The sequence below is a fragment of the Scyliorhinus canicula genome, chromosome 2 (assembly GCF_902713615.1).
Source record: "Scyliorhinus canicula chromosome 2, sScyCan1.1, whole genome shotgun sequence".
In the NCBI taxonomy this organism is placed as follows: Eukaryota; Metazoa; Chordata; class Chondrichthyes; order Carcharhiniformes; family Scyliorhinidae; genus Scyliorhinus; species Scyliorhinus canicula.
Window position 1 is genome coordinate 129,033,915 of NC_052147.1, and position 245,584 is coordinate 129,279,498.

The 245,584-nt window shown below is 45.6% G+C and overlaps 3 protein-coding genes across 4 annotated transcripts in view; 1 reads left to right on the forward strand and 2 right to left on the reverse strand.

The window, feature by feature from the left end:
* Window positions 1-19,140: 19,140 nt before the first annotated feature.
* On the forward strand, window positions 19,141-135,163 carry LOC119958159 (KAT8 regulatory NSL complex subunit 1-like protein). Its single transcript, XM_038786492.1, has 16 exons — window positions 19,141-19,296; window positions 23,852-25,073; window positions 38,855-38,996; window positions 41,309-41,506; window positions 41,758-41,870; window positions 50,929-51,112; window positions 72,185-72,347; window positions 76,166-76,318; window positions 83,265-83,417; window positions 88,726-88,898; window positions 95,893-96,017; window positions 111,065-111,116; window positions 115,126-115,241; window positions 126,954-127,122; window positions 131,863-132,188; window positions 134,729-135,163. Exons 1-15 carry the CDS (start codon window positions 19,284-19,286, stop codon window positions 132,130-132,132), a joined length of 3,246 nt encoding a protein of 1,081 aa, XP_038642420.1. The 5' UTR covers window positions 19,141-19,283; the 3' UTR covers window positions 132,133-132,188; window positions 134,729-135,163.
* A 2,092-nt stretch (window positions 135,164-137,255) lies between these two features.
* On the reverse strand, window positions 137,256-187,572 carry rpe (ribulose-5-phosphate-3-epimerase). 2 transcript variants are annotated; one of them, XM_038786504.1, is made up of 6 exons: window positions 187,330-187,529; window positions 162,458-162,537; window positions 154,769-154,908; window positions 138,763-138,897; window positions 138,412-138,498; window positions 137,256-137,594 (listed from the first exon to the last, which is right to left on the reverse strand). In XM_038786504.1, exons 1-6 carry the CDS (start codon window positions 187,449-187,451, stop codon window positions 137,472-137,474), a joined length of 687 nt encoding a protein of 228 aa, XP_038642432.1. In that variant the 5' UTR covers window positions 187,452-187,529; the 3' UTR covers window positions 137,256-137,471. The 2 variants fall into 2 exon arrangements, with proteins under 2 accessions (XP_038642432.1, XP_038642440.1); XM_038786512.1 differs by lacking the exons at window positions 154,769-154,908; window positions 162,458-162,537 and having other exon boundaries at window positions 187,330-187,572.
* Window positions 187,573-200,083: 12,511 nt separating this feature from the next.
* Window positions 200,084-245,584, reverse strand: part of ftcd (formimidoyltransferase cyclodeaminase) — a 91,957-nt gene continuing 46,456 nt past the window's right edge. The window contains exons 8-15 of the mRNA XM_038786525.1: window positions 244,847-244,978; window positions 228,533-228,594; window positions 217,825-217,954; window positions 217,187-217,348; window positions 213,443-213,486; window positions 203,196-203,334; window positions 202,640-202,735; window positions 200,084-200,315 (exon numbers count right to left, since the gene is read on the reverse strand). Coding sequence (XP_038642453.1) covers window positions 200,217-200,315; window positions 202,640-202,735; window positions 203,196-203,334; window positions 213,443-213,486; window positions 217,187-217,348; window positions 217,825-217,954; window positions 228,533-228,594; window positions 244,847-244,978 — 864 coding nt within the window. The 3' untranslated portion in view covers window positions 200,084-200,216. The remainder of the gene's footprint in view (window positions 200,316-202,639; window positions 202,736-203,195; window positions 203,335-213,442; window positions 213,487-217,186; window positions 217,349-217,824; window positions 217,955-228,532; window positions 228,595-244,846; window positions 244,979-245,584) is intronic.

Sequence of the window (245,584 nt, forward strand, 5' to 3'; positions counted from 1 at the left end):
GCTATGCAGTGACTCTCTGCCAGAAAATTATAGGTGTTAGACAAGGACAAGCCCTGTATAGTCAGAGAGCCTAGCTCATACATTTGAGTGCTCACTTGGGTGAGACACTGGAAGACATCCAGTACCCCTGCACCATCAAGAAAATTGATGAAGCAAAATAAGTAGTTAGCCTATTTTTGGTGATGTAAATTTGTGTGTAAAAGGTTGATTTAAGGTAATTATTCCTGGTCAGATGAAAGCAGACTTGAGGATTAAAATTGTGGTATGAACTACAAACGTCTGGATTCTTTAGAGCTCTGCTGTCATAGAATAACAAACTTCAAAACAAACATATGTAACTGGCTGTTCCAGTACTGAGGAATCAAACCCAGAAAAAACTTATTTTATTTAATCTCAGCCTCACTTAGCATGAATGTCCAATGAATTTCATGAAACAAAATTCATTCCGCCAATTTAATATAACTGTTACATCTCAAGCATGAAAGCACAGAGTAAAGTTACAATGGTTATTTATTATATTACTTTCTTGAACAGATTAGATCAGTTGCAGTGTTCCTGTGTTTATGGTCTAAAACTGACTGAAGAATTAATGCCTATGTTGCATGGGTCACCAAATGACTAACTTGAGTCTTTGTCTTGTTGGACTGAGCAAAAGCAATTTCACAAAGGAGCTCTTAAATTCCAGTATCGTTTTTGGCACTTGACCAATATCAGGAGCAAACCACATGGGAAATTGAGAGTGCAGTCTGCATCTTCCTCAATGTCCTTGTACAACAATATCCCAATGCTACTGGGGTACTTCAGTTTCATTGTTTAATTTATAGCTAATACACTGTTCCGCAGCAGAGACCACTGTCATATAGAAGGATGGTCATTGTCTTGTAACTTTTTTTCTTAATACGGGATGTTTAATGCCTCTTTCCTTCCCCTCCCTCTCTCTCTCTCTCTCTCTCTCTCTCTCTCTCTCTCTCTCTCTCTCTCTCTCTCTCCCCCCACCCCCACACACACACACATTTTTCTGGGCTCAACACATTTGTTCGTTCCCGCTTTACTAAATTACATGGCAGTTATACCCAGCATTTCTTTCTTCTCTCAAGCCCCTCTGATATTTCCATTCCTAACCCATTATGCCTTCTGATTTAAAGACCCATTGATATTTCAATTTCCTTGGTTTGCTGTGAAGGGAAAAGTTTATTGTGTGGTTTGATCCCATAATAATAATAATCACTTATTGTCACAAGTAGGCTTCAATTAAGTTACTGTGAAAAGCCCCTAGTCGCCACATTCCGGCGCCTGCTCGGGGAGGCCAGTACGGAAATTGAATCTGTGCTGCTGCCTTGTTCTGTATTACAGGCCAGCTGTTTAGCCCACTGTGCTAAACCAACCAGCCCATATTGACCAATCATTGGAGTTGCAATGTATTTGTTTTTAATCACTGAAGGAATAACATTTCATCTTTTAAGACTTTCACTGTAACACCAGAAATAAGCACCACGGCTAAACATTATTTTTGTAGGCAATTTATACTTTAAATCACAGAACAGAACTTTTTAACTTCCAGCACAACTGAAAAAGCACATGTCACATGTATGCTTTACACTGCCCTTTAAATACATATGGATGTACAAATGAGGAGCAGGAGTAGGCCCTTCAGCCCCTCAATCTGATTGTGGCCTTAATTCCACATTCCGTCTAATCCCAATATTTTTTGACTCCCATGTTAGTCAAGAATTTATCTACATCTTCCTTGAAAATATTCATCGACCCTGCCTCCATGCTCTCTGTGACAGAGTGTTCCAAAGACTCAGGACACCCTAAGAAAAAAAAAACTTCTCATCTGTCTTAAATGGGAGACCCTTCGATAAAATCACCTCATAATCTTCTGAATTCCAATGGATACAGGCCCAACCTTTCCTTGGAAGATAATGCCCCCACCTCCTTTCTCAAGTATCAGTAAAGTGAAGCAACTGTTAAATTTTCCCAGAATTAATCAAAATTACTTCTTAGCTACTGAGGATTCAATTCTGATCATTTCCCAACTTGGAAACATTTAACTCCAGAAAAGTGTTTCATGTTCTGAGTTTTCCTGCCGACTTTTTCTCTAGCTAGAGCTAGGCAAATCTTCCAGCCTCATTTTAACTCTCCTCGAATTTGGTCTTTCCAATCTCAGTGTGAGCTTCCAACCACATTGCTGTGCAGTAACTACAGTATCTTGCTAACTATAGCTTCTCGCCCTTTCCCAGATCCAGGCAGGCTAATCAGTCTGTGCTATTCAGTGATGTTATAAGAAAGTCCTGTAACCCGATGTCACAATGGCTTCCTCTGTACTCTTCCCTTCTCAAAGCCCATTACAATGGCAACATGAATCACATGGGCCTTGTATACAGGTAGAAATGCTAAGACCTTGAGATCTCAACCATCTTTTACCTTGGAAGTAAATGGATAGTTTAAAACATAACTGTTTACAACTCGACATCCTCAACAATTTCCTGAGATTTTGGACTCTTATCTTCTCAGGAACACAAATCTGCCCTTGAATAGAATAGAACAGTGCAGCACAGAACAGGCCCTTCGGCCCTCGATGTTGTGCCGAGCAATGATCACCCTACTTAAACCCACGTAACCCGTATACCCGTAACCCAACAATCCCCCCATTAACCTTACACTACGGGCAATTTAGCATGGCCAATCCACCTAACCCGCACATCTTTGGACTGTGGGAGGAAACCGGAGCACCCGGAGGAAACCCACGCACACACGGGGAGGACGTGCAGACTCCACACAGACAGTGACCCAGCCGGGAATCGAACCTGGGACCCTGGAGCTGTGAAGCATTGATGCTAACCACCATGCTACCGTGAGGCCCCTATTGGAGTCACATTTTCCCTTTTTCACCTTCAAAGACATTCAAACCCCTCGTATTCCAATCAACCTTTCTACCAGATTTTTTCAAAGGAAAGATCAATGAGAACCACATGGTATAGTTATTCCTATTGTGAAGTAAAACAATCTGTTCTAGCAATCAAACCATCCAGTCTTGCTGTCAGGCAGACATCAGAACAGGTCACATGACTTCATTTTACTCTAAATTAAATACAGACGCAAGACAGAACAATCTTAACCTCATAATTATAACATGTAATCTTCTGGAGGAATGCATACTTGGAATGTGATTTGAGATAACACACATTAATTCAGTCTTTGCTGCACATTTGGAACACTACCCATCAACAACAATGTTATTAAATTTTGAATGTTAGGAATGGAAGTAAAAATTGTTCAATTTGATAAATCTAAACCTAGTTATCACAACTTAAATGCATGTTGAATCTATAATTTTGCACCACAGATCAATTTCCATAATGAAAAGACCATTTATAATTACGTCTCTAAAATTGTGAAATGAACTGAACTGTAAAAGTTTACAATAAAGCAAAACTTTGAAGTTTTAAAATCAGAGCATCTTTATTGTTGACTGATCATTTGATAATGTAACTGTTATTAAATTTCATTCATGAGGTTTAGGTACTTTTTTTCTCAATTATATTGCTTCAAATACATGATTTTAAAAATCCGCAGAACTGTTAAATGAGTCCATGAAGTCACTCTGAAATGGGAGTTTACTATTTTAAAAGGTTAGTCATTTGTTAATACTTGACAGTTATGCATCAATATTTAGTTTGTATAAAAGTTCAAAACTTTTAGTTTGAGATTATTGTATATCAGTTAAGAATTACATTTTTAAAGCACCATATCATGCGTCTCAAATGTTGAAGCGCTTCACATTTGGAGTGTAGACTGTTGTTGTGCAGGCAAATTTCCGCACACAGCAACTGAGCAAATGTTTTCAGGAAGGCACCAATGCTCCTTAGGCAGCACCTTCCAAACCCATGACTGCTACCATTCAAAAGGACAAGTTCAGCAGATACATGGGAACCCCACCACCTCGAAGTTCTGCTACAAGTCACTCACCATCCTGACTTGGAAATATATCGCTGTTCCTTCACTGTCACAGAGTCAAAATCCTGGAATTCCCTCCCTAACAGTACTGTGCGTACACCTATGCCTCAGGGACTGCAGCAGCTCAAGAAGGCAGCTCACCACCACCTTCACAACGGCACCTACCGATGGGCAATAAATGCTGGCCTTGCCTGCGATGCCCACATCCTGTAAATGAACAAAAAAACAGATCATGCTGGAAATACTCAGAAGACCTGTCACAATCTGTGGAGAAGGAAACAATTAGCATTTCAGAATAATGACCTATATCACCTGAACTTGTATGTATTTACTATGGAACTATGTATTTACATTGTGTATTTATGTACACCCTATGTTTTTTTCATTTATGGAATGATCTGTCTGAACTGTATGCAGAACAATACTTTTCACTATACCTCTGTACACTTGACAATTAACAAATCCAATCCATTGACCACTAAATCTACTTTTTCATGGAATGTGTCAGGAATACTCCCTGCTTTTCTTAACCATCCCATTTAACCTGCACCTAAACCTGGATGGGGTAGATAAGGACATAATTTTAGCATACTATTCAAAGGATTGCACCATTAACATTCCAGTGCTATGATTAATCTAGATTTTGTGCTTGAGTCCTGGGTTTGAAGTAAGATTTTTCAAGTGTAATGGTGTGTGAATTCTTCAAACTTTGGTCCAAACTCTGAAAACGGCCAGTGGTACATGTTGCTTTCTTGCGATCTTGAATCATGTTTGGAAAGAACATTTTGTGCCTTAAAACAGTTGTGCTGTTTTCTATCCTTTGAAAACCTTTTGCCACCCTTTATGATCAAATTAAAATATTCCCACTCTCTTTTAAAGTCAAGGTCAAGGTATCTTTCAGCCCTTACATTAATGATTGTATAACAGTAGAAAGTACTGACATTACAGTAAAATAAAAATACTTCATGGAAAACTGTAGAACAGTCAGTGCCTGTAGCCACAATCCAGGCATAAATTCTACAGTACTTCAACTAAATCAAAGTTGAGCTTTTATTAGCAGATTGGGAAAGGAAGAAGAATATCAGTAACTAATTATTGTGGATGGAGCAGAGAAACAACCTCATTTTAACAACTACTAACATTCACATCATATAACCATGCTGTGGTCCAGGGGCAAGATGGTGCAGGGAAGGGGGATGTTGAATGGCAGGATCACAGAAGTTTAGATAAGGCATTTGCAGGTTAGAAGAGAGCTAGAGCAAAAGGTGGTGTAGAGAATTACGCGGTGCATGGATAAAAGTTATCTGCTTGAACAGAGCGAATGGGAATGTTTAATTTGGACCAAATAAAATGGCACTGGGTAATCCAATAACCTCAATCCGAGGAAGGCACCACTAATAAAACACACTTATAAATTCTCAAAATAATTGAAAAGGCACAAAACAAAACTACATCGCAATCTAATTTCCAAGTGTGCAGTTAACACCTCAAGTGCCTGCTGAATGCAGAAGGCCTCCAGATTCTTCGCGCGATCCCTCTCCAGGGCCACCTACATCGTTGATACAGGAGAGGTCAACTGAGATTTCTAGATTATGCATTGATTATCCTGGTTTGCAGCCACCGATGGACGATTAGCATTTCCATTTTGTGTTTTTTCCTGATTTTCATTCCTGGCACTTATAGAGTTCATCTATATGCAGGATCTATTCTTCTTGTTGGGCAAGGTGGCATTCTGTGTGTTCCAGAAGGGCACCGTCGGAATACATTTACTGGCCGGAAAAAAAAACATTACTACTGTATTGATTTGGGACCCGCGTATTTTCCGGTTCACGAAAGTTTGGCTCTGGTGCTGAGACCTGATCAGAACCAGGCGGTGGAACGAATAATTTGAACGGATTTTAAAGAACGATTGGGTTTTATGTCCTGTTCTTTAACGGAATCCACAGAAATTCGTTAATTATCAATTGAGCCACATTACATTGTCCAAGGACGGCTCAGGACAACCAAGACAAGAAATCGTATGCGTTAAACAACCTTGCTCTGACCATTCCCAGTACTCATCAGTAATTTGCCCCTAATATTTATTTTAAACGTAATTTGTCGTAAGGAGACATAAACTTCGATAATTATGTATGTAGCACGTTTTAAAGGGTTTTGAGTTTCTTTTGAAATTCATATCTCTTTCCGGTAGAAAAGTAATTTAAATCGGGGTTATTTTTAAGAGAATCTTTGGTCCATTTATTAGTTAGTTTTAAATAATGGAGCCAATGCTCCATGCTTTATATTGTACCCTTTTATACCCGAATCTGAACCAATGTGCGTGGTGATTGTAAATGTGGCTGGATATAGTGTTCATTGCAACAATTCTTAAAATTTGATTGCTCATACCAAGGTCAAGTCCTGGTAAGTATACCTTAAGCATTGATGTTTTGTTGTATCACGCGCTGAATATGTAGCTAAGTTTTAATTTATATGTAGGGACTCTAATTAAGGAGCTGCTGCTGCCCAATGTATAATATCTCAAACCATTTGTATGGTTTACCGGATGTAAAATTACACACTTGGCAAATAATTGGAGGTTGAATTTGCGGTTGAGTTTTGTATCCAAAATTTAAAGGCTATAATTGTCTATGCGGTCATCTTTTGGTGCAGCACTTTTTAAATGTGTGTGTATATTTATTTCCAATGATTAACGTTTCGTTCTATTTGTTTAAAAGTTTGTACTTGGTGCCTGTCATTCCCAGCGCAGTTGCCAGGTTTAACTGAATAGGTGCTGGAGGAACTTAACTTTTAAAATAAGTAAATCCACAGTATGAGTATTTGAAATAAAAACAGAAAATGTCTGAAATATTCATTACTCCGGCAGCATCTGTGGAGAGAAGAAACTGAATTAATGTTTCCGATCCCATGACCTTTCATGTTCGATAAGTGGGACTTATTCAATAGACGCGCTTGCAAAGGTAGGGGATGTTATTGTTAAGAAGGTGACCGAGAGAACTGGCCGCCACTGTGAGGGGTGGGGAGGAGAGAAGTGGCCGCCGGGGGGGGGGAGAGAACTGGACGTCGGAGGGGGGAGTTAATGGCCGCTTTGACCTCCCGCCGCCCCTTCCCAGCCGCGATTGGTCACATGGGAAGCACGGAATCTTGCGAGTGGCTGTGGTGGAGCATCAATCAACCATACGTCACTGCTTTCCCCGCCCCCAGGGCTGGAAGTGACTGTGACGGAACGGTTGGGGAACAACAACAACAACAGCTGTGGGCAGCGAGTGAGCAGTCAGCCAGAGAGCCGGGTTGATGAAGGCTCTCCGATCAAGACACGCCATTTGTGCGGAAACGTCGTAGTGCGTTCTTTTAACATAAAGTGTGGGAGAAGTGGCGGGTGTGTTTCGTCGTCAACCGATTTTTAATTTTTAAAAAAGTTGGGAAATGTTTTTGCCGACGGAAGGGACCGAACTGTTCACGTGCTGAGAGGAGCCGTCGGCGAGTGCGGTAAACAGGCGGGGTCTAGCGCGGCAGGGTCACGTGGTAAGGTTTATTAACGCTCCCGCTCTCCGCCAGCCTCAATCAGCGATGGGATTAGACAGGGGAGGGACGGACACCAGGGAGACCAGTCCCAACCACAGATTGGGCACACACACACACGGCAGTCAGACCCTCTCCCCGCCTTAACTAATTGTGGGCACTGGATCCTGATCACTCCATAAGGTCATTCCCATTCTCAGTACTGCGTTAAAGCGAGACCCCAGCCGGGGCAGAGAGGAGAATGTTGGTGAAGATGGTAGAAGCAGATTTAATAATTTTCAAAATGGAGCTGGATAAATACTTGAAAGGGATTTGGGATTAACCTGGAGGAAGGGCAGGTTCTTTCAAAGGTGAAGATCTTTAAAATAATAGCCGAGTGACTCCTTTATGGTAATTTTCTGGGAAATATAAGAGATAGAAATACACAGGTAAACTATTGATGTCGCCAAATGCGCCCAGTTTTTGACTTTTAGCATTTGTGGTATCGAATTTACTCACTAACCAGTATAGAAATCTCAGGAAGCATAACTTGTTTATCGACTGTTCCAGTCAACAGTACATCTTTTTGTGAAAATGTATTTAACGGACTAAATTGTATATTTTGAAATAGTTCCTGTCTCTAACTTTCTAAGAAATTTGATTAGCGAATTTATATTTGGTACACTAATGTGGGGGGGGGGGGGGGACAGATTAAAATATTTTGGCTGCCTTTTGATTACAGTAACATGGTGATTCAAAAGATATTGCACGATTGTTTTAATATTTGGTATAATTTATGTGATGTGTGCAGATTGGAAGCAAATGTAGTAATGAAAATGTGACATCCCACCGAAAGAGTTGGCATTTCTGGTTATGTATCCTAAGCCAAAACACTGATGATTGAAACTTGACACTGATACTTATGTTTATTCTAAATGCAGTTTAGTAATGTAACTGCACTTTTTTATTAGTTCACGGGCATTTTTATTGCCCATCCCTAATTGCCCTTGAAAAGGTGGTGCTGCAGTCTATGTGTAGGTGAAAAGTGCAATGATGAAGGGAGTATCAGGATTTTGACCTAGTGACTGAGATATTGTTCCATGTCAGGATGGTGTGTTGTTTGGAGAGGGGGTGGTGATGTTCTCGTGCATCCTGTTACCTGTGTCCTCCTTAGAGTTTGTGGGTTTGGAAAATGTTATTGAAGGAGCCTTAGTGAGTTGCTGCAGTGCATCCTGTAGATGTTACACACTGCTGCCACTGTGTGTTGGTGGTGGAGTGCAAATCAAATGGGCTGCTTTGTCTGGAGGATTGCACCTCATCTTCCAATTAGACATTTAACAGCTTTCTGGGCTTTCCAGTAGCACCTCTGGCCGGCCAGGAAGATGTGTATATTTGGAATCGTATAACTCTCCTGATGTGCTTCAGTCAGAGAATTGTTCTGTTCACTTTCATGACCTAGCCAGGTCACATTATAATATCCTGAACTGTAATTTCAGTGATTAATCAGCTAGTGTTTCAAGGTGTTGTCAGAATGAATGGGAATGCTGAAGGCATGTGGGGAGAACGGAAATATTTATTTGTACATGTTCAGAGACACAGGCTAATGGTCTGGTGACATGGATTCAAATCCCACCACAGCAGCTGGTGGAATTTAAATTCAACTAATAAATATTGAATAAATAAATACATTTTTTATTGTTTGTCATAAAGACCCATCTGGTTCACTAATGTCCTTTTAGGGAATCAAATCTGCCATCCTTGCCTGCTCTTCCTTGCATGTGACTTGGGGGAGGCAGTGGCGTAGTGGTATTGTCGCCGAACTAGTAATTCAGAGTCATGCTCTGGGACCCGTATTTGAATCCCTCCATGGCAGATGGTGAAATTTGAATTCAATAAAAAAATGATGACCATAAATTGATTGTCGTAAAAAAACATCTGGTTCACTAATGTCCTTTAGGGAAGGAAATCCACTGTCCTTGCCTGGTCTGACCTACTTGTGACTCCAGATCTACAGCAATGTGGTTGACTCTTAAATGCCCTCGGGGATGGGCAATAAATGCTGGCCCAGCCAGCGATACCCACATCCCATCTGAAATGGTTTAGCAAATTTCAGTTGTACATAACTGCTACAAATTCTAAAAGGAACAAAAAAAGACAGACAGCCCAGCATCAACCTATGCACTAGAAATTATGACAACACATTCATCTCTGTCGATCTTGTGGGCAGCGCGGTGGTGCAGTGCTTAATGCTGCTGCATCACAGCGCCGAGGACTCGGGTTAGTTTGTACATTCTCCCCGTGTCTGCTTGTGTCTCACCCCCACACCAAAACGATGTGTAGAGTAGGTGGATTGGCCATGCTAAATGGCTCCTTAATTGGAAAAAAGAATTTGGCACACTAAATTTACTTTCAAAAAAACTGTCAAACTTGCAAATCCCTCCTTATGAACATCTGGGACCTTGTGCAAAAATTGGGAGGACTGTCTGACAGACTATTCAATCAATAGCCTGACATTGCCATGCTCATGGAATCATACCTCACAGAATGTTGCAGGCACCACCTTCATCATCCCACTGACAGGACAGATCCACCAGAGGTGGTGGCACAATGGTTACTGTCAGGACGGAGTTGCCTGGGGATCTCAACATTGACACTGGCCCCATGAAGTCGCATGACAACAGATCAGACATGGGTAAGGAACTTTCTGCTGATCACTGACCTGCCTACTCCCCCAACCAGAACTCCATGCTGAATACCACTAAGGAAATACCAAGGGTAGCAAGGACATAAAGCAGTCTAGGTAGAGGACTTCAATGTCCACCACCAGGAGTGGCTTGACATCACCACTGCTGGCTGAGTCCTGAGAACATAAGTTCTAGACTAGGGTACGATGTAAGCGTGGTAGCAAACGGAACTGCCATTAGCTTCCAAGTGCTCGGCTGGAAGTGCAATACAATGATAATTGGTCCACCTAATGAGGCCCAACGCCGCAAATGAAGGCTGGCCAGCAGATTTGCCGGGACCACGCTCTCCAGACACCCACTAAATAGATTGCGCAGCAGTTAAACTGCTTCTGCACAGCAATCCGCACGCAGCTTGCTGCCATGGCGCTGAGATGTCCAACCCCAAGATTTGGAGAAGCGGACCTGAGGAGGCTCCTAGATTCTGTCGAGGCCACGAAGGATGTTCTGTTTTCTCCCAAGGATGAGTCACGGGATAGCCAGTGCCGCCTGGGATGAAGTGGCACAGGCTGTCAGCTCAGGAAGTGTGACCAGGAGGACTGGCCTCCAGTGCTTACACCCCCCCCCCCCCCCCCCCCCCCCCAATCACCACAGTGAACCACACGTGCAGCTAAAAATGCCCTCTGTCACCGCAGGAGAAGCTGTCTCAACCGTCGAGAGGAAGGGCCCAGACTGCGGCAGGGTGCTGGACAGAAGAATCCTCACCACCTTTGAGGAACGGGCCCTGCAGGTGACGAGGACAGAGCAGTCACCAACGCGGAGGTCGGCGCACGCCGCGGGGCTGAGGATACACCGGGAGGACCTGTCGCACTTGAATTGTTAATGTCATTCAGACTGAACCATTCCTTCCACTGAGCATGTTCATTCTCCCGCAGGACCTCCAGCTGATGGCGCTGCCCATCCGGGATTGTCCCCCACCCTGCCTCCCATGAGATCACCTAGGAGGAGAACTGTGAGGATGCACCCATCAATGTGTCATATCTATCATCCCCACCTTCCACCAGCGCAGAGACAGGCACCTTGGGCAGCATTAGTGGTTTGGCTTCAGGGACACATTCTGGTGAGCACCTCACAGTTGCTGATGCACATCAGGCAAGTCAGCAGAAAGAGGTCTGCTGTATCCCGGGACCCGCTGGGTCCCAGTCAGATGCTGAGCCTCTGGAACAGGTTTGCCCGGAGCTGATGCAAACTTTAGGGTGCTGCCGGGGCATTAAGATGGAGATATCAGTGACACTCCAGCACAATGTCAGCAGCATTAGTGGAGGTGTCCAAGTCATGGTTAAGTCGGTGACCGCCATGGCTGAGGGCCTCAGTAGACTGTCTGACTTGCTGGGGGACCTGAACCAGCACCAGTCGTTGAGGCACTTCAGGACATATCCCAATCGCAGGTGGACATTGCCAAGGCGCTGCAGAGCGTGTCCCAGTTGCCGAGGAGCATTGTCAAGGGCATCGACATGATAGTGCAGACATTGGGTAGCTGCCAGGGCTGGCATAGCCAGTTGACGCAGAGGCAGCTGGGGCTCAATCGAGCTACCCTCCATCCTGAGATGATCCCCAGTGCCCCTATGGACACCGACTGGGAAGAGGGGGTGCCAAGTGGCAACCCGGACCCATCCGATGAACTGGCGACGGTAGCCAGCAGTTTCCCCTGTGTTCCACCCCTCTAAGATGCCGTGTCTTGGGGTCAACACCCAGAACAGGGTGGCATGGCTGTGCATGTGCCACTGTCAAGTGCACTGGGGTCCCCCAGAGCCCCCAGGGGACACTGGCCAGGGGCATCGAAGGCCATAGGACGTGGTAAGCAGCTGGCTGCCTCCATCGCTGATGTGCATCCTGGGTTACACCTAGATGCAGCGTTAGAACAAGGATGGGCAAGCACATCGAGGGTCACAGAGGGCATATGGGGCGGGGGTCAGAAGTAGAGTGTGCGTTCAGGGCGGTGGGCACAGTTGTACGAGACAAATTTTTAAAAACCCCTCGCACAACCAGTATGGCGTATCTGGCTCTTTGTCCCTCGATGCAGGCTGAGCACCAATCCCATGCCCCAACCCCCCCAGACGTGGGCCTTTCCTGCACGCACCCATTCATGGCGGGACTTCCCACCGGACCGCAGACCTGGACCCCCAGACGCCCAAACAGAAGGTCACCGCACACCAGCTGCGGACATGTGCCTGGAGCTGAGGCCCATCCCCTGGGTGTTCGGAAGTTGGCTGCTGCATCAGTGGTTCAAGCACTATGTCCATGCATCAATGTGTAATTAGGATGCTAGGCAATGAGCCCCACATGCTATGTAGCCCACCCACGGGGATCCACTTGGGATGTGTTAAGTGCTCACTTAACCACGATTGCCAATTCCCCATTTGCAATAACCTCCAGCCGCACGGCCAGAGGCGTCCGTGGTCATTATGGGTGGTTGGGCAGGCAGGCAGGGACTAGAACATCGAACATACAGTGCAGAAGGAAGCCATTCGGCCCATAGAGTCTGCACAGGCCCACTTAAGCCCTCACTTCCATCCTATCCCCATAACCCAATAAACCCTCCTGACCTTTTTTTGGTCACTAAGGGCAATTTATCATGGCCAATCCACCTAACCTGCATGTCTTTGGACTGTGGGAGGAAACTGGAGCACCCGGAGGAAACCCACATAGACACTGGGTGAACGTGCAGACTCAACACAGACAGTCACCCAGCAGAGAATCGAACCTGGGACCCTGGCGCTGTGAAGCCACAGTGCTAATCTAGGTCCCCCGGAACGGGTATAACAATCCAGGCATTGGCAAACACAACTGCACTTCCCCCATTCTCATACCCCGCAATGCCCTCCAAGCACAGGGGCAGCAAACCCAGTGCCCCTGGGCTCATTACCCATGAGTGAAGATGGCTATTCACCAGCTAGGATCCCCGCAGCAGCCCTTCCGCCAGGTTCGTGGTTTTCAAAAGGAGTACTAATCGGCGCCTTGCTGAGGAAGGGGCTGGATCACGAGAGGCCATTGGATATGGAGTGGCTCCTGTTAATTGTATGGAAAAAGTGCTTAAGTGATAATTATTGATTTTTCACGACACTACGGTGGGATCCAAATTTCGTCTACGGAAGTGGGCCAATTGCATTGTAAACGCTTTGGCACCCGGTAAGGTTCTCGTTTTCGGCCCCTCTAGTTATTCACCGGTCTCTTCGCGCTCTCGCTTGAGCGAACCGAGGCCACCAAATCATTTGTCTTCAGGAGGTAAGGGACCTAATGAAGGTAAAAGCTATTCGCCCTCACCTCCTCACCAATCTACCTGTTGCAGATGCAGCTGTCCATGACAGTATTGGTAGAAGTGGCCACCACACATTCCTTGTGGGGATGAAGCCTTTTTTAGCATTAAGGATATGCGCCATCATATGTTGCACGGCCACCATGTTAAATGGGATGATTTCAAACAGATCTTGCAGCTTAAAACAGTGCTTCCATGAGGTGCTGTGCGCCATCAGCAGCAGAATTGTACACAACCACAGTATGTAATCACATGGCCTGACATATCCCTCCCTCTATAATAATCATCAAGCCAGGGGATCAACCCTGGTTCAATGAACGAAAGAGAAAATGCTGGAAAATCTCAGCAGGTCTGGTAGCATCTGTAGGGAGAGGAAAGAGCTAACATTTCGAGTCCAGATGATTCTTTGTCAAAGCTAACAGACAGAGAAATTGGGAAATCTTTAAACCGTGGAGTGAGAATGAAAGATGAGTCATAGCCACAGAAACCCAGGGAAACCAGGTGCTAATGGCCACAGAAACCAAGGGAAAAGAGTGCTAATGACGGTCCCCAGAGAGAACAAAAGATGTGAAAGGTCAAACAGCAGAGAAACTAACATCAGAGGATGAAGTGTAGATATGGGGGAGGGGAAGGGGGAAGCAAAGAGGAGAAAGGTGAAGGAAAAGTGGATAAGATTGGGGGGGGGGGGAAATTAAATATATATTAAGAATGAAAGAAATGGTAAAAGACAGTTAAAATGAAATGGGATGGAAACAAATGGTTGGAGGTGGAGTAGAGATGATCATTTAAGTTGTTGAATTCGATGTTCACGCCGGAAGGCTGTAGCATGCCTAACCGGAAGATGAGATGTTGTTCCTCCAGTTTGCGTTAAGCTTCACTGGAACATTTGCAGCAGGCCAAGAACAGACATGTGGGCATGGGAGCAGGGTCTTTTGTTAAAATGGCAAGCAACAGGAAGGTCAAGGTCCTGAATGCACACAGCCCAAGGATGCTCAGCAAAGCGATCACCCAGTCTGCGTTTGGTCTCTCCGATATAGAGGAGACCATGTTGAGAGCAGCAAATGCAGTAGACCAAATTGGAAGAGATGCAAGTGAAACACTGCTTAACCCTGGAATGAGTGTTTTGGGCCTGGGATGTTAACCATGGAAGAGGTAAAGGGGCAGGTGTTACACCCTCTGCGATTTCATGGGAAGGTGCCATGGGTAGTGGGAGAGGTACTGGGTATGGTGGAGGTGTGGACTAGATTGTCTCGGAGGGAACGGTCTCTGCGGAATGCTGACAGAAGGAGTGAAGGGAAGATGTGTTTGGTGGTGGCATCACGCTGGAGTTGGCGAAAATGGCGGAGGATTATGCTTTGCATACGGAGCTACTGGGATGAAATAGAACATAGAACAGCACAGAACAGGCCCTTCGGCCCTCGATGTTGCGCTGAACATTGTCCGAAACCAAGATCAAGCTATCCAACTCCCTGTCATTCTGGTGTGCTCCATGTGCCTATCCAATAACCGCTTGAAAGTTCCTAAAGTGTCCGACTCCACTATTACAGCAGGCAGTCCATTCCACACCCTAACCACTCTGAGTAAAGAACCTACCTCGGACATCCCTCCTATATCTCCCACCCTGAACCTTATAGTTATGCCCCCTTGTAGCAGCTACATCCACCCAAGGAAATAGTCTCTGAACGTCCTCTCTATCTATCCCCCTCATCATTTTAGAAACCTCTATTAAGTCGCCTCTCATCCACCTCCGCTCCAAAGAGAAAAGCCCTAGCTCCCTCAAACTTTCCTCATAAGACCTATCCTGCAAACCAGGCAGCATCCTGGTAAATCTCCTTTGCACCCTTTCCAATGCTTCCACATCCTTCCTATAATGAGGTGACCAGAACTGCACACAATGCTCCAAATGTGGTCTCACTAGGGTCATGTATAGTTGCAGCATAACCCCGCGGCTCTTAAACTCAAGCCCCCTATTAATAAACACATGATAAGCCTCCTTCACGGCTCTATCCACTTGAGTGGCAACCTTCAGAGATCTGTGGACATGAACCCCAAGATCTCTCTGTTCCTCCACATTCCTCAAAACCCTGCCGTTGACCCTGTAATCCGCATTCAAATTTTTCCTACCAGAATGAATCACCTCACACTTATCAGGGTTAAACTCCATCTGCCATTTTTCGGCCCAGCTCTGCATCCTATCAATGTCTCTTTGCAGCCTACAACAGCCCTCCACCTCATCCACTACTCCACCAATCTTGGTGTCATCAGCAAATTTACTGACCCACCCTTCAGCCCCCTCCTCCAAGTCATTGATAAAAATCACAAATAGCAGAGGACCCAGCACTGATCCCTGTGGTACACTGCTGGTAATTGGTCTCCAGTCTGAGAATTTTCCATCCACCACCACCCTCTGTCTTCTATGTGATAGCTAGTTACTTATCCAATTGGCCAAATTTCCCTCTATCCCACACCTCCAAACTTTCTTCATGAGCCGGCCATGGGGAACCTTATCAAACGCCTTACTAAAATCCATGTATATGACATCAACAACTGCCCTACCTTCATCTCCACACTTAGTTACCTCCTCAAAGAATTCAATCAAATTTGTGAGGCAAGACTTACCCTTCACAAATCCATGTTGACTATCCCGGATTAAGCGGCATCTTTCCAAATGGTCATAAATCCTATCCTTCAGGACCTTTTCCATTAACTTACCGACCACCGAAGTAAGACTAATTGGCCTATAATTACCAGGGCCATTCCTATTCCCTTTCTTGAACAGAGGAACAACATTCGCCACTCTCCAGTCCTCTGGCACTATCCCCATGGACAGTGAGGACCCAAAGATCAAAGCCAGAGGCTCTGCAATTTCTCCCTTGCCTCCCAAAGAATCCTTGGATATATCCCATCTGGCCCAGGGGACTGTCGACCCTCCGGTTTTTCAAAATTGCTAATACATCCTTCCTCAGAACATTTACCTCCTCCAGCCTACCCACCTGTGTCACACACTCCTCCTCAGAAACATGGCCCCTCTCCTTGGTGAACACTGAAGAAAAGTATTCATTCAACGCCTCCTATTTCTTCTGACTCCATGCACAAGTTCCCACTACTGTCCTTGACCGGCCTTAACCTCACCCTGGTCATTCTTTTATTTCTCACATAAGAGTAAAAAGCCTTGGGGTTTTCCTTGATCCGACCCGCCAAGGACTTCTCATGCCCCCTCCTAGCTCTCCTAAGCCCTTTTTTAAAATCTCATTCCTTGCTACCTTGTAACCCTCAAGCGACCCATCTGAACCTTGTTTTCTCATCCTTACATACTCTTCCTTTTTCCTCTTGACAAGACATTCAACCTCTTTTGTGCACCATGGTTCCCTCACATGGCCATTTCCTCCCTGCCTGACAGGGACAGGGACCTATCAAGGACACACAGTATTTGTTCCTTGAACAAGCTCCACTTTTCATTTGTGCCTTTCCCTGACAGTTTCTGTTCCCATCTTATGCTCCCTAATTCTTTCCTAATTGCATCATAATTACCCCTCCCTCAATTATAAACCTTGCCCTGCTGTATGGCTCTGTCCCTCTCCATTGCAATAGTGAAAGACACAGAATTGTGGTCACTATCTCCAAAGTGCTCTCCCACAAACAAATCTAACACTTGGCCCGGTTCATTACCCAGTACCAAATCCAATGTGGCCCCTCCTCTTGTCGGCCTATCCACATATTGTGTCAGGAAACCCTCCTGCACACACTGTACAAAAACTGCCCCATCCGAACTGTACGACCTATGGAGGTTCCAATCAATATTTGGAAAGTTAAAGTCACCCATGACAACTACCTTGAGACCTCCACACCTATCCATAATCTGTTTGCAATTTCTTCCTCCACACCTCTATTACTATTTGGGGGGCTTATGAAAACTCCTAACAATGTGACTCTTTCTTTCCTATTTCTAACTTCGGCCCATATTACCTCAGTAGGCAGATCCCTTTCGAACTGCCTTTCTGCAGTCGTTAAACTACCCTTGATTAGCAACGCTACTCGTCCACCTCTTTTACCACCTTCCACAATAAGCGATTTTCATTTCATTTTTTCTCACTAGCACGTGACACCGGCAACAAACCAGAGATGACAACATAGTTTGTCCTGGCTCTCAGTTTTTACCCTAGCTCCCTAAATTCCTGTTTTAAATCCCTGTCCCTTCTCTTACCTATGTCGTTGGTACCGATGTGTACCGCGACTTGTGACTGTTCCCCCTCCTCCTTAAGGATTCTGAAAACATGGTCCGAGACGTCACGGACCCTGGCACTCGGGAGGCAACATACCATCCGTGAGTCTCTTTCGCTGCCACAGAACTGTCTATCTGTCCCTCTAACTATCGAGTCCCCAATAACTATTGCTCTCCTGCTCTCCCTCCTTCCCTTTTGAGCCACAGGGACGAACTCAGTGCTGGAAATCCGTTCACCGTGGCTTACCCCTGGAAGGTCGTCCCCCTCAACAGTATCCAAAACGGCATACTTCTTACTGAGGGGAACGACCATAGAGGATCCCTGCACTGACTGCTTCCTCCCAGCCCCTCTCACCGTCACCCATCTATCTTGATTCTTCGGAGTAACTACATCCCTGAAGCTACTATCTATGACCACCTCTGCCTCCCGAATGATCCAAAGTTCATCCAGCTCCAGTTCCCTAATGTGGTTTCTGAGGAGCTGGAGATGGGTGCACTTCCCACAGGTGAAATCAGCAGGGACACTGATGGCGTCCCTCACCTCAAACATTCTGCAGGAGGAACACTGCACTGCCTTCCTGCCATCCCCTCTCGATTTAAAAAAGAAAGAAAGAAAGAGCTTACTTGTTATTCACTCTACCCCTTAGGTTAAAGAAGGTGGAAGGGTGGGGGACACTACAAGTGTAGTGTCTAGGGTTTAGGAACTGCCCAACTTAAATACAGGTAAAAATAAAACACAGCCAGCAACCACTGCGCCCCACACAAGAACAACAATCAGCTGTTATGGGCCTGCGCAAACAATTTAAATCTTTACTATTTACCCAGCAGTCACTCTGTCCTCACTCCGACCGGATTCCGTTGGAAACTCACAACACTAAGTTTTAAAAAAATTTACTCCCCTTCTCAGCAAGCACTCACTCAGCAACCACTGCGCCCCGCACGATAACACCTCATGGAAAAGAAAAACTACTTGCCAATCACTTACCTGCAGGCTGTGACGTCACGGTTCAACTTCTTTCTGCTTCTACCTGCCCTCGAGTCTCCCTCTTCATCTTTACTCGGCTGGGATCCTTACAGTGATTGTTTTTTTTTGGTTAGAGGAGCAGGTAGGGAGGGAAACACTGAAGAAGTGTTTGGGGTTTAACTGTCACTTGACAGCAGGTCCTCCACAAACCACCTTCAAGGTACGGTGACCGCAATGCACTGATGCAAATTTTCCCTGCAACAGCCAATCAACAGCTACGTTCTACTGCCCTCTGCTGGATGCTTGCCTTCACTTGAACACGGAAGGTGTCTTGCTCAGGTTCACGTTCTGGATGCAGTGACCGCAATGCACTGATGAAAATTTTGCCCGCAACAGCCAATCAACAGCTCTGCTCTACTGCCCTCTGCTGGATCTGTACTGCCCTCTGCTGGATGTGAGAACGAGGGGGACTCTATCCTTGTTCTGGGCGGGAGTGGAAGGGGCGATGGTAGCGGTGCGGGAGATGGACAGCACACTGTTGAGGGCCCTGTCCACAACTGTAGCTGGGAAATCACGGTTGAGGAAGAAGGAACACATTTTCGAAGCACCATTTTGGAAAGTGGCTCTTATCCTGATTCAATGAAGTTTGCAGGTGGGTACACCAGGAGCAGCATTTGGCATACTAAAAAATGAGGTGTCAACCAAGTGAAACTTTGACACTTTGCATGCCAAACAGTTGAAACAGCAAACGATAGATGTTCCTGAGCTTAAAATCTCAAGCTATATTTTTAAACAAATATACAGATATTTTGGCTAATATTTTTTTCAAACTGGGCAACAGGCGTCAAACTGTCTGCCTTTGACTCTGGCCTTTAGAATAGCAGCAACCCCGTTATCTCTAAAGGTGTTAATGTTCCTGTGACTACAGACATCAAATCCCAAGGAGATGTGCAAAGATCATTTATATTTCTAAGGTCAAGCCCAAGCCAACAAAGATGGTCAGTCTGCAAGGACAAAAGGAAACCTTCTTTGAAATTATTAATGGTTGAAATATTAACCATATCAAGAACGGAAGAGAAAATGCTGCAAAATCTCAGCAGGTCTGGCAGCATCTGTAGGGAGAGAAAATAGCTAACGTTTCGAGTCCGATGGCTCTTTGTCAAAGCATTTTCTCTTTCATTTCAGATTCCAGCATCCGCAGTAATTTGGTCTTTTACCATATCAAGAATCCAGACCAGGAATGTACATCCTTTGTCCAAAGCAAGGTGGAGAAGTGGAAGTGATGTGTGTGTGTGTCCCCCCCCCCCCCCCCCCCCCCCCCCCCAAGTTGTTAGAAAGTGTAATAATGCCTTCTGGAACTGAAAAAAAACACTGCCATTTATGCATCTGGCAGGCAGCAGCAGCAAAAGGGCTCTGTTCAGGTGAATGGCTGCTTATCCCCACCTACACTGTAATCGATTATAACACCTCTACCAGCCCCTGGCACCACATGTTTGTGTGTGTAAAAATACACTAACCCATTTAGTTCACCCTATCTCAAGTTTACTGTGAAGTTATTAATAGACAATTGGATCAAACCAAAATGGAGGGATTGAGAAAATTTGCCACCACAGAGGTATATCACAAAAACCTTCTCTGTTTACAGATGGGTGATGAGAGAATAGGGGCTGTTGAAATTAAACCCTACCCTCTCCAGTCTGTAACACAGAACTAAGCAATCCCACAATCAACGGATCAGATCTAAGTTGTGCTATATTGTGAATGGTGAGGGACAATTGACAGCAAACTGGAGGAGGAGGCTCCGCAAATACCCCCAACCTGAATGATGAGGGAGCCAAGATGAGGCTGAACCATTTGCAGCCGAGTAGATCTCTGCCTCCTGAGGTCCCCAGCATCACAAATGCCAGTCTTCAGCCAGTTTCATTCACTCCACTTGATATCAAGAAGGCACTGGATACTGCAAAGGCTATTGGCTCTGATGATATTTCAGCAGTTGTACTGAAGACTTGTGTCCAGAACTAGCTGTGCCCCTAGCCAAGCTGTTCCACTACAGCTGCAACACTGGCATCTAAACAGCAATGTGAGAAATTGCCCAGGTACGTCCTGTACACAAAAAGCAGGACAAATCCAACCTGACAAATTATCGTCCCACCAGTCTACTCTTGATCAAGTGTAATTGACAGTGCTATCAAGCAAAACTACTCAGTAATAATCTGCTCACTGACACTCCATTTAGGTTGTGCCAGGGCCGTTCGGCTCCTGGCTTTGTTACAGCCTTAGTCCAAACATGGGCAAAGTAGCTGAAAGGTGAGAGTAACTGCCTTTGATATCAAGGCAGTGTTTGACCGATTTATGGCATCAAGGAGCCCTAGAATGGAAAAAGGCAAGGAAATGGCCTGCCAAGTCATGATGCTCGTTTGGAGAGTCTGTGCAGACATGATGGGCCGAGTTGCCCCTCCTGCGCTATCACGATGCTGTGATAGAAAAACTGGGCCCGATAGGAATCTGGGAAACCTCGCATTATCGAGCACAAAGGAATGTGGTTGATGGCCGTCATCTCAGTCCTGAGACGTCGCTGCTGGAGTTCCTCTGGGTGGAGTCCGAGACTCATCCATAGCCGCTGCATCATCAATGGTCTTCCCTCCATTATAAGGTTAAATGGGGATGATTGCACACTGTTCACAATTTGCGACTCATGCGGAAGCAGTCCTTCCCCATATGCAGCATGACCGTGACAATATTCATGCTTGAGCTGATAAGTGGCAAGTAACATTCCTGCCACACAAGTATCAGGCAATGACCATCTCCAACAGCAAAGAATCTAATCTTCTCCCTTTGACATTCAGTGGCATCACTGTCACTGAATTTGTCATTGTCCACATTCTGGGGTTTACCATTGATCAGAAACTGAACTGGATTCAGTTCATTTATATACTATGGTTACAAGAGCACGTCAGAAGCTGGGAATTCTATGGGACGTTACTCCCGAAAGCCTGTGCACAAGTCAGGAGTGCGATGGAATACTTTCAACTTGCCTGGAAGAGTGCAACTCCCAACAGCACTCCCAAGAACCTCAAATCTATCTAGGACAAAGCAGCCCATTTGATTGGCACCCTATCCACCACCTTCAACATTTGCTTCCTCCACCGTTGACACACAATGGCAAGATGCACTGCAGCAACTCAGCAAGTCTCTTTCGACAGCACCCTCCAAACACGCATCTGTCACCTAAAAGGGCACAGGTAATAGATACATAAGAGCACAATATCTCCAAGCCATACACCATCCTGACTTGAAACCACATTGCCATTCCTTCACCGTTCCTGGATCATAATCCTGGAACTCCCTTCTTCACAGCACTGTGGGTGTTCCTAAAAACACCTAGCCTGCAGGGGTTCAAGAAGGTTGCACCCCACCACCTACGGATGTCTAATAAATGCTGGCCTAGCCAGCGATGCCCACACCCCATGAATGAGTAAACAAAGATGCTCCAAGTAGCGGCAGCTCTATAATTATATTACATAACTACATAGAAGATAGGAGGAGGCTTTTGAGCCTGCTCCGCCATTCATCACAATCATGGCTGATCATCCAACTCAATAGCGTAATCCTTCTTTCTCCCCTTAGCCTTTGATCCCATTCTCCCAGAGTGCTATATCTAGCCGCCTCTTGAATATATTTAAAGTTTTAGCATCAACTACTTCCTGTGGTAATGAATTCCACAGGTCGCCACTCTTTGTGTGAAGAAATGTCTCCTTATATCTGCCCAAAATGGTTTACCCTGAGTCCTCAGACTATGACCCCTGGTTCTGGACACATCCATCATTGGTAACATCTACACTGTCTAGTCCCGTTAAAATTTTATAAGTCTCTGAGATTTCACCCCTCATTCTTCTGAACTCCAGCAAGAACAATCACAATCTCGTCGATTTCTCCTCATATGACGGTCCCCGCTGTTAGAATAGTTTGAATTTGCAAACTGGTAAGAGTCCCGTTATTCTGTATTACATCCTTCCCAGGTCATTGGGATAGCTGCTTGCTTCCCAAAAAAGTTCCACGGCTATTAGACTGATTTATCCTGCAATCCAGTGTTGCCTTTTCCCCAGATACCTCCTTCCATTTTGAGCACAATGCAATGTTAAGCTAGTAATGATTTTCCTTCCCTGTTGTCAGATGAGTGGTTACTTTTTGGCTCACAGATGAATTCCATTGAAATAAATGATTTGAAATTGATGGCAGATCAGCATTGTTTGGATTTGTAAAGTGTCAAGTAGAATTCTGCTTCTGCAGAAGATACTTGTCCTTGGGCTGACTTTGATCCTGGAATCTTGTAGCACAAAAGGCAGCCAATGGACTCACAGTGCCACTTCTTTGAAGGAGCTGTCTAATTATACTCTTATCTACTGTTTTCTCCTTTTTGAGCATCGATCCAATTTCTTTTTGAAAGTTACCATTAAATCTGGCTCTATTACCCTTTCAAACAATGCACTTAGGATCATTTTTGCTCAGGTCACCTTGCTCATTTGGCAATTTCCAATTATCTTTTTCCATTGGAAACTGTTTTTTCCTATTTACTCTTTTATATAAAAAAAATCTTCCTGATTTTTAAACACCTGTATTAAAATGTCCCTCTCTTAACTTTGTCTAAGAAGAAAAATACCAGCTGTCACTCCACATAACTGAAATATCTCATCCTCAATAAATTTGTTTAAAAACATAAAAGCATGATAATGAGGTTTTTTTTTGATCCTTGATGCACTGAAACTTGCCTCATTGCGTTTGAAGTTGATTAGCACTTTCATGGGCAAGATAACCATCCTTGCACGCAGTTATCTTCATCAACACAAATTTGATCATTTTATTCATGTGCGTTTGACTTTTCTTTCACTCATACGTCTTTGTGCCAGATGAAAACACTTACAAAATATGTTTTCAAAGTTTAAATAATAAACAAATACAAGATCTAGCCAGACACCTTTAAACTGGTTCAACACAGTGCTATCTTGAAATAAATTTTGTATACCTGAGATATTTTTGTTGACTGGTTCGAAGTTTATAGGGAACTATTCTGGAAGCATGTTAGTATATAGGGAACTGTTCTGGAAGCATGTTAGTAAAGTCTAAATGTACCATTTGGCTTAAGTTAGCTGAGGGTTTCAAATATTTTGCTGTGCCATTGAGTTTTTTTTATTCATTCTCTTCTGTAGGGGCAGCGTTCTTTTTAGCAGTGGAGCTTTTGAGGCAACACTGTATGGCTACAATGGCTCCTGCTCTTACTGAAACTGCCACAGAGGGACATGGATTCCAGCTGTCTTCGTCTTCCTTGCCTTCCAGTTCCATTGAACCTGACACATTTATGAACGAGGAAAACACAGCTACAGAACAGAAGCTAAATGGGGAATGTGACACACAATCTGCTTGGTCTCAACTTGTGTATCCATTTGCAGCACATGGGCTTGGCAGTGATGCAACTGATCTGAAACATGTACCTTATGGATCTGCAATTGTGCATTCCTCAATCCCAAACAATACAGCTTTGCTAACCAGTGCTAATTCTCTACTAGACCTACTATCTTTAAAATGTCATTTCAATAGTAGGAAGAAATTGTTCTGCAAAAACACAGTTAATCTTGCCCAAAAAAAAATACCGTGTGATAGAACTAAGCAAACATCTGCTTCTAATGCTAGCAAAATGTATGTTGTACCTGAAGCAGAGCTTAGTAGTAATAAAAATGGTATGAAAGATTTAAGCTCCCAGAAAAACAGTCCTTTGAAGTGTCAGGGTGTATTAACCGCTGCTAGTGAGATTAAATTGGCCTGTAATTCAGTTTTGGTGAATCTCAACACTCGCAGGGACATAACTTCACATCAAAAAATAGAGTTGAAACCAACCAGAGCAGACAAATCTTGCGATACTGTACCAGCAGAAGATGCCATTCAGATTGGAAATTTATTGAATGGTGCCAGGCAATCGGCCCAGCAGAGAAAACAAGAAGAACAACTCAGTAATTTCACAAGTACAAGGGAAACGGAAACAAATACTCTGCTGTATGAGTGTCTTGGCAGACAACAAGAGCTAGCTAAAAAGGCCAACCAACTGAGAAAGCGCTTACAGCTAATACAGGCTAAGCATGTTGAGTGCCGTGTTCAGTGCAAAATTCAAGAGTTGATGGAATCCCAAAGGCAGACCGAAATTAACAAAATTGCCAGTTCAAGAACAGAGTCTGCCTATTTTGCTGGAATAAAACACAGTGACAGTGTGCAAGCTGGATTCATTCCAAATCCCATCAACTCTGAACTCTCTGAATATACGTCTTTTTCAAAAGCACTGTTTTCACACATTGAAAAAAATGTGGATTCCGATGCAACTATCAGCACAGATGAGGATTCTGATAGCGAAGACATTTCATTGAAGAGGAATATGCCATTGTAAGTAGAATTCTTGCGTCATCTTTTTAGTCCTCATTTCTAGTTGGGTGGATTAGGTGCAACTCACAAAAGAAGTGTTTGCATTGTTGAGCCTTTTCCCATTTTTCATCCATTAAATTTCCCAGTGACAGTCCCTGTAAATCAGGTCAATGTACACTTTTATGTGAAGAATATGATGGACTACAGATTGTTGAATTGTTGTATTAGTGGTTCTACTAAGTATTGTGATTAGCTTTTATTATCATTTGCCTAATTAGGATATTTTGGGATGAGCTATATTTCTAATTGTTCCCTGGTGGTTTTGAGGAGCTGAACAAAGGTTAGTGCAACTCCCAGTGGATCAGAAAAATGGTTGGCTAAAATTATTTTTAAGTTATAAGGAATTGAAGGCTTTTTTAAAGCTGATCTGGGGACTGGTATTTAAACAAGTAACATGTCATCAAAGATGTAGTTGCCAGTACTTGTGTTATTGAAGTATATCAACTTGAGTTTGACAACTTAATTCCAGCAAACTACAGTGAGACCCTTTTCAGGAAAGCTGTTTCACATTTTTGATCTTTACATCATGTGACTGTAACTCCAGTGTGGCTTCAAGTAAAGTTTTAAAAATGCTCAGGTTGTTGTAAAATATGCTACATTAATTGTACACGGACTCTTCGCTGCAAAGACCTTTTTGACCGTTGTGAAGCAGTAAATGTGAAGCAGAAACTTGGAAACAGATGAACATTTAAGAGGGAAGGGGAAGGAAAAGTCATTCTTGTGTGTATTTCTTCCCGTATTTTGAAATGCTGTCTTGACTGTAATGTCTTCCAGACCTGACAGTGATTCTTACCTCAAATATTAGCTTGTCTATTCTCTCTGCATGATCTGTTTTTATTTGATTCCAACATCTACAATCTTTTTGCTGTTGAAGTAATAAATATCTGACTTGGCACCGAATGGGAGTGCGCAATCTTGAAGTTAATTTGGGTGGCAAGTACAGAAGATGGCACTTTTGTTGCATCACTTAGATTTCTGACCTTGTATCTGCAAGTGAAATCCAGTTGATCATTTTCTGGGCACCAAAATTGTCTTAAACTGTTCTGCAACACATTACAGTATGCAATTCTCAGTGCATAGATGCCATTGACAATTCCTGAACATGTCTTTATTCATGTGCCATGATGGTGAACATAAGCATAGGCACTTTGAAGGCTGCAGGAGTATAGAACATGAGCTAATCTATTTTAATCAGCTTGCCTCTCGTACCTATGTACAGTGGTTAGCATTGCTGCCTCAGAGCTCCAGGGTCCCAGGTTCGATTCCGGCTTGGGTCACTGTCTGTGCGGAGTCTGCACTTTCTCCCCTGTGTCTGCGTGGGATTCCTCCCGGTGCTCCAGTTTCCTCCCACAGTCCAAAGATATGCAGGTGAGGTGGATTGACCATGTTAAATCGCCCTTAGTGTCGAAAATTACCCTTAGTGTTGTGTGGGGTTACTGGGTTATGGGGATAGGGTGGAGGTGTTGACCTTGGGTAGGGTGCTCTTTCCAAGAGCCGGTGCAGACTCGATGGGCTGAATGGCCTCCTTCTGCACTGTAAATTCTATGCTCACTGTACCCTTGAGACCCATACCTTACTATAAGGATATTTATTCACCCTTTTTCATTACACAATATTAGATCCAAAATAGCTTATTCCCTAGTTGGTTTCTCAACATCTTTTCACCATGCTACTATTGAACCCAGTTAATGTGTAGAGTGGATCTTCCTGTATGATGGCTGTTCACTTGAATAGGATAGCAATATCCGGTATATGGTGAAAGTTGCCATCCATGCAACTTGATATTTCACTTTGGGTTGGAAGTTGGGTTTTACTTTTTTTTTGTCCAAAATCTGTTGCTTCTCAAGTTTGATCTATTCTTGAAACTAAAAGCTTTCTGTCAAACTGAGTATAGGGGACTTGATTTGTCTGGTGTTGCCTTCATTCTTCTGGATGATTTCTGTAGTGCCACATTCTCCAATGTTGCATTTGTCTGTTTTCTAAAAGCGTACAGTTTTATGTGGCGAGCTCATTGCAAAAGGTGTAACAGGCGTATAATGGAATTGATAGAGCAGGACAAATTTGAATACCTATTTCAAAATATATGTGGCATCCACGATAGTTTAATCAGAGATAAGTCTTGCTTGACTAATCTTGATTTTTCTGAGGAAGTGAAAACCCAATATTACAACTCCATTTAATTTCCATGAAAGAGTGCTGCACAAACTGAAGCCATTTGCATATCCTGGGTAAAGGAGTGCATAGGGATATTGATGTTGGGCTGGAGAAATGTATTGAATTCAGAATCTAAGGTTTCTCAGAATATAATGTAATCTCGTGAATTTAGAACATAGAACATTACAGCGCAGTACAGGCCCTTCGGCCCTCGATGTTGCCCCTCTAAAAGTCCCTCTACACTATTCCCTTATCGTCCATATGCCTATCCAATGACCATTTGAATGCGTTTAGTGTTGGCGAGTCCACTACTATTGCAGTCCGGGAATACCACGCCCTTACTACTCTCTGAGTAAAGAATCTACCTCTGACATCTGTCCTATATCTATCTCCCCTCAATTTAAAGCTATGTCCCCTCGTACTGGACATCACCATCCGAGGAAAAAGGCTCTCAATGTCCACTCTATCTAATCCTCTGATCATCTTGCATGCCTCAATTAAGTCACCTCTTAACCTTCTTCTCTCTAACGAAAACAGCCTCAAGTCCTTCAGCCTTTCCTCATAAGATCTACCCTCCATACCAGACAACATCCTTGTAAATCTCCTCTGTACCCTTTCCAATGCTTCTACATCCTTCCTATAATGTGGCGACCAGGACTGCACGCAATACTCCAAATGCGGCCGCACCAGAGTTTTGTACAACTGCAACATGACCTCATGGCTCCGAAACTCAATTCCTCTACCAATAAAAGCTAACACACCGTACGCCTTCTTAACAACCCTCTCAACCTGGGTGGCAACTTTCAAGGATCTATGGATATGGACACTGAGATCTCTCTGCTCGTCCACACTACCAAGAATCTTACCATTAGCCCAGTACTCTGTCTTCCTGTTATTCCTTCCAAAATGAATCACCTCACACTTTTCTGCATTAAACTCCATTTTCCACCTGTCAGCCCAGCTCTGCAGCTTATCTATGTCCCTCTAACTTGTAACATCCTTCTGCACTGTCCACAACTCCACCGACTTTAGTGTCATCTGCAAATTTACTCACCCATCCTTCTACGCCCTCCTCCAGGTCATTTATAAAAATGGCAAACAGCAGCGGCCCCAAAACAGATCCTTGTGGTACACCACTAGTAACTGGACACCAGTCAGAACATTTCCCATCAACCACCATCCTTTGTCTTCTATCAGCTAGCCAATTTCTGATCCAAACAACTGATCCAAACTTGACCTCTACACTCTTCGATCTACATAAATGACCTGAGTTTAGACAAACCTAAATTTGTCAGATTTGAGGCTTTTGCCATCCTGCAGGGTAAAGAGAGGAGACAGATACTGATGCAGCAAAATAGTTGCAGAAGGACTTGGTTCTGCTCACTTGCAGATATTAATTATAACAACAGAAATATGTCTTGTGCAATGAAAGAAACAATGGGGACATTCAAAATTAAATAAAATAAACCAGCTGCAGGAGAGGCTGAAGGAATTATGTACTTTGTCCATGCCTGGTGATGGAAGAGCAAAATAAATTGTTCCAAGTGAAATTATTGGTCTATAACTGTCAATATTGGTCTATAACTAGAACTTTGGTCAGGCAGCTGTTTGGACACTGCATTTAAATCTCAGCAGAATTAAAGAAAGTATCTTGGGCCTTGGAAGTTGTGTATAGAGGCTGATTATAATTCTGAAGAGGATTGAATTATGAGGAAAGTTTAAAAAAATTATGAATTGTTCTACCTTGAATGAAGCCCTTTTAACTATTTCATTCCACTGAAGTAAGTGTTTACTACTGTAATGTGTAGATGATCTTGAGTTGAATAGAAATGGTTGAAACCTTGGACAGTTATTAAACCAGGATAACAAAACATGGGTACAGACGGGTAAAATTAAATTTGGATTTGATGTCGGGAAGAAATACTTCATAGAGTGATCAATGTCTGGGATGGTACTGGAGTAATCAATATCTGGGATGGTACGGGCAGTAGAGGCAAACTGCAAACATTGTTCAAGAGGCAATTAGATGCCATGTTGGTGGGAATTGTAGATTTGTAAAGAACAGCAACTAATGGACAAGATACCACCTCTTGCTCTGCTCTGACTGGAAAACACATCTAACTGATTCATACATCTGAATTGCATTCACACTCTGTTTCACTGGTGCAGCTTTTTAAAAAAAGATTTATCACACTGACCTTTCAGTGCCACTACAGTTAAATTCTGTCTGAGAGTAACTTGATGTCTTCCAGATGGTTACAACAGGCACCATTTGGAAAACATAAATTGATTGGATTTGCTGTTTGTTTAATAGTTCAGTGAACTTAATCCGCTATTATAAAATATATACTGTTGTGTTAAACCTCTGTCATAAAATAAACCAGCACTGCCTAAATATTGTTGTTTACAGAGAACAACCGTTGAGTAGGTTGGATGAGAAATTTACCAGATTAAAAGCTATCCCATGTGATCTGTTCAAAGCAGCCATGAACCTGACTGACTAAAAGATGGAGTATTAATATCTGTCCTTCAGATGCTGAAAGATGCATGATATGTATTATATATTGAAGTGCTTGCTATGCTTTTGGTGCAGGCAACATTGCTTTGGAGGTTTTACTGTAAGAAGTTGGTATAAAAGTCTACACTGATTATTTGAGTGAATTTTTTATATACACACTATACACAAGTTAGGCAAAGCATCTCTTGGAGAAGTTCTACATAACAAGGGTTAGGGTATTGCAGTGTACTTCTTAGTTGTTTCTGCAACAACAAAAAATTTCCCTACCTATATCACCTTCAGTCAGCCAGGCCACTTAGGAACATTAATATTCAATATTAGAGGCAGTTTGTGGTTCGCATGTTGACTTCTTGTAAGCTTGAACCCTGCACTCAATAACAATTTAAATTGGGTTGGCAGTCTAGAGACTTTGCAATGCTTTTGGTATTTGGCAGTGATACAGGTTTAAAAATATAACTTTGTGTGTAATTTTTATTGATTACTGAGACAGGCTAACACCTTCATTGTCCTTGTCCTGAAATGTTTAATTCTGTTTATCCCTCCACAGTTGCTGACAGACCTCCACAGCATCATAGAGGTCTACAGCACATAAAAGGCCCTTTGGCCCATCATGTCTGCGCTGGTCAAAAACTGGCCCATCATGTCTGCGGCAGCCAAAAACAACCTAACTATTCTAATCCTATTTTCCAGCACTTGGCCCACAGCTTTGTATGCCTTGGAATCGCAATTGCACATCTAAATACTTCTTAAATTAGGTCCTCTGCCTCCACCTCCCTTTTAGGCATTGAGTTCCAGACTCCCACCACCCTCTGGGTGAAAAAACGTTTCCCCTCATCCCCTCAACTTCCTGCCGCTTATGCCCCTGGGTCATTGATCCCTCCATCAAGGGGAAAAAATTCTTCCTGTCCACTGTCTTTCATAATTTTATACATCACAATAATGTCTCCACTGCTCCAAGGAAAACAGCCCCAGTCGATCCAGTCTCTCTTCATAACTAAAGCTCTCCAGCTTGGGCAACATCCTGGTAAATCTCCTCTGCACCCTTTCCAGTGCCATCACATCCCTCCTATAATGTGGATTCCAGAACTGCACACAATACTCTACTCTAGTTGTGGCCTAACCAACGGTTTATACAGTTCCTGCATAACCTCCCTGCTCTTAAAACTCTATGCCTCGGCTAATAAAAGCAAGTATACCATATCCTTTCTGAACCAATTTATCCACCTGCCCTGCTAACGTAAGGGACCGATGTACATACATACCAAGGTCGGTCCCTCTGATCCTTAGTGTTTCCCAGGGTCTTGCCATTCATCATGTATTACCTTGTCTCATTTGTCCTGCCCAAGTGCATCACCTCACACTTAATCCTGATTAAATTCCATTTGCCACTGACTAGTCCGTCTATGTCATTCTAAGGCTATCCTCACTATTCACCACCCCACCAATTTTGTATCATCCTTGAACTTACTAATCAACCCTCCTATATTCATGTCTAAATCATTTATAAAAACCACAAACAGCAAAGGTCCTAACTGATTCCTGTGGGACCTTGTTGAATATTTCCAACTATTTTCTGTGTTTATTCCAGATTTGTGTGTTGTTTTAATAGGCTCTGGTCAGACTCCATTTAGAATATTGTGATCAGTTTTGGGCCCTGTATCTAAGGAGGGATGTGCTGGCCTTGGAGAGGGTCCAAAGGAGGTTCACAAGAATGATCCCTTGAATGAAGGACTTGTCATATGAGGAACGGCTGAGGACTCGGGGTCTTTACTCGGTGGGGTTTAGAAGGACATGGGGGGATCTCATTGAAACTTACAGAATACTGTGAGGCCTGGATAGAGTGAACGTGGAGAGGATGTTTCCACCAGGAAGAGAAACTAGAACCCAAGGGCACAGCCTTAGACTGAAGGGACAATCCTTTAAAACAGAGATGAGGAGGAATTTCTTCAGCCAAAGGGTTGTGAATCAGTGGAACTCATTGCCGCAGAAGGCTGTGGAGGCCAAGTCACTGAGTGTCTTTAAGACTGAGATAGATAGGTTCTTGATAAATAGGAAATCGGGGATTATGGGGAGAAAGCAGGAGAATGGGGATGAGAAACATATCAGCCATGATCGAATGGCAGAGCAGACTCGATGGGCTGATTGGCCTAATTCTGCTCTTATGTCTTATGGTTTTCTGCCTTTAGAGGAATAGAATTCTTGTTTCATCTTGACACTTGTGCAAGCACTGCTTTGAAAGCACAATTTTAAAATATTATGCTCCTCATGCTAGTGTGCAGAAATTGTCAAATTCCTGTACCAGTTGTTTTATAGTTCACACCTCCTGTGCCAAGTTCCAGGTGAAACCAAGGTTCTTGGACTTTTATTTTCCCCCTTCCTTTTAGATTTCCCACTCACTGGAGCAGTTTCAGCTGTGTGGCATGTAGAAGAAACATGCAGCATAGTTTTATCAGCATTGTCTTTAGTTACATAGTGCAAGCTCAGGAATGCATATAGGTAGTTGGATAAACCTGTCATCTTATAAGAAATAGAATTGCACGGCCCCTCAATCCTGCTCTACCATTCCATAAGATCATGGTTGATCTCTTTGTGGCCTTAACTCTACTTTCCTTCCTGCTCCCTGTAATCCTTGACTTCTTTTTCAATCAAAGATCTGTCTTGCTTAGCTTTGAATATGTTCAATAACCAGCCTCCCCTTCTCTGCAGAAGAGAATTCCAGGTGACCCTTTGAGAGAGGAAATTCCTCCTCCTCTGTCCTAAATGGGAGACACTTTATTTTTAAACTGTGCCATCTAGTTGTAGATTCCTCCACAATGGAAAGCATCCTCCAGCATGTACTCTGTCAAGTCCCCTCAGAATCTAGTATTTCAATTGATGGACATCAATTCAGTCGAAACGCTGAGTAGTAGTGAACCGATGCTTTAATAGACTAAAAGTGTGCCAACCTGTAGCTCCTCCCGCACTGCAAGACTGCCCCAGATTGGACTTTATACCTCCTCAGAGGGATGGAGCCACAGGCGGAGCCAACAGCAGCACCAATAACAACATTCCAACAGTACAACAGCAACAACCAATAACAGAACAGCAATAACAGTAAGTATATACAACAGTGGAGATAATGATAGTAATAGAACAGTCGAACAATAGTGAACATATATACAACAGCCTTAAGTAGCCATATGTGGCTCACCACATCAATGAGATCATCTCTCAATTCTTCTAAACTCCAGCGAGTTTTCACCCCAGGAATTAACCTAGTGAACCTTCAGTGAACAGCTTCTAATGCAATTAAGACCCTCATTTAAGGCGACCAGACCGTTCACATTACTTCAAATACAGGCTCTATATAGCTGTTGCAACTCTTCCCTGCTTTCATACTTCAACCTCCTTGCAATAAAGGTAAACACTGTTTCTTACTGTTGTTTTCCTCCATACCCATTGTGTTATGAAACTAACTGGGTGAACATTTTTAAGTGCCTTGTGCTAACCGGGACAGTTTCCATATATTCAGTGGCTGATGTGACATTTTATGTAGCTACTCATTACAAAATATAGTCTTCAGTTAAATATTCTGAGATGTTATCATTTGTACAGAAATAAACAAAAATGCACTGGAGATGAGATTTTCAGACGCGCTTGGTTTTTCTCACATCATCTTGATAAACTCATAACTTTACATTTGTCAAATGCTGGCTTTTTACACCAGCTTTGTACCTTCTGGGTACTGATCAAACAACTGCCACAAAGATGTATCAAAGTAACTACCAATGACTGTTCCAGTAACCAGATGTAGAGGAAAACAGTAAACATGTGAAAAGCCTGCATTTGGTGTTGATGTTTTTGTGTGCATCACAGAACTTTATTTGAATACACACCTTTCATGAATTGGTTTTAATTTAAAAATGAATACCATATAAATGGGTAATCAGGAAGTAGCCCGATAATTTGTCTCCCGTTTTCCTCTATTACTGTGGTAAATCAGTTAAGGTGAGAAACTGGAATGTGGTGACTGATTCTTCCCCTATAAGCTAGTGGTGCCAAACACTTGTTCTCCTTGTTGAAATGAGCGTATCCTTGAGCTACTTTCTCGTCTCAAGATCTGTGACTGGTTTTGCTCTACTATGTCAGATGTCTCCTCTGGCAAGGGTAATTCAAAAGTAGTCCTCTGCTTCCTTTTCATCAATATCAAAGCTGTTGTACAGTCGCATGTGTTGTATTCCGGTAAGTTGCTAAAAACCTGTTCACATAGTGATGAAGTGAACCTTGGAAGTTTTTAATACATGCTTCAAGGACTGGGCAAACCTTTTGGCTCAACCATTTGTTGATGGATAGTAAGGTGCTGACTTTAGATGTTGAACTCCACACATCTTTAAGTCGTCTTCAAACATTTGGGCTATAAACAATTGTCGATCACGATCTGCTCTGGTTTTCCAAATCTCGTAATGATTTTATTGACTTTCTCAATGGTTTGTTCTGCAATGGTTGACTTCATTAAGATTACCTCAGGCCATTATAGTGTGTGTCTACCACGACCATGAACATGTGCTCCTCGAATGGACCAGCAAAGCCAGCATGCAGACATGACCACGGCATTTTAGGCCACTCCCATGGGTGCAGTGGAGACAATGTCAGTATGTCCCTTACCTGCGCAGATGACTGGCAAAGTCCTGCTTTTTCTTCTATCGGCTGGCAGCCAAAATCAGCTTTGTGCTAGTTCCTTCATTCAAATTATAGCTGGATTTCCTAGATGTAACTGTTCCAATACTCTTTTTGTCACAAGTTTGGAGAAATAACAATTCTCATCCCCCACAACAGACATCCACCCTATGCTGTTAATTCGAGTCTCCTGGATATGTGTGGGGCTGGATTCTCCGATTCTGGGGCTATGTCCCCACGCCGGTGTGGGAACAGTGGCGTTTTACGCCAGACAAACAGGCTACTGATTTCCCCGTTTTGCTGGGGGCTGGCAGGATGGCAGCGTAGAGCACCCAGCTCTACCTGCCGATACTGCCCAGAGAATTGCCAGGTCCGTGGCCGCGCATGCACATGGCAGTGGCCTGCAGAGGCCATGTCGTGCAACATGGCGGCGGCCACTCGCGGACCTGGCCCGCGAATTAGTGCCCCCCCTTCGGCCGGCTCACCCACCCCCCCCAACAAAGCCCCCAGCCCCAAATAATGTCCACTCCTGCCTGCGGATCGGCCCTCCCCCGACTGTCGCGGCGCTGGACTGAACCCGCATCCACCACGCCTAGTTCCCGACAGTTGAGACCCACGCCGTCGGGAAGTCGGCCGGTCGGGGGCGGAGCATCGACGGGCGGCCGTATTAAAGAAACATAGATAACCCGCATAGATAACATTGCTCCCCTTTTACTTCTGAGGTCCAACACAATTAATAAATAATATTTTAATGTAGTTATTTACATATGTACACATGCAGGCATCAAATTATTGCATTGCAATAATGCAGTCAATAAGATGGTGTCCTTGCAGCCAACGAAGGGATACCTTTGTGTGGCCCAAAGATAGCTGTTGAGGGCCTGTGGTCCGTCAGAAATGTGAAGTGATGGCCATACAGGTATTGGTAAAATTTCATACACCAAATATAATAGTCCGTGCCTCCTCCTCCAACTGAGAATAGTTAGATTCTGCACTTGTTAACGTACAAGATGTGCAAGGCCTTCGCCTGAAGGTGGCATATGTGATACCACTGCTCCAAAGTCATACAGTGAAGCATCAGAGGCAAGTTGTAATGGTAATTTCGGATTGAAATGTAGCAATACTTCTGACTTCTACTTCTTCTGCTGATTGATATGATTTTTTGCGTTCTGGTATCCATTGCCATGCCTGCTTTGTGCACAGCAAGGTATGTAATTGTTTCAATTGGGTTGTCAGATTCTGATGTATTTTCCATCATAGTTGATTATCCTAGGAATGTCCCAAGTTGAGTGACATTCATTGGTCATGGAATCTCCATAATAGCTTCCAACGTTTTGGATGCTTTGAGTAGACCCTTACTATTAATTACATATCCTAGCTATTGTATGGCTGTCTGAAATAAATGTTCTTTCCTGACATGAAGCCCATGCATCTGAAGACATTTCAGTGTGGCTTGTAAGTGTAGTAAGTGTTCTTGTTGTGGTTATCAATATATCATCTAGGTAACACTGTATTCCTGTAAACCACTGAGGATCTGGCCCATTGACCGGTGAAATAAAGCTGGTGCTGACGTTATTCCAAAAGGTAATCTCTTGTAGCAGAATAGAATGATATCCCTATCGTGCAGGGGTTCGGCCCATCGAGACTGCACCGACTCTTTTGAATGAGCTACCCATTTACACTCCCCCCATCCTATTCCCATAGCCTAATCTGCACATCAAGGGACAATTTAGCATGGCCAATCCTCCTAACCTGCACATTTTTGGATGTCATGGGCCGAATGACCACATATTGTGATTGTGTTATTTTCATAGTCTTTATTAGGATAATCCATTTATTTGGTAGAGTTTGTTAAATGTTGTGTTCATTCCTACAATAAGATGAGGAGAGTTGGAGTTGAAAATGTTTCCCACTCGAATACTTGGTCAGGTGAAGAGGAAGCCTTGCCCTGCTCTACCCTACAATTCTTTTTTAAAATAAATTTAGAGTACCCAATTATTTTTTTTCCAATTAAGGGGCAATTTAGCGTGGCCAATCCACCTAACCAGCACATCTTTTGGGTTGTGAGGGTGAAACCTCTGCAGACATGGAGAATGTGCAAACTCCACATGGACAGTGACTCAGGGCCGGGATTCGGATCTGGGTCCTCAGAAGCATAGTCGCACTGATAACCACTGCGCCGTGTGCTGCCCCTGCCCTACAATTCTAACTTCAATCCGAAGAACCGCCTTTACTCACTGGTGTGGCAGTTTTTCTTTTGCCTCATTGACCTCCTTGTAGCCTTTTGTCAGATTGCCATTTAACTGCTAAATTCGGGCAGATTTGTGATTTGGATATTTGCCCAACAGGAACTGGGATGAGAATGGCCAAGCCCAAATCGCATGAACAGCTTGCAACCAGCAGACCAGAAATTTTTCAGGCATCAGCTTGTCTTGAACAAAAGTCAGAATGCTTACCAGCCAGTCTCTTCATTTTGCATTATATTATAAAGATATGATTCTGCATTTGAGCTGCTAACAGGATTTTTAAAACATTTATGTTAATGACCTAGTTAACATGTAAATTAGTAAAACTGATGCTTTCCAGCTTTACTATATGAACGATCTGAAGCCAGTCAATTTTTTATAGTTCTGTTTGAGGTTTTGAGAGCTCTATGATCATACTACACTTTCAGAAGTGAGTTGTTTCAGAGGTCTGGCACTGCGTGAATGAGAAATGAATTATAAATGAATGTAGTAATTCAACCCCTGTGCTCCCACTTTCTTTAACTACCCCCAGCTAAATTTTAAAAGGACTGCAAACAGAAAGCATTCCAGAGCTGTTGGCAAAATGGTGCAACTGATAAATGACCTATTTGGGAACGTTACTGGAAAATTTGAAATATCAAAATGTGGAAACCAAGTTCATAAGTTCACTAACTCAAGGAAATTAGGACCGTTTGTATCACCATTTGAAGCTAGAAAAACAATTGGTTTGAAACTAACTTTTTGTTTTTTTCTTTGTAGATTTAAAGAAAATAAATAGAGGGGGACACTATCCTTATCTCCTCTTTGGTCCCCCCCATCTTTTGCTGACATCGATTCCATTGACTCGAATCATTAAATAGTATAGCATAGAGGGGAGCTATTTGGCCCTTTTGAGTCTGTGCTGGCTCTTTCGAAGAGCAGTTCACTTAGTCTCGATCCTTTCCCCATATCCCTACATTTTTCTGTATCAAGTTTTTATCCGATTCCCTGTGGAAGGCTACTGTTGAATTTGTATCCAGAACCCTATTAGATAATGATTTCTGAATACTAATAGTAATATAGGCTAAATGGCCTACTCCTGTTTCTATGAAACTATTTAATCATTTGGTAAAATCATGGTAAATCTGTATCCTACCCTCATTTACCCACCCTTGCCCCATACCTTTCAATGCGTTGGCTTAACCTAAATCTATCAACCTCTGTTTTAAAATCCCTTCTATACTCTGTGTATGGCTTTGTTAAATTTACTTGAGCAAAGGGCCCTAAACTGGGCATGATATGCTAACTGATCCACCCAATTATTTTTGGTGGGGCAGCTTAGAACCTACAGTGCAGAAGGAGGCCATTCAGCCCATCACGTCTGCACTGACCCACTTAAGCCTTCACTTCCACCCTAACCCAGTAACCCCTCCTATCCTTTTTGGTCACAAAGGGCAATTTATCTTGGCCAATCCACCTAACCTGCACATCTTTGGACTGTGGGAGGAAACCATAGCACCCAGATGAAACCCAAGTGAACATGGGGTGAGTGTGCAGACTCCGCACAGACAGTGACCCAGCGGGGAATCGAACCTGGGACCCTGACGCTGTGAAGCCACAGTGCTATCCAGTTGTGCTGCCCAAAAAAAGTTATAGAAATGTTATTTACTCCAACTAACTTGAGTTGTATCTTTAAAATGGTACTGGAACTATTAGCTGGTGCTTATAAGACCACCTTATTGCCTCGGGGTCGCTGCTGAATCAGTCAGGTGCATGCATTTGAAAGCTTGTGACAAAAGTTTTCAAATAAACCCAATATATAAAAGCAGTTTCTATACTTTGAAATAAGAGGCCATATCATTAAAAGTTCTCACTTTGGAGAAATGATAACAGCAAGAGCAAGTTGGAGAGAAACTCAAAAGTAATACCTCTGGACTCCCACCAAGACCAGCCTTAAATAAAATTAGTGCAGAGGCAACCACAGAGAAATTGATGTTCCTGTTCCAGTATCTAAACTGCTAGTGTATTTTGATGCATAGTGATGCATCTTTATGACCTTACAGGACAACAATCCAAATGTTTTACACTTTGAAAAATACTATTTATGGAGCAATGAAATATTGACTTAGAGTAGAGGCTGTTATATTGTTAAATCTGTAATAAAGAATTTTAAAACTTTTTTTTTACAGTGAGTACAGATCAGAATGGAGGTGGACCATTGATCGAGCTGAAATTGCAAGTCGGTGGACGTGGCTTCAAGCCCAGATATCAGAGCTAGAGTATAGGATACGACAAATAAATGAAATCTACAGGCACATGTGTGCTGCAAAGGTAAAATAAAGACAATCAGAAATTGTGATTTTATTTAAATTTAAAGGAAATATTTAACATGACCATTCATATGAACAATAATAGCTGAATGCTTCTTGTGTCCTTATGCCAGTCCGTCGAAGAACAGGAACACATCCTGTATGAGTCATTTCTACAAATTTGCACTCTGATCTCTAAAGCTTTGAACCAACAGCTTTTTTTTCATAGAATTTACAGTGCAGAAGGAGGCCATTGGGCCCATCGAGTCTGCACCGGCTCTTGGAAAGAGAACCCTACCCGAGGTCAACACCTCCACCCTATCCCCATAGCCCAGTAACCCCACCCAACACTAAGAGCAATTTTGGACACTAAGGGCAATTTATCATGGCCAATCCACCTAACCTGCACATCTTTGGACTGTGGGAGGAAACCGGAGCACCCGGAGGAAACCCACGCACACATGGGGAGGATGTGCAGACTCCGCATAAACAGTGACCCAAGCCGGAATCGAACCTGGGACCCTGGAGCTGTGAAGCAATTGTGCTATCCACAATGCTACCGTGCTGCATTAAAATAAAATGCAGCATCCCCGGCATTAGCATCGAAACAGTCTTGGGTATGTTGCTACTGGACAAATCCGATCCTAGCGTGAAGCCTGCCTTGATAAACTTTTATTTTCTTTAGAAACTGTGGAGGTAAGTTACTGAATAAATTCACACGAGTCTGCAGATGGACTTTTGACTAAAATAATAAATTTATTAAACAAGAAAAATAAACAATCCGTCAGATCAAAAAGGTTGGAAAGATCTCCATATGAACACAAGAATATGATTTAAATATTCTTTGTTCCTTCACCCCAGCCATGTCTTTACAGATGCATGCAAATTCAGAAACAAAAAAGCAATTTATCATATCTATCTTATACCATCAATATTAGAGTAAGTGTGCGGTACATGTGAACCAGCAGAAAACTGTGGTCAGGCGCACCACACTCCAAATACATGACAGATGTGACCAAAGCAGCTTCTGCTGATTTCTAAACAATCCACCTAGATACCTTGTGCTGCCCTATTATGTATTTTCTTGAATTTTGTTTAATTCCCTTTTCTTCCCATGTACTGAATGATCTGTTTAGCTGCTTGCAGAAAAATACTTTTCACTGTACCTCGGTACACGTGACAATAAACAAATCCAATCCAATCCAGATGCTTGTCACACTGTGAGCCAACTGATCTCGTAGAAACTCTTTCTCACGAGGGTTTCCAATATTCACATTTGAAGAACTTTCCTTGGAATTGTCTTCAAACATCGCTCCTACTTAGATGGCTTCAACCAGGATCTACTTCCAATGTTTCAATTTCCACTTCTAAGATTATTTTCCCCTAAATCTCTGCGTGCACTTAAACTTCACCTTCCAGGAACACTTTCTGGCCTATAGCTGTGCCAAGCAGGGCACCACTGCTCCAAAAGGGTACCTTTGCCCTTATGGCCTGCAGCACGGACTCACCAACCTTTGGCTGCCCTCCCAAAGGCTTTGTCAAGCCCACTTTGATCGGGTCTGTTCCTCTGAACCCATGGCTTTGCTACTTTGTCACAACTTAACAGGATCAGCTTCTGATCTCTGTCCTTGACCCGTACTCTTCTGAGACCTCTTTCTGTCCCACTCCCCATTTTGGGTCCTTCCTGGTTTGGGACCTCAAACTGTTTCCCTTCCCGTGTCCTGCGCCCTGGGCACAACTTCAATGGTGGTGCTTTTCAGGTCACCTGATCTGCAGTTTCACACTGTTTCTCTTTTTATTCTGAACATGTGCGCAAGCCAGTTCCCGGATGAAAAATGTCAAATTGACCAAACTATGCATGTGCAGCCATCTCCCCGGCGCATGTACACAAGTCCTGAGGCTCGCTAAACTAAGGTGAAATTTTCCTTTCACCACAGGTATCAGGTTTTGCTTCACCTACAAACTATAGCAGAGGACGTTATTCGGTCAGTACTGCAGTTGTGATATTTCACTTATCCTCATTACCCCTGAACTAGGTTAAAGAAACCCACCAGGGCTCTTACTACTGATCATTACTTAGCGACTATGAGAACCGGACTAGACCCGAAGGGTAAATGGCCTTTAATTAATCATTATATAGGATCATGTTAAACAAGTTACTTGGTTGATGTGAGCTAAATTTAATGTTTGAATTCTTATGTAATCTTCCATTTGCATGCAAGGTATTTCATCTTTCAGAACAATTTTTTAAACACTACTTTGTTAATTCACGAGAAAGGAAACTCGCTTGAAGCTATTGCTAAACTCCAGTCATTTTGTGTAATTGTTGTCTAGGAAATGGTGATTCTGGATGATTCTCAGCCTTCCAAAGCCATTCTCAAAAAGCAGACACATTTGACAGATGCAGCAACTTTATTAGCTGCAACTAAGGATGATAAAACTTCTGCAGAGATAAAGGATCCAAGCTTGGAATGCAATTTGGAAATGTCACCAAGCAGCCCTTCGCTTCTTCTAAGGAATATAGACAAACAGGTAAAAAGAAAATGTAGGAAAAAAAAGTTAAAGCTCGAACCAGTTGATTAGTATTACAGTCACAATATATTATACAAAAACCTGTTTAAATAGTTGAGATGAAGAAACTGAGTTCTGTAAGATTGTCTTTGGCTTAAACCACATGTTAAAGATAGTTCAAGGTGGAAAATGATGGTTTAGTATTTACTTCATACACAGAATCATGCTCTTTAAGACAGAGGTTGAAAGGAATGTTTATTAATTGTCTACAGAGTGCACAGCTAACAGAATCAGTCAACAGTTTGATTCCTCCACTCAATTTATCACCTGCTTCTTCTCCTGTCTCCTGTAAGGCATGCAAACGTTGCGATGGCATCACCTGCAGGTAAGAATATTTGTCAGTTTGACTCTTTATCAGTCTTGTTTTGCATTTCCTACAAAAGAATATGATTCACAACAGTTAACAGTTACTTTCTGCTGTAATACTGAATGTCATATTGTTGCCAAAGTAATATAAATCAAATTTAGCTCTTGGTTACTGACCCATGCAAGCCAGTTTAAAACCTCTTTATGGCATTAGATTAATTCCAAGTAGGGGGTCAAAAATGAATGTTCTTTAGCTGAAAGGACGAGGAGTTTAACTGAATTTATTATTTCCAGGTTTTGTGGTTGATCTGAGAAAGCCCGAGCTCATCTGTACCGACCCCCAAATTTCAATTGAGACAATATTGTTTCAGTGCACTGATTGGAAGAGTGTGATTGGAAGTTTTGTTGTTAAGACTGATACTGAAAGACTATCCTGAAGACTTGAGGATTTTAGTTATATAACGATAAACTTGGAACATAGAATGTATTTGTACAGCACCTTTTAAATCAATCTGTTATTAAGCACATGGGAACAGGACATTTGGAAAATCACTACGGTTAGGTGGAGTCAATACAGTTATACGAACAAGAACTTTGGTTTGACAAATCTATTAAAATATATAATTATCTAGGTGGGAAATCCCTTCATTGGCAATGGGTCAAAGTCCAGAAATGGCAATATATTGCCAAGTCAAGTAGGTGTGTGATTTAGTGTGAAACCTGTAGGTAGTTGTGTTCCCATGCACCTACCAGGTGGTAAAGCTTGGAGATTTGGGAGGTACTATTGAAGAAGTCTTGGCAAGTGGCCACAATGGGTTGTAGGTAATACAGACTGCAGCCCCAGTACACTGGTGGAATGAATGAATGTTTTTGTGGCGGATGGGACACCAATCAAGCAGGCTGCTTTGTGCTGGATAGTATCAAACTATTTCAGTGTTGTTGGAATAGCACTCATCCAGGCAAGAGAAGATTATTCAGCCACACTCGTGCATGTGCACACTGACTTAACTTCATGATATTGCCATACACTTGATTTTGGCCAAAAGGCCGAGAAGCACTGCCATACACTTTAGATAGATCAGGCTGCACTTAGTGCACCATTATTCGAAGGACCAGAAAGGCCAGTAAACGTTTTTAAGGTGATTCCCACAAAAGACTCTTGAAAAAGTATGTATTTATATAGAGCTAGAATTTTGTTGAAGTGACTTGTGTTGTGCCTGTCTAAACCACAGTGTGTCTTAACCCGTATATGGTGGACAAATGACTATGAGGCTCTGTTTATAAAACAGAACAATATTTATTCACGCACACAATGGTTATGGTTATTCAATCACACACTCTCAATCATAGGTTACACCAATAGTTCCAAGATCTTAACTTAACTTGGCAGTGACCAGTGCTAGACAGATACAGGCCTGTTATCTGTAGTCACGGTTTTGTAGTCTCTGTCAGTTGGTTATCAATCTGGTTCTCTTCTGGCTCTGATCTTCCTTCTGTTGGTAGCTTGGATAGTCTCCTTCGTCAGCTGGTGGAAGTCACCGTTGGTTACTGTTGCAGAGAGATTCTAAGGTGGTGCAGCACCTTTTAACTTGGATTTTGTCCCCTTTGATGGGCAGTCTCTGGGTCATTTGTCAATCAATTGATCAGGGTTCGATCAGCCTGATCAAGTCCAATCAGTGGCTGCCCCATCAATTTTGGGGTGTGCACTGAGTGGCCATGCTTGCAAGTATTGGGGGCAAGTAGGCCTTTCCAAATAAGGAGCTTAGGTGCCACTGTGCCTGGTAAACAAGTGTGATTAACAGGACAGTTCTATTGTTCCTGGGATGGCCTGGAGATAGTCTTTTGCCTATGTTATTTGCATCAACCTGCAAAATCCTTTGAAGTTTGTAAAGCCTTTTGTTGCAACTTTGTTTGATCTGTTCTGCAGCCTGCTTGTCCATAAAACCTGACCACTTTTCCCAGCATCCCTTGCTGGACACCATTTTAGTTGGCCACACTTGTATCAACTGTTACGATCCCCATGGAGACTGATAACTTCTGAACAAACAAACTAAAATCAGCATAGATCAAATATTAATTACCAGACAATTAATAGGCCGAACTAACAAAAAGATAGTTTTGCATTAACTGACTAACGCAATCAAGATATGTCTTGCAGCTTCTTTCGCTCATGCTTCTGGCAGATACGTAGCATTACAAGAAGAGTTCCAAAGTAATTCCCAGCTCTCCAGCAGGCTCACTTCTCCCTGTTGCACCAGATTGAAACTTCAAAAATTGTTCCACTCCGCCTGAGCTTTCTGGATCCAACAGCAAGGCAACTCCCTGGTCCTTAAGTGTCCAACAGCCCGGTTTGTTCTTTCTATTTTGTACAGAAAATGAACTTTCGACAACATTCTGCTTGGTTTTTAACACAAGGCGGTCTACCTGCTTCCCCACAGCACCGGTTTCGTTGTTTCTCTGCACCTCAAAAGCTCCTTTTCCTCTGATAGGCTGTGTAAAAGTGTTAAGTCTGTCACATTTCAATAGGTTTCTGTTTGAGTTTCTCCTCTGCTCCACATGGCAACCTGATCATGAGCATCTTTCCAAAAAGATGTTCAACTGACTACACGGCCCTTCTTTTCAGGACATTCTATTTCGCCTTCAGTTAAAGGAGATGTATTAAAACATTTTGTAAAGGTCAGCTTCTTAACATTAATACCAACTCGTCCACTGCCAATTTCAATTTACTTTGGAGTTTCCTGAAATTTTGATTAATTTATTGTATTTTTCTGCGGCAAGGAAGCATACACAGACAAAAAAAGTAGATAGTTACAGTGAATGCGAAAAGGTACACAGTACATCGACAAATAAATAATTAGTTATAGTTTGGAACAAGGGCAAAATAACAAAGCAAATGCAACATAAGCAAGAGCAGCATAGAGCATTGTGAATAGTGTCTTATAGGGAACAGATCAGTTCAAGAGAGAGTCGTGAGTCTGGTAACTGAGGAAAAAGCTGTTCCTAAGTCTGGATGTACGGGTCTTCAGATTTCTGTATATGCTTGGTGGAAGAGGGCAAAGCAACGGGCTCTGACAAAGTTGTCTGCCTTCCTGAGGCAGCAGGAGGTGTAGACAGAATCAATTGGAGGGTTACAAGCTTGTGTAATGCAGAGTGAGTTCACCACACTATGTAGTATCTTGCGATCATACGCCAAGCAGTTGCCATACCAAGCTATGATGCAGCCGGATAAGATGCTCTCTATGACATATCTGTAGACGTTTGTGAGAGTCGATGCAAACAAGCCGAATTTCTTTAGCTTCCGTAGGAAGTATAGATGTTGTTGGACTTTCTTAACAGTTGCATCAACCAACCCCTCTCTCCTCTCTCTCTCCTCTCTTCTCTCTCTCCCCCTCTCTTCTCTCTCTCCCCCTCTCTTCTCTCTCTCCCCTCTCTTCTGTCTGTCAGTTATCCTTAATCGATATTGACTTCCTTCCTTTCTTTCCTTCCAGAAATATTGGCCAGACCTGCTGTTTTCTAAAAATCAGGTCTTTATTGTTGCCACAACATAATACATCCATGTGGTTATCTGCGCTTATTTACCATGGCTCGTGTGTTTAAGTATGTGCCCACTAAAACTAATTTAGACCTGATTGCATTCTCTCTCTCTCTCTTGCTCTATCTGACTCTTCCAATCCTTTGTGCACCTTATTTCTTCTGTTACATCCTGGCTTCTGTCCCTTTTACCAAGTTGGGTTAAACCCTCCTCAACAACACTGGCAAAGTGTCCCCCATTACAGCACTGGCCCAAGCTCTGTTGAGGTAAAACCCACCTGGCCTAAGTTCCACCTCCCCAGAAGCAGTTCTAATGTACATAGGATCTTCCTCAAGCACTATTTGTCCACCTTCTGCATGCATCTATCCTCTCGTCCTATTTCCATATTCACTAGCGTGTGACACCAGGATAGATCTCAAAATTACTACCTTTCGAGGTTCTACTGACTAGTTAATTTAATTTTTTTAAATATTCATTGTCACAAGTAGGCTTACATTAACACTACAATGAAGTTACTGTGAAAAACCCCTAGTCGCCACATTCCAGTGCCTGCCGCCCATAAGTCTACTCCCTAGCTTCCTAAAATCTGGATGCAGGCATTCATTCCTTTTTCTATCTATGTATTTAGTAGTGGTATGAAGCATATCCTCGAGCCAGCCAGCACCCCCCACAGCCCAGCAGCCACTCGGTCAAGTCCTTGACCTTGACACCAGGGAGGCAACAAATTATTCTGACTTCAAGCTGCAGAAATGCTTGGTTGCTCGGCTAACTATAGAACCCCCCCCCCCCCCCCCCCCCCCCCCATATTATTTATTCCCTGCCACTATTTATTTCCTAATCTTCCTTCTGCTTCCCTATATTTCTGGGCCACCCATGATGCTACATAATTGGCTCTGACTGCACTCCCCAGATGAACTGTCATTCTGTTTTCAGGATTGAATATCAGTTGGAGAATGAATACAGTTGGGGACTCCTGCACTACCTGCCATGTTCTTCTCTGGGCCGAACAGTCATCCATTTCCTCTCTGCCTGCACACCCTTAAGCTGTGGGGGTCCAACTTCTAGAAATCTACTATGCATGTAGCTAGCAGCCCTGCTCAAACTCTAAAACCTGGAGCTTGAGCTCCTCCTGATACATCACGCACATGTTTGTCAAGAATTAGAGTTCTCACATGTAATAGGATGTGCACCCCATTCTTTGCAGCCCAGCTATTTATTAGGTTGCCTGCTACGTCTCTAACAGAAATAAACTAAAGACATACTAAAGAATCATTAAAACTTGCAATCTATTCACCAATCAGCACCTTTTGCTTGTGTTGACTACATGTTTAGTTCCTTTTTCACCTCCCTCACTGCTCACACTCCCTCTATCCCACCCTGAACTTCAAATATGCGTTCCTTCTCGTCTGTGCTTTCAAATCAATTACTTACACACTCTCCTATGACGTCCCACCTTGATTTTTTTCATTCATTTGTTCTTGGGAGTGTGTCCTCTGTCTCGAGCTCCATTTCTATCCACTGTGATCTCTGGCCTCCTGCTATTCTCTTAGCATGCAGGAAATTTGTTCCTTTGGCTTTTCATGGCATGTGAAACTATGTTCACGAACCAAGTGTAGTTGTACAGAAGTAACTGGTATGAATCATAGAATCCCTACAGTTCAGAAGGAAGCCATTCAACCCATTAAGTCTGCACTGTCCCTCTGAAGGAGCACCCTACCTAGGCCATTCCCCCACCTAATCTTTTAGACAAAGGGGCAATGTGGCATGACCAATCCACCTAACTTGCATATCTTTGAACCTACTTTGGTATGATGAAAATAATTGATCAAATTCGTGTACAGGTTCTCCGTATAAAACAATGTATGTCCAAATTTCCCCCCATTCATTCCTGACATGGTATATATCCTAACCTGTTGTCAAACCAGAAATTCTGTCCTACTTGCTTCAAAGCCAATGAATCACTTAAATAAAACTTGTAGGGCAGGATTCTCCATGGGGCTATGTCCCCACGCTGGTGTGAAAACCGGAGCCAATCACTCCGGCGTCAACAGCCCCCGAAACTGAGGAATTCTCCCCTTTCGAGTGGGCTAGGTTGGCGCCGGAATGGTTCCCGCAGCTCCAGCCTGCGGCAAACGGACTTTGCGCATGCGTGGAACTGCCGGTGTATTTCCGCGCATGCGTGGGAGTTCCCTTCTCCACACCGGGCAATATGGCGGAACCCTACAGGGGCCCGGCTCGGAGTAAAGTAGGCACCCACGGAACCAACCTACCCGCCGATTGATAGGCCCCGATTGTGGGCCAGGCCACCGTGGACGCCCCTCTGCCCTCCTCCCAGGATGGCCTCCGCGCACTTACCTTCCAGGTCCCGCCATGTGTGAGACGAGTAATCCACGCCGGCGGGATTGGGTCAAACACATTGGCGACTTGGCCCATCGGGGCCCGGAGAATGGCTGGGGGGGCCGCTGCTAACTGCCCCTGACCGGCGGGAATCCCGCCAGCGCCCGAAAAACAGTGCCGGAGAATAGGGAAGCCGGCATTGGGGCGGCGGGCCTTGATTTGCGCCTCCCCCTGGGTATTTCGGAGAATCCCGGCCATAGAGTTCTATGAGAGATGTCATCTTCTGAGAAGGTAATATAAAAACTACACCTGATGTTGAAAAACTTCCAATTCAGAGTAAACAGGTCGTCCGAGACATTGTTTTTGCAAAATATGATGAATTAAGATTGTTTCCAATGGCTATATGAAATTCTCATGTCAAGAACTGATGGTATACATGGAACATAGAGCATACAGTGCAGAAGGAGGCCATTCGGCCCATCGAGTCTGCACCGACCCATTTAAGCCCTCACTTCCACCTTATCCCCGTAACCCAAGGTCAATTTATCATGGCCAATTCACCTAACCTGCACGTCTTTGGACTGTGGGAGGACACCGGAGCACCCGGAGGAAACCCACGCAGACACTGGGAGAACGTGCAGACTCCGCACAGACAGTGACCCAACGAGGAATCGAACCTGGGACCCTGGCGCTGTGAAGCCACAGTGACTTGTGCTACCGTGCTGCCCCAGAAATAGTTGTGCGCTGATAGTGAGGAAAAAAGTTGTAGACTGTTCAAGGAGCTATCAATGGACAGATTGGTGGACAGAAAAGTGGCAAATGCAATTCAATCCAGAAAAATACGTGGTAGAGCGTTTTGAAGAGGGCAACCAAATACCTAATAAATGGTAACATACTGAAGTGACTGATCTTTTGGGCTCCACGGCAGTGAGTGGCTACAAATTGCCAGCGGTGGGAAGGTGTTTGGTGTCATGCTTGCTGAGGGGAAAAATAAGATGCTTAAGTGGCCACTTAAGGGCGTTTCCTGCCACTGCTGGAATTTTGTGCATTGCAAGCTAAAAATCTATTTTTCACCTATGGCTGCCCAAGTACTTTTTAAAATAGAGCAGCAAGCCATCTTCAATTTCCCTCTAATCCTTCTGCGAATTATTTGAAGCCTTTCCTATCTCGCCCCCCTCATATTTTTATGCACCTCAATTAAATCGCTAGTTAGTCTGTTTCAAAGGAAAAAATAACTCATCCTAACCAAGATTCCTTGAAGCTAAAATTCTCCATCTTGGCAACATCCTCATAAATTTCCCCTGTTCCCTCTCTGGTGCGATTTACATTCTCCATATAATGTAACAACTAGAACTGCATGCAATTATCCAGCTGTGACCTAACCAGGCTTTTATATATTTCTAGCATTAACTGTCCTACTCTTGTATCCTGTGTCTTGGCTACTAAAGGGAAATATCCCAGGTACCTCTTGAGCCATCTTATCTAGCTGCCTAGGATCTGTGGCGGCCATGCCAGTGACAAGCCCAACAGGTGTAAATCGATGGACTGGAAGCTCTATGGGGCCCTATGTGCCAATCGGAGGCCTCTTTTCCAAATAATTCCCAGGGCCTGCCACCCTAGCCAAGGTGACATCCCGGAATTACCTTCAAATATACTCCATCAACGTCTCTTTGGGACTGCGTGCCTGTTGCCAGTAAATTGCTACAGGGTCAGCCAGCAAGCAGGAGAGGGCTTGAAGAGGGGGAGGGGTTTTGTTTTGACATTCTGGGTGATCAATCCCACCCCCACAGACCCTGAAGTCCAAATATAAGTGAATTAGCCAGTAATTTGTGTATTTTCTGGAGATCTTTAACCCTTGACTGCTCCCATGAGTTATAGGCACAATATTTATAAGTAAAACATAAAAAAATGTTTATTTACAACAAGAGTAAAAGATGAACATATAATGGAACAACGGTCTACTAGTCTAACTAGTCTTAATTATTCCCAACACCCTCCACACTGAAGGCAGACACACAGTAGAGTGGGTAGGAAGGGTTAAAAATAACAGGGATTAAGAATCTACTGAACTGAAGTTCAGTCAATAGAAATGTGAACCTTCAAGCTAATTAAACCTGAGTTTCTATTACTGCCAAGCCCACATGAATAACAAAAGAAGGTGCATTTTCCCCTCTCCCCAATGTAAGAACTTGGTTAATATGGTGCCTTTCAAGTTTGCAGAATATCCCAAAGCATTTCACAGATAATGAATTACATGAACAGGTATAAATACATGTATTATGTCTGTAATTGAACAAGAATTTGGGGTTCCTTTCCACCACATCCAAGGACTTTCAACTTTCTCCTCAACCAAATGACATAATACTGAGATAAGACGTGGCCTGATTTGCGGTAAATCCACACCCTCTAATGCCCAATAATTGTAGGATACATTCCTAAATCGTGGGCCTGGTTGTTTGCTGTATAAGTGGTATATCAAATGTATACAATACTGTATACACAGATATATTAACACCTGTACTTAATACACCACTGTACTTAATACACCACTGTCTGCCCTGCAAACCATTATATAGCATCAGTACACTATGAACTGGATATTTACAAAATTAAATGATTAAGAATACTTCCTCGTTGCTATCATTGCAATGAACAGAATGTTCTTTGAGTTCCAAGTAAAAGGAAATAATTAACAAAAAAGACACTCGTGTTTTCTACCCCAAAATAAATGAAAAGTAATATTTTATAATCCTATTGTAGAGATTAGCTGAACAAAAATGAGACTTTCTAAAAACAAGATTTTTTTATAAGTGTGCTACTAAAGATTTGACTGTTTACTAGGAGGTGTGGAGGAATTTTTTCTGTAAAGGTCAATTAATACAAATCTTATAATTCTACTTCCCTCATTTCTGTCATGTATATGCTATCGATTGATTATTCATATTTTCTTGAATACGGAATAAAAACTTTTTTGTTGTGTTGGACACTTAATCTGAATTACAATGGGGCTCCAGCATAGATGTGGGTAATGTTTTGAGGATGGCATTGACCACTTCTATAACTGTTGTAAGTATCTCTCTCACTGCTACAATTGACCTTTTTGGTGGGAAAACCTTTATTTCAAGCAGTTCCCTTTGTCGTGAAACACAATGGTTTTCTACTGTTATATTTACTAGTCACAATATTCAAAATTAACTTTGGCTGTTAGTGTTTTAGGTGGTGACAAGTCAGGCTCTTCAAACAGTTCTGGTTGTGAGGAGTCTAAGAAAAAGCACCTTGACAGGATTACACAGCGAGTTCTGTCTATGGATGACACGTCAGCCAGAACGAGGCCTCTCCGGATGGAACATAAGCACAGACTTTTCAGTTGTATTTATGATGGAAGTAGAGAGGTGAGTTGAACTGCTTAAAATAAGTGCAGAAAGATTTTTGTTTCGTGATCAAAGTTTCAAGCTTTGTAAGTCTGATTTTGTGTTCATTAAAGCAGTGTGCTGTTAGGAATTGGAAAAATTACCATGTGGATATCTAGTGTCAAATGAATGCCACACAACTATGAGCCCACATTCATTAGGTGCTAGATTGAAACTTTCAAAACTTATTTCGAATAGGACAAGAAACAGGTCAGCAAGAGGAGTCTTCCATCTCGTCAATTTGAGCTGATATGAACCAGGCCCTAGAGGTAAACAGCAGAATCTGACCCCCTATATCAGTATTTTAGAGAAATAACCACATTTAATTCCCTTTTTTAAACTGTGGGTAGAAACCAAAGTATTCTACTTGCATAATATTGGTTGTCATACATTATTGATATATTGGACCGAAACCTCTGAGCTCCCCAGCATCAGATTGGGGGATGTGGGTACTGCAAAAATGCTCTGGGGAACCCCTCTTCGAACTTCACAGGTAAGGTCTGCGCACTAATTGCCCAGAAATATATCCCCTGGGCAATTTCCTGCCCTGGGTACCATCTGAAAATGCAATTTAAATCCGAATCTGTGGATGGTTCAACTGTTATCCAGAAAATGTTAGAAGAATGTAAACCTCTTTTAACTTTTAACTTCCGAGGAATTATTCCTAGATTTCACAGTGCAGAAGGAGGCCACTCAGCCCGTCGAGTCTGCACTGGCTCTTGCAAAGAGCACCCTACCCAAGCCCACACCTCCACCCTATCCCCAAAACCCAATAATTCCACCCAACACTCAGGGCAATTTTGGACACCAAGGACAATTTAGCATGGCCAATCCACCTAACCTGCACATCTTTGGACTGTGGGAAGAAACCGGAGGAAACCCACGCACACGTGGGGAGAATGTGCAGACTCCGCACAGACAGTGACCCAAGCCGGGAATCGTACCTGGGACCCTGGAGCTGTGAAGCAATTGTGCTAACCACTATGCTACCGTGCTGCCAAATGTTGTACAGACCCAATCTCCATGGGATTCCCCAGCCCTTCTGACTCACCCCCACCTGCATGGGACGACGTCTCCTTCTTCGCCACCTCTTCAGGAGGTCTGCAACCCCCCGCCCCACAAACCTCTGATCCATGGCCTGATCCTCCTGACATCTGACCCGATCAACCCTCACTCCTCCCCAAATCATATCCATTTACTCATTGGCCCTTGAAACTTACCTGATTTACAGCAGCTAGTGCTGCTTTTTAAAAAAAAGGGCTTATCTTCTTCACTTATTTTCCTGCACTTCGATGCTCGGCCTCAAGTGTGCAATGCACTGCCAGGATCTCACCCAGCCTGAGTAGAAAGGTGAAGCGCAACAGACTGGAAAACAAAATTGCATAAATAATTGTGCATGGGAGTGTCCATCCAGCACTGATTGCCACTCGAGGACGTTTAAGCCCCATGCATGACTGTGTTTGTGATTCGGAAACCATGAGTGAAGGGCGTTGCTTGACATTGCAAGTGCACTGGTACCATGATAGTTGAAGTTGCAGTGGAGTAACTTTAAGACGAATAGGATGCAAAGCAACATTTTGATTTTTTTTTAAGCTATTACCTGTATGTAGGTCACGCCAATTTACACATTGTAACTTAGTGCAGATATAACTTGTTCTTCAAACTTTGATGTACATGAGGAAAATAAATAATCGGGCAGTGCAACTTTAAAATAGGCAAAGCTTTCCTGATGGCTTAGTGGCTAAATGCAATGCTCCGTGGAGCAGTGAGATGTACTATTTTAACTAACTTCTCCCAACTGAAGAGGAAGATGAATTTGGCAGTGTTTCCCTGAACACTACAGTAGTATCACTGGAAGGTTAATGTATGTAGATGAACAGGGCAAGACGCAACTGTGATGCACTGTACAGTTGAATACCTTTCTGCCTGTGAAGGCAAATTATGTTTTGTTGGAGAACCCCAGCAAGAGTTAGTAGAGGTAGAGGGAACACATCGGCATTTGTTCTCCATAGATGTGAGCAGATACTGATAGAATACACTGGCATAACTGAGTTATAGCCTATACGAAACTATCGAGCTATTTCACCAGTGTTGCAACTTGTCCTTGACACTCCATGTTGTCAATATATCGCATTTCTGTTTTGAACCCAATCCTGGCCATCAGTGCACCTGACAAAGTAAAGTGTGTTGAAACTGTCTCTTTGGTTCTTCACACCTAACAGAACAATATTGACTCCAGTTCTTGTAATTTCACTTTGGTGGTGAAATTGAATTTGTGAAATAATTGCCCCCGTAACTTCCTGGTTCCCCAGCCCAGATTTGCGGGGTACCTCAGGTAATGTTAAAGAAGAGCTAAATTTCTCTGCACAATTACACTGTGCTGGGAACCATCTGACAAAATGGTTTAAATCGCTAACTTTGGATGGTTCTGCCAGTTTTGTACTCTTAGTTATCCCTGAAAGAGTTCAAAGGAAATAAAGCCCTTTTAACTTCAGTTTAGACCCAGAGCGAGCTTCACACAGGACCCCTTCTCGGGTAGGATTTAGCATGCGCAGGCACACACATCACATATAAAGTGAATCAGTGCAAAAATTATTTGCGATTGTCCAATAAGCTCATAGATCTGTCATATGGAGTTTTGTTTTGCACAATGATACAGGATATAGCTTGCTCTACCAGACCATATTGCATGCTCCTCACTGCTACATCCGCTGAACCAAAAACCTTAACATAAAGCATGAAGGTTTTTCATAAGGTGGGAGAGAAGGGAAAATAAATAATTATTATGGGAAAGTTAGGAGGGATGACAAAGTTTGGTGGAAAAGATGCTTTTTGAATGGGTTAAGCGAAGGGATTCCAGAGAGGAGGGTTCAGGTGGCTTCAGAGTCTTGGAAGAGAAAGAGTTGAGGACCAAAGGTTGTAGTAGGTAAACTTTTGAGGAGGTTTCAGAGATAGATATAATGAGGTCTTTGAGCGTTATAAACAAAGCAACAAGAAAATTACATTCGGTTCTTTGGAGGGTGTCAGGGAATTGGAGGAAATATTTGTTTCCCTGCTCATTCTATTAAAATGCTTTGGAATTTTACATACCTCAAATAAATACATTGTCTTCTCTGTATCAGTTGAAATTGGCCCAGTATCTCAACTATCTTGTCTCATCATTTCTCAGTCCTGATATAATCTGTTATTAGGAATAGCTTGAGGCAGCACACTGGTTAGCACTGCTGCCTCACGGCGCCGAGGTCCAAGGTTCGACATTGGCTTTGGGCCACTGTCCGTGTGGAGTTTGCACATTCTCCCCGTGTTTACATGGGTTTCGTCCCACAATTCAAAAGATGTGCAGGGTAGGTAGATTGGCCACGCTAAATTGCCCCATAATTGGGGGGGAAAAGGAATTGGGTACTCTAAATTTATTTTAAAAATAAGGAATAGCTTGGAGTTGTTAATTTTCCTGGTGAAAGTTGTACGTTTAAAAGGGGTGTTTGATAAAATCAGACTTGATGTAATATTTCAGTGCCTAATTACTGGGAATCTCAAATCAACCCCTTGAAATGTTTTCTCGACAGAGACATAACCATCAGGCAGATTCCGATACTGAGTTAGCGAATAACGCACACTTTATTGAACATAAGCAAAATAAAACAACAATGCACTCATCAATTAACTAAAAACTTCTCTATCAACCTACTCAATGAACTAAAGACAACAAACTAATAAAATAAAAATACAAGTATACTTCACAACCAAACACTACAGACTTCACGCCTTCAAATGTGGATGGCCCATCCGGAAGAAGCACAAAAACACCCTGAACCCTTTACGTCTCCGTGGAGGCTGCTCTATCTGGGGTCCACGCCGCAAAAGCTCTGTGCATGACCCTAGGCCTAGTGCTTCACTATTGATAATCTTGCTCTTATCAACAGCATACTCAACAATAATCTGCTAAACAATGTTATAGTTTGGATTCTGTCAAGTTTGCGTGGTTTCAGACCTCATAGAAGCCTTTATTTAAACCTGGACAAAAGAGCTGAATTCCAGAGGTAGCCATAGGCATAAGAATAAGATATTGTGTATAGAGAGACCTCTGATACGATAATCTATATTATTGGAGGATACGCAAACCCTTCTCACTCGAATCAATTCTGATGTACGAGGTCTGGACTCATTCCATAATGCTGCTCTGCACCAAAACCTTGACATATCCATTGCTTCTTTAAAAATGTCCAGTTCCTGAATCCTCCCAGTTTTGTTCAGTTTAAATCTCTGTTTATTGACCAGGCTGTCTGATTTGCTAAGAGACTTCTCTGCCCAGTTAAATGCAACTCTCAAAGGAACAACACTCTTTCCTTCATACTAATGTCAGCGGCTCATGAAGCAAAATTTCTTCACACCCCAACCCCCGTACACACACGCGCACCCACTTGCGTCTTTTGATGTCTTGTTGAGCTTAATCAGTATATAGCTCTTTGATCTGCATGCCTAATCCATAGTCTCTGATAAACTACTTTCATTATAATTTCAGCTATACTGAATAGCTCCTTTAAAATAATAAAACATCCTCAAATGCTACAAACTCAATTTGACACCTAGCCACATAAGGAGATATTCGGGATGGTGGACAATAGCTTGTTCAAAGAACATAAGAACTAGGAGCAGGAGTAGGCCATCAGGGCCCTTCGAGCCTGTTCCGCCATTCAATGAGATCATGGCTGATCTTTTGTGGACCCAGCTCCACTTTCCTGCCCGACCACCCATAATTTTTATTCTTCAAAAAAACTATCTTTATCTCCAGCGCCAGTACGTCCTTTCTCAGGTAAGGAGACCAAAACTGAACACACTACTCCAGGTGTGGCCTCACTAATACCTTATACAGTTGCAGCATAACCTCCTTAGTCTGAAACTCCATCCCTCTAGCAATGAAGGACAAAACTCCATTTGCCTTCTTAATCACCTGTTGCACCTGTAAACCAACTTTTTGTGATTCATGCTCTAGGACACCCAGGTTCCTCTGCACAGCAGCATGTTTTAATATTTTATCATTTAAATAATAATCCCTTTTGCTGTTATTCCTCCCAAAATGGGTAACCTCACATTTGTCAACATTGTATTCTGTATTCCATCTGCCAGACCCTAGCCCATTCACTTAAACTATCCAAATCCCTCTGCAGACTTCCTCTGCAATTTTTGCTTTATTACTCATCTTCGTGTTGTCTGGAAACTTGGACACATTGCACTCCAAATCATCTATGTAAATTGTGAACAATTGTGGGCTCAACGCTGATCCCTGAGTGACACCACTAGCTACTGATTGCCAACCAGAAAAACACCCATTAATCCCCATTAATGCTTTCTATTAATTAACCAATCCTCTATCCATGCTACTACTTTACCCTTAACGCCATGCATCGTTATCTTATGTAGCAATCTTTTGTGTGGCACCCTGCCAAAAGCTTTCTTGAAATCCAGATATATCACATCCATTGGCTCCCCGTTGTCTACCGCAGTGGTAATGTCCTCAAAAAATTCAACTAAATTAGTTAGGCACGACCTGCTCTTTATGAACCCATGCTGTGACTTGTCTACCTTTAACCCCATTAGCTTGCTCATCACTATCTCCTTAGTGATAACAATCATCTCAAGGTCCTCACCTGTCACTGGCATGTTATTTGTGACTTCCACTGTGAAGACCGACCCAAAAAAACCTGTTCAGTTCCTCAGCCATTTCCTCATCTCCCATTATTAAATCTCCCCTCTCATCCTCTAAAGCACCAATATTTATCTTGGTCACTCTATTTTTGTTTTATATATTTGTAGAAACTTTTACTATCTGTTTTTATATTCTGAGCAAGTTTACTCTTATAACCTATCTTACTCTTCTTTATAGCTTTTTTAGTAGCTTTCTGTTGCCTGCTAAAGATTTCCCAATCCTCTAGTCTCCCACTAATCTTTGCCACTTTGTATGCTTTCTCTTTCAATTTGATACTCTCCCTTATTTCCTTAGATATCCACAGTTGATTTTCCCTCTTTCTACCGTCCTTCCTTTTTGTTAGTAAACCTTTGCTGAGCACTGTGAAAAATCGTTTGGAAGGTTCTCCAGTGTTCCTCAACTGTTTCACCATAAAGCCTTTGCTCCAAGACTGCCTTAGCTAGTTCTTCTCTCATCCCATTGTAGTCTCCTTTGTTTAAGCACAAAACACTAGTTTTAATTTTACCTTCTCACCCTCCATCTGTATTTTAAATTCCACCATGCTGTGATTGCTCCTTCTGAGAGGATCCCTAACTATGAGATCATTAATCGATCCTGTCTCATTACACAGGACCAGATCTAGGATCGTTTGTTCCCTCGTAGGTTCCATTACATACTGTTCTCGGATACTATTGTGGATACGTTCTATAAACTCCTCCTCTGACCTGGTTAAACCAATCGACATGTAGATTAAAATCCCCATGATAACTGCTGTACCAGCTCCCTGAATTCAGCTTGTAGGACCTCATCCCGTTTCTTTCCTATTTCATTTGTTTATTACCCGCCCCACTATAATGCTACTATTTGGTGGCCTAGAGACTACTCCTATCAGTGACTTTTTTTGCCTTGCTATTCCTGATTTCCACCCAGTGGATTCAACCTTATCCTCCATAGCACCAATGTCATCCCTCACTAATGCCCAGATGTCATTCTTAAATAACAGAGCTCCACCACCTCACTCACCATCCACTCTGTCCTTCTGAATAGTTCCAGTCCTGCCCAGGTGCAGACCGTCCAGTTTGTACTGGTCCCACCACCCCCAGAACTGGTTCCAATGCCCCAGGAATTTGAATCCCTTCCTCTTGCACCATCTCTCAGGCCACGCATTTGTCCTATCTATCCTGACATTCCTACTCTGACTAACTTGTGGCACTGGTAGCAATCCTGAGATTTAATACCTTGGAGGTCCTATTTTTTAGTTTAACTCCTAACTCCCTGAATTCAGCTTGTGGGGCCTCATCCTGTTTTTTTCCTATATCATTAGTGCCTATATGCACCGTGGCAGCTGGCTGTTCACAACCCCCGCCCCTCCGCGGAGCATAGTTCGGGTTTGAGTTCCCCTGACATGATTGAACCCTTAAATTAACTTTTTATATTTTTGTTTATTATTTTTTTAAACTTGTTTTTATACCTCCTTATTATATCGATTTGGTTTTTAAACTTTAATTTCTAAACTTTAAATTCTTACCTTCACGTACCACTTACCTTCACTTTCACCACAGATGCCAAGGTAGTTTTTATATCACCTACCTACCCAGGATGCTCCCTGGTTTTCTCCCTGCTTCCCGGGATGCACTCTGGATCTCTCCCTGCAGATTAACAGTTACCAAGCCAGAAGAAGGAAACAAAACACAAACACACTCCTCCCCCTAGCTCACTCGGCTAAATCGCTGGCTTTTAAAGCAGGCCAGCAGCACGGTTCTATTCCCGTACCAGCCTCCCCAGACAGGCGCCAGAATGTGGCGACTAGGAGCTTTTCACAGTAACTTCTTTGAAGCCTATTCGTGACAATAAGTGATTTTCATTTCATTTTTTCACTCTGCACTGAATTACCACACTGTCCCAAATTACCAAGTTCCAAATCCCACCCTGGCTGTCTCACTCACTCAGGATGTCTCGACTTCACGGTGCGCAAAGCTTACTGAGTGTGCGCTTGTTTGCCTCTTATGTAGAACTCAGCTAGACGAAGATGACTCGCACTACTTAAGCTTCAAACAGAAGAAGAATGCAATTCACACCTTTTACCACTAATCAGGCTTCAGGTGACTGACAGATGAAAAATAAGTGGGTTTTGTGGAGCATCTTAAAGGAGAAAGAGGAAGGCCTTGACAGCTGCCAACATAGCCACAATGGCAAAGTGGTTTAAAATTGTGGATGCCTGAGAGACCAAAATTGGAAGAGTGGGCTGGAGGAGATTAGAGATGGGAAGTGTGAGGTCCTGGAGAAATTTGAAGACGAGGATGAACATTTTAAAATCCAGGAATTGCTTGCTTTCTGAAGTTGTCAATTATACCTGGGCACTACGTTTGGACTCAGCATCCCATTAGATGAGGATAAAATGGACTTTGGCCATCCTCACGCATGCAGTTGAAGAAGGCTTCCTGGGTGAAATACTGGGGGGGGGAAACCCTGGAGATTGCGAGAGCCTTATGCCAGCAAGAGTGATTGCAATTAGCAGAGGAGGAAAGGTGATTAAATTGCTCACAGAGTACCATCAAAACCATGATCAACTGGAGGAAAGCACGTTACATTTGAGGGAAGTCAACTTTATTGAACACGGTGACCTTCTTCAGATCTTTCTTATTAGATAAAAGCATTTACCACCGAGTCTTTCAGCGTATCCATTGCTTTTCCCATACTTTAATTTGTTCTGTTATGGTTAACGTTAGTGGGTTAAAATATTAAGGTGCTTTTCAGTAGTTTTTATCAGGGTTGTATTCTGAAATATCAGTGTTTTGGAGCAATATAACAAATGTGTGCGCACTGGTGTAGTGTTGCCTATTTGCAGTAGAGACCATAGATAAGCAGACTAACTCCTATATAACTGATCAGAGTTTCTCATTGATATCATGAGAAAACTAGCTGGAAGTAGGTTGTTTCTTAAATCATGATTACTGTTTACTTCAATTATGTTTGCAATATAATCCAAATTACATATGGAATCTTTGCCTGATTGTAATATTGTAACTTAATTTACAATTGTAACTTAATTTAATGGAAAGAGCTATTTAGTTGACTGCTAGAACCACCCAAATATAGTTGTTTTTTTTGTTTCTGTGACCAACACCACTTTTGTGAAAAATACTGTTGGAAGATGTGGAAATTAATTTAACTGCAATGTGTACCTTTTTAAAAATGTGTTGCCTGGGCATATTCCTGTTCATGATGGGCAATCCTGTAAGAAAGAAAGCACTTCATCGTCAATGGATGTTTTTGAAATTGCTTTTTAGGTAACAGAATCATACACAATGAAGTCTCACATATTCTGTTTTGTTAATATTGGCTGAGGGATGAATGCTGTCTGAGGCACCATAAGAACACATCCTCTTCAATTAAAAAATGTTTAAGTAGGCAGCTGAAATGAAATGAAATGAAAATCGCTTATTGTCACAAGTAGGCTTCAAATGAAGTTACTGTGAAAAGCCCCTAGTCGCCACATTCCGGCGCCTGTTCAGGGAGGCTGATACGGGAATCGAACCGTGCTGCTGGCCTGCCTTGGTCTGCTTCAAAGCCAGCGATTTAGCCCTGTGCTAAACAGCCCCAGGAGCCTTGATTAAGCATCTTATTTGAAGGATGTTAATCAGCAGTCTCTCTGATTGTACTGACATTTTAGCCTCGGTTATTGTTCACCAGTCCTGACGTGGAACGTAAAACATATAGTTTTTACGTTTACTAGGTAAACGTTTTGGAGATGAAAGTACTAAACCCATTTGTTTGTAGTAACTGCAAATTTTACCTGGAAGGAAGCAAAAGAGCAGTGACACATTCAGCCATAGTTTAGCTGGTAACATGCTTACTGTTTTAAGTCACAAGGCTCTGAGTTCCACTTTTTCCCTCCTCTGATTTCTACTGAGTAACCATTAAACTGGTACTGTCATTTGTCTGATACTTTGGTACATAGGCTAGTGCCTGTTTTTGACTGAGCTCGAGTGGTAGCAGGCTAATTGTTTGTGGGAATGATCACAGTACAGCCTAAATCTATTTTACTGTTGATAGCCACATGCCTATTTCCAAACAGGGATTAAAGAATTTTATCCCAGGTCATTGAGGCTAATGGTAGCACAACTGCTTCTGAGCTGCAATCGCTTAATTCAGCATAGACAAGGGTTCTGGCCTTCTGCCTTGTATAGCTTTACATCTCAACCCAATTTTATCTCTTGCAGTTCCTTCTATTACTAGAGGTGTTTGCGTTGAGATGTGCAGTCCCAATTGTTTAGTACAGTAGAACAATACAAATCATTGAGTCCCTGCTCTTGATTGTTGGCGCTCAGCCCTGTTGGATGTTGTAGTATAAGGGTCTGGTACAGAAGAAGTTAAAGTGGTACTGAGTACCGTACCTCACACAGAGTGATGTAAGAAAGCACATGATCCTGACCTAGGGTCTGTTTTGTGTAATGATCGAGATAGGCTCCTTGCCTGTACCTTTTACTGTATATATCTATTTAGTTACAAGTGGTTAATATAAACTTGCTGTTAACCTACTGGAGACTATGAAGACTTATTTAAGAGACACTGTTCTGTAACCCACACACTCCCAACAGGATTTTGCACAGGTGGACATTGAATTTGGATGGGATTTGCAATGATGCTGCATGATTTAACAGCCTTGCCTATTAGTTAATTGGAAACAAAAGGTTGAGCTGTAACTCGACACGAGTCAAGAAATTTGGCAAAAGAGAAAAATTATACAGTTATTGTACTAATAGTCAATTTACATATTTTGTGGACAAGTTGCTGCCAAGTGAAACCTAATGGGGAGAAAGCAAAAAAGGACAAAATGGTGAAGGGAATCTGAAAGCAAATCTACCTGAAGTTTCCAAACATCAGTTATTCATTTTGTCTTTCTGTATGTTCAGATAATTCTACATGTTGTGGGACTTAGCTTCCACAACACATTTCCAACTACCTTGTCCATAACCAACTCCTGCTTAGGAAAGTGACAAACTCTAAACTGCTGATTGTGACTTCTTACTACTATTCATTATTTCAATCTCTGATGCAAGTCAAACCCATTGTCTCTTGTCACATGAACATCCACTTTCACTTCTGTTGTACATGTCTTTCCTATTAAATTGCCTTGCATATTATTAAATGTAGCCTAAATCCACATAGGGATTTAATTTTCCTGGTAGAGTACTGCTGATTGTGTTCACTGAACATTCCTTTGATGCTGTTTTAATATAAACCTGAGGATATCTTACCGTGAACATGCAGGGGGAATTAGATCCTACCACTAAACTCCAAAACGTTTAAAAGTAATCTGTCTATTGCTTTACTTACCAAATGTCAAATCCACATTTCTTAATGGGAAGGACATAGACACATTTGTTTCCCAGGAGCCCATCCAAATTATGAATGGGCTTCTTACTATTAACAACATCATTGGAAATTGTTCCTATAGGAAACACACCAAGCAGTTCATTAAATAAGTACATGAATGGCAAAGCATTAGCCAAGGGAGTTTAAATCCAATTCTCTTTTGTCTATGTCAATCTCTCCTGGAATCAACTGCTTTTAAAAGACCAGTGGTAATTAAATTATTTCATCACATTTAGTACAGATACCAAGGCATGGAGAGTATTTAAGTGCAACCAAGTTAAACTTCAAATTATGTGAAATAAAATCTAAACTTAGCTACAAGTTCTTTTGGTACTGATTCTGAACTCTTTAGTACTGCTGGCTCTTCAAGAACAGGTTTTACAGCAGGTAGCAACACAAACTGCAAATGCTATAAATAAATAGTAGGGTAATCGACACCTGAAAAGGGAAAAGACAGATGATGACAGAATGAATCAAGAAAACACCTAAAACAGCTTGTTGCAAATGTTGACTGATCTATATTTCTAGAATTTGGTAAGCTTACTTTCAGAGATAAAAATCTATTCACCGTGGCTAGCTGCTGGGAAGATCCCTTTTCTAAAAAAAACTGGAACCACTACATGAAACCATAAGATCTCAATTAGGGTGAAGTGTGCAGTATGGGTCTCTGCTATAGGAAGGACATTGGGACTTCAGAAAGGATGTAACCCATTAGGATGCTGCCTGATTCATGGTTGAGGCAGCATCCTAATGTCAACATTGTTGTCCAGATTAGGTTGACAATTGGATGAAGGAAAAGGGGTTGAATAGATCATTGAAACCAGGTGGTTAAATGTGATTAGAATGACAAACTGGCTCAGCAAATAGACTGTTTCCCTGTTGTAACTTCTATGCATCTTTGTCAATAAGTGTTTATGGATAGAACTGAGAAGATAACATTTCAGACATTGGATTCCTGCCGAGGCCCACAACTGAATTGTCATATTTTTGTTCTCCAAACAACAACAGCAACCCAATTTATATGGCAATTTAAGATAGTAAAATATCGTGAGCTGATTCACAGGAGCTTTATAAAACAACATTTCACACCGAAACACACTGATATTGGGGAAGATGGCCAAAAGCTTTTTGGAGTGATAGGTTTTGAGAAGCATCTGAAAGGAGGGTAGAGAAGTACATGGATTTGGGGCAGGATTTCTAAGGCTATCGAGTCTTGTGCATCTGAAGGCACAGCCGTCACTGGTGGTCACAGGTGCTGCCTGACCTGTTGAATGCTCTTCAGCATTTTCAGATTTCCAGCATAAGTGGGTTTTTAAAAATAATAAACACGCCTTCTTAATCATTGTGAACCCAGTAAATGTACCTTTGATTGTCACAGGCTTCATGATCAGCTAATCCACTGTAAAAACAGTTTAAAATCTTTTTGGATCAAATATTTTTCTCCCTCAATATCTTCGGTATTTTGCTTTTGTTTCTGTTTATTTTGTTTCATTGCATTCTTAATGTATTTTGAAATGATTTGATATTTTGACATTTTTTAAAAAGTATTTGTATTCAGCAACAATTTTACAATACAAAAAAACAACCCCCCCGCCCATAACAATCGACGGTAACCAACTCCTGAAAATGCATGATGAATAAACCCTAACAATTGTACCCATACTTCCCCCACTCCCCCCCCCCCCCCCCCCCCCCCCCCCCCCCATTTCCAGTGCAAACTTCACCTTCCCCAGGGTTAGAAACTCCAGCAGGTATCCCCCCCCCCCTCTCTATGCCGAAGCAAAGGGTGGAGAAGCTGACCTCCACCCCAACAAGAGTTACAGGGAGGTAGCCACACCTAAGGTACTGGGCAAGAGTAGCTGGGTTACAGTCAAGGGAAAGAAAACTAACAGGCAGACAGTGCAGGGACCCCTCGCGGCCGTTCCCCTTCAAAACAAGTATACCGTTTTGGATGCTGTTGTGGGAGATGACCTACCGGGGGAAGGCCCTAGCGGCCAGGTCTCTGGCACTGAGTCTGACTCTGGGGCTCAGAAGGGAAGGGGGGAGAATAGAAAAGCAATAGTAATAGGAGATTCAATGGTTAGGGGAATAGATAGGAGATTCTGTGGTCGCGAGCGAGACTCCCGGAAGGTATGTTGCCTCCAGGGTGCCAGGGCCAGGGATGTCTCGGATCGTGTCTTCAGGATCCTAAAGGGGGAGGGTGAGTAGCCAGAAGTCGTGGTGCACATTGGTACCAATGACGTAGGTAGGAAAAGGGGCGTGGAGGTAATAAACAAGTTTAGGGAGTTAGGCTGGAAGTTAAAAGCCAGGACAGACAGACAGTTGTCATCTCTGCTTTGTTGCCGGTGCCACGTGATAGCGAGGCTGGGAAAAGGGAGAGAGTGCAGTTGAACACGTGGCTGCAGGAATGGTGTAGGAGGGAGGGCTTCAGGTATTTGGATAATTGGAGCGCATTCTGGGGAAGGTGGGACCTGTACAAGCAGGACGGGTTTCATCTGAACCAGAGGGGCACCAATATCCTGGGAGGGAGGTTTTCTAGTACTCTTCGGGAGGGTTTAAACTAATTTGGCAGGGGAATGGGAACCGGATTTGTAGTCCAGCAACTAAGGAAGCCGATATTCAGGACGCCGAAGCGTGTAGTGACGCAGTGGGGAAGGTAGCACTGACAAAGGAGAGTACTTTCAGGCAAGGAGATGGGTTGAAGTGTGTATACTTCAACGCAAGAAGCATCAGGAATAAGGTGGGTGAACTTAAGGCATGGATCGGTACTTGGGACTACAATGTGGTGGCCATCACGGAAACTTGGATAGAAGAGGGGCAGAAATGGTTGTTGGAGGTCCCTGGTTTATAGATGTTTCAACAAGATTAGGGAGGATGGTAAAAGAAGTGGGGGGTGGCATTATTAATTAGAGATAGTATAACAGCTGCAGAAAGGCAGTTCGAGGAGGATCTGCCTACTGAGGTAGTATGGGTTGAAGTCAGAAATCGGAAAGGAGCAGTCACCTTGTTGGGAGTTTTCTATAGGCCCCCTATTAGCAGCAGAAATGTGGAGGAACAGATTTTGGAACGGTGCAGAAGTCACAGGGTAGTAGTCATGGGTGATTCAACTTCCCAAACATTGAGTGGAAACTCTTTCGATCAAATAGTTTGGATGGGGTGATTTTTGTGCAGTGTCCGGGAAGCTTTTCTAACACAGTATGTAGATTGTCCGACCAGAGGGGAGGCCATATTGGATTTGGTACTTGGTAATGAACCAGGGCAGGTGATAGATTTGTTAGTGGCGGAACATTTTGGATGTAGTGACCACAATTCTGTGACTTTCACTTTAGTAATGGAGAGGGATAGGTGCGTGCAACAGGGCAAGGTTTACAATTGGGGAAGGGTAAATACAATGCTGTCAGACAAGAATTGAAGAGCATAAATTGGGAACATAGGCTGTCAGGGAAGGACACAAGTGAAATGTGGAACTTGTTCAAGGAACAGGTTCTGTGTGTCTTTCATGCATATGTCCCCGTCAGGCAGGGAAGAGATGGTCGAGTGAGGGAACCATGGTTGACAAGAGAGGTTGAATGTCTTGTTAAGAGGAAGAAGGAGACTTATGTAAGGCTGAGGAAACGAGGTTCAGACAGGGCGCTGGAGGGATACAAGCTAGCCAGGAGGGAACTGAAGAAAGGGATTAGGAGAGCTAAGAGAGGGCATGAAAAATCTTTGGCAGGTAGGATAAAGGCCGTTTACACATATGTGAGAAATATGAGAATGACTAGAGCGAGGGTAGGTCCGATCAAGGACAGTAGCGGGAGATTGTGTATTGAGTCTGAAGAGATAGGAGAGGTCTTGAACAAGTACTTTTCTTCAGTATTTAAAAACGAGAGGGGCCATATTGTTGGAGAGGACAGCGTGAAGCAGACTGATAACCTTTAGGAGATACTTGTTAGGAAGGAAGTTGTGTTGGGCGTTTTGAAAAACTTGAGGAAAGGCAAGTCCCCCGGGCCTGACGGGATATATCCAAGGATTCTATGGGAAGCAAGAAATGAAATTGTAGAGCCGTTGGCAATAATCTTTTCGTCCTCGCTGTCAACAGGGGTGGTACCAGGGGATTGGAGAGTGGCGAATGTCGTGCCCCTGTTCAAAAAAGGGAATAGGGATGACCCTGGGAATTACAGGCCAGTTAGTCTTACTTCGGTGGTAGGCAAAGTAATGGAAAGGATACTGAGGGATAGGATTTCTGAGCATTTGGAAAGACATTGCTTGATTAGGGATACTCAGCACGGATTTGTGAGGGGTTGGTCTTGCCTTACAAGTCTTATTGGCTTCTTTGAGGAGGTGACCAAGCATGTGGATGAAGGTAAAGCAGTGAATGTAGTGTACATGGATTTTAGTAAGGCATTTGATAAGGTTCCCCATGGTAGGCTTATGCAGAAAGTAAGGAGGCATGGGATAGTGGGAAATTTGGCCAGTTGGATAATGAACTGGCTAACCGATAGAAGTCAGAGAGTGGTGGTAGATGGAAAATATTCAGCCTGGAGCCCAGTTACCAGTGGCGTATCTCAGGGATCAGTTCTGGGTTCTCTGCTGTTTGTGATTTTCATTAACGACTTGGATGAGGGAGTTGAAGGGTGGGTCAGTAAATTTGCAGATGATACGAATATTGGTGGAGTTATGGAAAGTGAGGAAGGCTGTTGTCGGCTGCAAAGAGACATAGATAGGATGCAGAGCTGGACTGAGAAGTGGCAGATGGAGTTTAACCCTGACAAGTGTGAGGTTGTCCATTTTGGAAGGACAAGTATGAATGCGGAATACAGGGTTAACGGTAGGGTTCTTGGCAATGTAGAGGAGCAGAGAGATCTTGGGGTCTATGTTCATAGATGTTTGAAAGTTGCCACTCGAGTGGATAGAGCTGTGAAGAAGGCCTATGGTGTGCTAGCGTTCATTAGCAGAGGGATTGAATTTAAGAGCTGTGAGGTGATGATGCAGCTGTACAAAACCTTGGTCAGGCCACATTTGGAGTACTGTGTGCAGTTCTGGTCACCTCATTTTAGGAAGGATGTGGAAGCTTTGGAAAAGGTGCAAAGGAGATTTACCAGGATGTTGCCTGGAATGGAGAGTAGGTCTTACGAGGAAAGGTTGAGGGTGCTCAGCCTTTTCTCATTAGAACGGAGAAGAATGAGGGGCGACTTGATAAAGGTTTATAAGATGATATGGGGAATAGATAGAGTAGACAATCAGAGACTTTTTCCCCGGGTGGAACAAACCATTACAAGGGGACATAAATGTAAGGTAAATTGTGGAAGATATAGGGGGGATGTCAGAGGTAGGTTCCTTACCCAGAGAATAGTGGGGGCATGGAATGCACTGCCCGTGGAAGTAGTTGAGTCGGAAACATTAGGGACGTTCGAGCGGCTATTGGATAGGTACATGGATTAGGGTAGAATAATGGAGTGTAGATTAATTTGTTCTTAAGGGCAGCACGGTAGCATTGTGGATCCTCCCTCCTGTAAATTGCTGAGACGACTCCCCCTCTCCAACCCCCCATTGACAGCACCGCCTCCAACAATGAGGAGGTATGTGCTCTCAGGAAGGTCGGAAAGACCTTCCTCGCAAAGTCCTGCACCTGCATATACGTGAAACTTTCACCCCGCGCTAGCCCAAACGTCTTGCCCAACTCCCCCCAAAACTTGTAAATTGCCCTCCCAGGAACAGATCCTTCATTTCCTTAATTACCCCTCTTCCCATCATCGCATCCATCCTCCCTGGCTCAAACCCATGATTTCCCCCTAATCGGCAACCCCCCGACCCAGCCCTCACCCGAGGTGCTGTCTAAACTGCCTCCAAATCTTCAATGTGGCCACCTCCGCTGGAGTCGCCAAATAATAATAGGCCTAATCCCCGCCTGACGTCCCCTCTGTAGTATCACCCTTCTAATCTGGGCCACTTTCCCACCCAAACAAACAAGGAGATCAACCTGTCCGCCCACCTGAAAAATGCCTTGGTAAAAAGACCGGCAGACATTGAAACAAAAACAGGAATTGTGGCAAAACATTCATCTTAACTGCCTGCACCCAACCCGCCTATGACGAATAGTGATCGTCCCATCTCAGCAATCAGCCTTTACCCTCCCCACCAAACTAGTGAAGTTAAACTTTCGAAGCCCTTCCCAATCCTGGGTCACCTACACCACCAAATACCTAAAATGGGATGCCGCCTGGCAGCCCCCTACCCCCGCTCCCACTCCCGGAGGGGAGACCACAAAATACTCACTTTTCCCTAAATTCAGTTATACCTTGAAAAGGTCCCAAATCTCTGGAGCAACCCCATTATACTCCCTACCAAAGTGCTTGGCTCAAAAATGTACAGCAACAAATCATCTACATATAAGGACACCCTATGTTCCTCCTCTTCCACAACCCTAAACTCCTTAGCGCAATGGCAAAGGGGTCTAGCCAATGCAAACCTGCCTTATTACCCCGGTGTAATGCAAAATATCCTGAGTTCGTACTATTTGTGCGCACACTCGCCAGAAGCTCCTTTGTATAGCAGCTGCACCCACCTCATAAACTTCGGCCCAATCCTAAATTTCTCCAGTACCACCATCAGATAACTTCAATCCACCCGATCAAATGCCTTCGCATCTAACGCTACCACCACTTCCGTCTCCCTCCCCCCGCCAGAGAAAGCAACATGTTCAGCAACCTCTTCCCATTCGAGGACAATTGTCTTCCCTTCACAAACCCCATCTGGCCCTCCCCAATCACCTTTCGGAGATACCCTTTCAACCTTAACGCCAACACCTTTGCCAATATCTTGGCATCTACATCCAGCAGAGATGTGGGCCTTTACAACCCACACTCCACCGGATCCTTGTCCTTCTTTAACAACAACCCGATGGGAGCCTACCACATTGTTCGTGGCAGGACACCCTTACCCATTGAGTTCTCAAACATTCTCACCAATGGTGCCAGCTTGTCCTTAAATCTTTTATAAAATTCAACTGGAAATCCATCGGGCCCCGCCACTTTCCCTGCCTTCATTCTCCCAATCGCTGCATCATCTCCTGCTCCCCCGGCTCCTCCAACCCTGCCCTCTCTGCCTCTCCCAACCTCGGACACTCCAGCACACCCAAACCTCCCTCCTCTCCCACTCCTCCTCTGATGGCTACAACCTATCCAGGTCCCTACATAACGTCTCAAACAATTTATTAACCTGTTCCGGAGCCACCTGCAACTCCCCTGCCTTATCCTGCACCCAAGCTATCTCCCTCATGGCCCACCTCGGCACCGACCTAGCAACATATACCCTGCCTTCTCCCCATACTCAAGACAGCTCCCCTCACCCTCCTCGGCTAACGCACCGCTTTCCCCGTGAACAATAGGTCAGACTTCACCTGCAACTCTACCTCTTTGCCAGGAGGCCCCCATCCAGGTCCCCCGTGTACCTCCCGTCCACCTCCAGAATCTCTTCTATCAGTTGTTGGCGATCCTCCCCATCCACCTTGGCATTAAACACGATCACCTTCCCCTTCAGAGCCACCCAGGCCACCGACCGCGAGACCTCCCCCATGCAATTAAACCACACAGACTCCTCAATCACCTTCCCTATCTTGTCATAGAAGCTCCGATCCACCAATAACCCCACATCCAAACTCCACCCCAGCCTCTGGGCTGCCCCCTTCTCTAAAACCACATCCATCCAATGCGGAGCGTGATCCGAGATCACAATTGCCGAGTACTCCGACCTTTTAACCCCAGCCAACAGCACCTTTCCCACCACGAAAAAGACAATACTCAAATTCACTTTGTGCACCCGGGATAAAAATGGATACTCTCGCTCCGTTGGGTGTGAAAGTCTCCTCAGGTCCGCTCCTCCCATCTCCCCCCATGAGCCCAGCTAATGCCTTCACACCTTACCCCCCCCCCCCCCCCCCCCCCCCCCCCCCCTCCACTGGGTCAGCGAAGGCGGCTGGGTCCACCTTTGGTTCCAACACTAAGTTACAGTTTCTGCCTACTATCAGCTCATGGGTATTCAAACTCGAGGTGGCACCCAGCGCCCTCTTCACAAACCCCATCGTCCCAATTGGTGCCATATACACTTGCCAGTGCCACTAGCCTCTCCTGTAACCCACCTGTCACTACCATGTACGTGCCCCCCCTGATCAGCCACCACCATCTCCATCTGGAGCCTCACCATCTTGCCCACCAATATTTTTGAAGAGATGACAAAGAAAATTAAGGAGGCATGGGCTGTGGAGGCAATTTATATGGACTTTAGTAATGCGTTTGACAAGGTCCCACATGCCAACTGGTACAAAAACTAAAATCACATGGGATTCTGGGTGGGCTGGCTAGATGGATACAGAACAGGCTTTGTTATAGAAGACAGAGTAGCGGTGAAAGGGTGTTTTTCAGAAGGAAATCTATAGCGAGTGGTGTTTTGCAGGGATCTGTGCTGGGACCTTTGTTTATAATCAATGATCTGGAGGTAAATGTGGAGGTCTGATTAGTAAGTTTGCAGATGACACGAAGATTGGTGAGTTGCTGATTGTGCCAAGAATTGTCAGAGGATACAAAAGGGTATAGCTAGATTGGAGACTTGGGCACAGAAATGGCAGATGGAATTTAATCAGGACAAATGCGAGGTGATGCATTTTGGAGGATCAAATCTAGATATGAATTATACTGTAAATGGCAGAACCCTTGGTGGCATTAACAGAGGGATCTGGGTGTGCAGGACCACAGTTTCCCAGAAGTGGCAACACAGGTGGCCAAGTTGATTAAGAAGGCATATGGCATGCTTGCCTTCATCAGCCGGGACATTGAGTACAGGAGTGGGGAAATCATGTTGCAGCTATATAAAACCTTGGTTAGGCCGCATTTGGAGTAGTGCAGTTCTGGTCACCATATTTCAGAAGGACGTGGAAGCTTTGGAGAGAGTGCAAAGAAGGTTCACCACGATGTTACCTGGTCTTGAGGGTGTTGGCTATGAGGAGAGGTTGAATAAACTAGGATTGTTTTCACTGGAAAGACGGCTGAGGGGAGACCTGATGGAGTTCTACAAAATTCTGAGAGGCATAGGCAGTCGGGGGCTTTTTCCAAGGGTGGAAGTGTCAATTACAAGGGGGCACAGGTTCAAGATGAGGGGGGGGGAAATTTAAGGGAGGTGTGCGGGTATGTTTTTCACACAGAGTAGTGGGTGGCTGGAACGTACTGCCAGAGGATGTGGTGGAAGCAGACACATTAGCAACATTTAAGAGGCATCTGGATGGGAACATGAATAGGGAGGAAATAGAGGGATATGGACCAAGTAAGAGCAGAAGTTTTTTTATTAGTTAGGGCGTCATGATCGGCACAGGCTTGGAGGGCCAAAGGGTCTGTTTTTGTGCTGTGCTTTTCTTTGTTCTAATATCGCAGCCCCCCACGAGCCCTACTATCGAACTCCGAATTAAACACTTGACTCACCCAACCCTTCCTAAGCCTCAACCTGATCCTCACCCTCAAATGGGTCTCCTGCAGCATCACCACATCAGCGTATAACTCTTCAAGTGCGCAAAAACATTCAATCTCTTCACCAGCCTCCCTAACCCCTTCATGTTCCACATCACTATGATGACTGGGAGTCTCTCTCCTCTCCCTCCTATCCACCATCATCGGGCCCTGCCCCCTCTAGCCAAGTCCGTCCCAACCTTTTGTTACCGTCTGTTTTTCTAACTTGGTGGATAAATTTAAGGTTAAATATTGTTATGCAGCATCATTCATTTCTGTTGTAAATATTGGGAATGGTTAGACTCAGTGGGAATATTGGCTATTTTTTGAATCAGTGACATATCGGTAATGCACAAAATTTATATTTTATTCCAGCTAAGCTGCTGTAAGTTCTTGGTGATGGCTTGCTTCAAATTGCCGTCTGCTATGAATTGGATTGTCAATGGTGTACCTATATATATGAAATTGCTGTTTACCAAAAAGTTTGTTTTAATATAGTTATTATATTTGCAGGTTCACCAGGCTACAGCTGCACATTGTAAATGTTGTTGGCCAGTATCCTGTGAAATGTGTGGTCCAGACAACATGACTGACGTGATGGATTCAAAGACAACTCTGGAAGAACACGTAGCTATGTTAGACCCTTGCTTCCACCCAGTATTGTCACTCCATTGTGGTACGGCTGATTATATTGCCATATTTTTCTATTAGAAACGTTTCTTATAATATTACTACATTTTAAAACTTTTATTTTCTTGTAGTTAACTGGAATGTTTTTGTTATATTTATTTGTATGTTATATTTAATTCCCCATTCTCTGCTAAAACTATTTAATATGGCTTGGATATGGTACTACAAAGGCTGTGTTAGAACTCCGGTGTGTCGTCCGTAAAAACCTAAATGGTGTGCGAAGGTCGTCACGTCCGAAACTTGTCTGTCTATGTACTTTCCAGCAGCAGTCATTTTCTAGGAATCAGGAGCCAAAGCCCTGTCTGTCTCCCTCAACCACCTGATGTCATTCTGTAATCCAGAAAATTCCAAAGTTCAGAAAAGACTTGGTCCCAAGCATTCCAGTCTAGAGAGGTTATAATATTAGATCAACAACCATCCCATCAATATTAAATAGACAGCCAATCTTTGAGAATGGCCAGGATATTTGAGATTGCGTGTGATGGCTCTGATCAATTAAACAATTAACATTTTAAATCTTTTTTTTTAAATTTAGAGTACCCAATTCGTTGTTTTTTCCAATTAAGGGGCAATTTAGCGTGGCCAATCCACTTAACCTCCACATCTTTGGGTTGTGGGGGTGAAACCCATGCAGACACAGGGAGAATGTAAACACAGTGACCCAGGGCCAAGATTCGAACCCGGGCCCTCAGCGCTGCAGCCCCAGTGCTAACCACTGCACCACATGCCACCCTAACAATTAACATTTTAGACAATCCCTTGTGCTTGTCTTAGAAACATGATGAAGCAATCCATCCAACCTGTCTGGATACAGCTCATTGTTTTTCTGATGAGAAGTATTGTGTGCAAGAGCCTAATTATTATCAAAAACTGAATCCAGCTGTTCAACAAACTGGATATTGACTTATTATCAACATTTAACAATAGATTTAAAATTTGTCTGTTGTGAAATGTGACGAGAACTTGTATTCTGAGATTCAGTGAAGGGTCAACCATTAGTTTGGGATCTTCAAATGGTTTAAATGCAGCTCATCTCTTTGGTGCTTCTGGTGAGACAGATTTAATGCCAAAAGTAATTGGCAATGATTCGGCTTTCTCATGATAAATTGGCCCTGCAACCTACTTGCAGAACATCCAGTATAAATGGCATGCCAGCATCAGACAGTGCAATCACTTCATGGTCCTGTTTCAGAGCACAGATCATGCCAGCCTTATTTGCTGGATCAAGTATAGCTATAGAAATTGCATTGAGATGCTGGTACTTGATGCAAACTCTACAATTTCAACTACAGCGGAATTTTTGTCCTGCCTTACAGTGCCAATGTAAAAGTGATGCAATCACATCCAGAAAGCAACAATCAGCCACACCTTTTTGTTTTGATAGTTAACAGGCAGAATAATACTGCCATCAGAACATTGGAAATTTTTGGAATACAAAACAGCAGGAAGTTTTTTCTTGTATATTTCAGCTCTCATCCCAGGTCATGTTAGGAATTTATAGTGTGTTTTTTCTCACCTGATGAAAGGCAATATTCTATTTGGCTGTAGTATATGTATATCATTAAACCAAGACCACATCTGCCCTCACCGGTGGACATAAAACATGACTACTTCAACTAAAGCAGGGGAGTTATTCCTAGTCCAATATTAATCCCTCTATCAATCTCTCAGTTTATCTAGTCATAATCACATTGCTGTTTGTGGGAGCTTGATGTACACAAATTGGCTACCGTGTTTCCAAAATTACATTTGACAAACTTCAGAAGTGCTTCATTGTCTCTAAAGCATGTTGGGAAGTCATGAAATGTACAATATAAATTCAAATATTTCTCATGAGATGCAATTTCACACACTTCTCAGGCTATAAAGGGAATGTCACTTGCCTAGCCATGTGTGAACCTGGATTTAATTATATTGGGCCTAGGTAGGGTGGTCTTTTGAAGGGTTGGTGCAGACTCGATGGGCCGAATAGCCTCCTGCACTGTAGGGATTCTATGATATCATAGTGTTTGAAGTAGCAGAACCACTCAAAAACAGGGTTCGTTCCAAATGTTTTTTCATTTGTCTTTTCCAGCAAGTTAGTTGCTCTAACCTGTTTAATACAGCTCAGCAAGATAGAAACGGTCCAAGGTAAACTCTTCCTCTGTGAAAACTCTGCTGGTTCTCTGTATTTCAGTTAGGATGAAAGTGTGATGGGAATGATAATTGTTTGTGCCACAGCTTTCTTTCATTTCTCCAGGATTCTGCTCTGCTATTTTCCTCCTTGGGAAAGGTTTTTTAACATCTCACAAATTATTTTCTCTGCACTCTGATATGGAAACAGTGCCATTCTTAAACAACTAATGTTGAGGGTAGAACAGTGGCATAGTGATTAGTACTGCTGCCTCACAGCACCAGGGATCTGGGTTTGATTCTGACCTCGGGTGACTGTCACGTTCTCCTCGTGTCTGCTTGGGTTTTCTCTGGGTGTTCCAGTTTCCTCCCACAAGTCCAAAGATGTGCAGGTTAGATGGATTGGCCATGCTAAATTGCCGCTTAGCGTGGGGCTACAGGAATAGGACGGGGGATTGTGCCTCGATAGGGTGATCTTTCAAAAGGTCGGTGTAGACTCGATGGGCCGAATGGCCTCCTCCTGCATTGTAGGGATTCTGTGATCGTGGGACTAATTTAGTTGTGTCTTGGTAGAACCCATTTCTTGTAGGAGTTTAACTTGATATTTTAATTTGTGCTGGAATTAGTAATGGAATTAGTGAATTAATTAATTGATTTTTCATGATTTCCAACATGATAAAAATATAATTGAATCTTATCAAACAAGCTAAAATGGTAGACATTAATTAAGGTTATTAGCCATTTTCCATTATTAAGCATTGATTCCTTTATGTCTCCATAGTAGCCTGTATGTTTTCTTTTAAAAGCAGGTTGTTTTCTGGCTGCAGTTATTTGTGCTTTAAGTGTTCTGGGGCTCACTTGAAGCATCCACACTGACTCAGCCAATGTGTTAAAAATAGTGCAACGGCAAGCATGTTAACTGATGCCATAAAAATAGGATAGAGGAAAATTAACTCCAAGGCACAGAGATGGCTCAAGGTTTTTTTTGTGTGTGAGCTGCCTAGGTGTATACTATGAAGCATTTATCGTATGCCCTATTTTTGTTCATGCATGGAATGATCTGCCTGGGCTGTACACGTGACAAATCTGAATCTAAGCTTCACAGGTAACCTGTGAATCTGTGTTCCCATTCATTTCAGTTTTTGGTCTTCTGATTCTGGTTTATCCACCAATAAGTTAACAAATAGAGTTACATTGCCTTTTGTTTAGCAGTATTTCTTTAAAATTCGTTCATGGAATGTGGATGTCGCAGGCTGTGCCAGCATTTATTGCCCATCCCTAATTGCCCTTGTGGGGGCAGTTAAGAGTCAACCACATTGCTGTGGGTCTAGGGTCACATGTAGGCCAGACCAGGTAAGAATGGTAGATTTCCTTTCCTCAAGGACATTAGTGAACCAGGCATGAAACCATTGTCATAATTAATTCCAGATTTTTATTGAATTCAAGTTTCACCATCTGCAGTGGTGGGATTTGAACCTGGATCCCCAGAGCATTACCCTGGGCCTCTGGATTACGAATCCAGTGACAATACCACTATGCCACTGCCTCCCCAGTACAGTAAACATTACCTCAAGCCCATGAAATGAATACACAGATGTAACAAAGTATTGTGTACAGAACTCGCTCTCATTTTTAAGACTGGAAAACAAAATAATGCACTTTAGGAAATAACCTTGTTTTATTTTTTTGTAGATGTACCTTTTAACGTACACGTTCAAGCTTTGTTGCATAATGAAGACTGGAACAAGCAGCCCTTTCCATCAATAATGAATGAATTGAAGGTTTCCTTATCGAACAGTACACCTTGCAAAAGTCGTACATGTGAGGATGCCTTGGATTCAGTCAGTAAGTGGGTGCCTGCTGGCTTTTATCCACAAAACTGGTTTTAAGTGTATAAATAGATTAATTACCCAACCAGTTCAAAATAAAAGTGTGGATGCTGGAAATCTGAACTACAAAATAGAAAACACTAGACATATTCAGGTTTGGCAACACCAGTGGAGAGAGAATAACCTTTCAGTCACTGACCTGAAACTTTCGCTTTTTCTTTCTTCACAGAATAGATGCTGCCACAGCTGCTGAACACTTCCAGCATTTTCTGTTTTTTACCTTGACCGTAATCATGATTTCTGGTTTGCAACATTAACAGATATTTTATGAACATTCTCTTAACTTTCCCGCATTGTAAAATTTAATTTCTTAACTTTTTGTTTGATTTGATCCAGGTTTTAAAATTTCCTGAATGTAGAATATAACTGCAAAATATCGCCAGATATAGCTGTGAGATATCCCAGTTCTATCACAATGGCATCCAAAATCTGCTTTCCCTTTTACTGAGCACTTGGCGGCACAGTGGTTAGCATTGATACTCCACAGCGTTAGGGACCCAGGTTCGATTCTGGCCTTTGGTGACTGTGGAGTTTACACGTTAGGGTGGCACAGTAGCACAGTGGTTAGCCCTGTTCCTTCACAGCTCCAGGGTCCCAGGTTCGATTCCTGGCTTGAGTCTGTGTGGAGTCTGCACGTTCTCCCGTGTCTGCGGGGTTTCCTCCGGGTGCCCCGGTTTCTTCCCACAAGTCCCGAAAGATATGTTTGTTAGGTGAATTGGACATTCTATATTCTGCTCCAAGAAGAACAAGCCCAATTTCTCCAATCTTGTAGCTAAAATTCCTCATTCCTGGTATCATTCTAGTAAATCTCTTCTGCACTCTCTCCAGGGCTTTAACATCCTTCATAAATTAGGTGCTCAGAACTGAACCCAATATTCCAAATATGGTCTGACCAATGATTTGTAGAGGTCTAGCATCACTTCCTTGCTTTTGTACTCAATGCCTCTATTTATAAATCCAAGGATGCTATAAGCCTTCATAACAACTGTATCTTTTTTTAATGTTTGTATTAAGGATTTTTCATATTACACAGAACAAAGGTAAGCGTGAACATACGTCGAAAACAAAAATATAGATACACCAATCGTCTTTCGTTATTTACAACGGTTGCAGCTTCTTGTTTTATGTTCTCCAGTAGGTGTTTATTTCTAGCTGGGTCCCCTGCCTCCTTTTCCCCTTTTTCGTCCTGAGCCTCCACCCCTTTTAGTCGTCTGGCATGCCCACTTCCCTCATTAGTTCTTATATTATGTTGGGTTAGTGTGATGCCATGTGTTTTGTTTTTTGATGGGCATGGTTGGGCTTCATGCCTCTTTATTTCCCCCCCCCCCACCCTTTTTTCTGCGTTTGTTGTTATATCGTGGCTTCCCTTTCCTTTCCTCTGGCTTGTTGGCTACAAACAGGCAATGGATCAACTGGGTGAATAGTTCCCACATTTTGTGGAAGCCTTCTTCCGACTCCCGGATAGCAAATTTAATTTTCTCCATCTGGTGAAATTGCGATAGATTGGACAACCGGTCTGCCGTTTTGGGTGGTGCAGCTGATCGCCTGCTGAGCAGGATTCTCCGGCGGGCGATGAGGGAGGCAAGGGCGTTGGCCCTCCTCCCCATGAAGAAATCTGTCTGTTCTGTATCTGAAGACTGCCACTGCATAGCTCCACCCTCATCCCCACCACCTTAGGCATCACCTCGAAGAAGGCTGTCCAGTACTTGACTAGTCTGGGGCAAGACTAGAATATGTGGGCGTGGTTGGTCGGGCCTCATTGGCACTGTTCGCATTTGTCCTTCACTTCCAGGAAGAACCTTTTCACTCAGGTTCTGATTAAGTGGGCTCTGTGTACCACTTTCAGCTACATTAAGCTTAGCCTTGTGCATGTGGAGGTGGAGTTGACCCTGTGCAGTGTTTCGCTCCAGAATCCCCACCCTATTTTAAACCAGAGTTCATCCTCCCACTTTTTCCTTGTCTTTTCCAGTGGTGTGCCTGCCCTTCCGGTTAGTCGCCCGTACAGGGCGTGTTCAGTAAATCCTCTAACAGCAACCTGTTGTGGTGGTCATGGGTACGTTTTTGCTTTCTACCTAACATTTGTGACCTGCATGCATTGGAGCTCGTTTCCCCCCACATCAGCTGGAACTTCTCTGTTAGTTCTTGTAGTGTTGTCAGTCTGTTGTTGGTGTAGAAGTCCCTAACTGTCAATGCCCCCTGTCCTGTCTCCACCTTTTGAAGGTGACATCCATTATAACTGGCGCGAACCTGTGGTTGTTGCAGATGCTAGCCTTAATCGACATTTTGGTTAATCCGAAGTGCTGTCGCAGTTGGTTTCACGTCCAGAGTGTGGCTATCACCACTGGGCTCGTTGAGTGTTTGTTCAGTGGGGATGGGCGCCCAGCTGTGGCCAGGGCCTGGAGGTAGATGACCGTGCAGGAGCCCTCCTCCATTCGCACCCACTGGGCTTCTGGCTGCTTTATCCATCCCTTCACTCTTTCCACAGTTGCAGCCCAGTGGAAATATTGCAGATTTGGGATGGCTAGGCCCCCCCATTGTTTTCCTTTTTGGGAATCCTAGGGTCTCTCTACTCGCACTCACTTTCAAGAGCGCCATGATTCCTTCCATGCTGCTCTGTGGGTCCCAGATGTACAGCCGCAGGTTGTCCACATAGAGTGAGACACTGTGCTCTGTCTCCTCTCCGGATCCCCTTCCAATTCTTTGCTGCCCTGATCGCAAAGGCAAACAGCAGCGGGGACAATGCCTGTGAGCAGCTGGAAGTACTTAGAGCTGATGGTATTTGTCTGTACGCATGCCGTGGGATTGCTGTACGGGTGCTTCACCCAAGCGGTGAACCCTGCTCCAAGCCCGAACCACTCCAATACCTCTATCAGGTACTTCCATTCGACTCTGTTGAACGCATTTTCTGCATCCAGGGAGATGATCACCTCAGGTGTTCTCTCCTCAGATGTGGTCATTATCACGTTAAGCAGGTGCCTGACGTTCGACGTTAGCCGTATACCTTTGGCAAAGCCCGTTTGGTCTTCTGTTAACAATCTGATATGCAGTCCTCCAGTATCCTGGCAGACCTTGGCCAGCATTTTCATGTCCACGTTTAGCAGCGAAATGGGTTTGTCGGACCCGCATTCTGTTGGGTCCTTGTCTTTCTTTGGTATCAGCAAGATTGAGGCTTGTGCTAGTTTAGGTGGCAGGGTGCCCCTCGCCAGTGAATCTGTCAACATCTCCCGCAGGTGCTGGGCCAGTGCTGTTGTAAATATTTTGTAGAAGTCCACCGGGAACCCATTTGGTCCTGGCGCCTTCCCTGCCTGCGTGGAGTTAATACTCTCCATGACTTCTCCCAGTTCTAATAGTGCTTCCAGCCCAAGTGTTCTTTCCCAGCCCCCCACCCCCCCCCCCCCCCCCCCAACACCGCCCGCTTAGCAACTATTTCAACTTGCTTGACCACCTTCAGATAATTATGCACTTGAACCCCAAGGTCCCTCTGCTCCTGTACTCCTCAAAGTTGTATCACTGAGCCTATATTGTCTCCCTATGTTTCTTCTTCCAAAATGCATTTTTTTCCAATTAAGGGGCAATTTAGCGTGGCCAATTCACCTACCCTACCCTGCACATCTTTTTGGGTTGTGGGGGTGAGACCCACGCAGACATGTAGAGAATATGCAAACGCCATACAGGCAGTGACCTGGGGCCGGATCAAACATTTGCAATCCTCGGATCCCCTGGGACTAATCCTGTGTTCAGAGAGGCCTAGAATATTTCTGTCAACGGCTCCACAATATGCTCTGTTACCCCTCTCAGCAATCTAGGATAAGGATGCATCCCATCTGGGCCTGGCAACTTCTGTACCTGAAGTGCTGCCAGCCTTTTTAGCACCTTTTCTTTATCTATCACTATACTGCTCAGTTGCTCATAACCCATATTTTCAACTGGGCTATTGTCCCCATCTAATTTAGTAAAGACAGAAGCAAAGGGCTCATTTAGTACCACTGCCTTACTCAGCAGTTTGCCCTGCTTGCCCCTTTATGGGCCCCAATTTATCCTTCACATCTTTTACCATTAATATGCTTGGAAGAACATTCTGCTATTTGTTTTAGCACAGCCTCTGCCCTTTCCTCATGCTTCCTCTTAGAACATAGAACAGTACAGCACAGAACAGGCCCTTCGGCCCTCGATGTTGTGCCGAGCAATGATCACCCTACTCAAACCCACGTATCCACCCTATACCCGTAACCCAACAACTCCCCCCCCTTAACCTTACTATTAGGACACTACGGGCAATTTAGCATGGCCAATCCACCTAACCCGCACATCTTTGGACTGTGGGAGGAAACCGGAGCACCCGTAGAAAACCCACGCACACACGGAGAGGACGTGCAGACTCCGCACAGACAGTGACCCAGCCGGGAATCGAACCTGGGACCCTGGAGCTGTGAAGCATTTATGCTAACTACCGTGCTGCCCCATTCCCACCTTATACCCGCCTTAGCCTCTCTTCTGTATTTTACATAATCTTCCTGCTTTCTATTGCTGCTATTATTCTGGCACACACCATATGCCTCCTTTTTTACTTCCTTATTTTATAATTAATATCCTCCGTCATCACAGGTACTCAGCTTTGGATACCCCAGATTTATTTCTCATGGGTACGTACCTAGCTTGCACCCTATTCATCTCTCCTTTGAAAGTCTCCCATTTTTCATCCGCTGTTCTATCCATCAAAATGCATTTCAACAAAGAACAAAGAAAATTACAACACACAGGCCCTTCGGCCCTTCAAGCCTGGGCCGACAATGCTGCCTGTCTAACCTAAAACCTTCTACACTTCCGGGGTCCGTATCTCTCTATTGGTATCCTATTCATGTATTTGTCAAGGTGCCCCTTAAATGCCACTATCGTCCCAGCTTCCACCACATCCTCCGGCAGCGAGTTCCAGGCATACACTACCCTCTGGTGTAAAAAAAAATCTTCCCTCGCATATCTCCTCTAAACTTTGCCCCTCGCACCATGTCCCCTAGTAATTGACTCTTCCATCCTGGGGAATAACTTCTGACTCTCCATTTTGTAGACTTCTCAACTTGAGGTTTCCCCTCAACCTCCATTGTTCCAGTGAGAACAAACTGAGTTTATCCAACCTCTCCTCATAGCTAATGCCCTCCATACCAGGCAACATCCTGGTAAACCTCTTCTGCACCCTCTCCAAAGCCTCCATATCCTTCTGGTGTGGCGACCAGAATTGAACACTATATTCCAAGTGCGGCCTAACTAAAGTTCTATACAGCTGCAGCATGACTTGCCAATTTTTGTACTCAATGCAGCGGCCAATGAAGGCAATTCCACCAACCTTTTGTGTCGTCCAATCAACCTGCTCCAGTTCACCTTTTAGACCCCTAAAATTTGCCCTTTTCCAGTCTGGGATCTTAATCCATGACTGATTTTTAAAATCCTTTTCCAACTTAATATTGAATTAATATTTGATCACTATCCTGAGTTCTATGATTTATAATTTTCAATCTTTATGGAGTAACGTTGGCAGGCAACATTAGAATTCATTTTTACACTTAATTGTCTTGGAGTTTACCTTCTGATCAATGTGAACTAAGATTTTGCCCTAATTTTATTTTGCCCTAATTTTGTTTCTTATTTATGTGTGGAAATAATGCTTGTAATTTCCACAACTTTTGCTTCTGATTGGATTGGATTTTGCTTCTTGTCACGTGTACCGAGGTACAGTGAAAAGTATTTTTCTGCAAGCAGCTCAACAGATCATTAAGTACATCAAAATAAAATAAAATACAAGAAAATATATAATGGGGACACAATGTGACTACATAAACACTGGCATCGGGTGAAGCATACAGGGATGTAGTGTTAATTAGATGTGTCCATAAGAGGGTCATTTAGGAGTCTGGTAACAGCAGGGAAGAAGCTGTTTTTGAGTCTATTCATGCGTGTTCTTAGACTTTTGTATCTCCTGCCTGATGGAAGAAGTTGGAAGAGTGAGTAAGCCGGGTGGGAGGAGTCTTTGATTATGCTTCCCGCTTTCCCCATGCAGCGGGAGGTGTAGATGTAGTCACTGGATGGGAGGCAGGTTCGTGTGACTCTCTTTAGTTTCTTGCGGTCTTGAGCCGAGCAGTTACCATACCAGGTCGTGATGCAGCCAGATAGGATGCTTTCTATAGTGCATCTGTAAAGGTTGATAAGAGTTAATGTGGACATGCCAAATTTCCTTAGTTTCCTGAGGAAGTATAGGCATTGTTGTGCTTATGTTAATGTTATGTGCTACTTCTGTTAATGTGGGCAGCATTACTCGTGGGCAAGAGGAATAAGCAACTGAGCCTTACAAGCCATGACGGGTGTGCATATCTCTGGAAATTCAGCTGGTTCAGAAGCAATTGTTGTTTTCCTCAGCATTCTGAGAGGGAGACTGGAAAAGCATTTTTCATATTGAATCCTAAACTGCCATCCATCATCCCCTGTTGGCAGAACAGATGTATGGACATTAAGTGAAGATCAGGTTGGGCTCAACTGTCATGCTGCTGCAGTTCAGCATACTGCCAGCATTCCGTTGCTAGTTGCACAAGAAGAGTGATCACTTAAGAGGAATATTCTGAATGTAACTTGTGATCATGGGCCCATGCCCCTTTAAGAATGCAATGGCTTCAGGAGGGGGTCAAATAATCAGGAGGGGAAATGTATTCTCAAAGCTTTTTGCTCTAGTGTTTTAAAAATGTAAACATCTCAAAAGAATTTCTCAAAACTGACACATGCAAGGATCAATGGTAAAAAATATTGAATCCTTTCAATGTTTGCAAACCGGTTGCATAGAATTTTTAAAATTCAAGTATTATATCTTGGAGAGCAAAACACAAGATTTTTATTTCTATTGTCCAATTGATCTCCAGGGTGTAATGTGTATAAGGACTACTATCCAAAGGCACTAGGACAGCACTGGAACCAGTCACCTTCTGTCCCTAAGCTACAGACTCCAGCAGAAGCATTGAGGAAACCCTTCAAGGAATTAAGAAAGAGAAGGCATTCGAATGAGAAGAATTCCAGTAAGGACAAACCGTATAGTTGCATGTATCTGCATCATTGTTGAATTTGCTGTTGGAGATCTCTTGCTTTCCCCCAAAATGAAGAGCACATGACCTGAAACACATTTGTTACCCTTGGCTCACGAACATGCTCTCCCCACAGACTACTTCATGCCTGGATTGCGTTGCCTGAGCTCCACCATCTCTTTCACCTGTTTGAATTTGCGGCGGAAACTGCACCTTCACCAAATCTGACACCAGTAGTTAGCCTGAACTGAAGTAGTGATCGCTCCCTCCTCATGGTGACTGACACAAATGTTCTAATGAGGGAATAGAGGGCACACAGTGGCACAGTGGTTAGCATTGCTGACTCACGGCGCCGAGGTCCCAGATTCGATCCTGGCTCTGGGTCACTGTCCATGTGGAGTTTGCACATTCTCCCCCGTGTTTGCGTGGATTTTGCCAAAGATGTGCAGGGTAGGTCAATTGGCCACACTAAATTGCCCCTTAATTGGAAAAAATGAATTGGGTACTCTAAATTTATTTTATTTTTTTTAAATGAGGGAATAAATAACATGTTTCCCCAACCCATAGTAGAATCTCCCTCCCTCTCTGATCCTCTTGTACCTCCAAAATAGCAAACCCAAACCTTCCCAAAACCTCGAACAAGTACCGCCACTCCACCTGATCGAATGCTTTCTCAACGTCCATGGACACCACCACCTCCGGTACCAGAGCTCTCGACGGATTCATCACCACATTCAACAGCCGTCTTATATTACTTGCGAGCTGCCTGCCCTTCACGAATCCTGTTTGATCTTCTGCAACCACCTGGGACACAATATTCCATCCTCCCCGCCAACAACTTAGCCAATACTTTCACATTGTGTTCAATAGTGACGTGGGTCTATACGACCCACATTCCACTGGATCCTTCCCCTTTTTTGGGTTTAGTGTGATTACTGCCTGCTTCATCGTCTCCAGCAACTCTCCCTTCTCCAATGCTTCATTAAACGCCCCCAACAGATGTGGTGACAGGTCCGCCGCAAATTCCTTATTCAATTTAAAAAAAAAAAAAGAATTTTGAATACCCAATTATTTTTTCCAATTAAGGGGCAATTTTAGCATGGCCAATCCGCCTATCCTGCACATCTTTGGGTTGTGGGAGTGAAACCCGCGCAGACACTGGGAGAGCAGCACGGTAGCATTGTGGATAGCACAATTGCTTCACAGCTCCAGGGTCCCAGGTTCGATTCCGGCTTGGGTCACTGTCTGTGCGGAGTCTGCACATCCTCCCCGTGTGTGCCTGGGTTTCCTCCGGGTGCTCCGGTTTCCTCCCACAGTCCAAAGATGTGCAGGTTAGGTGGATTGGCCATGATAAATTGCCCTTAGTGTCCAAAATTGTCCTTAGTGTTGGGTGGGGTTACTGAGTTATGGGGATAGGGTGGAGGTGTTGACCTTGGGTAGGGTGCTCTTTTCAAGAGCTGGTGTAGACTCGATGGGCCGAATGGCCTCCTGCACTGTAAATTCTATGATATAACGTGCAAACTCCAGACGGACAGTGACCCAGGGCCAGGATTCGAGCCCAGGTCTTCAGCGCCGTAGGCAACAATGCTAACCACTGTGCTACTGTCCTGCCCTAAAATCCTTATAAAATTCTGCCGGGTACCCATCTGGTCCAGGGGCTTTCCCCGACTTCATACCCCTGATATTATCCAGCACCTCCCTCAGCCCCAGAGGCTCATCCAACGCCTGCCTCTTTGCTTCCTCCACCTGGGGAAATTCCAGCTTGTCCAGAAACCACCCCATGTCCCCCTCCTCTCCTTCTGAGTCTGCCTCATAAAGTCCCTGGTAATACTCTCTAAATGCCTCACTTATCTTCCCTGGCTCTGACACCACATCCCCAGCCCCAGTCTGGATCTTCAATATTTCCCTGGGCGCATCCTGCCTCTGCAGCTGGTGCTCATGCATGCGGCTCACCTTCTCCCGATACTCTTATTGCCCTACCGCCCTCCCCGTTGTCAGCCTGTCAAATTGCCCCTGCAACTTTTTCCTCCCTCCCAATTCCTCCACGGTGGGCACCTCGAATATTTCCTATCCACCTCCACTACCTCACTCACTAGATGGTCATGTTCCGCCTTTCTTTCCTTATTCGCACGAACCGGAAATGAGAATTTCTCCCCGGACCACTGCCTTCAGTGCTTCCCAAAAAATGCCCGCCGACACCTCCCCATTCTGATTGAACTCCACATAATCCCTAATCGCCAATCACACCTCATCACAAAAACCTCAGTCCGCCAACAACCCCGAGTCAGACCTCCACCCCGGTCTCGGCTCTTGTCCCGTACTGAACCGAATATCCAGCCAGTAGGGTGCATGGTCCGAGATAACTATCCCCGCATACTCTGCCCCCTCCACACCAACCAAAATCTCCCGACTCACTACAAAGTAATCAATCCTCGAATACACCTTTTATAGATGTGTGAAAATAAATAATACTCCCTTCCCCTTGGGTTCTGAAAGTGACATGTTGCCACCATACCCATCCTCTCCATACCCCCCCCCCCCCCCCCCCCCCAGCTCCCTTGCCATTCGTAGGGTGTGCAAAAAAAAACCCAAAATGTATTGTCCAGTGATTGGGCAAAAAGTGTCACACCACCATCCTTGATGGCCGTTGTCAGTGGTTGAATCAGAGGTTACATTTTAAAAATGTTTTCAATAGTTCTTTATGAGGGAAATAATATATTGAGCATTGAGAGTTTAAAAAACCCTGGGGTTCAACCTGGGGCTCGATCTATCCACCCTCTGCTCCAGGACACAGTTAATATCTCCTCCCATGATCAACTGGTACGTGGCCAAATCCGGGATTGCTGCCAGCAACCTCCTCATAAAACCCACATCATCCCAATTTGGGGCATACACATTTACCAACACTACCGGTGCCCCTTCCAATACCCCACTCACAATCGCATATCTCCCACCTGGATCCCTCATCTCCTTTGTACTCACAAATCCCATTTTTTTGCTCATTAAAATCGCCACACCCCTCGATTCCGAGTCAAACCGCGAGTGCAAAACCTGCCCGACCCACCCCTTCCTTAACCGAACCTGGTCCTTCACACGAAGGTGTGTCTGCTGCAAAAAGACAACCCCCACTTTCAAGCTCCTGAGGTGTGCGAACACCCGCGACCTTTTAAGTGGCCCATTCAGTCCCATGACGTTTCACGTTACCAACCTTACTGGAGGCTTGCGCCTCCAATACGCTCTACATCAGTCACCTTCCTAACTTAACTCATGCCGCTTTAATTCCACTCTGTACCTAGCCCATCCCAGATTGCCCCTCTTCGCCCTTGACCATGTCATCTCTCACCCGCTTCTGCGTCGCAGAAACCCCCCTTTTCCCATTCCCCTTCTTTCTCCCCCCCCCCCCCCCCCCACTTCCCCTTTCCTCCCTCCCCCGGCCACCCCTCTTGGCCTTCTCCCCCACCACCTCACTTCATTCACCAGCATAACCTGCTAGCGCGGCTGCCCCTGCCCAAAGGCACATCCTAATGACCCCCCCCTCAGCTCAAAGAAGGCCTCCTGCTGGCCTTGCCCTCCCCCACCCAAACAAGGACTTCTCCTGAACTCCAGGTAGCCTTCTCCAAATGCAAACAAACAGGAGGGGGGGTGGGCACATCCATCCCCACATAAACGTTTTGCCCCTACAACTCCTTACAATCTCAACATTGAACAGCAACCCCCCCCACAAAAAAAGGCGCAAATTCCCCAATCCCTAAGCCCACTTCAAACATTGTGCCAGCACCCCGGTTCCCAAGCATTGTGCACTCAGTTCTCCCCCAGTTTATGCTCCTTAATGAAGTCTTCGGCCGCTTCTGGGGTCTTGAAATAATACTCCCGGCCTCTGAACACCATCCATAATTTCGGCAGGTAGAGCACCCCAAACCTGATCTGCCGCCGGTACAGCACCGCCTTGGCCTTGTCCGAGATCACTCCTTCAATCTCCCGAATCTGTGACCCCTGCACCTCCAAACACCTCTCCATCTGCTCCAATGTACTCTTCAGCGCTGCCACAGCTTCTGCAATGGCCTTTGCATGATCCTCATGCATTCTGTTCCTCTGTTTCTGGAATTCCTCCTTGATAAAAGTAATCAGTTCCTGTAACTTTGCAATCTCACGACTGTCTCTCCAATATGAGCTGTTTGCAATCTCCGGACTGCCCCTCCAATTGCGCTGTTTACAATCTCCCCACAACGTCTCCAATTGCGCTCTTTACAGTCTCCCGACTGCCTCTCCAATTGGGCTGTTTGCAATCTCCCAACTGCCCCTCCAATTGCGCTGTTTGCAATCTCCCCACAATGTCTCTAATTGCGCTCTTTACAGTCTCCCGACTGCCTCTCCAATTGCGCTCTTTACAGTCTCCCGACTGCCTCTCCAATTGGGCTGTTTGCAATCTCCCAACTGCCCCTCCAATTGCGCTGTTTGCAATCTCCCCACAATGTCTCTAATTGCGCTCTTTACAGTCTCCCGACTGCCTCTCCAATTGGGCTGTTTGCAATCTCCCAACTGCCCCTCCAATTGCGCTGTTTGCAATCTCCCCACAATGTCTCTAATTGCGCTGTTTGCAATCGCCCGACTGCCCCTCCGATTGCGCTGTTTGCAATCTCCCCACAGCTTCTCCAATTGCGTGTTTGCAATCTCCCGACTGCTTCTTTAATTGCGCTCTTTACAATCTCCCGACTGCCCCTCCAATTGCGCTGTTTGCAATCTCCCAACTGCTTCAATTGCACTGTTTGCAATCTCCCAACTGCTTCAATTGCACTGTTTGCAATCTCCCGACTGCCCCTTCAGTTGCGATGTTTGCAATCTCCCGACCGCCTCTCCTCCTGCTCTGTTTGCAATCTCCCCACAGCCTCTTCAATTGCGCTGTTTGCAATCTCCCGACAGCCTCTCCAATTGCGCTGTTTGCAATCTCCCGACAGCCTCTCCAATTGCGCTGTTTGCAATCTCCCGACAGCCTCTCCAATTGCGCTGTTTGCAATCTCCCAACTGCGCCTCCTCCTGCGCGGTTTTCACTCTCCCAACTTCCTGTGATATTTAGGACCCTTCCAATATTTTCTGATACAATATAGATTAGAAAATTGTTTACCTATTTTTCAAAAGCAGTTTTTTAAAATTTAAATGCTGAAAACTTCATAAAATTAGTCATAGCTGAAACCTAGTGAATAGGTGTTTGGCTATGTGCTAACACTAATTTCTAAAATCAGCCTTGTTAACTAGCATTGTAGATTCTTGCTATCTAATTACCTCACTTTTTTTTGTATTTCAGTTTTAAATAAACGACATTGTGCCCTCCTGAACTCCAGTGAATTTCCTTCAGGTTCTTTGGTGAGAACAGCACAGACTGCAGTCTCTATTCAGAAAACTCCATGCTCCAGCCCAACAGATGGCTGGGCATCCAGATCAACACCATCCCAAAGACCACTTGCACACGCAAAGGATGTAAGATATAGTGGACAGACTATAAGTTATTGGCCTATGCTAACCCTATCACTGATATTCAGTCATTAGAGATTTCTGTACTGGATTAATTCCTCCCATAAAGGTGTAACAACCCAAGATTATCAATGAAACAACTCCTCCTGAATGTCATAGATATGTTAATTTATTTAGAATTTAGAACAGTACAGCACAGAACAGGCCCTTCGGCCCTCGATGTTGTGCCGAGCAATGATCACCCTACTCAAAGCCAGATAACCCGTATACCCGTAACCCAACAATCCCCCCATTAACCTTACAATACGGGCAATTTAGCATGGCCAATCCACCTAACCCGCACATCTTTGGACTGTGGGAGGAAACCGGAGCACCCGGAGGAAACCCACGCACACACGAGGAGGACGTGCAGACTCCACACAGACAGTGACCCAGCCGGGAATTGAACCTGGGACCCTGGAGCTGTGAAGCATTGATGCTAACCACCATGCTACCGTGAGGCCCCTAGTGTGTATTTATGTGTATTTTATGTGTATTTTATGTGTATGCGTATTTTATGTGTATTTTATGTGTATTTTCAAATCAGCCATAATGTGAGACGGTTTCCTCAAGAGTGAAGTGGCCATTTTCTCCAGTAGATTTCACAATAGTATTGATTTATTCTTCACATGTGACAATGCAGGATGCTGATTGAGATATATAACATTTGCACCACAGAAGGTGTGCATTCGGTCCATTGTGTTTGTGCCAGTTTTGCTTGTTTAAGTTACTTGAACCTTGTTGAGCTGTCATGATTACGCAACTTCCGGTGATGGCCATGGTGAGTGGTTGCACATTTGGCAGCTCCCTCTTGAGGTGTTTCTTTTGGTCCTTTTCCAGGGTTGCGGGGTGGATATTTTGGAGAAAAAAGGTGCAGAGGTGGTGTAGGAAAGCTATACTCCACTGGTGAGGTTGGTGGATGACCCGCGGACCAGAATTGGGCCTAGAAGGAAGGAGCTGCAGGAACTAGAAACTCTTCGTGTGACACGGGAAGATGACGGAGGATAAAAGGGCCGGCCCTACCGACCCAATGGTCGACGGAGCAGTTGGTTGACTTCCTTAATGAAAAGTTCAGCCACCAGAGGAGGGAGGCTTAGGAGGACCTGGCAAAGGTGGTAGACCACTAAAAGCAGGGATCAACCATGTAGAGCTGAGGCTGGAGGGTTGGAGACCCAGAGCCAGGCGATCCAGAAAGTGGAGGAGGTGATGAGAGAGCACAAGGAGCAGCTTACCTTGTTGGCGGCCGAAGTTGGAATGCTGAAAAAGACTTGGAAGCGGCTCAAGGAGAAAGTGGAGGATTTGGAGAACCGTTCCCGGAGGCAGAATCTGAGGATAGTGGGGATGCCGGAGGGCATTGAGGGAGCGGACTCGGGCTCTTATGTGGCCAAGATGTTGGAGAAGCTAATGAGGGAGGGGTCCTACAACCGGCCTCTGGAGGTCATTCTGGCGCAAAGGGCACTTGAGTAAGCTAAAGGCGAATGAGCCGTCGAGGGCGATGGTGGTGAGGCTACACCAGTTTCTGGACAAAGAGAAGATCTTGCAATGGGCCAGGAAGACGAGGAGATGTACCTGGGAAGGCAACGAGCTTCTGGTACATCAGGACCTGGGCGTGAAACCGACAAAGAAGAGAGCCGGATTCAACCGGGTCAAGGCTGCCCTCTTTAAGAAGGGAGTGAAGTTTGGGATGTTGGACCCGGTCCGCCTTTGGGTGACCCATAATGGCTGTGAATACTACTTTGGAACACTGGAGGAGGCACTGGAGTTCTTGAGAGACAATGAACTGGCAGGAGAGGGAGGACATTGAACTTTGTAAGAAATGTGAGGTGGTGTTGGTTCTCCCTGCCCCTCTTTTGCTGTATTGTGCTGGGTTCTTCTGTATTGGGTAATGGGCTGTGTAGCTCTTTCATGGGGTGCTTTGGTGGGAGGATGGTGGAGGGGGAATGCATTTTTTTTTCTTAGAGTTATTATCATAGAATTTACAGTGCAGAAGGAGGCCACTCGGCCCATCGAGTCTGCACCGGCTCTTGGAAAGAGCACCCTACCCGAGGTCAACACCTTCACCCTATCCCCATAACCCAGTAACCCCATCCAACACTAAGGGCAATTTAGCATGGCCAATCCACCCAACCTGCACATCTTTGGACTGTGGGAGGAAACCAGAGCACCCGGAGGAAATCCACGCGCACACTGGGAGGATATGCAGACTCCGCACAGACAGTGACCCAAGCCGGAACCAAACCTGGGACCCTGGAGCTGTGAAGCAATTGTGCTATCCACAATGCTACCGTGCTGCCCTGGTTGTTGTTCTTTGCATCATGGCGGAGTGCGAGCGTGGGGTGGGGAGGGGCATAATTGGAGGGTAGGATGTTTGGTGCCATGGGGGGGTGTCTTCCAGGCTAGCTGGGCGAGCTTGTTCACGGGAGCGCAGTGGGGGGTGGTTAGAGTTTTAGAGGAGGATGGGTTTTGTTTTGTTCGGGGGAGGGGTGACTGCTGACAGGGGTGGGCAGTCGAAGTGAAATAAGGAGGGAGTTGGCGATGGTGGACGTCAGAGGGCACGCCTGGCAGGTTGCGGGATGCAAACTGGGGCTGGCCCAAGAAGGGTATGGTTGATAGACATGGGAGGATAGGCGGGGTGCCCCCCCCCCCCCCCCCCAATCAGACTAGTCACATGGAATGTGAGGGGCTGAATGAGCTGGTCAAATGGTCGTGCACATTTGTGCATCTGAGGAGCTTCAAGGCGGATGTGGCATTTCTATAGAAAACGCATTTGAAGATTGAGGACCAGATTAGACTGAGGAGGGGGTGGGTTGGACAGATTATTTTATTCGGGATTGGATTTGAAGAAGTGGTGAGTGGCAGTGCTAATAAATAAGTGGGTAGCGTTTGAGGTGGTGAACATAGTGGGAAATCTGGAGGGAAGGTTTGTGATGGTCTGCATGGCCTTGGTGAATGTTTATGCCCTAAATTGGGATGATGTCGAATTTGAGATGAGTGTTGGGGAAGATCCTGGACCTGGACTCGCATCAGCTGATTATGAGGGGAACTTTAATACGGCCATCAAGTGGACAGGTAGAGTCCGCAGTCGGGGAGGGTATCAGCAGTGGCGGAAGAGCTAAAGGGGTTCATGGAGTGATGCAGTTTGAGGGGGGGGGGGGGGGGTTGGGTTGACCTGTGGAAGCTGAGGGCAAAGACATTTTCATACTTCTCCCATGTGCACATTCGCTTATCGATTGCTTTGTGGTGGATAACACTTTGCTGGCGGGGATGTCGACTCTGGGTACTCAGCGATTGGTTTTCTTTTGACCGTGTGTGGACTTGCAAGTGACCCGGAGGGGCCTCGTGCCCGCACTGGAGATTAGATGTGGGATTGTTAGCAGACGAGCTGTTGTGCGAGCAGGTGAAAGTTGCCACTCGGGGGTATGTGCAGCTGAATGACACGGGGGAGGTATCGGCTGCCAAGCTATGGGAGGTGCTTCAGGCAGTGGTCAGGGGGAACTGATATTGATTTGGGCGCACAGGGAGAGGATGGAGTGGGCAGAGATGACTAGACTAGTGGAGGAGATCCTGCGGGTACATAGATATTCAGAGGCCCCAAAGGCAGGCTTGTTGAAGCAGCGACAGAAGCTCCAGATGGATTTTGGGTTGGTGTCCACGGGGAAGGCAGTGGGGCAGTTAAGGAGGGCCCGGGGGGCAGTGTATGACTGGGGAGAAGGCGAGCAGGATGTTGGTTCACCAATTTAGGAAGCAGGAGGCAGCAAGGGAGATCGGAAAGGTGAAGGGTGATCCTGGACCTGGTGGGGGTAAATGGGATGTCTGAGGAATTTAATAGGAAGCTATATGAATCGGGAGTCCCCGCTGCGAGGGAATGCAGCGTTTTTTGGATAGGTGGGAATTTCCCAAAGTGGAGAAGGATTTGTTGGAGGGGTTGGGGCACCCATTGGACTATGACAGGGATGCTGGAGGGTACGAGGCGATGCAGGCATGGAAGGCTCTGGGCCCGGATGGGTTCCTGGTTGAATTTTATAACAAGTTTTTGGGGGATCTGGGGCCCCAGCTGGTAAGTGCATAATGTAGCACGAGAGAAGGGAGAGCTTCCCCCCCCTATGCTATTCCAGGCCTCAATATCCCTGATTCTGAAGAAGGATAAGGACCTGTAGCAATGTGGGTTTTATCACCCGATTTTGCTGCTGAATGTGGACGCCAAACCGCTGGCAAAGATCTTGGCCTCTGCGATCGAGGACTGTGTGCCAGGGGTGATGGGGGAGGACCAGGCGGGATTTGTAAAGGGGAGGCATTGTCGGCGAACATCAGGCACTTAATGAATGCGATTCTGATGCCCCCGGTGGGAAAGGAGGTGGCGGTTGCTATGGATGTGGGGAAATCCTTTGATCAGATAGAACGGGAACAACTGTGGGAAGTTCTGGTATGGTTCGATCTGGGCAGGGGTTTGTGGATGGGTTCCGGTTGTTGTATCGGGCGCCAGTAGTAAGGACGGATCGGGTGAACTGGGGTATTTTGGGCTATATCGTGGGACAAGGCAGGGATGCCCGCTCTCCCCGTTGCTTTTTGCCCTGACGATAGAGCCACTGGCGATGGCGCTTAAAAGTGTTAAGAAGTTGGAGAGGGATAGTGCGGTGGGCGGGGTGGAGCATACAGTTTCGCTGTACGTGACGTCTCGCTACTTCCCGGACCCATTGGGTGGCATTAGAGTTTATGAACATCTGGAGGAGTTCAGTTGGTTTTCAGAGTATAAATTAAACATGGGATAGAGTGAGGCTCTCCTGATCCAAGCAAGGAGACAGGAGGGGAGGCTGGGCGAGCTGCCATTTAATGCCTTGGGGACGAGCTTTAGATACTTGGGTATTCGGGTGGTGGGGATGGGAACATTTGCACAAACTGAACCTGGCGTGGCTGGTTGAGCGGATTGGGAATTTAAGAGGTGAGGATATGCTCCTGTTGTCGCTTGTAGGCCAGGTACAAATTGTGGAAAATGAAAGCCCTCCCAAATTTACTGAACTACTACTGGGTGCAAATATAGCCATGGTTAGCAAGTGGGTAGTTGGCGTGGGAGCGGATGGAGACAGCTTCTTGTAAGGGCAGTAGCCTAGGGGCAGCGTTGTCAACGCCTCTGCCATTCTTGCTGGCCAGGTACTCCACGTGCCCGGTGTTGGTGGCAGCCCTGAGGGTGTGGGGACAGTGGCAAAGCAGCACTGATTTGTGGGAACCATAGGTTTGCCCCGGTGGGGCTGAATGTGGGTTCTGGAGCTGGCAGCGGGCGGGGATCGAACGGTTTGGGAACCTATTTGTAGGGGGCAGCTTTCTGAGCTTAAAGGAACTGGAAGTGTCATCTTTTCCTGACCCTGTCGGGACAAGGTGGTGTCGAAAACAGGAGTTGGTGATGGTAGGATATCGGAGATTTATAAGGAATTGATGGACTAGTAGGGTGCCCAATAGGGGAAGTTAAGTGGGAGGAAAGTTTGGGGGGGGAGAAGGGGGGGAGAGAGAGAGAGCGAAAGAGGCTGGGTTTTGGGAGGAGACTCTGAGGAGAGTGAACGCATCATCTTCATGTGCTAGGCTTAACCTCATTTAAATATGTTTATAGGGCACATATGATGTGGTCAGAATGAGTAGGTTTTTTGAGGGGGTGGGGGATAGGTGTGGGCGGAGTGTTTGTCCACATATTCTGGGCTTGTCCAAAACTGGAGGAATTCTGGCAGGGGTTTGCTGACGTTATGTCTGAGGTACGGGGGGTGAAAATTGTCCTGTCCAGAAATGACGATTTTCGGAGTGTCGGAAGACCCGGGTGTCCAGTGGGCAAGAGAAGCCGATGTCTTGGCCTTTGCTTCTCTGGTAGCCTGGAGACGGATCTTGTTGGAATGGAGGGACTCGGGTCGCCGAAACAGGGGGTGTGGGTGAGTGATCTTGCGGAATTCCTGAAACTGGAAAAGATTAAGATTAAGGTGGGGGGAGGGGGGGTCGTCCAGAGATGGAAGCCGTTCATTGACTTCTTCAAAGATAGTTAAGACATCAGCAGTTGTGTGTGGGGGGGGGGGGGGGGGGTTTATAGGGCGTAAATACGGGAAAGGCAGGATGGGTGGAGGGGAACAGCAGGGAGGGTGGAGTGTTGTGATTTCTTGTTTGTTCTCACTTTCTTGGTTTTGGATTGTGTTTTATGTATATATTTATAAATGCCTTAATTAAAATATTTCTAAAGAGCTGTCATGATTGTATGGGAGATGGGAATGTTTGCCAAAATGAACTACAAAATCAGTAAGGATGTGCTTGGCCATCATTAATTAAGAGCACCAATTATTTTTGTTCTTGTGACTCTAGCATGCCAAGGATCACTGAATCTGTGGTCACAGAATGATTGACAGGTTTTCTAATAAAACATCATTTTTTTTTTTTAATTCTGAAATTTGAGTATTCATTTTTATTATGATAAACATTTAGTTCTTGCAACTATTTGGAAATATTTTTTGCAGAATATTTTTTGCAACCATCTTTGCAGATATTTTGGCCGATTTATTAACGTCCAGATTTGATCCCTGCTTTGTACCAAATTTCAATTGGAACAGTGGAAAGGATGTCACAGTTGGCCTTAGTATCTCCAGGTTAGGGAAGGGGAAATTGGCCAAGTCTCACTTGTCTAATCCAGTGACCTTCCCTGGAAACCATCAAGTGAGGACTGGATTTCTCTAACTGCCCCATTTAGTCAATAGTCTGCTGGCACTTAGTGTCTCACCTACATTATTATTGGTTATTTGCTGAAGTACCGAGCGTGTTTCTTGTTCATTAAACAGTGATACAGCAAGAGGTTAGAACCTTTTGCAATGAGACGGGAAGCAGAAAATTGACAGGAGTTGGATATAAAGACGACTCATTATAATCCTGCTACCAGACACATTTTTTAGACGACTCCAACCAATATAATGAAAAGGTCTTTGTTGTGCCATTCTAGATTCCCTTGCGGCAAAGGCAACAAAGTGAATGTTGTTATGATATTGATAACATTGTGATACCCATGTCATTGGTTGCCACCTCCAAGATCGAGAAGCTGCAGTACAAGGAGATCATTACACCGAGGTAGACTGTTTTCTTGATTTTATTTTATAAGGCATAAGAGACCTTGTATTATTATTTCTAGCAGAAGACCGGCATTGAAGAACCACAGGAGTGCTCAAGGTGTTGTGCGCTGGTACATATTCCGTTTGTAATTTTCCATTATCATTGTCCCTAAAGTAGTCCAATATGTTATGTGGTCAACCAGAGTAAATATAAAACAATAACTAAATTTATTATAACAATGATGGTACAAATGGAAAATAGAAAGGACTGCAATCTTATAGACTAGGCAAAACAAATTTGCAGTAATTGTGTAGAGGATGAGTTTTCTAGATCAGAATATTGAGCAACCAACTAGGGAACAACCTATTTTGGATTTAATAATGTGGAATTAAAATGGGCTGATAATCTGTAGTAAGAATCTCAAGGTAACGCCAGAACGGTGGCGCAGTGGTTTACACTACTACCTCACGGCGCCAAGGTCCCAGGTTCGATTCCGGTTCTGGGTCACTGTCCGTGTGGAGTTTGCACATTCTCCCCGTGTTTGCGTGGGTTTCGCCCCACAACCCAGGCACATTGAAGACGGGTAGAAAGTTTCTGTTAACATTTCAGAAATAATAGGTAATCAAGGGTCCAGCAAGAAATTAACTTAAAGAAATCAGTATTAATGAAGAAATAAAACTGGAAAATTAATGGGACTAAGTGACAATAAATCTCCTGGACCTGATGTACTGCATCCTAGGATCTTAAATGAGCTAGCTGCAGAAATAATTGATGTATTGCTTTTAATCTGGCAGAATTGAAGAATAGGTCCCAAGGATTGGAAAGTAGCAAACAACACCGTTATTTAAGAAATGAGGGAGAGCGAAAATGGGGAAATATTTCCAGAATGTATTTGTGTCTCTTACTATGAAGACCAACAAACTATTTTGTTCAATATGTCTGTAATTTTTAAAAACATTTTTTTTGAGAGCTGTGGTTGTTTGGTTGTTGAGTATATTCAAGATAGGACTTCCGGTGGTGGCAATGCGGAGCTAAGCCGCATGTTCGGCAGCTCCCGCTATCGTAGGACTTTTGGGCTGTTTTAAGGGCCCCAAACGGCGCTGGTTCAACGATTCCCGGTGTGTGAAGGTGTCTGGAGTAATATCCCCCGGGATTTATGGTGCGGACCGGGAGTGGGGCGAGGAAAAAAATGGCAGCAGCTCCCCTGGAAAAGCGGGGAAAGGTGGACAAAATGGCGGCCGGTGGAGCCCCCGATGAGTGGAGGCAGTGGGCGCAAGAGCAGCAGGCGGCCCTTCTGCGCTACTTTACGGAGCTGAAAGTGGAGTTGCTGGACTCTTTGAAAGTTACTACAAGTAAGCTGCTGGAGACCCAGACAACCCAGGGTGCAGCGATCCGTGAGTTGCAGCAGCAGTGCCTCTGAGCGCGCGGATGAGGTCTCGGCCCTCATGGGGAAGGTGGAGATGCACGAGGCACTCCACAAAAAGTGGCAAGATCATTTTGAGGAGATGGAGTTTTGGTCGAGGAGGAAGAACTTGCTGATCCTGGGCCTCGCGGAGGGGTCGGACCTGCTGGCTTATGTGGCCGTGATGCTGAACTCGCTGGTGGGGGCAGGATCTTTCCATCTGCCCCTGGAGCTGGAGAGGGCCCACAGAGTACTGGCCAGGAGGCCTAAGGCGAATGAACCCCCGCGGGCGGTGCTGGTGTGGTTCCATCGGTTCAGTGACCGGGAGTATGTGCTGCGATGGGCCAAGAAGGTGAGGAGCAGCAAGTGGGAGAATTCGGTAGTGCGTGTCTACCAGGACTGGAGTGTGGAGGTGGCTAAGCGGAGGGCCGGGTTCAACCGGACGAAGGCGGTGCTCCAGAGCAGGCAGGTGAAATTCGGCATGCTGCCGCCTGCGCGCTTGTGGGTCACCTACAAGGATCGGCATCACTATTTTGAGTCCCCGGAGGAGGCGTGGGCCTTTGTGCAGGCTGAAAAGTTGGACTCGAACTAGGGATTGGGGACTGTGGTGGTTTTTTGTATCACTGTTTATGCTGTTGCTGGCTATTCTGTTTTTTACTCTGCTTTCGGATGGTGTTGGTTATGGTTTTGTGTTTTAAGGGGGGTGTTGGGGGTCTGTTTTTTTGTACGGGGTTGGTGGATGGGTTGGGACTGCTATTTGGGAGCTGCGTTGGGGGGGGTGGGGTGGGGCAGTGTGAAAGCGCGGGCTTTCCTCTGGTTTCCCGTGCCGTGGGACGAGGGGGGTGGAGCTGGAGGCAAGGAGCGTGGATATCAGTTCCGTTTTCCCGCGCTGGAGCGGTGCCAAGGAGCTGCTGCAGGGTGGGGGTGATCCCATATTGGGAGGGGTCGGAGTGGCGGGGGCTGCCGGGGTCAGCAGAAGTCAGCTGGCTCACGGGAGTACTATGGAGGGAGTGTCGCGGCTAGGAGGGGTCCTGGCGGGGGGGGGGGGGGGGGGGGGGGGGGGGGGGGGGGGGGGGGGGGGGGATACCGGGTTGCTGCTGGAATGGCCAGGGAGGAGCTGGTGCGGGTCGGGGTGAAGCTCTATCGCCATGGGAAACGGGCCGAGTGGGGGGTGCTGGCCAGGGGCGAGCAGTCTATGGGCTATGGCTAGTCGGCGGGGGAGGGGGGCGGGGTGCCCCCTGATCCGGCTGATCACATGGAACGTGAGGGGGTTGAATGGGCCGGTTAAGCGGGCCCGGGTGTTTTCGCATCTGAAGGGGCTGAAGGCGGACGTGGCCATGCTTCAGGAGACTCACCTGAAGGTGGCAGACCAGGTTCGTCTGAGGAAGGGGTGGGTGGGGCAAGATTTCCATTCCGGGCTCGACGCGAAGAACCGGGGGGGTGGCGATCCTGGTGGGGAAGAGGGAGGCGTCTGAGGTGGTGGCTGATAGTGGCGGCAGATATGTGATGGTGAGCGGTAAGCTGCAGGGGGGAGAGGGTGGTGTTGGTAAATGTATATGCCCCAAATTGGGATGATGCTGGTTTCATGAGGCGTATGTTGGGCTGCATTCCTGACCTGGAGGCGGGGGGCCTGATCATGGGGGGGGGGACTTCAATACGGTGCTGGATCCCCCACTGGATAGTTCTAGGACGGGCAGGAGGCCGGCGGCGGCCAAGGTGTTGAGGGGGTTTATGGACCAGATGGGAGGGGTGGATCCCTGGAGGTTTGGGAGGCCGAGGGCTCGGGAGTACTCTTTTTGTTTTCTCCCACGTGCACAGGGTTTATTCCCGTATTGATTTTTTTGTCCTGAGAAGGGGGCTGGTCCCGAGGGTGGAGGATGCCGAATATTCGGCTATAGCGATTTCGGACCATGTTCCGCATTGGGTGGATCTGGAGATGGGGGAGGTGCGGGACCAGTGCCCACTTTGGCATTTGGACGTGGAGTTGTTGGCTGATGAGGAGGTGTGTAGGAGGGTCCGGGGATGTATTGAGAGGTACCTCTAGGCCAATGATACTGGGGAGGTCCAGGTGGGGATGGTGTGGGAGGCTCTGAAGGCAGTGATTAGGGGGGAGCTGATTTCCATCCGAGTCCATAGGGAGAGGAGGGAGAGGTAGAGACTGGTGGGGGAGCTGCTGAGTGTAGATAGGAGGTAAGCGGAGGCCCCGGAGGAGGGATTGTTGGGGGAGCGGCGTAGCCTGCAGGCTAAGTTTGATTTACTGACCACCAGAAAGGCGGAGACACAGTGGAGGAAGGCGCAGGGAGCGGTCTACGAATATGGGGAGAAGGCGAGCAGGATGCTGGCGCATCAGCTCCGCAAGCGGGACGCGGCTAGGGAGATTGGTGGAGTGAAAGATATGGGTGGGAATGTGGTGCGGAAGGGGGTAGAGGTTAATGGGGTCTTAAGGGACTTCTACAGGGAACTGTACGGGTCGGAGCCGCCGGTGGTGGTGGTGGGGGGGGGGGGGAATGGAGAGCTTTTTGAACAGGCTGCGATTTCCAAGGGTGCAGGAGGAGCAGGTGGAGGGACTGGGGGTGCCGATTGAGTTGGAGGAGCTGGTTAGAGGGATTGGTCACATGCAGTCGGGGAAGGCGCCTGGACCGGATGGGTTCCCGGTTGAATTTTATAAAAAATATGTGGACCTGTTGGGCCCCCTGTTGGTTCGGACCTTTAACGAGGCATGGGAGGGGGGAGTTTTGCCCCCGACGATGTCATGGGCGCTGATTTCCCTGATCCTGAAGCGAGATAAGGACCCCCTGCAGTGTGGATCATATAGGCCAATTTCACTGTTGTACGTGAACGCCAAGTTGCTGCCAAAGATCTTGGCCACTAGAATAGAGGACTGTGTGCCGGGGGTGATACATGAAGATTAGACGGGATTTGTGAAGGGAGGCAGCTGAACACTAACGTGCGAAGGCTGTTAAATGTGATAATGATGCCGGCAGCAGAAGAGAGGCGGAGATTGTGGTGGCATTAGATGCGGAGAAGGCCTTTGATAGGGTTGAGTGGGGGTACTTGTTAGGTTCGGGTTTGGGGAGGGTTTTATTAAATGGGTGAGGTTGCTGTACGAGGCCCCGATGGCGAGTGTAGCGACAAATGGGAGGAGGTCCGAATACTTCAGGCTCTACCGTGGGACGAGGCAGGGGTGCCCCCTGTCCCCCTTGCTTTTTGCGTTGGCAATTGAGCCTCTGGCCATGGCGCTAAGGGAGTCGGGGAGGTGGAGGGGTCTGGTGCGCGGTGGGGAGGAGCACCGAGTGTCACATTATGCAGATGACTTGTTGCTGTATGTAGCAGACCCGGTGGGGGGGGAATGCCGGAGGTGATGGAGATTCTTGCTGAGTTTGGGAGTTTCTCAGGCTACAAGTTGAACCTGGGCAAGAGCGAGCTGTTTGTTGTACACCCGGGTGATCAGGAGGAGGGGATTGGTAGGTAGGCTCCCGCTAAAAAGGGCAGTGAGGAGTTTTAGGTACCTGGGGGTTCAGGTGGCTAGGAGTTGGGGGACTTTGCATAAGCTTAATTTTACTAGGTTGGTGGAGCAGATGGAGGAGGAGTTCAAAAGGTGGAACATGTTGTCGTTGGCGGGTAGAGTACAGTCCGTTAAAATGACGGTGCTCCCGAGGTTTTTGTTTTTGTTCCAGTGCCTCTCCATCCTTATTCCGAGGCCTTTTTTAGGAGGGTGAACAGCAGCATCACGGGATTTGTTTGGGCGCATGGGACTCCGAGGGTGAGGAACTTTTTGGAGCGGGGCAGGGATGGAGGGGGGGTGGCACTGCCCAACCTTTCTGGGTACTATTGGGCGGCTAATGTCTCGATGGTACGCAAGTGGGTAATGGATGGGGAGGGGACAGCATGGAAAAGGATGGAGATGGCGTCCTGCGGAGGCACGAGCCTGAAGACACTGATAACGGCGCCGTTGCCACTCCCTCCAACGAGGTACACCACGAGCCCGGTGGTGGCGGCTACCCTCAAGATTTGGGGGCAGTGGAGGTGACACAGGGGGGAAGTGGAGGGCTCGGTGGAGGCCCCGCTGTGGGGGGAACCACCGGTTTGTCCCAGGAAACATTGATGGCGGGTTCCTGGGGTGGCACAGGGCGGGCATAAGGGAGACCTATTCATTGAGGTGAGGTTTGCGAGCCTGGGTGAGCTCCCCCCCCCCCCCCCCCCCCCCGGGGAATATGTTCAGGTACCTTCAGGTCAAGGCGTTTGCTAGGCGGCAGGTGGAGGAGTTTCCTTTGCTGCCCCCGCGGGGGGGTAAGGGATAGGGAGCTTTCGGGGGTGTGGGACGGGGATGGGAAGGTGTCTGACATCTACCAGGTGATGCAGGAGGTGGAGGAGGTGTCGGTAGAGCCCGGCACTGGGGGAATTCTGGCAGGGGGTGGCGAGGATGGTGTCGAGGGTGGTAGGGTCCAGAGTCAAGCCAGGCTGGAGACTCGCGATATTTGGGGTTGGGGTGGAGCCGGGAGTGCAGGAGGCGAAAGAGGCCGGTGTTTTGGCCTTTGCGTCCCTAGTAGCCTGGCGGAGGATCTTGTTGCAATGGAAAGATGCGAGACCCCCAAGCGTGGAGACCTGGATCAATGACATGGCGGGATTCATTAAGCTGGAGAAGGTCAAATTCGCCCTGAGGGGGTCGGTACAAGGGTTCTTTTGGCGGTGGCAGCTTTCCCTCCACTTTCTGGCTCAACGATAGGGAACTAGGTCAGCAGCAGCGGCAACCCAGGGGGGGAGGTTCAGGGGGGTATTGTTTATGTTAATTTAATTTATTTTTAATTTATTTTGTTGTTCATCGGGTTTGGAGGGGGTGGGGGGGCTCGTTATATGCGCTGTTACGGGTCCAGGGGGTGTTTATTATTGTTTTGATATACATTTTTCAAAAATTTCAATAAAAATTATTTATAAAAAAAAGAGTATATTCAAGATAGTGGACGGTAGATCTTTGGGTACAAAGGAAATTAAGGGACTTTTCGGATAGTGTGGGGATGTGGAATTGAGATAGAAAATCATCCATAATATTGTTGAAGGCAGAGCTGGCTTAAAGGGCCAAATGGCCCACTCCAGTTCCTATTAGTGTTCTTATCAACTCTTCATCAAAGAACTCTAAGTTTGTTGGACACAATTTGCCTCTAATAAATCTGTAGCTGTGGTGATCTTTGTGCGGGGTTTCCAGGATGGAAGGCTCTGTGATCACAACGATACACAAAGCTCTTTGAAGAACTAACCTAATATTATTAACACTACTAAATTTGAGTTTGATACTTATTCTGAATAGTAAACATACATGTAAGAATTAAACTACACTCACTAACACTATCTCTATCTACTAATTATAACTATTATATCTTAACTATCTTTGTCAACTGCAGTCTAACCTCCTCCCCTTCGCTTAAGAGCCAGTGCAATTTATGGTACTGTTCCTGAGCTCCCTCTAGTGGCTAGGCTTAACATAACTCTTCACATGCTATACATTTGTATAATGTCACATCCCCCTTTGAGAAAAATGTTGGCTATACGTTTTCTTGTTTACAGTATTATACAGCATGTCAACAATGATAGAACTAATGTTAGTTTTGCAGATTTAATCTATTTTGAGGTTTCCTACGTCTCGTAGACCTTTATGTTACAACAGTCTTATTTGAATTATCTGGTACATTTGGCAATCTAGCTTTTGGAAAATCATTTGTCGGAAATATGAGTTGTTGACTCATGGTAGCTGATCCTGTGAATGTAACGGGTTGTTTGAGTTTCAAGAGGTCTCTTCTGTTTCTACAAAAAATCTTTCCAGATTCTGTTCTGATCATGTATGATCTTGGTGTGAGTTCATTGAGTACTTTTGCAATGTCCATCCATCCACCTTCAGGATTATGAATGCGTACAATATCACCTTCTTTGAGTGTAGATAGTGGTTTGGAGTTTTTATCGTATTCCTTCTTTTGATTATTCTTCAGTTGTTGCATTTTTTTAATGCACAACTTGTTCACCTTTGTTTGGAACTATTAGAGTTGTAACATTGTACGTATTCTTTGTCCCATCAATAGTTGTGCTGGAGAAAGCCCTGATGGCAATGGTGTAGCCCTGTATGTCTCCGTAGCTTTTTGGAGAAGCTGCTTCACAATTCCCACCCTTTCTCAGCTTTCCCGTTTGCCTGCGAATATAGTGGGCTAGAAGTTACATATAGAACATAGAACAGCACAGAACAGGCCCTTCGGCCCTCGATGTTGTGCCGAGTAATGATCACCCTACTCAAACCCACGTATCCACCCTATACCTGTAACCCAACAACCCCCCCCCCTAACCTTACTTTTTTTTAGGACACTACGGGCAATTTAGCATGGCCAATCCACCTAACCCGCGCATCTTTGGACTGTGGGAGGAAACCGGAGCACCCGGAGGAAACCCACGCACACACGGGGAGGACGTACAGACTCCGCACAGACAGTGACCCAGCCGGGAATCGAACCTGGGACCCTGGAGCTGTGAAGCATTTATGCTAACCACCATGCTACCGTGCTGCCCTATGCTTTGTTACAGTTACAGTCATTGGCAAATCACTCCAGGCTGCTAAAACACGGTCCGTTGTCTGTGACAACAGTAACTGGTATGCCATGTTTGGCAAATACATTTTTTTGTTTCCCTGACAACTGGATGCGTTGTTGAGTTGGATAATTTGAAAACCTATGGAAATTTTGAGTAATTGAAAGTAAAATATGTCCATGGTGACTTTTGTCCATGGTTGAGTAACTGTTCGCTTTCCATCAAGGTCTGCTTACATTGTACTGGTTGGTACATTTGGCATAACCGACACTGTTGAATGTAGTTGGTCTACATCCTTGTTGATTCCCGGCCAATACATAGATTGCCAAGCTCTTCTTCTACATTTTACAATGCCTTTAGTATCTTGTCTAAGACATGGTGGGATTACAATGCGGTCCCCTTTCAATAGAAAGTTGTCTATTGTTGTCAGGTCTTCTCTGAGGTTGCGAAAGTTTGCACATTTCCCTTTAGGCCAGTCAGTACATAGATATTGTGTCACTTTCTGTAGTGTTGTATCTCGTAGTAGAGTTTCTGCCTTGATTATTTGTAGTTCAGCACCTGTCACGGTTAGGATTGCTGTGATAAAGTTGGCTTATGCTTCAATACTGAGTATAAGGTCAACAACTTGATTATCTTCGTGAATTGTGGCTCTGGATAACGTATCCGCAAGTACTAAATCTGTCAAACCAGGGAAAGAGTTGGCAGTGTGAATTTTCTGCATTAGGTTTAGCTGGACACATGCAATAAGTGAGGATTTTGTGTCCTCCACAATTTGAAAATCAAGTGGAATTTTAATGTCACCACTCTGAACTATGATGTAGCATGAACCTTTTGTTATATCATTTCCATTGTAGTTTGTTAATCTACAATGTGTCTTTTTATATTTTGGACAGGTTGCTACTTTGCCCAAATCCAATTCTGTTATCAGATTAGCATGTGCGCCAGTGTCCAATTTAAATTGTGCCTCTGATCCATTTATGATCAATGTTTCTATCCAATCTTTATTTCTATCAGATAGTTGCCTGATTGGTTTGCAGTATAATTTCCATTAGTTACAGTGATTGCTTCTATTATTAAGTTGTCCAGTGAAGTAGGCATAGTGAGATCAATCTTTGATTTTAAAATTTGTTGTTTTCCTTGTTTGTACAGAATTAAACTACACTCACTAATAATCTCTATCTACTAATTATAACTATTATATCTGAACTAACTTTTTGACTTTTTTTTATGATGTTGAAATGCCTTTTTAAATTGATTCTGTTGTGTTAAATCTGCCTTGTGTAGCAAAATGATTGAGTTTGCTACATGTTGTACACTATTTTCCAAATGCAGGACAGTGTTTTAAGTGGGAGTGTCCACAGCGTGTACATGTCATGTTGGTGATGCCATGTGTGAACTTCTTGTGCGCATCGCAAATTGGTCAACTTCTGGTTCACGTCCTTTTTCAAAGTGCATATGTGGAGAACGTCAAATGTCCGTTTTGTGGATTTTTTTCTTGCACGCGCCTGCGCAAAATGGCTACCTGCTGAAGCACGATTAATTTTAAACTACGTCCGAGAGGCAATGCTGAAGTTCGTGCCTTTTCCACGGGATCTGAATTCAGCATATTCATTGGTGGCTTGCCTACTTGCTTTACAGAGGCTGATGGCTTTTTCTAAAGTTAAATTTGGTTTTCTTAGTAAACGTTCCTGCATTTGCTCTTCAAATATACCAAACACAATTTGGTCACGCAGGATTGATTCAGTAATTGAGGAAAAATTGCAGGATTGACTTGGAGCCTCAAATCAGTTAGAAAAGAGTCAAAAGATTCCCCTTATGGCTGCACACTTTTTTAAAACATCTATCTCTCAAACACCTCTAACCTGTTTTTTGCAATGAGAGTCAGTTTTTCCATTACTTTCTCATACTTATTTAAACTTCATTTTCGGAGAAATCAAATGAGTTCAAATGCCTGCCAGATTTAGTAGGAGAGCTATTTTCCTAGTGTCAGGAGCTGATTCTAGTGCAGAGACAGAGGAAAGACTTCAAACTGCTACTTGAAATTTATCCGCCCCGCAAGAGCAAGCCGCCACGTCTTGCGGGTGGCTGAGGGGAAAGACGGCCACCGCGCATGCGTGGGTTTGAGCTGTCAGCGTCGTGACGTCAGCCGCGCATGCGCGGGTTGGAGCCGGCCAACCTGCGCATGCGCAGCTGACGCATTAGGCGTGCCGATCGCGTCATTCGCGGCGCGATGTCCCCCGCGGCCGAGATTTACGGAGCGCCGCTCCTAACCCCGCTGGGAGGGGAGAATAGGGGCCGAGGAGCGGCCTCCGAGGCCGTCGTGAAACTCGGCCGAGTTCACGACGGCACTCCCGATTTTTCCCGGGAGAATTCCGCCCCTTATCTTTGTCAGCTCTGGTCTAATCTCCTCCCCTTAGCTTAAGAGCCAGTGCAATTTATAGTACTGTCCCTTCGCTCCCTCTTGTGGCTAGGCTCAACATAACATTAACTCTTCACATGCTATACATTTGTATAATGTCACCGTAACGGCTGACATTATCAACCTATGTTTTTCTAAGTGACAATTTTGTCTTGGATATTGGATATTGTCTCTTACAAACTTACTGTAAACCAGTCTGATACTGACTTCCTGTAGTTTATCCCTCTACGTTTTTGAACAGGCATTAACATTTTCAATTCTTCAGTCCTCGACAAGGATTATAAGAATGTTACCAGATCCTCTACTATCTCCACCCATCAACCTTATCAATCTAGAATGCACCCCAGCCTGACGAGGTCCTTTTCTATTTTGAACCCTGTCAACTAATATTTCTTTATTTCTATTCTATCCCTCCTCCGTTACTGTAACATTGACAGTATTAGCATGTCTTCTGAAGACACATGCAAAGTGTTCATTTAGTTCCTCAGCAATGCTCTCTGCCTCCACAAAGATTTCTTTTTTGGTCCCTAATTGGCTCCATCCTTTCTTTTGATCACTGTTTTCACTGTCTAAGCTTTATAAAAGACTTTAGTGTCCCTAACTGCCTTTGCTGAAACAGGGACATGGAACAATAAAACCTGGGCGTTTCTCTTTTTTGTGGTTAGATGCTATACTGAGCGGTACCTTTACCCGCTGATCATTCAGAGAAATTTCAGATTAATTTTATGTTGTACTGTCCTGTCGGCACATTCAGAAATGTCCTCTTACTGTGCTCTGCACTTCGTCATTTAAGCCAGTTCCACTGTGGGTTAGTAGATGACATAAATTGGTTGCCATGATAATGCATAAGAATAATTGTACTTCAGGAGTAACTCATTAGCTACAAAAGCAAAATACTGTGGATGCTGGACATATCCAGTCGACCTGACAGAATCTAGGGAGAGCGAGAGAGACTATAAACATTTCAGTTTGATTATCTTTGATCAGCCAACAGTGCTTTAGGACCTATTGAGGCATCAGGCACTATATAAATGGAAATTGTTCATTGCTCTTTTTTGTAAGTCAGTGAGTTTTGTAGTCAACAGTTAAAGAAACAAGTTCAGGACTGGCCTTTTTATTAAGCAGCAGTTCGGCAATGATTTTGTTTTTTTAAGTTTCTGATGTTTCTTTAGTGTTGATTGATTGCCAACCTTTCCAAACTCAGCAACTCAGCAAAAATGGAATGACACCTGTCTTGTTTGCTGCAAAGCAGATTTTTGTGATGTTCACAATTGGGTTCTGCCAAAGTTGCTATTCCAGTTCAAACTGAGATGGGAAACCCACCATTTCAGAAATAACTTGGGAATACTGCGCAGGCTGAGTCAGGACAATGATGTCCTCTGTCAGAGTTCATACAATCATCATAAAATCATGAGCCCCCTTAACCTCTGCAGTCTGCATAGAAACTAGGAGCAGGAGTAAGTCTTTTGGTCCTTCAAGCTTGTTCTGCCATTCAATATGATCATGGTTGATCCTCAAAGCCATATTCCAACTTTCTCCCCATACCCCTTGATGATAAAATATTTTTAAAATTATCTTTTTCCACTCAGTAATGTTCTCTTGCTGTGCTCTGCACTTCCTCATTGGACATATCCAGTCGACCTGGCCGAATCTATGGAGAGAGAAGATATTAACATTTCAGTTTGAATGTGTTCAGTGTCTTGGCCTCCACAGCCTTCTGCTGTGGAGAATTCCACAGGTTCACTGCTCTTTGAGTGAAGAAGTTTTTCCTCAACTCAGTCCTAAATGGCCTACCCCGTATCCTGAGACTGTGACTCCGGCTCTACATTTCCCAACCAGGGAAAACATCCACCCTGCATCTAGTCTGTCCAATCCTGTTCCAATTTTATACATTTCAATCCGATCTCCTCTCATTCTTCTACACTCTAGTGAATACAGGCCAGTTGAACCAACTCTTCTCATAGGACCCCACCAACCCTGGTATCAGCCAATGAATCTCTGCTGCACTCCCTTTATGACAAGTATATCCTTTCTCAGGTTGGGAGGCCAAAACTGCACGCAATACTCCAGGTGTGGTCTCACCAAGGCCCTGCATAACTGCAGTAAGAGATCTTTACTTCTGAACAAATCCTCTTGCAGTGAAGGCCAACATACCATTTGCCTTCCTGATTTCTTGCTGCTCCGGCCTCTCCACTTTGATTGACTGGTGTACAAGGACACCCAAGATCCCTTTGTACATCCACACTTCCCAACATATCACAATTTAAATAAAACTCTTCCTTTCTGTTTTGCACACCAAAGTGTATAAACTTAATATTTACCCACGCTTTAGTACCTCTGCCAATGGTTTTCCCACTCACTCAACTTTACTAAATCATCTTGAAGCTTCCTTACATCCTCCTCACAATTCAGCATGATGTTAATTAAGTGGTGATTACCTACTCTGGATCTTTCTCATTCTCCATAACTATAAAAGAACTGTGTCCCACTCTCAATTCACACTCTAATCTAATACAATGCAAAGCTCCTGTAGTACAAGCAACCTTTAGAATCAGAATTCCTACAGTGCAGAATGAAGCCACTTGGCTCATCGAGTCTGCACCAACCCTCTGAAAGAGCATCCTACCTCGGCCCACTCTCCTTTTAAACCCACCTGACCTGCACATCTTTGGATATTGAGGGACAATTTAGCATGACCAATCCACTTAACCACATCTTTAGGCTGGAGGAAACCCACACAGACACGCGGAGAAAGTGCAAACTCCACAGTCACCCAAGGCCAGAATTAAACCTAGGTCCTTGGAGCTGTGAGGCAACAGTGCTAACCTGTGCCACCATGCCACCCTTTAATACATAAGTGTTATGTTCTTATTGCTCCAAATCTGGGTGTTATACCTCTGATCAGAGTAAGGTATAGTTCAGAGCATGGTAATATGTAGAATGGTGTGGAAGACAATCATCTGACAAAACAGCAGCGTACATTTCCAAAAAGAACCTTGTTCCCAAGAGACTTTTTCCAAGATCACAGCAAGATTTGATTTACATGTGGTTTTGAGCTTTTTTCAAATAATACATCATAACCATCCATGTGTGTAAGAAATGCACATATACCTGTGTATATGATGACCACAAACTAACCCAACTTGTTTGTCACAAAAATATCAAATTAAGAACTTGAACTTTAGAACTACAAGTTTGGCGGATTTGCTTTTGCTTGTGCGCACAATAAACAATACAGTTTTTATATCAATGATTAAATGTCCAGATTAACCCAAGTACAATAAAGGAATCTTGCATTTAAACACCACCTTTCGGGATCTTTGGTTGCTCAAAGCAGTTTACAACCAATGAAGTACTGAGTACCATGAGTTATAATCATCGTCATGATGTAGGAAATGTGGCAGCCGTTTAAATGTTGCTTGAAGATAAATATTAGCCAGAACATCAGAGAAGTCTGCTGTCCTTCATTTATGGGATCTTTTATCTGAGATTGGAGACAGGGGTGGGATTCTCTGGTCAGCTGGGGAATCCCCATTTGCGCCAAAATCAGGGACGATGCCGCTTTTGCAATACTCCACGCCGTATGGACGGCCTCAGGATGTCACCTGATTCCCTCCCCCGATGCTCCGCCCCTGATGGGCCAAGTTCCCTACGGCGTGGAACACGTATCCTTTTTTTGTTTTTGTTAACCTGACTTGGAGGCTGCGGACTGAGTCCAGTGCCGCCACAGCCGGAGGGGGGGGGGGGGGAATTCCGCGGACAGGGGGGCTTTGGTGGTGGCTGGGGGCACTGGTGGGGGGTGGTCCATGGATGGCGAGGAGGGTTACTGGGGGAGAGTACGTGGCAGGCCAGGTCCGCATGCAGCTGGCACCATGTTGCATGATGGCCGCCGTGCGCATGAGCGGCCGTGGACCTGGCAATTCTCTGGCCATATCCACAGGTAACATCGAAGGCATTACGCTGCGTGGCTGCTAGCCCCCCCCCCACACACACCAGACGGAGGATCGGTGCAGCTTTTGTGCTATTTCTTCTGGGGTAAAACCGGCCTCGGCACTTAGTCTTCAAATCAGAGAATCCAGCCCAGGGTTTCAGTTTACTGTTTCAGCCAAAAGGCAACATCTGTGACAGTGTAGTCATCCCTCAGTACTGTGCTGGAGTAGGAGCCTGGACCACACTTACTACAATCTGCTGCTAGTAACAATGAAAATTGGGTTCCATGTCTAATCATTTTGATGGTAATGTGTTAAAGTTCAATTCGATATTACTTTGAGTAACCAAAGTTGAGAGGAATTAATGATCACAATTATAAGCTTTTATGATTGTGTTTAGAGTAGATTGGGAGAAACGTTACACTAGCATGCGAGTCAGTATCCAGAGAACACAAATTCACGATAATTAATGAATGAACCAAAGTATGAATTGGGGAGACATATTTTACGCAGTGAGTTATAATGTTCTGGAGTGTGCCGCCTGAAAAGGTGACGGATGCAGATTCAACAAGGAATTGAATAAAAATTTGAAAGGGGAATGTTTACAGTGTCATGCAGTAAGGACAGGGTGTGGAACTAATTTAATAAATAGCTGGCACTGGTACATATGACTAAATGGCAACTTCTCTGCTGGACAGTTCAATTATTTGTTGATTAAATCTGCTTCTGCTTTTTCGTGTATCAACAGCTGGCGAATTGTGGCCATCAAGCCACTGAAGGGATATATACAAGGGAAAGTGGTATGTTTGAATTCTCCTGAAAATGTTTCAATAACGATGTGCAATCGGCTTTAACTGGTGACGCCTCATATTAATCATGCAGATACGAATGCTGTAGTTGCACTACTGTCAAATTGGTTTAAATCAATTGCAGTTCCCATCATTTTGTACTGTGATGCCGCTAATTGTTCGTTCCAGCTCACAGCTCTCACTTGATATATTATTGAATTAGTAATAGATATGTTATGCTCACAGCATTCACCGACATTTTGAAAATACCTGTAAAATCCTAGACTGATCAGTTGTCCATGGACTTTTGTTTAGAACTTTTTGCTTCAATATTAAGTCCCCCATAACTATGTCTCCCCCCCCCCCCCCCCCCCCCCCCCCCCCGGGCACCCAATGGATTTTGGGCCTTTTAACAAGGGAAATTACATCCCCATGCTGTATGCATGTCTTGCTATCATTTTTATGGAAGAGTCAGTTGAAGTTTGCTTTCCCTACCCCTTCCTTGCCAATCACACACTTCCAGAAATTTGCATCCTTCCCAACGAGGAAGTTGAACCAAATGCCAGTGTTTTGACCATGTGTAATGCCTGTGTTCATCTTAATGGTGGAATAGGGTATTAGTTATGATAAGGTCATGATCTAGATGTTTCAGTCGGACAAAGATTCCGTTGAAATTTGCTTACCCCTTGCCAATCACATACTTCCAGAAAATCACGTCCTTCCCAACGAGGATCAATTTACCACCTGCTGGGTCCCTGGCTAGGGATTACTCAATGTTAATGTAGATGACGTGAGAAGATGAGACTGTCTTCGTCTCATCTGTTTCCTCATGGGTAGGAAAGTATATGCTAATGTCAGTGGCAAGCTGATTCCTTCGGGTGAGCTGGACAGTCATACAGCATTCACTTGAGGGGCAGTTGGCATCAGACAAGCTCATTTTTGACGGTGAAGGTCACACCATGAAGGTCATTCCTCTTCTGGAAGAGCATTTCAGAAAAAGGAGTACCCGCTGCCTTGTTCCTTGCTCTGCACATCGCGTCTTTTTTTTCTCAAAGTCTTTCAACGCAGAAGCTAAGACGTTACTTTTGTGCAGAATCTACTGTGAAGACACGCCACACTCAGAAACATTTATCAAGACTCCCCCACAATGCAGCTTTTTAAAAAAAAAAGTTAATTTATGGCTTGTGGACATTGCTGGCTAGGACAGCATTTATTGCCCATCCCTCGTTGTCCTGGAGAGGATGGTGGTGAGCTGCTTTCTTGAACTGCTGCAGTCCCTGAGGTGTAGGTGCACCCACAGTGCTGTTGGAGGGAGTTCCAGGAACGGCAATACATTTGCAAATCAGGATGGTGAGTGACTTAGAGAGGGACCTCCAGGTGGTGGTATTCTTGTGTAGCTGCTGCTTGGTTCTTCTAGATGGTAATGGCCGTGGGTTTGGAAGGTTCTGCCTAAGGAGTTTTGGTGAGTTCCTGCAGTGCATCTTGTAAATGGTGCACACTGCAGCCACTGTTCATCAGTGGTGGAGGGATTGAATGTTTGTGGAAAGAGTACCAATCAAGCTGCTTTGTCCTGGATGGTGTCGAGCTTCTTCAGTACAGTTGGAGCTGCACTCATCCAGGCAAGTGAAGACTATTTGTCATTCCCCTGCAAAACATATACTACTTTGGATACTGTTGGAGGGGGTGGCCAGTAGAGGGTCTGGGAATGCAATAGTTATTGGGGATTCAATTGGACTGGGGGAGGAAACCGGAGCACCCGGAGGAAACTCGTGCAGACACGGAGAGAAAGTGCAACTCCATACAGACTGTCACCCAAGGCTGAAATTGAACCCGGGTCCCTGGTTCCCTTGCAACCACAGTACTCACATGGCTAGTCCAGTTCTCTTTCTGGTCAGTAATGATCCCCAGGATGTTGATTGTGGGGATTTCAGCGATGGTAATGCCATTGAATGCCAAGACGTGATGGTCAGATCATCTTTGTGAGATAGTCATTGCCTGGCATTTGTGTGGCACGAATGTTACTTGCCATTTGTCAGCCCTGCCACTTGTCAACCCAATATTGTTCAGGTATTGCTGTATTTGGACATTAACTACTTCAATGTCGGAGGAGTCCTGAATATTGCTGAACATTGTGCAGTCATCAGTGAAGGAGCTGAATAAAAAGAGCATCACATCACTCCTTCTCACCTGGACGTAACTCCTGGCACTTGTGTAGCGTGAATGTAACTTGCCACTTATCAGTCCAAGCTTGAATGTTGTCCTGGTCTTACTGCATATGGACAAGGACTGCTTCAGTATCTGGAGTCATGAATGCTACTTAACTTGTGTATTCATCAGCGAACATCCAAACTTCTGACCTTATAATGGAAGAAAGGTCATTGATGAAGCATCTGAAGATGTTTGGACCTAGGACACTATCCTAAGGAACTCCTGCAGTGATGTCCTGGAACTGAGATGATAGACATCCAACCACCACAACCATCTACCTTTGCACTCTATGACTTGAACCAGTGGAGGGCTTTCCCCCTTATTCTCATTGACTCCAGTTTTGTAGGGCTCTTTGATGTCTAACTTGGTCAAATGCTGTCTTGGTGTCAAGGGCAGCCACACTCACCTCATGTGTGAAATTCAACTCTTTGTCCATGTTTAAACCAAGGCTGTAATGAGGTCAGGAGCTGAGTGACCGTGGTGGAATCCGAACCTAGCATCAGTGAGCAGGTTATTGTTGAGTAAGTGCCGCAGGGGCTGTTTAGCACACTGGGCTAAATTGCTGGCTTTTCATTTTTTAATTTTCATTGATGGCATTGTTGAAGACCCTTTCCAACATTTTACTGATAGAGAGTAGATTGCTGGGTCAGTAATTGGCAGATATGGATGTGTCCTTTTTCTTGTGTACAAGACATAACCTGGCCAATTATCATCTACTCTGCTCTTCTGGCTGAAGATTGTTGTGAATGCTTCAGCCTTTCCACTGATGTGCTGGGCTCCTCCATCATTGAGAGTGGGGTATTTGTGGAGTCTCCTCCTCCAATTAGTTGTTCAATTGTCCATGACCATTCATTACTTGATATGGCAGGACTCTAGAGCTTGGGTCTGATCCGTTGTTTTTGAAATTCTTAGCTTTGGAATTCTATTACTTGTTACTTATACTGTTTGGCACGCAGTAGTCCTGTATTGTAGTTTCACCAAGTTGACACCCTATTTTTTAAGGTATGCCTGGTGTTGGCCCTGGCATTCCCCCCTGCACTCTTCATTGAACCAGGGTTGATCCCCTGGCTTGGTGGTAATGGTAGAGTCGGGAGATCTTGTTTGGGACACTATATCTGTACGGTATGATTCCTCAAGTATTATGTCTCTGAAACAACTCTCTCAATTTTGGCGCAACCTCCCATCCCCCAGATGTTAGTAAGGAGGACTTTGCAGAGTCGACTTTGCCATTTAAGTTTCCGGTGGCTAGGTAGTTTCATTCATTCTTGTTTTCTCTATAGCGGTTGGATACAACGGAGTGTTTGCTGGGCCATTTAAGAGTCCACCCCATTGCTGAGGGTTTTGATTCATATGTAGGCTAGACGGCAAGGAAGGGAACCCATCTGAACAATCGACAATAGTTTCATGGTCATCATTAGACATTTTTACGGAATTTAAATTCAACCATCTGCCATGGTGGGATTCAAACCCCAGTCCACAGACTCTGGGTCTCTGGATTAAAAGTCCAGTGACAATGCCACTGTGCTATGCCTCCCCAGTTGCCATGGAAACCCAGCAGTTAGAGGGCGGTGGGAACTTTGTCAATTTGGGTTACCTCATAGGCAAGGAATAAGGAAAAAATGGTGAGGTCGTAGTATTAAGCACATCGGCTGTTCCTGCCTCAATGCTTTTTACTCCTTTTGCTAACTTATTACTTTGTTTTCTTGCATTCATATTTTTTCTCAGTGCAATATTTGTCGAAACATTTCAACAGCATTTATTTTAATTAATCAAGATACTAGTTTCTGTTGGTCACTGTCTACTTTGCTCACAGCTAGAAGATCTTTCCGATGAAGCATTTGCCTTGCGGCATAAAAACCATGAAAAAAGGGAGCAGGCAAGGTGGTTTCTATGGGAACAAAGCAGATGTCATCGAAAGGGTGGTAACAGGCAAGTGTACTACCTATTTTCTTTCTCTCTCTGATGTAAACAATTGTAATTTAACAAATTTAATTACTTACAAAATAATACTGTGAAATACTGTATTGGTACATTGGGCAAGGAATATGGAAGAATCCAAATTGGTATAGTTCTTTGACTATATTCCCTTTATCTGCCCTCGCAATGCATTTCTTTCTAAGTTTGTACCATATTTCTTCAAACAATCTTTGTTCAACTTCCTTATCTCCTGAAGCAGTTAATTCCTGTTCTGTGGCTTTGTAGGCACCGACCACATCACTGACCTAGCCACTCCTCATGTGTAATCATCCTAATTCATTTGCCAGTACTCCTTTGTAAGTCGATAATGGACCAGCGTGGGATGGCTGCTTCTCACTGTGACAGCCCTTGGTACCCAACCACACTCTTGTGTCCTTGAAATCACATGCCACCAAACTGTGAAGGACAACTGGAGATGAAACTTTTTAGAATCATAGAATCTGCACATAGCAGAAGGAGGCCATTCAGCCCTTTGAGTCTGTACTGACTCTCCAAAAGAGCACTCGACCTAGGCCCACTCTCCCACCCTATCTCTGTAACATAACCTGCACATCTTTGGACACTAAGGCAAAATTAAGCATGGCCAATCCACCCAACCTGCACATCTTTAGACTGTGGGAGGGAACCGGAGAACCCGGAGGAAACCCACGCAGACATGGCGTGAATGTGCAAACTCCACACAGTCACCCAAGGTCGGAATTGAATCCAGGGGCGGAATTCTCCGCAAGGCCCGATGCCGGAGGCAGCTCCTTGCCCCCTATCTCCCCCCCCCCCCCCCCGCCTCCCGGGGGCTAGGAGGGCGGTGCCATAAATCTCGGCCGCGGGGCCTTGTCACTGGCGTCAAGGCCCGGCGTGCCGAGAATGACGTGGGCGGCGCTCCTAATGACGTCAGCCGCGCATGAGCAGGTTGGCCGGCTCCAACCCGCGCATGCGCGGCTGACGTCACAATGACTGACGTCTCAAACCTGCGCATGCGCGGTTGCTGTCTTCCCCTCTGCTGCCCCGCAAGATGTGGCTTGATCTTGCGGGGCGGCGGAGGGGAAAGAGTGCGTCCCTTTGAGACGCCGGCCCGACGATTGGTGGGCACCGATCTCGGGCCAGTCCCCTCCCGAGCACGGTCGTGGTGCTCACTCCCCTCTCCGCCCCCCACAAGCCACAAAACAGCTGTTGGCGCCATGTTCACGCCGGCAGCGACCAGGTGTGGTTGCCGCCGACGTGAACCGGTCGGGAACGGCAGGCCGCTCGGCCCATCCGGGCCGGAGAATCGCGGGTCGCCGTGAAAAACGGCGGCCCGCGATTCTCTGAGCGGCGTGTCGCAAAACGCGCCACGCCATTTTAGGGGGGGGGGTTGGGTGGGAGAATCGCAGGGATGCCAGAGTGGCCTCCCGCGATTCTCCCACACGGCGTGGGAGCGGAGAATCGGGTCCCTGGCGCTGTGAGGCAGCAGTGCTGTGCCATAAAAGTTGGTTTGAAATTTCTGTGATCACAATGGCAGAGCTGAGGAATGAGAACTTGTAAGAGTCAGACTGATAATTGCAGATCCAACACACATCTGCAGTTAGCTTTAATCCCATCTTGGTCAGTTTTGAACTGACCGAGATTATAGTTTATGGAATAGGATTATTTTGTGATCCTGCATTAATCTGGGTATTAGATAATCATTGACTGTCAAAACACTTTGGAGAAGCCAACAGAACCCCACTGCTGATCAATTTGCTCTAGGGCCACAGGTTCAAATTCCATCACAGCGAAAGGGGGATTTTAAATAAATAAATCTGGAAACTGGATGGATGACCCGCCATTGATCTAGCCACCAGAAATGACAACACACCCAACCCTATTGACCCTGCAAAGTCCTCCTTTCTAACATATTAGAGCTTGTGCCAAAGATGGGAGAGCTGTATCATAGACTAGCCAAGCAACAGCCTAATATGGTTGTCACTGAATCATACCTGACAGACAAATGTCCCAGGCGCCACTGTCACCATTCCAAGGTACGTCCTGTTCTGCCAACAGGATACACCCACCAGAGGACCATTGTGGTATACAGTTGGGAGGGAGTAGCCCTGGGAGCCTTCAACATTGATTCTGGACTTCATGCCCCCATCCCCCCAATTGATAATCAGTTAGCCTCTTATGTTGAGCGTTGCTTGGATGAAGCACTGGGGATGTGAGGGTAGCAAGGGCATAGACGGTACTCTGGGTTGAGGACTTCATTGTCCACTACTTAGAGTGGCTCAGCAACACCACCACAGACAGGGCTGGTTGTGACCTAAAGGGCATAGCTGCTAGACTGGGTCTGCAGCAGTTGATGTAGGGACCAAGAGGGAAAAAGTTACTTGACCTCGTCCTCACCAATCCACCTGTCGTAGATGCATTTGTTCATGACAATTTTGATAGGAGTGACCCCACATAGTCCTTGTCAAAAAGAGTCCTGTCTTCACATTGAGGATGCCCATCATAGTGTTGTAAATTATATTGATTTCAACCAGACCTAGGAACTCAAAACTGAGCATACATGAGACACTGTGAGCCATCAGCAACAGAATTGTAAACAACCACCATCAATAAAATCATGGCAGAACTGATTTTAACCTCAACCCCATGTTCCTGCCTACCCCCGATTGCCTTTCATTCCCTTGTCAATCAAGAATCTATCTAGCTTTGTCTTAAGATTATTGTTACGACACCCTGAGCTAATGCACGGTCAGTTCCAGTCCTACAGGCCCCGGTGTCACAACACAAGTGAATTAACCAATAATTCTTATAAAAATATGCAAAATCTTTGGCCCTTAATTACAGTCACCAGGTTTGTCAGTTTAAACATAATTACTGTTTATTGAAAGTAGAACAAATCTGAAATATGTAGTGAATACGCTGCTTAACGTCAAGCTATCGCCTGACTCATCCTTTAACTGGCCCACCCCCTACCCACACAAACAAGATAGACAAACACAGAGGGGTGGAAAGCGGTAAAGTAAAAGGATTAAAGTCAAAAGATAAGTTCTTCAGGTATGAGCGTGGATTAAAATATCTGGTTTACAATCCGTAATGGGCTAATGAGCAGTCAATTCCAACCCTACTTGACCGGAGTCGCAACACAATTAAAATTAACAATAGAAAACCATCTTTTGGTGCCCTTGGCTGCCCAATAACTACAGTCACCAAGTTTGTAAATTGAAACGTAATTAATTTTTATTAACTACAATGACTATAATTTAAATATGCAGCAAATACAACTGGTCAACTATTATCGAATCCTAATCTGTTCCACCCTCTACAGACGCACACAAGACAGACAAACCGAGAGGAAAAGAAGGGTTCAAAATTATTATAGTAATAGGAAAATGGTCTTTGTTTCAGGTGCTTGTCTACTAGCACTCATACCTCGAGTCTAGGCTTTCAGTTCAAAGATTCTGCTTTCAGTCTGTAATAGTTTTCACTGTAGATTCATCCAGGTTTGCTGTAGGTTCAGAAATACAGCAGATCTGCAGCTTTTCTGGAGAATGAGGGAGACTCATAGCTTCTGCTCTGGGCGTCCAGGACTCAACTGTTCTTTTCTTGGTTCTCTGAAAATCATCCTACACGGGTAGGATCCAATCACCACCTGTCACCGGGCAGAATACAGCCTTTTGGCAATTCCTTGGCCACCAGCCAATCAATCGAATAGAGTCCCCCTGATCTCTCAGGTGCCAAAAAGTCTTGAGTTCTGCTGTTCGAAAGCAAACACAGTGTACTATTTTGTAAGCTTTGCGTTACTCACTCCCTCTGCTCAACTTAAAGGTATATGTCCATTAAACATTGATGGATCAAAAATGATGACGGCAAAATAAAATAAATGGGAATAAGGAAATCAACTGGAAGTGCCCTTACAAATCCCACTGTTTAAAAAGGGAGGTAAAGAGAAAATAGGGCCTAACTTTGGTAGTGGGGAGAATGCTAGAATCCATTATAAAAGATTTAATAGCAGAGCACTTGGAAAACAGTGGCAGGATTGGGCAGGGCCAGCATGGATTTACGAAAGGGAAATTATGCTTGGCAAATCTACTAGAATTCTTCAAGGACGTAACTAGTAGAGCTGATGAGGGGGAGCTGTTGGATGTGGTTTATTTGGACTTTCAGAAGGCTTTCGACAAGGACCTACATAACTGAGTAACATGTAAAATTAAAGCGCACGGGACTTCCGGTGGCGGCATGGTGTGAATGGTCACACATTTGGCAGCTCCGGCTCGAGGCTGTTTTTTTCATACTTTTACCACGTTTGGAGGGTGGATATATGGCGGAAAAAGATATAAGATATAGAGGGAAGTCTGACTCCACTGGTGGATGGATCCACAGACCAGAAATGGGTCAAGAAGAAAGAAGCAGCTGGAGCAGGAGAATCTTTATGCGCCACAACTTAAGATGGCGGATGGTGCAGGGCCTGCGCTGCCTACCCAGTGGTCAACGGACCAACAGGTGGACTTCTGAAATGATAAGTTCAGCCAGCAGAGGAGAGAGGCCCATGAAGACCTAGCCAAGGCTGTAGAGCTGTTGAAGCTTGGAATTGATTGAGTGGAGCAGAGGCTGGTGTATCAGCGCCAGGCCATCCGGAAAGTAAAGGAGGCGGTGGGGGAGCACGAGGAGCAGTTGGCTGCAGGTGACGGTAGAGGACCTTGAGAACCACTCCTGGAGGCAGAACGTGAGAATTGTAGGGCTACCTGAAGGCATTGAGGGAGTGGACGCTGCCACGTACGTGGCTGGAAAAGCTATGGGGAGAAGGGGTCTTTGGCTGGCCCCTGGATGTCGACTGAGTGCATAGGGGCTAATGAGGAGGCTGCAGGCGGACAAGTTGGTGAGGACAATGGTGGTGTGTCTTCACCAGTTCCTAGATAAGGAGAAGATCTTGAGATGAGCGAGGTAGATGAGGAGAGTGAGCTGCGAGTGTATCAGGACCAGGGCCCGGATCTGGTGAAGAGGAAGGCCGGGTTTAATCGGGTGAAGGCTGCCCTCTTTTTAAAAAAGGAGGGGAGGGGGGAGTTTGGGATGCTGTACCCAGCCCGCCTCTGGGTGACCTTTAATAATAAAGAGCACTGTTTTGGAATACCAGATGGAATTTTTGAGGGACAATGGACTGGCGGGTGAAGGAGGACAGTGAGCTGTGAAGGAGTGGGAGTGGAAATGACTGTGGTTTTCCTTTTGTTTCCGGTTCCTTGGTAATTCTTGTATATTTTGTTCTGTTGGTGGTTGGGGAACTCTCCTCCGAGATGTTTTGAGGCAATGAGGGGGTGGGTGCACCTTTTAGACTGTTGGGGATTTGAAAAAAAAAAAAAAAATTTTTGTTGCACTGTTGCGAGCGGGAGGAGGGGAATCAGTGAGGGTAAAAGGCCGTGGCACCTTGAGAGGGGCTGCCAGGCTAGCTGGGTGAGCTAGTTCACTGGAGCGCAGTGGGGGTTGAAGGCGATTCCGAATCTAGAATTGGCAGTGTTTGGAGTGTTGGAAGACCCGGGTGTCCAGGGGGTGAGAGGCCGACGTCCTGGCCTTTGCCTCTCTGGTAGCCCAGAGACGGACCTGTTGGGGTGAAGCCTCCGAAACCAGGGGTGAGCGACCTCGCGGATTTCCTCAGGTTGGAGAAAGTTAAATTTGCCTTGAGAGGGTCGATGGAAGGGTTCGCCCGGAGATGGAAACCGTTCATTGACTTCTTCCAGGACAGTTAAGTCAGCAGGGAGAGGGGATTTAGGGTTAACAAGAAAAGATGGAGGCAAAGAGGGTGGGGGCTATAGTAGGGAGAGCGGGCTGCAGTTTGAGTTACTCATTGAGTAACTGTAGGTTATTCATTGAGTTTCAATGTGATCTCCTGTTGGTTATCTGTTGGTTATCTTTTTGATCTTGGTTGTGGTTGTATTAGATGTTTATTCATAAATGCCTTAATAATATATATATTTTCAATTAAAGTGCATTGGATTGGGGATAATGTATTGACATGGATGGAAAAGTGGTTGGCAGACAGGAAACAAAGAGTAAGAATAAACACTGGATAAAAGCAAATTACTGCGGATGCTGGAATCTGAAACAAAAGAAAAAATGTTGGAAAATCTCAGCAGGTCTGGCAGCATCTGTAGGGAGAGAAAAGAGCTAATGTTTCGAGTCCGATGATTCTTTGTCAAAGCTAAAAGACAGAGAAAGTGGGAAATATTTATACTGTGGAGTGAAAATGAAAGATGAGTCATAGCCACAGAAACCCAGGGAAACCGGGTGCTAATGGCCACAGAAACCAAGGGGAAAGAGTGTTAATGGCAGTCCCCAGAGAGGACAAAAGATGTGAAAAGCCAAACAGCAGAGAAACTAACATCAGAGGATGAACTGTCGATGTGGGGGGAGGGGAAAAGGGAAGCAAAGAGGAGAAAGGTAAAAGGTGGATAAGATTGGGGGGGGGAGGGTGGGGGGTGGTTAAAATATATAATTAAGAAGAAAGAAAAGGTAAAAGACAGTTAAAATGAAATGGGATGAAAACAAATGGGTCGCGGTGGGTAGAGCTGATCATCTGAAGTTGTTGAATTCGATGTTCAGGCCGGCAGGCTGCAGCGTGCCTAACTGGAAGATGAGATGTTCCTCCAGTTTGCATTTGAGCTTCACTGGAACATTGCAGCCTGCCAAGGACAGACATGTGGGCATGGGAGCAGGGTCTTTTGTTAAAATGGCAAGCAACTGGAAGGTCAGGGTCCTGATTGCGCACAAACCGAAGATGCGCAGCAAAGCGATCACCCAGTCTGCATTTGGTCACTCTGATATAGAGGAAACCACATTGGGAGCAGCGAATGCAGTAGGCCAAATTGGAAGAGATGCAAGTGAAACACTACTTAACCTGGAATGAGTGTTTTGGGCCTGTGATGTTAAGCATGGAAGAGGTAAAGGGGCAGGTGTTACACCTTCTGCGATTTAGTAGGAATAAACAGGTCTTTTTTCAAGTGGCCGGCAGTGACTAGTGGGATATCATGGGGATCAGTTCTAGGACCCCAGCCATTCACAATATATATTAATGATTTAGATGAGAGAACTAAAGATGATATTTCCAAATTTGCAGATGACACAAAGCTGGGTGGGAGGGTGAGATTTGAAGGATTTCTGCATCCTTCTCAGTGTGTTTTGGACAAGTTGAGTGCGTGGACAAATGTATGGCTGAAGTATAATGTTAATAAATGTGAGGTTATCCACTTTGGTAGCAAATTCATGAAGGCACGCTGTTATCTGAATGCTGAATGGCTATAAATTAAGAATCGGGAATGTGCAACGAGACCTGGGTGTCCTTGTCCATCAGTCACTGAAAGTAAGCATGCAGGTGTAGCAAGCAGTGAAGAAAGAAAATGGTATGTTCGTCTTCATAGCGAAAGGATTTGTATACAGGGGCAGGGATGTCTTTTTGCAATTACACAGGGACTTGGTGAGACCACACCTTGGAACATTGTGCGCTGTTATGGTTTCCTTATCTGAGGAAGGAAGTTCTTGCTCTGGAGGGAGTGCACTGAAGGTTTACCAGACCTGATTCCTGGGATGACGGTACTGACATGAGGAGAGATTGACTCAGTTAGGATTATATATGTTCTTTTATGTTTATTAATCTTATCATAAATTCCGGTACTACTTTAAACCTTGGGAATAGAAAAGACCTTGACCACTTCCCAGTACACAACAGATACTCATCGGACAACTCGCTCCATCCCCTGTAGTAGAGTAAGAACCAATTCCTACTGGGTGGAAAAGTTAGAAAAAGCAGAGTACCTCCCTCCTCTCGTCACATAACTCTCTCCCATAGAAGCATAGAAAGGTAACAGTACATGAGGCCATTCAGCCCATCTTGTCAATAGCAGCCCGAGGACACCACTGTGTTCTTTCTAATGCCACCTTACTGCACTGATCCATAGCACTGTAGCTACAGAACTGAAGGTGCAGATCCAAGTACCAAAGAGTTTAGGGTCTTTATCTCCACCACCAATCCGGGCAGCGAATTCTCACACAGTTCTCACAGCTTTCAAGATGGCACCGGAGCGAGGCGACTCTCTGCAAGCTATCCCCAACAGATCCACTTTTTACTTATACTCGTTTTAATCTTTTATGTATTTTCTTGAATTTTGTTTAATTCCCTTTTCTTCCCATGTACTGAATGATCTGTTGAGCTGCTTGCAGAAAAATACTTTTCACTGTACCTCGGTACACATGACAATAAACAAATCCAATCCATAACTCCCTAAACTCTCAAAACTCTCTCACTCCAGTGAGGGGAAAGTTGGATTAGGCTATTGAGTTGGATGATCAGCCATGATCATAATGGATGGTGGAGTAGGCTCGAAGGGTCAAATGGTGGCCTCCTACTCCTGTTTTCTATGTCAGAATTTATATGTTCTTAAGAGACTGGCTGAGCCTAGGTACAGCAAAGACCAATTTTAGCTAGTTTCCTTAATTAAATATTGCAGCTTGTTACGATACCCTGGGCTAGTATGTGGTCAATTCCAGCCCCAAGTGCCCAGAGTCCCAACACAAATGAATTAACCGATAATTCTTATAAAAATCCCCATGTTTTTGGCCCTTAGCCAAAACATTAAAACATTAGTGGGTGTCACATATAGACCCCCAAACTGCACTGGTGAGGCTGGGAATGGCATTAAACAAGAAATTAGTGATGCATGTAATAAGTAATATCGGTGATCATGGGTGATTTTAATCTTCACATAGATTGGGCAAATCAAATTAGCCACAATGCCGTAGAGGAATTCCTGGAGTGTATACGGGATGGTTTCCTTGACCAATATGTGGAGGAACCAACTAGAGAGCAGGCCATCTTAGACTGAGTACTGTGTAATGAGAAGGGAATCATTGCCAATCTGGCTGTACAAGACCTCTTGGGGACGAGCAACCATAACATAATCCAAAAATAGGATTATTTTCATTATAAAGATGGAGGTTGAGGGGGGACCTCAATGAGGTCTACAAAATCAGGAGAGGTATAGACAGGGTGGATAGCAAGAAGCTTTTTCCCCCAGAGTTGTTGACCCAATTACTAGGGGTCACAAGTTCAAGGTGAGAGGGGAAAAGTTTAAGGGAGATATGCGTGGAAAGTTCTTTATGCAGAGGGTGGTGGGTGCCTGGAACACATTGGCGGCGGAGGTGGTAGAGGCGGGCACGATACCGCCATTTAAGATGTATCTAGACAGATACATGAATGGGCAGGGAGCAGAGGGATTCAGATCCTTAGAAAATAGGCGACAGTTTTAGATAGAGGATCTGGATCGGCGCAGGCTTGGAGGGTCGAAGGGCCTGTTCCTGTGCTGTAATTTTTCTTTGTTCTTTAGCTGTCCACTAATTACAGTCACCAGGTTTGTAAGTTTAAACATGATTACTGTTTATTTATAACAAGATCTATAATATGGGTGGCATGGTGGCGCAGTGGTTAGCACTGCTGCCTACGGCACTGAGGAACTGGTTTCAATCTCAGCCCTGGGTCACTGCATGGGTTTCACCCCCGCAAGCCAAAGATGTGCAGGTTAGGTGGATTGGCCACCATGAGATTCAATGGCATTACTATTGCTAAATCCCCCACTATCAAAATCCTGGGGGATACCATTGACCAGAAACTGAACTGGACCAGCCATATAAATACTGTGGCTACAGGGTGCCACAGTGGTTAGCACTGCTGCCTCATGGTGCCGAGGACCCGGGTTCGATCCCGACCCTGGGTCACTGTCCATGTGGAGTTTGCACATTCGCCCCGTGGCTGCGTGGGTCTCACCCCCACAACCCAAAGATGTGCAGATTAGGTGGATGGGCCACGCTAAATTTCCCCTTAATTGGAAATAAAATAATTGGGTACTCTAAATTAATATTTAAGATAATATAAATAAATAAATACTGTGGCTACAAGAGCAGGTCAGAGGCTGGGAATTCTATGGAGTGTAACGCACGCCCTACTCCCCAAAGACTTTTCACCATCTACAAGGCACAAGTCAGGAGCGTGATGGAATGCCCTCCACCTGCCTGGATGAGGTCAGCCCCAACAGCACTCGAGCTCAACAGCATCCAGTACAAAGCAGCCCGTGTGATTGGCACCCCATCCACCACCTTAAACATTCACCCCCTCCACCATTGATGCACAATGGAAACACTATGTACAATCTACAAGATGCACTGCAGCAACTCCCCAAGATTCCTTCAACAGCACTTTCCAAACCCACAACCTCTCCACCTAGGACAAGGGCAGCAGATGCATGAGAACACCGCCACCTACAAATTCCCCACATCCACACACCATTCTGACTTGGAACTATCGTTGCTTCGTGAAAATCCTGGAATTCCTTTCCTACCTCCACTGTGGATGTTTCTACAGCACATGGACAGCAGCAGTTTGAGAAGGCAGCATACCATCACTACCTCCAGGGTAGTTATGGCTTAGCCAGCAATGCCCATATCCCATGAATGAATGTAGAACAAAAAAAAATAGTAATTTTCAGAAGAATGTTCCAAAATTCTACTATTCTTTGCCTGCAGAAGTATTTCTAATTTGACTCCTGAAAGGTCAGGCTCTAATGTGTAGAGTTATGCTCCCAATCCAATACTTCCCAAAAAGCATACACGGGTCAGAATTCTCCAGCCATTTACAGGTGGCAGGATTTTCTGGTCCCAGAGGCAGCGCACCCCCGCCCGTGGGCTTCCAGGTGGCATATGGTGGCTTCAATGGGATTTCCCATTGACAGCGGTGGGAGAATAGAATCCCGCCACCAGCGAATGCCACATCATCTCCCGCTGCCAAGAAACACGCGGCTAGGCCAGAGAATTCCACCATAGTTTCTCCCTATCTATCTAGCTGTTCCTCTAAAATATTGGATCAAATCGCCCATTAACCTTCGAAAATCCATGGAATGCAACCATAGTTTGTAATTTCTCCTCTTAACGTAACCTGTGTATTCAGCTATCATTCTGGAAGGTCTGCACTCCAAAGCCAATGTGTCCCTCCTATTGTGTGATGCCCGCTTGCAACATTCCCGCGATGGCCTTACCAGCATTTTTGTATATCAAGCATGACCCTATAGTTTATTCCTAGAAATATAAAGCCCAATATTCATTAACCTTTTGGTTATTTCCTGTGCCAATTCATTAAATTTTAATGATTGATAAACCTGGATCTGCAATACTTACTTGGTTTGACTTGCACGTGACGCCAGAGTCCAGCAAGTGGTTGATTCTTAACAGCCCTCTGAATGGCCCAGCAAACCACTCCGTTCAAGGACAATTGGGGATGGGCAAAAGATATCGGCCTTGCCAGTGAATGATGTCCACATCCCATGAAAGAATACATTTCTGTTTTTCGCCATTTAGAAAATACTGTGCTTGACCTACTTTTAGCTCCAAAGTGGATGCCGCCCAATTTGTTTACATTAAAATCCATTTACCACTGTTCCATTCACACGGGATATTGATAGGTTACACTACAACTACATCACTTACAATGCCCTTATTTTTGTGTCTTCAAAAATCTCTAGATACATGTTCTTAACTTTATTAACGGCATCCCCAGTTGTATTATTTCATGGAAAGTACTCTGCCAGACTTTCCTTCTGATTTTGAAATAAACGGGTAAATATAGAAAACGTGCTTCATAGCCATTTAGCTTATCAATCTGGTATTTTCCTTTAGGTTGTCATCCTTCAGTAAGAATAATGATGAGCATTTGAATCCTCACCTTCCAGCTTCTCCAGAAAATGAAAACCAGCTGAACTATTCTAGCTCAGGGTGCTGTGTCTCCGAGATGGCACAAAGTGAAGAGACTCAGGATTTCCTTCTGGAGGGAGAGGCCAATGCAAAGGTAGATAAATTGTAATTAAATCTTCAGTGAAGAATGATAGTTACCAATAGGCCAGTTAAATATGCTCCCCTCTGTTAATGTGATTTTTTGTGGTGTTGTATATCATTTGAACTGTGTAGCCACTTCCTTGTTTTTCTTGGATATTTGTATTTGCAAGGACTTGTGAAATATGCATTTTTCAATGTCCCTTTAATATGTATGATTTTTCTGGCAACCTGGTCTTCAGTTACAGCTGCTATCCTCATTCTCTCCGCAACACCCACATTCTCTCTAACACCCCATGTACTGCTGCTGTTCAGCACATCTAAGCTAGAGGCAGTCTATTGCATGAAACTACCTCTTACCCTATTCCATACGCTGATTGATAGTCTGTGCTCTTCACTTTTGAGTTGATTTGTGGCGAATATCTGACAAGCTGTTAACCGGTTCTCTCTCCAGGCGTTGCCAGACCTGCTAAGTTTATCCAGAATTTTCTGTTTATAATTAAACCAAAAAGTGTTTTATCTACCCCACACGTGAGTAATGGGCTATATGAATTTTAGCGCTGGTATGATGCCAGGTATGTAGGTCGGGGCGATATTCTCCCATCCCGCGGCAGAGTGTCCACACTGTCGTAAACGCCATCGTGTTTTACAACGGCGTGAACGGGCCGCTGCCAGGAGTAATTCTAGCCCCTACACGGGGCTAGCACGGCGCTGGAATGGTTCACGCTGCTCCAGCTGCGGATCCCGGCGCGAACTGTGCGCCGCGGGATCTGCGCATGCGCAGTGGCGCCGCACCAACACACACATGTACAGTGGCCTCTTTCAACGCGCTGGCCCCGAAGCAACATGACGCAGGAGTACAGGGGCCGGAACGTAGGAAACGAGGCTGGGGGCCAGAGAGGCCGGATCGCCGATCGGTGGGCCCCAATCGTGGGCCAGGCCGCATCGGAGCCCCCCCCCCCCAACCCACAGACCGCCACCTGACCCTTGCACGCAGAGTTCCTGCCAGCTACGAGCAGGTGTGGATGGCGCCGGCGGGAACGTTTTAGCTACGGCCGCTAGGACCATCCCAGGCCGAGAATCGGCGGGCCGGCTGTGTAGAGCGGCCTGCGCCGCGCCAAGCACACCGGCGCTAGTTCTGCGCTCTGTGCAGAATCGCGTGCTGGCGTCGGGGGGGGGGGGGGGGGGGGGGGGGCGTGGCCCGGCCGCGGGGATTCTCCGGCCTGGCGTCGGGCTGAGAGAATCCGGCCCATGTGTCTCAATGACTGGTGGATAATATCTAACAGCAAATCTTTTCAGCTGTTTGCAACAGGAAGAATATTGACCATATGCAACCAAAAAGAAAATGCTGGAAAATCTCAGCAGGTCTGGCAGCATCTGCAGGGAGAGAAAAGAGCTAACGTTTTGAGTCCAGATAACCCTTTGTCAAAGCTAAACGACAGAGAAAGTGGGAAATATTTAAACCGTGGAGTGAGAATGAAAGATGAGTCACAGCACAGAAACCCAGGAAACGGGGTGAAAGTGGATAGTGGGGGAGGGACATACGGAAATCCTGTCTGAGAGAAGAGCAGTATTTCTTCAGGGTAGGCATTCCTGGAAGAGAAGTGGCAGTGAGTTAAACACTGGATAAAAGTGGATACTGCGGATGCTGGAATTTGAAACCAAAAAGAAAATGCTGGAAAATCTCAGCAGGTTTGGCAGCATCTGTAGGGAAAAAGAGTTAACGTTTTTAGTCCAGATAGCATTTTGTCAAAGCTATAATATAGAAAGTGGGAAATATTTATACTGTGGAGTGAGAATGACCTTTCTCTCCCTACAAATGCTGCCAGACCTGCTGAGATTTTCCAGCATTTTCTTTTTGGTTTCAGACTCCAGCATCCACACTAATTTGCTTTTATTGACAATATGCAACCAACCCATGCTTGTAATACACCATAGTGTCCAACGTTAAATGTGATTCCATGACTGGACATCACTCACTGAACAATCCTACGTATGCTAGGAATTACACTACCAGCCAATTCAAGATTATCAGTTGGGCTTGCAAAGTGTCTCTTAGGCTTTTTAGAAGCAAACAGGACCCTGTCCGCTGCAAACCAAATGGGTATGATTTTACAGCCATGCTGCGCCCGAAATCAACTCACCGCAATGCAGTATGGCCGATAGAAGCCTGGAGATCCCGCTCCTGGGATCTACCCGGCTCGCAACGCCTCGCGAGATCTAACGCGATCTTGCGAGACGTTGCGATGGAAATCCTGCGCACTGTGGGCAGGATTGCTTTTTTAAAAATCTGCATTTTAAAGTGAGACAGCTAGTCTCGCAAGCGACATTCAGTTCCTGTCTCCACAAATGGGGACCAGACTGCACGGCACTCGAGGGGTCTCCCCAGGGGACAGGAGGCTCCCAAATGCATGCCCTTTGGGCAGAGTGGCACCCTGGCACTGCTGGTGCCACCTAGGCACTCTGGTACTGCAGGCCTAACACCCTGGCACTGCCACCAGTTTGGCATTGCCAAGGGGCAACGCTGGCATTTGTGCAGTGGCGATCCAGCTGGGGTACCATTCGCGGTGTTGGGAGTGGGGCCCGGTGACCCTCCCATAGTGCATTGGGGCTGAGGTCACAGGCTCCAGAGATCGGGACACCATTTAAAAATGGGGTCCCGCTCTCTCGCTACGCTGGGGAGTTCCGGCAACCGAAGCTCCTCAGTGCACAAACTGTGTGTGGCCTCGGCTGCGCGTTCCCCGCTGAGGCCCCCTATCTACTGTGAGTGCCGTTTCATAGCATTGTATTTCTCAGGGCTGCGAGCGCCGGGGAACACATGGCTTATTGCGCTCGCTATGAGTCTTTGTTCCCATTTAATTAAATCCCGCCCAAAATCTCCAGGCATTGCATCTTTATGAATTAAACAAAAGGAAGGGGACGTGATGATTCACTGGTGTATGTGAGTCAACTTGACTTTTAGGAATTTAATTTGGTAATGGCTATTCCTTGGTCTATTCTCCACGGCAATGCCTCAATCAGACTACACATGCCAACTAATCTGCACCCTTTTCTTAGCAGTATAAATTGTTGTTACCTTGAAATTTAGTACTATTGTATCGGTTCTGATGAGTGCAAGGCAAACATTTTCGGCACCATATCCCTTTTCTCAGCAGTACTCAAGTTTTGTATTACTGAGTGACTATGAAAATAGTTCTTCAACATGGAACATACTTTCTCCCTAACATAGAACATAGAACAGTACAGCACAGAACAGGCCCTTCGGCCCTCGATGTTGTGCCGAGCAATGATCACCCTACTCAAATCCACGTATCCACCCTATACCCGTAACCCAACAACCCCCCCCCCCCTTAATCTTACTTTTTAGGACACTACGGGCAATTTAGCATGGCCAATCCACCTAACCCGCTCATCTTTGGACCGTGGGAGGAAACCGGAGCACCCGGAGGAAACCCACGCACACACGGGGAGGACGTGCAGACTCCGCACAGACAGTGACCCAGCCGGGAATCGAACCTGGGACCCTGGAGCTGTGAAGCATTTATGCTAACCACCATGCTACCGTGCTGCCCTAAGTAATAGCAAATTGAAAAACTTTCTTATGCAGCAAGTTGGGAGGGTGTTGATTACATATTGGTATGTTTTATAGAAGTCTCTGTATTCTTCTGTCGGTGGGCGGCACAGTAGCATAGTGGTTAGCTCTGTTGCTTTACAGCGCCAAGGTCCCAGGTTCGAATCCCGGCTTGCGTCACTGGCTGTGCAGAGTCTACATGTTCTCCCAATGTCTGCGTGAATTTCTTCCGGGTGCTCCAGTTTCCTCCAAGTCCCGAAAGACGTGCTGTTAGGTGAATTGGACATTCTGAATTCTCCCTGTGTACCCGAACAGGCGCCGGAATATTGTGACTAGGGGATTTTCACAGTTGACTTCATTGCAGTGTTAATGTAAACCTACTTGTGACAATAAAGATGATTATTATTAAGTATTTAACTACTATAACTGTTTACACATGTAAAGAGTACAAGCTAGTTGTCTCCACGCTTGGGTCCATACGCACATCTGCTCAACACACGGACCCTGGGTCTGGATCATGTGCCTTCTTGAATTACTCTGTGGGCGGTACTATAAATAGCATATTAATTCGATATGTGCCAGACCTATAATCCTACAATAATGACCTAGAACCCACTGTTCATGAGGGTAGTAAAAGTTGAAACAATAATTTCAAAAGAAAATTTTATGGGTACTTGAAGGGGAAAACAAACTTTGATCAAGCATAAACTTAGATCGAGCAGTGATGTGACAGGCTGGATTGCTTTGCAGGGACCTGACATGGATTCAGGCTGTATGGTGCCCTCCTGTGCCATAAATGACTCCTTGACTCTGCTAAAATTGGAATACGGTTTGGACAGTTTATCCTGCAGTAAAATTTAAAAAAACATTGTTCTTTGTTTCTCAACCTTTGGAGTACGTTTTTGTTTTGGAATTCAAAAATGCCAACCTCATAAGACTTTGAAAAATTCAGGAATATTTGTTGTTAAGGATGGTCATGAGGTCATACATACTCTATTATCGTGTGACACTAATTGTACCAGTGTGACTGATTTAAAATGTACTGAAATTAAATAGCTTTGCTGCAGAGTTTCAAAATTTTGCTTAATATGCTGATGCTTGTGAACAAAATATTGAAGATTAAGGTGCAATGGAAAGTGTATATGTATTGCCTTTTATTGTATCCAGAACTGTTGTTTATTTCAGGTTGTTCTGCCATGGAATTGTCGTATGTTCCCTCTGAGTGATGGAGAGATAAAATGCTTAACTAATTCAAAGGTGCCTGTAACTGATAATGGTGGCCCTCGGCCATTCACAAGGTCATACTCAGCACTCAGTGCGAAGAGCTCAGCTGCTCATAACCAGTCACCCTCTTGCACTGGAACCTCGGAGAGAGTGCCATCTACTGGACAGCTAATTGCTGAAGAAACTGAATGTAAACTCTTGCTGCGGGGACAGAACAGTGCAAAGAAGTAGTGCAGATGAACCTGAGGTTATTTAGAAAACAGAGAAAATTATTGGATGATCATAAGGTAACTTTTCTTTTATTATGTTTCCTTTGAATGTAACTACCTACCTTCTCAACAATGTTAAACAGACCTTTGTTTTATTTCCTTTTGCTAATTTCTTTCTTTCCCTTTTGAAGGTGCAGACTCCCAATGGTAATGCAGTTTTATGGAAGGGTGTAACCGCCAGTAGTGGTTATAATTCCTCCATCATCTTTTCTAGTGGGGACCATCTCAACTGTGCTGGATCTTACATTCAACTGATCTCTACACTGAACATTTTCAGGAGTTAGTGAATAGCACTCAGGAGCCTTGGTTGATTTCATTTTCCACTTTAATTTAGGGCATGGAACTAATAATTGGCAATCGGGATTGTAGGTCAGGTGTTGAAGTTGGATGCTGCCAGTGTGTAATCTTCAAGTTGATGCGTTCCTTCTGTAAATGTTTTCAATAACATGAATTTCAGGTGCAAGGTGAAGAAGTGTCACAGACCAGGAACATTTACTCTGTTTCCCTCCCCACAATTGCTGCATGATCTAAGTATTTCTAGCATATGCTGCCCTTTATTTCAGATAATGAGGTTAATCTGATTCTGTTGAGGTCTCTTCTGCAGTCGTCCTACAAATTTCCAGGCAGCAGATTAGTCAATTTGAACAAATAATCCAGATCCAAGTAGCCACAGAATGTCGATTCCAAGCCCTGATTCCCTTTGGATGTAATTCTGGGAGATCTACAGGGACCTCTCACTGCATCGCAAGACTGAACTGCAGTTTGGTTTTGGGGGCTGATGTATGGTGCTTGTGGTACCTTTCTCTGTGTGTACAAAGCACTTTTAATGTGTCTGATGGTTGTGAACGGCACGAGATAAATGCACAAGCATGACCTAATCTTCCAATCTCCTACCATTTTTGTTCTCGACTCCTGCTCTGACCTCTGTCTTCAACCTCCATACTGCCCCATTGGAACTCCGTTAGCTCAAGAACTTGAAGCAGAGGAGAAATCTGGTAGAGGTGTATAAGGGAGAAAAAGCTGTTTCTGTTAGCTGATGATTTAAGGTTTTGGACAAGAGATGTAGTGTTGTTGTGAAGAAGTAATTTTTTTGCACAGCAAGTGATAATAACCTTGAACTCGCTGCCCACCAGGGTGGTAGAGGCTATAGTGTTTTCAAAAGGAGGGATAATTGGGAAATAAACTTGCAGGGTTATGGGGTAGAGCAGGGTAATGAAGCTGACTGGATTGCTCATCAGGGAGCTGGCATGACTCAGTGGTCACCTCCTGTATCGTTATGACTTTATAACAGCACCTCAGGGACTTGATAGGTTTTGATCTGAAATTGTTGAGCCTGTCGTTTTTTTTGTGGATGTCACCTGATGGTGATGGTTCTAGTTTCCCCATTTACGTACCCTCTAGATGCCTCTTTTCTGTCCCATTACTATCTCTCTTTGACTCCCAGCATCTTGCCTTTTGTTCTTTCCCCATCTGCAACATTTCTCTGCCTCAGTACTAGTTTAGTTCAGTTGGCTGGACGGCTCGTTCGGAATGCAGTACGGCCAACAGTGCAGGTTCAATTTCTGAACCAGTTGAGGTCATTCACGAAGGCCCCACCTTCTCAACCTTGCCTGAGCTGTGGTGATCCTCAGGTTAAATCACGAGTCAGTTCTCCCCCTCAAAACGAAAAACAGCCTATGGTCATCTGGGACTATGGTGACTTTACTGGCTTTAAAGAAATGGCATATTTTTTGCAGTTCTGACGAGAGATCATCGCTCGAAAACCCTAGCACTTTTTCCTCTTTCCCCCGATGCTGCCAGACCTGAATATTTCCAGCATTTACCATATTTTACTTTTGTATCAAAAAATAAAATTGCCTCCATTTTCCTTGAACTGCCAGTTCATTTGAAAATGTCATTGCTTGCCACTGCTAAATGACACTGATTTCATTCCTTTTTTTTTGTTGGCAAATAAGCACCTGGAGAATTGTTTCAACTGTATACAATTAGGAAGGTACCTTTTGTGTACTTGGAAAATGCATATTAAGGATTGCAGAAAACAAGTACATGGTCTAAATTGTACAGTGTGAAGATGGGTTTTCATGCTGCTTTGAATTTATGGTTGTTGTTTGTTAGTTATTTAGACGGCCTTGGAGGGGTGTAGCAGAGGCCAAATCTAATTAAATTATGTCTGCAATTGATGAGATGAGCATGAATGTCTCTCCTTCCATTAATGTTGAATATCCCCTAATAAAGTCAAGAGTTCAGTAGCAGCTACTGAGATGCAATGCCAAGGACACTGGCAGCCTTCCAACACCTCATCTGCATAGCCATTCTTCATACATGAACCTAGTCAGTGAGTAAAGCTGGGCTTGTTTCCTGTAAAATGCATCAAAGCTGAGCTTGATTCTGTCCTCACTAGCACACCCTCATGTGTAAATATTTTCCCAGCAGGGGTTGATTATTTACTTTCTCCATTTGAGAATAATTAACTTGTGTCAAATAGAAAAAAAAATGTTTTTCTTGTTTTCAGTTTTGATCATATTGCTAATCCCTTTATATTTCCTGTCTTCTTGCAGCCAGGCATTAAATTGAAGCCATTATCTTCAAGAAATCACCCTATGGTAGCAAAAGACACCTGCAATCTTGTAAACTTTTGGGCTGATCTTTTAAAAATCATTCAAATGTAACTCAGCAAAAGTTTGAAGATCTTGCAAAAAGCTGCATTGTTGGATGTCTTTATTAAGAGAAGTGTGGATTATTATTAACAGGTCCAAGCCTGAAGTAGTCATGTAGCCTCACTGAAAACAGTAGTAAGCTTTTCTTAATCTACTGGACATTCTGCATCCTAAGATCATTTGACCAGCAGCTGGATCTGAGGTCGTAACAATTGGATCAAGAGAAAATTTATTGTGTTTAGGAATTGTTCCAAGACTGTTTTGGTTTTGTTTTCATACCCTGTTGCCTTCTGTTTATTTTTTTAAAAAGTAAAGTTATTTTAGTTACTGAAACAATTGTCATTGTTCTTTCTTGTGCACCAAGGAGAAATAGGAAATGTAAATACTGAACATATGGAGCAGCTGTGGACTGGGTGAAACCTTCAGAGCTGCTGTCTATTTCAAGCATTTTCTATGTTTGCCAACTTCTTACATGGCTTTATAGTTACCCCATCTTACCATTAAAGTTCTCAATTTTAACTAGCTACAGCTTGTGAAGCAAGGGAAATTTAACAAATGTTCCTTCTGCCACTTTGGCATCATGTCCAATGTTACCATAAGCTTTCATGCATGCCTTCTCTAGGTGGGCTTCTTGTATATTATTTTTGCACCATTCCATCCTAGATGCAGTGCACCTCATTGTTTATTTAATATTTTAACATAGACAGTTGTTATTCCCTGTTCCTGCTTTAAATGTGTTTCTCTCCTATATTTCTTTGGCCAGATTCACCTAAGATCAGCTCTCAATGACAAATTGACAAATACTGCTTTTCTCATGGAAACAGAAGTAGGGCATTCAATTCGATCATTGCATACCCACCTTGATTACATATCTTACACAACAAAAATCTATTGATTTTACCAATAATTTACACTTCATGTGAATTGGAAATCTGAAATAGGAAGACATGTTTTCAGCTACCTGCATTTTAAATCGGAACATTATTTTAGCCGAGTTGGCTTGAGGGCAGTTTTGAGATCGGGAAGGCGGCTGTTAACGCGCGTGTGTTTGGCATAGCCAAAATAACATTCTATTTTTGGTGTTTACAACTTTTTTTAATGGTGACTTGCTCACAACTGTGCAAAAATGTCAACCTTTATGCTTCTGGGCTTCAGCTGGCTTAAAGAAAGTGCCACTTTCATAATGCAGGTCCTATTTTCCACAATAGACTGTGAAAGCCCAACAGTCAAATTAACTCTTTTTCAAATTTAGCTTTTGAAAACCTGATATTTTAGTTGCATGATCTGTACTTGCTTCAGCCATTAGTATGTCTGAATTTGCTAGATGGTCCATGCTAGCTCTCCACAGCAATCCAGTCAGTCCTATTCCCCTACTCTCCACATATCCTTGCAAGTTTATTTCCCTTAAATGCCCATCCAGTTCCTTTTGTAATCTTATCACCTTTTTAAGGTCATTACCACTCATTGCACAATTAAAGTTTTCCTCACATCCTCTTGCATCCCTTACCCTAAACATGTCCCCTGGGAAAGGAATTTTTTTGTCTACCTATCTAAATCTATCATACTCATCTACCTGAAACCACTCTCGAAAGATCTTCCATTTGTTTTTTCAGTCAGTGCTTGGTTCCATTTTACCCTGGCTAGATCCTCTCTCATTTAAGTTAACCATCTTTCAATTTAGAAGTTTTACATGTACCCAACTGTTCCCATAGACACTTGGTCCTCATAATTGAACCAAGAATATACTGGTCAAGAAGGTTCTCCTGAATTCCCTGCCCTTTTTCTTTAGCAATTATATCTTGGGATAATGGTAAATTTAATTCCTCCAATATCACCACATCTCAATGAATTTTTGTAGATTTTCTCTATTTGCAGGTCTATAGGTTACCCCCAATAGTGAGATCACATCTTTCTTGCTTTTCAACTCGAACCAGATGGATTTGGCCTTGCCCCCTCAAAGACTATCCTTTCAGCAATCACAATTTTAATTGCTCCACCATTGGTGACTGTGGCTTCAGTTAACTCAAGCTTTGGAATATATCCTTGCTACATTTCTCTACCTCACTTTTCTTCTTGTAGTTCAGTATCATACTTTGTTTAATACTCCTGTGAATTGCCTTGGGACATTTCATTGTTACAGGTGCCATCTAAATATAAGCTGTTGAAACATGACTGCAATTCTACTAAGGAAAAAAGTATTTCCCAATTTCCTAGAGCAAACTTACTGAAACTGAACAAAAATCAGTTCATATAAAATCAAAACAAATTGCTCGGAATACACGATAGGCCTGACAGCATCTGTGGAGAGAGAAAGAGACTTAATATTTCAGATTGATAACATTTGGGGTCTAAAGAAATGTCAACTTATTCTCTTCAATGATATTGCTAGAATCCAGCTTTTGTATCTTCTTATACTTCACACAAATGCTTCATGTTGTAATAGAGATATCTTTATTCAAAACAGAACAGATAGAGAGGGCATTCAAACCAGAAGTGTATTGAGAGAGCAGTGTGTTTCAAATTTTGCAGAGTACCTGACTCAATGATCTGAACTTCTACACAGTTTGTTGTAATTGTTGTTTTGGAACAACAGTGTTTCAAGTTCATATCCAGCAGCAACAGGAGAGTTTACACTGTTGCCATTTCACCTGTCCAGGCAGCGCTTCTGAACAGCTTCCACACAAGCATTTCGGAGCAGGTTTATCACAGATCTGGGGTCATCACTCTTCATGACTGCACTGCCAGATACGATCATGTTTGCTCCAGCCTGAAAGAATTTCAGGTTTAATATCACACAACATACCAATTTTTAATTCGAGTCACACACATACTATGACCTATCTAGAGCAGGACTTCCCAAACTGTGGGTTGTTATTCGCAGTGGGGTCCCAAGGCAAGAAATAGATGCTTTAAATCTCTTGCTCCCTGCCCCATGTGAACAAATGGCTTGGAGGCCTGGTTTCTGCTCAAAAACGCCTGCAAGAATGTAGGTATTTGCTTTTAAAAAGAAGAAACAGGTGTGGGGGTGGACACCTTAAAACTCCAGCTTGAATGTAAAATGAAAGTGTGTGGGTTTTCTTTATAAATTGAGTACCAATTCATTCCTCCCCCCTCCTTTTGGCATTATGTTCATGCAGGGCAAAAATTTAAATTCTTGCTCTAGCTGATCTCAGCCAGGGCAGGGCAGCAGGTATGGTGCTCAAAATGTCCTCAGCATTCCGAGGCTAGGGAGAAAACAACATCCTCCTAACTTTGCCTGGTGATTCACTGAATGTTAGAACTAGTATTGTCTATAGTTCCTCCCTGCAAACCCACAAAGTGTGCGGTATCAAACAGCTACCGGGACCCATGGAAGATTAACATCTTCAGCAGAGAAGAAAATACAGGAGCCACTCGAGTCCGTAGCCACAAACTCAGCCTGTGTTACAGACATTGAGAAAATGTCACACAAGGCCCAGGGGATGGCACCTCAACTATACAGTGGACTTGCAAAAGAAAATGTGGGACGAAGAAATTTCATCCTGTTGGAATCAATTAAACATCACCAATTCATGCTAGATTTCACATTAGTCAAAGTATAATACCTCTGCACATTTATGAATGGTGTCTGGTCCCACGCCTCCATCAACTTCAATATCCAGAGAAGGGAATTGTGTTCTCAACCACTGGACCTAAAGCAGAAGACAAACAAAATTGCTTTCTATTCCAAAGCTCTTCCAGAAATTGACAATGGAGGGAAATATTCCAGCAAACTTATCCCACAGATAAATAGAAACAGACTTGTAACAGGTGTAGTAAGATTCTATACCTGCATTAGGACATTAAAATAAAAAGAACCATCTTGCAATTGATGAGGAATGAAACCAATTTATTCATTGATCAAACACTTAACAAGCCACAAAAAATAGTTTTAGGAAATCGAATGGAAATTATACCTTTGGCATCATATCACTCATGAATTTCTGACCTCCAAACCCAGGTTCCACAGTCATCACCAGGGCCATGTCAATTTGATTTGCCCATGGAGCTAAATCTTCGACAGTTGTACCTGGTTTAATTGCCAGTCCCACCTGAAGAGGAAGAATATAATATATAGCGTTTAGAACATGGTCACCAAATGACGTGGATTTCTGCACTTCACATTAGGATTTGAAACCTCATTCAAACAGAAGTAAAGGAAAACTTTTATCAGATGTGCTGCCTCATTCTACAAGCCCTTTGTATGTAATATGTAAATTTGGAAAATTTCAAAATTAAACCGGCCAAAATTCTTATATTTGGATTTTAAGAAATTTGAGTTCTTTTATATAGGGGAGGTAGTGGTAATACAGAGACCCAGAGTAATGTTCTGGGGACCTGGGTTCAAATGATGGTGAAATTTGAATTTAATAAAAATCTGGAATTAAAAAGACGAATGATGACCATTAAACCATTGTAGATTGTTGTAAAAACCCATCTGGTTCACTAATGTGAACCTGGTTTGGTCGACATGCGACTCCAGATCCACAGCAATGTGGTTGACTCTTAATTTCCCCCTCAAGGGCAATTAGGGTTGGCCAATAAATGCTGGCCAAGCAAGCCAGCCGTGTCCCATGAACACATTTTTAAAAATGTTTTGTTCCTAAGTGAAGTACAAAATTAATACAGGTTTGAGCAAATGAAAGGCTTTCTTTAAGGCATCCTGTGCCAGTCACTCCAAGTCAGATATAGCACAGTTAAATGAAGAACGAAACTTAGTACCAAACCAGAGGCAGTTTTGTGAGCTCAAATCCACTAGAAAAATGCTGAGATCAGTTAATTCAGCCATTTCAAATAAATCCTTACAACTAGACAGCATTTTCATTCCATCAGTCTGACCCCGAAGAGAATTCCCAATTTGATTTATTGGTAACTTGTGGTTAAAAGCAAAACTTGGATCAATATAAACAAGTGGGAAACACTGTACTCTAAAACAGGGTTTTTCAAACTTCGGTCACGGGTGGGTGTTGGGAGGACCGGGGAGCGATCGGTTCTGATTGCGGTAGAAGAGCCAAATATCTGCTACCAGTTTTTACATGGAGAATGGAGGTCGCTGCCGCCTTTTAAATGGAGGTACAGATATGGCTGTGTGGAGTCTTCCAGCCAGAAGCAGCAGCAGCAAAGATTAGATCACGTGCCTTGCACATAGAATTGAGGTGAAGCACCATCAGGGGGAGTGCTTTTGGTGCCAAAGCAGGGAGCAGAGTTGATTTGATTTTGCAGCTGCTGGCAAGCAAGGCAAGTGAACAAACTGAGATCATTTATTTTTTTGAAATTAAGAGACAGCCAGAAACTCATAAGCAGTTTAACTAATAGGGTATCTCACTATAGAATCTGCTGAAAAGAGCTGCTCAGGAGAGACAGGACACAGAGGTGATGGTGATAAGAGCTCAAAGGCCTCTGGTTAACATCCCTAAAAAAAATAAACTTGGAACAAAGTATAAAGATGATTTCTTTATTTTTTTGGAAATAATTTCTTTCAAATTTTAACAACAACAAATTTTCTCCCAACAATAAAGTAAACAAGGTGTAGAAATAAACAGAAAGAGAAATCCCCCCCCCAGTACAAAGCAATAAATTAATAACTCAATAACAATACAAAAAAGAAGAAAATAGCGAACACACCGTCGCAAAAACAAATCCCCTTAACAAACCCCGAACCCACCCCCCGGGTTGCTGCTGAGATTGACCACCCTCTAACCCTCCGCCAGAAAATCGAGAAAGGGCTGCCACCACCAGAAGAACCCTTGTACATACCCCCTCAGGGCAAACTTAACCTTCTCCAGCCTGATGAACCCAGCCATGTCATTGCTCCAGGCTGGGTTCACGTCCCTCCACTGTAAGAGAATCCTATGCTAGGCTACTAGAGACGCAAAGGCCAGGGTACCGGCCTCTCTCGCCTCCTGCACTCTCGGCTCCGATGCTACCCCAAAGATAGCGGGCCCCCAGCCCGGCTCCACTCTGGACCCAACCACCTTGGACAAAGTCCCCGCCACCCCCTTCCAAAACTCCTCCAACGCCGGACATGCCCAGAACATGTGGGTGTGGTTCGCCGGGCCTCCCGAACACCTCCCACACTCGTCCTCTCCCCCAAAGAACCGGCTCATCCTGGCCCCAGTCATGTGCACCATATGCAGCACCTTCAGCTGAATTAAGCTGAGCCGTGCGCAAGAAGAGGACGAGTTCACCCTCCCCAGGGCGCCGCCCACGTCCCATCGTCGATCTCTTCCCCTAGCTCCTCCTCCCACTTCGCTTTCAGCTCTTCCACCGAGGCCTCCTCCTCTTCCTGTATCATCTGATAAATTGCCGAGATCCTACCCTCACCGACCCACGTCCCCGAGAGCACCCTATCCTGCACCCCCCTAGGCGGCAGCAGCAGGAACTCCGCCACCTGCCGCTTAACAAACGCCCTAATCTGCATATACCTGAAAGCATTCCCAGGGGGGAGGCCCCACTTCCTCTCCAACTCCTCTAAAGTCGCAAACTTCCCATCGAGGAAAAGGTCCCCCATCCGCCTGATGCCTGCCCTATGCCAACTCAAAAACCCACCGTCTATTCTGCCTGGTGTAAACCGGTGATTGCCCCGTATCGGGGCCCACGCTGAGGCCTTCACTTCCCCCCTATGCCGCCTCCACTGCCCCCAAATTTTGAGGGACACCACCACTACCGGACTCGTAGAGTACCTTGCCGGGCGGAGTGGGAGCGGGGCCGTACCAATGCCTCCAAGCTCATACCCACTTGCGAATCATTGCCACGTTCGCAGCCCAGTAATACCCACATAAGTTGGGTAACGCCAAGCCGCCTACCTCCCTTCCTCGCTCCAGGAATACCCTCCTCACTCTCGGGGTCTTCCATGCCCATACGAACCCCAGAATACTCTTATTAACCCTCTTTAAAAAAGCCTTCGGAATCAATATGGGGAGGCACTTGAAAAGAAACAAAAACCTCGGGAGCACCATCATCTTAACTGACACGACCCTACCCGCCAAAGAGATTGGCAGCGCATCCCACCTCTTGAACTCCTCCTCCATCTGTTCCACCAGCCTAAAAGATTAGCCTGTGCAGGGCCCCCCAGCTCTCTGGACCCCAAGATATCTAAAGCTCCTCTCCGCCCTCTTCAATGGGAGCTCTCCTTTCTCCCTCTCCTGGTCCCCCAGGTGCAGCACAAACAGCTCACTCTTCCCCACGTTGAGCTTGTAGCCCAAAAAATCCCCAAGTATCTTCAACACCACTGGCATTCCCCCCCCCCCCCCCCCCCCCCCCCACCGGATCCACGATGTACAACAGTAAATCATCTGCGTACAGCGACAACCGGTGCTCTCCCCCCCCCCCCCCCCCCCCCCCCCCGCACAAACCCCCTCCAGTTCTTAGAATCCCTCGGCTCAATCGCTAATGTGAAGAACAGGGGAGACAAGGGGTATCCCTGCCTCGTCCCCCGGGAAAGCCGAAAGTCCTCTGACCTCCTCCCATTCGTCACCACATTCGCTACCGGGGAGCTATACAGCAACCTCACCCAGCTGATGAATCCCTCACCAAACCCAAACCTCCTCAGCACTTCCCACAGGTAGCTCCACTCCACCCTGTCAAAAGCTTTCTCCGCATCCATCGATGCTACTATTTCCGCCTCCCCAGCCGCCGACGCCATCATAACATTAAGAAGCCGCCGTACATTGACATTCAGCTGCCTCCCCTTCACAAACCCCGTTTGGTCCTCATGAATAACCATCGGGACCACATCTTCCACCCTCCTGGACAGTACCTTAGCCAACAACTTTGCATCCACGTTGAGGAACGAAATCGGCCTGTAAGACCCACACTGGAGGGGGTCCTTAACCCGCTTCAGGATCAGTGAGATTATTGCTCTAGACATCGTCGGGGGCAGAGCCCCCCCTTCCCTCGCCTCATTCAGGGTCGTCACAAGCAGCAGGCCCAGCAGATCTGAAAACTTCGTATAAAACTCGGAACCCGTCAGGTCCCGGTGCTTTCCCTGTCTGCATGCTCCCCGGCGCCTCCATCAGTTCCTCCAACTCAATTGGGGCCCCCAGACACTCCACCCGCTCATCCTCTACTCTTGGGAACTCCAGCTTATCCAGAAAGCAGTCCATCCCGCCCACCTCCCTAGTGGGCACCGCCCGGTACAGCCCCTCGTAAAAGGATCTGAACACCCCATTAATGTCCCTGCCACCCCGCACCACGTTCCCTCCTGCATGTGACTCCCCCATCTCTCTCGCTGCCTCCAGCTTCCAGAGCTGGTGGGCCAACATCCGACTTGCCTTCTCCCCATACTCATATACCGCCCCCTGCACCCACCTCCACTGCGCCTCCGCCTTCCGGGTGGTCAGTATATCAAACTCCGCTTGGAGACTGCGACGCTTCCTCAAAAGCCCCTCCTCCGGTACATCTGCATACCTCCTGTCCACCCTTACCATTTCTTCCACCAGCCTCTCCCTCTCAACCCTCTCCCCGTGCACCCGAATGGATATCAGCTCCCCTCTAACCACCGCCATCAGCGCTTCACAGACCACCCCAACTTGCACTTCCCCGTTATCGTTGGCTTCCCCTACGGACCCGCCCACAAACTTCCTCCTCTGCCAGAAGCCCCACATCTAACATCCACAGCGGGCGCTGATCCTTCCCCTCCCCCAGCTCCAGGTCCACCGAATGCGGAGCATGGTCAGATATGGCTACCATGGGGGGGGGGGGGGGGGGGGGGGGGATGAAAAATTTGAGTCCGTTATTAACCTACAGCGGACTCCAAATGAAAAGACTGCTGCTGTATCTTACCTATAATATCACAATAAAAAGGTGTCAAAAGCCCATGAGGCTGTCAGCATTTTGGTATAGCGTCTCCCAAGAGTATCCAGTGCTGAGTTAAACTCATTTTGTTGCTATTGCCCTTCACAATGACCGACACACGAGGTTAGATTTTCCATTATTATAAAGAAGACAGCAGAAAGAAAGAAACTGGCTGAAGTCTGTACCTCAGCATTGCCCTCTGCTCCCTTGAACCGGATTCAAGTGAGATCATATTAAAAGGTAAGCTAACATGGCATGCGTCACAAAGGTTTGCCAGTTGCCGCAAGTGGGTCCCACGGGGAAAAAAGTTTGAAAAACACCGCTCTAGACCAATACACTCAACATGTGGTAAATTGATGCTGTTCATTTTTAGAGACACATAATATGGAGTTGTGTTAAAGTCGCAGAAATGGATATGATCATGGGTCACAAAACTGCTATTTGTCATCTGTCCATAACTGAGCAATGAAGAATCAAACGCCATTAGGCAGGGGAATATATATTGGTCACACTGCAACTATGTCAGAGTTATTTACAGCAGAAAAGACGACAATTCAGCCCATCAAATTTATGCTGACTCTCCACAAAGCAACCCCATTATCTAACTCAATCCCCAAAACCCTGTAAGTATATTTCCTTCAAATGCCCATCCAAATTCCTTTTGAAATTATTGATTGGTTCCATTTCCACCATCCTGGTGATTCCATGTCAGACCACTTACTGAGTAAAAATATGTTCCTCTCCTCATTCACCCTGCATCCCTTGCCCAAAATCTTATGTTTTTCTTCTTCTCTACCTTATCCAAACTTGTCAATCTTGTACATCTCTCTCAAAGCTTCCCTTAATCTCCTGTAGTACAAGGAAAACAACCCCAGGTTTTTGAACCTAATCTTCTAATTAAAATCCCCCACGCTTAGAACCATTCTGGTAAATCTCTACACTCGCTGAAGGATTATCACATACTTTCTAAAACGTGTGGTGATCAGAACTGGATACAATACACTAGTTGGGCCCTAACCATCCATGTACGGCCAACATCCACTGCATTTGCTTCATCAACCTTTTCTCCACTACTTCATCAAAGTTGTCAATCTCATCTTAAAGCCCAAACTCTTTGTACTTGCCACCTACTTCCCACTGAAGCCAAACTTGCACTGCTGCAAACCTACTCATTGATAGAACCATAAAATAGCACATCATCATTATTTTTTAGAAAATATTTTATTGAAGCATTTGTAATTTTCACAGTTTAACACATTAGCATTTCTTAAACAACCACGTGGGCCGACACACCCAAAACACCTAAAAGACAAAACAGTAAACAACATTCCCTACTACCCCCGACCTATCCCCTAATTACCCGTATACTAAGTTCCCTGTCCTTATCTAACATTGATGTGGAGATGCCGGCGTTGGACTGGGGTGAGCACAGTAAGAAGTCTTACAACACCAGGTTCAAGTCCAACAGGATTGTTTCGAATCACTAGCTTTCAGAGCACAGCTCCTTCCTCAGGGTTCACCATTCCATTCCCACAGTTCTATTTCCAGCTATCCCCACTTCCTCTTCTCATCTCCAAACTCCGTGGCCTGGATCTCGGCTCCTCCCTCTGTGACTGGATCCTGAACTTTCTAACTCACAGGCCACAATCAGTAAAGATAGACAACAACACCACCTCCACGATCATCCTCAACACCGGTGCCCCACAAGGCTGTGTCCTCGGCCCCCTACTATACTCCTTATACACCTATGACTGTGTGGCCAAATTCCCCTCCAACTCGATTTTCAAATTTGCTGATGACACCACCGTAGTGGGTCGGATTTCAAACAATATGAGACAGAGTATAGGAACGAGATGGAGAATCTGGTGAACTGTTGCGATGACAATAATCTCTCCCTCAATGTCAACAAACCAAAGGAGATTGTCATCGACTTCAGGAAGCGTAGTGGAGAACATCCCCCTGTCTACATGAATGGGAACGAAGGACAAAGGGTCAAGAGCTTCAAGTTTTTAGGTGTACAGATCACCAACAGCCTGTCTTGGTCCCCCCATGCCGCCACTATAGTTAAGAAAGCCCACCAACGACTACTTTCTCAGAAGACTAAGAAAATTTGGCATGTCAGCTACGACCCTCACCAACTTCTACAGATGCACCGTAGGAAGCATTCTTTCTGGTTGTATCACAGCTTGGTATGGAGCTTGCTCGGCTCAAGACCGCAGGAAACTACAAAAGGTCGTAAATGTAGCCCAGTCCATCACACAAACCAGCCTCCCAGTGACTATCTATAATTCCCGCTGCCTCAGAAAGGCAGCCAGCATAATTAAGGACCCCATGCACCCCGGACATACTCTCTTCCACCTTTGTCCGTCAGGAAAAAGATACCAAAGTTTGAGGTCACGTAACCAACTGACTCGAGAAGAGCTTCTTCCCTACTGCCATCAGACTTTTTAATAGACCTACCTTGTATTAAGTTGATCTTGTCTCTACACCTTGCTAGAACTGTAACATATTCTGGAGTATCTCCCTTCCCTATGTACAGTATGCATTGTTTATACAGCATGCAAGAAACAATATTTTTCACTATATACTAATACATGTGACAATAATAAATCAAATAATTCACTTCCCTGATAGGGGCCCCTTCCCACTCCATCAACTCCTTGTATATCTCCGAAACCCTCCCCTCTCCAACCCCTGTTTTTGACATCACTTTATCCTGTAGTACCCTCAGTGGGATGTGAGGAAACCTTAGAGCCTGCCTCCGTACAAAGTCCCGTACCTGAACGAACCAAAACCCGTTCCCACCCGGCAGCTCAAACTCCCCTCTAATTCCTCCAAGGTCGGAAAGCCCTCCTGGATGAATAGGTCCCCAAATCTCTCAATCCCTGTTCGTGCCATCTCTTAAATCCCCCATCAAGCCCTCCCCAGGGCAAACCGGTGGTTGTCATAGGTCGGTGACCATACGGACACCCCCTCCAGTCCTATGTGCTACCTCCATTGCCCCCACTCCCTTAGGGCTGCGAGTACTGAGCCGGCGAGAAAGGCAGTCGCGCCATTAGTAAAGCCTCCAAACTCTTGCAGGTATTCCATTCGCTCCCAGGTCTACCCCTCTCCCACTACCCACTTCCTGACCATCGATATGTTGGCTGCCCAGTAATATTTAATAGAGACCACGAGGGCCAATCCCCCCTCTCCGCGAACCCATTTCAGGAGTGCCTTCTTTACGCTCGGGGTTTTGCCCACCCACACAAAACCCGATATCGCCGCGTTCATTTTCCTGAAAAAAGCCTTTGGGACAAAAATCGGGAGACATTGAAAAAAGCAGTCTCAGAAGGACCGTCATCTTTACCGTCTGGACCCTCCCCGCCAGCATCAGCGGGAGCATGTCCCATCTATGGAAATCCCTTCTCATTTGATCGACCGCTTTCCAGATTTAACTTGTGAAGCTACCCCCAATCAATAGCAACTTGAATCCCCAGATATCCAAAGCTCCACTATCCCCCACCAGGCATTCGACGATCTAAGGACCATCGCTAAGGGCTCTAGGCTAGGGCAAACAGTAACGGGGAGAGCGTTCATCCCTGCCTTGTCCCCCAACAGAGACCGAAGTATTCTGACTGGACTCGGTTGGTTCTTACATTTGTCGCCGGAGCCTGGTATAACAGCCGGACCCAATTCACAAATCCCTGCCCAAACCCAAACCTGCCTAAAATATCCCGGTCGAAAGCCTACTCCGCGTCCACGGCTACTGCCACCTCAACATCACGCCCCTCCGCTGGCATCATTATAACATTAAGCAGCCGGCTAATATTGGATGTCAGGTGCCTGCCCTTCACAAATCCCGCCTGATCCTCCCCAATCACCTCCGGGACACAATCCTGTATTCGAGTGGCCAAGATCTATGCCAGCAATTTAGCATCCACATTCGAAAGGGAAATTGGCCTTTACGATCCACAGCTCTCCAGGTCCTTGTCTCGCTTCAGGATGAGAGAAATTGATGCCTGTGATAGTGTTGGGGGAAGCACTCCCAACTCCTCGGACTTATTAAAAGCCTTAACCAGAAGCGGCCCCAGTAACCCAGAAAACGTTTTATAAAATTCCACTGGGAATCCGTCAGGTCCTGGGCCCTTGGCCGATTGCATCGCTTCAAATCCGTCTATCACCTCCCCAAGCCCACTTGGGCCCCCCCAGGACTTCCAGATACTCCTCATCTACCTTCGCCTCTCCAAGAATTGATTCATACCATCCTCCCCGACCGGGGGGTTCCGACTCATATGGTCGACTATAAAATTCACGGCACACGTTGTTAACTGCTCCCCCCCCCCCCCCCCCCCCCCCCCCCGGGGTCCATCACTACCTTCCCCCTCATGTCCTTTAGAACATAGAACAGTACAGCACAGAACAGGCCCTTCGGCCCTCGATGTTGTGCCGAGCCATGATCACCCTACTCAAACCCACGTATCCACCCTATACCCGTAACCCAACAACCCCCCCCTTAACCTTACTTTTATTAGGACACTACGGGCAATTTAGCATGGCCAATCCACCGCACATCTTTGGACTGTGGGAGGAAACCGGAGGACCTGGAGGAAACCCACGCACACACGGGGAGGACGTGCAGACTCCGCAGAGACAGTGACCCAGCCGGGAATCGAACCTGGGACCCTGGAGCTGTGAAGCATTTATGCTAACCACCATGCTACCGTGCTGCCCATTATATTTTCCCTATTTCTCTCGCCGCCTCCGGCTTCCTCAGCTGATGTGCCAGCATCCTGCTAGCCTTCTTCCCATATTCATAAATTGCCCCCTTTTGCCCTCCTCAGCTGTCCCTCCGCCTTCCCTGTGGAAAGGAGCCCAAATTCCATTTGGAGTCACTCGACACTCCTTCAGGAGCTCCTCATCCAGAGATTCCGCATACCTCCTGTCCACCTGTAAGGTTTCTCCTACCATCTGTCCAGCTCCGCCCGTTCGGTCTTCTCCCTGTGGGCCCAAATCAAAATTTGCCTCCCACACCATACCAGCCGCGCGCGGTCTTTCCAGTATCGTTGTTCTTCATATTCCCCCGAATGGCCTCCCTCACTCACTCACAGACCTCGTCGTCCGCTCACAGCCCTGCATATAATCTCCACTGCCGGTGGTGGGACTTTCCTGTGCTTACCCGCAGGTCTATCCAATGTGCCACGTGGTGTGACACCACAATTGCCGAGTACTCAGTGTCCTTCACTCCCGCCAACAGTGTTTTATCCAGAACAAAGAAATCTATCCTGGAGTATAGCTTGTGCACATGAGAGTATAATGAATACTCCTTGCTCCGTGGGCTCTCGAATCTCCATGGATCGACCCCTCCCATGCGCTCGAATCTCCATGGATCGACCCCTGCCATGCGCTCGAATCTCCATGGATCGACCCCTGCCATGCGCTCGAATCTCCACGGATCAATCCCTTCCATGCGCTCAATAAACCCCTGCAGTTCTTTCATCATTGCTGATACTTTCCCTGACTTAGAACTCGACCAGTCCATCCTCAGATGCAAGACCGTGTTGAAGTCACCCCCCCCATAACCAACCGGTGGGAGTCAAGGTCTGGGATCTTTCCCAGCCCCATCCCAACAAACGTGACATCATCCCCGTTGGGGGCATATATATTTACCAGCACCACTGCCATTCCCTCCAGTTTCCCGCTAACCATAATAAATCTGCCTCCCGGGTCTACCTCGATCTTCCCTATCTCAAATGCCACCCTTTTGTTAATCAGGATGGCCACCCCTCCTTGTTTTAAAGTCCAGTCCTGAATGGAAAACCTGTCCGACCCATCCCTTCTTCAGTCTAACCTGGTCTCCCAGCTTCAAGTGCGTCTCCTGTAACATGGCCACCTCCGCTTTTAGCTGTCTCAAGTGTGTGAACACACGGGCCCTTTTGACTGGCCCATTCAGTCCATGAACATTCCACGTAACCTCTTCTCCTCTCTTCCCCTCCCCCCCCCACTCCCTCCCCCGGTGTAGAGCAGTCCGAGTTTTATGCCCTTCGCATACAGGGCCGCCTTAACCTTATTAAAACTCGCCCTCTTCTTTGCGAGTTCTGCTCCCAAGTCTTGATACACCCGGATCTCTGCTTCTTCCCACATGAACCGTTTTGTCTGCCTGGCCCACCCCATAATGCGTTCCTTGTCCAGGAACCGATGCAGCTTCACCACCATCGCCCTCGGGGGCTCACACCCCTGTGGGTTAGGCATGAGCATCCTGTGAGCCCGGTCCACCTCTAACGGCCTGTCGAACGCATCTGCCCCGAGCATCTTCCCAGCATCTTCCCCACGTACGCACTGGCATCCGATCCCTCAGGCAAACTGACGATCTGGATATTCTGCCTGCGAGAGCGATTCTCCAGGTCCTCCACCTTCTCGAACAGCCATTTCTGCCGATCCTGTAGGATTTTAATTTCCATTGCCATCGCAGTGAACCGCTCCTCTTGTTCCCCCGCCAGCTCCTGCAACTTTTGGATCACCTATCCCTGGGTCGTCACTTTCTCTCGACCACCTCCTTCATCGAGACCACCGCCTGGGTCAGGTCCTCCACACACTCCTTACGATGCCGGGCAAACTTCTCATCCAAGTATTTAACCCACTGATCCATCATCCATTGAGCTGGCGCGGTCGAACTTTGCTTCTCTGCCATTGCATGCACCAAACTCTAAGCTTCACTCCCAACCAACTTTTTATTTCTTCTTTTAGGATTGTTTCTTGGGCGCAGCTCCATAAATTAGGGGTCGTCCTCCTCTCCTCTCACTTTTATTGCAAAATTCCAACAGAAATCCAGCTTAAAAGCCGTTAAAAAACGACTAAGAGTGGGAGCTGCTAAATGTGCGACCATTCCTTCCATGATCACCACTGAAGTCCCACATTATCATCAAAAGATGACTTCAGCTCCTTGGGTTCGTGCATGTCAACACATGACATTAAGACTATCTTACTGGTACGTACTGCATTCCTGCCAATCCCACCTTCTAACATGGTACCAATAAAAAACAGACACACAGCACACATCAAAGTCACAGATTACAGAAAAACAAATAATTTGTAACAACTAGAGAATTCACTATTCGAAGAACATTAGAGATTGGAGGAAGCTCTACACAACTCAGGCAGATACCCAAAAATAAATGGAAAAACTGAGGAAAGTCTAGCATGTGGACAGGTTAGAAAATAAAGTTGCACAAAACATCAATGAAAATTGCCAAAATGGTTTCTCAGTTTCCTGCAGAAAATTAGGCATCGCAGATTTTCAAAGGCAACCCAGATGGTGATGGTTTATGGGAAATAATCTTGTGACAGTAAAGAATGGATATGGAATGGCCTGTATTGGGAACATGAATTAAGACTCCCATGAATTTTGACATGCCAGTCAGTAGGTGAGCAAAGTTGCAGAGAAGTGTTAGTGAAGGTAACTGGCCATGAAAAAAAAGGGAATTAAATTGTATACATTTGTATATATGGCTTTTGTTTTTGATGAATTTGATTAATTTATGTCTGACTCCATGCAGGCTTTTATGAATAAAAATACTTTTTAGCACCTGTTGGGGTTGGTGGGAATGGTTTTTGTCCTGACAACTCTGCAATAGCGAGACGATGGGAGAGAATGGATTTCAACCCTTGAAATTATTATTAGCGTAAAAGTTGACCCCCTACCTCTGGCTAAAGAGTTTAGTCTTAGAAACTCAACTTTTACACAAGTATATACAGTAGATTGGTTAAACACAATCTTCCTTTCACAAATCCATGCTCGCTATCCTTAATTTATTCAAATTTCTGCAAGTGCTTGCGGATTTTTTTTCTGATTATTTTTTCTAAAGTCTTATCCACTGACTATATATAGTTGCTTGGGCTCTCTTTACTCCCTTTCTTGAATAAGGACGTCAATATTTTCCACTCTCCAATCCTCTGCCACCTCCTCCATATCTAGGTAGGTTTGGAGGGTTATGGCAAGCCCTTCTGTTATCGCCGCTCTCATTTTCCTTTACGTGGGCTGCAAGCCACCCTAATCAGATGAGTTAGCTACACTTAAGATTTTTCAATACCTCATCCCTCCCAATTTTCATCATATACTTTGTCTCTACTAACGCCACTTCTACTGATATTTTGTCAGATTCATCTTCCTCTGTAAACACTGATACAAAGTGCTCATTATTCTTGTCATGATATGCATATACAGATAATGATATACAGACAGGCACAAACAGGCAACTAATGAACACAGAGAACAGGACATGACCAATGAGCAGGCAGGACACTCGGGGTGGGATCTCACTATAAAAGACACGAGGCACTCACTTCGCCTCTTTCCACTGATGAACATCTACAGAGTGAGTCAGGGTGTATTTACAGTATCGCACCTCCAGCATGTGGCGAATAGTTAGTCTGGTTCAGTCAGACAGAGTAATCACACTTAGGTTAGCAGAGAGTCGAACTCATAGAGAACTGAGCTAACTGTGTGACAGGTTCAATAAATCAGATTGAACTAACTTCAATGTCTGGAGTATCTTTTGGTTAAAGCTGCATCCAGTTGCAGCCTGTGTTATCCCAGAGTACATAACACAACAATTCTAGCCTTGCCCAGCACCAGTAAGCATTTTTCACCCTAATAAGGCCCACTCCATCTCTTACTACCTGCATTTAGGTCAGGGGACCTCACTGTGAAAACAGGCCTGTCGTCGGAAGGAGAGCGCTCCAATTGGTCTTGACATTTTCTGGAGTAATCTAGTGACGGGATGCTGACTGAAGAACTGGGTTTTGTTCAGCTGGTACTTGGTAGTTTTTGCAAAGGTGAAGTGCGTGAGCGACAGGCAACTCTATGGGGCATCCAATGAGGGTTGAAATCTGTCATTTTGGCAAGCCAGGATGATACACAACATCCAAACCTGCTGAGGCTTCATCTTAAACGATCTGTTGAAATGAGCAATTGAAATGAATAGTTTGCTATTGGGGTAAAATAAAATTATCTTTATTATTGTCACAAGTAGGCTTACGTTAACACTGCAATGACATTGAAAATCCCCTAGTCGCCACGCTCCGGCGCCTGTTCGGGTACACTGAAGGAGAATTCAGAATGTCCACTTCACCCAACAGCATGTCTTTCGGGACTTGTGGGAGGAAACGGGAGCACCCAGAGGAAACCCACGCAGACACGGGGAGAACGTGCATACTCCGTGCAGACAGTGACCCAAGCGGGTATCGAACCCGGGACCCTGGCACTGTGAAGCAACATGTGCTTAACACTGTGCAAATGTTACCCAAGAAGAACACAGAAGATTGTCCATGAGTCAAAGACCTATTTTACATTTGGACACTAATCAGAAGTGGCAGGAGAGAGAGCGTATAAGCACGGCAATAGTCAATTCAGAAGTCAATAAGTAGAGATTTATCAATTCCTTTCGCTCCCAGCTGACATTAATTCTAATAGTCAGCCAATTCGATTCACTTTGTGATATCAAGAAATGCCTGAAGGCACTGGATATTGCAGTGGCTAACGGCCCCGACAACATTCCAGCAATAGTACTGAAGACTTGTGCTCCAGATCTAGCTGAATCTTTTCACCAAGCTGTTCCCTTACAGCTACAACACTGGCATGAGGAAAACAGCCCAGGAATGTGCTGTCCCCCAAAAAGGACAAATCCAATCCACTCAATCAGTTTACTATCGATCATCAGTAAAATGAAAAACAACCTGCTGACGTCCAATTTGGGTATCAGGGCCACTCAGCTCCTGACTACAACCTTAGTTCAAACATCGACACGAGAGCTGAACTCAAAAAGTAATGTAAGAGCAATTGCCCTTGACATCAAAGCCACAATTGACCAAGTATGGCATCAAGGAGCCCTGTGGGAGGGAGTGCTCTCCATTGTATGATTGTAGTCATACCTGGTTGTGGTTGTTAGAAGTCAATCATCTCAGTCCCAGGATTTCATAGCAAGAGTTCCACAGGGTAGTATCCTAGGACGAACCATCTTCAGTACTTCAATGGCCTTCCCTTCATTATAATATCAGAGGTAGGGATTGTCACTGATGATTGCACAATATTCAGCATCATTCGCAACTCCTCAGATACCGAAGCAGTCCATGTCTAGTGTAGCCAGCAACGTCCACATCCCGTGAAAGAATTAAACAAACTCACTTGGCACAGTAGTCAGCACTGTTGCTTCACAATACCAGGGTCCCAGGATCGATTCCCGGCTTGGGTCACTGTCTGTGCGGAGTCTGCATGTTCTCAGTGTCTGTGCGGATTTCCTCCGGGTGCTCCAGTTTCCTCCCACAAGTCCCGAAAGACGTGCTGTTAGGTAATTTTGACTTTGTGAACTCTCCCTCCACGTACCCAAACTGATGCCAAAATGTGGCGACTGCTTTCAGTAACTTCATTGCAGTGTTAATGTAAGCCTACTTGTGACAATAAAGATTAATACTGTACCTATGCAACAAATTAGTACCCACCAGTACTGTACTGCAATGATATTTACTGACAGGCTGTACTCACCTATCTTGCACTCCAGTCTTAGAGTCAGAGGTCTGCAGCACAGAAAAGCCCCTACGAACCATCAGATATGTGATCAAAATCAGCCTCCTAACTATTCTAATGCCATTTTCCAGCACTTGGCCCACAACCATATATGTCTTAGCATTGCAAGTGCACATCCGAATGTTATGAGGGTCTCTGCCTCCATCATCCTTTCAGGCAGGGAATTCCAGATTCCCATCACCCTCTTGGTGAAAAAGGTTTCCCTCATATCCTCTCTGAACCTCCTGCTCCTTACTGTAAATCTATGTTACACAGCTCTAAATAGCCTCTCCATACACAACCCATGTTTGGAAAGATCCACAAGTGAGTTTGACGGTTGTTATTTGCAGTTTCAGAAAACTGAGTTTTGATCATAGACCATTCATAGAATCATAAAATTTACAGTGCAGATGGAGGCCATTCAGCCGATCGGGTCTGCACCGGCCCTTGGAAAGAGCACCCTACTTAAGCCCACACCTTCACCCTATCCCCGTAACCCCACCTAATTCCCATTTATCAAAGTCCTATGGACAGCACTGATGCTTTTCACATTTCACCAAATAAACAAACTATTTCGTAACACTTGCCTTCATACAGTTTTCTCGTATGTCTTTGATGAGTGGCCCTGGGCTATTTGTTGCTTCTAGATGGAATGTATATTGATTAGCACCAGCCACTGCCATTGGTTTCACCCACTGCTCTGGCTTCGAAACCATCATATGCAAATCTGTAGAATAAACAATGCAGAATCGTTATTTTCTAAAATTCCTATTCTTCTAAAAAGGTATAAAGGTCATTCCAGTGGCAAACCTAGAGACAGTGAAATCTACACAGTAAATGGCGAGCAAGACATCCCTTTCTGTCTCATAAGATGATTGTTTACACCTTGGTGTCAAAGTCAGTGAAACTTCATCTGGTGTGACGAAGGAGCCTCACTCGAAGATGCAGCTTGAAATCCTCCCATGCTCCCGCCAGTGGGTCAATGGCAATTCAGGAGGGGATGGGGAATGAGAATTTAGCAAGAGAACCAAAAAAATGGTTTTACACCCAATATGCAGGATTTTCCACTTTGCATCGCTGATCAGGAAACCAGCATTCGGCAGCACGGTGGCGCAGTGGGTTAGCACTGCGGCCTCACGGCGCTGAGGTCCCAGGTTCGATCCCGGCTCTGGGTCACTGTCCGTGTGGAGTTTGCACATTCTCCCCGTGTTTGCGTGGGTTTCGCCCCCACAACCCAAAAATGTGCAAGCTAGGTGGATTGGCCACTCTAAATTGCCCCTTAATTGGAAAAATGATTGGGTACACTAAATTTATAAAAAAAAAAGGAAACCAGCATTCTCGTGGACGCCAGCGGAAAAACACACCATTACAAAACACTTCTGGAACAACATGGCTTGTAGAAGTCAGACTCGCCTGTAAGAATCCCGAGACTGCCTCCAGAGTTCGGTATGGACGGTGCCAGCGACCCAGAACCACTGCAAGGTGGATCTTCCAGGTTCACGGTCATCGAGGAGGCACATCCTCCTTCTCCAGGATGACGCCAATCTTCCTTTTCCAACAGTGGATCATTGATGTTTGCTGCCTTTTAAATATGGCACCAGGTATGATCGAGACGCAAGTCCACCCATCACGGAATATGGCGCTAAACCCCCAGATGAATGAGTTTGATGCCAGAAGGTATCGTGTTGCTTCCCGTCGGCCTTCACAGCAGGAAACACTCCCCATCCCACCACGTAACCTGGTCCCAGATGGGAGAATTCCACCTGCAGTCTCTGTTGCATTTGCTGTAAAGGACGGCCGTGGGCTGAAAAGGTCCAGGGTTTGCTGGCCTGTTTTTTCCTGGGCCCTCTTCTTGACCAGTTCAGCTTTCAGTTTCTCTTGTGCTCTTCCAATTTCCCTCCAGTCAGCCTGCCTCCCAGCTGTCAGTGTCAATGCCTTTCATCTTCATACCTCACTTGCAGGTGTCTTTTAGCAGAGTTAGGGATATCCAGCAAGTTGTAACCCACTGGCGTGTTAAATCTTTGGGAAAACAGCCATTATATATTCAACAAACATGGCCAAGCACCACAGATGTTGTTGGCTTAATAATGGGCATGTGCTGAATTAGCACATTAAAGGGCATAGGAATTGGTGACCGAGTCCCTCCAAGCGATACGGAATGTCTGAGGCAGGGAAGGTGGAAAATGTTCAGACTTTTCTCCTGCCTAGCGTAGTCAAGATCCCACTACTATAGAATTCCAGAAGCTCACCAAATGCTTAAATTCAAATTTGATTTTAAGCTCAAACATCAAAATATTCATCTGGACAAATTAACATAAATAGTTGGCACAGTACTGATGACAGGGGAAGGGTATTTAAATTGCAAGGGGAGGAGGATCGATGACGGTGGGCGGCCGAGGAGGAGAGAGAGTCGGGTCGAAGGCAGGCTCCAAGAGGGACTTTGGTTGATTGGCAGGGTGCCCCCTGACCAGGCTGGTCACATGGATCTTGCGACTGAATGGGCCAGTCAAGAGCATCTGTTCGAAGCGATTGAAGGTGGATGTGGCCATGCTACAAGAGACGCAACCTAAGGTGGGTGACCAGATTTGGCTGAGGAAGGGTTGGGCAAGTATTTTATTCGGGGACGGACTTTAAAATGAAGGGGGTGGCAATTTTGGTCAATAAGCAGGTAGGGTTCAAGGTGGGAAATATAGTGGTGGACTCTGGGGGAAGGTATGTTTATGGTAAGCGGGAAATTGGAGGGGATGCCGGTAGTGTTAGTAAACATCTATGCCCTGAACTGGGATGATGTGGAATTTATGAGACGGGTGCTGGGGAAGATTCCGGACCTGGACTCTCATTGGTTGATTATTGGGGGGGGGGGGGGGGGGGACTTTAATACAGTCCTGGATCTGAGACTGGACCGGTCGAGTTCGAGATCAGGGAGGGTGTCGGCTACAGCTAAGGAGCTTCAGGGGGTCATGGAGCACATGGGATGGGGGTTAGGGTGGATCGGTGAAGATTCGGGAGGCTGAAGGAGAAATAATTTTTATTTTACTCCCACGTGCACAAGGTGTACTCCCAAATAGATTTTTTTCATGTTGGATAAGATGTTGTTGGCAGGGGTGGTAGATGGCCAGTATTCGGCAACAGTGGTGTTGGATCATGCAGCGCACCGGGTGGATTTACGAGTGAGCAAGGGGGCGGGGGCAGCGCTGCAATGGAGGATGTGGGACTGTTAGCGGAGGAAGAGATATGTGACTGAGTGAGGAAGGCCATCCGGGGGTATGTTGAGATTAATGACGCGGGGGAGATTTTGTCAGGTACGGTTTGGGAGACACTGAATGCAGAGGTCCGGGGGGAGTTTATTTCGATTCGGGCACATGGGGAGAAGGCAGAGCGGGTGGAGACGGAAAGGCTAGTGGAGAAAATCCTGCAGGTGGACAGGAGATATGCAGAGGCCCTGGAGGAAGGGCTGTTAAAGGAACGCCAGAGGTTGCAAATGGAATTTGGGTTGTTGTCCACTGGTAAGGCGGTAGGGTGGTTGTGAAGGGTGAGAGGGGCGGTATACGAGTATGGGGAGGAAGCACGCAGGATGTTAGCGCACCAATCGAGGAAGCAGGAGGCAGCAAGAGAGATTGGAAAAGTGAAGGGCACAGGTGAGAATATGGTCTCGGACCCTGCAGGGGTGAATGGGTGTTGAGGGAGTTTTACAGCAAATTACACAAGTTCGAATCCCCAGCCGAGGAAGAGGCGGTTTCTGGGAGGGTTGGAGTTCCCGAAGGTTGATGAGGAGCTGGTGGAGGGCCTGGGGGCCCCAATTCGGCTTGTAGAAGTAGTAGAGGGGCTGGAGGCGATGCAATCGGGCAAGGCACCGGGACCGGACGGCTACCCGGTGGAATTTTACAAGATGTTCTCATGGATGTTGGGACCACTGTTGGTAAGGGCCTTCAATGAAGCAAAGGAGTTGGGAGTGCTCCTCAATGTTGTCACAGGCGTCGATCTTCCTCATTTTAAAGCAGGATAAGAACCCAGAAAACTATTGGTGAAGATCCTGGCCACAAGGATCGATGACTGTGTCCGAGGGGTAATAGCGGAGGACCAGACGGGGTTAGTTAAGGGGTGGCATTTGGCGACCAACATTAGGAGGTTGCTTAATGTAATTATGATGCCTCCAGAGAGACGCGAGGTTGAGGTGGTGATGGCCATGGGTGCAGAGAAGGCCTTTGATCGGGTGGAGTGGGAATACGGGAGGTCCTGGGGTGGTTTGGGTTTGTGGATTGGGTCTGGTTGCTATACTAGGCACCGGAGGTGAGTGTGCGGACGAATCAGGTGAGATTAGATTACTTCAGGTTGCACCGGGGGACAAGGCAGGGACGTCCATCTTCCCCACCGTTGTTTGCCTCGGCTACGGAGCCGTTGGCATTGAGAGCAATGGGGGTCTGGCGCAGGGGATAGTATTGGGGGGGGGGTGGAGAACACAGGGTCTCGCTTTACGCGGATGATCTGCTTCTATACATATCATGCCCACTGGGGGGTGGGATTAGAGGGATTTTGGAGAAATTCGACTGGTTTTCAGGATACAAATTGAATATGGATAAGAGTGAGGTCTTTGCGATCCAGACGAGAAGAGAAGAGATTGGGTGAAATGCCGTTCAAGGTAGTGGGAAGGAGCTTTCGATATTTGGGTATCAAGGGATTGGGAGCAGCTGCATAAACTGAATTCGGGGCGTTTGGTAGATCAGATGAGGGGGATTTCAGAGGTGGGGTGGGTACAAACAGTTAAAATGATGGTCCTCCTGAGGTTTTTGTTTGTTTTCCAGAGCCTCCCAATTTTTATCCCCAAAGCGTTCTTCAAAAAGGTGAATGCAGAGATCTCTGGATTTGTTTGGGCGGGTAAAACCCCGTGGGTGAGAAAGGTGTTGCTGGAGCAGGGACATGGGGGGCCGGCCCTCCCGAATTTCACTAGTACGACTGGGCGACGAATATCACGATGGTCACAAAGTGGGTAGTGGGGGGAGGTGTCGGTATGGGAGCGGGTGGAAGGGCTCCCGGTCTCGCTGGCTCGGCACTTAATAAGCCCGATGGAAGAGCTGGGGAGAGAGTTGGAGGCCAGGTTATGGGAGGAGGCCCCAAGGAGAGTTAATGCATCCTCGCCATGCGCTAAGTTCAGCCTGATACAGTTTAAGGTGGTCTACAGGAAACGGATGAGCAGGTACTTTGAGGAGCTGGAGAATAGGTGTGGATGCTGTACGGGGGTCCTGCAAACCATGTCCAAATGTTTTGGGCATGTCTGAGGGGTTTGCTGACGTCATGTCAGAGGTATTACAAGTGAGGGTGGGGCCGAGTCCAGAGGTGGCAATGTTTTGTTTGTCGGAAGGCCCGGGGATAAGAGAGGCCAACGTCCTGGCCTTTGCCTCCCTGGTGGCCCCGAGACAGATCTTACTAGGTTGGAGGGACTCGGAGCCCCCGAAGTCAGGGGAATGGGTCAGCGCCATGGTGGGGTTTCTCAGAATCAAAAGAAAGCACATTTGCCTCAAGGGGTTCGTTGCAGGGGTTTGCTCGGAGGTGGCAGTTGTTAATCCAACTGGAGGGGTGGTTGGGGAAGGTGGCATTGTTTGAGTAAGCCATGTTGGCTGGCATTCGTTGGTTATATATTGTGTTTTGTTGAAATTTGATGTTTAAAATAATAAATGTACTTAATGATCTGTTGAGCTGCTTGCACAGAAATACTTTTCACTGAACCTTGGTACACGTGACAATAAACAAAATCTAATCTTTTGGCACTTTTGAATTCCAAGATTCTGTCGGAATGTCAATTCCCTGGCCCCAAGTGGGAAAAGTGCATGAATTTGCAGAGACTACAGTACAGCAGGCACCAGGCTCTCAGTGGGAGATGGCAGTGATCGGGCAGTCGCTCTCACTGGGAGATGGGAGTGATCGGGCAGTCGTTCTCACTGGGAGATGCGAGTGATCGCACAGTCCCTCTCAATGGGAGATGGGAGTGATCGCGCAGTCGCTCTCACTGGGAGATGGGAGTGATCGGGCAGTCGCTCTCACTGGGAGATGGGAGTGATCGCGCAGTCGCTCTCACTGGGAGATGGGAGTGATCGCACAGTCCCTCGCACTGGGAGATGGGAGTGATCGCACAGTCCCTCTCACTGGGAGATGGGAGTGATCGCACAGTCCCTCTCACTGGGAGATGGGAGTGATCGAGCAGTCGCTCTCACTGAGAGATGGGAGTGATCGGGCAGTTGCTCTCACTGGGAGATGGGAGTGATCGCACAGTCCCTCTCACTGGGAGATGGGAGTGATCGCACAGTCCCTCTCACGGGGAGATGGGAGTGATCGCACAGTCCCTCTCACTGGGAGATGGGAGTGATCGCACAGTCCCTCTCACGGGGAGATGGGAGTGATCGCACAGTCCCTCTCACTGGGAGATGGGAGTGATCACACAGTCCCTCTCACGGGGAGATGGGAGTGATCGCACAGTCCCTCTCACTGGGAGATGGGAGTGATCGCACAGTCCCTCTCACTGGGAGATGGGAGTGATCGCACAGTCCCTCTCACTGGGAGATGGGAGTGATCGCACAGTCCCTCGCACTGGGAGATGGGAGTGATCGCACAGTCCCTCTCACTGGGAGATGGGAGTGATCGAGCAGTCGCTCTCACTGAGAGATGGGAGTGATCGGGCAGTCGCTCTCACTGGGAGATGGGAGTGATCGCACAGTCCCTCTCACTGGGAGATGGGAGTGATCGCACAGTCCCTCTCACGGGGAGATGGGAGTGATCGCACAGTCCCTCTCACTGGGAGATGGGAGTGATCGCACAGTCCCTCTCACGGGGAGATGGGAGTGATCGCACAGTCCCTCTAACTGGGAGATGGGAGTGATCGCACAGTCTCTCTCACTGGGAGATGGGAGTGATCGCACAGTCCCTCTCACTGGGAGATGGGAGTGATCGCACAGTCCCTCTCACTGGGAGATGGGAGTGATCGCACAGTCCCTCTCACTGGGAGATGGGAGTGATCGCACAGTCCCTCTCACGGGGAGATGGGAGTGATCGCACAGTCCCTCTCACTGGGAGATGGGAGTGATCGCACAGTCCCTCTCACTGGGAGATGGGAGTGATCGCACAGTCCCTCTCACTGGGAGATGGGAGTGATCGCACAGTCCCTCTCACTGGGAGATGGGAGTGATCGCACAGTCCCTCTCACTGGGAGATGGGAGTGATCGCACAGTCCCTCTCAATGGGAGATGGGAGTGATCGCCCAGTCCCTCTCACTGGGAGATGAGTGATCGCACAGTCCCTCTCACTGGGAGATGGCAGTGATCGCACAGTCCCTCTCACGGGGAGATGGGAGTGATCGCACAGTCACTCTAACTGGGAGATGGGAGTGATCGCACAGTCTCTCTCACTGGGAGATGGGAGTGATCGCACAGTCCCTCTCACTGGGAGATGGGAGTGATCGCACAGTCCCTCTCACTGGGAGATGGGAGTGATCGCACAGTCCCTCTCACTGGGAGATGGGAGTGATCGCACAGTCCCTCTCACTGGGAGATGGGAGTGATCGCACAGTCCCTCTAACTGGGAGATGGGAGTGATCGCACAGTCCCTCTCACTGGGAGATGGGAGTGATCGCACAGTCCCTCTCACTGGGAGATGGGAGTGATCGCACAGTCCCTCTCACTGGGAGATGGGAGTGATCGCACAGTCCCTCTCACTGGGAGATGGGAGTGATCGCACAGTCCCTCTAACTGGGAGATGGGAGTGATCGCACAGTCCCTCTCACTGGGAGATGGGAGTGATCGCGCAGTCCCTCTCACTGGGAGACAGTGCTGTCAGTGGGGAGGTGTGTACAGGGCGTGTTGTGGACAGATGCCGCCACTAGGTATACTAATCCCTCAAGGTATCTCTGCATTTCGTGCCTTCGTGGTAGTGTTTCTAAGGATTTTAACAGTGAGTTTCCTCCGGAGCTAGAATGAACTGTCGGCAGCTCCCAGCAACCTCCCAAGCACAGGAATCGCTGCTGTGCCATCAATCATTGGCTTTGTGTCCAACAAAGTACAGTCCTCATTATTTCTCTCCAAAATACGGAGTGCTAAAGATCCTACAACGGAAAACTCTCCGACTGAGAGAATGAAAATGGTTCAGTCATGGTGCGGTACCATCAGTTACTCACAATGACCCTTTCCCACCAACCACCCTCTCCCGCACAAAAGACTGAGACACCTTGTTTCATGCCACTATTTCAAGAACATTGCTGATACAAGAGGGAGTGCTGCTGAACATCTTACCAAAGAAGGGTTCTTTTCCAAGTTCCTTCCGAAGACATTCTACCACAGGATGACCAAAGGTGATATTTGGCACAAAATGTCTGATGGAGAGAGGACAGATGTTCTTAAAAAGCAAACTTTGAATCAAGATATTTCACAATGGCAGTTTGCAGCACAACACAGGGGGTGTGGGTAAATCAGCTAGTCAGGCCAGTCTTAAAAAGAGCTCTCCAATTTCATTCCACACTACAGGGTTTTCTTTTCCTGCAAATTACTCCACTTTAAGTCGATGTTCAATTGCCTTGAGAGATCCAATGGAATTCCCTTCCCCCCAGTGGTCTTTCAGGTAGTGTCAACGTGGCAGTGTGAAAACATTTCTCATCTCGATTTTGCAAATCAATTTATATTCATGACCTTTTTGTTGTCAACTCATTTGTCATTGGAAACCATTTCTCCCTCAGCTCTAACGCCACTGATCATTTTGAATACCTGTATTCTGTCTTCTTTTAACATATGCTCCAAGAAGAACAACCACATCTTCTCCAGTCTTCCACATAACTAAAGTCCTTCAGCCCTAGTATTAGTCTCAGAAATCTCCAGTGTACATTCTCCAAGTCCTCACATTCCCCTCAAGTACAACTGTACAAAATTGAGGTCGAACAAGTGTTTTGTAAAGGTTTAGTATGGCTTCCATGAATTTGTATTCAATGTTCTATTTATAAAGTCAGCATTCCATAAGCTTCCTTAATCATCTCATCCACTTGCCACCTTCAAGGATTTGCAAATCTTCACTCTAGGACATTCTGATCCTACAACCCCCAGAATAGAACCAGGTCCATTCTTTCATGCTTGGGTGCAATAAATTGCATCTGCCAGGTGCCTGCCAATCGCGGTCTATCAATGTCCTCCTGAAGACTGCTCTCATCATGATCATTATTTATGACGTGTCTAGTTTTGTATCATCTTCAAACTTCAGAATAATGTTTATTGTCACAAGTAGGCTTACATTAACACTGCAATGAAGTTACTGTGACCTGGGGATCCAAGTCACTCACGACTCAGCAGGGATCCAGAAAGTGAACCTGACCAGTCTGACAGAGGAAGTCAAAAAGAACCTGCTAAGATGGAGCACACTCCCATTCTCCCTCGCGGGGAGAGTCCAGATGATCAAAATGAACATGCTGCCCAGGTACCTCTTGCGAGGGGGTGCACGTGGAGGAGGCCTCCTGCAGGGGGATCTCACTCCGGGCCCTCGCCACGGCAGCACTCTCAACCCCACCCAAAAACACTCCAGCTACCCAGTGGTGGTAGCCACCCTCCAGAACTGAAACCAACTACGGCAGCAATTCGGATGGACCGAAATGTCCGACAAAGCCCCCATCTGCGATAACCATTGGTTCACACCAGCACTCACTGATGCACCCTCAAAAAGGTGGAGACAAGGCGGGGGGACACTGACAGTTAGGGACCTGTACACCAGCGCAGGGTCACAACACTGGACGAACTGATGGAGTGACTTCAACTAGCTTGGGGCAATGGACTATGGTACCTGCAGCTCAAATACTTCCCACAGAAGGAGACAAGGACATACCCACAACCACCATGACAGACACTACTAGAGGAGTTACTTGACGCAAAAATTCTGGGTAAAGGAAACTGCAGCGACATGTACGAACAACTGGTAGAAGGGGCCGACACCGTACTGAACGCAACAAAGAAGAAATGGGAGGAAGACCTGGGGCTCGAAATAGGGCGAGGACTCTGGAGTGAAGCACTGCATAGGGTCAACTCCACCTCCACGTGTGCAAGACTCAACCTAACACAACTAAAGGTGGCGCATAGGGACCACTTGACCAGAACCCGAATTAGTAGGCTCTTCCCGGAGGTGGAGGACGGATGGGAATGGTGCCAAGGAGGCCTGGCCAACCACGCCCACATAAACTAATGTGGCAGAGGAATGGGAACCAATGCAGGAAGTCAGAGGGAAGTAAATCGCAGACAGAAACTAAAGGCAGTAAGGGAGAAAGTGTAAGGCAGAGAAGCCGTAGTCAAAAATCAAAAAGGGCCACAGTACAGGGTACAGTGACTGAGGACAGCTCAGTGAATAGATCCAGTAATACTAAAAGGAATAATACGGGAAGTAACAAATGGAAAGCGATGCGGCGGGTTGTTACATGAAGATATGATTTCAACAACAAGGAAAATTAGGAGAAAAGTTTAAAGGAAAAATTACTTAGGAGAGGTTACTGATAGAGGTATAAAAGCCAACATAAGGGTACTTTACCGGAATGCTTGCAGTATTCGGAATAATGTAAACACGTTGATGGCGCAAATCATCGTGAACGACTATGATTTAGTGGCAATTACTGAAACATGGTTAAAGAATTTCACGACTGGGAGTTAAATATCCGAGGGTATCAAACTATTCGGAAGGACAGAGTGGATGGTAAGGGAGGTGGTGTAGTTCTGTTATTTAAGGATGACATCCGGGCTGGTTTAGCTCACTCGGCTAAATCGCTGGTTTTTAAAGCAGACCAAGCAGGCCAGCAGCACGGTTCGATTCCCGTACCAGCCTCCCCGGACAGGTGCCGGAATGTGGTGACTAGGGGCTTTTCACAGTAACTTCATTGAAGCCTATTCGTGACAATAGGTGATTTTCATTTTCAGTTGTGAGGGATGTAATCGGTGCTGTGGAGGATACGGTTGAATCCATTTGAGTGGAAATCAGGAATAGTAAGGCGAAAAAGTAATTGATAGTAGTCTGTAGGCCACCAAATAGTAACATTACGGTGGGGCAGGCAATAAACAAAGAAATAACTGATGCATGTAGAAATGGTACAGCAGTTATCATGGGGGATTTTAATCTATATGTCGATTGGTTTTACCAGGTCGGTCAAGGCAGTCATCGCTCAAGGCAGTCTTGAGGAGGAGTTTATAGAATGTATCCGCAATAGTTTCCTAGAACAGTATGTAATGGAACCTACAAGGGAACAAGCGATCCTAGATCTGGTCCTGTGTAATGAGACAGGATTGATTAATGATCTCATAGTTAGGGATCCTCTCGGAAGGAGCGATCACAATATGGTGGAATTTAAAATACAGGTAGAGGGTGAGATGGTAAAACCAAACACTAGTATTTTGTGCTTAAACAAAGGAGATTACAATAGGATGAGATAAACACTAGCTAAGGTAGACTGAGAGCAAAGACTTTACGGTGAAACAGTTGAGGAATAGCGGAGAACCTTCCAGGCGATTTTTCACAGTGCTCAGCAAAAGTTTATACCAACAAAAAGGAAGGATGGTAGAAAGAGGGGGGGGGGGGGGGGAGGGGGGGAATCGACATTGGATACCTCAGGAAATATGGGAGAGTATCAAATTGAAGGAAAATGTATACAAAGTGGCAAAGATTAGTGGGAGACTAGAGGTTTGGGAAATCTTTAGGAGGCAACAGAAAGCTACTAAAAAGGTTATAAGGAAGAGTAAGATAGATTGAGAGTAAAATTGCTCAGAATATAAAAACAGAGGGAGGAAATGTGGTGCGGAGGGGGGTAGACATTAATGGGGTCTTCAGGGGCTTTTATGAGAGACTATAACGGTCTGAACCTCCGGCGGAGGAGGGGGGGATGGGGCGCTTTTTAGACCGGCTGAGATTTCCGAGGGTGGAGGCGGGACGGGTGGAGGGTCTGGGGGCGCCAGTTGAGCTTGAGGAGCTGGTCAAAGGGATAGGGAACATGCAGTCGGGGAAGGCGCCGGGGCCGGATGGGTTCCCGGTTAAATTTGACAAGACGTATGCAGACCTGCTGGGCGCCCTGTTGGTTAGGATGTGGTATATCTGGATTTCTAGAAAGCTTTTGACAAGGTGCCACACAAAAGGTTGCTGCATAAGATAAAGATGCATGGCGTTAAGGATAGGGGATTGGTTTATTAATAGAAAGCAAAGAGTGGGGATTTATGGGTGTTTCTCTGGTTAGCAATCAGTAGCTAGTGGTGTCCCTCAGGGAGCAGTATTGTGCCCACAATTGTTCACAATTTACACAGATGATTTGGAGTTGGGAACTAAGTGCAAGGTGTCCAAGTCTACAGACGACACGAAGATGAGTGGTAAAGCAAAAAGTGCAGAGGATACTGGAAGTCTGCAGAGGGATTTGGATAGGTTAAGTGAATGGGCTAGGGTCTGGCAGATGAAATACAATGTTGACAAATGTGAGGTTACCATTTTGGTAGGAATAACAGCAAAAGAGATTATTGTTTAAATGATAAAATATTAAAACATGCTGCTGTGCAGAGGGACCTGGATGTGCTTGTGCATGAATCGCAAAAAATTGGTTTACAGGTGATAAGGCGAATGGAATTTTGCCCTACATTGCTGGAGGGATGGCGTTTAAGACTAGGGAGGTTATGCTGCAACTGCATTAAGGTGTTAGTGAGGCCACACCTGGAGTATTGTGTTCAGTTTTGGTCTCTTTACCCGAGAAAGGACGTACTTGCACTGGAGGGTGTGCAGAGGAGATTCACTAGGTTAATCCCAGAGTTCAGGGGGTTGGAATTCGAGGAGAGGGTGAATCGACTGTGACTGTACTCGTTGGAATTTAAAAGGATGCGGTGGGGGGGGGGGGGGGGGGGGGGGGGGGGGGGGGAAAGAAGAGAGCTGAGTCACAAAAGATCAGCCATGATCTCATTGAATGGCAGAGCAGGCTCGAAGGGCCAGATGGCCCACTCCTGCTCCATGTTCCATGTTCTCATGTTCTGGTTTTGCCCAGACTTGCTGGTTATTGGACAGCCTTCTTCGAGGCAATGTCCAAAGTGGTGGGGATGAGGGTGGAGGCATGCCCGAAAGTGGCGGTCCTCGGGGTATTAGACCAGCCAGTTCTCTTCATGGGGAGGAAGGCGGACGCCCAGTCCTTCGCTCCCTGATCGCCCGCTGTAGAGACCTGCTTGGCTGGTGGTCAGCAGTACCACCCAAAGCTGCAGACTGGCTGTCCGACCTATCAGAATCTCTTCAAATGAAGAAAATCAAATTCGCCATCCAAGGGTCGGATGATGGCTTCTTCAGGACATGGGACCTGTTTGTGGCCAATGAACGAACAGCTGATGAATAATCAAGCAGCCAAGAGCCAGGGGAAAGTAGCCAAGGCAGGAGAAAAGAGAAGGAAGGAGGGAAGACCCAGGGGGGGAGACACAGTGCAAGAGAGGATAGCCAAACACAATAAGAAAATGAAAAGCTGCAAGGAGAGAGATATTACCATCTCTTTTTTCCCTCTTCTTTGTGTATACCTGTAAATATACCATCTTTGAAAAACTCAATAAAATACATTTATTTTTTTAAAATGAAGTTACTGTGAAAAGCTCCTAGTCGCCACATTCCGCCGCTTGTTCGGGTACACAGAGGGAGAATTCAGAATGTCCAAATTACCTGGCAGCACGTTTTTCGGGACTTGTGGGAGGAGACCGGAGCACAGACATGGGGAGAACATGCAGACTCCACAGAGCAACCCAAGCTGGGAATCAAACCTGGGGCCCTAGAGATGTGAAGCAACAGTGCTACTCACTGTGCTGCCCTATTGTATCCCTATAACCATGTCCATCTATATATAAGAAAAGCAATGGCCCTCATATCAAATCCTGGTTGACCACAAGTCAGACTTCTCTCTGTCAAAAAAGATCCATTAACCATTACTCTCTGCCTCCCAACCCATCACCAGTTACATACCCAAGTTACCAGTCCTCCTAAAGCCACATGGTTCTATACAACAGTAGTGCTGGTGGGTACAGGTCTATCACTGTATAACTCTGAAGTACTGTGTTGTTGGGTACAGATAGAACAGTCTAAGAATATAAAGAAATAAAAGCAGAATTAGACAGTTCCTCAAGCCAGCTGTCATTTAATATGGTCTATGCTGATCTTCTGCCTCAACCCCACTTTCCTGCACACTCCCCGTATCCCTCAATTCTCTAAGATGTCAAAAGTCTGTCTTTCCCAGTCTTCAGTATACTCAACCTTCTGAAGTAGAGAATTCCAAAGAACTCAATGAAGAGCTTTCACCTCATTCTACATTCCCAGCCAGGGGAAACCACCTATCAATGCCCCTTCAGAATCTTGTATTTCAATGAGATCACCAATTATTCAAAATAATATAGGCCCAATTTAAACAGCCTCTCATCATAGCTACCATTCTAGTGAACCGTCATTGTATTGTCTTCATTGAAAGTTAGTTATGGAGACCAAAACCGCACACTATTCCAGATGTGGTCTCACTAAAGCCCTGTACAGTGGTTGCAAGACTTCCTTATTCCTATATTCCAATCCCCCTACAATAAAGGCCAACATGCTATCTGACTTACCAATAGCTTGCTGTACTTGCATGCTTCTTTTTTCTTGCCAGTACACCCAAAGTCTCTGAACTTCAACATTTACAAGTTTGACAAAATATATTCTACTTTCCTATCCTTATTTCCAAAGTAAATAACCTCACATTTCCCCAGTTTATGCTCTTATCTGCCAACTCACATAACCTGTCAAAAAAAAATTTCAGCCTCTTGTGCCGTCTCGTCCTCAGCTTATATTCACACCCAGCTTTGTATTGTCAGCAAATGTTATTCTGTCTCTTTGTCAAAGTCATTATTTATTTATTTTTAATTTGTCCATGAGATGTCATCGCTGGCTGGGCCAGCATTTATTACCCATCGTACAGGGAATTTTAACATAGACTATAAATAGCTGAGGCCCCAGCACTTAATCGGAGTTGCCCTCCAGTGGTCAGCTTGCCAACTTGAAAATGCCCTGTTTATCCCTGTCTGTTAACCAATCCTCTATCCATGTTAACATCTTATCCCCAATTCAATGAGCCCTTATCTTGCATATTAACTCTGTGCAGCACCTTTCATAAATCCAGGTATACTACAGTGAACTATTCCCCTTTACCTACTCATTGCATCCCAAAAACATTTGAATAAATGTGTCAACCATGATTCCAGATTTGTTTCCTTCTTAAAAAATAAATAAATTTAGAGTACCTAATTTTTTTTCCCCAAGGGGCAATTTAGCGTGGCCAATCGACCGACCCTGCACTTCTTTGGGCTGTGGGGGTGGGACCCACACAGACATGGGGAGAATTTACAAACTCCACACAGACAGTGAGCCGGGCTGAGATCGAACCCGGGTCCTCAGACCCGCGATGCAGCAGTGCTAACCACTGCGCCATCGCGCCGCCCTGAAATTTTCATCTCCTGACAGAAGTGGGAATGGCATCGAAAAAATGAAAAACATGGTACTTTGACCGCAAATTCCAATTTGCTGCAGCTTCTTGAAACCGTGCTATTTCTATGTACTGATGCAGGTTTTGGAAGCCCTAAAAAAAACCCACCAGGTTTGAGAAATAACCACTGTGAAAGCCTGTGAAGAAATCTGGAACAGGCAAGTGTAAAATGTTTTGACCCTTAAAAGCGTCACAATTCGATGATGTATTGGAATTTAGATGTATCTGAATGCGATGCTTAATTATAGAATTCAATCCTGCAAAGGTAAGTTGACCATTATACTGACCATCATTGTGTAAATGTTGAGATCCGTTACAGTATTTTTCCCATTAGAGTGCCAGAATACATTCAAAACTGTAGAAAAACCTGCTGGGAAACTTTCCTGTCATGTTTTGAGTGAGGGTTAGTGGGTCTAAAACTATATGGGAGAACTGGGCTAGTGCCCTAGCAAACTGAGGCAGGCGTAACCATCCTACCTTGGCACCTGCACTCCTCAGACACTGCCTCGGGAACCGGAATAACGGAACCCTGCCCATCCAGGTTTTCAGAAGACGACAATATTGCACTTATGGCCAGAGGTGACAGACTTGGGAAATTGCACTGAGTCACATTTAATGAGCTACAACACAAAAATACAGCCTCATTTCCCATTCGTGAGACCATGCTGACTTTGTCTGAATTTTTGATTTTCAAAACACATTAAGACATCTCGAGTAATAGATTTCAGCATATTCCCAATGGTTAATATCAAACCAACAGGTCTGTTGTTCCCCATTTTCTTTCTCCTGGCTAGTTAACTCCCATTCTATTTGTTCCCAATTTAAATCGCCTCTTTGAAGTTTTTGCTGGTATCTTAAACTCTCCCAAACCTGTAACATGTGTGGTACTGGTGGGTACAGGTCTGTGCCTGTACAACACTGGGGTGCAGTAATGGTGGGTGCAGGTCTGTCCCTGTATAACACTGGTGGGTACAGGTCTGTCCCTGTATAACACTGGGGTGCAGTTCTGGTGGGTATAACACTGCTGCCTCGTGGGTCCGAGGACCCGGGTTCGATCTCAGCCCGGCTCACTGTGGGAAAGATTTGTAATGACAAGTTGGGTGCATTGTGAAAGTAATCAATGTTGCAATGTTTTTGAATATTTGAATCTTATTAGTTCCACAAAGTTAATATGCAACGCTGCCACCTGGAATCTCAATAGTGCACATTTACTAAGCGATATATTCCAACAGGTTAGTTGTTTCCTATGATTTGGTTTGTGATGAAGTTGGAATTTCAGATGTATTGTATTAGAGTTATTTGGTGCAGAAAGGGTTAAACACCTGGGTTAGAGTGTGTTTGACTGCTGCAGCCGTGTTTCAAAATAAATCCTAGTTTGAAAGGCAACCATATTTTGGGAGCCAGGTGTGCAATTAAGTAAAAGGCTTGGTTTGATGGAATTTTGTTTTGATTAAGCGGATTCCCTGTGGAGTTATTTAGACTTCACTTTGATAAGATGATGTCATTAGTGGGCGGAGCCAAGCTATCAGGGACTTGAGAAATCAGTTCTTATCTGAATGAAGCTGTGACCACAAGTCAGGCTCTCACTGCAGTTCAGTTAAAATATATTAACAATCTTTAAAGCAGACTTGTCGGAGAACAAAGGGGAGCTGAAACAAGCTGCGATGCCAGAGTTTCTGCATGGTTCTGACAAGGGTCAGATTGTCTCTTTAAAGCAGTATCAAGAGACCCCTCTTTCTCAAAGAACATCTCTGTAAAGCAAGTATTCCTATATGCTATTGGTAGTCAAAGTGGATTGACAGCTGTGATGGTTTTATTTATTGTTGTTTAAGTGGGAATAAAAATAGCAATTAAGAATTCACTGTATTTACGGGGTAGTTGTCAGTTATTTTCTGGTGTGATGTTGAAGATATTCCAATACTGTGTTAGTAATAAAGATTGTTTTAACATACCATATCCCCATTTCTTTGTGAAATCACCCCTGGAGCAAGGTATCCTTTCCTTACAGTCTTAAAAAATTCAAATAAAATATTGGGGTTTCTGTCCAGTATCCTCCCAACTGTTGTGGTCTGGTCTGTAATAGGTGCGTTTACAGTTCAGCTGAATAAAAGTGAAAATCTGGAGAATTGATTACATTCAGGAACACGTTTTAAAGACACTTGCTGAATATTCAGGAGAAACACTTGCCTAAGCTTTCCAAGTGCAGATTAAAAATGATACCAAATGGATCAGTTTAAAAACAATCAATTTCCCACAGGAAGAGACAGCAATAGAGAACCATTGGGATGAATATCGGAGTGTGCAGAATTGGAGTAAAATGTTGGTCAGAGCAAAGAGCAATCGGAGGGAAAAAAATCTATCTGCAAATGCAAACCAAACGGTTCAAAATCCCTTCATAAGTAGAACAGGTTGGACGCCCAGATAACCATACAATTGGTGATAACGAGACACGGTTGTATAATATTCTAACATTTGCAGCACGGAAAAATATTTTATATTCTTGGATCGATGACAAAAGTACCTTCTGTACATGATTTGGCACCAAATTATTATGGAGTGTATTCTAATGGAATTTCTAACTTGTATCAATCGAAGTTGGACTTATTCCAAAAGGTATGGGGCCTCTATCTTAAATATACAGGTTCCATGTTGTCGGATTTGCTTTTACAAGGCTTTCCGCAGAATATGCAGAACTGTCCCTAATATACTGTACGTGAGGAAGTTTGCCCCTTCTCCTCGTTATTTTATTACTTTCCTCTTTGTCCTTTTATTCTGTTTCTCTGTCGAAGCACTGGGTTTTAATGATTCACCTTTTTTTGATAGTGAAATAATCGTGCCGTTTTGTTTGTAAAAAGGGAAAACTCAAATAAAAATATTTACAAAGAAAAATAAGACGAATAAGAAGAACAGGTTAAGTTCAGTCAGAGAAGAGGTTAATGGGCCTGAAACAGAGAATGAGCACCAAATAATTAGCGTACTGAATGAATAGTTATTCCAAGTACTCACTGGAGAAACATGCTCATCCTAACTGATGAAATCAGGAAAAAATCATTTCAAAATAAATGAGGGAAAAAGCAAAAAAGGCACGAAACCCTCAGGACAAGTCTATTTCAACCTTATATAGCACCTTAAATGTGGTAAAACATGTTAAGGCACTTCACAGAAACAAAAAAAGTTTGACACCCAGTATCATTAAGGCGATATTGGGTCAGGTGGCCAATACATTTAATCAGAGACAGGTTTTAACAAGTCTCTTCAAGAAGGAACAAGGGTTTAGAGAGGCAGAGAAGTTTATGGAGGGAGTTACAAAACGTTATGCCTTAGCAGCTGAACAGTCACCAATGGTGCAGCAATTAAAATTGGGAACGTGACTGGAGAGGCACAGATTATCTCGCTGGGTTGCAGGGCAGAAACAGGCTGCAGAGTCACGGAGAGATCTGGCAATAAAAGGATGAGAATTTATATATCGAGGCATTGATGAGCTGGGAGCCAAAGTCACTCAGCGAACTCAGGGGTGGAGGGTGAACAATGTTAGTGCAATATTGAATATAGTAGTGTTTGGATGAATGTCGAACAAATGAGGGTAGAATCTAGAGGTAGAGGCTGGCCTACAGCGAACAAATGCTTAATTTGAGTGTTTCAGCAGATAAGATAGAGTCAGGCAACGTAACATAGGTGGTCTTGGTGATTATGTCGATATACGTGTTTGTCAGCTCATACCAGGGTTAAATAATTCAAAGTTGCAAGCAAACTGGTTCACCGTCAGACAGCTGCCGGGGGAGAGAGCGAGGGAGAGAGATGGATTCGGTGGCTAGGAGATGGAGCTTGCAGTAGGAACTTAAGACAATGGTTTCATTAATCTCAACATTTAGCAAAGAATCGTAGAATACCTGCAGTGCAGAGGGCCATTCAGCCCATCGAGTCTGTACCAACCCTCTGAAAGAGCATCCGACCTAGGCCTACCCTCCGCAACCCCATAATCCCACCTAACCCGCACATCCCTGGACACTAGGTGGCAATTCAGCATGGCCAATCCAGTTTACCTGCACTCTTTGGATTGTGGGAGGAAACGGGAGCACCTGGTAGAAACCCACACAGACAGACAGTCACACAAGGCCAGAATTGAACTCAGGTCCCTGGTGCTGTAAGGCAGCAGTGCGGACCACTGTGCCACCCTAAACAGTTGGAAGAAACTTCTGTTTATCCAGCCCGAGTGCTGGATAGTCTGACGATTTAGAGACAGTGGAGGAATCGATAAAGGTGGTGGCAAGGGAGAGCTAGGTGTCAGCGTACATGTGAAAACTGATGAGTTTTCAGAATTAGGAAGAAGCCAAGGGGGACTCTACAGGTTGAGGTAATGGCGCAGGAAGTGAAGCCACTGCAGGTGGTTCTCTGGATACGTGGGAATAATGCATTGGCCTTGATCTTCCAGAATTTCTTAGATTCTGGAACTTCCCCAACAATTGGAAGATAACAAAAGTAACCCTGCTATTCAAGAAAGGAGGGAGAAAAACAGAATTAAAAGCCTGGCATCAGTCTATTACGAGACACCAAATTTGGAAAGGATGTGAATTAAAGAAAGAGTTCAGAAAAGTTTAGTGGATAGACTGGAGAAGCTCAGAAGAGAAAGTTGAAAGGAGATTTGATGGAGCTGTTAAAAATCATGAGGTGTCTAGACAAAGTAGATAGGGGGAAACTGTCCCCACTGGTGGAAGGATCAAGAACCACAGGACACCATTTTAAGGTGATCAGCAAATTAATCTACAACAACATAAGGACAAACGTTTATGCAGCTAGTGGTTAGGATCTGAAATGTATTGCTCAAGAGCTTGGTGGAGACAGATTCAATTGCAGCCTTTAAAAGGAGAATTGGAGAAATATCAAAGAGAAAATATTTGCAGGGCTATTGGGAAAAGGCATGGGAGTGGAGCTAGGCTAGTTGCTCTTGCAATATAGACACAACAGACATAAAATCCCCCCATCTATGAGGTAACCCGTCTATAATAATACAAGACACAAGAAAATTATGATTAAACAGTCAACAGAGATGTATGAAAATAAAAGATCAGTTTTTTGATTGTTATCAGGGTAGATAAAGGGACACATGATGTAGTGCATTGGATTTTCAAAAAAGATTTCACTACTAAGATTGGGACTCAAGGAAACGAGGATTAGTTAAATGGACAGAAAACCAAGTAGAGACTTCCGGTTGCGGCCATGGAATGAGTAGTCACACACAGGTTAGCTCCGTCCGGCTTGAAGGCATTGATTTGAGTTCTTTTTACCCGAAAATGGGGGAATTTTAACAGGAAAATGTAGCTGACGGTGTGGAGGAGAAGTTCCCCCCGGGAGAGGCACGTCTCCAGGATATCAGACCCAACCAAGGAAATGGAAGAGGCCTGTGGCACAGGAGCATTTGGAAATATAATGGAGGGTGAAGGGTTGGACATGCTGGGAAACCCCAGATGGAGCAGTTAATGGCCTTCATCAGGAGTTCCGCCAGCAACAAAAGGAGATGCAGGAGGATCGATCGAAGGAGCAGTACAGTAGATGGAGAGAGAGAGAGAGTGGAGAGAGAGAGTGAGAGAGAGAGTGGAGAGAGAGAGAGAGAGTGGAGAGAGAGAGAGAGAGTGGAGAGAGTGGAGAGAGTGGAGAGAGAGTGAGAGAGAGTGGAGAGAGAGAGTGAGAGAGAGTGAGAGAGAGTGAGAGAGAGAGAGTGAGAGAGAGTGAGAGAGAGTGAGAGAGAGTGAGAGAGAGTGAGAGAGAGTGAGAGAGAGAGTGATGAGAGAGAGTGAGACGAGGAGTGATAGGAGAGGTTGAGAGAGAGAAGTGTGAGAGAGAGAGAGAGAGATGAGAGAGAAGTAGAGGATGAGAGATGAGATGAGAGACTGGGGAGGAGAGAGAGAGAGCGAGTGGAGAAAGGGAGGAAAGAGGGAGAGGAGAGCGACGATTGGAGATGAGGAGAGAGAGGGAAGAGAGAGGGAGAGAGAGAGGATTGGAGGCAGAGAGATTGAGTGGAGAGAGAGAGGGAGAGAGAGTGAGAGAGAGAGAGTGCCGGAAAGAGAGAGATAGTGGAGAGGAGTGAGAGAGAGAGCTGAGAGAAGAGCGAGAGAGGTGGAGAGAGAGAGAAGGAGAGTGGAAGACAGCTGGAGATGTATGAGAGATAGAGTGGAGAGAGAGAGAGTGCAGGGAGAGAGAGAGTGGAGAGAGAGAGTGGAGGAAAGAGAGAGTTTGAGAGAGAGAGAGAGAGTGTGTAGAGAGAGTAGAGAGGAGAGCGATGGAGAGTGGGGAGAGATGAGATTAGAGAGAGAGAGAGTTAGAGAGAGATAGAGAGAGAGAGACAGTGTGTGAGGAGAGAGAGAGAGAGAGTGGAGAGAGGAGAGAGAGTGGACGAGAGAGAGAGAGAGAGAGAGAGAGAGAGAGTGGAGAGAGGGAGGAGGAGAGATGAGGAGAGAGAGTGGAGAGAGAGAGGAGGAGAGAGAGTGGAGAGAGAGAGAGAGTGGAGAGAGAGAGGAGAGAGAGAGTGGAGAGAGAGAGGGAGAGAGAGTGGATGAGAGAGAGAGGAGAGAGAGAGAGAGTGGGAGAGAGAGAGAGAGTGGAGAGAGAGAGAGAGTGGAGAGAGAGAGAGTGGAGAGAGAGAGAGTGGAGAGAGAGAGAGAGTGGAGAGAGAGAGAGAGTGGAGAGAGAGAGAGTGGAGAGAGAGTGGAGAGAGAGTGAGTGTGGAGAGAGAGAGAGAGAGAGAGAGAGGAGAAGTGCTTGGAGGCACAGGGGTTGCAGATGCGGAAGATGGAGAGGGTGATGTCCAACCACAGCGATAGGGTGGTGGCATTGGAGGCAGAGGTGGGGAACTTTTGAAAGTCGTTAAGGGCAAAGGTAGAGGAGCAAGGAAAATAGATCTAGAAGACAGAACCTGCGTATCGCCTTGAGGGAGTGGAAGGCGCAAGTGGCACGAGATACGTCTCAAGGATGCTGGTGGTGGAGGGGGCGCTGGACAAGGTCCCAGAGGTGGATAGAGCGCACAAGTCTCTGAGGCAGAAACCGAGAGCATGGGAGACGCTGGGGACAGTGACTGTGAGGCTCCATAAGTCTGTGGAGAAGGAGAAGATCCAGCAGTGGGCCAGGGAGAAGTGGAACTGCGAATGGGAGGGGAACAGGTTCCGAATCTACTGGAGCGGAGTTGGCAAAAAAGGCTTGCCTGTTTCAACAGGGCCAAAGCAGCTCTTTATCGAAGGAAGATCAAGTTTGGTGTGCTGTATCCTGCAAAACTGTGGATGGATTTTGAAGGCCAAAAGTACCATTTTGAAACCCTAGGAGGCCAATGACTTTATTAAAGATGATAAACTAGGGGAGAACTGAACGTTTATAAACTAGGGGAGAACTGAACGTTGATAAACTAGGGGAGAACTGAACGTTGATTAACTAGGGGAGAACTGAACGTTGATGGGAGACGGAAGGGTTGGAACAACGGAGTTTGGTAAATGCAGGTCGTGTGGGGGCCGGAGGGTGGGTTTTTTATTCTTCTCAGGCGGGGCAATTTTGTTGTGATTGTTCATTATGGGACAATATGTTTGGAAGAGGCAACCATCATACCATGTAGAAGCAACATCTATTAATAAACTTTGCACTATATTTTTACAAATTTAAAACATGGCACCTCTACAATTCCTACAGTGCAGGGGGCCATTCAGCCCATCGAGTCTGCACCGACCCTCTGAAACAGCACCTTACGTAAGCCCACATCATTGCCCTATCCCCGTAACTCCACATAACCTAGACATCTTTAAAATACTAGGGGAAAATTTAGCATATCCAATCCACCTGATCTGCACATCTTTGGACAGTGGCAGGAAACTGGAGCATCCATGGGAAATCCACAAGGAGAATGTGCACATTCTACATGGTTACCCAAGGCCAGAATTATACCCGAGTTCCTGGTGCTGTAAGGCAGCAATGCTAACCAGTGTGCCACCGTGCCGGCAATTACAAATATATAACCAAAGAGAAATCTGGCAATATGGATTCAGGTGAAGATTTGGGGCCAGAAGAAAAAACATCAGAGATTCCGGCATGGGCAGCACGGTGGTGCAGTGGTTAGCACTGCTGCCAGCGACACTCAAACCTGGGTTCGATCCCGGCTCTGGGTCACTGTCTGTGTGAAGTTTGCACATTCTCCCCGTGTCTGTGTGGGTTTCACCCACAACCCAAGGATGTGCAGTTTAGGTGCATTGGACATGCTAAATTGTCCCTTAATTGGAAACAAATAATTGAGTACTCTGAATTTATTAAAGAAAACAGAGATTCGGGCAATAAACGACCATCAACAAAGATTTGGAGGTATGAAGAAAACTATTGTCACCACTCGGGCCAAAAATCATCATCTTTGTGGCAAGTTTCAAAAAAAAAATTGTTCAGATCGTAGAGGCATCGGCAAGTCAATCGACTGATCACGACAGCCGCTATGGTACGGTAGTGGGCCGCACGGTAGGACAGTGGTTAGCACTGCTGCTTCACAGCTCCAGGGTCCAGGTTCTATTCCCCGCTTGGATCACTGCCTGTGTGGAGTCTGCATGTTCTCCCCGTGTCTGCGTTTCCTCCGGGTGCTCTGGTTTCCTCCCACAAGTCCCGAAAGATGTGCTGTTAGGTAATTTGGACTTTCTGAATTCTCCCTCGGTGTACCCGAACAGGTGCCGGAGTGTGGCGACTAGGAGATTTTCACAGTAACTTCACTGCAATGTTAATGTAAGCCTACTTGTGACAATAAAGATCATTATTATTAGTGCAAAAGGGTGTTGAAAATTAATCGGGACACTGCAGCATATCTTTTAAACAAAGGAATCAAAGTTTCTGGTGTACTTACTGCTTGTAGTAGCTAGAAGCTGAAGAGACTGCACATGTGGCATCGTAAGCGGGCCGCGGAAACAGGAACCTAGAAGGCTCCTAACTCTGCAACCTACTACTCGGGAACCAATAGTCCAAGCAAGAGAAGAACTAATTTATTTGAGGACTTGGAGATTGCCTGCTGTTGGGAAATAAACAGAAGAGGGAAAGGCTGAAGGAAGCACAGATCAGGGAGCCAGGATCTGAAAAATGACGTTTGACGAGAATTATGAGACATGGAATTTTATCAGGAAAGGTCCCAATTGTATCATCCAGCAAACCAGACACCGGAAAACCTGCATGCTGCGACTTTTCTCAGCTCAGCTGGTCTAAAAACATTCATGTTGTTACAGAACATAATTCACCCAGTTAAACCAGAAGAAAAGACCGACAGAGTTAATGACAACCTTGGAAGGACATTTCACTTCCCGTACGCTGCTGGTAGCTGAAATATTCTGCTTCCGTCGGCATGCGCAAGAGGGAGGGGAAAGAGTTTTGCAGCAATGCCAAGTAAATTAACCAAGTATTGTGAATTTGGTCAAAAGCTTGATGATGCACTTCGAGACAGACTGGTTTGCGATCTCAGAAATTAAAGTTAAAAAAATGTTGACTGAAGGTGCATTAACCCTGAAAACTGCCGTGGAAACTGCTACTTCCATGGAACTTGCAACAAAAGAGGCTTTTGTTTGTTGGAGTCCGAGCAAAAGTTCATAAGGTGGAGACTGCTAGAAGCAGGTCAGCGAAAAATCTACTGTGTCATCGTTGTACTAAAGTGGGTCATTCAGCAGGAGAATGTTGGAGGAAGGAGAATAAATACAAGTATTGTGGTAAAGTAGACATGTTGGTCACACCAACCTTCATCAGCACAAAAGTGAACCAAGAAAAACACTAAGTCTGCTCATCAGATTCATCAGTTAAATGACAAAACTAAAGATTCACTAGAGGACAATATGTGAAGTCAGCTTAAAGAATTCAAGCTTGGTGTCTTGAGATCAACAACAGTATTGGGTATAATCAAAACTTAATGGAAACACTATCAAGATGGAATTGGATACGGGTACTGCAGTATCACTCATACCCGAGATAGTACACAGTCAGAAGCTATCTACCATATCTACCTTTACAACCATCAGGTGTTGTCATGAGGACATACACCGAAAAAGTTGTGCCACCAAAGGGATACATCAAGGTAAATGTAGAAGATAACAGTCAAAAAGGGGAGTTGCCTCTCCACATTGTCCAAGGAAGCTTTCCAGCACTGCTTAGTAGATCATGGTTGAGGAAGATAAAGCACAACTGAGCCATCGTGAACCAATGTGTTGATTCTCGAATTACCTACAACCACTTCTGAATAAGTATGCAAAAGGTATTTGAAGAGTCACTTGGATCCATGACTGGAGCGGAAGTGAAAAAGATCAAGACAGACGGTGTGTCTAAGTGTCTTAAAGCGCATAGCGTACCTTATGCCATCCAGCCAAAAGTGGAAGAACTGGAGATGTTAATTGAGACTGGATGCATTGAGGCTGTTACCACTGGTGATTGGGTGACACCAATTGCTCCTGTGTTAAAATGGGATGGTTCAGTAAGAATATGTGGGGATTTCAAGACCACTATCAACCCAGTATTGTGTGCTGACCGTTATCCTTATCGAACACTTATTTGCTGGACTCTCAGGAGGCCAAACATTTAGCGAAATAAAAGTACATCTACAGATGAATGCGGCTGCAGAATCACAACCATTACTTACCAATAGGTGATACAAAGGTCTTTTTTGTTATCAGATACTTCCATTTGGAATAACTTCGGCACCTACTCTTTTTCAGAGATCCATGGATCAAATTCTGAGTGGGGTATCTGATGGGCAATATTATAGGTTTGAATGATGAAGGATACGTAAAGAATTCGGAAGCTACTCTTGCACGTTTGCAAAATCACAATCTTAAAAGTCAAGAAAGAAAAGTGTGAATTCTTTAAGTCTTTTATCAACTCTCTGGATCATAGCACTGACAAAAACAGTTTACATAAAGAATCAAAGAAGATGGCTGAGATCCGAGAAACTCCACATCCACAAAATGTGACACAGTTGAGGTCATTTTTAGGAATTGCTCAATTATTATCGGAATATCCAGTATCGTAAGTCAGAACAGCATGTCAATGCAGACACTTTATCTAGACTGCCACTACAAGTCAAACAAGATCAGGAAGTCAAAGAGGAATCTGATAAACTTTGTGAATATTTTGTATCTCTCTCACTTTGAAAACGTACTGGAAACTTAAGTACAAAAGGTATACAAGAACCGATCCAGTGATGGTGCGGTTATGATCTAAAAAGGCACCTTAACAATTATGCACTGAAAGAATTCACATCTCAAGCCCTACATCATTTGGCGACTTGAGTTGACAGAGCAGAGTGGAGTTCTGCTATGGGGCATTTTCGTGATCATTCCGTTGTGTCTATCAGAATCCTTGAACAGCTACATGGAGGACATCCCGGTATGATTCAGATTAAGGAGTTGGTACACAGATACTAGATTCCCAAATTGAGACGGTGGGGCCACACCATCCTGTACTATATTAAGGAATACCCCAGCCCTGCAAACTTTGTATCCATGGGAATGGCATAGACAGCCATGACAGATAATTCATCTCGACTGTGCTGGTCCAATTGAAGAGCACATGTTCCTAGTGATGGTTGATGCACACAAACCTGCCAGAAGTCACAATCATAAAATCCACAACAACCAAACAGACAATTGAGAGACTAGAGTCAGAGGTCTACAGCACAGAAATGGCCCTTTGACCGATCACATCTGCGCCGGTCAAAAACAACCAACTGAGTATTCTAATCCTATTTTCCAGCCTTGGCATCAGGGGTCTCTGCCTCCACCACCCTTTCAGGCAGCGAGTTCCACACTCCCACCACCATCTGGGTTAAAAAATCTTTCCTCACATCCCCTTTAAATCGCCTGCCCCTTACCTTAAATATATTCCCTCCCCCGTCATTGATCCTTCCACCAAGGGGAAATATTTCTTCCTGCCTGCTCTATCTATGCCTCTCATATATAGATTTCATAGAATTTAGAGTGCAGAATGAGGCCATTCAGCCCATCGAATCTGCACCGGCTCTTGGAAAGAGCACCCTACCCAAGGTCAACAACTCCACCCTATCCCCATAACCCAGTAACCCCACCCAACACTAAGGGCAATTTTGGACACTAAGGGCAATTTAGCATGGCCAATCCACCTAACCTGCACATCTTTGGACTGTGGGAGGAAACCGGAGCACCCGGAGGAAACCCACGCACACACAGGGAGGATGTGCAGACTATATGTTCCCTTTTAGCCCCCTCTGCTCCAAGGAAAACAACCCAGTCTATCCAATCTCTCTTCATAACTAAAACTCTCCAACCCAAAAAACAAATCTCCTCTGCATCCTTTCCAGTGCTATCACATTCCCCTTTAATGTGGATTCCAGAACTCCACTCAATACTCTAGTTGTGGCCTAACCCCATGGTTTATATAGTTCCAGCATAACCTTCCTGCTCTTCAACGCTATGCCTCGGCTAAAGTCAAGTATACCATATGGCTTCATAACCACTGTATCCAACTGCCCTACTTCCTTAAGGGGCTGGTGTACCTGGTCCCTCTGATCCTCGGTGCTTGCCAGGGCTCTGCCATTCATCATGTATTCCTTTGTTTGTCCTGCCCAAGTGCATCACCTCACACTTATCCAGCTTGAATTCCATTTGCCACTGATCAGCCCATCTATATTCTCCTGTAATCAAAGGCTATCCTCCTCACTATTTACCCACCCCACCAATTTTTGTTATTGTCCACATAATTACTGATCAACCCTCCTACATTTGAATCTAAATCATTTATAAAACCACAAGCAGCAAGGGCCCCAACACTGATCCCCGAGGGACACACCTGGACACAGACTTCCAGTCGGAAAAACACCTCCCAACCATCAACTTCTGCTTCCTACCATTCAGCCAATTCTGCCTCCAATTTGCCAAATTTCCTTGGATCCCATTGGCTCTTACTTTGCTATCAGTCTTTCATGCGGGAACTCATCAAAGCTAAGGTGTTTGCAAGGTCCAGAAGGCCAGTGATAATGGGACTTAATTTACATCAGTAGAGTTTGAAGATTACTTGGAAGAGGATTGGTATCTGCCATATTAAATCTGCTCTGTTTCACCCAGCAACCCACAGGCTGGCCAAATGCTTTGTGCAATCGCTCAAACAGCAAAGGCATCGAGAGATTAAGGCTCCTTACCCAGACGTACTGACAACTTAAATATATGGAAATTCTGCGCATGCAACAATGCAAAGCCTACCGGTGATGCTATTATTCAAGAGAAAATGGAGAATGAAATTAGACCTCTTGACATGACCTACAACTTTGGAAACTGTCAGGCAATAGTATCAAACAAAAATGGTTAGAAGAACAAAACTCAAAGTGTCGAGTCTTTAAACTGGGGAAGATGGTCTAGCTCGGAATTATACCGCGAGTGAACAATGGACCTCTGCCATCATTCTAACCAAGACAGGTCCGATATCTTACACAGTCAAACTGATGATGAACGAGTTTGGCATTGGCACACTCCGACAGCTATTAGCTTTACAAAGTGAATGTACAAAGCCTTAACCAGAAATAGTCACATTGGAGTGTATGGACTGTCAGAAATGACTGAATCTGTCACGACCAAATAGTCAGTATCAACAGAGATAGTTACCAAGTTAGTTTCACAAGTGGTACCACCACCAAGTGAACAGGAAGATACTTCCAAGAAGCCAAATTCCTGAGCATAGGACTCGATCAGAAACGAGAGAGGTCCGCCAAAGTGACTGTCTTACTGATGTAGATATGTATAAATAATATGATGATCTAATGTAATGAATATTGTGTTGGATCTGTTGTTTAAAAGTGTTTAAAAGAAAAGTTGCTGGCAGTAAAGTAATGGGGAGGGGTGTTATGTATTCAAGTAACACTACTGGCTAATGAAAATGTCATGTGTTGACGTCCGCAGAGGGAGCGTTTTGGAGAGTTCACCATCATACATATTGGGGGGGGGGGGAAAGAGTGTAAAGCTACAAGTAGTACAATGATTAATAGGAATCAATGCATCAGGTCAGCATGTGAGGAGAATGTAGAGATTATTAGGATGAACAGGCAGGCCAATCTATTGACTTAGATGGGGAAACGAAACATTTAAAAAAATCAAAGTGTAAGGTGACCTTGGGAGTGTAAGTTGGGGGATGAGGCAGAGTATTATCAGAGATGAATAAAGGAGATCAGAATGTGTGGAAAGCGTACTTCACAAGAAAATCATGCAAGGGAAAGACAAATCAGTAGGACATATCAGTAGTACCTAAATGCACGCAGTATTTGGAATAAGGCCAATGAGCTGACAGCACAAAGAGACAACTGGGTATGATTTGGTGAAGACTCCTGAAACATGGTTGCAGGAGGACCGGAACTGGGAGTTGAATATCCTAGGGTACTCAGTATTCCAAAAGGATAGAACAGGAGATGGAGTTGCTTTACTGCTTAAAGATGGCATCAAGGCTGTATTGAGAAATGATATTGGCACTAAGGGCCAAAATGCTGAATCGATCTGGGTGGAAATATAAAACAAGGGGAAAAACTATTGGGTAGGAATAAGTTACAGGCCCCCAAGCAATACTTCCAAAGTGGAGCATAGTATAAACCAAGAAATGATGAGGGCTTGTGAGAAGGACACAATGGTAAACATGGGTGATTGCAATATGCATATTGACTACAATAATCAAATTGGTAAGGTAGCCTCGAGGGAGATTTCATCAGAGTGTACGAGGGATTGTTTCTGAAAGCAATATGTTATGGAGCCAACCAGGAAGCAGACTATTTTAGTATTATGCAACAAAGAAGGTTTGATAAATAGTCTTGTTGTTAAGGATTCTCTTGGAAGGAGTGATTACAGCATGCTAGAATTTCAAATTCAGATTGAGCAAGGAAAGACAAGAGTGCCAAACTAGAGTTTTAGCGTTGGACAACGGTAATTATACAGGCCTGAGGAAAGAGTTGGCCCATGTAGACTGGGTACAGATAATTGAGGGTAGGACAGTTGAGGGACAATGGCAGATGTTCAGGGAGATATTAAATACCTCTCAATTAAAGTATATCCCTGAGAGGAAGAGGAACTGTAAAAGGGAGAAAAACGTTCCATGGCTGAACAAGGAAGTCAAGGAAGATGTAAAGGCAAAATCTAGGGCATACCATACTGCAAAAGCTAGTGGTAAACTGGAGGATTGGGAAGAAGGTTCAGCAAAACGATACTAAAACTAAAATCCGAAGAGCTAAAATGAACTATGAAAGGAACTAGCAGAAAACAAACACTGAAACCAAAAGCTTCCATACGTATATAAAGAGGACGAGAATAGCTAACGTAAATGTTGGCCCTTTAGAGGACGATATTGGTGAGGTAATAATGGGGAACACAGAGAGGTCAGAGGCACTGAACCAATATTTTGCCTCTGTCTTCACGGTAGAAGATAGTAAAATATTTCCAGAAATTACAGTTAATGCAGAGGAATTTGGTGCAGGTCCATCACTAGGGAGACTGTATTGAATAAACTAATGGGATTAAGGGCAGATAAATCTCCAGGATCTGATGGCCTGTACCTTAAGAGTATAAAAGGGAGGTAGCAACGGAGATAGTGTGTGCATTGGTTATGATATTTCCGAATTTCCTGGATTCTGGAAGTGTCCCAGTGGATTGGAAACATGCTAATGTGACACCCCATTCAAAAAAGGGAGAGGGGCAAAGAGTAGGAAACTATAGACCGGCTAGATTAACCTCTGCGGTGGGAAAGACGCTGGAAACAATCATTAAGGAGATGACTGAACATTTCGAAAGACAAAACTCAATCCACCATTGTCAGCATGGTTTTATGAAGGGCAAGTCAAGCTGGAGCTCTTGGAGGACGTAACCAGTAAGTGGGAACCTGTGGATGTGGTATGGCTAGACTTCCAGAAGGCATTTGATTAGGTGCCGCATTAAAGACTGATCCAGAAGGTGAGATCGCAGGGGGCTGGGGGTAGAGTACCAGATTGGATTGAGGATTGGCCCACTGATAGAAAGCAGAGGGCCGGGATAAATTAGTCCTTCTCTGGCTGGCAAACTGTAAACAGCAGGGTGCTGCAGAGAACAGTCCACGCACTTCAACTGTTTACAATTTATATAAATGATCTGCATGCAGGAACAGAGAGTAACTTTTTAAAAATAAATTTAGAGTACCCAATTATTTTTACAATTAAGGAGCAATTTAGCATGGCCAATCCACCTACCCTGCACATCTTTGGGTTGTGGGGGTGAAACCCACGCAGACACGGGGAGAATGTGCAAACTCCACACGGACAGTGACCCAGGGCAGGGATGCTAACCACTGCGCCACCATGCTGCCCCAACAGAGTGTAACATAGCAAAATTTGCAGATGATACTAAAATAGGTGGGGAAACAGGCAGTGAGGTGGGGAACTGGGCAGTGAAGAAGAGATAAAGATTTTACAGATAGATGTAGATAGGCTAGGAGGCTCGGAGATTGGGTTGAAGTTTGGCAGATGGAGTTTAATGTAGAGAAGTGTGAGGTTATCATTTTGGCCAAAAAAATAGACTGGCTAAAGGGAAAGCAGATTCAAGATGCGCCTGGGCAGAGGGATCTGGGTGTCTTTGTTCATGAATTGCAAAAAGTTGATATGCGGGTACAGCATGTAATTAAAAAGGCAAATGGAATGTTAATGTTTATTGCAAAAGGACTGGAATATAAAAGTAGAGAAGTATTGTTACAATTGTATTGTCGGTGAGACCGCATCTGGAGTATTGTGCCCATTTTTGGTCTCCTTATTGGAGGAAGGATGTGTTGTAATTGGAGGCAGTTCAGAGGAGGTTCACCAGATTGATTCCGGGGATGAAGGGGTTGACAGATGAGGAGATTTTAAACAGTTTGAGCTTAAACTTGCTGGAGTTTAGAAGGCTGAGGAGATCTAATCAAGGTGTATAAAATACTAAATGGGATTGATAAAGTAAATGTAGACCAAATGTTCCCCCTTGTGGGGCAGATGTCATAAATATAGATTGAGAGAAAGTAGATTTAGAACCGAGATGAGGATGAACTACTTCTCGCAGAGGGTGATGAATTTGTGGAACTTGCCACCACCTAGCGTGGTAGAATCTGAGTCGTTAAATGGTTTCAAGGTGTTAGACATATTTCGGATTTTAAAAAACAGGTTAACCGGATATGGGCAACAGGGTGTGGGGTGGATTTGAGACCAAGAAGAGATCAGCCATGATCTGATTGAATAGTGGAGCAGGCTCGAAGGGCTGAATTACCTACTTCTGCTCCTAATTACTAAGTACATCTCTTAATAATGCCTGCACTATGTCTTTATGAACTTAAAGCACAGCACCTCTACTTTTTCTCTTTGCAGCAACAACAAATATATAACAATATATGGAGAAGTGTGAAGTTATCCACTTCGGTCAGAAAGGCTGGAAAAATTGGTATTTGAGTGACCTGGGTTACAGAGTTAACATTCACATTCAGAAAGCCTTTATTACACAGGATATAAAAGAGTGAAGCAATCATTGCCATTCTCAATATTCTTGCTGAGACAGCTGCAGTCCCAGGTACAACACTCCTGCTCCAACCTACAGGCTCCCCAACCACTTAATGAACCCACCCGAGCACATCTTCGCAGGCAGTGGCCTTGCTTACCCGTCCATCACGTCCAAATGCAGGTAGTCCGCCCCGCAGTCCAACATCCGCTTGCACTCGGCCCCGAGCTGGGCCAGGTCGCTGTTGAGAATGGAGGGGCCGATCTTGCAAATCTGCGCCATCCCGGAACTGTCGGCTATTCTGAGACAGAGGGGGACTGACCTTCAGTCCGGCATGCACTGCGGGATAGCTCCACGCAGCGCACTCTGGGAACTGATCCCTCATCCGGCATGCACTGCAGATCGCTCCCCGCAGCGTACTCTGGGAACGCCCATTGAGGATAGGCATTTAATTAGATAGAAAACAACAAGCAACTATTTTAACAAGTGTTTTAATGGTACGTAGACGTTATTTTTATCGTTCTTTTTGCTCTATCTTTGAAACAGGCATTACTATTTTGCTGATTCTTTTAAAATAAATTAATTTTTTTATGAATAAAGGTGATTATTGTTTGGTTAATTTTTTCAAATCTGTGAAACAATTTCAATCTGCACTATGTTATATAGCTTTGTGTGGTATTCTTAAAAGTGTTTGTATGTTTTAATTTAGATTATGGTCATATTATTTTAAAACCGCCCCAGGGCTTTTTGCTGTCACTGAGCTTGTAAGATCTGATTTATTAGTGTTTATAGAATCGCTGCAGTACAGAAGAAAGCTATTCGGCCCATCGAGCCTGCATCGACCCTCTGAAAGAGCACCATAGCCTGGTCCATTCCCCTGACCTATCCCCATAATTGCAACTAACCTTTGGACACTAAGGGGCAATACACCCCTGTATGCTTCACCCGATGCCGGTGTTATGTAGGAATACATTGTGTGCCGTGCGTTGCCCTATTATGTATTTTCTTTTATTTCCTTTTCTTTTCATGTACCTAATGATCTGTTGAGCTGCTTGCAGAAAAATACTTTTCACTGTAACTTGGTACACGTGACAATAAACAAATCCAAATCCAAATTTAGCAAGGCCAATCCACCTAACCTGCACATCTTTGAACGGTGGGAGGAAACTGAAGCCCTCGGAGGAAACTGTGGTTAGCAGTGCTGCCTCACAGCGCCAGGGACCCGGGTTCAATTCAATTCTGACCTTGGGTGACTGTCTATGTGGGCTTTGTATGTTCTCCCCATGTCTGCTTGGGTTTCCTCCGGATGCTCCGGTTTCCTCACACAGTCCAAAGATGTGTAGGTTAGGTGGATTGGCCATGCTAAATTACCCCCAAGTGTCCAGGGATATACACATGAGGTTCTGGCAATAGGGCGGGTGAGTGGACTGAGGTAGGGTACTCTTTCAGAGGATTGGTGCACACTTGCTGGGCTGAATGGCCTTCATGTGCCACTGTAGGAATTCCATGGATAAAAGCAAATTACTGTGGATGCTGGAATCTGAAACGAAAGGGAAAATGCTGGAAAATCTCAGCAAGTCTAGCAGCAACAAAGCTTTGACAAAGTCATCGGACTCGAAACGTTAGCTCTTTTCTCTCCCTACAGATGCTGCCAGACTTGCTGAGATTTTCCAGCATTTTCCCTTTCGTAGGAATTCCATGGTTCTAGGAAACCCATGCAGACACAGGGAGAATGTACCAACACCACACAGTCACCCAAATTCTGAATTGAACATGTCTCTGGTATTGTGTAGCTGTCCCTGGAAAGTGTGTACACGTGTGCATGATCTGCATGTGGTGGTCACACATGAGCTGTATGTTCATGGAGTGGAACCCGTTTCTGTTAACGTTGGGCACTCCCAGGTGACCCGTTGAGCACAGGGCTGCATGATTGCCATCCACTATCCCCTGGACCTCATCCCGGCGATGTCGGAGAATCCTGCTGCCCGGGCATCCTGTTGGGCTTGGACCATGTCAAAGTGGATGTAGTTTTCCGCCTGGAAAAACATGGCATCCATGACCTGTCAGATGCACCTGTGGGCTGTGGTCTGCAAGGTGCCACACAGGTTCTTGCTTGAGCCCTGGAATGATCCTGAGGAGTAAAAGTTCAGGTTGCAGTGAGCTTGAAGGCCACCGGGAGCGGGTATCCTCCTCCTCCCATATGGTGCCAAGTCCCGGAGGACATGGCATAGGTGCCACACCGTGTTGAGGCGGAACTATCTGCGGCACACGCTGTCTGTCATCTGTTCGAATGACAAGTGACGCCTGTACACCCTGGGGCTCCCCCTTTTGGTCCGTTCCTGGCCTGATGGGCGGCCGGGTCCTCAGGGTGTGGGGCGGGGTCGGCATATAGGCCGCACCTCGAGCCTCTACAGATGTTGCTGCTGCCACCGTCTCTGCCGTCGTGCTGCCTGACCTAACAGCACCACCACCAGGGCAAGGCGTGGGTCCAACATCCCTGCCATAGCGTTCAATATCTGTAAGGAATCGGGAGAGGGTGTTCCACCCCGGGACCCTCCGTTTGCCCATTGATCCCATACCCGGAACGCCATGTCCGGGCACTCCTGGCCGCAGCGGGCCTCCCTCATCAGACCCAGTCCCTGTATCCCGACACCCGTTCATAACGTCACCTGGGCCCGGCTCTGGTCCCTTCCCCGTTGCACTCACTCACCCTCCTAGGGAAGGGAGGAGGGCAGGGAAGGTCGTCTAGCGGGAGGGGAGCTTGCGAGGAACAAGAAAGAACAGGGAGGAGTGTCACCCACAGGAGAGAACACAAACCCCTCCTATATGAGGCAAAACCAGGGAAACAAATGGACCCATCCTCTCTCGAAAAGTCAAATTCACGAGGGGAATGGAACCTGCCCCCTGACCCCACCGGTGAAACGGAGACAACCGGTGAGTGAGCGAGGGGCAGGATCCCAACAACATCGTATATATGTGGGTAAAGTGCGGTGCAACTCGACCACCAAGCAGTAGGAGCCCCACTAGGAACCTGTTAAAACACTGTAAAAATTAACACTACTGTAAAAATGTAAATTAGTATTGGAGTCTCAGTCATGGTTATGGTGACAGTGAGGGGTCTTGTTGTTTCTATTTTTGTTAAATATCATTGTAATTGTTGTTGTATTGTCATTTTTTTTTTAAAGAATCAATAACAACAGCAATGCCAGTATAAAAGAATGAGCAAAAAAACCCTCCAAAACACTTGTTAATCTTGTTGCCTGTTGTCTGCAATATAAATCTGCAGTTTAAATGCCTGCCCTCCAGTGGCTGCAGCGTCACAAGGGGGTGTTGCTACATCGAAACTGCGCCACGCTGGAGTTTCGCCGCAATTTCTGAGTGCCGGTGAATGCGTAGTTTTCTCTTCCAGTTTCGGCGGACCATTGCTTTCGTCGATATTCGGACCATTATTATAGGTATTGGTAAGAATGTTTGATCCTGAAAATGATGCTTCCTTCTCTATCTGTGCATAGTTCATTTTTGCTTTGTTCAAGGATCTTGATACAAACATTATTGGCTTCCCTTCACCATTGGGTATTATGTCAGACACCTCATACGGTGATGCATCATAAATCAGTCGACCCGCCGGCGTGATTCTCCATTACGGCGGCCGGTCAATGGGATTTCCCATTGTGGGGCAGCCTCACGCCGTCGGGAAACCCCCTGGGCGCCGGCAAAATTGAGAATCTCCAGTAAGCCTGCTGCCTATGAGTACTGTATTTTCTAACCTGCAGGGGCCCTGAATGAATGACTCTATAAAGAAGACCATTACCAGCTGTAAACCAGAGACTTTAATCAGCAAGTGTGCTGCGAAGGTGTGCTAGAGAAGCACCATCTGAAGCAAAGACTCATCTTTTGACCTTCATCCTAATTATTTTTCACTCCCTTGGGCTGCATGGTGGCGCAGTGATTGGCACTGCTGCCCCATGGTGCCGAGGCCCCACGTTCGATCCCGGCTCTGGGACACTGTCCGTGTGGAGTTTGCACATTCTCGTCGTGTTTGCGTGTGTTTCACCCCCACAACACAAAGATGTGCAGGCTAGGTGGATTGTGCACGCTAAATTGTCCCTTAATTGGAAAAAATGAATTGGGTACACTAAATTCATAAATCCCACCCCCCACACCGCCTGTCACCCGTGTTTGTTTGTTGTCTTGTGTGTGTGGGTAGAGGGAGGGGCAGATAAATTGGGAGTCAGGGATTAGATATTCGTTAAGCAATTGTATTTACTGCATATTTACTGCATATTTCATGATGGTTCTTATTATAAATAAACAGTAATTGTGTTTAAAGTTACAAACCTGATGACTGTAATTATTGGGCTGCCAAGGGCCAAAGACTTTGGGTATTTTTAAAAGAATTATTGATTAATTCACTTATGTTGTGACTCCGGGATGAGTGGGGCTGACCGCGCACTTGCTCAGGGTGTCATAGAAATATGGCGTTAATTTATTTTTCTCTTTTGTATGCACGAGGGGGGTGGGGGGGTCAGTTCTTTCTGTTCTTAGTATTTTCAGTTATTAATATTTTGTGAAAATGTGAAAATTTGAATAAAAATTATTTTTTAAAAAAAATATATGGACCTACATTTATCTGGAGATAAGCTTGACTAAGGTCAACTTTACTGAAATACTGGCCTGTAGCCAACCCAGCAAATAAATCAAAGGCAGCGGGTACTGTTCTGCATAAAGTACCAGATTGATAGTGACTTTAAAGTTGCCACATCTGCGTACCAAACCATCTTTCTTCATTACAGGTTCAATCACGTGGGCCAATCACTTACATTAGTGGGTTTGAGGACCCCCGTCTTGACCAGCCTCTCCAATTCTGCCTCAACCTTAGGCCTGATCGCACACGGCCTTTAAGCATCTTGCTTGGTCCTCATCCTTAATTTTAGCTTGACTGGGATCTCTTTCATTCTTCCTAACTCTCCACTAAAGACTATGGCAAGTTTCTTTAAAATCTTCAGCAAGCCTGCTTCAGACTCCGACAGATTCACCTCAGCCCAGTTTAGCTTGATTCTCTCCGGCTAGGTTCTCCGCATTACTAGAGATGGATAGTTACCTTTAATGATATACAGGGACAAGTCTATGGTCTGCCCGTTTAGCTGCACATTTACATTGATGCAGCCCCTCAATGGCACTACTTCCATAGTATAGGTATTTAGTACTATCTTTGATGGTCTGAAGGCGCTATGCTGTAGTTTCTCTTGGGAAACCGTTTCTGGTACCAGTGAAACTGCTGCTCCAGTGTCCACCTCCATTTTCACCAGTTGTCCGCCCATTAAAGGAGTGACTCAGTAACGGTTTATTGCACACACAATGGCCAGTACGCTCAATGACAGTTCATCAGCTGACTGTGACTCTGGTCCTTTTTCATGGCTTTTTGGTGTCACGTAGATCTTTTTCCCTCTATCCGGTTTTCCACTTGATACACTTGGTTCTTTCTTTTTATAGACCTTGTTTGGATCTTGTTTCATGTTCGATGTGCCCTTTTTTACCACAATTCCTGCATTTTGTAAAGTTTGTTGCTGCGTGCCCAATTCTTGCATATCAGTAGCAATTTTGAACTTGGGACTTAGCTGACATTTTATGGATTCTGCTGCTCAAACTTAATTATTGGGCTTCCTTAGCTGCTAATTCCATAGAGATTGCGACTTCTAAAGCCGTCTTTAGGTTTAAGTTGTTTTCTGTTAATAGCCTTTTGTGGATAGCTTCGCTTCTCAACCCACACTCTTGTTGGTCTTTAATGGTGTAACTCAAGACATCTCCAAATTCACAGTATTCAGCTCATTTCTTCAAAGTAGCCAGGAACTGTGTGATTGATTCACCTTCTTGATGGTTATGTTTCTGGAACATGCATCCCTCAGCGATGACCAAAGGTTTAGAAGTGGCCCTGCAACATCTCCACAATCTCATCATAGGTTTTTGAGCCTGGTTTTTCTGGCTGCACCAGACTTCGCAGGAGGTTGAATGTATTCCACCGCCCACCCCCCACGCCCCCATTGTACTCAGGAGAATTGGGACTACGAAATCTGCCACAATTTTATTCACTTGGACAAAATAATCAAATCTTTCAGTATATGAGTTCCACCACCGCGTTCTCATCATACGGTACCACAGCGCCAAAAATACCTGCCGTTTGTAATATGGAAAGGGCTTGCACAATGTGCTACAAAATGTTTAGCGCTACCTCACTTCTTGTTCAAACAAGGTACCTCCGAGCTCAGCCTGTTTTGGGGTTTGGGAACACCCTCAGCTCTAAACGATTGTTGCAGGTTACTTGCTACTTACCATTGTTCTCCCTGTACCACTCAGCATATTTACAGGCACAACATGTGGCAAGTTTCTTTTTAATATTGTTTCTTCTGAAATCTATTCTTACAATTTGGTTCCTTCAGTGGCTGCTGCCAATATTTGGCACACTGCCATCACTAGCTTTGGTGTCGCAAAGTTGTTACCTTCTTAATGCTTTGCAGATGTCTGCAAATAGATCAACGGTTTTTCTGTATTATTTTAATTTTTTTCTCGGTATTTATCTTTACCGGGGGGTATGCCAGTAAGGTGCTGACCTCCTCGGTGCCAGTTTTCTTTGTGGAATTATTTAAAGGATCGGCTTACAGACCATGAAGAGTTTGATTGGAAACACGTTTACTCTACAGGCTGTTAGGACAGACTGCGCATTTGCCCGCGCATCTATATGTCACGCGATCGGACTGTTAAAGTGACTGTGCACCAACTAGGAACAAACATGAATACACAACAGTTTACATAGAAATATACATAGAAAATAGGAGACCATTCGGTCCTTCAAGCCTTCTCCCTCGTTCATTATGATCATGGCTGATCATAAAGCCCAATACCCTGATCCCCATATCCCTTTAGCCCTATGAGATATATCTAATTACTTTTTGAAATTAAGCAACGCTTCGGCCTCAACGACTTTCTGTGGTAGTGAATTCCACAGATGCACCACTTTCTGGCCGAAGACATTTCTCCTCACCTCCGTCATAAAAGATTTACCCTTTAACCTCAAACTATACTAGTTCTGAACTCCCCCACCATCGGGAACATTCTTTCTGAATCTACCCGGTCTAATCTTGTCCGCATTTTGTAAGTTACTATGAGATCCCCTCTCCCTCTTCTATACTCTAATGAATATAACCCTAACCGATTTAGTCTCTACTCATATGACACTCTCGCCATCACAGGATTCAGCCTGGTAAATATTCGCAGCACATCCTCCATAGCAAGAACATCCTTCCCCAGATAAAGAAGCCAAAACTGCACAATACTCCAGGTGTGGCCTCACGAATGCCCGACACAATTGCAGTAAAACTATTCCTTTACTCAAGTCCTTCCGCTATGAAGGCCAACATACCATTTGCCTTCTTTCCTGCCCGTTGTACCTGTGCACTTACTTTCAGTGACTGATGCATGAGGACAGCAAGGTCTCACTCAGTATCCATCTCTTTCAATATACACCAATTCAAATAATAATCTGCCTTCTTATTTTTGCTGCTGAAGCGGATAACCTCATATTTATCACATTATAGGGCAGCACAGTAGCACAGTGGATAGCATTGTGGCTTCACAGCGCCAGGGTCCCTGGTTCGATTCCCTGCTGGATCACTGTCTGTGTGGAGTCTGCATGTTCTCCCATGTGTCTGCGTGTGTTTCCTCCGGGTGCTCCGGTTTCCTCCCACAGTCCAAAGACGTGCAGGTTAAGTGGATTGGCCATGATAAATTGCCTTTAGTGTCCAAAAACTTAGGAGGGATTATTGGGTTATGGGGACAGGGTGGAAGTGGGGGTTTGGGTGGTTCAGTGCTGACTCGATGGGCCGAATGGCCTCCTGATCTGTATGTTCTATGTTCTATACTGCATCTGCCATGCATGTGCCCACTCACTCAGCTTGTCTAAATCCTACTGAAGCAGCTTTGCATCCTCCTCGCAGCTCACCCTCTCACCCAACTTTGTATCGTCTGCAGATTTGGAGATACTATATTAGTTCCCTCGTCCAAATCATTAATATATAATGTGAACAATTGAGGTCTAAGCACATATCCGTGCTGTAGCCCACTAGTCACTGGCTGTCAATCCGAAAAAGACTAATTTATTCCAACTTTTTGCTTCCTGTTTGCTGACCAGCTTTCTAACCATCTCAAGACACTACCCGTAATCCCATGTGCTTTAATTTTACACAGTAATCTGCTATGTGAGAACTTGTAAAAGCCTTCTGAAAGTCTGAATAAACAGCTACCAGTTCTCCCTGGTCAGCTCTACTAGTTACAGGGCGGCACGGTGGCATAATGATTAGCACTGCTGCCTACGGCACTCAGGACCCGAGTTCGATCCTGGCCCCGGGTCACTGTCTGTGTGGAGTTTGCACATTCTCCCGTGTCTGCGTGGGTTTCACCCCCACAACTCAAAGATGTGTAGGGTAGGTGGATTGGCCACGCTAAGGGGCTAAATTGCCCCTTAGTTAGGAAAAAAATTATTGGGTACTCTAAATTTATTTTAAAAGCTCCACTAGTTAAATCTTCAAAGAATTCAAGTATATTTGTCAAGCATGGCTTTCCTTTCGTAAATCCATGCTGACTTTGTCTGATTATACCACTGATTTCAAATTCTGTGCTATGAAATACTTGATAATGGACTCTAGCAACTTCCCGACTACTGACGTTAGGCTCACTGGTCTACAATTCCCTGTTTTCTCTCTATCTCCCTCTTTGAATAGCAGGGTTATATTAGTTACCTTCCAATCTGTCGGAATCATTTCCGAGTCCAAAGAATTTTGGAAAATGACCACCAATGGATCTACATTTTCTAAGGCCACTTCTTTAAGTACTCTGGGAGATTATCAGGCCCTGGAGAATTGTTTGCCTTCAGTTCCATTAATTTTCCCAAACCATTTCTTTACAAATACTAGACAAAGAGGGCTTTGACAAAGAGTCATCGGACTCAAAACATTAGCTCTTTTCTTCCCCTACAGATGCTGCCAGACCTGCTGAGATTTTCCAGCATTTTCTCTTTCCTTTCACATTCCAGCGTCCGCAGTAATTTGCTTTTATCTTTACAAATACTAATTTCCTTCAGTTCCTCACTGGAACTTGTGTTTCTCAGAACTTCGGTACATTATTCATGTCTTCCTTTGTGAAGCCAGAAGCAAAGTACAAATTTAGTTCCTCAGCCATTTCTTTGTTTCCTGTTATGAATTCCCCCGTTTCTCACTGTAACGGGCCTACATTAGTTTTTTTCAATCTCTTTCTCTTTACATACCGACAGAAACTTTTACAATCAGTTTTTATGTTCCCCGCTTGCTTACTTTCAAATTCTACTTTCCCCATCTTAATCAATCCCTTGGTCTGCCTTTGCTGAATTTTAAACTGTTCCCAATCCTCAGGTCTATTGCTTTTTCTTGCTAATTTGTATGCCTCTTCTTTGAATCTAATACTATCTCTAATTTCCCTTGTAAGCCCTGGTTTGGCCACAGTTCCCTTTCTACTCTTGCGCCCAATAGGAATAAACAACTTTTGGAGTTCACCTATTCGTTCCTTGAATGCCTGCCATTACCTGTCGCAGTCCATCCTTTCAGCAATGTTTCACAGTCCGTCATTGCCAGCTCATGCCTCACACTATCATAGTTACCTTTACTGAGGTTCAGGGCCCTGACCTCAGAAACAACTAACTCACTATCCATCTTGATAAAGAATTCTATCATATCACGGTCACTCATCCCAAAGGGTTCTCTCACGACTAGATTTCCAACTAATCCTTTCTCATTGTGCAACACCCAGTCCAAGAAGGCCTGTTCCCTTGTTGATTCCTCAACGTACTAGTCCAGAAAACTATCCCGTATACACTCCAGAAATTCCTCCTCTATTGTACTGTGACTAATTTACGTCACCCAATCTATATGCAGATTAAATTCACCCACAATCCTTTATCACATGCATCTCTGATTTCCTGTCTAATTCTATTACCAATATTACCACAGCAGTCTGGTGGTCTGTATACCATACTTACGACTGTTGTTTGCCCCTTGATGTTTCTTAACTCGACCCAGATTCCACATCATCTGCACAATTTTCTTTCCTCAATATTATATCAATGTCTTATTTAATCAACAATACAACTCCACGACCCAAGAGCCCTCACCCCTGACACCGAGCCCCGAGCCCCTCCCCCGCGACCCCTTCCCCGTCCCCCGACCCCTCACACCCGAGACCCCTTCCCATGATCTCCTTCCCAATGACCGAGACCCCTCACCCCGGTGACCCTGCCCCACCGTGAGCCCTCCCCCAACCCCCTCACCCGACCTGACCCCTCACCTCTGACCTGACCCCCGACCCCACCCCCTGCCTATTACTTTTCTTACATTCCTTGTTGTCTTTTTCTCTTGTTCTTGATTCCCCCACTCTGAATCCTCACATAGGTTCCAATCTGCCTGCTATATTAGTTTAAACCCTCCCTACCTGCTCCAGTAAGTACCTGCCCCCTCAAGGACATCAGTCCCAGTCCTGCCCAGGTGAAACCTGTCCAGTTTGTGCAGGTCTCACCTCCCCCAGAACTGGTGCCAATGCCCCAGGAATCTGAAACCCTCCCACTCACACCATTTCTTCAGCCATGTATTCACCCAACAATTCCCTATATTTTGCTTTCAGGACCTCATCCCTTTTTTATCTATGTCGTTGGTACCGGTGTGTAGCACGATCACTCGCTGTTCACTCTCCTCCACCAGAATGTCTTGTAACCGCTCCGAAACATCCTTCATCCTTGACCCTCGCACCAGGGAGGCAACATACCAACCTGGAGACTCGTTTTCATTCCATGAAAGCAAAGACAAGATTGCAAATGTCATGGAGTAGTTGAGGACTAGGAAGAGAAGTAAATTCCCAAGTTTATTTCACTGCTTGTACTAAACCTTCTTCTTAAGCAGTCCCTCGGTTAAACTGGTCTTCATCTGAGTATCAATAATAGGAGGTTACAACTATCCAAAGCTGGTAAAATAGACAAACACTCCTGCTCTTAGCTGCCATCTAGAGTGTATGATTATCAAGCAAATTACTCTTTGTGGTCAAGTACAATGCTGACATCCAAAGTTAAATAATATGCAATGTAGAATAAAATATAAAATAATACATCACTGATTAGACCCGAGAAAGAGAATTTTATCCAATTCTGGGGCGCACCCTTTTGGAGAAGGTGCAGGATTTGTACTTGACTAGTACAGAAATAAGGGTTAGACAGAAATTAGAGAAGCTCGGGTCATTTTCTTCTTAGATTACAGAAGGTTAAGATTCAAAATCATGAAGTTCGCATAAATAAGCGAGAAAGGTATTCCAATGTAAGGAGGGTTGATCATTAGCAGACACAAATTTCAGGTCATTGGAAAAAGATCCAAGGTAAAGAGAAATCTTTTTACACAGCAAATTGTTATGCCCCACAAAGCACAGCCTAAAAGGACGAAGTAAGAAGGCTTACAGCACCAGAAAAGGACGAAGGAAGCAAGATCCCATAATAACTTTCAAAAGGGAACTAAGGGTGAAGATTCACAGGGCTTTAGGGAATAAAGAGGAGGATGAATTGAATAGCTCTTTCAATGAGCCAGTACAGACACAATGGGCTGAATGGCCTCCTGCTGTGCTAGATAGGGGCTGGTTTAGCACAGGGCTAAATCATTGGCTTTTAAAGCAGACCAAGGCAGGACAACAGCGCGGGTTCAATTCCCGTAACAGTCTCCCCGAACAGGCGCCGGAATGTGGCGACGAGGGGCTTTTCACAGTAACCTCATTTGAAGCCTACTTGTGACAATAAGTGATTTTCATTTCATTTCATGTGTGATTCCGCAAAATGGCCATGAACAATCCTTCTGAGGGCAAGATGCTGAAGGAAGATCAACAACTCCCAGCCACGTGTTTCTCGGCAGTGGGAGGCAGTGCACCATTCGCATCATTCTCTGTGGCCACCGCTGATAATGGGAATTCCCATTAAAGCCAACCCACACAACCTGCGGGTGGGGGATGCCGTGATGGCAGGACTAATACTGGAATTGCAAGCTTCAGTTTAGCCATGACTGTAGGCCCCCTTTCAAGTCAATTTCTCCTACTGTAGGCTGAAAAAGATGAATTAAAGTCCTGGTGGACTTTCCAACATTCACCAGCAGACCTTGCTGCTGAATAACCCCGCTTGCAGTCTTTATCCACCCTCACACCATCTCCTCATAGCTGGCATAACTCACTACAAATGTTTTTCATATGTGCCCACTGTAAAATGGTGCAAGTAATGTATAATACGCCTCTATTGGCTTGTTAACCAGCTGACTTGGCTTTTATTTTGTTATTCAAAACTGCAGGCAGCACGGTGACACATCAGATGGCACAGTGGTTAGCACTGCTGCCTCACAGCGCAAGGAACGTGTGTTCAATTCCGGCCTCGGGTGATTGTCTGTGTGGAGTTTACGCTTTCTCCTCGTGTTTCCGTGGGTTTCCTCCGGGTGCTACGGTGTCCTCCCACAGTCCAAATATGTGCAGGTTCGGTGGATTGGCCATGATAAAGTGCCCCTTAGTGTCCAAAAGGTTACAGGGATAGTGCAGGGGAATGGGCCGAGGATCAGTGATCAGAGGATCAGTGTAGACTCAATGGGCTGTAGGGATTCTATGATGAGAGGGCTGCTGATCCCGGCATTCGCCCTACTTCAGTACTGACGGAGACCGGAGTGATGATGTTGAGTCGGTGACTGATATCATCGCACTGGATTTAACATAAGTCCAATGGGTTGTTGGGGAGGGGAAGTGCACCTGATTTCCAGGGGCAAAATTCATACCCTACCACCTCAAAGACCAGTGTTTTCACCAAGAAAAACTTGGACACTTTGTGGGCATGTTATTTTTTTATTCACCATTGCTGATATACACGGATAATTTGAGTGGAAGTATTCCCTCGATGTCCCTATGGATTTTCATCTGATGGGTCAAAGCTGTGCTCCCTTATTTTTGTAGTCCAGTTTCTCACTCTTTCACCAAGTCTTCCCGTTTGTCGATCAGCTCTAAGACCTGCACTGTGTTCCGTTTAGCCTGATCCAGGAGGTCAAAAGCCTTCATCCTAGCCTGTGGACAAGCAGAGACAAAGTTACTCCTAATCTATAAGAAAATGTCATTCACGCTAACTGCTCTTCAGCACTGAATCTGCACAGACTAGGACAGTGAGAATACAGAAAGTGACAGATACTTGCATGTACTCTATCCCTACAAACAAATGGAATTACATGAAACCCCTGCCCACTTTAATTATACAATGGTACTACATATGAAGCTCTGGACTTGCACACAAAGCTCTCGTGTTTAAAATATTGAGGCTATGTCCTAGCTGTGCATGGGGTGGGGGTGGGGGGGGGTTATCCTCATTTATCTGCCCGGCTACATGGAAACTCTTTCTAGTCTTTCCTTTCAATCTAAACAGCCCTCCAATAACTTCTCCTCCGTCAAGTGTATGTTACGAACCACGCTGATGTTAAATGTGTGGGTATCCAGAAGGGTGGGTTGAAACACTGGTTTGTGGTGGTATGTGTGTATTTTCTGATTTAATGTGAGGAACGGTATACAGCCTAGTGAGGAACAGTCCAGTCGTTGTGGGAACAATTCATAAAGAATATTTATTTACGTAAAAGAAAGACAAAGACACACACAATAAGGACTATAATACAATCTGACACTCAAGTATACTGATGACTATACACACATAATTTTACATAATTCTATCCCCTGGTCGCCAACTACCTATTTACCTGAACTCTGATACACACTGCCTTTTCCCAAATAACACCCAATTTTAAATAACTATATGAGCGAAATCCAGCAAATAATGACCACAATCAGGTTAGGGTGGCCCCATCTAGATAGTCATCTCCAGGTTCAGCAAAGACACAACATAGCTGATTCCTTCTGGAGACTAGATCTGCAAGTTGCTGCAGTTCAGATGTTAGTTGTCTGTCTGTCTCTCTCTTTAGTTAGGGTTCTACAGTTATACTGTTCCTTTCTCTTTGATGTTATTCCCCCTGTGGGGTTTGCTTCTGGCAGGTATGTGTCCATTTTCTTGTCTCTCCACTTAAGTTACCATCTCTATAGCCCCATTGTTTCCTCTAGTCACATATAAAATAGTTGTTTTCCACTGATAGGCAAATTTGCATCTCATCATTGTTTCACTTTGTTTTTTCTTTTTTTAATATTAATTTTCCCCCTTCTTAACATATATATATTATGACTGAATGTGTTTCCATCCTTTCAGGAGTTGCTTTCCAATTCACAACTGATTGAGTGAAACTCCACGACTCACCTCTGTTTTTTGCCAATTACCGTAAACCTGTGTGCTCAGGACCCTTCTGCCTTGGAAATAATTTGAACTATTTATCAAAATGCTCATGATTAAATCTATCAACTTTCCCTCAATCTTCTCTGCTCTTACAGGAGATTAACAACTTGAGATTTAAAAGCTTTCAATGGGCTTCATGAATGGGAGATTTTGGTATGATCAGGTTTGTAGAGTGAGAGCTCTCTTAAATTTTTAGGTGGTTCTTTTATTTCATCTCTCCATGGCGCCTGAGGTCTGCCCATCGTGAATACTAGGTGAGTTGGCATGGAAGCTATGTGGGAACATGAGCTGGCATTGCATTGACATGGAGGCCCTGAGGACTCATGGGAAGATGGGTAGGGGGACATGAGTTAGCATTATCTTGGCATGGAGGATGTGAGGAGCCATAAGGAGGTGGGTGGAGGAATGGGTTGGCATTGAGTTGGAATACAGACCATGGGGCAGCCATGGGGAATGATTGGGTGTGCGAGGAATGGGTGGGATAAATGGGATTGTCCAACAGATTTTATGACAACTGGGACCGTAGAACTGAGGCAGGCCTTCTAACCAGCACTAACCAAACTCCATGGCTGCTTAGATTCTGCTCCTGGGGTCGGTGGGCATGAGTCTATTCCGACATGTCTCCCTCGATAAGAATTTGAGTGTGTTTAAAATGAGGCGGGGCTGCTGAGTTGGGAAATTTCCCAACTTGAGCTATATGCCTCAGTAGTGAAAATCCTCTATTTTTATAGAGAAGGCTCCTGTATAATTCACTAGTATTACCATCTGCCTCGTTCAAAGGTTTTTGTACATAAATCACCAGGTTTCTCTGTTCCTGGACCATCTTTAAAATTATATCATTAATTCACATTGTTTATTCACATTTTTCCAAACAAAATACATTACTTCACACTATTCTGAGTCACCTTTCATCTGCCATGCATCTACCCCTTTTACCGGGCTGTCTATACCTCCCCCCACCCCCCACCCCCCCCCCCCCCCCCCCCTCTCCCCATCCGCCCCTCACTGTTTGCTACCCTATCCTGTTCAAACCCTAGCCCTGTGTCCTTCGCTCCATCAATACCTTGGCATTGAACTCCTGCTCTTTGATATCCTTGAGGTTAATGATGATGTTGTAATGGGCCCCAAATACTCCCAGCTCTAAGGCTTTGGCTGCAACCTAGAAACAGACAGAGAGTTTAGAACAAAACTGGGATAAGAACCTGGCAGACCTGAATTACTCCCGCAGTTAATCTTCCAATTCTTGAATGGTTCAAGTTCTGACATATGAGGGGTCAAGACAGGAATTCATACAGCTCACAACATGGTCGAAATACATTCAAGTTGTTCAAACATCAATTAGATGTCAGGTTTAGACTAGAGAATCTAGATGCTTTTCGAAGAACGATAAACAGTTATAGTACAGCTGCCAAGAGGCTCCCAACACTAAAAGAGTTTTGATTCAGATCCATGCGTGATCGACACTTGCTCCTGCCTAATCAAATTACCTTGGAAACTAACCAAAACATGTTGGTTATTTCTCAGTAACTGAATCAACAATGAATGCAGAACTGTCTCAGGAAAGGCATAGTTTGCCACTTGGAATTAAGGCTTCTTATTCTACCCCTAATCATGTCTACCTGCAGATCTGATTTGCAAGCCAGGTTTCCACACGTTGCCATCTCGCTTAGCACTGGCCACAGACTGTTAACTTTCTCTGCTAAGGACAGAGGGACGCTGACAGCTTTCTTCAAGCCATCCTGCATTGCAGCTTCTCGCCTGTAAAGGAAAATGAAAAGTTTGATGAATGGAGTTCGACCAACTGAAAGCGTGCAACTTATCGAATGTCAGTTCCCGCCCAGTACCACAATGGGATTGTAACCTGTCACTTTCTGAGGCTGTTACATCCCCAACAAGGCAGCAGGATACCATAATGACAACATTGCACAACACCTTGAGAATAACCAAGCCTGAGGTGGTATTGTCCTAAAATTCACTATCATAGAATGAATGAATTATAAAATGGTTAGAACACAGAGGAGGACCATTCAGCCCATCCTGTCAATGCCAGATCTGTGTGAGAGCAACTCAGTTAATTCCACTCACCAAACCTTTCCCTGTTACCCCACAACCTTTTTCTCTTCGGGTGTTTATCCAATTTTGAAAGCCCCAATTGCATCTGCTTCCATCACACTCTCAGGTAGCAAAGTCCTGAGTCTAACCAAGGGGTTCCCAAACCTTGGGTGTGCACACATTGGGTTTTTGGGATGACCATCTGAGATTGAGAACTCCAAGCTAGCAATAGTGATTGTTGAGTGGAGATTCGGGTGGGAGAGTTCTGGGATCAGTGTTGAGGCCACACGTGAGTGTGCATGCTTCTTAGCTCTGAGGCCACATCAAGTGGGGTCACAGTGGGAAAAAGTTTGGGAAGCACTGCCCCAAGGTCGCATTAAAGACTTCAAAAGAGTGTGGACAAAGCCATTACCCCATGTGCTCAATAGCGCTTCAGCTACTGATGAACAACTCCCACGCACCCAACCATCCCCCCCAAATCACTACCACTGCTCTCACTCTGGGATTTCGCCAAATTTAACACATCAAAATGGGATCACAGTGGGAAAAAATTTGGAAAACACTGTCCTAACCACTTGCTGCATCGAAAAGTTGTTTTCATGTTGTTGCTTGTTCCTTTGCCATTCACCTTAAATATGTGTCTTGGGGTCCTTGATCCCTCTGCCAATTGTGTCCACATTGTTTAGATGAACAGTACAAAGGGAGCAGATTGCTGGTGCATGTAGGGGTTGAATGGAACACCAACAGAGATTTATTTATTAGGACTTCACTGTACAAAGGCTGGTACTAGGCGAAGGGAAAAAGCCTGCAAAATAGTTGAAGTCATAGTGCAGGATATCATGAGGACTATAGTGCAGGAATCCACCAGCACAATAGTGCAGTGGTCCAGGAGGACAATAGTCCAGGGATCCAGGAGGACAATAGTGCAGGGATCCACGAGGACATAGAGCAGCAATTCAGGAGGACCATAGAACAGGGATCCACGAGGACAATAGAGCTGAGATCCAGGAGGACAATAGTGCAGGGATCCAGGACAATAGAGCAGGGATCCATGAGGACAATAGAGCTGGGAAGCAGGAGGACCATAGAGTAGGGCTTGAGGAGGACAATAGAGGAGATCCAGGAGGACAATAGAGCAAGGATCCAGGAGGACAATAGTGGAGGGATCCAGGAGGACAATAATGCAGGGATCCAGGAGGACAATAGTCCAGAGATCCAGGAGGATAATAGAGCAGATCCAGGAGGACAATAGAGCAGATCCATGAGAATAATAATGCAGGGATCCAGGAAGACAATAGTGCAGAGATCCAGGAGGACAATAGAGCAGGGATCGAGGAGGACAATAGAGCTGGGATCCAGGAGGACAATAGAGCTGGGATCCAGGAGGACAATAGTGCAGGGATCCAGGAGGACAATAGTGCATGGATCCAGGAGTTCAATAGAGTAAAGATCCAGAAGGACAATAGTACGGTGTTCCAGGAGGACAATAGAGCTGGGATCCAGGAGAACAATAATGTAGGGATCGAGGAGGACTATAGAGCTGGGATCCAGGAGGACTATAATGCAAGGATCCAGACTATAGAGCAGGGATCGAGGAGGACAATAGAGCTAATCCAGGACGACAATAGAGCTGATCCAGGACGACAATAGAGCAGATTCCGGAGGACAATAGTCCAGGGAACAAGGAGGACAATAGTGCAGGGAACCAGGAGGACAATAGAGCTGAGATCGAGGACGACAATAGTGCAGGGATCCAGGAGGACAATAGAAATGAAATGAAAATGAAATGAAAATCGCTTATTGTCACGAGTAGGTATCAATGAAGTTACTGTGAAAAGCCCCTAGTCGCCACATTCCGGTGCCTCTTCGGGGAGGCTGGTATGGGAATTGAACCGTGCTGCTGGCCTGCCTTGGTCTGCTTTAAAAGCCAGCGATTTAGCCCAGTGTGCTAAACCAATAGTGCAGGAATCCAGGAGGACAATAGAGCTGGGATCCAGGAGGACAAAAGTGCAGGGATCCAGGAGAACAATAGTGCAAGGATCCAGGAAGACAATCGTGCAAAGATCCAGGACTATAGAGCAAGAATCCAGGAAGACAATAGAGCTGGGATCCAGGAGGACCATAGAGCAGCAATCCACAAGGACAATAGAGGAGATCTAGGAGGACAATAGAGCAGGGATCCCTGAGGATAATAATGCAAGGATCCAGGACAATTAGCAGGCATCCATGAGGACAATAGAACTGGGATCCAGGAGGAGCATATAGCAGGGATCGAGGCGGACAATTGAGCAGATCCAGGAGGACAATTGAGCAGATCCAGGAGGACAATAGAGCAAGGATCCAGAAGGACAATAGTGCAGCTATCCAGGAAGACAATTGTGCAAGGATCCAGGAGAAAAATAATGCAGAGATCGAGGAGGACAATAATGCAAGGATCCAGGAGGTCAATCGTACAAGGATCGAGCAGGACAATACAGCAGGGATCCAGGAGAACAAAAGTGTAGGGATCGAGGACGACAATAGAGCAAATCCAGGAGGACAATATAACTGAGATCCAGGAGGACAATAGTGCAGGGATCCAGAAGGACAACAGTGCAGGGATCCAGAAGAACAACAGTGCAGGAATCCAGGAGGACAATAGTGCAGGACTACACAAGGACTATAGTGCTGGGATCCAGGAGGACAATAGTGCTGCGAGCCAGGATGACAATAGTGCAAGGATCCAGAAGGACAATAGTGCAGGGATCCAGGAGGTCAATAGTGCAGATCCAGGAGGACAATAGTGCAGGTATCCAGGAGGACAATAGTGCAGGGAACCAGGAGGTCAATAGTGCAGATCCAGGAGGACAATAGTGCAAGTATCCAGGAGGACAATTGTGCAGGGATCCAGGAGGACAATAGTGCAAGGATCCCAGAGGACAACAGTACAGGGATCCAGAAGAACAATAGTGCAGGAATCCAGGAGGACAATAGTGCAGGGCTCCAGGAGGACAATAGTGCAGGACTACACAAGGACTATAGTGCTGGGATCCAGGATGACAATAGTGCAAGGATCCAGGACAATAGAGCAGGGATCCATGAGGACAATAGACCTGGGATCCAGGAGGAGCATATAGCAGGAATCGAGGAGGACAATGGAGCAGAGCCAAGAGGACAATAGAGCAAGAATCCAGGTGGACAATAGTGCAGTGATCCAGGAAGACAATTGTGCAAGGATGCAGGAGGTCAATCGTACAAGGATCGAGCAGGACAATACAGCAGGGATTGAGGATTGAGCAGGAAATGCAGAGATCGAGGAGGACAATAGAACGGGGATCCAGGAGGACAATAGTGCAAGGATCGAGGAGGTCAATCGTACAATGATCGAGCAAGACAATACAGCAGGGATCCAGGAGAACAATAGTGTAGGGATCAAGGAGAACAATAGAGGAGGGATCAAGGAGGAGCATAGAACAGATCCAGGAGGACAGTAGTGCAAGTATCCAGGAGGACAATAGTGCAAGTATCCAGGAGGACAGTAGTGCAGGGATCCAGGAGGACAATAGAAGAGGGATCGGAGAAAGCAATAGTGCAAGGACCGAAGAGGAAATTAGAGCAAGAATCCAGGAGGACAATAGAGCTGGGATCCAGGAAGACAATTGTGCAAGGATCCAGGAGAAAAATAATGCAGAGATCGAGGAGGACAATAGAGCTGAGATCCAGCAGGACAATAGTGCAGGGATCCAGAAAAGAAGGGCATGGGATCCATGAGGATAATAGAGCTGGGATCGAGGAGGAGCATAGAGGCGGGATCGAGGAGGAGCATAGAGCAGATCCAGGAGGACAATAGAGCAGATCCAGGAGGACAATTGCGCAGGGATCCAGGAGGACAATAGTGAAAGGATCCAGGTGGACAATAGTGCAGGGATCCAGGAGGACAAAAGAGCAGGGATCCAGGAGTTCAATAGAGCAAGAATCCAGGAAGGCAATAGTGCAAGGAACCAGGACAATAGAGCTGGGATTCAGGAGGTCAATCGTACAAGGATCGAGCAGGGATCCATGAGGACAATAGAGCTGGGATCCAGGAGGACCATACATCAGGGATCGAAGAGGACAATAGTACAAGAATCCAAAAGGACAATAGTGTAGGTATCCAGGAGGACAATAGGACAGGGATCCAGGAGAACAATAATGCAGGGATCCAGGAGGACAATAGTGCAGGGATCCAGGAGGACAATAGTGCAGGGATCCAGGAGGACAATAGTGTAGGGATCGAGGAGGACACAAGAGGAGGGATCGAGGTGGAGCATAGAGCAGATCCAGGAGGACAATAGGGTAGATCCAGGAGGACAATATAACTGAGATCCAGGAGGACAATAGTGCAAGTATCCAGGAGGACAGTAGTGCAGGGATCCAGGAGGACAATAGAATAGGGATCGAAGAAGACAATAGTGCAAGGACCGAAGAGGAAATTAAAGCAAGAATCCAGGAGGACAATAGAGCTGGGATCCAGGAAGACAATTGTGCAAGGATCCAGGAGAAAAATAATGCAGAGATCGAGGAGGACAATAGAGCTGAGATCCAGCAGGACACTAGTGCAGGGATCCAGGATAATAGAGCAGGGATCCATGAGGACGATAGACCTGGGATCCAGGAGGAGCATAGAGCAGGGATCGAGGAGGACAATAGAGCAGATCCAGGAGGACAATATTGCAAGGATCCAGAAGGACAATAGTGCAGGGATCCAGAAGGTCAATAGTGCAGGATGCAGGAGGACAATAGTGCAGGATCCAGGAGGACAACAGTGCAAGTATTCAAGAGGACAACAGTCTAGCGATCCAGAAGAACAACAGTGAAGGAAGCCAGGAGGACAATAGTGCAGGACTACACAAGGACTATAGTGCTGGGATCCAGGTTGACAATAGTGCAAGGATCCAGGAGGACAATAGTGCAGGGATCCAGGACAATAGAGCAGGCATCCAATAGACCTGGGATCCAGGAGGAGCATATAGCAGGGATCAAGGAGGACAATAGAGCAGATCCAGGAGGACAATAGTTCAGGGATCCAGGAGGACAATAGAGCAGATCCAGGAGGACAATAGTGCAGTGTTCCAGGAAGACAATTGTGCAAGGATCCAGGAGACAAATAATGCAGAGATCGAGGAGGACAATAGAGCTTGGATCCAGGATAACAATAGTGCAAGGATCGAGGAGGACAATAGTGCAGGGATCCAGGAGGTCAATCGTACAAGGATCGAGCAGGACAATATAGCAGGGATCCAGGAGAACAATAGTGTAGTGATCGAGGAGGACAATAGAGCTGGGATCCAGGAAGACAATAGTGCAGGGATCCAGGAGGACAAAAGAGCAGAAATCCAGGAGGACAAAAGAGCAGGGATCCAGGAGGAAAATTGTGCAGGGATCCAGGAGGACAATAGACCTGGAATCCAGGAGGAGCATAGAGCAGGGATCGAGGAGGACAGTAGAGCAGATCCAGGAGGACAATAGAGCAGGGATCCAGGAGGACAATAGAGTTGGGATCCACAAGGCCAATAGAGCAGACCCAGGAGGACAATATACTGAGATCCAGGAGGACAATAGTGCAGGGATCCAGGAGGACAATAGTGCAAGGATCCAGGACAATAGAGCAGTGATCCATGAGGACAATAGACCTGGGATCCAGGAGGAGCATATAGCAGGGATCGAGGAGGAAAATAGAGCAGATCAAGGAGGACAATAGGGCAAGAATCCAGGAGGACAATAGTGCAGTGATCCAGGAAGACAATTGTGCAAGGCTCCAGGAGAAAGATAATGCAGAGATCGAGGAGGGCAATAGAGCAGATCCAGGAAGGCAATAGTGCAAGGATCCAGGAGAAAAAATGCAGATCGAGGAGGACAATAGAGCTGGGATCGAGGAGGAGCATAGAGGAGGGATCGAGGTGGAGCATAGAGCAGATCCAGGAGGACAATAGAGCAGATCTAGGAGGACAATTGTGCAGGGATCCTGGAGGACAATAGTGAAAGGATCCAGGTGGACAATAGTGCAGGGATCCAGGAGGACAATAGAGCAGGGATCCAGGAGGACAAAAGTGCAGGGATCCAGGAGGACAAAAGAGCAAGAATCCAGGAGGACAATAGTGCAGTGATCCCGGAAGGCAATAGTGCAAGGATCCAGGGCAATAGAGCAGGGATCCATGAAGACAATAGAGCTGGGATCCAGGAGGTCAATCGTACAATGATCAAGCAGGACAATAGAGGAGGGATCCATGAGGACAATAGAGCTGGGATCCAGGAGGACCATACATCAGGGATCGAGGAGGACAACAGTGCAAGAATCCAGACGGACAATAGTGCAAGAATCCAGACGGACAATAGTGTAGGGATCCAGGAGGACAATAGTGCAGGGATCCAGGAGGACAATAGTGCAGGGATCCAGGAGGACAATAGTGCAGGGATCCAGGAGGACAATAGTGCAGGGATCCAGGAGGACAATAGTGCAGGGATCCAGGAGGACAATAGTGCAGGGATCCAGGAGGACAATAGTGCAGGGATCCAGGAGGACAATAGTGCAGGGATCCAGGAGGACAATAGTGCAGGGATCCAGGAGGACAATAGTGCAGGGATCCAGGAGGACAATGGAGCTGGGATCCAGGATCACAATAGAGCTGGGATCCAAGGGGACAATAGTGCAAGGATCGAGGAGGACAATAGTGCAGTGATCCAGGAGGACAACAGTGCAAGGATCCAGGAGGACAATAATGTAGGGATCCAGCAGGACAATAGTGCAAGGATCGAGGGGGACAATAGAGCTGGGATCCAGGAGGACAATAGAGCTGGGATCCAGGAGGTCAATCGTACAAGGATCCAGAAGAACAATAGAGCTTGGATCCAGGAGGACCATAATGCAGGAATCCAGGAGGACAATAGTGCAGGGATCGAGGAAGACATTAATGCAAGGATCAAAGATGACATTAGAGCTGGGATCCAGGAGAACAATAGTGCAAGGATCCAGGAGGAGAATAGAGTAGGGATCCAGGAGAACTATAGTGCAGAGATCCGGGAGGACAAGAGTGAAGGGATCCAGGAAGACAATAGTGCAAGGATCTAGGAGGACATTAGAGCTGGGATCCAGGAGAATAATAACAGGAGAACAATAATGTAGGGATCCAGGAGGACAATAGAGCTGGGATCCAGGAGGACACTAGTGCAGGGATCCAGGACAATAGAGCAGGGATCGAGGAGGACAATAGAGCAGGGATCCAGGTGGACAAAAGACGAGGGATCCAAGAGGACAATAATGCAAGGATCCGAAGGACAATAGTGCAGGATCCAGGAGGACAATATGAAAATGAAATGAAATGAAAGTGAAATGAAATGAAAATCGCTTATTGTCATGAGTAGGCTTCAAATGAAGTTACTGTGAAACGCCCCTAGTCGCCACATTCCGGCGCCTGTTCGGGGAGGCTGTTACGGGAATCGAACCGTGCTGCTGGCCTGCTTGGTCTGCTTTCAAAACCAGCGATTTAGCCCAGTGTTCTAAACAGCCCCTTAATAGAGCAGATCCAGGAGGACACAAGTGCAGGTATCTAGGAGGACAATAGTGCAAGGATTGAGGAGGACAATAGAGCAGTGATCCAGGAAGACAATGGTGCAAGGATCGAGGAGGACATTAGAGCAAGGATATAGGAGAACAATACTGCAGAGATCCAGGAGGACAAGAGAGCAGGGATCCAGGAGTTCAATAGTGCAGTAATCCACAAGGACAACAGAGCAGGGATCCAGGATGACAATAGGGCAAGGATTGAGGAGGACAATAGAGCAGGACCAGGCGAACAATAGAGCAGGGATCCAGGAACAAAATAGTGCAAAGGGCTGGTTTAGCTCACTGCGCTAAATCACTGGCTTTTAAAGCAGACCAAGCAGGCCAACAGCACAGTTCGATTCCCGTATCAGCCTCCCCGGACAGGCGCGGAATGTGGCGACAAGGGGCTTTTCACAGTAACTTCATTGAAGCCTACTTGTGACAATAAGCGATTTTCATTTCATTTCATTTCAAGTATCCAGGAGAGGAATAGTGCAGGGACCCAGGAGGACAATAGTGCAAGGATCGACAAGGCCAATAGTGCAGGGACCCAGGAGGACAATCGTGCAAGGATCGACAAGGCCAATAGTGCAGGGACCCAGGAGGACAATCGTGCAAGGATTGACAAGGCCAATAGTGCAGGGACCCAGGAGGACAATCGTGCAAGGATCGACAAGGCCAATAGAGCAGCGATCCAGGAGAACAATAGAGCAGGGATCCAGAACAATAGAGCTGGGATCCAGGAGGACAATAGTGCAGGACTACACAAGGACTATAGTGCAGGAATACACCAGGATAATAGTTACGGGATCCAGGAGTTCAATAGAGCAGTGATCCAGGAAGACAATAGTGCAAGAATCCAGGAGAGCAATAGTGCAGGGATCCAGAAGGACAATAGAGCTGGGATCCACTAGGACAATAGTGCAAGGATCGACAAGGCCAATAGTGTAGGGATCCAGGAGAACAATCGTGCAAGAATCGAGGAGGACAATAGAGCAGGGATCCAGAACAATAGAGCAGGGATCCAGAACAATAGAGCAGGGATTCAGGAGGACAATAGTGCAGGACTACGCAAGGACTATAGTGCAGGAATCCATTGCATGTCGAAGTAATCCTTGTGTGTAAATAAACCATCTTTGAACTTGAACTGACTAACAGGTTCACTGTTAATAAACCAGTCACTAACTGGTTGTTTGGTCTTTGATCGATATCCGGTAAAGCCTTGAGGTATCATATGATACCTGACGACTCTGAAAAGCACTATTAGCATTAATAACTGCCATATCTAGTTAATTTGGCAACATTATTGGCGACGCTGGTGGGATAGTATTCCATTAAAAAGAGCAACACTATACTGCTGATGATTAGAAACAAAAAGAATACTGCTCTTTACTTCCTAAGTACTGGCATATTGGTTTATACTCCAAGTATTGTGCTGTATTCCATTGGTAAATAAAACTCTCTGGTAACCAGCATTTTGATTAACCAGCACCGCCCATTCCCCATGCATGGTGGATAATAAAAATTTCACTGTGTAAATTCTAGTGAGCATAAGTGAACTACATCACTACATCTACTCATACATAGGGACCTGTCCTCTGCAGGTCAAAGGAACATGTTCAGGCATTGCTCTTTTTCTGAATTAAACAAAAATGTGGAGGAAAATAGTTCCTTGGGTAATTATCCATGGTAACACCTTGACCAATCAAAGCTGACTTGCCAGCTAGGCAGCTATCATGTAGTATAAATTGTTGCTGCCTTTGAAATTTGGCCTTTTTATATCTGTCCTGGTGAGTGCAAAATGAAAAGCTTTAACAGCATGTCTCTGTATTCAACAATACTCAAGTTGTGTATTACATTTTACCATGCTAAATGTCCCATATAAATGCAAGTTGTTGTTATTGTTGTTACTTTAAGAACCGGAGCTGCTATTGAAGCCCCACTTTCCCTAAGCTTTTTATAATTCAGGACATACTGGAGAGATACCCAGAACAGCCTCCTTCCTATGTGTTGCAAGTATAAGGCCATCTCCAGGCTTGACTGTACTCTGTATGCACTTTGCACTCTGTACTCCACAGGATTAGGGAACTCATGCAGGCAACTCCCTTCCCCCAAACATCATGGCAATGAACAACTTAAAAGGAAGGTGGTATTTTCCCAGGCACAATGTGAACCGTGTCAGGAGTAAGAAAGAGTGAATGCAGAGAAGGGGACTCTGTCAGAATGGTTGGAAATCTCACGAACGTGGCATACCTTTCCCTCTCTGCTGATGTTGATTTGGGCATCTTGAGGGCAGCCTGAAGAAAAGGTTGAAAGATCACAAACTCAGTTTATCATTGCACCACATTCCTCTCAATGGACACACACATTGAGGAATAAGGGGGGTGGGGGAGAACAACATAGGTCTAGGGATAATGCAAAGCCAACCCTTTGTTGTACAGATAAAGTTCCCAACATTTTTAAAGGATCAAAAAACATTGAAAAGCTCAAGCAAGCAGAGCATCTTCAACAAACACTGTCCCTTAGAGCAACACTGTGGCACATTGGTTAGCACTGCTGCCTCACAGCACCAGGGACCCAAGTTCAATGCCAGCCTTGGGTGACTGTGTGGTGTTTGCAGGTTCTCCCCGTGTCTGCGTGGGTTTCCTCCGGGTGATCTGGTTTACATTGTGTACTTTGTTTTGCCCTATTGTCATGAGAATGTCACTTTAAAAAATGTTTGGCTGCTCATGTTACTGCAGTGAAGTCAGAATGTGGGTGGAGCTGAGCTCTGGCTCTATTTTTAGTTTCACTTTGAGAAAAGCTTGGGTGTCGCTGTGTCTTTTTGGTTTCATTTTCAGTGTTGGAGCTGAAGCCAGACAAAGCAGCTGTACTGCTGTTCTCTCTGCCATGAAAAGACTATCTCTTGATCATTTGGTGAATTCAGAATTATAAACGTTCTCAGTAGTGAATGTAAACCTGATGTGCTTCTGTTAAAAGGTGTTTCTTTTGTCTTCTGGATATTGTCTGGGAAGTTATTAAGGATTACTTAGTGTTGTATTCTTTGGGAGTTGTATTCGAATTGATGGTTGCTAAGATGTTCACTGTATTTTCTAAAAAGGTCAACTTGAGTTCATAGAGTAAACATTGTTTTGCTTTAAAAAATACTTTTCCATTTCTGCTGAACCACACCTGTAGAGTGTGCCGTGTGCTCCCCATACCACAATCTATTAAAAATTGTGGGTCAGGTGATCTCCATGATACACTGGGGTTCTCTAAACCTTGGCCCATAACACTATTATGTATTTTCTTTTCATGTACTAAATGATATTCTTGAGGTGCTCAGAGAAAAATATTTTTCACTGTACCTCGGTACACATGACAATAAATAAATCCAATCTTTAAAAATACATAGGATTTACAGCATGGACATAGAACAACTGGTCTTCACCAGGGTTAATTGATCCAATCCACCCAGCATAACCTTCTATTCCTTTCTCCTTTGCATGTTTATTTAGTTTACTCTAATGCCTTTATGCAATTTGCCTCAAGTAGTCCACATGGCATCTAGTTTTACATCCTTACTTCTCTAAGAGTAAAGAAGTTTTTTTTTTAATTTAGAGAACCCAATTATTTTTTTCCAATTAAGGCAAAATAGTGTGGCCAATCCACCTAATCTGCACATCTTTGGGTTGTGGGGGTGAAACCCACGCAGACACTAGGAGAATGTGCAAACTCCACACGAACAGTGACCCAGAGCCAGGATCGAACCCGGGTCCTCGGCGCCGTAGGCAGCAGTGCTAACCACTCCAACACTGTGCCGCCTTGAGTAAAGAAGTTTTCTATTAGATTTACAAGTGACTATCACACTGACAGTTTCTAGTTTTAAATTCCCAACAATTGGAAACATTTTCTTACTCTATGTTTATCCTATTAAAAACATCCGTAATTTTACAGTCTGCTATCAGGTTAACCTTCGCTTTCCTAAGCCTTTCATTGCTGTATAAAAGCCCGAGAAGCTAAATCCAAAACATGTTCAATTTGACAAGAAGAGTAAAGGCCACGGCACGGATTACAGTTCCAAGGTCCCAAACAGGATGACCATTCTAGCCAGTCCCAGTCCTGGCCGGCTTTTATAGGATGATTTCCACAAGCCCCGGCTGATGAGCCACCACTCACTAGCAGGGGTGAACGTATTCCATGAATCCCACAGGGAAATCAATTGGGGTGGGCCTGTGGATCTTGTGAGGTTGCAGCTTGCAACAAGCAACGAGGAAGGCAAGTAGTATGTTGGCTTTCATTATCATGAGATTGGAGTACAGGAATAAAGATGTCTTGCTGCAATTTTATAGCATCTTGGCCAGACGGCAACTGGAGTGTGTGCACAATTTTGGTCTCCTTATCTAAGGACGGATAGAATCATCATAGAAAGAGTGGAACAGAGGTTGACCAGATTAATGCCTGACATGGCGGGATTGTTTTATGAAAAGAGATTGAGGAAACTGAGCCTATATTCTCTAAAGTTTAGAAGAATGGGAAGAGATTTAATTGAAACTTAGAAAATTCTTATGGGAGTGACAGTGTCGATGTGGATAAGATGATTTCCCCCTGGCTGGCGAGTCTATAATCAGGGGCAGAGTCTCAGAATAAGGGGCAGGGCCTTTAAGACCAAGATGATTTCTTCCCTCAGAAAGGGGACCTGTGGAAGCTCCATCGTTGAGCATGCTCAAGACAGAAATCGATGGATTACTGGATACTAATGACATCAGGGGATATGGAGAGAGTGTGGGAAAGTTACATTGAGGTAGAAGATCAATCATGATCTAATTGAATGGTGGAACAGGCTAGATGGGCAGAATGGCCTACTCCTGTTTTGATGTTGCTATGTTGAATTGTACTCTCTCAGTTTGAGTATTATTCTTGCCAATTTGATTTGGCTGGCAACTCGGGAACCTCAGAAGATGGGCCAAAGATAATTTTAAAAAACATTTAAATGATCTTGATAGAGGGGGAATACGCCGTGGATTGGATTGTACCGAGGTACAGTGAAAAGTATGTTTCTGCATGTAGCTCAAACAGATCATTTAGTACATGAAAAGAAAATATATAAAAGGGCAACACAAGGTACACAATGTAAATACATAGCATGGAACTCAGGCCTGCCATTTGTTTCAACTAAGTGCCGCAAAGGGCAGCACGGTGGTGCAGTGGTTAGCACTGCAGTCTCACGGCGCCGAGGTCCCAGGTTCGATCCTGGCTCTGGGTCACTGTCCGTGTGGAGTTTGCACATTCTCCCCATGTTTCTGTGGGTTTCGCCCCCACAACCCAAAGATGTGCAGGGTAGGTGGATTGAACACACTAAATTGCCCCTTAAATTGGAAAAAATGAATTGGGTACTCTAAATTTATAAAAAATCCAACAAAGTGCCGTACAATATGGCAGAAAAAGCCATTATTGCCATCGGCGGACTCAATGCTACTTTTCCTGCCTGACATTGGACTTTGCCGATATCAGAGATGATCCTGTCCTATGTTAGCTCTTTGCAGAACAATCCAATCAGTTCCTTTACCACAATCTATCTCCACAGTTCTGCAAGTGTCTTCACTTCCACCACCCTTGTAGACAGTGAACTTTAGGCCATTACCACTCACTGCGTTAAAAAGTTCTTCCCCACATCCTCCCTCCATCTTGTACCCAAAACCTTAAATCTGTGTCTCCCAATCATCTTTGAACCATCTGCTAATGGGCACAGCCTGTCTTTGTCAACCTGTCATAATTTTGTTTACCTCTAACTAATCTCTCTCAATCACCTTTGCTTCAAGATCAACAACACCAGTTTCTCCAACCTAACCTTGCTAAAAATCCCTCGTCCTTAGAACCATTCTGGTAAATCTCCCCTGCACCCTCTCAAGGGCCTTCATATCCTTCTCAATGTGTAGAGACCAGAACCGGATTTAATATTCCAATTGTGGCCTAACCAGAATAAATGTCTTTATCAATTATTCATATGTCACTCACCATGTAGCTGTTGAATGCATTGGAGTCATCATCCACCATTGTGATAAGGTCTTTCATTGTCTCATGGAATGGAGTGATCAGTCTCCTCATTTGACCATCCAGATGATCAAACTGTCGCTTCCCATAGGTCATTAGTCCAACCATTGACCCCAAGGCTGCACCCTAGCAAATTAATACAGATTAAGCAAGCAATACAATCACAGAAACTTATTGGAGTGGGATGGCACAGTTAGCACTGCTGCCTCACAGCGCCAGGGACCTGGGTTCCAGTCCGGCCTTGGGCGACTGTCTATGTGAAGTTTACATGTTCCCCCCTGTCTGCGTGGTTTTTCCCCGGATGCTTCGGTTTCTTCCCACAGTCCAAAGGTGTGCAGGTTAGGTGGATTGGCCATGCTAAATTTTCCCTTAGTGTCCAAAGATGTGCAGGTTAGATGGGGTTACGGGAATAGGGCGGGGAAGTAGGCCTAGGTAGAGTGCCCTTTTGGAGGGTCGGTGCAGACTCAATGGGCCAAATGGCCTCCTTCTCCCTGTAGGAATTCTATGGTTCTATGGAGAGAAGACAGAACACAACCCAGCACCAGTCAATCAAATTGGATTGTGGGTATTTCTAGGTATATCTGAAACCTTAATGTACAAACCATGGCAGCCACGGCTGCACTGACAGATCCTCCCCCGGGGGCTGCAGATCGTGCTCCAACACTTCGAATAAACTCTCGCAAAGGCATAGAAATCAGGCAGTTCCCCTCTTTCTCATCCTGCACCATGTGTCTGATAAAATAAAGACACCATACATGTAACAACCTTCCTAAAAACATTGGTAAAACCCATGTATGTCATATATTTTAGGTCTTCCGACATAGTATAACAAAATAGATAAAATATATAGCTGATTGAAGAAAACTTGCCTAATTCTGGAGTTGCAATAATTTTGGTCTCATTCAGAAATAACCACCGGGTGTACAATACATTAATGCTATTTGTGTTAGTCCAGACATTCATATCAGCTGCATTGATCATCCTGGTGTATTATTTCTAAAGATTACTGAAACAAATGACATCATGTTGGTCAAATAGTCAATTTATTACAGAATCAATGGAAGTGATAAAGGATGGAGTAAGCTCATTGTTGGCAAGATCTCAGAATGCTCAGGCTCAACACATGTTAGTCTCCATTCATCACTGACATTCTTTTCCAAAATTTGTTCTACTTTGTGACAGAGCTGCAAAGTGTCAAATTGGTGGCAAAGAAAAGATGAACAGCCAAGCAACATAAGGAATACAGGGCGGGATTCTCCCAGCTCTGGGCCAGGCCGGAGAATCCCCGCGAGCGGGCCACGCCGCCCCGACACAGAGCGGAGAATCGGCGCCATTGGTGCCGGCGTGGTTGGCGCGGCGCCAGTCGCGGACCGCTTTCCATGGCCGGCCCGCCGATTCTCCGGCCCGGATGGGCCAAGTGGCCGTAAGAAAACAGCCGAGTCCTGCCGGCGGCATTCTAACCTGCTCTGAGCTGGCAAGACCTTGGCGTTGAAGGATCGGGTGGCGGCCTGCGGAGGGAGGGGGGTCTGACCCCGGTGGGGTGGGGGGGGGGGGGGGGTGCCTCCGATGTGGCCTGGCCCACGATCGGGGCCCACCGATCAGCAGCCCGGCCTCTGTGGCTGTGGGCCTCCTTTCCTACGCGCCAGCCCCTGTAGTCTTGCGCCATGTTGCATCAGGGCCGGCGCGTTGAAGGAGGCCACTGCGCATGCGCGGATCCTACAGCGCACAGTTCGCCCCGGGATCGGCAGCTGGAGTGGCGCAAACCACTCCAGCGCCATGCTGGCCCCTGTAGGGGCCAGAATTAGTCCTGGCAGCGGCCCGATTGTACGATGGCGTTTACGACGGCGTGGATGCTCTGCCGCGGGATTGGAGAATCTTGCCCACAATGTGACACTTCTGAGGATGGATAAGGGTAGCTCACCCGCATAAAGGACTGTCAGGGAATGTTTTCTGAATATAAACAGAGAACCCTGTTGTGCTCTGGTGCTACAGCAGGATGTTCATTCCCATTTTCATTCATTGAACCGGCTGAGACGTTGATGTGATCGTAAGAATGACTCCTGCCATTACGATAAGGTGAAGCTATACGCATTGCACTTGATTGCAGGTTATATGGACTTTGGATTAATAAATGTATACATGTGTGGAGATTTCGTGAACACACTGACGAAACACACCCACATCCCAAAGGATAACAAATTAATGTAGATAAGTGCAACTTAATACTTAGTGGAACAGGAAACAAGAAAACACAAAATGAAGTAAATTTAATTACCAAAGCTCAAAAAGCATTTGGGGATGATGTCTTCATGATAACGACTTTCCCTAACTCTGCAAGTTCACCAATCCCATCATCTCTCCTGCTGTCCCTCAGATGCTCCCGCCTTAAAGTCTCAAGGTTTTGCGTTCAAGTCCTGCACCAGGTCTTGAGTACAGAAATCTAGGCTGACCCTCCAGTGTTGCTACACTGTTGTGCAATAGAGAGTGTGCTGCATTGCTGGAGATACAGGCACTCAGATGAGATATTAAAGAAAGACTCTGTCCAACCTCAGGTGGACCGTGAACAATCCCAGGGCACAATTTTGGAGGAAGGGCAGAGGAGCTATCCCGGTTATCCTGGCCAACAATCAAGTTCACAAGAAAAACAGATCAGCTGGTTGATATTACAATGCAGTTAGGGGAGTTTGTTGTGAGAAAATTAGCTGCCACTTTTTCTACGTTGTCACAGGGACAACACTTCTAAAATTTTCATTGGCTGTGAAGTGCTTTGGGACGTCTGCTGCTCATGGAAAGGACTCTATAAATTCCAGTCTTTCTTTCCTTACAAGTCTGGCCTTTTGTGAACCCTCCTCTCATTTGCCTCCACCATTGACACCTGTCTTTTCAGACATTTAAATCCCATGTTCTGGAATGTCCTCCCTAAATCCATCCACCTACCAAATTCCCTCTCTAGGCTCCCTCTTTGACCAAGTGTTTGATCCAGATTGCTCCATTTTTGTCTTGGCGTCCATTTTTGTCTGATTACTGCACCCTGGGGCATCTTGATCCATTGTTTTGGTTCTGTTAACAATACTATATAAATGTAAGTTGTTGATATTATTGTTGTTTGTTGACCACCCATTAAAAGTCAATATGAAGTATCAACAAAATACTGGTATTCATCTCCAAAATCACTGAAGTTGAAATGATTATTGTAGCCTTATACAAATATCTGGTTGGAGGACATTTGTACTTTTTTGTGCAATATTGCTCACTATGGCCTCAAGAAGAAGCACAATTTGGAAAAGAGTAATAAGAATGATTCTTGGAGGATTAGGGGCTTTAGAAATATACAATGATCGGGGAATCACGTTATGTGAGTGCGGGGGTGTCTGCGTTTTTGCGAACACTGGTGCTACACATCTTTTAATCCTGATGCACAACCCATAATTATTTGATCAGGGTGTGTCTGATCTGTGCTATGATCCTGGAAGATCCTAGCTAGATTTTGGCGACGGGGAGTCAAGTTAAGTCAAAAGAAGTCTTGTTTGATTGAGGCAATCCGTGGCTGCTGGGGTGGGGCCCAGTTCACAGTGGCACTTTCGCTGGTGAGCGGGCCCAGACTTCGCCGATGCCATTGGCATCGAGATGATGGTTGCCATTGTGAATGAAGTTGTGAACAACATTCTCGGCTGGAGCACCCGCAGGAAACACACGCAGTCACGGGGAGAACGTGCAGACTCCGCACCGACAGTGACCCAAGCTGGGAATTTAACCTACGAAGCAGCAGTGCTAACCACTGTGCTGCCATGCCACCAAACAGAATCCTGTCAGTGGATAAAGCAATCTCCTCAGTCAGGGCTCAGCACGGTAAGTCGAACATCCTGGAGAGGCAGTGTCCTGTTTTTGATGAGGTTATGCTGTTCTGTTCCTGGTGTCCATTTTGCAAATGTGAATGTTGCGACACCTCGTTTAATGTTTAGTGGCTATTCTTGGTGTTCTGCTCTCTCTGGGGTTTCCTTTCATTACCTGGGAAGGAGAGGTGTTTGATACAGGCTCTGATTGTTACATTTAATTTTAGTGGGTTCCCATTATCGAGTCGGCAGGCAGGGGAGAGGGGGAGGGTGCTGGAAGAGTTCTATCCTGTAATGACTTAGACCAGGCCTTTGAGATTGGCTAATTGGAATACGGGTTCCCTGATTAGTGGGCCAATCAGGGAACCTTTTCTTTGTGTATAACAGGGATCCCGAAACACCCTGTTGATGGGTGTCTTGACAATTCTTCTTGTCGGTGGGGTTTTCTTGGTGGAAGATGGTTTAAGTTTTTTGTGATGTCGAAGGCCTGGTCGCCTCCGGGCTCTGATTTGGCTGGAGAGGAAGGAGGTCAGTTGTGTTGTGAGACTTGGTTTGGTGTAAGAATCCTTGGCTTATTGGCTCCTGTACATGAGAGTGTACACTGCCAGGCCACGTCTTGTAGCGATGGCAGTATCCAGTTGTTCCCCTTCGCATGGGGCATCTTTTCATTGTCCGGAAGTCTTGGGAGGCTGAGTTAGGTTTTGATTGTGTATCTTTTTATTTTTTTGTCTTATGGAGGGTGCGCTCCATAGGGCCTGTGGCCATATCCTGGTATCCTGAGATGCCCTGCACTTTGTGCTGCCTTTGTATCCTGTAGTTTGGGTGAAGGGAGATGCTGACAAGTCCCACGACGAGAACCACGAGTCCAGGAGCAGATATGGGGGTCATGTTAATTAATCACAATAAGATTTTGTATGATAATGTACGCAGTGAGCTGGTACCCACAGACCTAATTTTTGAATTTATATGGTGTATGGTATCCTAAAGCAGTATAAGGACAATTTTACAAATATGTCCAGTAAAAGCTGACAAGGCACTATTGCAGCAGTCAGCATAATGGTCCAGCAATATCCTTCCAGTTTAATTGGTTCTCAATTACTTTATCAGCTTGTTCTTGAGACAAGTATTCAGGATAAAGGTTAACAACATGTTTTCTTAATTCAATCTAAGGACCTGAGACATCCATTGGGCCTAGCACCAAGTAGGGAAGTTGGGGAGAAAGCCATAGAAAGATGAAGGGCAGATAAGAAGTAGATAACTTTCATTCTGCTTGGGTGCACACACAATGTGTTTAACATAAAGTTTGAACCATAATGCTCAAATTTAAACAATGGGCAAAATTCTCACCGATGACCGCTGGTAGCAGGGTTCCTGATGCGGTGGAGAATTGGGTGTAAGGGGGGGGGGGAGGGGGGGGGGGGGGGAGGGGGGGGGGGGGGGGGGGGAGGGGGGGGGGGGGGAAAGTGAGATCGGTGCCAATGTTGCCCCCCTCCCCCCCCCCCCCCCCCGCTGCCAGCATGATCGAGGTTCATGCCTGCCCACCAGCAGGAGGCTGCAAATGGGTCTTAATGATCTAATTGCATCCACTTCGTGGGCCAGGCACCATTCTCCAGGCCTGCATGATTCTCCAGTCCTTGGCTGGGAATCACGTGGGTAGGATTTACTACCGGTATTTCCCAGCATGGCCCTGACGTGATGGACCTCACGGTGAGCCAAGAGGGTAACCCCTAAAGGGAGTTGCCCACTGAAGTTCATCCATGAGCCACCCTCACCCCCACAATGCTAGACCACCCCACACTCCCCCAGAGACCCCCTAAATAAAGAGAGACCCCTAGAGACCTCTGAACAAAGAGAATCCCGTTGAGACCCCTAAATAGGGGGATCCACCAGTGACCCCTAAATAGGGAAACCACCTAAAGAGGCCCCCTAAATAGGAAGACACCCTACAGAGATCCCCTGAAGAAAGGGACCCCCAAAAATTCCCTAAATAAAGTGACCCCCCACCCAGAGAGCCCCCAGAAAAGAAACCCCCATCTGGAGCTAGAGACCAGTCCAGACAGAGGCAGTGAAAACACCCACTGTTGTAACAAACACCTGGGTATAGGCCTGCTGGCTCAGACACAGGAAGCACTACATGTCAATTACTGGAAAGAGAAAACAGTGACCTGTGTATAAACCCTTCAGATCATTGAGCTGCAAGTCGATCATTGAGCTGCAAGTCATTCATTCATTTCCCTTCGTGGGATCTGATTGACAGCTTCCACACACACACACACACACACACAGCCGTGAGCCTTGCGTCTTACAAATGTAGACGGTGGAGTTTAATTCAGTCGTCTCGCTCTTGGAATAGGAACAGGAGAGCATTTTGGCAGCTTTCTTTACAATTAAGCAGGCCTCTTCAAGATCCATTCTGCTCACCCCGTACAAGGAAAGGGCGAGAAAAGATGTCCTAAAAATAGTCTGTTCCATCCCCAATCTGGCTGGAAAGCCGCATGCAGCAGGCTCACCTACCTGCGGTCAGAAAATCAAAGTAAAACAGAATTTCGGAACTTGGAATGTATGAACCCTCGTGGATAATGAGCAAAATAATCGACTGAAACAGAGAACTGTCCTTGTTGTCCATGAACGCAGACACTTCAACATTGACATAGCTCCCCTGTAAGAGACCCGAAGAGCAGGTAAAGAGCAGCTGAGGGAAGATGGCAGTGGTTACACCTTCTTCCGGAGAGGGGAACCCGAGGATCAGCCCAGGACACATGGAATTGGTTTCACCATCAAGAACAAACTTGTCAATCAACTCTCGGAGCTCCCCATCAGCACCAACGTATGCCTCATGGCCCTCCGTCTACAACCTGCCAAGAACCAACAGGTAATGATCATCAGTGCTTACGCCCCAACCCTTGATGCCAATGATGAGCCCAAAGAAGACTTCTGCTCCACTTTGGACGCCATACTCTCCAACTTTCCGATGGAAGATAAGATCATCCTCCTTGGGGACTTCAATACCAGGGTTGGAAAGCACTCCCAACTCTGGAAAGGAACCAGCGGAAAGGAAGGGGTTTGGATGTGCAACTCCAACTGGGTCCTCCTGCTCACCAAATGTGCGGAACACCAGTTTGTCATCACTAAAACGCTGTTCTGCCAAAAAGACAAGTTCAAGACATTCTGGAGAGATCCACAATCAAAGCATTGGCACATGATCGACTTCCCCATTGTCTGATCCCAAGACCAAAAGAGATCATTACCAAATCGATGACCAGTACAGATGACTGCTGGACAAACCACCAGCTCATTCACTACTCTATGACCATCAAACTACACCAGTAGCAAGGAAGATGATGGAACAGCTCAGAAAAAAGATCAACGTTGAGTGGCTTCAAGAAGCAAGCATGCAAGTGAACTTTCAACAATGTCTTCTTCAAAGTGTTCATTCCATTGGAACGGAGGAAAATTGGAAAGTGCAGAAGATATTCATCATCTCATGCTGTGAAGAAACCATCGGTTACAAGGCCGGGAAACACCAAGACTGGTTCGACGAAAATGACGCCATCCAAGACCTCATCAACAAAAAGAGGAAACTCTCTGCGAAACGACATCACCAGCAAGGCAAAGGGGAGAGCTCATCAATGAGCCAAGGTGGGGGGACAAAAAAGAATGAGGAGAATCAAGAATCAATGGTGAACTGAGAAAACGAAGCAGCTGCAACTCCTCACTGACAAGCATGACACCCGGGACTTCTTCAGTGCCACCTAGGCAATATATGGACCCAGTAGCCTAGGCCTCAAACAAGTGCGAAGTAAGAACGGAACCCTCATGATAGTCAGAGGAAACATCAGTCTTCGATGGAGAGAATACTTTAAAAATCTCCTGAATCGTGATACAATCATAGATGAGGGTGTATTGAAATCTCCCAACTCCCCATCAAAGATAATCTTGGGCTCCCACCAAGCGTGGACGAAGTCAAAGCCACCATTAAACACATGAAGAATGAAAAAGCTGCAGGAGTGGATGGGATTCCAGAGGTGATTTTCAAACTTGGAGAAGAAGAGATCACCCGTCATCTCCGTCAGCTGTTGCTGAATTTCTGGGACAGAGAAGGAATTCCAGCTGACCCCAGGGACGTCATCATCGCCACTATCTTCAAATAAGGAGGCAAAGCGGACGTTGGGAACTACCGAGTGATATGTTGGGCACTCTGGATCCGTGAAGCAGACATAGGCCACCAACACTGAAGATGGTTCAACACTATTTTATTAACTCTTTTAAAATGCTAGACATACTATTACTGTGGGTTTACACTATGCCAGATTAACTAGAGACCTGTGCCTGTCCGAACCAGTTGAATCACTCAGCACGTGGTGAGAGTCTGTACTGTAACTGATAAGCTCTTGTGCTTCTGAGAGGCAGCATCCTGAATGAGCGGGAAAAGTGATGCCCTCTGTCTTTATAGTGAGTGTGTTCTAACTGGTGATTGGCTGCGGTGTTTATGCATGTTGATTGGTCCTACTGTATGTCCATCAGTGTGTGTCTGCACCATGATATACTGGTGTATATTATGACATTGAGGAACCACCCTACTCTCCATCAACAAAAAAATCATCACCCAAATCTTCGTTAGCTGCCTTCTCCCAGTCTCTGGAGAAATACTTCCGGAAAGCCAGTGTCGTTTCTGACAAAACAAAGGAACAGCAGACTTGATTTTCACTGCTCGAAAACCTCAAAAGAAATGCCAGGAGCAACATAAACCACTCTACATTACCTTCATCGATCAGACCAAGGCTTTTACTCAGTCAATCGGGAAGTACTATGGAAGACTCTGTCAACGGCTGGCTGACCATAGAAGTTCATCAACATCCTCTGTCCTCTGACTCCTCCATGATAAGATGTCAGTGACAGTCCTCATTGACAGAAATAAGACAGAAACTTTCAAGGTCAAGACAGAAGTCAAGCAGGGATGTGTCATCGCCCTTTCTCCATCTTCATCACCACCATCCTTCACCTTGTCAAGAACAAGCTTGCCAGTGGAGTGGACATTGTCTGCAGGATGGATGAAAAACCTTTCAACGTCAACTGGATCTCCACTCTATCATGGAAGTGAACCTTTGAGAAATGTTTTTGTCTTATCACATGGCTTCAGCGATGCCATTGTGTGGGTGAAGCTGGGCTGTGGCTCTGTGAGTTTTTACTTTCGCTTTGCATTTGGACTAGTTTGAACTGCACAGGTTTAAAGAAGTATCTCTCTATCTTCATTTTAAAAGCTGCTTCCAGACTACTTGATAACTTAAAAGAGATAATTGTTTTCTGGAAGAAATTCAAACTTGCTGTTTGAGAAGGGGAACAGTGCATCACTAACAAGTCTTATACCAGTAAGAACGCCGTGTGCTGGGCCAACCCTTTGAAAAGGGGTTTCTGGTTTTACTTGGATTTTGTTATTGAATTGGAACAGTTAAGGGGAAATTCATTAAGGTGATACATAGATTATGGTAGCTGTGTGTGGTCTTTATGTTTGTAGTTGATAAAAATTCTTACTGTGTGTGTTTATACAAATGTTAACTAAATTTGTAGATCAAAGCTTGTTTTTTTGATTAGAAGGGCCTAAGAAGTCTGTTGAATAACACCTGAAAGACAGGCTCTTTTGCTCATCGTAGCCAAATTCAACATAAAGGTTGTAGGTCAGGTAGACTCCATAATATACTTTGGAGTTGTTAAACCCTGGTCATTAACAACTCTCTTAGAAGAGAATCTTCAAGCCATGCTTGACACCTTCTTGGATGCATACCAAAGAATCGGTCTCAGCTTTAACCACAAGAAGACTGAAGTCCTTTACCAACCCACCATGGCAAGATCAACGGAGAAATCCAACCAAACATGGAACTTTTCCCCTCCCTGGTAAGCTACCTCTCATCTAAGGCTGGCATTATTGCACAGATTGTATCCAATCCACGAGCACCTCCTTTAGATATAATAATCTTTAATAATAATCTTTATTGTCACAAGTAGGCTTATATTAATACTGCAATGAAGTTACTGTGAAAAGCCCCTAGTCGCCACACTCCGGTGCCTGTTCGGGTACACAGAGGGAGAATTCAGAATGCCCAATTCACCTAACAAGCACGTCTTTCGGGACTTATGGGAGGAAACCGGAGCACCCGGAGGAAACCCACGCAGACACGGGGAGAACGTGCAGACTCCGCACAGACAGTGACCCAAGCCGGGAATAGAACCTGGGACCCTGGCGCTGTGAAGCAAAAGTGCTACCCACTGTGTTACTGTGCCACCCTCCAATGAGAGTCTTTGATGACTGCAACATCCACACTGATACCAAGATCCTCGTGTACAAGGTAGTTGCCCTCCCAACTCTTCTATATGCTAAGGATATCAGAGTCCCGTCTACCAAAGCAAATCTTATTTGTCCAGTTCAATGAAGACTTCCAAACAAGAGGAGGACAAAGGAAGTGCTTCGAAGATGCCCTGAAGGTTTACCTCAAGAAGTGTAACATAGATGTCAATGCCTGGGAGGCCCTTGCTCAGAAGAGACCCATTTGGAGGAACCTCATGATTGAAGGGTCACAATAGTTTGAGGACACCTGAAAACAAGAGGAGGCCCAGAAAAGAATCTGAGAAAGGAATGCCAGTGGTCTAGACTCTAAGGACCGATCCCACCTCTCGGAAACATCTGCCAAATGTGCGGTCAAAGATACGGCTCTAGAATCGGGCTCATCAGCCATGCAAGGACCCACAGAATCTATGCTCAGTAACACAGAGATTTTTAGGTGGACAATCATACTTGTTAGCAAGTGATTGCTGAAGAAGAGAAAATTAAGCAAAGGACAGAAACATCATCCTCACTTCAACCTGACCCCAAAAATACCCAAGATCCTTCCCATCAGCCCTTGACTGAAGGCTTCCCCTCCCACCCAGCCCGGATCACAGGCTTTGCCTCCAAATTCCCAGCACCAACTGTCTATTTCACCCTCCCAAATTGCCAGGGACTATCCACCAGGATCCTCATGTGGCTATTGGTGTTCCTTCAGCCTACAGGCTGGGTAATCCATTTAGCCACTGCCCAGGCAGAGATTGCCTTTTAATCTCTTATTGAGATCCTGCTTAACACTGACTTCTGCATCCACGGCCTCACCTTATCTGCACTGTTTATGGCCAAGGTATTGGCAAGAAGTTTTATTATCCCTCCTCAGACTTTGATTGAATTTTCAGGTGCCTCAGGACGGAGCCACTACCTTAAGTGTCAAAGCAAATTAAATCCAATGGCTGGAACCCCCTCAGCGTCCACTGTTTTAACATTGATGGAGTGGGAGCGGTTCTGAAGAAACTCCTAACCATGGTATTTGCTCTAAAACCATTGCTTGTGTCACTTCAAAAGTCACCGTCGTACAACAATGTCAGTATTCTTTTGAAATAGCAATTTTAGCAACACTAAGAAATCCTTACTAAGAGGTGCTCGACCATCACTTACTCAATTATTCTTTCTTTAGCATTAAAAGGAGCGAGAGAATCCAGTCCCAGGCGGCTTATAACCTGCAGTCAAGTGGATAGAGTAGCACGATTAGGAACATAGAAATAAAGGAACAGGAGCAGACCATTCAGCCCCTCAAATCTTTTTGGCTATTTAAATAGATCAAAGCTGACCTCCATCTTAACTTTATTGAACCACCACGGTTCCATAATGTTTAACATTTTTGCCTAATGAAAATTAAAGAAGGAAGTGACATTTCAGAATAACAAGGTATGAAAAACATAAGCATGTTAAATTAATGCTCACTGATTACCTACGCAGCTGGTTCTGTAGAATGGAGCTAGCTTACATATACCGAATATGGTCCAGGAAAGGTATTATCTGCATTTGTGAACACTGCAGCTTAATTCTTGCTCTTTAAGTTAGGGAGTTGCGTCAGTATCAGAGCTAAGAATATTACACACTAACTGGATAAGCTTTTTTATACAAGTCTTTAGTTTATTTTGTTTATTCGGAGGATGATTTCTCCGGGAGGTGCAGCCAGAGCAAAGTCCAAGGTGGGGTTGGAGGAGAGGGATTAGGAAAGTGACTGAGAATTCTATACCTGGAATAACATAAAGATGTTTCTGCAGAGCCACGGATGTGAATCCAGGAAGCTTTGTTACCTCCCTGGTACCAGGGTAAAAGATATCACTGAGTGGATGCTGTGCATTCTGAGAATGGAGAGTAGACAGTCAGAGGCCATGGCCCATAACAGTACCAATGACATAGGTAGAAAGAGGGATGAGATCCTGCAGGCAGATTTTAGGGAGTTAGGAAAGGGATTGTAAGCAGGATCTCAAAAGTAGCAATTCCGATATCACCAGTGTCACATGTCAGTGATCATGGAAATAGGAGGGCAGAGACGATGAATGCATGGCTGGAGAGATGGCGAAGGAGTGAGAACTTTAGATTATTTGGACGTTGGGGCCAGTTCTGGTCAAGGTGCGACCTGTACAGACAACGCAGGTTGCACCTCAGCAAAGTTGAAACACCTCAACAACACTTGGTGAAGTGGTATGCTGGTGCTGTTTGGAAGGATTTAAAACTAACTTAGCAGGGCGATAGGAGTCACAATGTAGAATTAGGAAGGCTAAACAATGCGCATAAAGGATTTGGAGAGACAAACAGCACAGGAGTAATAAGTTGCTGGATGGGGTCAGACTAAGAGGACTTACAGTAGGATCCTTCTAAGGTTAACAATGCATATACAGGGCAGCACAACGACGATTGGTTAGCATTGCTGCCTCATGGCACTGAGATCCCAGGTTCAATCCCGGTTCTGGGTCACTGTCCGTGTGGAGTTTGCACATTCCCCCCGTGTCTGCGTGAGTTTCGCCCCCACAACCCAAAGATGTGTCGGCTAGGTGGATTGGCCACGCTAAATTGCCCCTTAATTAGAAAAATGAATTGGGTACTCTAAATTTAAAACAAATAAAACAATGCATATACAGAATGTATACAGCATGGTATCCAAGGCTGGTGAATTGCAAGCACATATAGCGGCATGGGAATATGATGTTTCAGTGATAACAGAAAGGGACAGAACTGAAAGTTCTTGCACACAAGGTGTTCAGAAAAGAAAGTTGATGGGCACGTGCAGTGGCAGTATTGATTATGGAGAATATTGCAATGCTGGGGAAGAAAAGATGTCTGCAGCAGCCAAGGACAGAATCTATTGTTTTAGAGTTTTTTACAAAACCTGTGAGGTACCTTTGCACTTGTATACCAATGTGAAAGATATAAGGGGACACATTTACAGGGAAATTATGGAGAGTTGCATGGACTATACAGTAATGATAATGGGGAACATTAATTGTGAATTGAGGGAGTAATAGTGGCAGGAGAAGAGCTTGTGAATTGTTTAAAGGAGAATTTTTTAGAGCAGAACATTTCTATCTAATCGGGGAAAGAGGTTGGGCGTAGTGTTTCACTCCGGCGTCGGAGTCCGCTCCTCGCCCCCTATTCTCTCTTCCCCCCCCCCCCCTCCCACCGGGGGGGATAGGAGCGGCGGCGCGTGAATTTCGGGTGCCGGGCCTTGACGCTTGCGTCAAAGCGGCGCGCCGGGAATGACGCGGCCGGCGGCGCCTAAGTGACGTCAGCCACACATGCGCTGTTGCCGTCTTCCCCTCCACTGCCCCGCAAGACATGACGGCTTGATCTTGCGGGGAGGCGGAGGGAAAAGAGTGCGTCTTTTAGAGACGCCGGCCCGACGATCGGTGGGCACCGATCGCGGGCCAGACACCTCCTGAGCACGCCCGTGGTGCTCGATCCTCCCTCTGCCCCCCACAGGCCACACACACAGAGGTCACGCGCTGTTCACGCCAGCAGCGACCAGGTGTGCTTGGCGCCGGCGAGAACCGGTCGGGTTCGGCAGGCCGCTCGGCCCATCCGGGCCGGAGAATCAGCGGTCGCCGTGAGGAACGGCGATTCTCCGAGCAGCCTGTCGAAAAACGCGACACGCAATTTTGGGGGGGGGTGGGAGAATCGTGAGGGTGTCAGAGCGGCGTAACGTGATTCGCCCAGCCCTCCCGCGATTCTCCCACCCAGCGTGGGATGCGGAGAATTGTGCCCAAGTCAAATCTGGTTCTGGAGAATGTGGTGGCTGAAATGTCAATATGGGGTACAGTTAGGGAACGGTGAACATTGGCTCATAACATTCAGATTAGATATGGAAAAGGACAAGGAGTAATCTAGAGTAAAACCACTTAATTGGAGGAGGGCCCATTTCAGTGGCGGACCTGTCCTGGGTTAATTAGAATCTGGGTAAAACTGTAATCAAGCAACTGGCTGCCTTTATGGAGGAAATGGTCCAGATATAATTCAGGTACATTGTCAAAAGGGGAAAATGTAGGGCAGTCAAATCAGAGCTTTTTAGATGAACAAAAAGAGATCATAGATGCAAACAAAGGCGAATACTACAAGTGAGAATCAGATTGAAATTCAAATGTTCAAAGGGATCAGTACTAGAACCATTTCTTTTTATTTTTTATTTATTTTTTTAATAAATTTAGATTACCCAATTATTTTTTCTAATTAAGGGGCAATTTAGCGTGGCCAATCCACCTACTCTGCACATTTTATTTTGGGTTGTGGGGGCGAAACCCACGCAGACACGGGGAGAATATGCAAACTCCACACGGACAGTGACCCAGAGCCGGGATCGAACCTGGGACCTCAGCGCCGTGAGGCGGTTGTGCTAACCACTAGGCCACCGTGCTGCCCACCATTTCTTTTTTTGATATAAATACTAATGATCAAGAGTTGGATGTACAGGACAGCGTACAGGATGTAGCAGGATATAGACATAGAACAGTACAGCACAGAACAGGCCCTTCGGCCCTCGATGTTGTGCCGAGCAATGATCACCCTACTTTAAACCCATGTAACCCATATACCCGTAACCCAACAATCCCCCCATTAACCTTACACTACGGGCAATTTAACATGGCCAATCCACTTAACCCGCACATCTTTGGACTGTGGGAGGAAACCGGAGCACCCGGAGAAAACCCACGCACACACGGGGAGGACGGGCAGACTCCACACAGACAGTGACCCAGCCGGGAATCGAACCTGGAACCCTGGAGCTGTGAAGCATTGATGCTAACCACCATGCTAGTGGCTGAAGGGATGGTGCAAGGCGCAGGGTTTCAGTTTCCTCAGATATTGGGACTGATTCTGGGGAGGTTGGACCAGTACAAACTGGATGGGTTACAGCTGGGCAGGACCGGGACTGATGTCCTCGGGTGAGTATTTGCTACTGTGGCTGGGAAGGGTTTAAACTAGAATGACAGAGGGATGGGAACCTAAGCAGGGTGATAGGGGAAAGAGAAACAAGGACAGTATTAAAACAAAGTACAGCAAAATACAAAAACAGTAGGCAGGGTAATCAAGGCAATGAGTCAAAGAAAGTACAGTACAAAGAAAGGTTAGGATGATCAAAAATGGCAAAAAGACAAGTATAAAGACTTTGTATCTTAATGCAAAAATCATTCAGAATAAGGTAGACAAACTGATGGCAAAAATAATGGTAAATGGATATGATCTCCTAGCCATATGAAAACATGGTTACAAGGAGATCAAATCTGGGAACTTAATATTCAGGGATATTTCACCTTTTGGAAAGACAGGAGGGAAGGGAAAGGCAGTGGGGTAGTACTGTTAATAAGAGATGAAATGAGGATATTTGTGACAGACAATCTAGACTTAGATAATGTAGAGTCCATTTGGATGGATTCAATAAACAGCAAGGCAAAGAAGACATTGGGAGGAGAGGTAATGTGGCAGATTTAATAAATAAACTCTGAGTAAAAGATCCCTTTGGAAGTAGTGATCATAACGTGACATAATTTAATATTCAGTTTGAGTAAGAAACTGGGGTCGGAAACAATTGTGTTTAACTTAAATAAAGGGCATTACAATGAAATGAGAATAGAGTTAGCTAAAGTGAACTGGGCAGATAGAGTAGCAGTAAAAATGGGAACGAAGGAATGGCAGAGATTTAAGGAGCTAATTCATGACTCAGTAAAAATAAATCCTAGTAAGGAGGAAAAATTTGGAGAGGGCTGAATCAAACATAGCTAACAAAGGATGTTAAGGAGAGTATTAAGTTGAAAGAAAAAGCAGAGAGGCAAAATTCAGTGATAGGCCCAGCGATTGGGACAAATTCAGAATCCAGCTAAGGGGGTCTAAAAAGATAATAAAGAGAGAGAAAATAAACTATGAGGGCAAATGAGCGAAGAATATAAAAACTGATAATGAGATCTTCTTTAAATATATAAAAAGGAAGAGAGAGGTCAAAGTGAACATAGGTCCCTTAGAAAATGAATCTGGGCAGATAGTTATGGGGAACAAGAAAATGGCAGGTGAGTTAAACAGATATTTTGCATTGGTCTTTATGATGGAAGATACTTTGAACATCACTAAAGAATATGGGGGAGGAATTAAATACCATCACCATCACAGAGAAGTAGTATTGTACAAAGTAAAGGAGCCAAAGGCAGATAAGTCCCTGGTCCTGATGGCTTCATAAACGAAGTTGCTACAGAGATCGTGGATGCATAAAAACATAAGAACACAAGAACTAGGAGGAGTAGGCCATCTGGCCCCTCAAGCCTTCTCCGCCATTCAATAAGATCACGGCTGATCTTTATGTGGACTCAGCTCCACTTACCCGCCCTCTCACCATAACCTTTTATTCCTTTACTGTTCAAAAATCTATCTACCTTTGTCTTAAAAACATTTAACGAGTTAGCCTCAACTGTTTCACTGGGTAGGGAATTCCACAGATTCACGATCCTTTGGGTGAAGAAATTCCTCCTCAACGTTCCGGTCCTGCCCAGGTGTTACCCATCCAGTTTGTACTGGTCCTCCCAGAATGTGTTCCTCCTCAACTCAGTTCTAAATCTGCTCCCCCTTATTTTGAAGCTATGCCCCCTAGTTCTAGTTTCACCTGCCAGTAAAAACAACATCCCTGCTTCTATCCTATCTATTCCCTTCATAATTTTATATGTTTCTACAAGATCCCCCCCCCCCCCCCCCCCCCCCCCCCATTCTTCTAAATTCCAATGAGCATAGACCCAGTCTACTTAGTCTCTCTTCGTAAGCCAATCCTCTCAACTCCGGAATCAACCTAGTGAATCTCCTCTGCACCCATTCCAGTACCAGTACATCTTTTCTCAAGTAAGGAGACTAAAACTGTACACAGTGCTACTTGCTCTTGTACTCTATGCCGCTATTAACAAACCCCAGAATACTATATGTTTTCTTAACTTCTGACTCCATCTGTCCTGTCACCTTCAATAATAGTATAATATAATCCCTCCAGTGCAGAATGAGTCCATTCGGCCCATCAGTCTACACCAACCCCCTGTAAGAGCACCCTACCTAGGCCCACTCCTCCGCCCTATCCCCATAAGCTCACCTAACATTTGTAAACTAAGGGGCAATTTAGCATGACCAATTCACCTAACCTGCACATCTTTGGACTGTGGGAGGAAACCGGAGCATCCGGAGGAAACCCACTCAGACAAGGGGAGAATGTGAAATTCCACACACGCCGTCATCCAAGGTCGGAATTAAACCCTGATCCCTGGGGCTGTGAAGCAGCAGTACTGATTATGCAAAGATACACGAAGGTCCCTCTGCCCCTGCATCCCTTTAAGAATTTAACTCCTTATTTGAGTATCTGGCCCATGACTAGTGTGAGGGGAAGGGTTTCCGAAACTTGGGGCATTGGGACTGGTTCTGGGAGAGGTGGGACCAGTACAAACTGGACAGGTTACACCTGGTCAGTACCAGGACTGATGTCCTAGGGGGGTATTTGCTGGAGTGGTTGGGGAGGGTTTAAACTGAAATGGCAGGAGGATAGTAACCTCTGCAAAAAGTCAGAAGAGGAGGAAACAAGGACAAATACAAAAGGCAGAAGGGGGAATTAGAAAAGTAATTGGCCCAGCAACCAGCCCCGCAGCCGGGGGGGGGGGGGGGGGGGGGGGGGGGGGGCGTGGTTTTCCCCGAACATGGCGGAGATGAACAATTGTGCCAATATGAACGAGTCATGCACACTCCCCGGTTACCGGGCGCAGACGTGCAGGATCCTCATCCGGTTGTCGCAGACCACCTGCACGTTCATGGAGTAGGTCCCCTTCCTGTTCATGAACACTGCCCTGTTATCCGCTGGTGGCTGCAGGGCGGCGTGCACCCCATCGATCGCCCCCTGGAGCATGGGTATCCTGGCCATGGCAGCTAAGCCCACTACCCGGGCACCCTGGTGGGCCCGGTCCACAGGGAACTGGATGTAGCGGTCCGCGATGTCATACAAGGCGTCCGTCATTGCTCGGATGCACCGGTGCACCGATGTCTGGGAGATGCCAGAGAGGTCCCCAATCAGTGACTGGAAAGACCCTGTGGTGTAGAAATTGAGGGCGACCGTCACATTGACGGCCACCAGGAGAGGGTGTCCACCCTCAGTCCCACGCGGTGCCAGGTGTGCCATCAGGTGGCAGATATGGGTGATGGTTTCCAGCCTCATCCGGTGTCTCCTCCTGCATGCCCTGTCCATGAGGTCCTGGTAGGACACGGGGCCTCATTGGGCACCTCCGTCGCCGTGGCACCACCTCCTCCTCGTCCTGTCAGACAGGGTCCAGCACAGGTCTGCCGATTCTGTGGGCTGCGCGGCACAATCCACGCTGGCGAACTTTTTCCCGGTTCAGAGCATCACAGTCCCGGCGCCGGAGCGCACGGCTGGTTTCACACACACACACACACGTCTCTCCCTCCCCCCCCCCCCCCCCCCCCTTCCCCCGACGATTCTCCAAGCCAGCATGGGCTCGGAGAATCCCGGCCAGAATCTCTCTGGCTCGAGATAAGAAATGAAAAGGTGCAATAACATTGGTTCGTGTAGTATATAGACTAACTAGTGGAAGGGATGTAGAGAAACAAATTTGCAAAGAAACTACAGAGAGGACCAAGAATTGGGGGGGGGGGGGGGGGGGGGATACCGGGTTGCTGCTGGAATGGCCAGGAAGGAGCTGGTGTGGGCCGGGGGGGTAGAGGAGAGGCGTTATCGCCATGGGGAACGGGTCGGGCGCGGCGCGCTGGCCTGGGGCGAGCAGTCGATAAGCTATGGCTAGCCGGCGGGGGAGCGGGGCGGGTTGCCCTCTGATCTGACTGATCACCTGGAACATGAGGGGGCTGAATGGGCCGGTTAAGAGAACTAGGGTATTTTCTCATCTGAAGGGGTTGAAGGATGAGAGACCCACTTGAAGGTGGCGGACCAGGTCCGTCTGAGGAAGGGGTGGGTGGGACAGGTTTTTCACTCAGGATTGGACGGGAAGAACCGGGGGGTGGCGATTCTGGTGGGGAAGAGGGTGGCGTTCGAGGCGGCTGAGGTGGTGTCGGACAAGGAGGGCAGATATATTATGGTGAAGGGTAGGCTGCAGGGAGAGAAGGTGGTGCTGGTTAATGTATATGCCCCGAATTGGGATGATGCCGGCTTCATGAGGCGCATGTTGGGCCGCATTCCGGACCTGGAGGCAGGGGGCCTGATCATGGGGGGAGACTTTAACACGGTGCTGGATCCCCCACTGGACCGGTCCAGTTCAAGGACGGGTAGGAGACCGGCGGCGGCCAAAGTGCTGAGGGGGTTTATGGACCAGATGGGAGGGGTGGATCCCTGGAGGTTTGGGAGGCCGAGAACGCGGGAGTATTCCTTTTTCTCTCATATCCATAGGGTTTATTCCCGAATAGATTTTTTCGTCCTGAGCAGGGGATTGATCCCGAAGGTGCAGGATGCCGAGTATTCGGCCATAGCGATTTCAGACCATGCTCCGCACTGGGTTGATCTGGAGATGGGGGAGGCGCGGGACCAGCGCCCGCTATGGCGCCTGGATTTGGGGATGCTGGCTGATGAGGTGTGTAAGAGGGTCCGGGGAAGTATTGAGGGGTATCTTGATACCAACGACACGGGGGAGGTCCGGGTGGGGATGGTCTGGGAGGCTCTGAAAGCAGTGATCCGGGGGGAGCTGATTTCCATCCGGGCCCATAGGGAAAGGAGGGAGAGGAGGGAGAGGGAGAGACTGGTGTGGGAGCTCCTGGATGTGGATAGGAGGTACGCGGAGGCACCGGAGGAGGGGTTGCTGGGGGAACGGCGTAATGTGCAGGCCAAGTTCGACTTGTTGACCACCAGAAAGGCGGAGACACAGTGGAGGAGGGCGCAGGGTGCGGTATATGAGTATGGGGAGAAGGCAAGCAGGATGTTGGCGCATCAGCTCCGTAGGCGAGATGCGGCTAGGGAAATTGGTGGAGTGATGGATAAGGGTGGGAATGTGGTGCAGAAGGGGGCAGAGGTAAACGGGGTCTTTAGGGACTTCTACGAGGAACTGTACCGGTCGGAGCCACCGATGGGGTGGGGTGGGGGGGGGATGGAGAGCTTCATGAACAGGCTATGTTTCAAGATTCAAGAGGAGCTGGTGGAGGGGCTGGGGGCGCCGATAGAGTTGGAGGAGCTAGTCAGGGGGATTGGTCAAATGCAGTCAGGTAAGGCGCCGGGGCCGGATGGGGTCCCGGTGGAATTTTATAAAACGTATGCAGATCTGGTGGGCCCCTGTTGGTGCGAGCCTTCAATGAGGCATGGGAGGGGGAGACTTTGCCCCCGACAATGTCGCGGGCGCTGATCTCTCTGATCCTGAAGCGGGATAAGGACCCCTTGCAGTGTGGATCATACAGGCCTATCTCGCTTCTCAATGTTGACGCTAAGTTGCTGGCGAAGATCCTGGCCACCAGGATAGAGGACTGTGTGCCAGGGGTGATACATGAGGATCAGACAGGATTTGTCAAGGGACGGCAGCTCAACACGGATGTGCGGAGATTGCTAAATGTTATTATGATGCCGGCGGTGGAGGGGGAGGCGGAGATAGTGGTGGCGCTGGATGCAGAGAAAGCGTTTGATAGAGTTGAGTGGGAGTACCTGTGGGAGGTGCTGGAGCGGTTCGGATTCAGGGAGGGGTTCATCAAATGGGTGAGGTTGCTCCACGCGGCTCCGATGGCGAGTGTAGTTACCAATGGAAGGAGATCGGAGTACTTCAGGCTCTACCGTGGGACCAGGCAGGGGTGCCCCCTGTCCCCCTTGCTCTTTGCACTGGCGATTGAACCTCTGGCTATGGCGTTGAGGGAGTCAGGGAGGTGGAGGGGTCTGGTGCGGGGTGGGGAGGAACATCGGGTATCGCTGTATGCGGACGACCTGCTGTTGTATGTGGCGGACCCAGAAGGGGGAATGCCGGGGGTGATGGAGCTGTTGGCGGAGTTTGGGAGCTTCTCGGGCTATAAGTTAAATTTAGGCAAGAGTGAGGTACTTGTAGTACACCCGGGTGATCAGGAGGAGGGAATTGGGAGGCTCCCGTTTAAGAGGGCAGTGAGGAGTTTCAGATACCTGGGGGTGCAGGTGGCCAGGAGTTGGGGGACTCTCCATAAGCTTAATTTTACCAGGCTGGTGGAGCAGATGGAGGAGGAATTTAAAAGGTGGGACATGGTGCCGCTATCGCTGGCGGGTAGAGTGCAGTCTGTCAAAATGACGGTTCTCCCGAGGTTCTTGTTCCTCTTTCAGTGTTTGCCCATCTTTATCCCTAGGGCCTTTTTTAGGAGGGTGACTAGCAGCATCATGTTTGGGCGCATGGGACCCCGAGGGTGAAGAGGGCTTCTTGGAGCGGGGTAGAGATGGTGGGGGGCTGGCGTTACCCAATCTCTCGGGGTATTATTGGGCGGCCAATGTGTCGATGGTGTGCAAGTGGGTGATGGAGGGGGAGGGGGCAGCATGGAAACGGATGGAGAGGGCGTCCTGTGGAGATACAAGCCTGGGGGCCCTGGTAACGGCGCCGTGGCCGCTCCCTCCTACGAGGTATACCACGAGTCCGGTGGTGGCGGCTACCCTCAAGATTTGGGGGCAGTGGAGGCGACATAGGGGAGAAGTGGGGGGCTCGATGGAGGCTCCGTTAAGGGGGAACCATCGGTTCGTCCCGGGGAACATTGATGGGGGGTTCCAGGGTTGGCACAGAGCGGGCATCAGACAGCTGAGGGACCTGTTCATTGATGGAAGGTTTGCGAGCCTGGGGGAGTTGGAGGAGAAATTTGGGCTCCCCCCGGGAAACATGTTCAGGTATCTGCAGGTAAAGGCGTTTGCTAGGCGGCAGGTGGAGGGATTCCCTTCACTTCCCGCGAGGGGGGTGAGTGACAGGGTGCTTTCGGGGGTCTGGGTTGGGGAGGGGAAGGTATCTAATATCTACAAGGTAATGCAGGAGGTGGAGGAGGCGTCAGTAGAGGAGCTGAAAGCTAAGTGGGAGGGGGAACTAGGGGAACGGATCGAAGATGGGACATGGGCTGATGCCCTGGAGAGGGTCAACTCTTCCTCCTCATGTGCGCGGCTTAGCCTCATCCAATTCAAGGTGCTGCACCGGGCCCACATGTCAGGGTCTAGGATGAGTAAGTTCTTTGGGGGCGAAGACAGGTGTGTCAGGTGTTTGGGGAGTCCAGCGAACCATGCCCATATATTCTGGGCATGCCCGGCACTGGAGGAGTTCTGGAAGGGGGTGGTGAGGACGGTGTCGAGGGTAGTAAGATCCAGGGTCAAGCCAGGCTGGGGACTTGCGATTTTTGGGGTTGGGGTGGAGCCGGGAGTGCAGGAGGCGAAAGAGGACGGTGTGCTGGCCTTTGCGTCCCTAGTAGCCCGGCGGAGGATCTTGCTACAGTGGAAGGATGCGAGACCCCCAAGCGTGGAGACCTGGATCAACGACATGGCGGGTTTTATTAAGCTAAAGAAGGTCAAATTCGCCCTGAGAGGATCGGTACAAGGGTTCTTTAGGCGGTGGCAACCTTTCCTCGACTTTCTGGCTCAACGATATGGTATTGGGACAGTAGCAGCAGCAACCCGGGGGGAAGGGGGGAGAGGGGACGATGACTATGTTTGCTTATTTAATTTTAATTTATTTTTAAGTTTTCTTGTTGTTTACTGTGTTTGGGGGGGTGGGGGGGGGGGTGATACATGCGTTGATACGGTCTTGGGGGTGTTACAGTTTTTATGGTGTTATATTGTTGCTTTTCATTGTTTGTTGTTATATTTTCTGTAAAAAATTCCAATAAAAATTATTTTAAAAAAAAAGAGAGGACCAAGAATTATAGAGTAATTATAATGCGGGGCTTCGATTATCTAAATATGGGGTCGGAATAGTGCAGAAGGAACAGGAAGGATGAGAGATCCTGGAATGTGTTCACGATAATTTTCTGCAGTGCTATATTTCTGGCCGAACGAGAGGGCAGCTTGGGATTTGGTTCGAGGGAATGAAGTGGATTAAATAACAGTGGGAGAGCATTTAGGGGTCAGTGACCATTGTATCATAAGGTTTTGGTTGGCCATGGAAAAGAACAAGGAGCAATCCAGATCAAGGACAATTGGGGGGATATCAACTTTGATGGGCTGAGAATGAATCTGAGTTGATAGGAGTTGGAATCAAATGTTGGTAGAAAAGACAGTGGCAACATTCACAGAGATAGTATTGCAGGTAATGCCAATTCATATTCTCTTGAAGGTGAAAGGTAGGACAAATACATCTAGAACACACTGGATGACGAGAGATAAGGTAGGGGGAAGGGCTAAATCACAACATAATATTTAAAAGCAGGAGTCGGCCATCAGGCCCTTCAAGCCTGCCCCATCATTCAATACGATAATGGTTGATCTCTGCCGGCCCCAGCTCCTTTTCGGTGCCATTTTCGCATAGCCCTCAATTCCTCCATCTATCACATTTATCCACTTCCACTTTAAATACTTCTAATCATCCAACCTTCTCCACCCTCCAGGGCCGAGAATTCCAGAGTTTCACCACCCTCTGCGAGAAGAAATTACCATTTATTCCAACTCTCTGCTTTCTCTGTGACTGCAAGTTTCAATCTATACTAACACACTTCCTCCAATTCCATGGGCTTTTACATTATGCACCAACCTCTTATGATTTTTGGAAATCTAAATACACTACATCTACAGGTTCCCTCTACTTAGTCTGTCTGTTACATCCTCAAAGAATTTGAGCAAATTTGTCAAACATGATGTGCCTTTCAAAAAACTATGTTGACTCGGTTTGAGCTTTCCTAAATGATTAGCTATTTTCTTTTTGATTATTGACTCCAGCACCTTGCCAATAATAGATGATAAACTAAACCAGAAAATACTGGACAATCACAGCAGGTCTGACAGCATCTGTGGAGAGAGAAGGGAGCTAACATTTCGAGTCTGAGTCATCAAAGCTCAAAACATTACCTCCCTTCTCTCTCCACAGATGCTGTCAGATCTGCTGTGATTGTCCAGTATTTTCTGGTTTTGCTTCAGATTCCAGCATCCTCAATAATTTACTATTTATAATATAGATGTTAAACTAACTGCCTTTCTCTCTTTTTGAATAAGGGAGTTACATTGGCTACTTTCCAATCTTCCGATACCCTCCCGGAATTTAGCGAGTTAGCAAAATTCCAACCAATGGATCCACTATCTCTGAAACCACTTCCATTAAAACCCCAGTGTGCAGTTCATCGGGTCCTGGCGACTTGTCAGCCTTTAGCCCCTTGAGTTTCTCTAATACCCTATCCTCTGTGATTGGGATTTCTGTAAGTCATGTTATTTGAAATCAGCTCATCTGATATGTTAGGGACATTTGCAATGTCTTCCATGGTGAAGACCGATGCAAAAAATGTATTTCGCATATCTGCCATTTCTTTTTTTGCTGTTATTAATTCACCAGCTTTTTTCAGTAGAGGTCCCACATTTACCTTAGCCGCCCGCTTCCCATTTACATATCCATAGAAACTCTTACTGTTTTGTTTATATACTGCATGCAAGTTTTCTCTCAAAATTCATTTTCTCCCTCTTTACGAGCTTTTTAGTCTTTTGCTGCTGGATCCTAAAAGATTCCCAATCCTCTGGTCTATCACTATCCCTTAGCTTATTTGCTCAGTTCACCTTAGGCAACTCCTCCCTCATACCATTATAATTTCCCTTATTAAAGTTGAAGACACTGCTTATGGACCTAAGGGGCTGTATTCTCCGCAGCCCCATGCCAAAATCGTAGGCAGCGCGGAAGCGGAAAATCCACTTTCACGCCGTAATCGGGCACGGTGCCGGTTCAGCGATTCTCCGGGCCCTGAACATCGGCGGGACCGCGGAGTACGCCGCACTGCCGGGGGGGCCAGAGGCCCGCCCAGCAATCCTACACTCCCGACCGGCCGAGGTCCTGACGGCTTGGAACTAACCACCTATTGCCGGTAGTGATGCTGGCGTAGCGGCTGCCGACTCAGTCCGCAGCCGCCTTGGTCAGGGGCGGGGGGATCGAAGGCCGGTGGGTGCTTATAGGTGGCTGGGGATTAAATCTGCGCGGTTTCAGGTTCGGGCGTGAGGCCAATCAGGGGGTCTCTTTTCTCTGTGTGCCTCCGTGTTCCGAGTCTGCCATGGACCTTGGCGCGGTCGCTGAAGGCCGCCGCCGTGCACATGCGCGGACTCTGAACCGGAAGTGCGGAGGCCCGTATCCACAGCAAAAGCTGTGAGATTCATTCCGGGTCCCTGCTAGTCCCCTGCAGGGCATTCAATTTGTTCATCTTTTTGTAAGGAATTTCTGGAGTAAAACTCCACCGTTGTTACTCCGGCATTGGGACATAGTCTTAGTTTGAGAGAATCCAGCCCATGGTGTTCACCCTCAAACTGCATCTGCAATTCTATCATATTGTGGTCACTATCCCCTAGGGCATCCTTAACCGCAAGATCCCTTGTTAGGCCTTCATCAAAACACAAAACCAAATCTAAAATAGCCCATTCCCGGGTAGGTTCCACAACTTACTGCACTAAAAAGCAATACCTGATGCTGCATAAATTATTTATCTGCGATCCTTGTCAGTTTGGTTTGTCCAATCAATATGCAGATTAAAATCTCCCATGGTAATTGTAGTTCCCTTCAAACATGACCTTGATATTCCCCCATTTATGCTCTGACCTCTTGAGAGGTCACATATTGGGGGTCAATAGACTACTCCCACTCTTGTCTTCCTTTTCCTGCTATTCATGATTTTAACCAAAACCGATTCTATATCACTATCCACTGCCTTCATATCACAGCTCAGCACTGCTCTGAAACCTTCCTTGATTACGAATTCAACTCCACTTCCTTTCCCCTATTCTTTGGAACATTGTATATTGTGGAACCTCGTTTCTGTAATAGCTAATACATCATATTCACATGTTGCAATTTCTGCTATCAACTCATCTATCTTCTTGCAAATGCTTCATACATTCAGATAGAGAACATTTAGCTTTGATTATTTGACAGTTGTTTACAACTCGAGATTTTCTCTCTGTTGCAAATTTTTGTTTATGTGCCCTCCGCCGGCCTGTCACACTATGCCAGTCAAGTCCTCCCTCACTATCCTGTGCCACCGCTCTCTCATATACCCATGATTTTTTAAACCTTTCATTCTTGGAACCCTCCCTGCTCCTAGTTCGGGCTCTGAGGCAGTGCAGACTTGATGGACCGAATGTCCTCTTTCTGCACTATAAAGATTCTGTGATAAAATGCAAACAAAACACTGGTGTCCCAGGCATGGCTGTTAGGACCCGGCACCAGGAGAATTCAGTGAGGGCGAGATCCAGGTCTCACGAGAATCCGTTAAATCTCACCAGGAGTTTCGAGCGTCACAAATCTTGCCTGAGGCCTCTCATGAGATTCAACGGCTTCGTCCCGACACCAAGTCAGGCGCGACAAGGCCACTAAATCACGCCTCGGGATAGTTCTATGTAGAGTCTTGTGCTACGTCTATATTGTATACGGTGAGTATAATATTCAATAAAAGGTCAAGTTTACCAATACCTTTGCCTCCAGAAGTCACTAGCTTTCGGAGCACAGCTCCTTCCTCAAGAGCTTCCACCGCTCCTTTCACCTGAGGAAGGAGCAGTGCTCCAAAAGCTAGTGATTCGAGACAAACCTGTTGGACTTTAACCTGGTATTGTGAGACTTCTTACTGTGCCCACCCCAGTCCAACGCCGGCATCGTCACATGCATGAGCCACAATCATGAACAACCCCATCTAAAACTCACAATGTTGATAACACAGGAGGAGGGTCGTGTGGAACGTGGCTTACACCAGCTGGGCCAAATGACCTGTTTCTGTGTTGTTGACTTGATTAAGTTTTCCCTCAATTAGATGAGCTTTCTAGACCTCGCTGAATCAACGTTACTCTTCACCTTCCTTTCTGTGGAAGCTTTTTCTGTGGAAAAAGCCTCCGTCTCTCACATGGGGTTGGAATGGCAGGGAGATGTCTCCACAGGTAGATTATTTAAAAAGTTGTCACAGGTTGTGCCAGCATTTAGTGCTCATCCCTAATTGCCTTTGAGGGGACAGTTAAGAGTCAGCCACATTGCTGTGGGTCTGTAGTAAGAATGGCAGATTTCCTTTCCTGAAGGACATTAGTGAACCAGATGGGTTTTTATGACAATCGACAATGGTTTCATGGTCATCATTAGACTTTTAATTCCAAATTTTTATTGAATTCAAATTTCACCATCTGCAGTGGTGGGATTTGAACCATCAGTCCCCAGAGCATTACTCTGAGTTTCTGGTTTACTAGTCCAGTGACAACACCACTGTACCACTGCCTCCCCAGATGGAAGTCTTTGATTCTCTGTGATGAATATTCCTCCCCAGGAAGGGGAATCAATCATCCCCATTTCCAGTTAACACACTTACCAATCGGATTTTGTGTTCTTCCTCAAGAATAAATAAATGTTCTTTTTTCATGTAAAATTCTGCAGCATCCATCATGGCTTTCAACGGGAGGAGGCCTACAATCTGTGAGCCCACTACGGGCAAGTCCAAATCCTGTGAAGGGAATAGCATATTACCATGGCAACAATGGAATACCAACGACATTCACAAATTAAGAGTATTCAGAATGGCAAATAAACTAAATCCCATTTGTTAGTTGGTGTCATCTTTTTCCCAAAAGGTTGACTTGCCATGGATCTTCACCTCTGCTTGTCTGCCTGCCTTTACACAATCTGCATAAGTCAACAATATCCAGTCCATTATATCCAACATCCATTTTCTCCTCTGCTTATTTCTCCTTTGTTTTCTGTTGATCTTCCTCTCCAACAACTGTCCCCATCCACCATCTGCTCTGCCAATGTGACCAGTGTTGTTTGTCACGCCAATGTCTTTTCAATCGAGGCATAATGCTCATTAGGAGAGCTGGTGCAGACATGATGGGCCAAATGGCCTCTTTCTGCTCCAAATGAATTCAGTGATTTTCTTTGATGTTAATGCGTCCTTCATTCTGACAAAAATGGTCTTGATCACCTCAATTCTCCTTCGCATCTCATAATCATACCTCTGTCACATTGTGTGAAACTTCTACTTGTTCCAGGACATGTTCAAATTGTTTCAATTTTCACTTCTGGGGTTAGGTCTCTGCTTATCACAATTGCT

Excerpts from the sequence above, each read along its gene's own strand:
- LOC119958159 (XM_038786492.1), top strand. Across the intron at positions 38,997-41,308 it reads GGCACATGTGTGCTGCAAAG|GAAATGGTGATTCTGGATGA; the intron begins GTAAAATAAAGA and ends ATTGTTGTCTAG. Across the intron at positions 111,117-115,125 it reads GATATATACAAGGGAAAGTG|CTAGAAGATCTTTCCGATGA; the intron begins GTATGTTTGAAT and ends CTTTGCTCACAG.
- rpe (XM_038786504.1), bottom strand. The coding sequence starts at position 187,451 with ATGGCGCAGATTTGCAAGATCGGCCCCTCCATTCTCAACAGCGACCTG. Across the intron at positions 162,538-187,329 it reads CATTTGGACGTGATGGACGG|ACATTTTGTGCCAAATATCA; the intron begins GTAAGCAAGGCC and ends TCTCTCCATCAG. Across the intron at positions 138,898-154,768 it reads TACGAGAAAACTGTATGAAG|GTGGGACTGGCAATTAAACC; the intron begins GCAAGTGTTACG and ends CTTCCTCTTCAG.